Genomic DNA, 286,472 nt, shown 5'->3' on the forward strand with positions numbered 1-286,472 from the left:
GTTGCTGATGAATATTGTCTATTTCTACCCCTTATGTAAGTCTAACGGATGGGGTAGAATTTGCTGAGTATATCAAAGACCCATTTTTAATTCATGGTGGGCTGGAGAAAGAAAACTTACTTTTTTGAGTAAGAAATCTACAAGGAGATTTTGGAAGCCAACCAGTTTAATAAACACAGGCTCTAAGTAAATAGCATAAAGAATTTATGAACATTGCTTTCTGCACTTATGTATAGCTTGCTGTGTGGGGTCCAGAAAAAGAACAAATCATGTCTTTACAGTCTTTCCAGGACTGCGTTTCCTACCCTGTGTGGCCCGAAGTGGCCCAGCTGTGCGAGGCGTTGTGGGGAATAATGTTTGTTTAATATGGAGCGCGCCGGCATCAAACCGTCTCCAGGCTGAGCCCCCGGGGAGAGGGAAGAATGCGCGATGCCTTCAGATCGGGTCTTTAACACTTGTTCCGGGCGACAGCACACCCGCAGAGCAGGACGCGGGGCCTGGGGCCGCGAAAGGCAGCTCGGGGCTTGGCCATTCCCCTGTGGCCCCATTCGTTTTCTGGGGTCCCAGCACCCCTGACCGGCCCACAGCATCGTCGAGGGGGACCACCCCCCATCCTTCGCCCTCCCCGGACCTGCCTGGCCTCTGGGTTTCAGAAGCAGGGGCTCCGTGGTCTGGGGGCAGGGGATGGTCCCGGGACTGTTAAACTGTCACCAGTTGGAACCATGTACCCATGCAGGGGACCCGCCTCTGGGCCAGCCCTCCAGGCCCCGTGGTCACGTCTGGTCTGGGTGGTCTCACAGTCCGGCCGGGAGTTGAGGAGGGCTGGCTGGGCGGGAAGGAGACGACAGCTGGCCTTGGAGCACTGCTGAGGCTCCCCAGGTGATGGGGCGGTGGGCATGACCCCAGACGCGGCCAGAGCTGAGGCCCCGACTCGCCCTTCGGCGGGGGTAGGCAAGGCACCAAGAGCTCAACACGTTTCTCTTTTTAAACATTTTTAAAAATTATGGTAAAATACACATAACATAAAATGTATCATTTGAGCCATTTTTAAGTGGAGGAGGACATTCACGTTGTCTGCCCCCAGGACTCTCATCTTTGCTGTTGGAAACAGTGTCCCCATGCAGCACTAACTGCCCAGCCGTCCCCCAGCTGCTGTGTGGGGGGTGCTGAGCCGCCCTGGCCGGGGCTGGGGGCCGGGGGCTGGGGGCTGGCCCTCCGACACCTCGGCCGGGCTGAGGTGGGCAGGAACCTGTTCCTGGCGGGGGCTGAGTGCACCGGTCTTGGCTCCGCTGCCCCCGGTCCCCCAGTGGCCAGCACCACGGATGGTGCCCGGAACCAAAAAGGGAGATAAATAACAAGCCTGTGTTCATTTCAAGCCCCATTACAAGCACATTAAAAACGAATCCATAGTGGCCTTGTCACTTGGAGAGGCAAGAGCTGGGCCCAGGAGTCAGGCGCGTCTCCAAGCTTCCAGTCTTCGGTAAACACAGAGACAACACGGCCTGGGGCCATGGCTCACCCTTTCACCTTCTGCGTCTGGGGCACCGATGCCGGCTCCAGCTCCGGATCCCTCCTACTTCCCCCCACCCCCCGCCACCCTCTGGCTGTAGGCACAGCCAGGGAGGCCTCGAGGGAGGGGTACCGGCTGGAAACAGGGGGCCAGAGACGGCAGGGGTGGCCCTGCAGGGTCAGGAAGCCCTGGCCACCCCCAGGCGAAATCCACTCAGACCCTCCAACAAAGGGGGCCCTGACCCCCACGACCCCTGCCCACAGCTTTCCAGGCTCCAAAGAGGGTCCTGGGGGCAGGTTGCGGGGCTGGGCATATGGGAGACAGGCCTTGGCTGTCCTGGTTCCATAGCCAGGGCTCCCCCCACGCCTCCTGGCCCCTGCCCAGCCTCACTCATTGGTGTGTGGGGGACGCACTGGATGCCCTGCAGGCTCCCCGCCCCACCCTGTGCCCCTCTGTTGAGCAGGTCCCATTCAAAGGCCCCACTGGGGCTGCACATACTGTACAGCCGATGGGGACGAGGTGCTGTCTCATCTCCCGACGACTATGAGGGCCACTCGGGACCAAGGGCTGGGGAGCCAGGAGCCAGGTGCAGGGCCCTCCCGGATGCTTACACACCCCAGCCAGGCTGGACCTGAGAGGTGAGGCAGGTGTGTGGGTCAGAAGTCCCCTTGACGTTGACCCCGAGCTGGGTCCCCACATCAGCAAACCCTCTGTCTCCTGGCCGGACCACAGGGCAAACCACCGGGGGAGAGGCCATCGCCCAAGGTCTGGGGTGAGACCTTAGCTGACTTGGGACAGCAGCTACCAAGTGGGGGTGTCCCAGTATGAACCTCAGAGGTCTTCCCGGAATGAAATCCAGTGGGGGGTCCCCGAGCCATTCCATGGGCAGACGAGCACACACGTCATGCACCTGGGCTAACGGCCCTGTCCGCTCTCCCCCCGGCACGCCTCTCTCTGGGAGGATCGTGGGGTTGCAGCGAGAGCTGGGGAGCCCCGCAGGTCAGGCTGCCACCCGGCAAGGCAAGGGCTGGGTAAGCTGGTCTGTCTCAAGTGCTTACGGTGACTGCTGGGGTCTCTGAGCCCTTTGAAGGAGAACCCCCAGCCTCCACCTCCATGTCCCCATCTCACCTTGGGCCAGAGTCCAAGGTAAGGGTTGGCAGCTGGCACAGGCCTCCTGTGAGAAGGGGCCACGGTCAGGAGCTGGAACCCGGCTGGAGTCTGCGGCTGGAGGTGGGGGTGGCTGGGAAGGACACAGTCCAGACAGAGGAGCCTGGGACCAGCCAGGAAGCCAGCGCCGGCCCCAGGGAGAGGATGCAGACACTCACGGCGGGGGGGGGGGGGTGCAGTCTGGGGGAGGGCGGGGCCGGGGAGGGCCGGGGCACCCCCAGCACCTGGAGCCGAGCCGCCCGTCTTCCCCCAGAGTCAGTGACTCGGGCTGAAGCTCCCACGGGCGCCCCGGGGTGCAGGGTGCGCGGGCACACCGGCCTCTGTGCGTGCGGCTCGGCACCCTTCCCCGCAGCCCTGCCAGCGGGCCCGGCCACAGGCGTTGCTTCTAGCCTGGGGATCCACCCGCCATGACTTCGTCTCGGGTCCTCCGAGCGCCCTTCCGCATGCCGAGCTTGTCACTCCTGCTGTGGCTGACCAGGGGACAACTTACTGGGCATGTCCTGTGTGGCCTCGAAATAACCCTGTGGGGTGGGCACTACAGACCCTCATTTCACAGATAAGAAGACCAGGCACGGGCGCCCTCGAAGGCCACGTGTGTGGAGGGGGCAGCTTTGAACCCAGGTCCATTCGACTTAGCCCGATGTTGGCCTGGGGACACTGGTCGGACCCCGGATGTGAAAAGCCCTGGTAGCCAGAAGCTGAATGGCCAGGTAGCGGGGGACCTGCGCAGGTGGCCGCGGGAGATGCCGAGGGCTGGGCTGCTCCGCAGAGGGACGCTGTCCTCGCTGGGCTCCGCTGCAGGTGCCGGGGCTCGTCCAGGGGAGCAGAGGAGGCCGTGATGGGCAGCTCCCCTTGGCTCAGCTCAGCAGACGCTGACAGGCTCCTGCTCGGCTCCAGGCCTCGGACCCTGGGGTCTGGGGACCCGGAGACCTCACAGGTCTTTCCCGGGGGCTCAGGAAGAGCGATGGACGCTCACAGCCCAGTGAGATGCAGAGAAGCTCAGAGCGCTAGGCATGGGCTCCCAGGTGAGGCGTCCATGCCGACCCGGGGGCCAGACACCCCCCCCCCCCGGGGCTGGGGTATGGGGTGGGCGTGGAGGTTGGGCCCAAAGACGGAGCCGAGCCACGCAGATGACACGGCTCCTCCCTCCTGGACGAATTCCTAGAAGAACTGAAGCCTCCTCACATATCCCACACACACTCACGGCGCCACGACGCATGGCGGCCAGAGGTGGGAGGGACCCAAGCGTCCACTGACGGCGGGATGGGGGGGTGAGCACCATGGGGCCCAGTCACACGGGGGCTATAATGCAGCCGCAACAAGGGAGGGGCCTCCCACACGCGGACTGGCACTGACGGACGTTGAGGATCCCGAGCTCAGTGAGGTCAGCCGGCCGCCAGAGGACAAGAACCATGTGAGTCCACGTCTGCGAGGTCTCAGAGGAGTCAGGGTCGGGTCACGGAGACAGAGGGGATGGTGGCACCCGGGGCTGGGGAGGGGTGGGGAGGGAGGGCTTCGTGGGGGCAGGGTTTCGGTGTGAGGGCATGGAAAAGCCTGCAGACGGAGGGGGTGGCGGTGGCTTCGTGTTCCTGACCTGGACACCCAGAAACGGTTAAGACGGCAAATGTTATGACGTGTTATTTCAGCACAATTGAAAAAAAAGGAAGACCCAAGTGGCCCACACTCATCCCGGGACTGCTTAGGGGGAGAAAGAAGGGATGGGAGCAAGCGCAGGAGACGTCTGGGGGCCCAAGAACGGGCCTCGCTCTCCCGAGTGCACATGAGTCCTGTGAGAGGCGGGATACGGACGGGAGTTGACCCGTGGGTGTTTCTAGACCCTGGAGCTCTCCATCCGTGGGCCGGGCCGGAGGGGCTCCCGAGCTCCGGCATCACGGAGTCGCCCCCAGAAGCCAGGGTGCTCCACGCAGGGACGCCTGCCTGGGCAGGGGCTTGGCTCGGGTCCTCTCGGGGTCCCTCCTGGCCCTGGCACGTTCCATGATGCCACTGAGCAACCCTGTGGGAGAAGCCGATGGGGCTGTGGACAGACAGCCGGGTCCGGGAGCCCGGGGGTCACCCCGCTGAGCGCTGGGCCCCGGTAGAACCTGGAGGGGAGGGACGGAGTGGGCCAAGCTTCCAGCATCTTCTGCGTGCGTCTCCCTTCTGCCCTCAGGCATCCATTCGTCCTCCACCCAGTCCCTCTGCTCACACACGGACACCGTCCAGCGGGGCGGCCGCGCGGTCGGCAAGTGCCAGAGCGCACAAGATCGAGGCGGGACGGCGTTCGGTGAGACCAAAGGGAGAAAAAAATCAATTTTCCAATACTCCCTCTCGAAGCGATCTCTTGAAGCCGATTCAAAAATAATATTGTCTGACATTCAGCGGGGGCGACTCACAATTTCCTGAGCTCAGCAATGTTATCGCTTTCGGGCCTCAGGACAAGCTCTCCGCGAAGGAGCCTTACTGGACACGGGGAGAAGCAGGAGGGCGGCGAGGGTAAGCGGCTCATCAGGGCGCAGGGCGTCCGGCAGGACTCCGGAGGGTGTGCGGGCCCCACATCCTGCCCACGTGGCCTGCCACGGCCCCCAGTGCCAGGCCAGCCTCTGGTCACCTGCCCTTGTCCCTGGTGCTAAGGACCAACGGGCCCGGGGGTCCCTCCTGTGTGTGACCCCGAAGGAAGCCCAGCTGGCCTGGGGGAGCACACGGCCGCTCGGTGGTCAGGGTTCTCCAGCGGGACACGACTGCCGCACACTCACGCACAGGCATACGCACACACACTTGCACACGCACACACAGTGCACTGCACGCACACCACACCATGCACACACTCACACATGCACCCTCACGGTCCGACACACAGCACACTCACCACACTACCCCCTCATCGCACCACGCACACGCCACATGCACACAGAGACACACCCACCGCAACACGAACACGCGCCGTACCACACACCTACGCACACACGCTCACCGTATTATGCACACGCACGCACCCTCACACACACACACTGAAACATTTACTCGAAGGAATCAGCTCGTGAGACTCTGCAGTCTGCAGGGGCATGGGGGGTGGGGCGGGCAGGTTGGGGGGCACCCGGGGAAGAGCCGACATGGCCGTCTGGTCTGAGGGTCGTCTGCTGGCAGAGCCCCCCACTGGGGGAGGCCAGACTTCTTTCTCTTCTGCCTTCAGCTGATGAGACGGAGACCACTCACCGCAGGGAGGCTGGTTTGTGTGGGGGAATCCACTGACTCCCGTGTTAATTCCATCCAAGAAGACCCACCTCATAGAAACACCCCAAATGACCGAACATCGGGCACCGTGTCCTGGCCAGACTCACGCCTCAAATGAACCATAACGCCGTCACCCGGCCAGGCCGCCGTCTCCCTGCCCCGCTCCCGGCTCTCCGAGCCAGGTCCAGCCTGGTTATAACTTTGATGCCCCAAGAGGCCCTGAAATGATGTCACGGCCACAAGTAGGCATCCCCTGGCGTCAACTCCTGTGGGCTTCCAGGGTGCCTGCTGTGTGTCGGGGGCCCCCGCGCCCTGGTGGGCTGGGTGGGGTGAGGTTCGTTCTCCTGCCGCTCGCCGTCTGTGCACTGGGAGCCGGGGGGCCGTGTGCGCAAGGGCCGTGCTCCGTCTCGAGCCGCTGCTCCCCCCAGAGCTGCCTGTACCCCTCCACTGACTCCTCCTGGGACCATGGTCCTCCATTCCCGCTCCCCTCCTCCTCCTCATGGGCCATCAGGGAGCCCCTCTGGGAGCTCCCGTTGACCGGGTCAACGGTCAGCTGAGCGGCTGCAGGTGGCAGATGCCCGGTCTCATTTCGTCTTGCTGCCATGGGCTGGGCACGAATCCTCTTTGTCCTGCCTAATTGACTGGAGGGCGAAACCCACTTGGGTCATCAATAATCTGTAATTAGGGCTGGATCCAGACTCCTGGCAGAGAGCGGGCCAGCCTCCAGCCCTGGACACTTTCCCTTCCCGGCGCCTGCTTCAGCAGGATGATGCCTGCCTGGGTCCCTCATGCACCGGGTGACCCTGGCGTCCCTTGGTGCTCACAAGGCAGGAGGGGCACGGGCCTGGCCGGGCTGTCCCGTGGCCACCATCTGGGTCCACCAGCAGCCTGCCCCCCGCTGCCTGGGCCACCTGTTCTGCTTCCCCTTCCAAGGGCGGTGCGTCTACTGTGGGCCCCAGCACACACTGCAGGGCAAGCCGGCTGCTCGGCCATGTAGACCAGGAGCACACGCAATACGGAATCTGCCAGAACGTGGGCTCCGCGGGGCTTGGCGGAGGGAGTAGGAGGTGGTGCTGGAGGCCGGACCAGCCTCTGGTTTCTGGCGGTCCCTTCTCTAGCTCTGTTTGCTCCTGCCAATTAGCCAATGACCTACAGCGCGTAAACGCTGGACGCCGCCGGCTGTGGGCACAAGGATGGATGTACCCGAAAAGAGGACAGATCCCGGTCAGCCTGGTGGGTATCACGTCCACTCCCAGTGAGCACACTATCCGGGGACACGCGTGTGATTCCCGTGCCGAGTCTGCAGGAGCGGTCCTGGGGGGTGTGGACTGCTGCGCTGCCCTGTCCCTGCTGCCCAAGCTGGGTGACCGGGGGCACACATGCCGGGGAAGCTCGCTTTCTCCACCTGGGCTCCAGGGCAGTGGTGTGGACCCAGCAGAGGGGAGCGAGTTCTGCAGTTAGGACGGCCTGGTCTCTGCGAGGCACGGGGTGCGGACGGGAGCGAGAGTCGCGGAGACGTGTGGAGCGATCAACGAGCGTGGCAGACCGTGTCCCCTTTTGTAGAGCAGGGGCTTAGAGGTGGCCGCAGGGTGTGGACCGGAGAGCTTGCAGGGCTCACGCGGACGTCCAGTCCATAGGAGGCGTAGCCCGCATCTGATCCGGAAGCCCCTCGCTAACTCCTCCCACCGACCCCGTTCTGTGGTGCTCGGCGGCTCAGCACACTCCTCCCCCAACCTCTACCCCCACCGTGGGCAGTGCTGGAGTCCCGCTCTGTGGCTGGGGTTTGCTCGATGAAGTCACAACAGCCCACAGGTAGAAACAACCCATGTGTCCCTTCTGCAGGTAAGAGGACGGACAAATGAGGTCCCTCCAGACAACAGAGGAGCCTTAGAGGGGAGGGGTCCTGACACCAGCTACGCCAGGGATGGACCTTGAGGACACATGACAAGTGAAATAAGCCAGGCTCAGAGGGACAAACTCCGGGCGACTGCACTGACATGAAGCAGGCAGAGTGGTCGGATCCGTGGAGACAGAGCGTGGACTGTGTCACCAGGCTGGGGTAGGGGCGAGCATCTAATGGGGACAGGGTCTCTGTTCCGGAAGAGGAAACGGTGCTGGACTCCGAGGGTGACGCTGGCCACGCCAGTCCCACGAGCAGCCGAGGTCGGTGTGGCTCCTTCTTCGGCTACGGGATTCAGCAGAGCCGACTTCCGTGTGGAGCCGTCACACACATGGCTTGTCCCCCTGCCCCCCGGGGACACAGGCTCATGTTTCTGAATGCCCCACCCCCCAGCCCCCCACACAAGTGGTCAGCCGAAGCCAGGCCACCCACGTGTGGTCCAAGCCCAGGGGCCAGGAGCTGTAAGCAAGATAAAAATTTTCCCACCCGAGAAAACCTACAGTAAAAAAGATGGCGATTAATTTGGCAGAAACACTGTCAGGAGTAACCTGAAAAAGAATCTTCCGGAAATGTTTGGAGTTCCACGTGGGGCGAGAACCTGTCGTGGGTGGGTGCCTCCCGCACGAGCCAGGCCCAGAGCCCAGAAGAGGAAGGAGTGTGTCAGTGTCATCGTCCTTCACCGAAGCAGAGGTCGAGCGTGGCCAGAGAGACCTCAGAGGGACCTCACGACAAGCTGTGAAGACCGGAGGACCCTGGTGAGTTACTGGTCCCTGGGGAGAGCGCACCGGGCTCCCCGACGGTCTCCGTGGCGGGCCGGGCCACGGCACACGGAGATGAATAACCCGCCCGCAGTGATGCCGGGGAAACCACGCTGCCGGCTGGCAGACGGGCCGTCAGGGGTGGCCAGATAGCGGCTGGGATCCACCAACCCTTCGTCCTCCCGTCTGCTCCCACGCCCAGCGCCCGCTCTGATGGAGGCCGGGAAGGCGGCTTCTCCTCCAGATTTTGTCATTAGCTTCCCATTGAGTTGTTTAGTTGGCTTCATGGGCCATTACCTGGCAGCAGCTGTGGACGGCTGTGGCTCTCGGGCGGGACACGGCTGGAGGGGTCCCGGGCAAGGACACCGCGGGCAGCTCCTTGGGCCCGGCTGCCTCTTGGGCCCGGGGGCCTGGGAGCCCCGTCGCTCTGCACCTGCTCAGAGACACTGTCCTGCTCGCTCCCTTCCACCTGGGACAGAGGGACAGACCACACTCACCTGGAGTCGGAGATGGCAACTTCCTCCCTCCTCCCTCCCTCCTCCCTCCCTCCTCCCTTCTGCCTCCCTCCCTCCTCCCTCCCTTCTTTCCTCCACCCCTCCCCCCTTCCTTCCCTCTTCTGTCCCTCTCTCCCTCCGTCCTTCCTCCCTTCTGCAGCTGCACCTGGCTGCGCACTAACTCTCCGCAGAAGAAGGCAGCCCTTTCCTTCATTCTTCGTTCACTTGCGCTCATCTGCCTCACAGTTCATTCATTCATCCGTCGAGTCCTGGAGCCCACCCGTGGCCGCAGACCCTGTGAGCCCCACACTTCTGAAAAGCACAGAACCTTGCAGGCCTCCTACTCAGAAATGCGTACAAATTGTGATGTCATGTTTGTCTAATGATCTCATTAAAACATCCAGCTCCTGCTGGGAGCACGATTGGACGTCAGGGTCTGTGGGTGTGTGGAGGGGTGAGGCGAGGCCGTTGCACATGGCATGACCTGGGAGGAGCTCACAGAGGACGTGGACCATGTTCCGTGAAGCGGGGAAGAACCTCAGGGATTCCCTCGGAGTCTCAGAGACCAGCACCCCGAGTCCCAGGGAAGTTCAGTGTCCTGCCCGAGAGTGTGGGTAATGAGCAGCGGAGCCGGGCTCAGACCGGCCCACGGAGGGCTCCCTCTCTCTAGGGGACATGTCAGGCTACAGAGGTTGAGAGGGAGACGTCCTGGGTGGAAGAGAGTGACACGGTCCAGGCAGAGGACGGGCCCAGAGCTAGGGGGCCTGGTGGGGTGCTGTGTGCGAGGGCAGGCCGCTGGTGGGAGCCCCGGGCAGGAGCAGGAGGTCATCGTCCCTGGTCCTTCTGGGCTGTAACCAAGCCCCCCACCACACACACTGACCTTCTGGGGCCCTTGGGTCCCGGGGGCGGAGAGCCAACGGCCAGCCCTTCAGGGCTGAGCACTTAGCTGCTCACAGCGCGAGCCGCCCGGCTGCTGCGCACACGTCCATGATGTTTTCATTTTCTGGATAATTATGGGGGACCGTGGGACACAGCGGGTATGGGGCAGGCTTGATATAGTGTCACCCTAGGACACAACTTCCGACCCCATTTCTCAAGGGAGACGTGATTGACGAGCCCAGGCCCCTCCCTCCCACCCCTGAGACGACCCCCACCCATGGCCACGCCCAGAGGTGGGTGCTCCTCCCTAGGGTACACCCACCGGACAGGCACGTTCTGCTGGGACGCCTGCGGCACCTGGGAGGCAAATAGGTCATGGGAGACCTGAACAGAGGCTCCAGGCAGAGGCCGCGGCCAGGGGCATCACAGCGTGGCTGGACGGCCTCCCCGCCCCACAGCCTGTCCATCAGATCAGCCCCTGCGTCTGGTTTCTCCACCGGAAACAGTGCTCAGGAGCATAGCCCGTGTGCCAGGGTCCTCTGGGGGTTTGGGGAGCAAAGGTCTGGTGTGGACGGGTGGGGGTGGGGTGCAGATAGGGACAGAGGCCCTGCTGGTCCGTTGTCCACCCTGATCTGGGGAAGGGTCACCCCGTGCTGCCCCACATCGCTGCTCTCGGACTCAGGAGTTCGGGGATCTTGGCACAACATGTTCCTGTTTTATTTAAACCGAGAGGCGCTGATTTATGTCCACAGCGTTTCCATATTCCGCGGAGATCTCTGTACCTTCAAGCCCCTCCCTTCCCCCGGCGGCTTCTCTCCAATTTCAAGGCTGCTGGTCCTTCTGCAGAGCTTATTATCTGCCACGGGGATGATAAAGAAATCCGTTTATTACAGCATCTTATCCAAGACAACCTAACCGTGGCGCAGTGTGGGGTAAGGGGAAGGGGACCGCTGACCACCTCCCGGCAGCTGCCGGGCCTCCTCTCCCAGGGAAGGGCCTAGTTACTTGGGGCACCTGTGCTCCCCCGGTGAACAGGGCCTCGGGACATCGTAGGACCCCGAGCCTGCAAGATCGCCGCTTCACTGCCCGGAGAGTTCCTCCCACAGGGCAGAAGCAGCTGGTTAGGCCACTGCGTGGCTGGTTAGCCACTGGCTCCACGTGGCTGGTCAGGGTGAGTGACCTGAGTGCTAACGCCAACGCCTCCAGATCCCTTAGTAAAGGGAGGAATCTCAGAGGACAGAGACTCCAAATCTATCAGACAGTGCGCCGGGTCCGTATCAGACCCCCAGGAGACCCCAAGGTCAGCCTCCGGGTCTGCAGGCACTTGTGTGCTGTCTCCATGCCTGCTGGGTCCAAAGGAAACGCACCGGGCCGGTGTGCAGCTGGGGCCAGGGCTCCCGAGCTGGTCCGAGGGGGCGACGGTGCTGGCCTTCCAGCTGTGAGTCCATCCACGGCCTCAGCCGCGGGAGGACACCTGCTCCGCATTTCCAGCAGGCGGGCAGCACCCTTAGAACCTTCTACACATCCTCGGGGAGTGAGGTCTGCCACTTGCGGCAGCATCGTCCAGATCCGCCTCAGCCTGGAGCAGGGCTTCGGTCGGCCAGTGCCCAGCATGGGGGCCAGAGGCTGGCCTTCCGCTGCTGCAAACCTCCCCCCCAGGGCCGCCTTCCTTGCCCCCAGCACCCCATGGGTGAGTGGGGGTTGTCAGCTCCGTGTCACAGCCCTAAGACCCTCCCACTCTAACCTGCTACTTATGGGTCCTGTCTCACTGGTGCCTGTGTCCCCACCCACCTCTAGCACTGCTGGGTCTGAGGACCGCCGGGCACTGAGAACTCATGCAGCATCCAGTGTCCTCACTGGGCACAGGATCCTCGTGCAGCATCCTGGGTCCCCCTTGCTGGCCCCAGAATCAGTACTTGGGAGGAGGCCCAAGCTGAGAGATCCCATCTGTGGCTTAGACAGTTGACCGCCGGGACGGATGCAGGGCAGCCAATGGAGACAAAAGCCTCAGAGTTGCAGCCTGGATTGGGGAGATCATACCTGACCAAATCCAGGTGTAGGCAGTCAGGTGGTGTGAAGATCTATGGAGAAAAATCCACGTGGTGAGGAGGCCAGAGAAAGGAGGTTGGAAGGAGTCCTCACGTCATGACGATGGTGGGGGGGGGTGGGTTCTCTGGTGGCCCGCTAGAGTGGTTATTTTTATCTTACTGTTTTGTTCATAAGCTCTTGGTGGGAAGGGAACGTCAGGACTTTGATTGTCCGGGTGGAGACAGTGACCTTAGCCTAAGGACGCCGTGCCCCATGTGACAGTGACTGTAAGAGCACAGACCAGCCCGGAGGACCTCAAGTTCTTCCAAAAGTGCTGCTGGAGCTGGCCTGGAAGCCACAGGCGACGGATGGAGATCCAGGAAAGACAGTTCCTCTTATGTGGAAGGAGGGGTGGAGACGCGTCCCGTCCCACCTGTGCAAGAGAAGGGAGAGGCGTGGGGGAGCACGTGGAAAGCTTGTCAATGAGCCGGGTCTGCAGCTCAGCCCAGGACGGTCTTTCCGCTCAGCTCCACAGAGGACCTTAGCAGGGAGGGTGTTTAATGGTAATTCAGGGAAACAGACCTAAGAAGAAAATGAGCAAACAGTGAAGCAACATCCGGGAGGGGAGGCCGAGGGCATCACGAGGAAAACAACCCGCACAGAGACCCGGCAGGTAAATTGGAAGTGACAAGGACAGGCGAGTCTGGCTTCCCTGGAATCACCAGCATAAGGAAGAGCCTGATCATCGCAGCAACGCACGGGGAAAGTGCAGACGGGATAACGAGGCAGGCAGTGACACCCGTGGAGGACACAGTACGAGCGGAGACTAAGGCGGGTGGCAGGGGGCTCTCGAAGGGAATGTCAGGGAGGAAAACCTCCCAGGGGTGAGTGAGCTGAGGACGTAATCCCAAAATCTGACTCAGAGGTAGCTCGAGATGAATCTTGATCAGGTTATTGGACTTAACAGATAATAGCAAAATAATTCTCTGGACGTGTAGGCAGGAACGGAAAACTGCGGTCACCCATGAGATGCTGGGCTTTCTCGTCATCCCAGGCTCCGGTGTGGTGGGCGGAGGGCAGAACTCAGACACCGCATTCATAGAGGGTGGCGCTGGGGTCCGTGTGCCGCCCGGGCTCACGCGGGAGAACTGTGTCTGCTGCCTTTTCAGGGAGTCACTGTGACCTAAGCGTTTTTGTCGTTTAAATAGAGCATTTTGTATTTAATGTTTTTCACTGGAATAGGGACGCGAGAATCAGCCATCCTCAAGCATGAAAGAACATAGGGAGCAGGTTACCAGGGACGGCTTCTTGAAAACAACACATAATCTGAAAAAGAAATACATATTCTGGGCAAATGAAAAGATGAAAAATGAAGACACCAAATTCTATACTGTATCCGTTCCAGAGGATGAATGTGGGGTCTGTCCATGCAAAATGAACCAACCTTTCAAAATTCCTAAGTAAAGGGAAACGTTTTATCCCAGCCCACGTTAGGGCAGCCGCCTAGATTCAAAGTCTTCATGAGGGGGCTGTGCTTGGGGGAGGGGACGTTTGAAGTAGGTTATGCACAGTTTTTACATAAAAAGTTACAAACTATTAGAAGGTTGCAGACCTTATTTTAAGTTTCTGAGATATGCAGGCTGTATGATTTTAATCTTATGGGAACCAGGGAAGTTGGTCCCTTCTTATCTTGTGTTCAGAATGCTCCTTTTTGGTTATTTCCTTTAATGAAGCAGATGTCCAATGTGTGCTGGGGGCAGAAACAGAGCCCGTGCTTTGAGGTTTCCCTGAGTCATTTTGACCCTTGGTAAACTTTAAGGATAACTTCCTGGAGAGCCCAGGAATGGGGCCCACAAACATTAAAAGTTGGAAATTTCCTTTATCGATTATGCACTGGGGAATGATGCATCGAGCAGAAATTTTATATCCAGCTAAATTGCCTCTCGGTGTCCAATCGCCCCACAGACCTTTCCCAGCACAGGAGATTGGAAGACACAGCCCCGGAAAAACCCCGTTTGAGAGTCCAGAGAATAACTTGGTTGTGGAGATAGGGGTGATGGAGGTGTTGGGGGGGGTGTCCAGGGACAGGGGTAAACACAGAGTCCTTTAAAAATTAGGACGGAATGAAAAATACTGTGTGAACTCTTTTCTTAGAACCGCACTGACCTCTGCAAGAATGAAAGACAATTGAAGAAACCAGGGGAGCTGGGGGCGAGGAGGGCAGGGTGGCGAGAACGGTGTCCCCTTCCCCTGGGAGGGGCCGTGGCACAACATAAAATGAAAGGATGCGGAGGGAGAAGTAACAGTGCCAACCGAAGGTTTCAATGTATCTACTTTCCTTCTTGGAGGTAGCGGAGAACAATAATAACAGAAACTCCTGCCATCTCTCTTCTCTCCCTTTTTATCCTTTTGATGGGAGGAAAATTAAGCCCACGTGCTGCTGCACGTGCCCTCAGTACCTCCTCTCGGTACGGTGATTCCTGCCGCGTGCCTGCTTGCTTACTCATCTCCGTGCTTCTCTGCCTCTCTCTGTCTCTGTCAAGAGCGCTCTGGAGTCTAGTTCCCATCGTGATGTTGTTTCCGGGCGGTAGGTTTTGGGGTGATTGTCTGCTTTCTTCTTTGTACTTTGGAGTCGCGCTAGTTCTTTATGATAAACGAACATCACGTTTGCGAAACCTGTGTCGTCACCCTGAACAGAAACAGAGGAGCTGGATTTGCTCCTCCCTGCGGGGCCGGGGCAGGGGACCGGGGTAGGGAGCCGGGGCAGTGGGCGCAGAACCTTGAGCCATCGTGGGGTCTGCTGGGCACGCGGCACCCGCCCGATAAGCCGCTGTCCGCCACGTTCAAGATATTGGGACATGCGGTGAAAGACCACAGTGACTGAGTGCATCCTGGGATGAGGGGAACGGTGGTCCCACCAGGTCCTCTGTCCCCTGGGGCTGCCCCCATGCCCCATGTGCTTGCACACACCGGGGAGGAGGTGGGTTGAAAGGACCTTCAGGTGGTGAGTGAGGCGGGGTGTGGACAAGGGACGCCAGGGACACCCTCGTCCCCACCTTGATAATGTGCACCTTCCTTAAATGCGATGTTTACCTCCCAGCCATTGTGTCTGCCCCAGACGGCTGGTGCCCTGAGGCCAGGAGCCACCTCTGTCCCTCCGCATGTCTGCCCACGGCACGGCGCGGCGCTGCGTGAGCGTTCCGTGTGTGGCGCTGGCAGGAACGAATGGGTTTAATTTGGCTGTGCCCGCCAGGTGCGGAGCCCTCCCCTCCCCTCTCCAACATGCAGTCCTCCAGAGTCCCGGGCTCCCGCCGGAAACCTCACCCCTCACCATTAAATTGCTTTCATTTCCCTTTATGAACTGAAGCATGTTTAAATGACCCGAATTTCCATGTGCTCCATCCAAAGGCAGCTCTTTTTTTGGGGGGGGGGCTTTTCTGCCACATTTTCCCCCTCTTCCGGGCTAAAGAAAACATCATGGAAATGACAACTTAAGTGGTATTTACTACTCTGAGTAGCTCAGGTCGCTTTTGGAAAGGGAAACGGGAGCTCCCCGGGCTTTTGCTCCCATAAAACTGCTGAAGCAAGGTCAGACATTCCCAGGAGGAGATAAAATGTTAATAAATGATGGCCATTGTCCCACATTTCTGAATTTATGCAGTACATCTCTATGGCGTCGCTCTCTCCTTGGTTAAATTCAGTGAGTAATTTCTGACTGCATTCGTTGCCGGAGGATATATTTCTTTAGAGTCAAATATCACTGGCTGTGCGTTTGGATACAAGGAGCGCGGCTGCGATTCATAACCGACAAGATCGTCCGTGGATCTGGGCTGCGCGGGGAAGCAGGCGCAGGAAATGGACGCGGCGCCCGTGTTTATTTTAGAATTCACTTGTGAGGAAACATCATTTCAAATTCTGCTGTCAAGTTCTCATCCGGGATTGTTCATTCCTTCAGCAGACGTGCAGGGCGGGCAGACGCCCGAGACCGGGGGCCTCCCACACCCCGTCCCCTGCCTCTGCCCGCCCATGGGCTCGCTCCCTCCCGTGGGCAGAGTGTGCCCCGGGCCCTGGTCAGGTGAAGGGACGGGCGCGCTGCATCCTGACGAGGGCGAGGCCTGATCCCGGAAGCCCCAGAAAGTGCATAGGTGAGGAAGGAGAGAGCGGTGCTCTGGGGGGTGCCCGCACCTTTCTGCTGGGGGCCCAGGGGGGTCCAGAAGGGGCACGGGGAAGCTAGGTCCGCAGGAACTGTCCCTCTAGGAGCACCTCCCTCCCCTCCATCCTCCCCATCCTACCTCCTGCCCCTCCCCTCCCCCTCCTGCCCCATCTGCCTCCCTCCTCTCCCCTGTCCCCCTCCACTTCCTTTCCTCCTTCCCCACTCCTGCCCCCTCCTCCCTCTCCCCTCCCTCCCTCCTCACCCCTCCATCCCCTCTCTCCCTCCCCTATACCCTGTCCTCCTCCGCCTTCCTCCCTCCTCTCTTCCTCTCTAGCCCCCTTCCTGGACCGAAGCTGGGGACACGGGAGCCCCTTGTGTGCTCACAGTCCCTGGGAACCCAGCACAGTACAGCGAGGCCTTCCTTCTGTTGTCCTGCGTTCCTCCGCTGAAAGTCTGTGTCCCTGAGCCAGGTGCCCCGTAGAAGCCTAACCTTGTCTGTGGAATGCACGCCTGCCCTCTTTGGAGTGAACCGAGTGGACCATGCAACCCAGCTGGCCTGCTGGAACGCGGTGGCCTTGGAACCACCCTGCCAGCACCAGTGTGCTGTGTGACCCCGGGCAGGTGTCCTAACCTTTCTGCGCTTCAGCACTCCTGACGTTGCCAACCTCAGAGGTTTGCTGCGGGAGTCCAGCTGGTTGTCTGGGATGGGGCAGGGGTCCAGGGAGCATCGGCCCCCACCCCTCTGGCTTCACTCACCCATCCCGAGATAGACACGTGCTTACCCTTCGTGGCTGCAGAGGGAAGCCGCTGGGGTGCTCAGGTGACCTCTGCCGGTGATCCTGTCTGTGTCTGATCCCTGCCTGTCAGGGACATTCCCGGCCGCTGTCCTCGCTGGGCCTCCCAGCCAGAGAGGCCACGATGCGCCTGCTGCCCGTTCCAGGGAGGTGGTACAGTGACCTCCGGCCAGCGCCTGGCAACCGTTGACACTCGCAGCAGGGTATCTGTTGTATTGTTTAATTTCTCCTCTTGCTGTGAGGGGCAGGTGCCGACCCCAGGGACGCTGGACCGGACAGAACAACTGTCCGTCAGTCCCTCTGTGAGCAGCGCCCCCGTGGCCACGGGACAGGTCTGTGGGCTGCCTGCTTCCGGCCCGGAGACACCATATGGCTCCAAGCACGCCCCAATGTGTACTCTTTGAAAATAGCACCATTCTGAAGCCTACTGACAAATCTTATGGGTTTTTCTCTTGTGCTAATTTATGGAAAAATAGCTCTTAACCATTTATCCACAAAAGGGCTGCCGGAGCCAGGCTACAAAGACCCACTGCAGGACGGGCTCTCGCTTCCTCGGTCAGTGACTGTTCGTTTAGGGCAGACACCCTGGAAGAGGGTTTTCCTCTATGAAAACGTGTCTGGGCGTCCCCTCCGTCATCAGCGGTGGCGGGGAGCATCCCAGAACGTGGGGGCAGAGACCGTGCGGGGCGCTGGGCTGGGGGCCTGACTCTGGCTCTCTCGGGGTGGGCGCTGGCTGCGCCTGTCCACGTCCAAGACACGGGCCCACGTGCCTCCATCCAGTGGCCTCCGCTGGGCTCAGGGGGGCACAGGGACAACACGGGGGCCGCTGCTGGCTCCACATGCCCCGGCGGATGCTCGTGGAAGACGCAGAGTGAGGGGCCCAGGGAGGGAGCTGGCTTCTCCGTGGGCTCAGCCTCTGCATTCCACGCAGCTCTGTTCAGCGTCTCTATGGGACCCGTTGCTAAAGGGACCAGCCCGGCTCCCTGGCAAGCGGACGGCCCGGCGGGGGTGAGCATGCGGGGTACCGGGGCTTCTGGAGTCCTCGAGAGCCTGTAAGATCAGGGTTCGCCGTTCTGGGACCTCGGTGTGTTTTCTCGGAACAGAGGCCTCTGAGATGGGCCGGCTACTCTCAGAGCATCCAGAGCTGAGTGGCCAAGTGACCAGGGGAGGCAGGACAGGGGTCTGCCTTGAGGCCCCTCTTGTGTGCTATACGGGGCCTCTGTCCTTCTCCCTGAGTTAAGCTGGCTGAGCTCTCCATGCACGGGGAGAGAGAGCCAGGGCCCGCCAGCCTCGCCGGGCCTCTGACGTCCCACCTGGGGAGTAGAAACAGGGTGCCTCCCTCCCAGGGCTGCTGGAGGACGAGGGTGGGTCCGGGCACATCCTTCACTCTGGGCTCCTAGCAGCCATGGAGGACGCCAGCCGGCTTCCCCTGTAGTGGCCGAGGTGGGTGGTGGCCCGCTGGCAGGTTTCTGCGGAAGGACCTCCTCCGCGGGGCTCACCTTCTCGCCACTCACCCTTCGCCCCACCAACGCTGCGCCCCCGTGCTACCTGCTGACCCACGACGGAGCCTCCGGGACAGACCACGCAGGAGGGCCGAGGAACTCCGAAGCCTCCCACCGCAGTCCTGCTCACCCGGATCCCCCTCCCCCAAGTGCTTTCTGGAAGCAGACATCTGTCTCCTTCCCGCAGCCCGCAGCCAGCATCTCGTTCCCGTTTTCCCCGCGAGGGCGAGTGCACGGCCTCCTTCTAGAGGACCTCCAGGGCCAGCATGTGCCCAGGACCTCCTCTGGTCCCTCAGGGGCGAAGAAGGTGGCAGAATCCAGGGGGCAGTGAGTATGGGATGTGAGCCGCTGCCAAGCCTGCCCGACTCTGGTGAGCGGGCACGGGGACAGTGAGCTGCCGCCTTCCCTCTGGGTCTAGAATGGCTCCAACTCTCTCCCCGCCTCGCCCCCGGGCTCCTGTCCTTCACCACACCTGCTGCCGGCCCCCCTGGGCCAGGATGTCCCGCTCCCACGTCCACAGGTCAGGTCAGGGGCCCGTGGGAACGTGACTCCGGGCTTCTGCTTTCTCTAACCCCTGCCTGCCCCTCCCCTGCGCCAGAGCCGCATCCACGGGGACGGTCCGCGAGCCAGCACCTTCCTCCCGAGGACCTGTGCTCCGCAAGAAGCACCCGTGGTCCCAGACGCATCGGGGTCTGCCGTGTGGGGCCCCTTCCTCGCCGTCCAGCCCCCGCATCCCAGACCTGAGGCTCACCTGCTTTCTGCACTGTGCACACCTGGTCCATGCCCGGCACCCGTGCCCTGCCTTGGCTTCCCTGGAGCCCCGAGGAACAGCTTTAGGACCGTCCTCGTCTGGGGTTGAGGAGACGGACCGTCGAGGTTGAGCGGTAAGCTGCTGGCATCGCTGTGCGTGGGCTAGTCCTCCTCCAGACCTCGTTATAAGGGTGGAGCTGGAATCAGGGGCTCCGGCCCTGTGCCCTCCGCGGCCCTCCCCCAGCCCGCCCCTAGCCGGAGTGGGGGATGGTCTCCGGCACTCACGTTGCACACGGCCTGTCCCCTCCCCCTTCCAGGTCTCGGCTGTTCGCCTCAACGGAACCCCGCTGTCCACGGGTGTCTCTGGCCTCTTCTGACTCGGTGTTACGCTTCCTGCGCAAGCCTCAGACGGCGTTCCCGCCTCCCTGCTCACCTGCCCCCGAGCTCGGCGGGGTCCTGGAGTGCACGCGCGCCACGGCGGGCCCACGGGCGTCCACTGCTGCGGTGGTGATGGCGGGAGGCCTCACAGGCTCCCCGGCTGGGTCTGCCTGGAAACTTCGGGGACATTAACCTCCAGGAGCCCCTTCCTGGATTCAGGGGGGACGAGGGGACGGCCTATGGGTTCCTGTGGGCTCCAGACGGCTAGCTTGTCCCGATGGGGGGCGGGCAGGAACCCAAGGGGCAGGGCGTGGAGAAAGTGAGCGCAGCTGGTCTGCACCCGTTCCCCTCCCGGGGCCGCTCTCCCTCCTTCTCCAGCCCACCACAACCCGCCCCTCTCCACATCCCAGCTAAGTTCCACCTCTGCTCGGACCCCTTCCCTGCTGGCCGGCAGCTCTCCCCTCCTCTCTCTGCAGTGGATAGAGAGAGGGGTCCACATCAGGTCTCCCCACTCGCTAGCTCTGTGGCCTTGACCGGGAGCTGGGGCCCAATGCTTAGCCAGCAGGGGTGGGGACACGCGTGGCCTGCTGTGTGCAGAGCGTTGGTGCAGAAAAGCCCTCAGCGAATGCTCCCGGGCTGAAAGGAGTGGTCTGGCCCTAGGACCCCCAGACCCCAGGGCAGAGGAACCTCTGGCCGGCCCATGAGGGGCGGTTACCCTGGATTGCGTCTTGCTTCATGCGCGCTGTCCGTGGATGACCACCGTCAGCTCCTCAAAGGAAGGGCCCTGTCTCGCACATCTAAAAATAGCCTGCGCCGTCTCTCTCGGAGGCTGGTACACAGGAGGGGCACCGGCTCTTTTGTGACTCAGTGTCAGAAATTGCATCCGAAGGCACAAGGCATGAAAACGTTTGTCTAACGGACCACTTGGGCCCCGGGGCGCCCCGAGCTGGCCAGCAGCTTCAGGTCAGCGCATGCGGTGGTGCCTGGGTCAGAGGCAGCCCCTGCCCTCCCGGCGCCCCCTGCTCTCCTACTGGACAGGCTGCCAGGGGCCCGCCAGGGCGTCTGCAGGGCTGCAGGCCGTGACAGGGACCACCGGGTGGACCTCGGTAACCACGATGGGTGAGTCCCAGGCCCTGCACCTGGAGACCAGGCTCGTCTCGAGGAGCCTGATGAGATCAAGGTCTGTGGGAGGCGGTGTTTTCTGGCTCAAACTAACAAAGACATTCAGAGCGTGAGAGCCGGGGGCCAGCCACTTGCCTGTCGTCCCCGGCAGCCGGGCGGGTGGGCGTCGTGTCCAGGTGTTGGAGGATCTGGTGAGTCCTCAGGCTGGTCTCAGCTGCCGTTGCTCAGAAGAGGGATGAAGTGGCTCCAAGAGGATTTATCTCAAGAGGAGGGAAGCTCGGCGGCGTTCTCGCCAGGCCCCGCGGCCCCCGGCCTCCTGCCCGCCCACCCCGGGGCCCGTCACTCCCGTGTTAAGAGGTATTTGTCCGTCCGAGAGAATTACACGCTCACCGCAGAGAACAGACAGAAGTTGAAGGAGAATAATCCTGATCCAGTCCTGCGAGCTAAAGCTATCACCACCTCTTTTTTTCTTTTCTGTAGATTTTTTCTGTGTGTTTCCTTCTAGATCCATCCTTTGTACCCAAACACCGAGCGGGAAGAGCGGAGGGGCCGTGGGCCTGGCCCTGTTCCGAGCGCCCCGCGGACCGTGTGTCCCTGCTCCCGCCAGCCGCCTGGAAGACGTGGTGTCTCACTCCCGGAGCGCAGACGTGCAGGGGCTTCCCGGCTGCCCTGCGGCCCTCGGAGTGTGGCTGAGCAGGGACAGGGGCCCAGGCCACCCGGCCCCGCACTGTCCCACGTGGAATCACCTGCACCCGGAAGTACATGAAGCGTGTCTCCGTCATCGAGGAGCCCCGGGCTCTACTCCATGACCGTGTTTATGACGTGGCTGCACCACCACGTGGCTCACCGTCCGTCCGTGGCTGGGTATCCTGCGTCTTTCCAAATGCTCATGGTGATCAGCGAGTCCGCCGTGAGGACGCGGGGCTGACTTCTTTGTGGCATTTTAGGTTCCGGACCAGAGAAATTCCTCGATCGGGTGACGGCGGTGAGCCTAGGCGGGGGACTGAGCAGCCGTGGCCGTGGAGGCCTCCGTGTCTGCGGGCGGTAGGACTAGAGGGCGTCTTTCTCCCCGCCCCGCACACTAGTCTCAGATGGCGGCATCTTCCCTGTCGCTGCAGCTGCCGGGTACGGAGCCAGGATTCGGACCCAGGTCCCGCTGGCTGCAAACCCCACGCCGTGTCCACGGGATGGGGGTGCCTCCCACCTCATTCATTCAGGCGTTCATTCATTCAGCAGGGCCTGCTCAGCACCCCCTGGTCCAGCACGGAGCTCGGCATGCAGTAAACATCAGTGTGCAAGGTGAGCGAAACCCCGCACCCAGGAGCTCGTGTTCACGGGTGTGGTGTCGTATCGGGTGTGGAGTGTGTGTGCGGTACGTGGTGTGTGTGTGTGTGTCAGTGTGTGTCTAGCCACAGACAACAACCCAGTGAACTCGAATGGAAGTGAGATCAGCCCTCAGTGTGGTGTCTGCGGAGGGAGCACCACAGCAGGATCCCGTGGTGGGGGTGCCTGGAGGGGAATGTGGGGGGCTACCCTGGGTGCCCGGGGAAGGCACCTCCCAGTAGGTGTCATTTAAACTGAAGACCCTTTGTTCTGGGGAACATGGAAACCACGTGGATGCTTTTAAGGCTGCGGACTGCACATTCCAGGAGTGGAGAGGAGGGACAGGAGCGGGCAGGTGCTCGGAGACGATCCGGACAAGAGCTGGCGGGCTCCGCTGACGCTGGCCTGAGCAGAAGGTTACAGAAGGCCCCGTGTAGGTCCTGCTGGGGCCCCGGGCATTTCTGGGAGAGCCCCTTCGCGCAGGGGTGCAGAAGCCCCAGGCAGCACCTGAGGCGACCCCCGGAGCCAGGCGCACCCTCAGCCACGTGAGGGACAAAGACCGCCGTTTGAGGGCAGAGCTGTCTCCCCGTCTCCCGGGCCACGGCTCTGACAAGGGGCGTCGGCTGGAGGCCCCATCTGCCGGCGGGGCGGGCCGTCCGCCGCTCCACCAGCCCAGAGAGACGGAGGCTGACGGGCTGGAGCCGGTTGGGCTGCTGCTCTGAGGGGTCCAGGCTGGGGGCTGACCGTGGTGGGTCCTCGTCCTGGAAAGGAAGGGGAGGGGAGGGAGGGAGAGCCTCACGTCGGGGCATGACCATGGCCTGCAGGTTCCTACCTGAGTCAGGGTGAGCCTCTAGGACACAGGGCCAACCTCGGTGACGGCCGTCCCTGCGGGGGCGGTGCCCAGCCCACCGCAGGGCGTGTCCAGGGTGGCGAGTGACCCGCCTGGGGTGTATGGCGTACCTGACCTCATAGCACCTTAATGCCCCTTCCCCAGGGTCGTCCCCCACCTCTCCTCAGTTCCCGCTGGTCTAAGTGCAGTCAACCCACATCGCTTCACGGGACTCAGAACCACACGGCTAGTGTGACAGGAATTCCAACTTCTCAGCCGACGCTCTTTCACGGGGTTTTCCAACCCAGCCACCTTGACTCTGGACCAGATGTGTGGCCGAGCGCCGGCCGGGCGGAAACGGAGGGACCACGACCCCCAGACGTCTGGGGACTAAAGGCGGATGCTTCACAAGCACGACAAGAGCAGGGTGCCATCTTTCCTCACCACTTACTGAATCATTAATCGACTGTGCAATGGGCACGCACCAGGCCCCGAGTTCCCTGCCAGACCCTGCAAATCCAGAGCTGAGTAAAGACGGGGCAGGCGCTCCTCCCCTGGTTACAGTGGGCTGAGGAGTTCGGTGCGACAGGCCCCGTGAGGACCCCAAAACGGCTACATAAAGTCGGAGCCGTAACTCTGCAACAGGCCCGAGAAGTCCACAAGTGAGCGAGGAGCTCCTGAAAAAGAACAGACGTTGTCCCCGGATGAAGTCCCTGCCCGTGGTGTGTCATCCTGCCACGCGCTGGATTCGTCCGCCAGCGTTTCCCTGGGGGGTTGCGCGTCTGTGCGCGTGGGACGCACTGGTCTGTAGCTTTCGTCTCCTACAATGTCTTCAGATGGTTTTGGTATCGAGGTCATGCTGGCCTCACGGACTGGGTTAGAAAGTACTTCCTCGGCTTCTAGTTTCTGGCAGGGATGTGACGAATGGGTATAATTTCTTTCCTAAACGTTTGACAGAATTTACCACTGAAGCAGCTAGACCTGGTGATTTGTTTCTTTTTCTTTTCTTTCTTTCTTTCTTTCTTTTTTTTTTTTGTAACGTATATTAACTATGGATTCAATTTTCTTAATCGATATGAGCCATTCAGATGATCTCTTTCTCCTTATGTATGTTTTGGTAGTTTTTGTCTTTCAAGGAACTGGTCCATTGAACTTAGGTTATCAAATTTGTGGGCATAAAGTTGTTTGTAGGATTCCTTTGTTTTCCTTGTAATGTCCATGAGATCAGGTATGCTGGACCGTATTTCATTTCTGACATTAGTAGTTTACATCTTTTCCTTCATTTTCGTAGTTAGATTAGCTAGGGGTTTTCAATTTTACTGATTTATGGAAGAACCTGTTTTTTGGTTTCATTGATTTTCTCTGCTGGTTTCTACTCTTCACTTAATTGATCGGCTCTAATTTTTATTATTTTTTCCTGTTTAAGTTTTAATTACTTTTCTTAGTTTCGTATGTTTGAAAGTTGATTATTGACTTAAGATTTTTCTTTTCTAACCCATATACTAAATGCTACAAATTTCCCTCAAAGCACTGCATTCACTGCATCCCACAAATTCTGATATTATATATTTATTAAATAAACTTTTAAAACCTTAGAGAAGTTTTAGGTTTACATGAAAATCACAAAGATACCAAGAGTTCCCATGTATCCCACAACCAATTTCCTTTATTTTTAATATTGTACATTAATGTGGTCTATTTATTACTATTAACAAATGCATGTTGATGCAACATTGTTACCTAAAATCCATGCTTTATTCAGATTTTCTCCTTTTTTAACCAATGTCCTTTTTCTGTTCTAGGATCCCACATTACATTAAGTCATCATGTCCCCTACACTCTTCTTGGCTATGGTGGCTTTTCAGACATTCCTTGTTTTCAGTGATCTCAGCGGTTTGGGAGAATACTGATCACGCCTTTTACAGGATGCTGTTCAATTTGTTGTCATCATTTAGTTTGCTTGAACTTTCCTTGAATCTTCTTCTTTAACCCATGTGTTATTTAAAAGTGTGTTATTTCATCTGAAAGTAATTTGGGATTTTCCAGATACTTTTTTGCTCTTTATTCTTAATTTTTTGGTAGTCTTGGAATATATTCTATCTGATTTCTGTTTTTAAAAATTCCTTAAGTTGTGTTTTATGGGCCCAAATGTGGTCTGTCTTGGTGAATGTCTCATAAAAACTCAAGGAGAATGTGTCTTGAGCTATTGTTGGATGAAATATTCTATAAACGTCAATTAAATCAAGTTGATCAGTGGGGCTGTTCTTCACTAATATGCTGGGTCTCTCTATTATGAACAGAAGAGTGTTGGACTCTTTGACTGTCGTAGCGGATTTGTCCATTTCTTCTTGTGGTTCTATCAGATTTTACCTTGTGTGTTTTGATGTTCTGTTGGTATGTGCATACGTGTTTAGGATTGTGATGTATTTGTGGAGAACTGACCTCTTTACCTTGTTCTGAAGTTGCCTCTATCTGTAATTACGTAGTTATCCCAGCTTTCTTTTTTTAAATTTAAATTCAGTTAGCCAAGGAGACCATAGTTTTTTTTTTTTTTTTTTAATTTCTTTTCAGTGTAACAGTAAATAAATAAATAAATAAATTCAGTTAGCCAACTTACAGTACATCATTAGTTTCAGATGTGGTGTTCAATAATTTATCAATTGTGTATAATACCCAGTGCTTATCCCATCACATGTCCTCCTGAATACCCATCACCCAATTATCTCAACCCCCCACCCACTGCCCCCACCAACAAGCCTGTTTGTTTCCTACAATTAAGAGTCTCTCATGGCTTTTCTCCCCTCTGATGACTTCCCATTCAGTTTTCTCTCCCTTCCCCTGTGACCCTCTGTGCTGTCTCTTATAGTCCGTGTAGTTTTTTCTTTATTAATGTTGGCTTGACACATCTTTCTTTATCCCTTTATTTTTAATCTGTCTGTGTCTACTTATTTATTTAAATTAATTTTATTTTGTTTTTCAGTGTTTCGAGATTCATTGTTTATGCACCATGCCCAGTGCTCCATGCAACCTGTGCCTTTCTTTTTAGAGTGGGTTTCTAGGAGACTGCTTATAGTTAGATCTCTCTCTTTCTTCTTATCTATTATGATACTCTGGCTTTGAATTGGTATATTTGGACCATTCCCATTAAAAGTGATGATGGATGTAGTTGCATTAGTATCTACCATGTCGTGATCATTTTCTACTTACTGCATTTGTTCCTTGTTTCTTTCCTCCTCCTTTTTCTCCTGCCCATTATGGTCTTAACTGGGCATTTTATGTGACTGAATTTCATCTCATTTCTAAGCAAAGCAATTATACTCTTTTTAGTGGTAGTCCTGGAGTTTTTAATATACAGTTAAATATTTGAAGTCCCTCTCCAGTAATACCATACTACATTACATACAGTGCGCTTAAGTACCACTTTCTCCCTCCCATCACTATGGCACTGCTATCGTTTATTTTAGCTATCCATATGCTATTATCACCCAATACATTGTTATTATTTCAAGAAATTGGTTATCTTTTAGATACATTAAGGATAAAAATAAAAGACTTTTACCAACATTTATCTCTTCTATGTTACTCTTCCTTTTTTATATAGAACCAAGTTTATGACATATATCATTTACCTTCTCCTTGAAAAACATTTTTTAAACACTTCTTGCAGAACAGATCTGCTGGTGATGAATTCTCTCAGTTTTGTTTGTCTGAGAAAGTAAATGAAATGTCATAAGAATAATAACAACCCCCATAATAATAACAGATTCATGTTTTATAGCCCTTTATAGCTTGCAGAACTCTTGCATTGACCTCCTTTTCCCCACAGAGCTAATTGTTTTATCCTTGGTGCCCCATCTCCTGTACTCCCTGTTTTGCATTTGTCCACACTCCATAATTGCAGACTTATGTCGCTGTCTCCTCTACCAGACAGCGAGTCGTTAAAGGCAGTGGCTGTGTCTGCTTAATTGTTTCATCTTCATAAACCTGACAGTTTCTCAGTATCCACATTTTTAATTAATAGACTTAATTTTTAGAACAGTTTTAGATTTACAGAAGAATTGAGCAGATAGCACATAGAGTTTCCTTATGGCTCTGTCCCCATACACTCTCCTCTATTATTAACATCTTCCATTAGTGTGGTACATTTGTTACAATTAATGAACCAATATTGATAAATTTTTATTAACTAAAGTCCATAGTTTACAGTTTGGTTCACTCTTTGTGTTGTAAATTTCTCTGAGTTTCAATGAATACATAATGTCGTGCACCCACCATTACACTTTTCTTCAGAACACTTTCTCCCCCCAGCAAATTCCTGCACTTCACCTGCACGTCACTCCCTCTCCCCTCGCAACTCTAGGCAATTGCTAAACATTTATTGCCTCCATAGCTTTACCTTTCCTAGAAGGCCAAATAATTGAAACAATATATTATGGAACCTTTTCAGAGTGGCTACTTTCACTTAGCAATATGCATTTAGGGTCTGTCCGTGTCCTTTCATGGTGTGACCGCTCATTTGTCTTTAACTGCTGAGTAGTATTCCGATGTACGGCTGTACCACAATCCCTTTATCTTTTCGTCTATTGAAGAACATCTTCGTTGCTTCTGTTTTTTTGGCAATTGGAAATTGTGAATAAAACCAAGTTAAACATTTGTTAGGTTTTGTTGTTGTCATTGTTTTTATGACAGTTTTTTCCCAGTCAGTTGGGTAGATCCCTAAGAACACAATTCCTGATCTCTTGGTAAGAGCACGTTGGGTGCTGTAAGAAACGGCCCGGCTGTCTTCCAGGGCGGTTGTACTGCTCTGCACTCCCGCGCCGCCAACGAACGAGAGGTCTTCTTGCTTCCCATCCTCCCCAGCATGGCGCGTTGCCAGTGCTCTGACATTCTGGTAGGTGCTCAGTGGTATCTTCTTGTTTTACTTCGCAATTTTCTGACATACAATGTTGAAAATATTTTTAAATGCTTACTTGCTGCCTATGTATCTCCTTTGGTGAGATTTCTGTTTAGATGTTTTATTCGTTTTTAAAAACTGAGTTGTTTTCTTATTGTTCTTTTAGTAATTTTGAGAAATTTAATGTTAACAACTTCTTTGAGTATTTTAGATATGAGTACTTGATCACATATGTATTTTGTAACAACTGTCTCCCAGTCTGTGGCTTGTCTTCATTCTTTTAACAGTATTTTTGGCAGAGTAGAAAACTATCAATTTCAATGAAATCCAACCCATCAATTCTTTCATAGATCGTGCTTTAGGTGTGGTGTCTGAACAGTCATCTCTAAACCCAGGTCACCTACATTTTCTCTTATGTTACCTTTTGGAAATTTTATAATTTTGTGTTTTAAAATTAGGTTCATAATCTATTTTAAGTTAGGTGTGTATGTGTGTGTGTGTGAGTGTGTGTGTGTGTGTGTGTGTGAGAATGAACACACATGCACACATACACCTCTAACTTAAAATGTATTATGAACCTAATTTAAAAACACAGAATTATAAAATTGCCAATTTTATATATTATTATAATATACATTGTTTTATACACACACACACACACACACACACACACACACACATATATATATATATATATAATGTGTGAATGAAGTAAGATTTGTGTCTAAATTTATTTCTCTTATCCTGTATGTATGTGCAATTGCTCAACACTATGTGTTGGAAAGATTATTCTTTGAATTGTGTTTGCTCATTTGAAAAGATAAATCTCTTATATTTGTGTGGGTCTGTTTCTGTGCTTTCTATTCTAGTTCATTGATTTTTTTTTTTTAAGAGAGAGAGAAAGAGCTTGCAAGCATCAGGGGTGGAGGAAAGGGAGAAGGAGAGAGAGAATCTCAAGCAGGCTTTACCCCCAGCACAGAGCCCAACACAGGACTGGATCCCATGACCCTGAGATCATCACCTGAGCCAAAATCAAGAGTCAGATGCTCAGCCAACTATGCCACCCAGGTGTCCTGATCTGTATTTTAAATTCTTATCTAATACCATGCTTTCTTGATTACCATAGCTTTATAGTAAGTCTTGAGTCAGGTAGTGTCAGTCTCCCACTTTGTTCTTCTAAAGTATGATGTTGGCTATTCTGGATCTTTGCATTTCCATAGAAAGTTAGAATCAGTTTGTCCATATCCACAAAAAAAAAAAAATGGTAGAATTCTGATTGTGGTTGCCTTGACTTTGTAGATAAAGTTGAAAGGAACTGACATCTTAACGATATTGGGTCCTCCTATCCATGAAGATGAAACATGTCTCCTTGATTCTTTTCATCAATTTTGTTAGTTCCCTCATGGAAATCCTGCGCAGATTTTGTTAGATTTAGACATAGGTATTTAATTTTTTTTGGTGTTAGTGTAAATGATACTGTGTTTTTAATTTCGAGTTCTAATTGTTCATTGCTAATATATAGGAAAGCAATTGACTTTTGTATACTGACCTTGTATCCTGCCACCTTGCTTTATAACTTATTACCTCCAAGATGTGATATGTCTGTGTGTGTGTGTGCATGTGTGTGTGTGCGTGTGCGTGTGCATGTGTATTTCTTTAGAATTTTCTGCAAGATAATTCTATCATCTGTAAAGAAGGACCATTTTATTTCTTCCTTCTCTATCTGCATAGCTTTTTTCTTATCTTATTGCATTAGCTAGGACTTCTAGGACAATTTGAATAGAAGTGGTGACGGACTAGATCTGACAACTAGTGGTGGGTAGAGTTGTTCATAAATTCCTTTATTATCTTTTTAATGTCTGTGGGATCACTAGTGATCATGTCTTGATTTCCAATATCAGTAACTTTTGTCTGTACTTATTTATTAGGTTAGCTGGAAATTTGTCACATTTATTAACCTTTTTGAAGAGCCAGCTTTAGTTTCATTGCTCCCTATTGATTTCCTATTTTCATTTCTGCTCCAATTTTTATTATTTATTTTCATCTGCTTACTTTAATTTGTTCTTATTTTAAGAGTTTCTTAAGGTATAATACTGATTTTTCATCTTTCTTCTTTTCTGATAGAGGCACTCAATGCTATAAATTTCCCTCTAAGCATTGTTTTTGATGCATCCTACACATTTTGATAGATTGTGCTTTCATTTTCATTTAATTAAATGTATTTTTAAAACTCTCTCAAGATTTTTTTGGCCCCGTGTGTTATTTAGCATTGTGTTATTTACTCTCCGAGCATTTTGAGATTTCCCAACTCATTTTCTGTTATTGGCTTCAAGTTTAATTCTGTTGTGGTATGCAAGAATACCTTCTATGATTTATATTCTTTTAAATTTGTTAAGGTGTGTTTTATAGCTGAGAATGTCTATTTTGGTTAATGTCCCATGTGAGCTTGGGGAGAATATGTATTCAGCTGTTGTTGAGTGAAGTATTCTATAAATGTCAATTATATCCAGTTGATTGATAGTCCTGTTCAGTTTAACTATGTCCTTACTGATTCTGTGTCTCCTGAATCTGTCAAGTACTGATGGGGGGTGTTGAAATCTTCAGTTCCAATAGTGGATTTGTCTTTTTCTCCTTGTAGTTCTCTGTATTTGTCCCACATATTTTGACACTTTTGTTAGGTGTGTGCACATTAAAGGTTCTTGTATATTTGTGGATAATTGATCCCTTTATCATGATGTAATGCTTTTCTTCATTCCTGGTAATTTTCCCTATTTTGAAGTCTGCTTTGTCTGAAATTAATAAAGCTACTTAAACTTTCCTTTGATCAGTATTAGCATGACGTATCTTTCTCTCTCCCTTGACTCAATATATCTGAGTCTTTGTATTGAAAACGGATTCCTTCTACATCACACGTCATCTCTTCTTTACCCACTCTGGCAGTGACAGCCTTTCATTTTGTGTATTTAGACTATTCACCTTGAAGTAACTACAGGCACAGCTGGATTACTATTTACCATGTTTGTAACTGTTTTCTCTTCATTGCACTTGCCAGTTACTTCCATTTAAAAATATACTTCTCTTTTTCTGCCTTTTCTGGTTTTAAATGAGCATCTTATTATTCCATTTTTTGTTCCCTGTATACAATTATATGTAGTTAATAAGTATTTAATATTTATAATTATATATATATATTTAAATTTAAGTGGTTTCCCTAGACTTCCCTATACCATATATATATATATATATAAAAATACATGCATTTATATATATAAATATATATTTAATTTTAAATTTAGTGGTTTCCCTAGACTTTCGTACACCACATATATATAAATACATGTATTTATATATATAAATATATATTTAATTTTAAATTTAGTGGTTTCCCTAGACTTTGCAATATGCATTCCCAACTGATCTCAGTCCACCTTCAAATGACATGATGTAATCAGTTCACAGGTGATGTGCTAAATAACAGGGTTTTCTGGATCTCTCCCTCCCACTCCCCATTACGTTGCTGCCATGCCCTTCCCTCACTCGTGTGCTGTAATCACCTGGTGCGCTACAGTGATGACTGCTTTGAACAGTTATCTATTAGACAAATTAGGAATAAACAAAATAAAACATTTCACTTTACTTTTTTTCTTTTTGTGACCCTCTTTGTTTCTTTCTTCACATCTGAGTGTTTAATCTACGCAATTTCCCTTCTCTCTGAAGAATGTATGCCGTCATGTCTCGAAGAGCAGGTCCCCTCTTGGCCGATGTCCTCAGTTTTTATTTGTCTGAGAAAGTATTTCTCCTTCACTTCGAAGGATAACTGTGCTGAATACAGACATCTGGATTGGTGCATTTTGCTTTCAACTCTTTAAATACTTGACTCCGATCGCGTCTTACTTCGGTGGTTTTGGTGAGGAGTCTGTTGCAGTTCTCTGGAGGGTGAAGCTTTTTCCTCTGCTTCCTTTCAAGGTTTTTTCTCTGTCTTTGGTATCCTGCAGTGTGACCATAGTGAGCCTATGCACAGAGATTTTGAACTCATTACGTCTGGTGTTTTCTGAGATTCTGGGATGTGTGGTTTCATTTCTGTGATTAATTTTGGGAAATTCTCAGCCATAATTACCTCAAATATTGCATATTCTCTAACCTTCTGTCTTTTATCTTTCTGGTATTCCATTATACATATGCAACTCCTTTTGTCATTATTCTGCATTTTTGGATAATCTGTTCCATATCGTTCATACTTTTTTTCCTCTTTTTATTTCATTTCGCAAGTTTTTACTGATGCATCTTCAAGATCACTGATTCTTTTCATTTTTTTTCTTTTTTTGGGCCACATCTGGTCTACACTGATAGTCTATCGAAGGCATTTTTTTCACTTCTGTTAAAATGTTTTTGACTTATGTAATTTCTCTTTGATTTTTGTTGTTGTTGTTGTTAGAGTGTTCATCCCTGTCATTAAGTTACCCATCTGTTCTTGAACGTTGTCTTCTTTGCATCGAGCCCTTAGCATATTAACCATAGATGTGTTAAATTCCCGGGCTGATAATTCCAGCATCTGTGCCATGAGTCTGCTTTGTCTCTTCAGACTGTGGTTCTGCTCGCCTTTTGGCTTCCCTTTTCATATTTTTTTCTTGAAAACTGGAAGTGGCATATCTGGTAATAGGGACTCAGGAAATGAGGCTTTTAGTGTAGGTTTTAACTGCTCTGTTGGAGGACAGGGCTGCCTTCGGTGGTCGCCTGAGCTTCCAGCTCTCTTCCTTCTCCACTACCCCCCACTCCCCCGCAGTGGCCTCTGGGTTTCCCTAACATCTCCTTCTTCAATAGAGTCTGTATCTCACAGCCCTTTCATTTGCAATCCCCTGCCATCCTACTGGAGCCTGGTTGGTGGTAAGGTGTTGGGTATGACACATGTTTTCCTGTTTTATGATTACATTTATTTTTTTTATTTTCAATAAAAAAAAGACTTTATGTATTTGGGGGAGAGAGAGAGAGAGCACGAGTGGAGGGGAGGGGCAGAGGGAGAGGAGGAAGCAGCTCCCCGCTGAGCAGAGAGCCCCATGCGGGGCTCGATCCCAGGACCCTGAGATCACCACCCGAGCCAGAGGCAGACGCTTCACTGATGGAGACATGCAGGAACCCCATATTTAATTGAATTTTATTTTTTTGTGGGTCTGAGTTCTCGAGCTATGACCTTCAGAAGTGTTTTTTGATCCGTGTAGTCTCGCCTTGCTGAGACAAGAGTGCTGGAGCACAGGGAAGGCTCTGGGAAAGTAGTTTCCCTTCAGGATGGCCAGGCTTTGTTACTGAGAAGAGAGCCCCCCTCCCCAGGCACATCTGGTTACTCCCCTCCACCACCTTCCTTCCCTGGGGCACCGTTTTTCTCCCGTTTCCACCACCTTCCTTCCCTGGGGCACCATTTTTCTCCTGTTTTTGGATCTTCACCCCGAGACCCAGCTGGGAGAAAGGCTACAAAAGCCTGGGCCCCGAGGAGCTTTTAACCGTCCACGCGCAGCCTCCAGTCACTCCTCCCCTCTTGTGGGATTGGCCCACCAGCTGCTGGCCCAGCGGCTTCTGCTCCCAGCGAGCGGGTCTCAGCCACGGTTCTCTGCAACCCCTGTCTGTCTCTCTGGTTGTCAGGATGGCGTTTGCCTTGGGACGTCAATTCTCTGATAGACCAAAGTCGTTGATTTTCAGTTTGCTCATTTCAGGTTCCTATTGTGAAGACAGGAGTGATGACCTTGAAACCCTTCATGTTGGGGATGAAGCTGGACGTCTTTCATGTATTTTTCCAGTGGGATCCCAGCAGCCTGGCAGGTGCTTCATTACAGCCCATTGGTAGGAGGAGAGAGAGAGGCTCATCACTGGCCCTCGGTTCCTTGCTTCTTCCTGGCCCAGTGGAGCAGTGGGGACAGACCACCATGAGCACAGGTAGCAAATGGCACTGCCGAGGCTGGTTACAATATGGCCTTGTGGGGAGACTTTCTGCAGGCATAATTCTGTCCCAGGGATACCTCAGCTGAGCCGTGCACCAGCCCTAATTCGAGGCTGCAGGATCTGTCCTGGCTGTGTCTGCATGCGACCTAATGTGTGTGACGGGGAATGGAAGAGTCAGGATGGCCCGCACTGGTGTGGCAGACGGACTGCCCGTGGGCGTGAGGGGAAGGACGCATCGGGGCCGAGAGTTGTGACTTTGCTCTGAGCGGTGACGGTGCCGTCAGCAGGCCTCTTGTGGGTTCCCTCGCCTAGATCCTCCTGCCTCCTGCTCTGCGCCCACACAGTCAGAGTTGCACAATCTCCAACCTGCAGAGCCCGCCGGCGGCTGCACAGCTCCCAGCTCCTTCTGCCCTCCCACTCTATTTCCCCCTCCGCAGCCCGGGCGATCTGTAAAGGAAAAGATCAGATAATGCTGTTCACCCCACTCCACGCCTCCGAGCTTCCCCTATTCCCCGAACTAAAACCCAGGGCCCTGCCCCTGGTTGGCGAGCCCTGGGCCTCTCCGATCTTCTTCCTGGCCGCCCGTGGGCTGACCCGCTGGATGGCCCCGTTCCAGCCACGTGGCCTCTCGGCTTCTGCTTCTCCTGAAACTCTGCGAGCTCTTCGGATCCTGACGGGCATGCCCACACACCCCTGCCGGGACGCCCATCTTCAGCGCCGCCTCCCCGCCTCCCCATGTGCAGTGCCACTATCCTTGCCAGCCCGGACTCACTCACCCTTACCCTCTCTTCCCCGGTCAGGCCTCCTGCAAGAGGAGAGCATGTTCACAGCTCTGACACACCTCAAGAGGGTACAGCGGAGTGTTGAGCTCAGCACGGGGCCCTCTGGAGCCAGACCGGCTCACCGGATCCGCGTGTGCCGGCTGTCTGAGTGCGTCCTTCTATGGTCCCGCTCATGGCTGCGTTCTGAGCACCTGGCCTTCCAACTGCTTTTGTCCAGCGCATGAATGAAGCTGGAGGACGCTTGCATCCCTTGCGGGGCTGGAAAAGGATGAAGGAAAAGACCACACGGGTTCGGGTGGGATTCCCAGGACTGGATTCCCAGAATGGCTCCCCATTCCCCGCAGGTGCCGCCACACCTCCCGGGGCACGGCGACAGCTGTCGGAAGACCCCCGCTCTCGGAAGGCGGGAGACAAAAGACGAGGTCCTGGGTGGGGGCGAGAAAGTAGGGAAGAATGTTGAGCCGATAAAAACCCTTTTTACATTTGTAACTGTAAAACTTTATAGAGATTTCTCAACACAAGACATGAATAGTAACCAGGCTTTCTTTTCAGTAACTGCCAAAGCCGCCAACACCCGTGAGGCCCTTTGCAAGCAGGATAATCCCTGGGCGCCCGGCCCTGGGCAGGAGGCCCCGGAGAAGGAGCTCCGTGTCCAGGCTGGCCTGAGAAGCGGGCAGCTGCTTTCAGAGGGAGCCAGCTGGTCTGCCCGCCCCACGCTGCTCGGGCAGGGACGCTGCTGTCGCCGGGCCACAGAGCCTGGTCCACAGCAACCTCCAGCGGCCTGGTCCAGAGCCTTCTCCTCTCCCTGGACCAGCTCGGGGTGCACCCCAGATGATCTCATGCTCCGTCTTGGGCTGGATTCTGCCACCCTTAAGCGAGCCCCCCACCGCCCGCCCGCAGCTCTTGAAAGAGAGAGAGGCCTGGTGGCTCAGCTCATGTAACTGCCTGCCCTGATGGAGAGTGAGCCTGTGGGGAGGGGTGCGGGGCCGGGCTGCGCAGGAGGCTGGGGCCCCGGGGTCCAGGCCCAGGGGGTGGGGGCAGAGCCAGAGGAAAAGACGCTCCCCTCCTCCCCTTCCTCCCTCCCACCAGCCCCGCCCCCTGGCCTTGCAGAGCAGGCGGCTTCCTGCGCGGGTCTCTGCGGCGGGGCTCGCTCTAACACGGGCGCAAGCTCGAGCGTCTGCGTCCCCCCGGCCATCCCCCCACCTTGTGTTTTCGGCCCCCGGATGTCGGAGGCCGTCTGCCCCCTGCGGCCAGTCACGAAGGTAATGATGCGGGCCGCGATAGGCGGGCACGGGCTTGTGAGTCCCGACCGTGGGCTCCCGGGTGTGCACACGCGTCCCGCACCTGCAGGGCTGCCCCGCCCCTGCCACAGCCCTCACCGCGCACGGGCTTCACCCACGGCTCACGCAGCAGGTGCCAGGGACGGGACGGACGTGTGCCGGGTTCACGGGCCTCCTGACTCTGGGCCTGGGCTGCGTCCACGGCCCACGCCGCTGAGGACCTACCCACAACATGACCTTGGCCCTATCGTTGTCCTCAGGCACCTCCCCCACCGCTTCCTGACATCCTCCGGTGCCCAGCGGCCTGTGAGCTCTCGCGCCAGGGCTGACTCTTTCCCAGCCTCTTCAAGGCGGCCCTCCACGCCCCTGCCTCGTCCTCTGCTGAGAAAGGTCCCTTGAGATCCCGGGTCAAGGGATGTCCATCTGAGGTCTTCCCAGAGTGGCCCTGCTGGAAGCTGCCCTTTCCTCAGGGTCCAGCACGGGGGTCTGTGCTAGTCAACAGCACAGAGGGACCGGCTTGGCTGCTGTCATTCTCGGCATCCTCATCAGGCGGTGAGTTTCTTAGTGACGGGACCTGGGCCGCTCTCTTGGAAGCCCCAACCCCACCCCATCCACAGCAAAGGCTCTTCAGAGACAAGGACTCATCTGCTTGGCTCAAGAGCCAGACAGAGCCGGAAGCATAGCCTTCCTCCCTTGTCTGGCTTCATTTGCATTCCATGCACCCCCAGTCGGAGCCATCACCACGGTCAAAGCAGGGTTCCCTGTGCTGTGTAGGCCCCTGGGGAGTGACAGCTGCTTGGCGCATGGAGACTCATACAATCCAGGACTGGCCCTTCCAGAACACACGGGCTTCTCGGCACATAGGACCCTGAGCAGGATGCACAGTCCACTTGAAGGAGGAAGTGACCCTTCTACACAGCAGAGGCCTGGAAGGCACCTGCCTCTCCCTATCGGTCTTCCTGACCTCAGATGACAGACCTGCCCCCGCACGGAGCTCCTGCCCGGCCCCAGCCCTTACCTGGCGAGTTTGCAAATGGCAGCCGGTCACCACGAGCTTTGACCAATTGGGTTATCTTTGGGGAAAACCTGAGTTCTTCTCCAACTCGAGAAGCCACGCTGTGCCCGGGTTCCTTCCCGTCTTTAAGGTGCCACACAGGTGAGGCTGCTCCTGGCCCTGAACGTGGGCATGTTGTGTGCCCTGGCACTCTGGACGTGTTCTCTCTGGCTGGTGGTCAGTGTGAAGAAGCCCCAGCTCCTTCCACAGGTAAACCTCACACAGCCATGCTACGGTACACACTCAGTTTGGCAACTTATGTTTGTACTTAGCGTCGTATGAAAAGCACTTTTTGTTTTATTACACCAACTTTCCACAATGACTTTAAATGCTAATAGCCCATCGGGTAGATTTGTCATGATTTACTCACTTTCAGCTCCACCCCCCGCCCCTGCAAATACACCATTGATGTGCTCTTGTCTGTTGGCTCATGTTCTAAAAAGAACCTTCTGGGTCCTCCGCTGGACAGGATGGTTTGGGGAGGCCCTACCGGAGCGAGGAAGGCCAGCTGGAGGCCGCCGCGGTGGCGGAGTCTCGGGTAGAACACGCCTACACATGTCCATCATGTCGTAATTATTTCTTCCCTTCCTGAGGCTCTGAACAGTTCGAAACCAAGGTCTCTATCTCGCTCAGCACGGTGAGCCTTTCACGCAGGGTCTGTTCACAGGGGGCATCCGGTGGCTGTGGGTGGAACACGGAGCGAGTGGTGAACAGTCACAGCGAGCGGGACCGTGAAGTTCACGCAGGCCAGAGAAGGCTCAGGGAGGACCTGCTCAGACTCCTGGATCCCTGGCACGGGAGAGGAGCGTCTCAGAGAGCAAAGTTAGCACCGAAGGCCAAAACCTAGAGTAGGTTGATTTTGGTTACGTTAAGGGAGCCTTTCAGTCAAGGGTGGTTTCCATTGGGAAAGGCTGACTAAAAGGTGGGGGGGGGGGGTTACCTCACCACTTTCCGGTTCCTACCACTGCTTATTTTTCTTCACAGTTTGGATACCTCCAATGTATTATACATGTGTTTTATTGTTGTTGTTGTTTGTCTTTCCTTGTGGAGGGAAATGATTTCTTTTTTCACTCCTAAAACCCCAATTACTCTAAGGCATGCATTGGAGGCCTTCAAATAAAATGTTTTGAATGAACAGGTGGATACGTAGGTGGATGGATGGGGGGACAGATGGACGGACGGATGGACGGACGGATGGATGGATGGATGGGCGGATGGACGGACGGGTAGATGGATGAGTGGACAGATAGGTGGATGGATGGATGGATGGACGGGTGGGTGGATGGGTGCGTGGATGGGCAGATGGATTTCGTCGGACTAGACAGCCTCCAAGGTTTCATTCAATGATGGAATTTACCAGTAAGATCTGCCTCCTTCACTGCATATTCTCACCAGCTTCTTGACCTTGAATAACTTGATGTGGCTCTTTGGGTATCCTTTGCCTCTGTCTTCTCCACATCCACCTCCTGATTGAGTGCCTTCTCTTTTCTACTAGTTGTCACCTTGGACTAGAGGTCTGTCCTCTCCTACCATGGTGCATTTGAGCAAAAGGGGCTGAGACCTGTGTTTTGCCCAACTCCTTCCCATAGTAACATGTGGATTGAAAAACAATGTCACTTGTCTGAATGCATTCAGAACAGTGCCCTGGGTCCTTCTCTTGGAGATTCAAAATGCTCACTGGCATTTCTAAGGCTCTAAAATGCTCTGTGTCAATCAGGCTCGTCTGTGTACTGAAGGGTTCCCCAAACCAGGTGACCATGAAGCCCTTCTGTTGTCAGGACTGAAAGACATCACCTAGCGGGTAAGACTGTGGACTTGGGCATTGCACAGACCTGGGCTAGAACCTGGTGTCCATTTCCTACCAAGCAGACAGCGTCCCTGCCCTGTGTCTTCATTTATGAAACAGGGATGGGATCTCAGTGGGGTACAAAAAAAAGTAAGAGAGAACATGACAGCATTTAGCTCAGCGCCTGGTGTGTACGAACTCAACCAATAATATAATGCATTCGTTATCACTTTTATTTATTGTCTATTTTTATGGAGGCACAACTGACATGGAACATTATATTATTTAGGGGTACAAAGGAAGGCTTTCATGCGTGTGTACATGCAAAATGAGCACCACAATGAGCCCAATTAACACCTGTCCACATACACAGTTACAGAACTTTTTTCTTGGGATGACTGCTTTCGAGGTCTACTCTCTCAGCGACTTTCAAATCTGCAGCCCAGTGTTGCCTGTGGTAGTCGCCAGGGGGCCACCCATCACTTCCCCCTGACTCCATTGTACCTTGTGACCCCATTCGCTCATTCTGCTTACCTCCGTCTCCACCTCTGGCTCCATTAGTCTGTTCTCCGTCAGTGAACAACTCCTCCTCCTCCTCCTCCTCCTCCCCCTCCCCCTCCTCCTCCCCCACCTCTCCCACCTCCCCCTCCTCCCCCTCTCCCTCTCCCTCCCCCTCCTTCTCCTCCCCCTCCCCCTCCTCCTCCCCCACCTCTCCCACCTCCCCCTCCTCCCCCTCTCCCTCTCCCTACCCCTCCTCCTCCTCCCCCTCCCCCTCCTCCTCCCCCACCTTTCCCACCTCCCCCTCCCCCCCTCTCCTTACCCCTCCTCCTCCTCCCCCTCCTCTCCCACCTCCCCCTCCCCCCCTCCCTACCCCTCCTCATTCTCCCCCTCCCCCTCCTTCTCCCCCACCTCCCCCACCTCCCCCTCCTCCTCCTCCCCTTCCTCCTCCCCCCTCTTCTTTCCCGGATTCCTCTTGCGAGTGAGATCAGTGGTGTTTGTCTTTCTCTGACTTGTTTCTTCTAGCACGATGCCCTCGAGGTCCATCCATGTTGTTGTGAATGGCAAGGCCTTGCCCTATTTTATGGCTGAGTGATACGCCACACCTTTACCCGTTCGTCCCTCTGTGGACACTGAGTATAGGTATCATTTCGGTTGCGGTGGGACACACACCACGCGGCATGTACAAGCAGGGACACAGAGTGTGTTCGCGATGTCACACGGCTGTCACCACTGTCTGCTCCACATTTTATCACCCTGCACAGAAGCCGTTTGTACCTTTGGGGGCCGTTCTCTGCTCCTCCAGCCCCCGGTGGGCACGAACCCACTTTCCGTCTCCACAGATTCCCCGCCTCAGCACACGGCTTATCGGGGGAATCGTGGGTCACGCGGCGCTTAGTGACCGGGCCCTTCCGCCCAGAGCCGGGTTGTCAGGGTTCCCCACGTGGCGGCCCGTGCTGGAGCCACAACATCCCGTAGTACGGAGAACACACGTTTGATCTTCCCGTTGGTCATCGGAGGGACATGCGGGTGGTCTCCACCTTTGGGGTGTTGAGAATAGGGCCACCATGAACCCGCACGTGCGTGTTTTCATTTGGGGGTTGTATTGACGTCACGAGGAACACGAGTGCTGGTGAGGCCAGGGAAGAACGCTCCGGCTCTCATAGAACCCGCGCTCTGTCCTCCGCGGCTGTCAGTCCGTTAAATTCAGCACCTGGTCTGCACCATCCTGTGCACAGTGTGGATAAGGACCCCGGCCCCAGAGCCACGCCCAGGGTGGCCGCGGGGCTGGGGTCCCTCTTGGCTGTGACGGTGACGTGCAGGTAGATTTGCCGCCCACCCCCGCCTTTGTCATTTCTGTTCTCTCCGTCACGTTTGTTCTTGCCTCGTGCTCGGGAGAGACTGTGGTTAAAAGCAGCCTCGTCGCAGGACGTCACAGAGGAGACTGGAGGAGACTGGGGGAGGCACTTCATCACCCGCCCGTGACAGGTGGGACGGAGCTCATTTCCTTCCCTGTGTTCTAATAAAGCTCCCTGGCTCACAGTGTCTCGTAAGAGAACAATGGTGCCGCCCGTCACCCCCTTCACTTGGGATCCAGTCCACTTTGTCAGAGTCTGTAGGAGCCTCGTGTTCCCTACCCACTCACACGCCCGGTGAAATATTCATGCGGCGCACCGCCCCGGCGAGCAGCAGACTCCGTCGTGCTGCGGGGAGCAGAAGAGGGGCCCCGCCGCGTGCACGCGTGCCCGCGGCTTCAGCATTAAGAGAAAACCACTGGGACGCAGACGAGACGAGAGTCTATCCTTCCCGCTGCTTAAAGGCACGAGCCACAATCAGAGAAGCCCACGGTCCAAACGGGGGGGGGGGCTCCTCTTAAGGACGTTACCTCCTTCTTCCCACTGGTACGTGTGACTGGTTCAGTGTCCGGCTTCCCCGCGCGAGTCCCCACCCCACTCCCGGCCTGGCTCTCGGGACAGGCTCCCCCCACCTGCTGTTTCAGTGAGCAAGGCGGAGGGTCTGCGCCCGGGAGGCGGGAGGAGAGCCGCGCCCACTTGCTCTGGGCGGGGACCACGAGCCGGGAAGGGGCTGGGCACACGCGCTAACTCTTTCTGGTTAGAGGTCTAGAGAGCCCAGGAGACCAGTGGCTCGAGGATTTGCAGGGCGCTCTCCCTGGAGCCTCCCAGATGCCCCTTCCCTCCCTGCCCCTTCCGCATTATCCGTTGGCTCCCAGGGCGCGTCTGGGGCGAGCCTCAGGGGTGGAGCATCGCCACAGAGCAGTCTGTTCCCCTGTCCTCGGTCCGTGGACGATCTCACTAGTCCGTCCCTGCACTCGGTGCCTCCAAGCCCAGACTCTTCCCCCTCGTGCTTTGCCGTGTGGCTCCAACAGGCCCTCTTCATTCCACAGAGGGTGAGCGACCCTGTGTGTATCCGTGGCTCATAGTGACATAGTGACGTTTGTGAGCTCAGAGGAACACACATTCATTCAACAGAAAACACCTCAGCCCTTGCCACGGGAAAGGCACTGAACTTGGCATCCTGGGAGCCTAACAACACACCAGACATTGTCCCAGGGATGGGGGAGCTAGTGGTCCAGAGAGAGGGACCCGCTGTGGTTGGGAGATAACGGAGAACGTGAGAGAGGAAGGTAGGACTCGTAAAGTCTGCTGAGAGGAAGAAGGATGCGCCTGCAGTGTGAATGTTTATTCTGGGTTTTGAGGGATGAATAGGAGTTCATCAGGTAGAGGGTATAGTAGCGCATTCAAAGGCTCAGGCACAGAGCGGGAGAGGACATTGGTGTTTTGCGGATGCCATGGGTAGAGGGCAGTTGCATCCAGAGGGAGTGAGTATGAGGGAAGAGGTTTGAGAGACAGGTGAGTACTGGAAACTAAGGAGTTTGGGAAATCACTTTACGTTTCTAAACAGGAAGTGTTTAGAAGTCTTATTTAGATTTACTGATTTATTGTGTGTATTTTAGAAGTCGTAGTCATAGTTTTGTTGAGGAAAGTTAAATCTGGTGAGACCTCGAGGCGTTTTGAGGGCAGAACTTCACTGACCAAGAGAGAGAGTGTGACGTGGACTCCGGCCCTCGCCTCCAGCACCAGCTTCTGGCCGTCCCTGCTGGGACACCCCGGGCCTCCCGTTTCAGACACATCGTTTCTGGAAACCTGCCGTCAGCCCAGCTCGGCCAGCTCACTCCTCCAGGCTCCATGGGGGGGCTGAGGGCCTGGGCCGCACCCGGAGGCCCCACGAGGCAGAGCACACACTGCGTCCCAGGCCCGCCCAGCAGACACCTCGGCCACCGGAGATGGTCAGGGAAGTGCCGCCCCGGCGTGACTCCTCACAGGGAAGGGCACGTGGGGGAGGCCGGCTAAAGCCCGTCTGTCCCCACCCGTGGTGCCTTACGGTCCCGGCGCCTCTCCTTCAGGGGCAGAGGAAAAGGACGCACACCCCACAGACGACAGACACGGATGCAGGGGCTCAGAACCTGTCCTCCCCTCTGCCGCCCCCTCTCCCTGAACCTTCTCCTGGGGAGTCGGGCCTCCTCCAAGCCGGACGGAGACCAAGCAGCAAACAAGTCTGAGCGTTCGTCTCGCGTCTGCGTAAACTGAGAGGGGACAAGCCTCGCTGAGACCCCGTTTGGAAGACCCTCAGGCCGTCAGGTCGGTGTGGCCATCGGGCCTCGGGCTGTGGGAAGTGGACGCTGCGCAGACCTGTTTGGACAGCTTGCAGAGGGGACGGCACAGTGGTCTGTTCTCGTGCATGTGCTGGGCCAAACCCCCGGCCGTCCACACCAGGAGCCACGCACCCGACTTCTGTACCTGGCCTCGGGGAAGGCAGGGGTCAGGAGTGCCGGGTCCCGGGCTCCCCCCGCTTCGGGAGCCCTGACTCTTGATGAGGAGCGGGCGTGCCGTGGGGAGGCTGAGGCCCCACGCAGCAGCTCTGGGCGCTTTCGCAAGTTCACGGCTGCTGGAGCACGGCCCGCTCGCACCGCTCTGGTCGTAAGGTGTCGGTGGGGGAGGGCAGGAGCAAAAGACCTTTTCTTTCCTTTTTTCCTCCAATTTGTAAAACCATGCCCTCTGAGAGCACAGTGCCTCCGGGCTCCAGTACAGAATTTGAAAACATTCAATTAAAAACCTCGGAGCGTCCTTTGGGGGGCTGGGCTCGCGTTGCTCTGCGGAGGCCGTCCAGGGCGTGCAGAAGCCCTCACCGGGGCCGGGGTGGAGGGCGCGGCCAGGCCCCACTGGCGAGAGCGGCGGGCAGGGCTGCGAGGCCCGGTCGCGCAGGGTCGGCGGTGACTGGAGTCTGGGGAACGGCCAGGCCGCCGTCGTGGCCTGTGAGCACAGGCAGACGAGCGTTGCTGTGAGTGGGCGTACAGGGCCCCGGGGAGTCCCCTGTCCAGGGGGGCCTCTCTGCGGCTCCCTGCCCCGGCCGTCCCGCTCGGGCTGGGCCGGCTGGGACCCCTGTCCCGCCCGCAGGTCTCCGGGGAGGTGGAGCGCCGCGGCGAGTGGAGGGTGTCCGCGGTCTTGGTTTCTGCTCCGGCATCTCTTCCACCACGGGGGCCCCTCAGCCTGGGCTGGGTCCTTGCCCCGGCTGGCCTGTGCCGCGCTCTCACGAGGGGCGTGACCTTATTTGGAAAGGGGGTGAAGCCGTGTGATAATTGTCTTTCTCTGCTTGTTTCACTCAGCGTGATCTCCTCCAGCCCCGACCGTGGTGACGCAGAAGCTGGTGTTCGTCCATCCTGACGGCCGAGTCATAGTCCGTCGTGCGGATGGACCACATCCCCTTTGTCCACTCATCTGACGAAGGGCATCTCGGCTCTTTCCCTTACTTGTGGCACACACGGGATAGCACGGAGGACATTAGGAGAAGGAAGGGGGAAGTTGGGGGGGGATCAGAGGGGGGGGGCAGACCACGAGAGACTGTGGACTCCGGGAAACAAACTGAGGGTTTCAGAGCGGAGGGGGATGGGGGACGGGTCGGCCCGGGGGTGGGTGTTCATGAGGGCACGTGTCGCATGGAGCACCGGGTGTTATACGCAAACAGTGAATCATGGAACATGACATCGAAACCTAATGACGTACTGTATGGTGACTAACGTGATATAATAAAAAATAACAATAAAAATAAGAAAATGGGGTTAAGGTATGGTCCCTGGGTGGGCTCTCATCCATTTCCACTGGTGTCCTTGGGAAAAGTGGAAATTTGGCACAGACACACACACACACACACACACACACAGCGAGTGCCGCCCCACACTCCCCACCCAGCCTCCGGGGCGGGTTCCCAAGAGGAGGGGTGCTCTGGAGCTCGGTACTGGGAGCCCCGGGGTGCGGGCCGGGCGCTCACGGAGCCTGAGAGCAGGCGGGGCTGCGCGCGGGAGAGGGAGACATGGTCTGGGTCCAGCCGCACTCCGCAGGTGCTGACCGGCGGGTCCAGGGGCTCCTGCAGGAAGGTGGCCGTGACGTCACAGCTGTCGCCCCGCGGGGGGAGTGGGGGATGGGGCAGAGGCCACTTGGGTAAAAACCGGCACATGCGTTCTCGGCCCCGCGTCTTGCTCAAGGGGCCTCTATCTCCCTGTCCCCGTTTCCCAGCCGCTCCCGGGCTCCCGGCCCCTGACGCCCCGTCCATGGCGGCCCGGCCGTGGCTCGTGCTCTGGAGTCTCTCAGGCCGCTGACCCCGTGTCCCACGCCGGTCTCCGCTGCAGAACCCCCGCCGCCAGATCCCTGCGCAGATCCCGCCTTCGCCGCTGCTGCTGGAGCCAGAGCCCACCCCGGGGGACCGCGGGCTCCATCCCGCGGCCGTGAGCTCTTCCCAGACGCTGCTGCCCGCCTGCCAGCGGCCCGGGGCCGTGAGGGAATTAGGGCCCTTGGGTGGCCGCCCAGCCATCCCCTGCCATCCCACTTGTCTCGTCTTTTCTCTGCACCCTGAGAAACGTCTCCGCCGTTCCTCGGCCCACGTGCTGGCAAGCCTGAGCGTCTCCCACATTTCACCTGCCCTTGCGTGGCCTTTGTCCTCGCGCTCACGGGAGCAGAAGTGCCGGACTCAGAGCCGCCCTCCTCGGCACCCGCTGTCGGACCTGCTCCCTCCTCCCCCCTACACTCTGCCCTTCGGCTCTGCTGTGCTGACAGATGTGCCTGCGGGAGCTCGGGGCTGCCCCGAACCCCGGGTGTCCACACAGCCTGCTCCCCTCGCTCGCGGAGCGGAGAGCATATTCAGACCGTGACACACCCATGGTGCCCCCCGGCAGGGCTCCCCTCTGGTGGGTTTCAGCTCCCCACACCCACCTTCCTGGCCCGTGCCCGTGGTTCGTGCCGCACCCATGGCCTAGGCGCGAGCAGCTGTCCCCACAAGCCCCGTCCAGCTGTCGGGAGGCTGTGAGCTAACATCATGCCGCCCCATCGTCCGAAGGGGACCCCCCACCCATGCTCGGGGGCGCTGAGTCCTGGGTCCTGTCCTGTGAAGTCTCTGCCTCTCTCCCTCTGCCCATTTGTTTCTTTTTTTTTTTTTTTTTAAGATTTTATTTATTTATTTGACAGACAGAGATCACAAGCAGGCAGAGAGGCAGGCAGAGAGAGAGAGGAGGAAGCAGGCTCCCCACGGAGCAGAGACCCCGATGCGGGGCTCAATCCCAGGACCCTGGGATCATGACCTGAGCCGAAGGCAGAGGCTTTAACCCACTGAGCCACCCAGGCACCCCTGCCCATTTGTTTCTTGCAATGGGGAAGAGTATTTCAGTCCCATTTGCAATGAAAACACCGCCCCTTTCCTGCCCCATCTTTAGGAGAAGCTAAATGTGGGGTTCTTCCTGGTACTTTCCAGTTTCCCTGGTGGGGGTCCCTCCCTTCCTTCAGAACCTGACGCTCCGCGCTGAACCTGGACACCGCGGCAGGTCCCTGACCCGCTGCCCGAGGTTCTTTCCTGTCTCAGAGCCTCCCGGCCTGCACGCCGATGGCTTTGGATCTGCCGTCAGCTACTCCCCTGACGCAAGAGCCCATTCCTGGGACCCCCCGGCCCCTCTCACTGAAGAATCTGCCGGGTCTTCAAGAGCACAGACCCAGGGCCTCCCGAGCCTGGGCTGTAGGTGACGCTGTGGGAGATACGTCCAGGGGTCCCGATGCAGGAAGAAGTCATTCCCGCCCCGTCCCCTCCTGGGGTCCAGAGGTTTTCCCCAGGAGGTAAGGGGAGGGGGTGAAGGCGGTTGGACTGGGTCCCTCCATGCCGCCCCCCACCCTCTAGGGCTGCGGCCTTATCCATTACCTCTCCGAAAGCTGGACTACAGGGACGCCGCCGCGTCTGCTGGTCCGCGCAGAAGGGACAGACTCGGTGTGTCGGAGATGAGTCTTCCTGAGTGGCGACGGGACGCACTCACGTGCTCAGCTCCCCTCTGATCCTGGGCTCCTGGCACGTGGCTGTGGACACGGTGCCGGCGAGGAGCTGTGCGGAGGCCGGGAGGCCGGGAGACCGGGGCTGACCGTGGCTGGGGCCGTCGAGAGACCCCAAACACCGCCGCATGCCCTCCCTGCACCCTGGGGTCATGCTTCCCTGTCACTCTGGTTTCTGTACCCCAGGCTGCTTATCAAGTGTCACAACCAAGTTTCCCCGGGAAACAGGCATTGTGTTGGGGTTTGGGGCTGGCAGCCCCCTGCACCTCTGTCTCCCGGCAGACCGTAAGCCGACGAGGAATCTGTGAGGGCTGTGCAGAGCCCTCCGGTGTGGGGCGAGCCCGCTGCGGGAGCAGGTCTCTGGCCAGGAGCGGAGGAGAAAGGCCTGTTCCCCGGGAGCCTCGAGAGAGCAGGGAGGGCAGGCCCCACGGAGAGGGACCCCCAGCCTTGTGTCTTGGAGGGCACTGCCCCGTGGCGGCTGCAGACACCGCGTCGGGGCCCCCTGCCCGCCATCCTTGGGGAGAGCGGATGAGCAGGCTGCGGCGAGCTCTGGGGGAAGCTTTCCGTGGAAACAAAGGTCCACACGATGTGGACTGTGACCTGGGGCTCCTTGGACCCACCTCCTCGGCTCTGTCTGAAGCTCTGAGCTGGCCCTTCTCTGCACCCGAGACCCCTTGATTCAAGGAAAGGGACACGGCCACCCTTGCGCTCCCTTCTCTCTCGGCCTCCTCCTGCTCTCCCCCTTCCCCTCCACGCCTGGTCGATGCCCCCTCCACGAGGGCCTGCTTGCGTAAAGGGTGGGCGCGAGAAGGCATCCGGAGCGTTTCGTCTTCAGTTCCTGTGGCGAGCGCATCAGGTCTGGGCGGGAGCTGGGTCCGGCTCCGACGAGCTTGGCGGAGTCGGAACCAGATCCGTGTGGGGGTCCCGCGTTGTCCCTCACCGAAGCGGGGAGACGGGCCGGCGGCTGCCGGATGTCCACGAGGACTTTCGTGGGCTCGAGTCCCCATGAGCAAGCGTGTTGCGAGAAGACCAGTGGGTGTGCCCTGTCCACCCATGTGTGTTGTGAGACGCACCCTTGACGCACTGGACGCCGAAGGATTTTCAACAGAAAAAAGGATTTTCAACAGAAAACCTACGTCGGGCCTGACCAACCAAGGGGACACTCAGCCATGCTCAGAGGGAAAATTAACAGAGAATCACAAGACCACCATGACTGACAACCATGGCGACGATGACGGTGATCGTGTCCTACACACGGTACCCCAGGCACGAGGCTCTCTGGTCCCTTGGCGGCGGCCAAGACAAGGGAGCCGCGCTGAGAAGCTCCAGGTGACGCTCCAGGGTGGACAGTGCGGGCTGCTCGAGGCCTGGCTCCCCCGGTCCTAACCAGGCGCTTCCCCGACCAGCCCCAGGACCTCGGGTTCCTGGGACCAGGAGGGCTGTCAGGAGGCCTCCCGGTTCTCATCCTGGAGCTCCCCGGTTGCATCATTGTGAGCCATTTCCCATCCGGCCGTGGGGGGTCTCGTCACAAACACACCTGCCGTGTCTGGCGGGGCCGGAGCTGTGGATCCCTCCTCCCAAGGTGGTGCAAACACTTACCACAGTCTTAGCAGAGGCTGCACTCAGAATTGCTTGTCAGGCTTGGGAATATCACTTCTCTTTTTGCAAGGAGGTCATTCCCGTCCACGCGCTGCAATTGGATTCCATGCCGGTGTGCGGCGTCACGGGGAGATAATACGGTTAGTAAGGATTGCTGGAGACGTTTGTCGTTGAGCCTGTTGAAAGAGAGACTGCATCTGGGGGGAAGGAAAATGGACAAAGTGCACGAAACAGGTCGTGCTTGGAGCTGGCTGGCCGTCATGGAACCGGTCGGGCGGCCCCTGCCAAGTCCTGGGCCACCAGGAGCTCCCGCTCTCGCCCCGCGGGGGACGCTCCCTTTCTCTCGCTGGAGCGTCCGGCCCATCAGGAGCCCGGCCTGGGAGTCGGGAGGCTGGGCGGAAAGCGTGCGAGGCAGACAGGGAGCGTGCTCTCCGAGAACCAAACGGGCTTCGGCACGAATCCCCCCTCCTTCACCCTTAAATGCGTGGCCGTGGACCTCGACTTCACACTCGCAGACTGGGGTGGTGACGCATAACTGGGGGGCTGGTGCAAATGCCCAAGGACACGCGGGACAGGGAACAGGAGAAGTCACAGCTGTGGGGACACCTTCTCTGGGGAAGCCGCAGACCCCCCACTGTGGGCCACGGGCCACCCCCGCCCCTTTGTCCTCATTCAGAACATGTTCCTGTTTATCCCAGGCCGGGGTCCCAGCCATGTAACGGGTCCAAAAGACTCCAAGGACTAATGTAAGGAGAAAAAAATGCCCATTTCCCCCCAAGATGATTACTTATTTACTCATCAAGAATTAGACTTCGGGGCGCCTGGGTGGCTCAGGTCATGGTCCCGGGGTCCTGGGATCGAGCCCCGCATCAGGCTCTCTGCGCGGCTAGGAGCCTGCGTCCCCCTCTCTCTCTGCCTGTCTCTCTGCCTGTCTCTCTGCCTACTTGGATCTGTGTCAAATAAATAAATAAAATCTTTAAAAAAAAAAAAAAAGAATTAGACTTCATATTCGGGGGCTCTGAGCCTGGATTGTGGCTCCGTCACTTTGTCACCGGAAGTCTATGGACGTGCTACGTGTGCAGGTCCCTAAGGAGTCAGGGTTTGGCCACATGGTTCGACTTATGGACATGTGGCATTAGCTATGCCATGTGCCTGTTCCGTGGCCCGGGGCTTTGGTCCACTCAGCAGAGGCCGGCGTGGCCTACCTGGTAGTTGCGAGAAGGAGTCCGGAGCCCAGATCCAACCCGGCTTAGGGCAGGTGCTCCTTTTCCATTCGAACCTTTGTAGTTAAGCCGCGGCTGTGCCTGGGACTGGCCATGGTGCTGGGCATTGTGTGTCCCGCGCAAGAGTGGCTAGAACCGCCTGTGGGCCCGCAGGACCCCAAAGGCCAGGGCTATGGTTTCCCACCCGAAGCCTCAACAGATCACTCCGTTTCTCTCCCATCGCTCTACGCGTGAACGTGTGATGGCCACAACACGGTGTGGAAGGAGAATCAGCTCTTCCTTTGTAAGGTCGGCTCCCTGCACACGAGGAACCGGCAGCCTTCGCTCTGATTGGGCCTGGAAAGAGACCTTCTGGGAGTAGAATTTCCTCCAGCGGGATCCTTGCAAACAAGGGGGGATCCCCGTGTCCCCCAACCCTCGCCTGTGTTGATGGGCATGGCGCTCCCCTCCGGGCCCTCACTGGGTGTGTGCGTGTTTGCGTGCGTGTGTGTGCATGTGTGTGTGCGTGTGTGTGTGCGTGTGTGTGTGCGTGTGTGTGTGCGTGTGTGCGTGCGTGTGTGCGTGTGTGCGTGCGTGTGTACGTCCAGACTGCTGGCTCCTACCACAGCTGCGGTCACAGACACGCTGGGCCTCTGACCCCGTACCTGGAGGAGGCGACGCCCCATCACACGGCGGGCAAGTTCTACCTGAGTTCAGATCCCGCTTTGACCTTGATGTCCACTCCTGTTTAACATCAGCTTGTCCAGGGCCCACCGTTCCCCGAGGTCGTCTGGGGTCCTCACCCGGGCGTCCCGTGATGCGTGTTCGCTCCGTCCCGCACCCCGACCAGCACGCAGCACGCACCCGCTTCTACACCGGTCATTAGCTCGCTGTCCTTTTACTTCTCTGCTCATGCAAAAAGCATTTATTAAGCACAGGTTCAGACAGTGTTACTAAGAACCTTTCTATGGTAGGCCTGGGCTCATTTAGGCATCTCTGCCTTTGGAAATGACGGCTTAATTGGGTCGAATTCACCCACTTGCCTGCTCTCCTCATCTCTACATGGAAAATATTTGTGGGCGGGATGGCTGATTTTATTTGTCCTAAAATTACTTATCCCGGAGTCGGACCATTCTAGGATTTAATGAAGAATCAAGTATTCCTTTATTCTCCTGCATTTCATGACAATAGTCAAACCCACTTTGGTGTTTGACAAGTACAAAGTTCCGTTATTCCCCGGGGCATTTAAAGGTCAGCAGCGGCTCCCCGCATACCGCACCCCGGCCACGGCACGCACGCCAGCATTTCTAGGCCCCAGACGTGCCCCAGACCCGGGATCCCACTGCGCTCTGTACGGATCTCCCCGGGGCTCTGCTTGTCCCCTGGGCCCAAAGGTCTCCCTTCTGCTCGAGTCTTGTTCCCCCTTTTGGGTGATGCGACAGGTTCTAGCTGCGTCAGGAAGGCCAAGTCTGGGAGCCTGGGAGCAGGGGCTCAGCCTCCTCTACGCGCCGGGGTTTAGGGTGAGTCTTCCCTTCCTCCCCGAGGGCTCGCCTTCACCTCCCCTCACCCCTGCCCACCCACGGCTCACTCAGCCGCGCCCCCCCAGGCGCCCCAGTGGGAAAGGACCCAATGTCATCCAACACAGAGACGCGCCCCCCAGTGGAGATGCGGCCGCCCTTTCCTTCAAGAAGCCCCATTTCTGAGCTCCATGGTTTGGCTAAGATGCAACGTTACGGCCCTTGTTCTCGGGGTCACTCTGTGGAGGCAGAGGTGCGGGGGTCAGGCCCCGGGAGGGGGTGGTGCAGCCCCCTGGACGTGCAGGGTGGTTCCCACGGGGAGGACACCCTGTGACACCGGGGAGTCAGGGGAGTCGTGCTGGGAAAGAGGCAGACCAGGACCCGAGAGCCAGGGGGAGGGATGGACGGGAGCGGACTAGAGGACGAGAAGGGTCAAAAGGGAAGGTCAGATGGTGGCCGTGGGCACAGAGGCCAGGGCTCGACAAGCAGCCCGCGCAGGTTTCTCTCTCTGCTCCTGGGGCCTTCACCTGAGCTCGCGCCTGACAATCCGGAAGCTGCAGGTTTCCTCCAATTTCTCCCTTCTCTTGACCCGGCCCCGGAGAACATGCCTAGAGCCGCGGCCCTTTGTGGGGGGTGAGCACATGGGACCACTCCTGGGGGCGTCTCCTGAGCGCCGTGACCCCTCTGGCTCCAAGCTTTGTGGCCCCGGGACGGGGGCCTGTCTCAGCTCGTCCTAGCACTTCCCACAGGTGGTGATCGACCCCCGAGACCACCCTCCTGGGCGTGGGTTGTGTGTTTTTGGTCTCTCCCCGTCGCCCACGCCAGGCCGGGGGCTGCCTCCAAGCCGAGTCTCCACCCCACGGACGGCTCCATCCCGGCTGGGCTACCAGGGAAGTGAAGGGCGAGGTGTCAGCGACCCTGGGCCAGTCCCGCTGGGATCCTGGTGAGACACCGTGGCCTCGGCCATCACGGTCCTCCTCTGCTGTCGGCGGTGCCCTCTGCTACGGGCCCGTGGCAAGCCCGAGCCGGTGTGGCAACGCTTCTTACAGAGCTAGAAGTGTGTCGTGAGCTTCGTGCCAAGCGTGGGTTGGCTTTGGTTTTCTCTCTGTGGCTCAGACTGAGCTCCGGTTCTCCTGAGCACCACGGCTCTGCCCCGGAGTCTCCAGTGTCCGGACGATGGCCTGGAGAGCACATGGCCATGGCACATCCTGGGGACGTGTGCTGAGTTGTGGCCGTGTCCCCAGCACGTGGGCAGGGGCGTCCCACCAGCCCTGGAAGCAGACCGGCCCCAGACGGCGGGGCAGTGCGGGCCCAGGGACATCTGGGAGGGTTTGCTCTGGCCCGTCCACAGCAGCCTGGGGCCCTTGGGTCACTCAGCCGCCGGGCCTCGGAGGAAAGCGAGTGGGACGAAGAGAAGAACCACCGTCCTGGCGGGCACTGAGTGCAGAATGTCATCTGTTTCCAGCAATCACACGAGCGGGGGGTCCGTCCCTGCTCAGGGAATCTGTGTCCTGTGTGGGACGCAGATCGAACGCACAGGCGGGATGAGCACAGCTCCCTCCGTCCGTCCCCAGAGCACACTGAGCATCCCTACACCCCTTCGGCCTCTGGTGTCCGGCCAGAAGACCGTCACGGAGGCTGTCTGAGGGCACGTCCATCCCAACGTCCCTCCCCGAATCCTCGCCGGACCTGCCCCAGCCTGAGGCCATGAGCATGTCCGTTCTGCAAGGGGGAAACCGAGGCCTGGGGAGGTCACCGTGACAGGGCAGGGGAACAGGACGGGCACCGGACCGCACTCCCCCGCCCATCTGCACACCGGGCACCCGCGGACGGCACCCGTTAGGACTCCCCGGGCCCCTGGAACGGGCATCTCGGGGTGGGGGCTCCTATGCAGGTGCGGCCGGAGGTGCCGGTGCTATGGGCGGTGACAGCCGGGGGAGTGGCACCATGGTCTGGAAGCTCAGCTCGGGCAGCTGACGGGGACCATGTGGGGCTGTGCGTCTGGGCTTCTGCAGGTTGGAGATGCCGGAGGCCGCTTGGAAGGACCCAGGCCCGTGCTTCGGGCGTCCTCATGGCCCCCAGGTCACTTCGTCCGCATTCTGCCTGTCGGCCAAGTCATCGGGCCAGCCCGGGCTCAAGGAAGGGGTCAGACTCTTGATGGGAGCGTGTTAGCAGGGGAGGACACAAGGCAGCCAGCCTTGGGGTCTACCGGCTGCTCCTGAGGAGGGAGAGAGGAGGGAGGGCAGGGCGGTAGGAGTGAAGGGAGGTGGAGGTGGTGAAGGAGGGAGAGGAAGGGGAGGGGGAGGAGGCAGAGGGAGGAGGGGAGAGGATGACAGATGCGTGTCACAGTGACCTAACTGTCCTCTACTCTAAGGGCTGCACTGGCACGGACCCCTCATCCGCCGGGGTGCAGGGCGTTATCACGAACTCCCACACGCCCACCCCGAGCACCGGGCAGCGACGACTCCACGGGAAGTTCTGACGTCACTGCACTGACCTCACTCGAGGAGGGCTCGCCCCACGGCGGGTGGCTCGTTTCCACATCACCTGGAAGGTCAGGACGGCCTCCCTCGGGGCTGGGCAGGCGCGCGGCGGTGGAGGCAGCGAGGGTTCCCGATGGGCGGGAGCAGCGCGGCCGCGGGGTTCGCAGGCACACAGTCGGCTCACTGCTGGGAGCAAACGAGACCGCAGGACGCCCCACCTCTTCCCGGAGCCCTCCTGAAAGGGAGCAGGTGCGGTGGGGCTGCTTCTTGGAATTAAACATAGAATTAGCAAGATGTCGCTCCTGCCTTAATGACAAAGGCAGGCGAGTCAGCCGAGGGGTAATTAGTGCTGGCTGTTCTGCCGCTCGGTAATAATATCTTAGCCTTATAAAAATAACCGAAATGTGGGAGTTGCCCACGTGAATTAAACATGCTTTGGTGAGTCTGGATCTCTTCCTGGAATTTGGTGAGAAAAACATCTCCGCATTTCGGTGGCCAATGCAGAAATGCACAACGCACAGAAGACGCCATAGAGCTCTGCTGGGACGTTCTCCCGCCGTGGTGCTCACGGTCACGTTCAGCATATGAGCTGGCAAGGGTGCCCCGTGGCAGATGGTGAGCGGTCGCCCCTGAATGTTTGCCAGGAGCACTCATCCCCGGAAAGCATTTGGGATTGTCATGAATGCACTTTACCAAACCATCGTGAGACGCCTAGTTGGATCCCGACTTCTTTGCACAACCCCAAACGGTTGTTTTTCAAGAAACATGCAAATGGGACATGTCCTCTCTCAGTTGGAGTCTTCTCAGTACTTGGGAAAAGACGTCACGGAGACAGGCTCCTTTGGGAAGGAGGCACGCTCTGCTAGCAAACCCGCCCACAGCCCGGGCCCCGCTGGAGCGCTGCTCCGCTCCCTCCGCGGGGTTCGGATCCCGTCCCTCCTCTGCTGCCTTGTGACCTTGGCGGGGCGTCGCCCTTTCTGAGCCTCTGTCTTAATCTTTACAATAGGATAATGCCATCTGCCTCGCAGGCTTGTTGGACAGATCGGTACAAACGGGAAATGTCTGATGCCCTCGGTATTCAGAACAGTAAAAACGGCTAATCCAGGAGCCAAATTGTCCACCGAGTGTTTCTGAGAGGCAACAGCCCACAGGCGTAGATCCCGGCTGTTTGCCTGCTTCCTTGCCCACAGAGCGGCTCATTTCCATGGGAAAGACATAAAAGATGACGCTGAGGGGAGGTGTGCATGAGCCGTGTGTGATTCTAGCGTGTGATGGGAAAACCGCACCCGGGAACGTTTGTAACCCCACGCCGATGCCGGGGACGCACGCGAAAGATAAACTCTTGAAGGAACAGTGACTGTCTTTAGAATTTAAAAATACTCTCCTGCATTGAGTGACTTTTAGAAAGCGCTTAGGATGACCCCAAGCGCCCAGCACTGCAAGGACGGTTGCCATCACACACGTGCCGGACGCTGAGGCACAGCCGGCCAGCTCAGCAGGCACGGGCGGTAGACCACAGCCTGGAAAGTTTTCTGGTCCCAGGCTGGTTTGCCTTCTGCTTGCACCCAGCGTGTGCCAACAGCCAGCAGCACTATCGCCATCCAGTCAACAAACGGGAATGCCTACTAAGCGCTGTGCGTGCACGCAATTGTCAATTCTGCCGCTCTTTCGCCGGTTCCAAAGCCCCATTTGGGCAGGCCCGCCCGAGACCTGTGCGAAAGGATCCGGCGGAACATTCCCAAATTCAATCAGTCCACGTTCGGATCAGCAAGGGCGCTGGGCAGCAGTGCTGAGCAGGTTGGTCCTGGGAGGGCTTGGCCTGAAGGACCCACCTGTCGGCAGGTGCGGAGCGAGAGACGGGAGCAGGCCAGCGCGCGGGAGGTGGGAGGGCCTGAGCTCCGCTGGGTTTCAGGAAGAGCGATGCCCCCGCTCACCAAGACACCATTCAACAACCTGCACTAGGAAGCCGGGATAGCAGGGTTGGTTTGTGTTTTTCTCTATTTCCATGCAACGAAGACTGTCAGATGCTTTCTTGTTGGACAGCGTGGCACTTAGAGTTTTTGCTGCACAGAACGCCTCGGAGCTCAGTGTCAGAAGAACAATACGTACACGGCTCAGGTCTTGCGGGTCAGGCTCAGCTGGGCTTACCTCTGGGTCCTGGCTGGTCACCACGGGTGCCTGCGGTGGGCTAACAGGTGATGGTCTCATCACCGGACCGCGGGCGGCTGAGCTCCGGGCGCCCCTCGTCCTGGAGGCTAGCTGGTGGCACTCACGGGTTTCCCAAAGTAAAAGCTGAAGCCTGCATGGCTTCACGAGACCGGGTCAAGGTTTTCATGTCTGTCCTGCTCCATTCGCCCGCAGACCAGAGCATGCCCCGAGGCCACTCGGCTTTGAGGACCAACAGCGGCGGCATCTGCAGTCTTTGGACATCTGACCACCAACTGAAACAGGAAAACGAGTTATGCAAACAGAACAGAGTCTCATTTCAAAAAAAAAAAAAAAATCCAAACTAATTCTCCCCCTTAAAGATGGCTTCGCACACATGTTAATGAAATACCAAGAAATAAAGCTAAATCAAGCATAATTTGACATTGAAGAAGGCGCCCGATGGGGCTCTACCTCCCCGTCTCAGTTTTCCCCCACAATCCATAACATTATCAGATTCTATTCGTTCCTGCGCTCTGGATTCAAACACAGCTTCAACTCCAATTTAATCCAATCTCTATATTTAAATCTGAAAGCTCCTGCCAGCTGAATTGCATGTTTTTACAGAATTAAGCTTAAAACCAGGGAGTGGCGGCGATGGTGGGGAGGGGGAGGGGTTGCCATGGGAACAGCACACAACATCTCCAGTACGAGTCAGATTTGTGCACACGTTGGGTTGGGAACATGTGGGCGTTAATGGTTTGGGGAGAACCCTAACCAGCCACAGGCGGCCCCGTGCCGGTGACTCAGATGTTTAATGTAACGATACGTTAGCGGAGCCCAGTGTTCTGCAAGAAGGGAGAAGCAGGGTGCTAAGTGCTACTGGTAATTATCTCCTCCGGGTCAGGTCCGAAGAAGGAGCCGGAGGGTCTGAGCCGCAGAAATGGTGCGGGAGCCCTAGGGGCGCCGGACTGGCCGTGAGGAGGGGGTCCTGAGATCTGCTTCCCCCGAGAAGAGGAGGGTCACAGAGGGAACCGGGAATGAGCACCCCGCTGGGGTGCTGGTCCCCAGTGTCTCTGGGACGTCACAGCTCATCCTCCAGAAGACGCCTGCCCGGCTCCTCCTTGACCACGGGACCCCGTGCCCCCGGGAAAGAGTTCACCACGTCACAGCCGCGCACCATGCGTTCGCCCATCGCGTTCACGATTTCCCAAGCCATACTCGGCACTCGCCGGGAGTCCAACATCCAACGTTGTTGAGATTCCAGCATCCAACATCGAGCCCTGAGAAAAGCTGAGAGGCCGTCAGTAAGGTTAGAGGCTTCCAGGGTCCCGCATGCCATCACTCAAGACCTTTCCGCCCAGGGTCAGACCGCGCGGGTGGCCTTGGAGGAGGCTGGACAGTGAGGCTCCGTCCTTGCTCGGGGGCTCCTTCCTCTGGCCATCACAGATCTGACGCCGTGTTGTCGCCCGCACGTGCCCAGCTGCTGGGGTGCCCTCGTTTCACGTGTGGACCCGACGTGTCCCGGGACCTGCCCCGAAAGAAAGGGGTGTTTGCCAGGGGAGCTGGAGACCCTCCATAGTGACACCAGCGGCCACGTCCCGAGCCGTCGTCCCCCGGTCCTTATATGACCTGTATTCAAGGCCACGCTGTCAGGGTCATTTCAAGCGCGGCCCCACATTTCCTGGCTTTTCCGGTTCCAAAGTCAGAGGGTGTCGTGTCTCAGCCTGCTAGCAAAACTCCTGAGTTCGGATAAAACCTCTGTCTTCTCTCCCTGCCGCAGATTTCCACGGTGTTCTGGCGACGTCTGGGCTCCCGAGAGAGTCAGTGCATTGTCCTCCAGTGGGCTGTGGGTCGGAAGGCCCGACCGCGCGGGAGGCCCTGTCTCGTCAAGGTTAAGAAGAAGCTGGCGGGAGAGGCCGGGCTGGAAGGAGGGAAACTGCTGTGACAAAGCTCCGTGTCACACGGAGCCCCCCGGGAGCATCTGTCTCCGGGCTTCCCCAACCAGCAGCTGCCGGGCAGCACCGAGGAGAAAGCTGGGGGGGCCTGGCTTTGTCGACCGCGTGCTGACTCCCTGAGCCCCCGGGAAGACGCCGCCGGCCCGCAGGTGCGAGCAGAGACATCGGGAAGGTTTTCCGTCGGAGAGAAAATGAGCAAACCCAGGACGTTAAATCCGCGGTACAGCTTCTGTGTAAATTCCGCTCGTTCGTTGATTTTAAGAGGTTTGCCTCCAGCAACGCAACCCATGCGGAGCCCTGCAGCAGGGGGGTGGGCGCGGCACCATCTCAGAACTGAGGCAAACCCAGATGTTTCCAGCTCCCGATCCTGGAAGGTGGTGCAGGGCTGGCCTGCGGTTGGCTATCCTTGACCACAAAGGCCATGCTTGCCCTTCGGGGGACACCCACTTCCCTCTCTGGGCTGTGGGTGCGTCCAGGTGCGGACAGAGTCTCTGTCCTGAGCGCGCTCTACGGGCGACCCTGGCGCTGTCCCCGGACCGCCCGGACCCCAGACCAGCCCTCACCTTCGCTTGCTCGTTCCGCAGAGTGAACTCCGGGACAACGTCGGGAGGCAGGAAGTGTTTTCCAGATTGTTCTGAGGAGCCCACTGGGGAAGGTTCCTGGTCCTACAGCCAGTAAGGGACAGGGCTGGTGTTTCTAGGTTTCATTCATACTACATTTTATTCTTTCTTTATTCTGTTATTTATGAATTTATTGATTGTGTATTTATTTCCATGTAGACGTCTTGACAAGTAGATTTTATGTCCTAACCAATTTGCACTCTCCGGCTATGCAGGAAATTGCCTCCCACCGCTCACCCCTGCTTGCTCTGAGGCCGCTGTCTCTCTCGGCCTTGGGGACCCCCTCACCGGGCCGGGCACCTGTGGCTTCTGCTGCCCCCACCTGAGCAGCATGAAGTCCAGGATTCCTGAACCACCAACCCAAAACCTGCCCCCACCCCCACTTCACTCATCATGCTCAACGGAACCTCACGGACCGCGGGAACAGTAAACGCTCACCCCGTCCCGGGCCGGAGAGGTACCATGTCCGTAGCCAGTGGCCGGGGTGCTTGCCTCACGCGTGTGCCCTGAAATCCCGCAGCCACCAGCGCAGGGCGTCCGCTTGTGTCCCAAAGGGAGAGAAGTTCGCAGACGCCTCGGGGACCAGCACCCCCCGAGGAAAGCTGGGAGGTCCTCAGTAAGGTTGTGTGACACAGATCGTTCGAGGGGTGGGTCCAAATGCAGGCTCAGGAGGCGTCCCCATGCTCTCCTGATCCCACATCAGGAGGAAGGCGGGAAAGGAAGGGGGAGGAGGGCAGGGAAGTCTCCCCCAACCCCGTGTCCTCCTTCCTTCCCTCCCTCCCTGCTGCCTCCCCCACCCCCAGCTCCACCGACGTCCGCGTAACAAGCCCGTCCAGCCTGCTGGCCGCTGCTGAGGTGCCCAGATGCCTCTCCTGGGAGCATTTCTCCCTCACTCCCCTCTTCCTTACTCCCCCAAATCTGACACCCGCGGACGCCTGCCTTTGGTCCTCCCCACGCCCCTCCCTTCAGACCGTGCGCCCATGACGGGTCTCTGTGAAACATTCGTGGAACCCGTCAGACACGCCTTCACACATTCAGTCAACAAACATCTAGTGAGTGACGTACTGGGGGACACAAGGTCGGAGTGTCAGGGGGTCGCGAAGCCGCTTGTGGCGTCCCCACCCGTGTTCCACGTACAGTCGGGGAGCAGCTCTGAGCTCTGGCACAGGCGCGGGGGGACGGTCTCTGCCACCGCTCGGCTCATGTTCCCGGGAGCCGTCTGCCGTGGTAATACACAGGAGCCGAGACTCCGGGAGAGGACTTGCAGGGTCCCTGCCTGGTCCGAGTGTCCACGTCCCCCTCAGTGTGGAACTCCCAACGTGGTGGTCTCGGACAGCGGGTCCTTGAGAGACGAAGGGGTCACGCAGTTGGGTCCCAAGGACTCGGGTCCGAGAGGCTGAAGAAGAGGCCGGGCCGCGGGGAGGCAGGTTTTGAGGAGAAGAGCTCGGAGTCCCAGGGAGCACCGGGGAAGTGGGGTGCTCGGTGGTAAGTATGACAGGGCGGGAAGGGAGGCAGGGAGGGAGGACGCCGCCTGCAGACAGAAGGATGCCGCCCGCAGACAGGAGCCCCGGGGGGGGGAGCACCGCAGGTACACGGGCAGCCACAACCGGCACCCAGTGAGCGGGTGGGGTGGCCGGGTGAGGGCCAGCAGAGGTCGTGGTTGAGGTCACGCCAGGAGGAGCAGGGTGAGGAGGAAGAGGCAGAGGGACGGCATGCTGGGGCCGGGAGGAAGGAGCGTGTTGAGAAGGAGATGGACGGAGTCTGGGGTCTGCTGGGGGCGGGAGCAAGGCCGCCGTGGGACCCCTCAGCCCCCACCCAGGGGCAGCGGCAAGGACCCCGTCCGATGCCTCCAGCCTCTTTCCAAGGTGTGAGTAACGTGCCTGCGGTGAACCCCCAGCAACCACCTGTCAGCCCCCCACCCCCCAAACAAAGAATGGGGACTGGGGACACACATGTCCAGGGTGTGGAAACCAGCCTCTTCCTGCAAAACCCAGAACCCGTGGTGTGGCGGGTGGTCCTCCCTCCAGTGCCCGGAGCGTCACGAGCATCTGCAGGTGGCAGGACGCGGAGGCCACGTGTGGGCAGAGATGCTGGCCACGCCTGTAGGACCCGCCGTCGCCCTGTCGCTCTGACCTAAGCCAGATCAGTTACACGTTTGCGCTTAAAGCAAGGGACACATTTCCTTAGCCAGAGTCCCCACACGGGGCCCCCGGCATCCACAGGCCAGACACGCGTCCTGAATGTGCAGGCCACGTGCGTGCCTGGGGCCCCACCTCGGTGGCCGTCCCTGAGTGTCCTGCTGCCCCGGGCGAGCCCCGCACCACCCGTCGCCCGTCGGCGAGGCTGGGGAGGGGGAGCCGCACCCGAAACACGCCCCTGTGTCCTGCCTCGAGAGCCAGGCTGAGGGTGAGCAACGGAGGCGCCTGCAGGGTTGAGAATTGTGGCTTGAGGCAGTTTCTCTCTCTGAAAACGATTCTAAGAGCAAGACTGTGCAAAGTGAATCCAAAATATAACTCCAGGGAAGAGTTTGCAGACGGCAAACGGAAGTCCGTTCGCTTACGTCGGGAGCGGGCTTGGGAGCCGCGCCGGTCTAGCAGTTTTGTTCTACCTGATCCGTTCCGTGACTATAAGCACGTTTCCTGGAAGAGCTTGTGCTGAGGAAAGGCAGGTCTCGGCAGAAGCCGGCTGCGTCCCTGCCCCACGGGAAGCCTCTGTCCCGCGTCCGCCTGCCGGCTGTCCGCCGCGTGTCCCCCAGCCAGCCGGGCGGCCGGTGCCCTCATCCGACCGAGGAGCAGACGGGCGTCGGTCGGCCACCCAGGCCCCTCGCGGAGAGCCCCGAGCCGACCTCGAGCAGGGGTCTGACCCACACTCCGTCTACACCTGATCACGTGGCTTCTCCCTTCGCAGAGACACAAGCGAGACACTCTGGTCGCCGGGTCTCTAGGATGACTGGGTGTCACTGCCCGCCCGGGAAGGGCTCCAAGAAATGCCACTGGCTCCGCCTTCCGGTGGGAGCCCCCCACGGCCCAGCATCCCCCACCCGGCGCGCCGCCCTTGGGGGCTGACGTCACCCCCGGGCACGCAGAGGGCTCCCCTGCCAGGCCGCGGGGACCGTCGCAGGCGGGCTTGGACCATCAGCATCTGTTTAGAAAACTTATGTACTTTGAAATAATGTCACTTAGACACAGGAGAAGGACAGTATAAAAACGCCAGCGCGTCCCCTGTCAGGCAGGCTCACCCGTTTGCAGGATTTTGCCTGCTTTGTACTCTCTCCAGACGTCACTGTCACCGCGGCGGCTGCGCGGACACCTGGAGGGCGCGCCCACCCCGGGCCTCTCGGCCATCCTGCTTCAGTACGTGTCCCAGACCCAGGATCTTCCCTCAAATGATCACAGTCCCGGCATCACACTCAGAAATTTGTCCGGATTCAATAAATTGAATAACCTACTAGGGCCCAGATTCTAGTTTCCCCCAGTGTCTTGATCGTGTCTTCAAGGCATTTCCCTCAGTTCAGAGTCCAGTCCCGGACCCGGTAGCTGTCACAGACAGCTGACCCTCCTTGGGTCTGGAACGGTCCTCCGCTGTTCTCTGTCCGCGTCACGGATGTTCCTCCCGAGAGGGCCCCGGGCTCCTTACAGCCGCGGAGACCCCAGCCCGCTCCCAGAGACGGCGCGGGCAGGACCCACACGGCCGCATCTGGGACAGTCCGAGCACGAATCAGGTAAGAAGTAGTGCATTAAGGCCCGTTTAATAAAGTGCTTCCAATGGAGGCACGGAGACCCGCAAGCACATCTGCATGTTGAACAAGCAGGTGCTCCCAAGGCAGGGACGTGTCTACACGTGGGTCAGCCCGATTCCAGGTCTTTCTACGAACAGCGTCCAAGCACTCAATGAAAACCAAACCAGCCTCACGAGACCACATCCCCAGTGCGTCCACGGGTCTGTCTCAGCTCTGCCTGCAGGGCCGGGAGCTGGGGAGTGGATTTCCAGGGCAGAGCGTCAGCGTGTGGATCAGGCGGGGTGTGTTGACTTTGCTGTTCGCAATAACGAAGAGCCGGCGTCCCGCACTCACACACGCACGCGCGCACGTGACTGGCCTGCGCTGCGGGGGCCGCCCTGCTCCACGGCATCTCTGGGTCCCTAGGCTGACGGAAGCTCCACGTTTCAGAGGCCAAATAGAGCACAGGCCCGCCTGCGGCCCCGGGGGGAGAACTTAGCTCACGGCATGTTTGCAGTAGGCGCACCTGTTGCCTCCAGGGCCGCTCATCGGTCAGACGCAGACCCTCCGTGCACTTGGCTGCCAGGGGGACAGGGAGGGCCGTCTCTCCTGGCTCAGGGCAGGGAAGCAGGTGTGGGCATCCGTGAGTGCCGTCACGCCTGCCCCACGGCTGAGGAAAGGAGGTGGCCACGGGGCTCCAGGATCTTCTGTTTGGGAAAACCCTCAGCGTCCCTCCACAGGTCAGCAGCCCGGGACTCGGCGTGGAAGCCGTGGCGCGCCGAGCAGACTGAGCTGCGGGTAGCGACGTGACCCACAGGCGAGGGGGACCCCTGGCTTCCTCAAGGGAGGGTCTTGGGAAGACAGCACTCATGCGTCCGTGTCCGTCCCGGAGGCCGCTGCCCCCCCGTGCTGTCATTTCATGAACTCCCAGTGCGTTTTCCTCTTTGGACAAGGACGTCCGCAGTACCCGAAGCTGACGGGGCTCGTAGTAGGGGCGCAGAACGTGTGTGTGGAATTGTCGTCCGTGAGCCCCGCGGCTCAGCCGCCGTCTTGGAGGAACCCGGAGGTGGTAGTTTGCTGGTTTGCGTGTGCTTTTTACCCAGTTTAGAAAAGGTAAACATGCCGTAGGGTAACTTTTTCCAGTATTTTTAAGAGAAAAATCTGCATCTTCTTACAATTCACCTGAAATGTCATTCTCGGCTTCTGAGACGCCCGTGGCTCCTTGATCTCACGCAGACAGGCTCAGCCCCGCTCAGCAGCCGGGGATCGGTCTTGTTTACTTAGAATTGTTCCGCCGTCTAATACGTCGCATTTGCATTTGAGTGAATTTTCCAGCAACGAAACAACCCAGGAATGTGGGAAGCACGGAGAGTGGTCCCGGGGATGGGGACCCACGGGTGGCAGCCTGCTGCCTTCCTGGCCCGCCCGCAGATCAGAATCACAGTCAAAGTGACGTGAGGACGTGGGTGCCTCTTCAGCAGACGGGCTCAAGATGGACAATCGGACGTTCCCAGGTCCTCCCCCCACCCCCGGTTCCACGGCCGTGCTCCCTCCTGGTTTCTTGGTGTGATGTCCAGGCCCCACCAGGGGTCTCGAGGCCTTCGCAGAGGACAGAAGCTCCTTCGCAAGACGGTCCCCCGGTCTGGGGCTGCCCAGCAGTGGGGCGGACAGCGGGGGCTGGAGGCAGTAGAGGGCCCCGAGGTTGATGCTCTCCCCGCCCCACAGTCACACTGGCGCTGCTGCCCACGAGCAGAGAAGACGCAGCAGAGCGCAAGTGTGGAGCCCTGTCCCTCCCTGGGCGCTGCCTCGGAGGCCTCCTGTCTCCATCCCCCAGCCGCGCCCCTGCGTCTCCTGCTTCTCCGTATCCCGTCTCGTCAGTGAGCTCCTCCTGGGCGTGTGGGCGCCGTCTCGTCACGGGACCGCGCCCCGCCCAGCTGCGGCAGGCCGCAGACCCCACTCCGCCAGCACTGGGGTGTAGACCGACCTGGTTCTCCGGAGGAGGGAGGTGTGCCCTCCCTTCCCTGTGCCCCAAGGCCACAGGAGGGAGGCAAAGCCAGGTGGCCTTTGGAGGGAGGAAGTTTGGGGGACAGAGGACGCTGTGCAGCTGCACCAGAGGGTTTCATGAAAACCCAGTGATCATCAGCCATACTCGTGTGTGGAAGCCGCTCCACGACGGAGAAGACCGCATCTCCTTCCTCGTCCCGGTGGGCGGTGCCTGGAGCTGTCCACACCAGGAGTCTCACCACCCGCCATGTACGCGGCTGTGAACCCGCGTGGGGGAAGAGGCGGCCGGGGATGTGAGGCTACCCCTCGTAGGACTAGAAAGGGGGGTGGCCCGCGGACCAGGCTGGGATTCTTTCTGGGGAGAGAGGGGTTTGCAGACCAGCCTGGACTGGCCGGTGTTTGCATTTCAAGGGTAGGTTAGCTGAGTGCGGTGGGTCCCTGGAGAGGCTTCCCGGAGAGGGAGGACGGCGATCAGGCTGTGTCGGGGGGTAGAGAGGGGCAGGGCTGGACTTCTGTTCACACACCGAGTGCTTAGAGCCCACGGTGGGCACCGTCCTCGCACTCTCCGCCAATACCCGCTCCAGGGGAACCTGTGGAGAAAGACGGGGCTTGAGGGCTGTCCGGGGGGGCATCCAGTATGGCCTGGACACAGGTCTCTGCCAGTGACATTTAAGACAGGACCTGAGAGGAGCATCGAGGTCGTCTGGACAGAGGGCAGGCAGGTGATGGTCCAGTTTCAGGGACAGACAGGACAGTCGCGTGGAGGGTGAGGGCCCCGTGTTGGAGGAATTACGGGAGGACGACAAAAAGCCTGGAGGAAGAGGAAGTAGAGGAGGGGGAGTCAGCCTGGACCCCCAGGCCCTGGCCCGGCACTCACAGTGGGGATGAGGCGCTCCTCTTAGACACAAAGCAGCCTCCCAGGAGACCGGTGGCCCCGTGGGAGTGAGACCGAGATGGAGAGATCACCGGTGGCCCCGTGGGAGTGAGACCGAGACGGAGAGATCACCGGTGGCCCCGTGGGAGTGAGACCAAGACGGAGAGATCACCGGTGGCCCCGTGGGAGTGAGACCGAGACGGAGAGATCACCAAAACGAAGTGTCAGCAGAAAAAGGTCGCTGGAGGCAGCCCAGGGCGCCGCGCCTGCTCCCCGCTCCCAGAGCCCCGGGCGAGATTTACACAGATCAGCTTTGCTCCGGTCTCACCAGCCCTCCCGAGACACGGTGTGTAAGACACTCTGTGGTAGATGCGGTCTGACCACATGAGCCCACGGATCCTTCCCGGGGATGCAGCGGGAGAAGCGAGCACACGCGTTCACCCAAAAGCTCGTCTACGAGCGCACAGTCGCACAGCTCGCAACAGCCAAAGAGAGGACGCAACCCAGCTGCCGGCGGACGGCTGGCGGGCTGAGCAGGTGTGGACGGTCTCCCGGTGTGCGGGGGCAGGAAAGACCGGCACGTGCGACCATGCGACGAGTTTTGAAGACAGCGAGTGGAGGGAAGGGCGTTGGACGGGAAAGACCCCACACCGGTGACGTCACTTACATGACATGTCCAAAAGAGACAGAAGGTGGACGAGTGTGCCAGGATCTGGGGGAGGTGGGGAAGGGCAGCCCATGACCACGGGCATCCGCCCGGGGTGATGAACGTGTTTGCAGTCGGTGCTGATGGTCACATGATCTCATGAATTTACTAAAAGCCACAGAATGACACTTTAAAACAGGTGAATTTTCTAGGATTTCTATCTCAGCTAAAGCAGAGGTGGCCGCCCAGGGCTGACCCTTCATTCCTGACGGAAGGCCGTCGGCAGCAACAGCTCCTTCCTGCAGCCCTCCCCACGGCCCTGCTCTGGGAGTCCTGCTGCGACATCTGACGGACACCCACGGCCCCGACAGCGGGCTCTGCAAGGAGCAGGGGTCCCCGGCGGTCTGTGGTGGGGGACACTGGTTTGCCCAAATGTGACCATGTCTGTGACGGGTGGGTCGGGCTTATGGAACCGGGGTGGTTTTGAGGCTGTGGGTTCAGAAGCACCACCGTTTCTCAGAACCCAGACGCCTCTCCAGGTGCCATCCTTTGGCCCTCAACCCCCCAGGCTTCAGCGTGTGGCCTTGACCTGGGGTGACCGTCTGCCCACACGGCTGCGGTCACATGGCTGGATCCACACAGGGACCCCCTAAGGGTGTCCCCGGCTGACCCTGCTGTGCTCCCCTGCGTTCACAGACAGGGCTGAGTTGGAAACCGTGCATGTGTGCGCTGTCCCTCTGTGAGAGGGCAGATGTCCCCGGCTCAGTGGTGTCCAGCTTCAGCCACAGACACGTGTCTTCCTGCAGAGATGCCGTAGGAGCCCGTGCCCGGCTCTCCAGGCTCCCTGTGCTCTGGCCTCTCAGACTGGAAGCTACGGTCACATGGAGGCCCCATCAGGACAGTGAGAAACGGGGGCCCGCGCCAGTCTGTGTGGCACGTGTCCTGGGAACGGGAAACGAACGCCTCTGGGAGATTCTGCTGTTTCCAGATTGTTCCCACAGCCTAATAAAGGGGTCAGCTGCCCTGAAGCCCCCCGTCTCTGCCCACGTGAGCTGGCCCTGGCGGGAGAGCCACTGGATGGGTTCCAGCCTGGAAGGGGTGCTGGACCCCGAGGACGTCTCCCGGGGGTGCAGAGTGGCCAGCCGGGGTGGAGAGTGTGGGGTCATAAGGAAAGGCTCCTCCCATCTGGCTTCCCTCCTTTCTGGACGGGCGGTCACCAGCGAGGGGGTCGGGCTGGGCGGGGAGGCGCCCCTTCATCCACGTGTAGTCTGAGGCCCCGAGCCCGTACGGTGGTGGGGGTGCGGAGGCAGAGAACGAGGATCTGAGCCCTGCTCTGTCACTCCATTCACGGTCGACCAGATAGACGGCCAGGGGAGACACCTCTTGGGGGAGTCCAGGCACGCCGGAGGCTTACTCGGCCTTGAGGTCCGCCCAGCAAGTCCCAAATCCATGGGGCAGGCTTTGGGACAGGCAGGCTGGAGCTCTTGGGAGCTGGCTGCATTTCTTCTTCTCCCTCAGGGACTCCCCTGCTGTGCTTTTGGGGCCTTTCACCTGATTCGACCAGGCCCACCCAGGTTCTCCAGGACCGTCGCCCTTACATAATGTCAGCTGATGGGAGCTCAACTGTTTCCTTTCTCTCATGGGTCATGGCCACACACTGGTTTACAAAGCCTGAGGTAGATTTCATATCCATATGTAATGTGCATATAAAGGAGGACTCTGCCTGCCTCTGACCAGATGACGCTATGCTTGGTCAGCCACTGACAGCCCCCGTGGTCCCAAATGCCCACGGAAGTGACTGCTTCCTGGCCACCGTCCACGGACCCTTCCTCACATGACACACGTCTCTGCAAAGGCTCAGGTTTCACCAGACGGGCCGTCACATACAGGTCGCCCTGAAGGAAGTCTTCTGCTGGGCGTGTTGTTACCTTGCAACGGTCCAGGAGGGCCACTCCTACTGGGTGGGCTCCAAGTTCACGCACTCCTCCTCCTCCCAGGAGCCGACTTCACCATGCAGGTGGGTCGCTGTGGCAGAGCTCGGGAATTTCCCCGGGGGAACTACCGTGGCCTTAATTCAGCACTGAAACATCTCGCACTTAGCCCCTACTTGGCCACTGGACATGGTGGGCGGAGGGGGGAGCAGGATCATGGGCCCGGCTGCTGCGGGAACCCCAGCTCTGGGTGGCCTCAGTTGGCCAACGGTGTTGCCATCACCCCGTCAGCCCTGGATCCACTTACTGGAAAACAGGCCAATGCCTCCACCTGCCCTCTGGCGTCTGGGATCAGCCATGGGCTTCCGCCCCGGGCACCACGGAGACGCTGGGGCTGAGTGTTTGCTTCCCGCCTCCCCTCGCCAGTAGAAGCTGGGACGTTAAAACCAGCAGCTCTGCCTATCGGTTCCCTGACCTGGCGTTGAAGACACACGGGCCATCCTTCCTCCGTCCCCGCATCTGGCAAGCGTAGCCCGCGATCCAAGGGTTTGAGGCCACCATGATGGCCAGACTAGGCCCTCCAGCGCGTCGGCCGGCGTCAAGGCTGTAATGGGCACTCATGGGGCTCTGGGTGGTGGCTTCGGATGGGCGCCTTGTTGGCGTGTCCTCCCTTGTGTCACACAAGTGCCCAGTTGCAACCCCCATCGTCTGCTCCTTCGCCCCACCACACTGGTCCCTGGGACCCAACTCCTCCGTGCGTGGGTCCCCTGGGATGGAGCCTCGCCGACGCGTGTCCCTCAGCAAAGTACCTGGAAAGAGAAGCCCCGTTTGCCTCTGGACGGAGAACTACCAGAGCCTCCCTGGAGAACAGTACCCTGTCCTTAAGGAAAGCCGCCAGCCGCCGGGCAGAGGGCTGTGCCTTTCCCACGCCCTGAAGCACCCAGCTGACCACCACCTCCTCCAGATATCCCTGCAGACAGACAAGTGCAGGGAAATACGCCCTCAACATCTGAAGGCGCTTGGTTAAAACGGGTCGGATGAGGTTTGGGTGGAGCCAAAGCCCGGCCCCTCAGTGCCGCCCATCCCCCACCTGCCCCACCGCCCACCTGCCCCACCCCCCCACGGAGACGCCGAGCAGAGCAGCCGCAGACTCCACTGTACTGCACGAGCGGGGAGCAGGCCCTCTGCCTGAAGGGAGGGAGGGTCTCAGTGACAGACTGTCACTCCAGAAACAGGGGCTCGTCCCTCCGAGTGCTCCCCACCAGGGAGAAGTCAGCGTGTTGCCGGGAGGCCTGCAGGCTCTGCACCATGGAGAAGACTGTTAGGGGTGGGTCCTGTCACTCTTTGACCTGGAACAGGATTGTAGAGCCTCGTGTCTCCGTTGGGGAGCTCTTCTTCTCGCGGCACCCTTCCCCTGGCCGTTCAGGGCTTTGAAAGTTTCCTTCCCCCCGGCCAGTGTAGACGGCGCAGCGGGCCACGTTCCTCCACGCCGTGGCCGGCCTGGGATTCCACAGATTCCAGCCGACGCGGCTTGGGGCCGGGCCTTATTCGCCCCAAAGGCCCTTGACTTGATCACAGAGGTGCCGTGCGCACGACTCTGGGAACTGTGAAACTAGAAAGATCGCCCAAGGGCTGATGAGATGGTCCGATTCTCGAGCTGGTCGGGTTTGGCCTCCCAGGGCATTTGGGAGCACAGGAGAGAATCAACCCAAGGTTCCGGTGTTGAGCCTCAGAGATCGGGGCCTGAGGACCGCGGTGGGTGGGGGGCGCACACAGGACCGAGAGCGGCAGATGGGGGACATGTGTATTTCCTGAGGATGTCAGCAGGTGCACCGGGTCTTGGGGGTGCCCTGCAGGCCCTGACGGCGCCCCCCACCCCCGTGCCAGGGCCAGCCTCTCCGTCGACCGAGGCGTGCGGACTGCCTCAGGACCGCGGGTGCCCACACGGGTGCGGCCTCCCTCCCTCCCGCGCTCCCAGCTGCTCCTGCCGCACACAGAGCCTTGCACTTGGTGGAGGAGACCATCCTCCACGGACGGTCAGCTAAGCTTCCAGACACATCAGGGCTTAACACATGTAACGGCACCCGAATAAGGAGCGGGCGTGTGACGGTGCAGGGCCAGGACCCCCGGTCGGACACACAGAGGCCACGGCCGCCAACCACACAGTTCCCCGTAGGAGGGCCACTCAACCCTTCGGTGGCCCGCCCGCTGGATCCGGGGTGCGGTGTTGGGCTTTTCCACCAGGCACTGACAATCAGAAAGGCCCCCCCGGGGACCCCTCTGGGGAACTTGTTTTATATTCTAGGAACAGAACAGTAGAGAAGGAAAGGGAAGAAAGCACTTAGCAGTCCCCAGCGGGGCTGTGCTTGTAAACGACGTGTCACGGCCACCAGCTCCGAGCAGACGCCCACGCTCGCCCTCCTCGAGGAAGCAGCTGCAGATCTGAGCCTCGCACACCAGCCCTCTCCACCCACACGGCCCTCCCCGGCCGGCGCTCTAAGCCTCGCGGCCAAGGCCAGGGTAGCCCAAACCTGCCTGGGCCGCGGACCCCTGTGAGGCGCTTATTAAACACAGATTCACAGGTCCTGTTCTAGGCTGACCCGTGTGTCCCCCAAGTCCATGCCCTCATCCCCAGCACCTCAGAACGTGACCTTATTGGGAAACAGAGTCATTGCCGATGTGATTTGTTACAATGAGGTCATGCTGGAGCGGGGTGGGCCCTCACCAGACTCGGCTGGCGTCTTTATAAAGAGAAGGAATTTGGACACAGAGATGCCTAGAACGAAGGTCACGCAGAGAGACGCAGGAACAAGCCGGCCCGTCTACAAGCCAATGAGAGAGGCCTGGAGCAGGTTCGCCCCTAACCCCAGCACCACCAAAGGACCAACTCTACCAGCACCCCGACCTCAACCTCCGGGCTCCAGACCGAGAGAGAACACAGTTCCGTGGTTTAGGCCACCGCGACCAAGGCCCATTGCTAGGGGCCACAGGCCCCTTCCCAGAATCAGAAGCACCATGGCGGACTGATCCATTCAATAAGCCCCAGAGTGACGCGGGTGGACTTGGGGCACAGTCTCAGGGTAGGGGCGCGGAGCTCCTGGTACGGATGGAGGGACTGGGGACGTTGTTCACAGGCGGATCCTGACTCAGAAGGTCGGGAGCTGAGATCTTGCATGACCACGTGCCTCCACGTGACGCCGTGGCTGCCGGTCCACGGGTCTCACCTTGGACAGCAAGGCGCCGGCGTCAGTCCGTGAGGGGTCCGGCAAACGTGTGACCCATCTAGCGCGTGGCCTACCCAGATGCGTGGTGCCTGCAAATCCTGATGCGTCGTCTGCCATCTCGGAGCTGAGGGGGTCCTGCGGGACCGCGTGCCCTCCCACACCCGCCCCACGTTGCAGACCATGAAGGCAAGGCTCAGAGAAGCCTACAGCCATGACCCCGGTTGGTGGGAGGGCTGCGGTCGGAGAGGTCACCCCGCTTCTGGTTGTGTTATCCTCGGGCACATCAAGGCTGCCTGTCTCTGGGCTAAGAGGCTAAAGAGGCACGGAATAAAGGAGGAAACACAGTTCTCTCCTAAAGAACCAGGACCCCATTTGGAACACTCATGACCTCCCTGAGGAGAAGTACACGGTAGAGACAGTTAGCGTGAACTGAGCTCAAGTATTAGGAAGGCCGTTCATTTGGTCAGCCTTCCCGGGTTGGCCCAGACCCTATCGATCATGTACCAGCCAGATTGTCATCTGGGATGGTGGCCCTGGAAGACACAGGCACCTGATCTATGCCTTATCACAGGGAGATAGTGGCAGTGAGTAGGATGAACGTCTCAGGTGATCCACACCAAGATGGGAGGAGTAAGGCTTTAGGCTCTTGAATGCAGTGTGCTTAGAAGGAAAGGCCTTGTCTGCCCTGCACGCATGCCTCACCACGCCCATGCACCTGGCCCTGGTGTGGGGCCGCCTTCCCTTTACACTCACCCCTCCCCTGGTGTGCCCTCCCTGGACGGACAGTGACTGATCCCGCTTTCCCCTGGGCAGCCTCGTCTCCCTGCACCCCACCCCTTCCACAGTCCCAAAACAAGGAACGGAAGGAGGCATCACCCAGGGATGAAGGGGGTTTCATTTTACGCCTGTCCCTACCACACTTCCAAGCATCCCTGACAGGCCGAGTGAGCTCCTTTGTGGTAATAGCTGAGCCCCGCTTTCCGCCAGAGGACCCCACTCTGCCACTACCTAGAGGCCCCTCGGGAGGGCCAGGCAAGCTCAGAGGTGCACCCCTGGTATTTGGAAATGGGGGAGAGATCTGCAGGGGGATACAGCTGTCCTGGTGGTAGGCAGAATGACGACCATGCCTTGTGCCCCCCATGTGTCCATGTCTTAGTCCCCAGTACCTATGAATAGGCCACTTTCCAGCAAAGAGGAAGCTGAGGCTGAGGCCTGGTAATCAGCTGCCTTTAAGTCAAGCTGATTCTCCTGGATGAGTCTCCTGACCCCAAAGCAGGCACAAGGCTCTGCCAAAGCAGCAGCGAGAGGCAGAGACAGAGGAAGCAGAGTGTGAGGCTTCATCTTTGTGGGCGTGGAGACTGGAGGGACAGGCCGCCCGCCGGGAAGGCAGGAGAAGGTGAGGGGACAGACAAAGCACCGGTCTGACCAAACCTCGACTTCAGCCCCGCGAGACCATGTCAGGTCCCTGAGGGCAGAACTGGGGTTGCCACTCGTCCGGCTTTTCCCAAGGCACCTCTGGCTTCGGTAAAAGGGTGTGGGGCACCTCGCACATTATGAAGTAGGGATGAGATTTCTTTTCTTTTTTTCCCCCTTTTATTTTTATCCACATGGATAAGTACCTGTCCAGCCCCACGTCCTTCCTGTGGCCTCTGGGTTCTGCTCCATCGTCTCCCTCATGTCCTGTCACTGAGCCGCATAGACCATGACTGTGGACTCAGGACTCTGTGTGTTGGCCTCTGGAGCATCTCGCTGCCCCGTTGTCTGTCTTCCATAAATGTTAGAATTTCCATAGAAATCAGTGCTGGGATTTCTACCGAATCTCTTACTGGGTGTGGGGAGATTTGACAGTTTTAAATGTTGAAGCTTCCCCTCCATAAACATGGAATATGTCTCAAAGGTTTCTTTTTTTGAATAAAGATGTGTGATTTTCCTCATGCGAGGTTTCACACAGATTTTGCTAATTTCTCCCCGCGTACCTTATATTGCCGTCTCATCGTGTGCTTTCGTGTTCAGCTGCCCAACTTCCCATGGCAGGTATTTGCTGGGAATGTGTTTCTTTTTGTTCATTCACCTCAACCACTTCTGTTTCCTTTTGTTTCCATCATGTTTAAGGCATTAGTTTAAGGCATGTAAGCCTATCGTTTATCATACGTTTTAACGATGTTCACATTCTACATTTTAATTTTCTCCATTTACGTTTGTTGGGGTAACTGATATGTGGATAACTGCCATCTTATTTTGTGTTTCCTATTTACCTAATTTTCAGTTTCTTCATTTCTCTCTTGTCTTCTTTTCTCTTAGATGGGTTTAGTTTTCCTCCTTCCATGATTTCTCATTTACACTGTTTGAATTTACATTTAAAATTCTCCCTTGTCTAAATGTTTAAGGTAATTAATAACTTGACCCTTTCTGAATAACAAAGGCATTTGCTACCTCTAACTGCACCCCGGTCTAAAAGTTGTTCTTTTTCCCATTGAGTAGATCATGTATTAATATTTTAAAATCTCATAAATGACATATTATTATTAAATGTCAAAGATCTCATATTGCTATTTGTTCCCGTTCATCTCTCCTGCACCAGTGTGATCAGCATTTCTTTTCGTGTCTCCTGTTTTTATTCTGGGACCATGTTCCTTCTTCACAAAGCTCATCTTTTGGGAGTTCTTTTGGTGAGGATGGGTTGATGTTTTCCTTCTGAAAGCCTTTTATTTCCCCCTTATACTTTTCCTGGCCACAGAATTACAGGCTAACCATGACTTTTTCTTAGCACTTTGCAGATACGATTACCCAATTTTTCTGGCTTCCACAGTTGCTGTTTCGAGGTCTGCTGTTTACAAGAATGCAGGGTAATTTGCTGAATTAAGCCGAGTGACTAATAGGCACTGAATAAATGTCTGTTGATGCAGCATGTGCACGAGGGGCGTCGCCAGACAAGAGTGGCTCCTGTGCTTTGCGGAAGAGGCAGACTTCCCGCTGATAAGATGCACAGCTTCCCACCCGCTTACCGCCTCCTGCTTCCCTGCCCAGCTGCTCAGCCAGGGCAAGCGTGGGGGTGGGGGTGGGGGCGGTCAGGGGCTTCTGTCTGGGCTGGGACCTCGCTGGGCTTTTGGTTTCAGATAAGACGACTCCTCATCTATCCCCAGGGCATGTCATCTCAATAAGGTGGTTGTAGACTGCCTGCTCCTTCAAGGAGATCAGAACTCTGCTCTCAGGTCACACGCATCCAATATCATCCCAAGCAAACATGCCGTCTGTGCCGGCTTTTTAATTGTCTTCAGCACAGGCAGTATTAGTGCAGAATTTAAAGAAGATGGGTGGATACTGAATAGCAATCCTGGGGTAATAATTGCCTTAATTTATTTTTCGGGAACCAAAATTAGAGACAAATTTGTCCCGCATCTCCTCTCTGGAAGCAAAGTCTCCTCAAACCAGCTATGTTTAATTTAGATAAAAAGCTATCACCGCTCCCAAGTCCTCTGAGGTCCCTCATGCACCTGAAGTCCCGTTACCTTGATTTATACCTCCTGGAATTCATTTCGGTGCTAGAGACTCCTTGCTGTTAAGGCTTGTTTCTACATAGTGCCTTGTTCATATAATTTCAACAAAACTCTTCAGGGCACCCCCATTGGCATCATGCCGTGTGCTCCGATGACACAAAGGCCAGCCCAGGTGTCCGGGACCCCAGTTCAGGTGAGGACACTCAAGCAGGCCACTGACCCAACGACGTTCATTGTGATCTGCATGTTTTGGGGAGCTATGGGAATTCAGAAGAGGTGCGGTTGGGACTTGTCTAGACAGACTTATTAAATGAAATGTCATCATTAATTAAGTCACTGGGATGGATACAAGTAAGCAGGACAAAAACAGAGGGGAGAGAAGCCTGAGTAGGAGGACCATCATGAGAAAGTCACAGGAGCCACAAGATGAACCGTGAAGAGAAAATGTATCCTTCAAATGCAAACATATTGAAGATTGAAAGAGACACTGTGGACCACGGCTGGACAATGAGCGGGAATCAGCAGGGTCCAGGCATGTTGGTGTTTGGTCACCCTGTGTGGAGGAGCCCATAGCGACCGGCTCACTTAGATGTGGAGCGGCGAGCTGTCTGGTCCTGGCATCTTGCCTCTGCCCTTCCCCACAGACCAGGCCAGGACTGTGCACCTGTTGGGGGGCCACTGCCATGCTCTGCAGCCACAGAGCAGAGGTTCCCTCGCCTCTACCAATGAGCTGTTTCACAGCCAGTAGAAGGGATCCTGGGAGCCCCCGTGGGACCATGCTGGTGCCCTCAAGTGCATGGCAGGCAGAAGTGACCCTACCTATTTCAACTGCCCGTCTTGCCTCTGCTTCCCTCGGATGCCAGTCCTTGAAGCATTGCACTCATTCTCAGGAGGTTTTAAGACAATGCTTGAGCATCCATTTGCTCACAATTTCTCATCTAATCCCTGGAGTAGCAGTGACGGTGAGGGGGAAGGGGCAGATGGCCAGGGTGGAGTGGGGGCCTTGTGGGAAGAACAGGGGTCCCTCCTGGAATTCCACAAGCTGTCTTGGGGGCAGCTCTCCTGTCTTCTAAAGATCCCCCTGCTTCACTTTCCAATTTATTTTCATTCTACGGTGAAGAGAGCGATGTCCAGGCCATCAAGGGACTTAGTGGGACTGCCAGGTGGGATGGATTGATAAAACCATTCCTGTATCTCAATCTCTTGAAGTTTTGAAATTGCTTTTTCTACTTACTCCCAAGGGATTTCAGGCAACTCACTTTCCCTTTAAAGTGGGCTGGAACCTGGTGCAGGTACCTTAACCTTCAGGGCATCTTTTTATTAAATTTTACCGGCTAAAAGAATGTATAGCACACAACGTGCAAATAATAATAAACAAAACAAAATCCTTAATTAAAATTCCACATAGCCCACTGATTCCTGTGGGATGCTCTCACAGATTCTTGCTGAGGTCTTGAAGACGCGGCCGACCTGGAGTTGCGTTTGATGAACGAGCGTGTGGATCTGCAGGAACGCCGGCTGATGTGTTCCTTCGCTTAATGAGCAGCACGTGAGGTAAATGTGGATCCGTGAAGAACATGCTGGGATCTCACGGTTGGCCCATGGCTCCAGCGCCTCCTTCCCGAATGGGGTCGGGGTTTGCAAGCACTCCATGACCCTTCTTCACGGCTGGGTGCTCTACAAAGTGCACGATGATCGCCACGCTGCCACAAGCCGTACGCTCAGTCCACGTGACGTGCGGTGTGTCCACCGTCTCGCCTCCTGACGACCGACAGCACAACACGTCAGACACTGATCCGTGGCGCCTGTCCCTTTCCCTGGCGTCAGTACTCCCACCCTGGCCGATTTCAAGCTACAAACATGACCTTGTTGAGTGTGGAGTTTGGCAGAGAAGCTAGGGTCACGCCATCGGCTGGCATTTCCACCGCGCAGGAGAAACAGGTGTAAGTCGGCCCAAGAGCAAAAATAATAGTGAGATGTAGGAAAACGATTAGGAAGGTCTGAGTTTTAAGTATGGTTGTCCTGGTTTGTATTTATTTAATTGTAAATTTACATAGTACGATTTTTAACAATGTCTATTGCATTAGGTTCCTGGGGCTGCTATAATAAATGGCTACAGACCAGGGGCTCAGAACAGCAGAAATTTATTCTGCTGCAGTTTGGAGCCTGAGGTCGGGCACCAAGCTGTGGGCAGGGCTGTGCTCCCTCTGAGGCTCCACGGGAGGCTTCGTCCAGCCTCTGCCAGCTCCGGGCAGCTCCAGCCACTTTTGTCTTGTGGCCACATCCTCCAGTCTCGGTCTGTCTTCCTGCGGCCTCCTCCCCTGTGTGTCTGAGTCTCACATCAGCCTCTATCCATCTCTCATAAGCACAACTGTCAGTGGACTTAGGGCCCACCTAAGTGCAACAAGGGCTCACTCAGGAGCCCTAGCTGTCAAGACTCCTTGTTCCAACCAAGCACACTCACACCAGGACCGTCGGCGGGGACATGTCTACTGGGCCCACAGCTGGGCCATGTTCCCTACGTTTAAGCAACTGCCTCACAATATCGCTGAAGAATTAACAAGCTTCTCTCCCCAGCTGGCAAGAGCCAGTTCTGCACGCTCCTGGGAAGGATCCCCATTTCCTCACACGTGCCATAGGAATCATAACACAAACCCCATGTGTTCATTTATCTGATCCCATCGTAACCGCACCCACACCGGGTGTAAGGCGCTGACTCGTGAGGCATGGGCTATGTCCACTGACATGCACACCCCCAGCTCTGCTCGGGAGCTTGTGGTGGGCACTGTCCTGCAGGGCCTGGTGGGGGAGGGCAGAGGCTGCGGCACGCTGCTCAGTGCAGGGCCCGCCGGGAGCCATGCTGCGCTCACAGGCCTGGGAAGGAAGCCTCATTCGGCCTAACAGCCCTCAAAGTCTCTGTGTCCCCGGGTGCATTGTTGCCTTGTGACCTTGAGGCTGCTGGAGCCCGTGGAGGTGGTGTCCAGCAAACAGAACCATGTCTCCCAGACCTCCCAGCTGCCAGGCATTCAGGCCAAAGGTCGGCTGAAGTGGGTGCCGCTGGAGCCGTCAGGCAGCCCCGCTCCCTGGACGTGTCCCTCTGATGATCGTGGGCCCCAACACAGAGCCAATGGTGGTGAGAAACCCCAGGAAAATCAAGGAATTTGCCCAGCCTGGTGGCATTTTTCCTTAAAAGGGAGAGCAGAGACCATGGTGCTTCTGTCATGTCTGACAGAGGAAAGCGATCAGAGAACTGGGGGGAAAGTCGGGGTCCCGTGTGGTGCCAGCGAGGCCCGGCCTCAGGTCTCCACTTCCGTCCAGCCCCGGGGCCTCCTGGGGGCTAACACAGATGAATAACCTAAGCGGTCCCATGAGTACAAGGTTAGGGACATAGGGACAAGTAGGAGACATCAGGAGAATGTGGGTTCAGTTGGGCAGAGCGTGGGCACAGGGTGGCGGGGTCAGGGGCGTGCCTGGAGCTGGGCAGTGGTCCAGGGTTGGGAACACCCATGTGATGATGCTCAGGCTGTTCCCCTGGTGGGGACGGCGACCTCCACAGGGTACTCTGCAGGGTGCAGACAGGACGTAGGGGGACACACAGGTGCCGGAGCAGTTCTCCAGGTGTGGCTCAGTCCATAGTTCCACCTGGGTGGTCTTACATGTGAGCTGTCCCTTCTGTGTTCCCTGGAGGAGTTCCCTGGGGTCACGTTAGCCCTGTCTAGCAAACCACCCCCAAACCCAGAGGCTTGAACCCGTGGTGCTCAGTCGGGGGTGTTCACCCGCAACAGGACTGTTAGGAAATGTCCAGTGATGCTTTTTATTGTCCCGACGTGGGTTGGGCACTATTGGCATTTGCCTGGTGAATCCAGGAATGCTGTGAAGCATCCTACGGTGCAGAGGGCAACTGTCCACTGCTGAGAATGGTCCAATCCGAGGGCAGAGATTGGGAAACACTGCCTTAAAGAAACCGTGCCCAGGCTTTCTCATGCTGGATGTGTTGGTCACACGGTTCTGCTACCTTGGACCTGTTTGAGCTGATGGTGCCCCTGAAGCTTGGGTCATCCCGTGGCCTGGCTGGTGGCTGGGTGCTCCAGGATGGCCTCAGCTGAACCACATGGCTCTGCGCTGTGTGTCTCTCACTCCATCCGGTGGCCAGGCTCTTGGCATGGACAGGACTCCGGGAGAGAGTGGGGAGCATGCACGTCCCTTCCAGCCTTTGCTTCCATTCATGTTTGCTGACCGCCCCTGGCTGTGCGAGTCACGCGGGTGACTTCAGGGTCTGGGCAGGAGTTGCTCAGAAGGCCACAGGGGAAGCCCATGGGTGCAGGGACCACATGAGCCACCAGTGCAACCCAGTCTCCCCACCATGCAAGAGGGATAATAGTAACGCCCCTTCACAAGGTCAAATCAAATAAGTCAACACAGGCTACTTCCAGTCGAGCATGCTTCCCCTTCAGATGCCACGAAGATGGCTCCAGCCAAGGTCTCCACCAACTTCTCCGTCCTTTCCACCAAGAAAAAGATTTGTTTTGGATAAAAATGCATCGTGCTGTTATCTGGTGTTGATCTGGAGACCAGGCTTCCTGGTCTGACTGGGTCTCCCTCCTCACATCCTCCGTGGCTCTACCTGGAGCCCATGGCCATGCACATCTGTTCTCCTCCCACACCCAAGCCGTGGGCTGCCCAGCTGAGTGCTGATGGAGTCCCCAGTATGGAAATACCGACCCAGCAACGCCTTAGCGTGCATATACATCTTTCACAACTGGTTCTGGACTGAGAATCGCTGAGCCGGAACCACGTGTCTGTCTTCATTTGAAGGACCACATCGCCCTTAGTTTGAAGGGTGGAGCATGTTCTCCCCTAATTCCCATGTACGTGCTTATAACTGACCAAACCAAGTGACGTCATTTCTCAGCGTGATTCCTTGGCATTTTGTGTTTGTTTGGTTGGCTGTTGTCTGTGCGTGTGTGTGCATAAGCATGTGTGCATGTGCGTGTGTAAGTGTGTGTGTGTGTGTAAGGAGCTGACAGCTTCTCGCTACATTGAATATCTTCCTACAAGTTATTATTTAGTAAACATCCCTTAAGGATCTGCTGTGAGCATCTGGAGGGTGAGGTTCCAAGCACAGATGGATGGAGCTCCAGCCCGGTCCTCCCCGAGCCCACGGCTGGTACGTGCTGTGTGGGACGTTGTATCTGTGAATGCCACATTGGCTTGGCACGGCAGCCCCACCAGTCCTGTTGGCATTTGGAATGACCACAGCCCTTTCTCTCTCTCCGCTATGCAGAGCTGTCTTGCTGGCACTGAGGTCCATGAGAGGTAGGTCAGGAGAGGCCACATGAGCCGGTCTGCTGAGGGCTTCTGATGCTGGACCAGTGCCTGTGGACCTCCTGTCGTGAGAGATGGTGGGGGGAGTTGACCTTTATTTTTGGATGGCTCGTCGGGGAGTCTTCTCAGAATAGGACAGTGGTGGCCTCGATGCATCAGGAGTGCGTCTGACCCGTGTGCTCACAGACATAATTCAGGAGCTCTGAGAGTCTATGCCCAGCACCTGAGGCCATCGTGGCTGTTCTTGTGTCTGGAAGCCCAGGCTGGGGAATCGGCCTGCCTTCTCCAAGGTGTGTCCTGCTCTCCTCCTCGAATCCGAAGGAGTTGTCCCAGCACCGAGGCCGAGGGCGGTGCCCACAGTGGGCAGAGCTTCCTGTTCTCACTCAGTCTCTCACCGCACACCCTCCTTTAACCAGACAAAGCACAAATAAATGGGTGGTGAGCGTGAAGCAAGGCCTAATGCCTGCACTTCATAATCTAACGGAGTTGTAGTGTAAGGTCTGTTTTAAGAGCTGCTAGATGTATTTTCCATGATTTATCTTTTGATTTTCTGAAAGAAATCACCCACAGCCGCGTGAGCACTTCATAAAAGCCACAGATACAAAAATACAATCTTTATTATAACACACAACCATTTTATTTCCTACTGCATGAGGAAGATGCAAGGAGGAGAGCGCTATTGTCTAGTTATTTTTACATTCAAATGAGTTTCACACCCGTCTGAGAGGACGTGTCCCCTCCTGGAGTATTTAACTCATTCTTACTCACTCTTAGGTCATGATCCTGGAGTCCCGGGATCAAGTCCCACATTGGACTCCCTGCTTGGCGGGGAGTCTGCCTCTCCCTCTGACCTCTCCCCTCTCATACTCTCTCTCTCATTCTCTTTCTCTCTCAAATAAACAAATTCGTTTAAAACAAAATAAAACTAAAAAAAGAATGACAGCATCTACCACTGCCTACATGCCAGCCACAGTTTAGGCCACACTGTCCAAGTCACTGAGTCCCAGCACCAACACAATGTGGCCCCACTTACTGAAGAGGAGAGGGCATGGCCATGCAACATGTCCAGGCACAGTCCCCAGCTGCTAGGAGCAGAGCAGGGATAGGAGCCCAGGTGGGCTGGCTCTCTACAGTTCTTTATCATAAGGGGGACAATGGGAACTGGGGAGCTTAGCAAACAGCCCAACCTCCCAGTCCCCAGAACGCTCTCCACCAGCCTCCCCGTGTGGCCCCATCTCCATTGGTAGGAATCACCACCCACCCAGATCTCCAAATTCAAAACTTAGGAAATTTTCTGGGATCTTCTTCCTCACTGGGCCCCTCCTTTTCCAACCCAATTCATCACCAGGTTCTGCTGAATGTACCCCAAGTCCTCCTCACCCCCACCATCTCTGTTGTCCCTTCCAGGCTGCATCTTTGCTTTAACGTGCCTTCCTATGGAAGGAGGCTGATGGCTCCTTTGAGGATGGCATGAGTTAGTTCACCAGCAGAGCACGGCACAGGGCAATGGCTCAGCGTCCAGTGTCACTGTGGGACAAGTGCTCGCTGTGTCCCTTCATTTCCTCCCGTCCCACGTTAGCCTGCATTGCCTGCTTTTCTGGGGATCAGGGACCACGTAGCTGAGTTGTGGCCAGTGGAATGAAGGCAGAGATATCTGTGCTGTTTTTTAGGCCCAGCCCCCCAAAAACACTCGTGGGAACCTATGCTACTTCTCTTTTCCCCCTTTTGACAGCCAGATGAAGAGAATCAAGCAGACAGCATCAAGGCTGTAGGATGGAAAGGACACTGGATCCCCGAATGGCTGCATGGAGCAGAGTCCTCTCCACTCCACCCTTGCCAACCCACAGGGGCTGTGGCAGGAATGAATGGCCTACACGAAACCCCAGCAAGGCTCTGCTTCACCAGCACACATGACACTAGTAGTGTCATTGTTACCAGCATGCCCTTTAAATTTTAAGTACCAAGATTTATTTATTTAATTAGAAAAAAACAATACATGAAAATTAAATACACAGAGTTTTGTGGAAAGGTTGGATTTGGCATTAGGTGCTCTGAGATACTCCTCTATAAACACCAAAGTTAGTTCTAAGTTATGTTAGAATTCATTAATATGAAAATTTACAATGGTGCCTTTGTCAAGATCCAGGTGACAGAACACATGTGTGTCTATGTCTGGCCTCTGTTCTGTTCTGTCTGTCTGCTGGTATTTACTTGAGACTGTGTCACATTATCTTGATTATTGTAGCTTTTTATTACATTTTGAAATAAATCTTCCAGATTTGTAATTTTTCAAAATTGCACTGGTTATACTAGATCTTTATACTTTCACATATATTCTGGTTTTAATCTGTTAATTTCTGTTTAAAAAAAATCCCAAGGTTTTGGTTGGGATTACTTTCAATTTATAGATCAGTTAAGGGTGTTTTCATCTCAATCATATTTGCTAATTTTTCTAGCTCTGTTATCATTACAGTCTTCAATTCAGTTTTCACCAGATAAATGTATGTTTTGGTGTATGATTTGCTTTCATTGACGTCTACTGTGACTTGTTCTATAGCCCTGCCTAGGCTTATCTTGGTGACTGTGCCACATGCACTTGAAAGAAAGTTCTGTTGAGTGTGTGCTCTACAAGCACCAAGTAGTCAGATCTCTAGTCTCCACTGCTTGTTTTTGTCTTTTTCTTCTATCAGTTGCTGAGAGATGGGTAACCATTACTATGGAGTTGTCTCTTTCTCCCTTTCATCCTGTCAACTTTTGCTTTGTTTATTTTGAGACTCTGTCATTAGATGTAGCACCTTAGGTTTTGGTTTGTGTGTTTTTTTTAATGTCTTGATGAATTTTTCTGGTTTTCACTATGAAATAAGCTTCTTCAACTCTTAGAAGTCTGTGGTGTCTGGTATCAGTGTAGCCACACAAGTGTCTCTTGTTTATTGCCAGCATTTCACCCCTTCCTCCACCCTCCACTTTCACCCTGTGTCTTTCTATCTAGAATGTCCATCCCTGGACAGCACGGAGTTGAGGCTTCACGTTTTATCTACTCTGGCAACAGTGATCTATGATTGCAGTATTTGATCCATTTATGTTTAATGTAATGACAGATGTGTTTGGGTTCTGTGGCCATCATGCTATCTGTCCTCTATGTCTCCTCTGGCTCTTTATTTCCAGTTTTATTTTGGATTAGTTAAGTATTTTTTAGCATTCCATTCTATTTCCTCAATAGACCTCTCTTTATTCTCCCCTCTAAGTATTTGTACTGGGGATTGCAATACTCATTGCTAAGTTATGATGGTTTATCTTGAATTAGAAGTATAAAGGAGCCTCGCATTTATCCTGCAAACTTATTGTCTTCCTGTTGTTATAGATTTTCTTGTGTATATGGTCTAAACATCAAAATGGTTTATTATGTTTGCTTTAAACGTTCATTTCTTTAAAGAATTTATGAAAAGAAAAAAAGTCTTTCATATCCATCCTTAAATGTGGATATCACCCTGTGCTTTTCCTTCTTGTCTGACACTGAATATGTCCAACTTCTACTTGCTTTTGGTCATACTCTCCAGTCTTAAACAGTTGTGTTTATAATTATCTAGGTATTTGCCTTTACAGTTGATTCCAAATTTATAATTTTACAAATGCAAAGATTAGTCCAGTATAAGCTACTTCACCATTGCCAGAAGCCTGTTCATATTATCTATTCCAATATGAATTGTCTTAACATATCCATGTATTTTTATGGGGACCTTTTAATTGTGTATATTTACATTTCTGTTCCTGAAAGGCACGTGAGCTGGCTTGAATAATTCAATCACAGATCTTTTTATAACATCTTCGTGGAAATGTAATTCATGTAGCAAAAAATTAATTAATTAATTAATTAATTAAAAATTCAGTTTTAAAGCATATAATTCAGTGGATTTTAATATATTCAAAGTTGTGTAACCATCACACTCTCTACTTTAGAGCATTTTTATGACCTCAGACAGAAACCTTGTATGTTAGTTGTTGCTCTGCCCCCTTACTGTCTGTCTGTCTAAGTTTGCATATTCCAGACTTTTCAATTAATAAGATAAAATAATATATGGTCTCTTGTGAATGACTTCTTTCACGTAGTCTAATGTGTTCAAGATTCATCCATGCTTTAACAGATATCAGTACCTCCTTCCTTTTTAGGGCCAAGTGATAGTTCATTGTTTGTAAATGCTATAATTGACCCAGGTGACGTTGCACACATGGGCATGTGGTCACCTATTGTAGTGGTGTCACCCTGTCCTGCCGCCATTTTGGTCCCAGCCATCTGAATCCCAACTCTCTTCCTAATTTGAGTGGCAGGGATGGTAAAGACAAAGAGGTGAATTTGGAAGGATCCTTTTCCCCAATATGAAGTAACAATGGAAAAATGAGAGTATCACTTAAATCTGGAAGGTGGGTTCTGAGGTTAGTGTTATAATATTTATAATAGTTTTCTCTATTACAGAAACATTTGTTTACTTAAATTATTTTAAGGGATTTGAATGTGAAAAGAAAAAAATAGAGAGACATTAAGAAACACCCCATTTAATCATTTTAATATAATTAAAAATTTCTGGTCATGGATAGATAGATAGCTCCCTGGAGGATGAGAACAGTAAGGAGATACATGGTAAATTTATTCTACAGAACATTCCTGGCCTTCTTCCATTGGAAACTCAAAGCTAAGGTCATATCGATGTGCTTGGGGACTGGGTGGTAAGTGTCCTTTATCAAAGTATCTGTCACAAAACTGAGATAATTTGGTGCTGATCAACACAACCCAGAAAGGAAAAGATATTGATGTGTAGAATTGTCAATATTTCCTTCCTAAGAAGGAAGAAGAATTGAGCTGATTGTAAATACATCTCTACACTTCCAAAGAAGCCACTGGAAGTTTGCTTTGTTCTTATTGTTAAGTGTGTGTGTGTTTGTGTTTAATGGGAGAGACATTACCTAAAATTAATTGATGAATGTTTCTGTAACATTGAAGATGTGTAAATGTAGTCTCCAAAATTTTATTCTAAGAATTTCTTTTTTCCATTTTAATTTATTTTTGTGGGCAATGTGGAGTGAGAGCCCAGCCTTATTTTCTTCTATTGAGACAATAAACCATCATTTTCACACTGAGTTAAAAGTCTTACTTGGGAAAAAAAAAAAAAGTCTTACTTGGCTTTATAGCAAATTCTTCAATATACTACGTTCTATTTCTGAAACACTGATCTCTCGATGTGCTTATTTTTTATGCCACTTCATGTTTTTAATAATGACAATGACTTTGTAGCAAGAATCTGGTATATGAAGTGTTTTCTCATTATTTTTATCGTAAGTTCTCTTAGCTAATTTTGGACATTTATTGTGTCATATGACTATGATTATTGTATTCTAATTTCAAAAAAAGGGGGTTTAAAACATGTATTTGCCCATTTTTTTTATTCACTCAACAAACATGAATGGAACTCTCCCCAGGTGCAGGCGCTGTTTGAGACAGTGGAAATCAGGTAGGGATGGGGCAGATCATCCTTGCCCTTGTGGCTTTTATGTCCCAGCAGAGGACACGACTGCATAAACAAAATGTGCATAGCATTCACATGGTGAATGCTTCAGATGGAAATAAAACAGAGAGGAGAGTTGTGTGATGATGACTTTGTCCTCCAGGCAAGGCCCTAGCGATCGTCCAAGACAGCATAGTGGAGGAAGCTTACTCAGGACGGCAAGCCAGCTCTGCACTCTCAGACCTGGCAATAACACGTTGATGGGAGTAGATATATAGTTTGCCATCACTGGAGGGTTAGACCAGCAAAACATTCTGGGGGCTCAAATTTCAAAATCAAGGTGTTGGCAAACCTGGGTCTCTGAAACCTACAGGGACAGTGTCCTTCATGCCTCTTCCAGGGTCTGCTGTGACTGGCAGCCTGGGGATCTTCTCAACACAGGGGCAAGGCTCCCATCCCACATGCCCCACAGTTATTCTCCCTCTGGATGCCTGTCTCTGCTCCTCAATTGGCTCCTTTCATAAGACAATCCTACTAGATTAGGGCCCAGCCTAATGACTTCATTTTAATTTGAGTCCCTCTATAAAGACCCTATTTCCTGAAAGGTCACATTCAGTAGTACTTGGACTTCAACATATCTTTTTGGGGAGGGAAAATCCAGTCCTCAACAGTAGGGTTTGTGGGGCATGCAGAATTCAGCTGAATCTCAAATTTAGAGTCCTGGTTGATATAAAATGACAGAAAGTGGCCCCTCGTTATGCCTAAAGGTCAGCCTATCCCATAGTGCCTCCTTCCCTCCAGGGATGCAAGGCCCCAGGTCTGAAGAGGCCACACCTGTCGACTCCCAGGGCCCGAGGAATACCTGGGCTCCGTTTTCCACTCACATCTGTGAACTCATTAAAATTATTTTCCCCTTCTACCTTTTTTATATTTATCTTGTTCTTTCTCTAATTTTTTTGGAGTAGGACATTTCCATCATTAATTTTTACATTTTCCCCTTGTCAAGCAGTCACTGGAAGGTAGACATTTCCTTTCAAGTGCTGCTTGAACAGCACCTCACAAGTTTTGATAAGAAGGATTTTCATTACGTCTTAGTTTCAAATATGCTCTCCTTTCACCCACAAATCATTTAGAAATGCATTTTTATTGAATTGCAGTCAGAGAACATGATTTGCAGGATATTGATTTTTGAGTGGTTTTGAGACTTCTTTGTGACTTGGAAAATGGTCAGGTTTTGTAATTGTTGGTCATGTTCTCAAGAAGAGGGTATTTTACTCACTGTGGTGGGTATCGTCTTACACTTGTTTGATCAAGTGCACTCATCACACTCTTGGAATCTTCTGTGTCATCCGGTTGGCAAACTTTCTCTGCAAAGGGCCAGACAGGGAATGTTTTCCGCTTTGAGTGCCGTACAGTCTCTGTAACAACGGCAAGGTGTGTGTCACTCTTTCTTTGTAGCTTGAAAGCATTCACAGGCAACAACGCATAAATGAGCATGGCTGTGTGCTAATAAAACTTTATTTATGAAGACAAGTGGGGGGCCAACTCCTGTTCTGTGCCCTTGTGACCTTTCCGACTGCTTGGTCTATTGTTTTGTTGATGTGTTGCAATCTACCCTGGTGGGTGTGTGTGCTTCGGGATTTTCTATAACTCCAAGCAGATCTGCAGACTCTGTGTCAAGGATCTATTATTACTAGGTATACATCAATTTGGGACCCCACGCATTGGCCCTTCAATCGTATAGTAGTCCTCTTTGTTCATAATGACAATTTTTGCCTTAAGGTCTGTTTTATATGACACTGATACACTTACTGTTGCTTATTCTGGGCTTCATTTTAAATTTTCATCCTGGTGTGGATTATTTCCTCCCCACAATGGCAGACTCTTACGTGCTCGAGACCAGCACACAGTAGATGCCTGTTTTGGGGTATTTTTTAAAATGCAGGAATTTCTACTTTAACTAGGGAGTTTAATGTTTTTGCATGAATTTAAATTTTTGAATTATTGGGATTCATTTTCTTTCCCTTTCTAATCTATGCTATGTGTTTGCCATTTTTTTTAAGAATTTATTTATTTATTTGACAGATAGATCACAAGTAGGCAGAGAGGCAGGGAGAGAGAGGAAGGGAAGCAGGCTCCCTTTTGAGCAGAGAGCCCAATGTGGGTCTCGATCCCAGGATCTTGGGATCATGACCTGAGCCGAAGGCAGAGGTTTTAACCCACTGAGCCATGCAGGCGCCCCTGCCATGGTTTTTGTTTAATTGTTTTGTCTTCTCTTTTCCTGGTTTTCTTGAATTTTTTTTTCCTTTCTTTTTGTTTATGATTTAAAAGTTATGGATTTTATTTAAGAATTTTTAATAGTGGTCCTTAATTTTTCATCATTTTTAAGCTTAGTAAAGTCTGAAGTCAAGAAGAGACCCTTCCCCACCCCCCCCAGGAGTACAGACCTCCTCCCCCCACATCTTTTACCTTACAGGTGCAAGAATCTTTAGTACACATGGTGTATTTATTTGTTTCCACTGTGTGTGTGTGTGTGTGTGTGTGTGTGTGTGTGTGTGTATTTTAAGATTTTATTTATTTATTTGACAGACAGAGATCACAAGTAGGCAGAGAGGCAGGTAGAGAGAGAGAGGAGGAAGCAGGCTCCCCACTGAGCAGAGAGCCCGATGTGGGGCTCAATCCCAGGACCCTGGGATCGTGACCCTAGCCGAAGGCAGAGGATTTAACCCACTGAGCCACCAGGCACCCCTCCACTGTGTTTGTTTTAAAAGGTCCCTGACCCTGGCCCAGCCATGCACTTGTGTGTGTTCCAACCCTGGTTTCTCCAGGTGGGCTGGGTTCCTCTTTGGGACACCCCCATCTCTCTTGCCTTCTAACACTGAGTCAGTGCTGGTGCCCATCACACAGGTGTAGGGGAAGTGTGGAGTACGCATGGGCCAAGTGTGGGGGACTCTGAGAAGCCCACCAGACCCTCCATGCCTGCCCTTCCCCTCTAGTCCTGCCCACGCCTACATCACTGTATCCTTGTCTTATGGCTATTTGGCATGGGGACATGATCTACATTTTCATCTTTTTCTTTCTTTTAATAGATTTTTTCAAAAGTACAATCTTGGTCCCTTCCTTTGAGGAAATAGACTCTTTCCCTTTTTTTTTTTTTTTTCCAGGTGTGTGTCCCTAGGTGGATGCACCAGTTCACTCCTACTTAACTCTAAGAGATGCTGAACTCTAGGGAATTGAACTGAGGATTGCTGGAGGGGAGATGGGTGGGGGGTGGGGTAACTGAGGATGGGCATTAAGGAGGGTACGTGATGGGATGTTCTCTGCAACTGCTGAATCACTGAATTTTACCTCTGAAACAAATAATACAGTATATGTTAACTAAATTGAGTTTAAAAAATAATAATGGAATGGCCTTTAAGAAGATGCTGTGTGCTCTCACGGCTGATTGTTATTTGAGTTCTGGGACAACACCTGGTGGCTGGTGCCCATCACCTAGTGACATGTTCTGGGCTGAAGTGCCCCAAACCCAACTCCCGGTCCCACTGCCCCTTCCAGCCTGCCCCTCTTGCAGGAACGTCACCTGAAGAATTCAGTACATGGCTTCTCCAATACCTTGCATGTTGTCTTCTGGGTCACCATCAGTGAAACTCTAACTGCTTGCCCTCATGGGGTCAGCCTGGCTCCTCTGGCCCCCACAGGGAAAACTAGAAGCAGAGCCAAGGGTCTTGGGTCATCCAAACATCCATGTGCTGGTGAGGCAAGCAGACAGGATTCACAGGGCCCTTTGGGGTCTAGCAGGGCAGGAGAAGCCCCTGTGAGGACAGACACACAACTCTGGCTCCAACCCAGCTGTGTTTCTACCTGCATGTGATTTCCCTTCCCAGGCCATGGTTGGTTTGTCTGTGTGAGGGGATTGATCAAGCCAGACTTGAAGGATATTTGAACTCAAAGGAAGTCTTTAATCTCCAATAGACTCAGGTAACCGGAGGTCCACAAGAGCTCATCCACTTCCCTCGTCCTCCTATAGGAGGGGGGGGCTCGGCCAAGATCTGCGTGGCTCTCGCCTGACCTTGAGGGTTGGCCCCAGGCCCGAGGACATGGCACGACACGCTGCTCTCCTCAGGCATCTGTGGAAGGCGCACCAGCTCCTCGGGTTGCCTGTCAAGTCCTGAGGAGCTGACACTGACGGGTGGGTTCCCAGAGCTCCGTCAACATTTTGCTGCAATCCTCCATTTCCTTTGAATTTGCCGGAAGGCACCCCCGGGCCGAGTGCCTTCAGGAGCAGGAGGGAGGGGGGCAGCCTGTGTGCTTGAGGGCCAGGTAACCTGCACATCCGTCCTGTAATGAGATGTGAAAGAAAGCGGTGGCCTGACATTTTCCATTTGAACCTCTCAGGAGACACAGTGAGCCGGGTACTTTGATGTCCAGGATGAAACTCGGTGCAGAAATGCATATTAAGGAGGTATATGATGTGTAAGAGGACACCCAGCTTCCCTGGCATGCCTGGTCTCCCGGGCCACTGAGGGGCTTCTCCAGGGGTCCCTGTGCAGCTCTGTGCTTCCCGTGTGGGCCCCGGGACCCCGCCCTTCTTCATCCGCCGCCCCATGGGCCGTGATGAGACTGGCTGAGTGTGGTGGGGCTAGACCCCTGCGCCCGCGCCCTCGCCCCCACGGACCCGCACTCATCCAGGTCTCCCCACCCAACCCGCAGCTCACCCGCCCACCCTGCACGCATGCCCCACCCCTGTCCCTCGGCCGCAGCTTCCCCTGCGTGCAGACCTGTCCCCACCCGCGGTCGTCTTGGAGACTGCTTTGAGCAGTGGGATTTGGGCAGCTGCGACACCCAGGTCTTGGAGAACGCCTCCGGCCCAGTCTCGCTGCCCTGTCCCCATCCTGGGAGGCAGTCCCAGGGGACGGGTGGAGCAGAGCCACCCCAGGGAAGCCCGGCGGAATTCTGCTGACCTCAGGCTGGAGGGAATCCATCAGCAGGTACTGTTTTGGAGGTGGTAGCCTTCGGGGGGCTCTGTTACAAGACTGCAGCGAGCTGTCTGTGTGGGGGGTGTCCGAACCCACGGGGCATTTTTGCCGCTCCAGGTCCTGTCCTTTCTACTTTCCTGCCTTGGCTCAGGGAAGGCAACCTACTTGCAATGTCAGGTTCGCACGCAGAGAGCAGAGGGGTGGAGGGAGGGCCCCGATGGACAGTGAGCAAGGTCTGCTGGGTGCTGGCTGTCTCGGGTCGTCCACACCCTGCTCCCTGTTTGAGCCGAGAGGTGGTCATACTCGCGGCAGGAGAGGAGGCTGCAGGAGGGAGGGCTGGGCCGGGGGGAGCTTGTAGCCGGGGATGAGGGTGATGGGGCTGTCCTGAATTTAGGAGCTCGTGCTGAGCAGTGTTTGAGAGCAGGCAGCCAGACTGGAAAAACCATCGTGGACAACCCTGCCAGCATCCGGGAGCCGAAGGTGCGCTCCCGGGAACCTGGCGGCTTCCCCTCCAACGGACGCACTTTCCAGAAATGCACAGGCATCTCCCCCAAGAAACACATCCGTGCATGGTCTTCACAGCTGCCACGGTCCGGAAGCTGCAGCCAGGCTGGGCGTCCGAGGGATGGACACACGCGTGGAGCATAGTCGTGCCGCAGGGCGCTGGACGGCAGTGATGTGAGGACACAGGTGGTCTCCACACGTGTCCTGGGGGGATGTGGGCCTGACTGGCAAAACCCACACCACACGCTCATGCCTGTGTAGAGCTCGGACGCAGGACGCATGGGGAGCCTGCAGTGAGGACCGCCGTGCCCCTGGGGGGCAGCATGCGGGGCCGGGGGCACGGCGGTGCTTCTCAGACCCTGGCCATCTCCGACACTCTGAGCACCACGTTGTTTACACGGCGGCTCTGGTGATGAACGCTCTCAGGGGCTTGTCCTGCTGCTGGAGTCCCTCCTCCATGTAGAGTTAACACGCGTGCCGAGCCCGGACGCAGAGCTGGGGTTCAGAAGCCGTCATCACCGCCTGCCCTGGCAAGCCTGAGTCCGCGAGCTGCCGCGCGGGGGGCTCCCTGAGGGACAGAGTGGGCGGTGCCCCGGAAGCAGCCGTGCCTGCTAGGAGCTTTGCAGGACTTAGATCGAGGAAGCAACCGTCTGCAAGCTTATGGTGTGGAAACGAAGCAGCGATGTCGAAACACCTCCTAAGGCCTTCCTAAAATCCTAGACCACCCAGGACGGCAGGACGGACTGACTTAGAGCTAACTGCTACCGTCACAAGGACAGGGAGCCCCTGTGACCTTGAGGGGGCTCCCAGCAAGTCTGTGATCTGGCTCTCGGGGCCCAGACCCCCACCTGTGATGGAGGCCTCCCACCAACAGCCTTAATGCGAGGGGTTCCCCAATCATAAATGTCTCTTTCTTGTAACGGCCTAATCTAAGGGGACACTGAGCTTGGACCCGGGAGGGAGGTGTCTTTTCGGCTGAGTTATATGGTGCTGCTGGGCTCAGGGACAGAGCCGTGGCTTCACGATAAGTCAAGGTGTCCACGGCTGAGCCCCAGCAGGCTGGCGTGAGCGGACACCTTTGGACGCAGGCATCTATCACAGCCCGCGTGTGTCAGAAAGGGCCAGGGAGGCCGGGCCTATAAATCAGCCCTAACGACCAAACCAAGCGCTCCACTTTTAATTTAATCTCGTATTTATCTGGCTTTATGGCAGAACACGGTGCTTCTTCACAAATATGGTTATTCCTGCCATAACATTTCGGCTGCAGGGATGAAATGTGGGCGGTTGGGGTGAGAATGCCCAGGGGGTGGCGGAGCGTGGGGGCGAGGGCCACGGGGCCTGGGACGCTGCGTGCCCGCTGGAGGTCTCAGGGCAGGTCCGCTGGAGACCTTTGCTCGCAGACCCGGGGTGGGCGTGGAGGCGTGATCGCTGAGACGCTCCCCGAGCAGGCCCTTCACAGGTCATCTCGTCTGGTTTGTATCGGATAGGAGGACTTTGGGGGCAGAGACACTGACGTCAGGGTCTGCCGTCCTGTTGTTGGCTTGCAGTGAAGAAAGAGTTAATAAAAATACCCAAACTCCAGGAGAATATCCCTTAAATATGACCTTGCCAAAAACTGGTGCCCAGGGTCCTTCTTGCTGTGAGAGACGCTCAGAACTGCTGCTCGGTTGTCCACGCCCGGCGAAACCTCCCAAAGGCCTCAGCGCACAAGGCAGGCTCGTCCTCCTATGGGGTGTTTGCCGACCCGCTAGCTGGTATCAGGGTTTTCCTGCTTTGCAGTGCAAGCAATTAATTGATGACTTATCAGTGATTCTCTCATTCACATCTGGCCCATCCTGACATCGACGGAAGCTCATCTGTGATTTCCCAACGCCTCCATCCCGCAGACTGACCCACTTCCTGCTTTCCCGGCTCCCATCGTGAGATGACACGCACCTGAGCCCACAACTGGGCGTCCTGGAAACTCTGCCGGGCCCTCCTCTCCCAGGTAGCGGCCTGGTCCAGTCACGTGACCCTGCCTTCACCTCCCATCTTCTTGGCTCTGTCTCCCCCAAGGCCCTTTTCTGCTGACGCTGTCAGCAGGAGTAGTGCCAGCACTTTCCATCTGGTCTCTCTGCCCTGATCCGTCCACAGCAAAGACAGGGAGGTCTGCCCCCACGGGTTCCTTGCGTGAGATCCTGCCGGCCTGCCTTTGCCTCGGGGGCATTACTGATCCTCTCCTCAGCGCCAGATCAAGGTTGGGCAGCCTGCCCTGCGTCCCTCTCCGGCTTTGTGGTTCACCTGCAAATGCCCGTCGGCCCCACACTTGGTTGGTAACGCCCAGACTTCCCGACAACTCCAGGCCACCGTCTTTCACACACACTTCCCCGTGTCAGGAAATCTCCCCCTGGATGATCCGTTGAATTCCTAGCTTTCTGGGCAAAGGGGAGGTGATCCCTCCTTCCTCTCCTAGTTCTGCACGGTTGTTGCTGGACCGCCTCCCGGCACGGCCTCGAAGCCCCTGGAGAGCCGACCGCTGTCTTCCCGGCCCCCAGCCCAGCCGCACTCAGCAGCCGGAGAGGTGGTGAGCGGACAGATGGGCGTCCCGTCGGCCTCCCCTGTTGGCTTATTCCACCTCTTCCAAGTGGACCGTGAGGATCTTGGAAAAGCATCTTGTGTCCGTGGGCTCGCCGACCTCACTCCCCGGGTGGGAATACGGACACGGCTTGTTTCGCTGTGACTGGGACCCACATTCACAGCATTTCAGGCACACAGCCAGGAACTGGGCTCTGACTAAGTACTTCCTGTCACCAGCCTTCAGAGTCGCGACCGGCCCGCAGTGCCCCTGGAATTAACGAGAAATGAATGAGCGCGCGTAGTGGACCAGGGAAGGGAGTGAGGGAGTTCCCGGCAGGCGGGGTCTGGGGGGAGGCCGTGCACTCACCAAGTGGCCCAGGGTGGGCTGCCGCAATGCTGGAAGGAGCTTTCCCCGGATGTGAGGAGAAACGATGGGCAAACAGGAGGTCATCAGTGAGGCCCGGGGGTGAAGCGCTCGGGGGGTTCAGACGTAAACAGCTGATGAGGGAGTCATTAAAAAACAAAGCCAGAAGCTTTTGACCTTGATGAAGTCCCAAAAGTTCATTTTCACTTTTGTTTCCTTTGCCTTTGGAGACATATCTTGAAAGACGTTGCTGTGGCTGATATCGAAGAGGTTACAGCCTATGTTCTCCTCTAGGATTCTGATGGATTCCTGCCTCACGTGGAGGTCTTTTATCCATTTCGAGTTTACCTTTCTGTATGGTGTAAGAGAATGGTCGAGTTTCATTCTTCTACATATAGCTGTCCAGTTTTCCCAGCACCATGTATTGAAGAGACTGTCTTTTTTCCACTGGATATTTTTTCCTGCTTTTTCGAAGATTATTTGACCATAGAGTTGAGGGTCCATATCTGGGCTCTCTACTCTGTTCCACTGGTCAATGTGTCTGTTTTTATGCCAGTACCATGCTGTCTTGGTGATCACAGCTTTGTAGTAAAGCTTGACATCAGGTAACGTGATGCTGCCAGTTTTATTTTTGTTTTTCCACCTTTCCTTTGCAATTTGGGGTCTCTTCTGACTCCATACAAATTTTAGGATTATTTGCTCCAGCTCTTTGAAAAATACTGGTGGAGTTTTGATCGGAATGGCATTAGAAGTATAGATTGCTCTAGGCAGTATAGACATTCTAACAATATTTATTCTTCCAATCCAAGAGCATGGAATGGTCTTCCATCTTTTTATGTCTTCTTCAATTTCTTTCATGAGTGTTCTGTAGCTCCTCGACTTCATCAAGATCAAAAGCTTCTGCACAGCAAAAGAAACAGTCAACAAAACAAAGAAGAAACCCACGGAATGGGAGAAGATATTTGCAAATGACAGTACAGACAAAAGGTTGATATCCAGGATCTATAAAGAACTTCTCAAACTCAACACACACAAAACAGATAATCATATCGAAAAATGGGCAGAAGATATGAACAGACACTTCTCCAATGAAGACATACAAATGGCTATCAGACACATGAAAAAATGTTCATCATCACTAGTCATCAGGGAGATTCAAATCAAAACCACATTGAAGTACCACCAGACACCAGTTAGAATGGCCAAAATTAGCAAGACAGGAAACAACGTGTGTTGGAGAGGATGTGGAGAAAGGGGAACCCTCTTACACTGTTGGTGGGAATGCAAGTTGGTGCAGCCACTTTGGAGAACAGTGTGGAGATTCCTCAAGAAATTAAAAATAGAGCTTCCCTATGACTCTGCAATTGCACTACTGGGTATTTACCCCAAAGATACAGATGTAGTGAAAAGAAGGGCCATCTGTACCCCAATGTTCATAGCAGCAATGGCCACGGTCACCAAACTGTGGAAAGAACCAAGATGCCCTTCAACGGACGAATGGATAAGGAAGATGTGGTCCATATACACGATGGAGTATCAGGCCTCCATCAGAAAGGACGAATACCCAACTTTTGTAGCAACATGGACGGGACCGGAGGAGATTATGCTGAGTGAAATAAGTCAAACAGAGAGAGTCAAGTATCATATGGTTTCACTTATTTGTGGAGCATAACAAATAACATGGAGGACATGGGGAGATGGAGAGGAGAAGGGAGTTGGGGAAATCGGAGGGGAGATGAACCATGAGAGACTATGGACTCTGAAAAACAACCTGAGGGTTTTGAAGGGGCAGGGGGTGGGAGGTTGGGGGAACCAGGTGGTGGGTATTAGGGAGGGCACGTATTGCATGGAGCACTGGGTGTGGTGAAAAAACAATGAATACTGTTACGCTGAAAAGAAATAAAAGAAAAATTAAAAAAAAAAGCCAGAGAGAAAAACACACATTAAGAACGTAGAACGTGCTGTCAACAACAGTTGTGATTGTCACTCCAGTCCCTGAAGCCGGAAGGACTCCCATGAGCTGACCGGGAGCCACACTCCCAGTGCACGCTGGCTCCTCGCAGTCCAAAAACTGAAGCCCATGGGAGCCATGTGTCTTATCGTTGCAGAGTAGGGGTGAGGCGACGGGGCTAAAACTGATCTCAGGCTCTGGGCACCCAGCCCCTGCGTGAACCTCTGCCTCCGTGGTCAGCAGGGTCATGGACGGGGTCATTAAGGAGAGAGCCAGAGCACCGGATTCTCAGTCCGGTTCTGAGGATATGCTCCTGCCCTCCCGCTTCCCTCCTGCCTGTCTGTCTGTCTGTCTCTATCATCATTATCATCTCTCTTTCTCTGTCTCTGACTCTCTCTCTCTCTCTCTCTCTATATATATATATATATATATATATATATATATTCTATCTATTATACGTATCTACTGTCTACCTATTTTATCTCATCTATCTATCCATCATATCTATCATCTATCTATTATGTGTCTGTCTGTCTGTCTTCTGCATGCAATGGTCATCCATCCTTTCAGCTGTTTACATCCCTGTCTGTCTTCCCATTAGTCTTTCCGTTTTAAAAGAACAATGAGGTTTTTTTTTTTTTTTTTTTTTTGTAAATCGACTAGGTTTATTATAAGGCAGTCAAGTGACTCAGAGCTGACAGAAGAAAAAGTAAAGATTCCACAGTTCTCAGAACCCAGAAATAACCACAGATAATATTTGGAGAAAGTTATTCTAGCCTTATCTCTATGGATATACACAGATTGAAGGATGCATGGGCAGACGGGCAGATACATGGAAGCCGGATGGGATGGGCCCATAAAATGCAGACGGGCTCCAGCCCACCTGGTGTTCAGTAGAGGAGTGTCACGTGGTGCTTCTTGCAGAAGCAACGTAGAGTAGTGGTGAGGGTATAGACGTGGGGTAAGACGGCTTGAGCTCCAGTGCTGGGGTGGCCTCCGACCCGCCGTGCAGCCCTAGGGAGACAAGGCCACCTCTCAGGCTCCGTGACCCGCTCTGTGGCACAGGGACAGGAATCGTATGCTCTTCACGGCTCGAGGGAGGGAAGGGTTTACATCGACGTGCGTGGACCGCTTCACCTAGCCCTGCGGGTCCGGTGAGCAGCGTGGATATTAGACCCGAGTTAACAGAGGGATGTTCAGCTAATTAAATTGAGGACTTTAAAATAAACATTTATTCATAAGCCTTTTTAGTTTCAAACATGTGTACCCTTCTTAGTATGAAAGGACCACTAAAGCACGAGGATGTCGGACTTGTGGTGTGTTTTGTGACAACGGGAACTGAGATACAACTAACAGGAAACCACTCACTGAATGTGTCTAAGCGGACGGTCTTACTCCACCCACAAAGCGGTGACGATGTCGCCACGATCCCACATTACATCCCTCTCGTCCTCGCGTGCAAGTCCCGTCCCCGACTCTCCTTCCACTCACTCTCCTTTTCTTCCAACCCCAGCTCCTGACGACCACAAATTATTTTCCCTCTCTGTGGATTTGCTTATCCTGGACATCCCGTCTCAACATAATCATAAAAGTCTGTGGTTTTGGTGACTGGCGTCGTTTACCCGGCATCGTACTTCAGGGTTCATCCATGGCGTAGCATGGACCAACACTTCGTTACTTTTCACGGCTGAATAATGTCCCATTGCAGGAACGTACCGCATTGCGTTCATCCGCTCATCACCCTTGAGATAACCCCACCGTTCCGCCGTCAGGGATACTTCTGTTTGGACACTTGTGAGGACACAAGCTTTCATTCCACTTGGGTAGACCCAAGGGGCTTGGAGGGGAACTGTGGGATCACACGGCAATTCTACCTCTAACACTTAGAAGAAGAGTCAATCTGCTTAACACCATGGCCCTACCATTTCACAGCCCTGTCCACAAGACAGGAGGGCTCCAAAGGGCTCGCATCCTCACCGACTCTGGCTAATGTTTGCCCTTCGAACAATAGTTGGGTATGTTCTGGCATCTTGTGGTTTCGGCTTTCATTTCCCTAATGCCTAACACCCTCCTCCCTTCATGTGTTGTTTTTTGTTTTGTTTTGTTTTTTGTTTTTTGTGGTTTTTTTTTTTTTTGGCCATTTGTGTATCTTCTTTTGAGAAATATCTATTCAAATTCTTTGCTGTGGTTTAATGAAGCTCATTTATCTTTTTATTAGTGAGTTGTAGGGGTTCTTCGTATACTCTGGATACAAGTTCTTTATTAGGTATGTGATTTGCAAAATCTTTTCCCTCTCTTGATGGTATTGTTAGAGAAATAGAAGTTTTAATTTTGATAAACAGATCTTTGGTTCCTTTTCAGGAATGTTTTATGTGTAGTGTGAATGTGAGCTTCAACTTCATTCTTTTGCCTGTGGTCATCCTGTTGAACCAGCACAATTTTCCCCCACCGAATGGTCTGACATCTTTGTTGAAAAACAACCATTGTGTATTTTTAAGTGTGTGTTTGAAATTTATAGGGTAGTAATTGGCTCTCTCCCATCAAAGTGAAGAATTAGCACAATTATACTTCACCCATATTTCTATTATGCAATTATTTTTATTTTATTTGTGCTCCTGGCCATGCCTCCTGGTTGGGATCCAACCACAGCCTCTACTGTTATTTTAGTGTGGTTTAATAATTAATACCTCCAGCACTCAGCCTTGCCGCTTTCATTCGGGTTTCTCCATTTGTGCTGATTTAACCTTTTTGTAGGCCGGATTCTTCTGCCCCAAGAGTGGTGGATGGTGCTGCTGTTTCTGGATTTGTGCATATGGAAATGTCTGTCTCTTCTCTTTATACCAGAAGGACGGTTTGCCTTCTTACTTCAGAACTTTATAGATGCAGTTCTACTGTTTAGCAACGTTTCTGTCTTGGGTGTTGTCATGAGGAAATCTGAGTCCAGCTGGATCTCCCCACCTACCAGGACACCTTTGCAAGGCACCCTAATTATGCACGTCTCTTCAGGGTGTGCGCAGTGTTGGTCTTTTCCTGTGACTTCCCCTGGGCGGTGGCATATTGTTTTGATCTGTCAATTCAAGTATTCCATTACTCCAGGAAACTGTCTTTTGTTTTATGTTTACATGTGTTTTTTTTTTTCCCCTTTCTGTCTTATTCTTCAAAAATACCAATTATGTGTTGCATTTCCCCTGTCTTCGTCAGTGTGGTAGAACCCCATCTAAGGGCAGCTCTCTCTCCCATCCCAGCCCAGCAGCGTTCCTCAGGATTTCAGTTGTCTGGGCTTGAGTTACTGTGGAATGTGGTATGAACATTTCTTTTCAGGTTGAGGATAATCTGCTGGATTAACTCCTGTCCTTAGGAAACCCACACTGGCCCGCCTTCCCTAGACAAGACCCCCACCCCGTTCATCCTCCTCTGTTCCAGTCCCCTGACTCCTCTACCTTTCCTGCCCTTGGCGGTTCCCTCTGCCACCATCCACCCAGCCTCCGACCCATCGCCCCCGTAGCTGCACAGAACCTACCTTGTCAAGGTCCTCCAGAAGTCCCGAGAGCCCCGGCCCTCGTCTTGCTGTGTTGCCTTTGCAGTGTGTGCAGGCCTTCAGGATAATACGACTTTTAATTGTTTCCATGGCAGCGTCTCTGTGCCAAAGCTGTGGACTGTGTGGGAAAATCAATCTCTGCTCTTTCCCCAGAATGCTAGACCTCACCGCTCAGGCTTCCTTGTGGTCAGGAGCAGCCCCAGATCTGGGTCCCACCCGACAGAGGACGAGTGCACATGGTAGGCCTTACTGCTTGGCTTGACCCATAAGAACACCCACCTGTGCCCTCTCTTAGTGCTCTCTCCCCCAGCAAAGACAAGGCGAGCTTGAAGGCCACGTGGTGAAAAGGCAGTGCCAGGGTCTGCCTGGACCCTGGGGGGTGTTTGAACGAGGGGTCCGTTGCCACTCCAGGCACCAGTCCGTGTGCTAGCTGAGGAGTAAATGGTTGTCCTGTTTTTTTTAATGACGTTAAACTGCGGGTTCTGTTTCTTACGTCTTCCCAACAGACCTTAGTGATTACTGATATTGGTATGTCGAAGTGGGGTCCTGTAGCATCAAAAATCCCATGTCATTGGCTTAGCAGGAGGGTTGTCTGTGGTGAGGAGTAGACACGGTGCGCTGGGGCGGCGAGGAGGCTCCTACCTGGGAGGGGGGAAGCCACAGGCAGCCTGTGTCACTTACAGCAAGGATTTATGAGAAAGAGTTGAACGTGGGTGAAGATGATTTCGTCTGTAAATGGAATTGAAAGAGAATAGGAAGAATCCAGACGTTTGGCTTGGAAAAGTGCTCCTGGATCCCAAACAGTAGGAAATAAGATTGAGAGGCACTGAGCTTCGAAATCCCATTAAGACTTCTCAATTAAATAGAGGAATTTAACCAGGCAGCAAAGAACAGATTAAGGACACTGTCTATTTACCAGACCCTCTTCCCTCCCGCTCCCACCCTCTGGTAGCCTCAGGGAAGGAGCCATCTAACTGACAGAGAGAAAAGTTTTGGGGACAGAGAAACTGAGAAATAATGGAGATTTATACACTATGTCTAGGGAAACAAGCACTTTTGGTGTGAATCCTGGCACAGGGAAATGATACTTCTCTATCCCACTAAGCCTACTCAGTGTCATTGTTAGAGAAGCCATGTGTCTGAGCTACAAGTGGCCTTTACTGCACCAGCACTAAAATACCACGGGCGCCCCGATCTTGGACTACCAGGAAGGGACCGGAAAGGCTGGGTGGTCCCCATGGGAAACACGCTGCCTGTGCCCAGGCTGAGAGTGTCCACAGATGGTGGTCATTATAGGCACCTTCTGGGGAGTATGGTGGTGGCCGGGGAAAACAATGGACAGAGGACTTTCCCAAGGGGCAGACCCAGCATCTAACCATGTGGTTTCCTACCGAGGACGGGGGACATCAGCCTGTCTGTCCTGGCGGTCTGTCATTGCCATGGACCGGGGCTGACTGAGCATGGACTTCCCTTCTCTACTCCATCATTTTATGTTGGGTTTGTGTGCTGGAGGGAAGGCAAGTCTTCTTCCTTCCTTCCTTCCTCCCTCCCTCCCTCCGTCCCTTCCTTCCTTCCTATTTATTTATTTATTTATTTATTACTTTAGAGGGTTAGAGAGCGGAGGGGGAGACAATCTCTTGCAGACTCCCTGCTGAGTACAGAGCCTGACGTGGGGCTCCATCCCATGACCCCACGATCATGACCTGAGCCAAAATCAAGAGTTAGAAGCCCAACTGACTGACCTACCCAGACGCCCCTGGGTCTCCTTTCTTTTTACTTTTGAGGTCATGGAATCAAGAAGACCCACATCTGGACCTGAAGGAGAGAACTGACAATCTCCTAGAAACCAGGGACTTTGAGTATGTCTGCAGCTTGGAGGGGTGGTGATAGTCCATGGGATGTGAATGAGGTTGTGTGTGTCCTTCCAGCTCTGGCCAAAAACCCTCCTACGTGTGTTCATCACATTCAGTCCCCTTGTTGGCTAATGGTGTTTTAGGGACAAACTTGGAAGACTTGCACTAGGCATGGTGAACCAGCTGGTCCCTGATGATTGCCTCCTGTGGTCTGAACAAGGGCTCCGGGCTCTATATCTTCATCTTGAAGCCCCTGATGTCTTGGGGGGAGGCCTGCTGTTCCCACAGTTCAGCCTACCCTAATCAATATGCTTCTCCAACGGACTTTGATATTGTCAAAGGGGTTGTGTCTGACTTGTCCTGAAATACTTGTCAATGTGTTTTAATTCTTAGGATTTCCATTTTTCAGAAAAAGAAATGACATTCCTACCACTGAAACTATTGCTTAAGAAGTTGACTGTGGAAACAGAGTCTAGTATTTGATTTTTTGCCCACAGTAAGCTTCTGAAGTACAGATTAGCTCTATCCATCGTTTTTGGAAAATCACTTCATTAAGGTATGATTGATCTATAAAAACTGTATATATTTAATTAGATGACTTTATGACATTGCAGATAAGTACATGCCCATTAACTTATCAACACTGTCAAGACCATTAGATCATCTGTCACCTCCGAAAACATTCTCTTGCCCCATAATTTTCTTAATTAAAAAAAATTTTTTATTTATTTATTTATTCATTTGACAGAGATCACAAGCAGGCAGAGAGGCAGGCAGAGAGAGAGAGGAAGGGAAGCAGGCTCCCTGCTGAGCAGAGAGCCAGATGTGGGGCTCGATCCCAGGACCCTGAGATCACGACCTGAGCCGAAGGCAGAGGCCTTAACCCACTGAGCCACCCAGGCGCCCCAATTTTCTTAATTTTTAAAAAATACTTGCGTTGGTCGAAGAGTACCGAGTTTCAGTTATGCAAGATGAGTAAGATCTGGGGTCTGCTCACACCACGGGGCCTACACTTTGCAGTATTGCATGGCACACTTCAGACTTTGCTTAAAGGGTCAGTCTTATGCTACGTGCTCTCATTTCCAAAGAGATCTATCAGTCTCAATAGCCAGTTCTGGAAACAAGCAAGAAATTAGCTATAAAACTAAGGAAGGGAAAAGAAAATCAAGGCAGGGCGTCTGGGGTCCCCCAAGTCTAAGAGCTTGCGCGCGAAGTGTACATTGTGAGCTGCAGTTGGCGAACTATTCTAGACATACGGCCATTCTCCGGGTGGAAGCATCAAGGAAGAGTAAGTCGCTGATGTGGGTCTCTGAGGGGCCAGGAGGGGTGGGGGACTGACGGACGCCTGCTGGGGAGAGCTGAGGCAGAGAGGCCTCCCCCTGTGCCCGTCCACGCCTTCCCCAGAGAAGCAGCTATAAAAGGTGCTAAGGCAGCTGCCGCAGGTAAGTGATGGCCAGAGGGCTGAGGCAGAGAGGACCCCGCATCTCCTGCCAAGCCAGCTGGAACGGATAACATTTAAGCACCGCTCTCCTGATGAAATGTGGGAAGAGTAGGACGGGCCGTGCTGGTCATGGACGAGGGGGCCGCTGGCAGGTGCAGGTGCAGACCTTGGAGGACGGCTGTCACCGTTCTCTCAAGCAGAAGGAAGAAGAGGCCCTTCACCAGACGTTAGCAATTTGACTTACGGCTCCTGGAATGCAAGCCACTAAAGACTGCAGAAAACTGGAGATCTAATATCCCTCACCACCCCTCACTCGCAACAGCAGGAAGTCCCTCCCCAATCCTGAGCTCAGATGCCACGAAGGAGGAGGAGGGCATGGGCGACAGCCTGGACTGGGGTTTGTTTCCAGCTGGTTGTAAAAATAATCCTAATGGAAGTGAGCATACTTTAAAGTGACAGGACTAAGATTTCCGTTTCAGTGCAGGGCAGTGTGGGCTCAACCTAGGAATTAAGCTGATTTGAGTAAATGTAAGGGGAGCTGCATTTAAGGGAGCTGCATTTGGGCCCAGCTACACCGGGGTCTGTGAAAACCTACCCACTCCATGCAGACCCCAGAGCCTAGAAGGGGCCTGGGCCCACTTAGGCTTTCAGTTAATATGAGACAGACAAATGAACAAGCAGATCCTTACTCGTTATTCACCTTCCTCTCCTCCTTACCCTCTACTGACAAATTAGAACATCAGATTATTCTGTTTGTAAACACCACCCATTCAACCGAGGTGTTAGCATGGCAACAGCATTGCCTCTCTGTGTGTGAGAACACATCCGTGAAAAGAGTCGAGGGCACACCTGACCTGGTAGGAGTCATTGAAATTTAATTATAAAACTTGTCATGTCACCTGAACATGATGTAAGCTGATTTGAAGAAAATCCAGATTTCACTTGACAGGCGCTTTTAACTTGCTATGTGACACCAAGGCAGAAGCGGTGTCCTGGAAACGAAACGTGGGTGCCTGAGAGAAGCAAAGGAGGCTTTGATTGGATGCAGCTTCAAAGAGGGCTCTGCAGAGATGATGCCCCATTCCCTTCCCTTCCCTCGGTCCTCCCATTTAAACACTGAATGTCTGGGTGGCAACTCTCAACCCAGGTGTGCCTTGACATGTGGAAAGTTGGAACTTCAAAGTTAGCTGGCCCAAAGCATCCGATTCAAGGAATATTTTGGCGAGTTGAATTGGTAAAGAAAGGAGATCAGACCCAGGGGTGTGGATCCAATCGACTCTGTATTGCAGAAACAACTTTTCGGTGAATTTGTTACCATCCTGTACATTCTAGCGGCCCTGGGTTGAGCCACAGACTTTACAACCAGAGGCTTTTGCACCTAAGTTTTAACTCTGGCAGGAAAATGACATAGTTGTTGGATGTCTCAGCATCTCACATGAGCTGCCTAAAGGAATATAGACTTTCGTCTTGATTCATTTTCGTGTTAGCCCTACGAGATATGAGTATCTTTAACAGACGTCGCTGAAACTTTGAGGTCAGTGTGTGTATACACACTAATCACATTATTATAGAATAACATAAAAAAATAACAAAATTCAATCGTCACGCTCTGGTCCCAGGTGAGGTGGAGTAAGCACACCCACCCCGGCCTCCAGGGCAGGAGGCTGAAGGGCCTGGACACAATACATGAAACAGCCATTTGCGGCTTCTGCAGAGTGAGTAGCAGTGGGAGGACTGGGGAGGAGAAGATCAGAATGCTAGGTACCTCCTACTGGCAGGGAGTGCCCCTGCCACGTGTCTGGTGGCAACTCTCCATCCAGGTGTGCCTTGACATGTGGAAAGTTAGCTGGCCCAAAGCATCCGATTCAAGGAGTATTTTGGCGAGTTGAATTGGTAAAGAAAGACGATCAGACCCAGGGGTGTGGATCTAATCGATCCACACCCAGTCCGAACCCAATGCTGGGTTCCCGAAACCTCAACTGAAGACACCCCAGAGCCCAGAACGGAGCACCTGAGCACACACAGAGAAGTCGAGACACTCTCTGTTCTTAGCTTGAGAAATAGGCAAGAAATAGACAATGAAGACTTAGAGAGGTTGAGGAGAACCACTTGTTTTCTGTTCTTTCCTCTGTTCCCCATGTCCCAGCCACTAGCAATCCACTGGTGGCAGGACAGTAGCTGCAGTGGGAGCCCACAGGAGCCAAAACTCCAAAGGAGGGAACCCTTCTGTTCCACCAAAGAGGCTGTGGTCTCAAGAGGCTGGGTCAAAAGCCCCTGTCCTTTTCTCTTTCCGTTCTGCTGATAAGCTCACCATGCGGGAACATTTGTGGGAATGTGTGACAGAGTTGGGTAACTGGCCAGAGGAGCAAGACAGGAATTAGGGAGCCCCAAGGAGGGGTGGAGAGGGAGGGACTCGGGGGAGCGACCTCTTAGAGCTGCCTAAGAACCCCTGGGCTCACCCCTGAGATATGCATGTGCGCATCTGATTATAAACAGTAAGCATAGTTGTTGAGAACTGAATAACAACATAGACTACTCCCCAAATGCCACACTTGCCACTGAGTATCACACACATAAGCTAGAACCAATAGTTCTGCAAGTGTTTTGAAACTTACCTGATTCTTGACACGGAGCCCACTAAGTACTTGTTGGAAGCTGGAACTGGAGACCTGAACTCAACTGGGCCAATGGTTTTCCCTAAAACACGAATACATTTTCTTTGTAGGATTTAAATAAGACTTAGGGTATCATAATGAAATGTGTATAACTTCCAGGACACAATCCAAATTACCTGGGAATAAATAGCAGGTGGTAACACCAATGTGAAAGGGAAGTTGGAGAGATCTGACAAAGACAACAGAGCAGCCATTAGAAGTACGTTCCAACAAATAAAATTAAACGTCATGAAACAAAGGGAAAGTTAGCCAAAAATGGACAACTAGCAAAGAAATAAGAGATATAAAGAAGAATCAAGTAATAATTTTACAAAGGAGACACATAATAACCCAAATTAAATGCTCAATAAATTGTCTCTGTAGCACACTGGAGATGACCAAGAAGAAAGTCAATTGTTATTATTCAGTGTTAAAAAGAGAGAGAAAAGAAGATTCAAAAAACAAAATCTGGGGCACCTGGGTGGCTCAGTGGGTTAAAGCCGCTGCCTTCAGCTCAGGTCATGATCTCAGGGTCCTGGGATCGAGCCCCACGTCAGGCTCCCTGCTCAGCAGGGAGCCTGCTTCCTCCTCTCTCTCTCTGCCTGCCTCTCTGCCTACTTGTGATCTCTGTCTGTCAAGTAAATAAATAAAATCTTAAAAAAAAATCTATAACCAAACTCGTTATAAGGAAACTGGAAATGTAAGGACAAGAACAAACTATCAATAGCATCCAGAGAAAATGCATGTGTTACTTTAGGGTAACAACAATTTGTCTCACTGCAGATTTCTCATAAAATATGGAGGCCAGAGGGATGTGCTGGAAGAAAAGGGCTCTCAATCCAAAATGTTAACTACAGTGAGACTATTCTTCAAGAATGAGGTCAAGCAAAACCATTCTCAGAAGAAGGAAAACTGAAAACTCATTTTCAATAGGCTCTAAAGGAATTTATATAGGAATTTCTTCAGACAGAAGGGAAATAATACCAGAGGAGACTTGAAGGATCAGGAATGAAGACAGCAATAGAAAAGGTAAATAATTGGGGAGCTATAATAGACTGTTTTTCTATTCAGTTCTTTAAAATGTACTTGACTATTGAAAGCAAAACAGTACCATTCATTGTCTGATAGGATTTTCTGTGTATGTGGACACAATAATAAGATGATGACAATGTAGAGGGGTGAGAGGGAAAGGACCTGTGTACTAGTAGGTACATTCCCTATTAAGTGGCTCCTTCTGTATGAGATAAGCTAGACCTCATGTCGAAGAAAATTATCAGGGATAAAGAGGAATATCACATGATGATGAAGTATCAGTTCACCAGAAAGACACAATAATCATAAATGCGTATGCCCCTAACAACCGTGCTTAAAATGGATGAAGCAAAAATTGGTAGGATGGAAAGGAGAAATAAACCAGACTGATGGTGGGATACTTCCACTCCTTTCTCAGCAGATGGAACCAGGGAACAGATAAGAGAGGATCTAGGAGAAGGGAAGAGCACAGCCACCTGACTACCTCCCACTGCCATTTCCAGAATACATCACCACCGTAGCAGATCACACATTCTTTACCAGGACACATGGCACAAAATAAGCCATATCTTGGGTCATAATATAATCCAAGTTTAAAATGATTGAAACCTCACAAAATATGCCATAAAACTGTATTGGAATCAGAGTAGAAATAAGCAACAGAAAAGTACCAAGGAAGGTGCCAACGCTTGAAATGTGAACCACACACAATTGAAGGGCTCACAAAGAAATGCTCAACAGAGATTCAAAAATATTACAAGTTGAATGGGAATGAAAATGCAACATATCAAAAGTGGTAGGAAACAGCAAAAGCAGTGCCTAGAGGGAAATTTATAGCATCAAAAACTTATATTAGGAAAGAAGAAAAGTCCAAAATCAATAATGCAGATTTTCACATTAATTAACTGGAGAAAAGTACAAAATAAATACAAAGTAAATAGAAGGAGGGGAATAAAAAGATGATCAGAAATTAATAAATTAACAACAGTGAAAACATGAAAGTAAAAATAAAATCCATGAAGATATTTTTTAATTTGAAAAGAACAATAAAACTGATAAATCTATAGCAACAAAGGGGAAGGAAGTAAGGAATAAGATGCAAATTCTCAGCCCCCAGAACAAAGGGGAAAGTACAACAGACCCCACAGACGTGAGCAGGCTAGCAAAGGGACACCGCGGACAGCTTCACACTTGACAACTTAGAGCAAATATATTGCTTCCTTGAAAACCACCGACCACCAGAACGCACCCAATATGAACAGATAACCAGACACGTGTTGTAAGTAAGAAGGTAATTAACTTCCCGATTAAATTCCTTTAGAAGATCATTCTCCACATGAACTAGTTTTAGCGCTGAATTCCCCAAGACGTTTAAAGAAGATTCTCTTCTAGGGAAGAGGAAAGAAAGCACTCAGCTCGTTTTATGTGCTCAGCGTTTCCACGACCCGCAAACTGGGCCAGACAGTGGAAGAAAACAAACGACAACACGACAGCAAATCCTTCAGGAACACGGCCTCTTCCACAGACTACTAACTGAGTAAACCTGGAAAAAACAGATAGAATAACAATACACACCACTATCAAGTGGGGTTTACCTGGGAACGCAGAGGTGTTTAGTAGAAAATCAATGGATGTAATATACGTATTATCAGCCTCATGAAGAAAAATCACTTGATTACATCATTTGGAGTGGAAGAGCACTTGACAGAACTTCATGTAAATTAGCAGAGAAGACCATGCACACACTGGCATGCACCCCACAGTTTCTGTGAGGCCAGCGAAGAGACAACCTTTCACTCCACCCCACTCTGCACCCCAATCGGTGGAACCGAGTGGTGTCCTGCGTCTTCTGCAGGGCTGGTGTCAGGAGCACGGAGCTGAGAGCCCCGGCCTGGCACAGTGAGGGAGTGAACTGTGCTTGGAAGCAATCCAGCTTTCTACCCTCCACGAGGATGATGCCCAGTCCCAGCAACACGGCGTGAGTCTGCCCTCAGCTGCCCCCACCTTGGATGATGGTGGAGCCCATCCAGTGACCGTGGCCAAGACATAGTGGCAGGTGGCTCCCCACTTTTTCTGGCAAGTTGTCGGTGGGATGTAAGGTAGGTCAACTGCACGGTACCCATGGGCAGCGAGGTGGCGGGAGCCAGCGCCCACCCTCGCTGGGATGGCGTCAGGGACGCAGTGGAAGGTGAACACACAGAGCCCCTGGTTCTTGGACCCGATCCCCACGGGTGGTTTCCTGCTAAAGTGTCTTCTACCTACCACCTCCTCGTCAGGGGAGTGGTTTGCAAACTTCCCCCTCAGGCTCTACCTTGCGTTCATCCTCTAACGGGCTTCTCCATGGAACCAGAGTTTCTAAATTAAAGGAGGTCCAAGGAGTCCTTTCTCCTTTTAAACTTGTGATTTGATGTCAATCCTTTGTTTAGTGCACGGTTCTGGAGATGGGCTCTTAGGTGGTCTTCTACAGGTTTTATAGTTTCAGGTTCTGCATTTTGAGCCAGCCCAATGAGGTAGGGATGTTTTGGTCCCTCAGTGTGGGGGCTCAGGCCTGACGCCACGACGGCCCAGGTCCTGGGAGATACTGCCCCCGTGTGCTCCCGCGGGCCAAGCTCAGAGCTCGGCGCCACACCGAGGTCTTATCTGAGACTGCACTGCGGCCTGTCACCCCCGGCCATGCTGAATGCAACAGAAGTCAGTGAGCAGAGATCTCAAACACAGGTGTCCCCGGGGGCGGGCAGAGTGGGCTGCAGCCTGAAAGCCGGGCATGTGGAGTGAGCCGACGGGAGGGCCCCGTGGGCCAGGGCAGGACCTCCCTGAGCTTTGTGCTGGCCTCGCCATCCATGCACAGGGACTGAAATGCCCCTGGCAGAAGGACAGCAGTCGGGGTACAGAACATGACACTGAGACACGGAGCCTGGAGCGGCAGGCAGGCTGCACGGTCAGGCCTGTCTTCTAGCGCACATCTCCCCTCCTTCTGTCTCCCCTCGGCCACGAGGTGGCCATGCCCCAGCACAGCGGCTGTGTCCACGTCCTCAGGAAGGACGCAGGCAGACCCACGAGGCGATATTTTAAGCCAATGTTTCCTTTTTTAAAAATTTATTTATTTTTTTGAGAGAGAGTGAACGAGCGAGCACAGGGAGGGGCAGAGGAAGAGAGAGAGAGAGAAGCCGACTCCCCGCTCAGCATGGAGTCCGATGAGGGACTCCAGCTCACGACCCTGAGACCGTGACCTGAGCAGAAATCAAGAGTCAGAGCCTTAACTGACTGCGCGACCGGGAGCACCTTAAGCCACCGTCTGTGGTTGGGGTCCTTTGCATCACATCCTTCCGGGTGTTTCCCGCCCCCCCCCCCCCGCCCCCACTGGCCGATGGCCTGCGGTGAGAAGGCTCCAGCCCAGGGAATAGATTTTCACTCCGATGTGGTTCTTATCCATCCGAAAGCTGGCGGCTGTCATCAGATTCTGGGGAGAAGGGGGCTCTCACCGGTGGAGGAGGGGTGTCTCAGCTGTTACGGAGACGGCGCCGATCCCGGTCCAGCGCAGGGGACTGCAGATTGCCAACACGATGGTTCCTGTCGGTTCCACAGAAGCTCAGATGCTTGGCTTGGGTTCCCCTCTCGAGGGCACTTTGATGTCCAAACACGCGAGTCAGTTCCTCCCTCTTCGTGATGACAGCTCCGATCCCTCCGTTTTCAGTCAGTCCTGTAATTAGCGATGCTACACAACATGTCCCGAATAATTAGGGAGTGGCCCAGGAACCACCGGGGTGGTTGTGTGACGGAACCAGGGTTCCATGAGGCTTTTAATTTGCAATGTTATAAATAATGCTGAATGCCCAGGAGTTTCAATTAGGGATGTTTACTTGTGTAAAATGGGAAAACGTGGCAGGGGGAGTCAGGCTTCTTGTTAGCAAGGACTTGAAAGAGGAGGGACGTGGTGGGGCCCCCAGCCGTGAGACGCCACGTGCGGGAGGTGCGGGCCTGCCGCTCTCCACAAAACTTCAGAGCCGCGGAGGAGGTTCCAAACGTTTCCAAGTCACAAACTGGGCCAGACTCCGGCAGCAGAATCCCTCTCCAGTCGCTCGCTCACCTTCTTTGGGGACTTGAAAGCACCTGCCGGCTCTTCTCTCAGCCCCAAGCTGGGGTGCGGTCGCCAGAGATGGGTCAGGCTTGGGATCGGTCTGCCTGTTCTCTGCCTTGAAAGCATTTGAGCCCCGTCTTTCCCCAGCCACCCATGTCACCGTTCCCGAATCGTGTGCGTATCCAGCCGCTGGCTGGCTGGACAGTCCGTGGTAAGCTCGGCATCACCCAGCCCCTCTGCCCGGGGATGAGCATTTCCTGGACTGCAGGTAGCGGCCGTCTGCATGATTTTAGGGATTCCACGGTGTGTCCAAGGGGCTTGACACGGGGTTGCACCAGGGCCCCCCGACTGTAAGGAAAAGATGCGACACCTCATGGGTCGTGAGAGTGAGGTTCTTGGAGGCAACGTACCCTCCAAATGCTCCTTTACAGAGCAGCCCCGAAGACCCGTGCTCCAAGCGGGGTTCCGAGCGAGAGAGGGCTCCGCAGGAGGCCCAGGCGGCCCCGCACAGTCGTTTAGACGATAGGAACCTGAAGACGGACGGAGCCGGCCTCCTCCTGGCCCAGGTGGTGGACCACGGCACGCAGCCCTGGCTTGTAGGGCAGTCCGAGTTCCCTCATGGGGCATTGCGAGGCTGGGCCGGGACAGATCGTGTCTCTGGCAGACAAGTGTGGTCCTGGCCTGTGGCTGCAGCCACATCCCCACAAACTCGGTGGCTTAGAGGACAACACAGATCCCTTCCCCTTCAGTTCTGGAAGGCAAAATGTCCCAAACAGGTCTCCCTGGATAAAGCGAGCTGTGGGCAGAGCTGGATCCTTTGGGAGGCTCTTGTGTTTTCCAGGGGCTGGGTCACCCGAGGTCCTTGGCTTGCGGCCTCGCATCCCTCTGGGTCTGCCTGCATAGACACGTCTCCTTCCACTCTGACTGTCCTGCCTTCTGCTTCCACTGTAGGACCTGCAGACCCCAGTCCTTGGGGACCGGCCGCTGGTAAGCAGCAAGGGGTTGGGCTGGACACCCAGACCTAGAGCTGAGGCCACGGGGACCTGCCATCCAAGAGCTGGGGCCCCTCCGTGAGTGCTGTCGCTCTGGGGCTTGCGGAACCCAGGGTGAGGTCCTCGAGGGAAGGCCAAGCCACCGTCATGGGCGCCAGCTTGGGGCCACACCTGTGAGGGTTCTGCTGTAGCTTCCGGAAAATCCGTGGAGGGATTTGCAGGATGGAAGGAAGCAACGGGACTGATATTCCGGAAAAGCCTCAGGACATCAGCTGACAAGCTGGGAGGAAGGGACAGGAGGCACAGAGACCCTGGGGAGGCCGGGCTCTGGCCCCACGCAGGGTCTGGAGGCTGGGATCCATGGCTGGAGTGGGGATGGCAGGTGAGAGAGATGCTTCCTCCCGTGACTCCCTCCCTGTGTTCTGGTCGGCGGCCTCTGTCTCCCCACAAGCTCCTCACACCGGACGGGGCTCCTCGCTTCCCCGTGAGGACGTTCCTTTCGTGCAGACAGCACGGGTTCGCCCAGGATGGCGCTGATGATCTGTCAGAGACCCGGGACCTGCCGCGGTCACACAGGGAACACGGCCGATGAGCTGCCTGGGAGGCTCCGGGGACCGAATTCCCGCAGCAGCTCGAAGGCGCCCCTGGGACGGGCGGCCGCCTCCCACGCCCCCTCGGCCGCTGCTCTCCCTCCCGCTGAGCGTGAAGCCCCCTCCGGCTGCCCTTCCCGCACTGGCTCTTTTCTGCATCAGCCACGCAAGTCATTCCCTAAGCCGCGTGTGCCAGATGTGGTGAGGTACACAGAGGTCGGGGGCCTTCGAGAGTGTGACGCTAAGCCCCACAGGGGCTCGCAGGAAGCAGTGACTCACCTCGAGTCGCTCGCTCACCGTGCTGCTTCTCAGACTCTCTTGGGAACTTACAGGCAATCCTGGTACGGAGGCCACACCCCGGATCCGCTCAGAAGCTCTGGGGGGCACCGAGCAGCCGTACCCCGCAACGCTTCCCCGAGGACAGTGCCGGCGGGCGAGCCGGGGCGCTGACCCGCCGGAGCTCTGCGCCAGCTCCTGCCCCCGGGGCTCCTGGAGCGCCGGCGGCTGCGGACCGAGGGCACCAGCTGGCTTCCCGTCCGGGGCAGCCCTCGGGCCGCGGCTGCACACGTGGGCCCCTCTTCCCCCGAAAGGATCCATCCTCCACACCGAGGCTGCCCGAACCTCTTACCAAATGGCTTTGTTTTGTTTCCCCTGTTTCTGGGTGACGAGAAGCACGAAGTTATAAATAGTCACAGGGCTGGGATGTCTGTGGCTCTCAGAGGCTGTCAGAACCAGTCTTGTCAAAGCCCTCACGTTGACAGCCTGGATCTGGCTCCCCGCTCCGCCCGCTGCTCACAGCCGCCCGAGGGAGGGGGACGGGCAGGGAGGGGACCTCCTTCCTCCTCCCAGCTGAGCCTGGAACGTCTCTGGGTTCCAACGGTGCCAGGCCAGGCTTCCCTGGCTTCTTACGGACGTGGGTGCCTGGGAGGCTGCCCCTGCCCATGCCCTTGGCCGACCCCCCAGTCTGTCCCTGAGATCGGGTGGGCTGTAAGATCATGAGCTTTCCCGTGCAGGCGTGAAGGTGGCCTCCGTGTGGTCGGCCTGATCGTCCCCTGTCCACATGGGCCACTGAATACGGTGAAGTGTGGACGGGGGTCCAAGCTCAGAGTCTGCTGGCTCCGGCCGAAGCGAGTTCAAGATGGAAGGGGTCTGTCCGCACCATAGCCCTGGCACGTGCTCGCCGGGCTCACCTAGATGCCCGCGGCCCCGTCCATGCGGTGGACGCCTGGGCAGGAGGGAGACTCTTGCTTGCCTTGGACCACAGCCTCCCTGTCCCCCGGATGCCTCATCTGCAGAGTGGGGGTAAGACTGTGAGGACTCATGTGCCACTTTTGCAAAGCGGTTAGTTATCCCAAATGTCTGCAAGGCGGTGGGTGCTCTGTCTGTGTGCAAAGGAAGAAATACACAGACCCTGTCGGCTCAGCAGCCTTTGCAAGCTCTCTCCCACCCACGATGTCGGGGTCTCCTTACCCCCTTCCCCGCCCCCGCACAGCAGCACGGCCCCTCCTGGGGGGAGATTCCTTCCCTTCCCGTCTCCGCCCCATAGACCGCTCAGCTGCGTGTGCTGACGGGTTGATCGGACACCCCCATGCCCGGTGCGGAGGGGCTGTGGATTGCTGGCACTCACCTGGTCTGATGAGTTCTTTGTCCCCCTCCGTCCGGGGTCGGGAAAACAGCCTCCTCACCCCTGTGTCCTGTCTGATCACATGGACAACGGAGGAGGCGGGTGATTCTAAACATCGGGGAGCCCCCGTGTACCAGAATTAGCGTGGCCTCGCCTGCTAGAATTGGGCCAGTGGGCTGGTTCTTAGAGCTTTCCACGAACTCCTTGTGTGCCCTTACATGAGCTGGAAAAGCCCCCAAGCCCAGAATTCTCATCTGGAAAGAGGAAACCTACCTATGTGTGCAGCTTAGACGAGGGGCACCTTCCCAGGGCGATGGGGAAGCCGCTCTAGACGGTGGAGAAATCTGTCACCAGAAGAAGGTTCAACGGACACAGGGCGGGTGGCGTCACGAGACTGAACGCGAGGTCCTCCACGGACACCTTGCGATTCCGTAGTCTGCTGCGGTCCCTACGAAACCTTCAGCGGGGGTCTGATAAATGTTGTTCCCTTCAGTGTTTGGCCGCAGGAGACCCTGAACTCAAGGAGACCCTTCGACGCCGTCTCCCTACCCCAACCCAGCTCCGAGCTCTCCTTGAACGGATCCGGCTTCTGTTACCTCGGGTAAAAGGTTATCCCAGGAAGAAAGCTTTAGAAATTCCGCAGCTCACGAGAAAATCTGAAGCTCAAAATAAGTTAGGAAAAAAAATTCCCTTTTAGGGATGCAGAGACATTTCTCAGGATAATATATTCCGAGGAAGCTGGGAGCAGGGTCAGCTCCGAGTCCGTCAGGACGTGCGTAACAGGGGGTCCCGGACTTGTCGGATGCCGCCGGCACCGGGCGCCCAGCAGAGCGTCCGGCAGGGACGCCGACGGGGGGAGGCGCTCTGCACCAGGCGAGGGGAGCTTTGGAGGAAGATGACGCCTGTCTCAGAATGTGTCTGATGGGCTGTCATGTGGGAAGGAGAGCGAGCCTGTTCTGTGCGGCCGCAGGGACTGGAACAAGACAGATGGAAGACGGCGACAGGCCAACAGATGCAGATTCGGGAAGGAAAATCATCAGAGCTGCCCAGCCGTGGCCAGGAGTCATAGCTAACATTTGTCGAGCCGGCGTGCTATGCCAGGGACCGGGCTGAGCCCTCCACGCACCCGGCCGTACTTGTTGCTTAGAACGCCCAGGAATGAGGCAGACGTCATGGGCGTCATCCTCATTACTACCGTGGGGACAGGCACGGAGCACGTCTGCGGCTCACCCGAGGCCGTTTGGTCCTCTGAGAAGCTGGGATCGGCGCTCTGGCCGCGGACGCCAGGTCCTGCCCCTGGGAACCGTCGCAGTGAGTGCTCCTTGGGCGGGGTGGGGGGGCTTCTGGCTGGAGCACGATGAAATCCTGTGTGTTCCCGGCCCTGCACGGCACAGCGGCCTAAATGACCTCTCAGGTCCTATGTTGCACCCACGGGTTACACCAACGGGGGCTCGGGATGCGTGGCGAGGGCATCAGCTGACCGTTTCGGTGCACACAGTAGAGCTGGGCGTGGAAACAGTGGATTATCTGAGGGAAAGGAGCTGAGAGAAGGGTGGGCCACGCAGGTGTGTGCACCGGGGGGACGGATCCGGACAGGCGTGGCTCCAGAAAGCAGGGAACACGGCAGAGTGGAAGGTCCAGAAACTCCACCCGCCTGCCCCGAGTTCTCGCGGGTTCCTCCACCCCACCAACAGGGGCCGAGCCTCGGCGGCGGGAGAGTGCGGAGCACAGGAAGACGGGCGGGAACCGGACCGTGGAGTCTAATGGGTTGTTGGAGGCCGGAGAGCTCCTTACGCGCGGGTGTGACTCTCCCGCAGACAGAGCTCTGGTCCCCGAGGAAGACACGGGCACGGAGAGTGTGCAGTGTGGCTGGGCGGGAGCTCAGGGGAGGGCCGGCCCCTGCAAGACGGGTGGGGACAGGAAGGGAACAGGGGAGAGGAGGGCTGGGGAGGCTCATGTGAGGCAGAGGGAACGGCTTGTCCGGGCCCTGGGAGGGAGCGTGGCTCCCAGCGGAACCGTGGGAAGGAAGGGCCCAGGCATCCCTTTCTGGGCATCCCGGGGGACAGTCCAGTTGAGTGACGGATCAGAAGAGGGTTCCGGGAAGACGCCATCTGCTCCAGCTGGGTTCCCAGCAGCGCTGCGGCTCCGCCCTCTCCCTCCGCTCTCTCCCTCCAGGCGGTTCTGTGAAGAGGGTGTTTTCTGAGGGCGCCTGGCTGGAGCAGTTGGCTGAGCCGCTGACTCTTGATTTTGGCTCAAGCCACGATCGCAGGGTCGTGAGTTCGAGCCCCGCCTTGGGCTCCGCGCTCAGTGTGCCGTGGGCTTCAGATTCTCTCTCCCGCTGCCTCTGCCCCTCCCCTCCCTCCGCTTGTGTGTGCGCTCGCTCTCTCTCTCTCTCTCTCTCTCTCTCTCTCTCCCAAACAAACAAATACATCTTTAAGGAGAGCGTTTTCTGGGAAGCCGCCCATCTCACTTTCCATGACGACCCTTCCCGGGTCTCCCTGGCCTTCCCGAAGGCCGGCATGCAGCTCTCCCAGCCCCTAAACCGTACCATTTTCTGTCTGTTTTGGAAAATGTGCATCTGTACTTGTACCGTTTTACAGGGTTTCCTTTGCGCTTTGCTGCGGCGCTCCCGTGTTCTCCCCTGGGATTCGGGCTCCCCTCGCAGTCTGTATCCAGGAGTCCTCGGTGCTGGTGCGGGACACAGACGGGGCGGAGGAGGTGAGGAAAGGGTCCCACTCTCCCTGGACAGGATCCACACAGCCACCTCATGGGCTCACGTGGGCCGCCGCACCCCAGCCTGCAGGTGGTGGGCACCGAGACCCCCCCAGCAAACACTGCCTGCCCGGCTGGCGCATGAGGAGGCAGCGTCCCGTGGAAGGGTAGCCGTGCTCCTACGGGTTAATTCTCTTTTAATGCCTCTTTTATTGCTGCTGCGTTCCAGCTCTGGGGTTGAGGAGCCTCCCCGCCACACTTAGAGGCGTGAGACAGTAATTGTCTCAGACTCCCCCGTTGCGTGGCGGAAAAGCCCACGGAAGGGCGTGCTGCCGAGCACGAGGGCCTGCCCTCCACAGAGCGCAGCTCCCGCCCCTGGAGGCTGTGGGACGGCTGCCGGGACCCCGCCGGCCCCTGTGGGCACTGGACAGCGACAGTCAAGACCCCCCAGCCAACACGAGAGCGGACACCTCCAGCTTCAGCACGAATCCGGGCTCTCCGGCCCCCACCCCAGGTTCACGTTCGGACCCCGGGGGCAGAATTTCTCCTCTGGCCTCAAACACAGAATAAAGAGCCACGACGCCTTCTCAGGGGTCTTCAGCCCCCGGCGTGGCGTCTGTTGGGGGGAATGTCCGAGATGCATCCAGAACGGGAGCCCTGCTGTGTGAAGCCGCCGTGTGAGGCTTTGGGCCGGCGGTTCTGTCTCTCTGCTCCTCTGCGTCCGCGTTGTTAGAGACGGAAACGGACGCACGGATGGCGGCCAGGCGTGACAGCGGGTTTGGAGGCTTCCTGGTCTCTCCGTGTCCTGGCTTGGGGGCTCCCCGCCACCCAGCCTCCAACACCCTCGCCCACGACGGTGTCCGCTCCGTTGTGACACCCCCAGCTGCCCCCCACACTCCTGCTGCACGAAGGCGGAGCCGCCCACGCGGTCTCCCGGCGGGCGCGGGCTCCTGGGATGCAGGGATCGGGTCCTGCTACCGCCAACGCAGTACCAGCAGCCAAACGGCCTCGCCTGTCGCTCTGACAGACAAGGTGACCCCAAGACGCCTCCTCGCCTTTTCCCAAAGCCAACCTCTGGCTCCGGGCCCGCTTTCGGGACCCTGACCGCCCGGGCTCCCCACGAACAGGAGGCTCCACTCTGCCTACTCGACTTACCGAATCACACCGGCCGTGCGTGCATTGACCGAAGGATAATCCGGATCCTGGCTGGAAAGCTCTTCAGCCCCCAGAGTCTCCACGACCTGACAGCCCAGACCCACGATGCCCGCGGACGGGCCTGCTCCGTGAGTGACGTCAGACGGGCCGTCAGAAGGCCAAGCCGGAGGGGCCGCCCCGACCCCAGTGTCCACTGGTACGGGGTGTCCTCCAGGCACGTGACACCCGCCTGGCTCTGGCCGGCTCGCGCTCCTGGAAAGGACCCCCCTGGCGCCATCCCACAAGCTGAGGGCGTGGGGACCCCGGCGGGCCCTATTTATTATTTATTCAACTCTGACACTACATTAAGCAGCCTCCTGAGGGAAGCGCAATCAGATTCCCATGAATTAAAGCACACACAGGGAAGAGACACAACAGGAACTATTTAATTTAAAATGATAGAGTGACGTCGCCTTGAGAGCAGCGGCTGTTTTCCAAAGGAAACACACATAGATCTTCCGCAGGAGGTGCGCACCCGCGGGGCCCCGGCCCTCGGACGGAGAGGCCCTCTGCAGACAGGCGCACGGCTGCGCTTTCAGACGGACCCGACCCAGGAAAACGGACGTGGTTCCAGAGTCCAAGGTCAGCCGATGCGCTGGGCATTCGGGGTCTGGAAATCTGGCACCAAGTTACACCGCCCGCTCCCCCGAGACTCGACACCCGCCGTCTGGCTCGTCTGACCCCGAGGACGTGCCTCTCCTCCTGGTTGGTGTGGCCCCCTTTCTGCACGTGTCGGCAGAGCCGGCGCACGTTCTGGGGAGCGACCCAGCCTTCCGCAGCAGCGCTGGGAGGGGTCGGCGGCGTCCGTGTGTTTTCTGACTCACCCTGTGGTTCTATTGATTTCCGTTGCTGCTTCTGCTTGTTTGTTTTTTAACATAAGGGCTTCGGGGCTCATATACAGGGAGCACGATTTATAGCTCAGATCATCACAGAGGCTTCTAGCCCGCATAAGCATTGAAGGTCGGGGGCAGCTGGGCTCTCAGGGTCCCTCACAGCCTCCCCACCGTTAGCGGGTGTCCCGGCCCCCGGCCCCCCCAGGCACATGTGCCCTCCACGCGACCTTGTCCTGCTGCTCGGTCCTAAGCCCCCCTCGCTGGCGCTCCAAGTGTCTGAGGTCTACCGCCCGCCGCCACAGTCCGGGCTTTGCTTTTGCCGTTTCCTAGACAGACTGTGTCTGTGACCGGAGAGTAAAATGTGGAGAACCCAGGGTTTCACGCATCATGTCGCGTCAAAGGAGATGTGCTGGCTGCAGGGTGGGCTTGCCGGCAGAGGGTTTTGAAGGCCGGAGGAGAGGAAGTGCAGAGATACAGTGCAGGTGCCCTAGGCTGTCTGTGTTGAAGCTCTGATGAGATCTGATTTGTGTTCTGAGAGGATGGGGATCAGGTCAGAGTTGCTCAAGGCGCAAGACCACAGACTATAGGAGCAGGAAGTGTGTGGCTCGGGCTGTGGTGGACACTAGGTCGGGGATCAGCGACTATAATTAAGCTAAAAATGTATGCCCTATCATTTATCCAGAGCTGAGCTAGGGTTTGTGGGGGATAAAGAACAAAGTAGAGTTATTAATCATAGACTAATGGAGACTGATATTTGGATAAGATGTTTATATATGAAATAATAGAAGTTATTAGAGAAGCCCAGACTGCAGAGAGAGCATTATCTCCCCACTGTGAAGGCAGGGGATCTGCTCCAAATGGTCCCTAAAGCCCAGAAAGATGTAATAATCGACTCCCTCATTGAGCATTGATTTAGTCTGGAGTAATTAGAACGAGCAAAATTAATTGAAGGTTGCAGCGGTCAGGGAAGAGGCTTTGCAGACTCCAAAGGAAGAAAACCGTTCATGAAGAAGGGGATTCTAGAAAGTCCGTCGAGCTCGGGGGAGACACGTCGAGGTGAGGGCTGCTGGACTCTGCCCATGCAGTCCCCGAGAGTCCGTCCAGGCTCTGGGCTTCGCTCCCGGCTCAGCAGCAGGAGAACACACCCAGGTGCCAGGTCCCGGGGTCCTGCCCGCATCCCTGGGGCTACGTGGAATCCACAGGAGCTGCAGACGGACTGTCCTGGGGACCTCATGTTGCCGAGGAGCCGGACCCCGGCAGCAGCTCAGCTGGGCTACAGTGTGTGGCTCTGCTGAAGGAGGGCAGGGCAGGAAGTCCCGTGCCCGCCAGACCCGATGGAGGGTATCATCTCATCAGCCCCCCAGAGCCTCAGGAGGTAAGGGGTGAAGCCTAGAGGCAGCCCCTCAAACTTGCGTCCTCTCACATTCCAGGAGAATCACCAGGTGTTTGGACAAAACTCAGGTTGACTGTGGTTAAATCTTGGCTTGCGTGGCCCATGTGGACCCGCGCAGAGCCAACAGGGTGCCATGCCGAGCTATGTCTCTGCCAGGCTGGAGGGAGCGGGACGTCTGTTGGAGTGAAGACGGCAGTTCCTCCGGCGCCGCGCAGAAGCAACAAGACCTCCAGGACCTGGGGACAACTTGGGGCAGCTGCAGTCATCTTTACTGGTCACTCAAGTAAACACTGTTCTAGGGCCTTCGTGCAAACCACTGTCTCAGACCCCTGCACTTCTGTACCGTGGCTGAGGGGCACCGTGCTTCGGGCTTGATCTGATGCTGGCTCTAATCATACTTGTCTTCCAATGAGATGATCTTCTATAAAGGAGAAAGTCAGGCACACGTGCTTTTCTCCATCCTATCCCCACCCCGTATCTACCCAAGTGGAAGCACAAGTAAGCTTGGTGTGCTGGGTTCAGTGGTAAAGAAAGGAATGGAGAGAAAGAGGCAGGGTGAAGGGACAGATGGAGGGAAGTTTGGAGAGATAGATGGTCGGTGGATGGCGGTATGATGGATGGATGGGGGTGGAGGGATAGAAGGATGGGTGGGTGGATGGAAAGATAGTAGATGGAGGCATGGAGGGAGGGAGGGATAGATGGTCGGTGGATGGATGGGGATGGATGGAGGGAGGAGTGGGGGGACTAGAGAGGTGGAGGGATGGGGGATGGGCAAATGGAAGGAGATATGGGGATGGGTGGAGGGATGGAGGGTTGGGTCGGGATACGGAGGGATGGGTGGATGGACGGATACATGGGCTAATGGGTAGATGGGGATCAGTTGATGGATAGATTGGTGCATAGACAAATGGACAGATGTATGAGCCAGGGGAGACTGCTGCCCCCATGGTGCACCCTCTGATGAAGGCAGTGACAGGGCCTGTGGCCCCAAAGGAAGGTTGCAAGGCTGTGAAGTCACCCCGTCCCAGAGGTGGGAGAGGTTCCCAAGGCCTGTTAGTTCTCACTGTCCATTCAATAAAGCAGTACATTAACATCCCTCACTCAGACCAACCTCTATGTGAATTTTTATCCAGAATAAATTTAGGGACAATAAGAGAGCAGAGAAACAGGCACTCCACTGCCTGCAGGGAGACACTTTACCCCTGACACGGACTTTCCCCAACTCCCCGAGAAGACGTGGTTTTGGGACAACGTTTTACCTACTACTGTAACCCTAGCAAGTAAGAACATTTGGGTAAACTGTAGAAGCCAAACATATGTGTTGACTGAGTGAGTGAATGAGTTAAAGGTGCCCTTTACGAGCTGGCCCCTTTTCTCCCATCAGGCCCCTCCGCCATCCCTACAGCTGCTCTGCTCACTGACCACCACTTCTCGGATGTGCTGGGCTTTGGGACAAGAAGAGAGAAGGCGTGGCAGGAGGCGGATAGAGGATGGTGGGCAGCCCAGAAACTGACCTCCAAAATGAGCCCCAGCTCACCCCCTGCAGTATCTGCTGAGTCCCCTTGGAAGACAACAACACCCTGGACACCGAGAGGATGTCCAGCTTCAGGGGCCCAGCAAGGGATCGCCACCGTGAGGGACAGGGCCACCCAGGCCACCAGACTCAAGCGTCCGTGCAACCGCAGTTTCCCTGAGCGCCCCCCCCCCCCACACATCGTCCCCTTCCTCCCGTCAGCAAGTCCCCCTCCACCTTCCTCTCTGTCTCCTTTCCTTGAGGACCGTCTTCCTGCAGCTACCCTGGGGACTAAGTCTGCAGCAAACAGACCGTCGGCACAAACCCTGTGCATTGTAAACACGGTTGTAAACACCACAAATCATTTGACCTGGACGCGTCTCGCGTTGGGAATGTGTGTGCCTGGGAATAGCAATGTGGAGTTTCGGGCACACAGACACATAAGCCCGCGTGTGTATGCTCACGCACGCGGTGTTATATTCCATTCCTGCGCACCGATCAATGAAAATACAGCACTGGGGCTCTTTCCGACCATAGTCTGCGAAGAACGAGACGTACATTTCCCCACCTGGCAGGCAGAATGCTGTGCTCAGTCCTCACCTTCTGCCGTGTCTCTGCCCCCTTCCTCGTCCACTTTTTGAAGTTTTCGGACTTGTCAGAAGACCTGTGGGGCCACCTTCCATTGAGACTCCATCCAGAATGAGTGTCCCAGAGTTCTCCAGCTCCCCAAGGTCTCGGATGCCAACCGAAGTCGTGCTTCCAGAATGCCGAAGAAAGGTGCCCTCTGCATCCATAACATGCATCTCCCTGGGGTTTGCTGTATAATGTTTCCAGAAACATGATCTCCGTGAATAAAGCATCCCACGTTAGCCTGCAGGGGAGCAACTAGAGGTAAGAGATGTGGGTTTGGGGGGAAGAGGAAACACTCTTCGCTGGGAGACACCAAGGGAGAACAGTGTTCCTGAGACCATTCAGATAGTCGTATCTGCTAAAGTCGTCCTCTTCCTTTCCTGAGGCTTACAGACTAAGCTGCATTGATCCACCGCCCCGCTGGCTTGGACCTCTCCTGGGCTGAAGGACCTTCCCTCCATAGCTCTGCCTCAACTGGGAAGCACCTGTTCCTGCCATGCTCTTCTCACTTTCCTCCCATACGTCTCCCCATTCACACAACACCGAGGGTCCAAGACTCACCCTCTGCCCACCAGAAATCTCTGTCTGTCCTAGGCTCTGGGGGCAGAACGGACAAGGGGACATGATGGGGCAGGCCATGTGGGGAGAGAGCGGTTTGTTCCTCCAAAGGCCTCCTTCTCAAACAGGGTTCTTCCTGGCATGTCAGGTGTACGGAAGGTGGAAGAGGGAAGGTGTGCTATGGTACCCAGAGCAACCACACATCTCCTCAAGAAACAGCCCGCCGTGCATGCCGCTCACTGCAGCTGAGGTTTGCCCCTCCAGACACAACGCCAGAGAATGCACAGGCTGTTAGATTCAACCGGGGGCTGGGTTTCAGCAGAACAAGCACCTGTGAGGATACCCAGGAACCAGGCAGTGTGCTAGTAGGTCCTGGGAAAGCCAGAGCGAGTACGGCTCAGGCGCGTTACAGGCAGCAAACTGGAGAAGAGAGGAGCACCTAGAACGTGCAGAGGGGCATGAGGCTCAGCCTAGAGGTTTACAGTGGTGGCCAAGAAGTATCAGAGGCACCATCAATTCAGACCCCTCCAGAGCGATTTTATTTTACAACGTGGATTAATGGGAAAGAGAGGACAGAAGCCACATTGGGTGCGAGATTGTTGAACACAACTGGCTCTCGTGCCTCCTGGCACAGTCAGGTGCCCTACCACACCGTAGGTCTCCGTGGAAACCATCTACCTGTTTCACAGATCCCCGACCACAGAACATAGTGAAACACTGAGACTCAGTTCCCGGCTTTGCTCCATAGATAAACATTCCAGAAGGAATAACTCCAGAACCACCCAGGAGATGAGCATTTGCAGACAGCTCCAAGAAGTTGTGAATGACATTTCAATATTGCGAATGTGGGGCCCGGCCGGGGGTGCCGGCCACCCTCCACCCCGACATCCCTGTAACACACGCTGGGGTCCGCAGAACAACGGACTCGCAGGTGGGAGTGCATCAGCCCCCATGGCCCAGCACCCCCTGGCCCCAAACCGATGCCCCGCCAGGCGTGCATGTGTGTCTATGTGCGTGTATACACGTGTGTGCACGTACGCACGTGTACACATATGCGCCCGAGACTCGTTTTTAGGCATGTCACTCCCTGCAGCTGGGAATTCTCCAGCTGGGAACTTTAAATGTCTTGTGTTGTGGGAAAACCTGTGCGGCTGAACGTGGATTTCGGAGGGTGAGAATGAGTAACGACACTGATACATTTTGGTTTATTATTTTGACAGTTTAAATTCCCACAGTTCCCTTAAGACCAGATCTCGTGAAGGCGTTAATCCGTTCAGGTGACCAGAACGAGCACAGAGCTGAGGCGCCTCTGCTCGTGTGTTGTTCAAGACTCGGCTGGGGCCCGTGGGCCACCGACCGCTGTTCTGAGTCCGTCACTAGTCACCGGGCGGAACTGGTGATTCAGCTAAAGCTCCGGACCCCAGAGAGGTTCCTGGTGAGGGCTCATGGGTAACATTCAGAAGACACTAGGTACGAACGCAGCAACAACCCCCGTCTGCTCGTGTGAAGCTCAAACCAGATCCCCGAGGTCAAGTGCTCAGCACACCGTCTGCCCCACTCAGCCCTTGACAGGTGACCCGTCAGGTGGTGTAGAGCCGAGCTGGGGCCTTCACGAGGTGGCTGCAGGTGAGTGTTGTGTGTGTGTGGGTGGGGGGGGGGGTCCAATAGGGTGTAAATTGTGGAGTGAGGGGAGACAGCGAGGGAGATGGTGAGACCACGTGCACGCCCAGCAGGTCGGGTGGGATGAACGTGCTCAGGAGTTGGTACAAATGTATCATGAGACAAGAGGCCCCCACACAGCCCCAGTGACTCAGATCTGAAACCGCCTGCGAGGTTACAGGTGGGAAGACGTCAGTAAGGAAAGGCTCTGTCACCCAAAGGAACGGCCCCCGGTGCTTCAGCAGCAGGTGCCTCGGAACATCCAGTTGCTGGTGTCAAAGGTGGCTGCATCTTGCTCGTGAAGCTGGTGCCCTCAACACGTGGAGACTTGCCTCATTCAGAAAGTTTCCCTAAGCGCTGAGGCAGCCTCCTGACTAAGCAAGCATGTGGGATCACGGGGTCAAAGACCGTAGCGGTCACAAGATGCCATGAACACCTTCTCATCCCGTCCATGAGGACCAGAGCATCACGGGTTACAGGGAACTGAGCAGCCTTGGTCTAACCTATCACCCAACGCTGGACCAGAAACCTCGTCCGGGTTTACCCTCCTCTGGACTCGGCCAAGACTCCTCGGGAAGTTCCCCAGGACCGTGTCTCCAAAGGAAAACACAGCTTCACCCGGTTTCATGTGTGTGGAGGCGTGAACAGCCCCTCTGACAGGAAACCTGATGTCCGAGATCTATGGTGTGCCCATCTCAAGGGGTGACACCAACTCACCACCTCCCACAGACTCAGACAGAGCTTTGTGCTGAAGGAGAAGCCTGCGGAAGGCCGTGGGTCTCATGAGAACAGCTCCAGGTGCCAGCATGACCACAAGCAAGTCCCTCTAAAATCTCCGGGTCTCAGGTTCTCCGCGCGATCGGGTGGGGCAGCATCTGCGGCCCCTGGAGCACAGAGCAGCTGTGCGGGGCGCAGAAACGATGGAGGGGGGCGTGCGAGCGGCACAAAATCGTCCCCTAAGTGGGTGGGCAATGCTGAGTGCAGGCGACCCAGCTGCAAAGTTACGGTCCCTGTGCATGAGCTGCTGCCGAGGGATGCGTCAACGGACACGGGAAGGTGGTGGCTGAGATGCCCGTGACACGCAAAGGAGGGTTCCCATTTAGGGCACACGGTGGGCTGTTTACCCTGAGGAACCTCCTGCTGCGTAAGGTTAAACACATGGACACGACATTTTAAAATCGTGTCTTCAGCATAGCCGAGCTCCTACGGGAGCAAGGAAGCCCTCACGGCCCCCTGCACGCTCTGCTGAAGGCTGTGTTGTCTCAAAGGCACTTCATGTCCCAGGACCTGGGCACCTGACTTATGGAGGTGGCCTGAGAGGGGTCTTTGGTGAAGAGCTGGGCTGAGGCCCTGGCATAGGTGTTACCCACTCTTGGAGAGAAAATGCCCCCCCCAGTAGAGCCCAACAGGTAATTCCCAGCATCCTCGGGTTACAGCAGGTGCTCCCACCGGCACTGGGGAGCTGTGTTCCAGGGAACACATCTGTTAACACTGGTGTCGGCTGGTGTCACTCCCAGGGACGTGATGGAGGCAGACACACATCTTCTCTGGTGTCCCCCGCCTCCCACCTGTGAGTTCCCCAGGCTTTCAAAGGCACACGCTCAATTTAAGACAAGAAGTAGGAAAACCAAATAAAGTACAGCAAGAATGAGATAATAGGGGTAGAAACAAAACAAACAAGAATAATACTCCCGAAGACTTCATATTTTAGAAGATATAAAATAGGTATGTTTAATAAAAAGAAATAAATTTTTGAGTAATGTTATTACAAAGTAAGAGACAGTCAAACAGATAAGGCATATATGAAAAACAAATAGAACTTGCAAAATGAAGCACCCCATCAATTAGATTTAATTCTCGGTGGATGGGTTAAATTGAAGTTTTGAAACACCTAAACAGAAGGCAGGTGGAGTGCGGAAGGTAAACCTCCACAGATCACTTGAAATTCAACACCGAGAGGGTCAGGTATGGGAAATACGAAAGAGATTAGGAGGAATAGGGTATCGTGTGTGCAGCCCTATCTGCATGTAAACGTGACTTCTAGAAAAGGATGGCGGGAAGGAAGGAAGGAGAGGAGGGAGGAGGAGGAGAGGGAAACAAACGGGAAAAGAAGATGTTGAGCGTAATGGTGAAGAATTTTCCACAATTAATTAAAACCATGAATCATCCCATACTGAGAGCCTAAGAAACCCTAGTCCAGATAAATACAATAAATTCGTATGAAGCCACATCAGGGGAGAAGCACGGAATTCAAAGGAGAGGGAAGACGTAGGAGCATCCAGATTACCTACAAGGGGATGCCGGAAAGCAGCTCCCGTGCGAGCAGGGATGACGGGACCACCAGAAACCAGAACCCACCTGGGAAGAGATGCCCCAGCGCTTTCTCTGTGGAACTCAGTCGACAAGGAAGATGAAACATATTTTCGGATAATTCCATCTGAGAGGGAGAGTGTGTCCCATGAAAGAACTCTCCAGCATGCTTATCTGGGGGCAGACGGGGGCGGGGAAGGGCATCCGAGCGTGCAGGGGACCCCAGCCGGCCTGATCGTGGGGAGCCAGCGTGCCTCACTTCTGCAGCCACAAGACCGGCAGTGCAGTTAGCACATCATCAACACGTATCCTTAAGTCACCTGCTCGTGAACAAAGGCGCAGCTCACCAGCAGGACATAGACACTCCTATCACCCAATGACGTGGCACCTGCTTGAGCTGGACACAAGAGCGTCCAGGGTGGAAAAGGCCCCACGGGTTCCCCTGCTGTGATCCTGCTGCTTCTCAAAACCCCCGACAGTTCCCACGGAGTTGCTGACGGGCCTTCAGCCTTGCCTGTGTCCGCCAAGTTCGGCTCGCTGCAGAGCACCTTCTCCAGTCCACACCCCCTGAGTTTCTTTGCTCTCGGGAAACCAGTTTGAGGATGCGCGCCTGCCTACAAGGTCACTCCCAGCCTCTTTGTCTGAACTTGTGGCTCTTCGTGCTACCCTGTGGGTCTCCCCAACCTCAACTCTCAGTTCTGGGGTCGGCCCCCAAATCCAGCTCTGTCCCCACCACACCAGCATGTGCACAAGCACTCACACACAAGCTTGCATACATGCATGATCACACATGCACACACACAAAATTGCATGCATGCACAGTCTCACATGCGCTCACACGCATGCATGATCACATGGCACACACAAGTTTGTGTGCATGCATGGTCACATGTGTGCCCACATGCATGTATTGTCACACAGGTATACACAAGCTTGCACACACACGTGGTCACACATGCACTCACATGTGTGCATGATCACATGTGCACACACAAGCTTGCATGCATGCATGATCACATGAGCACACACACAAGCTAGCATGCATGCAGAGGCACACACGTGGTTGTATGCATGTATGATCACACATGTACACACACGGTTGCATGTATGCACGATCACACACACACACACACACACACAGGCTGGCACTCACATGCACGCACCCACACCCACAGTGTGACTGTCTTGGATCCTCTGTCACTGATCTTCTATCCATGACCCAGGTCTCTGTGGGGGGCTCATGCCCTGGGAAGCCCACCGTACTCTGCAAAGCCTTCCATTCCTACTTTGCCCCTCCCTGCCAGGGTTGTTGCTATGGACTGAATGTTTGTGCCGTCCCGAAGTCACGTATTAGAGCCCTAATGCCCAGTGCGGCTACATTGGGAGATAGCGTGTCCTAGAAAGTAGAGTGAGGTCGTGGGGGTGGGCCCTGGCGCTGCAGGGTTAGTGTCCACAGAAGCACGTTCCAAAGAACTTGCTCTCTCTCCGGGTGCCTGCAGCACGGAAAGGTATCGGGGACTCGAGCAAGAACGTGGCCATCCGCAGCCCAGGCTGAGACACCTTGCCAGAAACAAGCCCCGCTGGTGGTCTGATCCAAGGCTCCCGGCATCCCGAGCTGGTGTTTGCACTCCCAGTCCGTGGGGCTCGTCAGGGCGGCCGAGCCGATGAGGACAGCTGTGAACTCCCATCTGGGTGCTCACGGCATCCCATGCTTGTGGCTACCCCCACACCCGCTGTCCTGCACGTCACCGGTCACTTCGATGTCTCCATGCCCTGCAAGGGACTCGGAGGCCAGCGTATGTTTTACTGACTTTGGATCTTCTGCTCCAGACAGAATTCCAAGGACAGAGTGGCCCGAGTGCTCAGAACATGTTTAACAAGGGAACAAAATGTTCCGTAGGGAGGACGGCCGTCTGGCTAAGGTGCTTGGAGCCGAGACCGGGGTCGTCCGTTGGAAGATGTAACCGTGCACATGTTTCTCGTTATATGACAAAGCTTTCCATGCACTGAAAATGATTTCTCTCCTTATTGGAATTCTTTGTGCTTCTTTGTCATCCAAGATTAATATTTATCCAAATAATTATGTTCAAATAAGATAAAAAGCAATATTTCAAGCCTGAGCCTCCTGACTCCTGCAGGAAATTCTGCGTGTTTCGAAACCGTTCATCAAACCCACTCTGGCTTGAGGCGAGTGGAATGTGCAGCTCCTGAGCTGGACGCGTCTGCCTTCTCGTCGCGCCGTGCCCTCCGTGTGTGGCGTATCAGAGGACGCAGGCGGACTCAGAGTCGCGGATGCCGGGCAGGCACGGGGATCCCTGGGACGTCTTGTAGGATATGACATCTCAGAGCACACCTGTCACCAGGAAAGCCAAGCTTTCGTGTCTGCAGCCTGGAAAATTCTTCCTCATGCACGCATTTCAGACTGTTCTACGCTAGCCAAACGCCTCCGAGGAAAAGCCTTTCTTTCCTATTGACCCACATTCAAATCAGTGACACTTCGTGTGGTGTTTACTGGCTCTAAAAGGGTTTGTTCACTAGGGCTGGGCTGATGGAACCTTCCTCTGGTCTGAAGGAACGTGCCCTTTGCCGATTGGGCCCCTAACCCGTATCCCATCTTCTTGAAAATATCGTTAAGTGTGTGTCCCTGTGCCGACTTCTCCGTGGGCTGCACATAATTGCTCAGTTAACAATGTATTTTTCACCTTGCAGACAAGTACCAGAATGTACATTCTAAGATTTTTAACAATCTTTTTTAAGATACAAAAACTTGTTTGGAAGAGCATTCCAGGTTAGAACAGCCAAGGAAACCCCATTTCTGGGGAGATGTTTGAAACCCCAGCGTGGGTGATGGTTTGAGAGTTCGGAGTTGGGCCAGGCTTGTTCTTGTTAGTGATGTCCTCCAGCTCCAAGCTCTGCAGGTGGCTGCTTCAGCCCCGTTGAAATGGAAGCACCCGTTTCCTTCTTGAAGGGTCATCTGTCAGCCCCTCTCCACTCGGGGTGAGTCGGTTAGTGTGGGCGGGAGTGATTAAGACCACAGTGATTCCCAATATCGTCTCCCCTGCTCCAAAGCAGGGAAGGGGGGCAGGGGAGGGGAGAGAGGGGCAGCAGGGGACCAACACCTGCCTCATCCCTGAGAAATATGGCTCCATTTTAGGGGAGACCTTTAAGGAAACTCACTCGGTCACGACAAGCAGCCCCATGAGAACACAAACACACGCCATTGATCATAATTTGTCTCTTTTCAAATAGGCTCTGATCTGGGGTGGAAATAACAGAGTCCAGATCAGCATCACAGAATCCGGATTCTGGCCCAGAAATTGCCATCTCCTGCCATGGTGACTTGAAGACTTTCCCCTTGCAGGAAGGCACGCAGCAAAGGCCGCCTGATGCTGCGTCCTCCTGATGGAGAGAGGTCACCTCTCCTAGATCTCCTTGTAAGAGCCCTGACCCTGGGCATGGGGGCTGCACTCACGACCTGATCACCTCCCGGGGCCATCACATCGGGGGCCCCGCACCTGTGGACAAGCACCCCCGTTCTGTGAGTTTCGTGGGTCTGGGCTGTGTGGCCTGTCCCGAATGCCTCCCCTGCCCGGTACCGTTCCTCACACGGCATTCCTGGTAGTTCCTCCCGGACGTCACCTCCGTCACCAGTGCGTGTCAAGATCTGACCCTGTTTCCCAGTTCACCCAGACCCACAAATGTGGTCCCTGAGCACCCACGGCTTGTTCCCAGGGTTTTATGAGCTGCAGGTGAAAAAAGGCATTTTGCCCCCCACTGCGCTTAGGTCCCCAACCAGACCGTTGGCCGTCAACCGTAAGGTCCAAGAGGGAAGGATCCCGGCTGTAGGGCGGGCACGACCCATGTGAACTGCCAGGCCGGTCTGTGACTCGGGCGGCCGGCGCTCCGGTCATCAGAGAGTGTGTGGCTGGACAGGAGGGACCGCACACCCGTGGTGCCTCTTGCACCTTGCTCGGATGTCTGTAGGGGACAGCCACGTCATCCAAAGGGCCCCGACACCTGGTCTAGAGAAGCTCATGGGGGTGAGCTCTGCCTCAGGACAGGACAAGGCGGGGGGCGGCCCGTGCAGGATGTGTCTGCAGCCCTGCGTGCTTTGCTGGTGTCCCGCTCGGTCCTCATCGCCACTCCTGGGTGAGACCCTAACATGCCCCTTCTCATGGGTAGACACTGGGGCTGCAGGGTGTGGTGGCGGCTGCAGTGGCCGGAGCCAAGCTCCGTCTGGGTGTCCAGGCTCAGACCCCCGGCCCCCAGAGGCTGAAGCCATGTGGCCACCTGCAGGGTGTCCCCGGCGTGGGGCCTTGTTTCTGTCACGGAAGAGGTCCCTGCACGGCCCCAAGGCCCTGTTCCCCTCTGTCCCCGCCCCACGCGGTGAAGGACGTGCCCACTCTCGGATAGCGCTGTCCTCTACCCCCACACCTCCCCCGGTGAGCCTGGCTTTGCTGTGGCGGATTTCTTTTCATATAAAATTTAGGAAGTCTTAGCAGGGAGGGAGGGTTGACCTTTCAAACACGCAGGAGTGTTTGTTCCCCTCACTCCTGGCGGAGTGATGGGAAGTGAGGAGGGGGACTCGTCCCGTCGCCGGGTACCCCAGGGCTGAGCCAGCGCCCGCACCACCCGGGACACCAGCCCTGGGCTCCAGGGCACCTCGCTCCCTCGGCCTTCCAGCGTGGCTCTCTTTCGGCCTGTTGTCTGTCCTCTAGTGACCTCTGTGGAGGCAGTGGCTCCCATGGGACATGCCCCGCAGAGGAGAGCCCCGTCAATCTAGACTAAGTCACCTGGGGTTTTCCAGACCAAGAAGACAGCGGAGGCGCGGTTCTGACGTAAAGTCTTCCAAGTCGAGCCGGGCGGGAAGGTCCCCTGGGAGTAGCATGGGGCCTCGTTCACGCTGCAGACCGCCACACCGGCCTGGGGTCTCTGTGTCCCGCCGGGCCCTGCCGGACGCAGCCTTGCCTTCTGCCGGGGAGCCGTGCTGAGGTCCATGAACACTGCACGGCAGCGTCCCCGTCCGCTCCCTCCACATCTGAAGCAGGAGGCTGAGCGTCCAGGAGCGGCCGGCGTGGCGGGTCCTCCACAAACCCCACCCCCCCTGGTCCGCCCAGCAGCTCGGAGCCCTCCCCTGCGCCGGGCCTGCACGGACGTCTGCGGCACGGCCTGCCCTCACCTGCCCAGGCCAGGGAGTGTGATGGGCTCGGGGCGGGGTCCTCCCTGGTCCCCGACGGCTTCACTGGGAGGAGCGGCCGGGGAGGCCCGAGGGGATGGAGCTTGACCCTTCCAGGCCCTTCCGTCCGGACCACCGTGGAGGGCTGGGACGGAGGAGGGAGGGACCGCAGCATCCTCACCCTCCAGTCCCTGGCTGTGTGTCCAGGGCTCTCACCCCTTGGCTCGGATGTGGCCTCTATGTCCCTGGCAGACACTGGGTATGGCTGGGGGCCTTGGGCTCCCCCCAGCCCTCAGCATGCAATTTCCCATCCCAGACCCTGGTGCTGGGAGTGGGATAAGCCGGCGGATTGGCCTTCAGTCCATGGGGGACCGAATAAAGGGTTCCTGCATTATTCTGGCTAAACCAGTCAGCAGATTTTGCTGAGTTTTTGCTAAAAATCTGTCCCCGTGCACCCCACTCCTAGCCCTGCGGCTGGACTTCCTTTCAGGCACCACCGGTCGTTCCCTCCCAGGCTGCACAGCCCGCTGGACGTCTCCCTCCAGGTGCCCACCCCGCAGAACGGGGCCTGGCGTCCGCGGAGCCCAGAAGCCCCCTGTGTCTCCTCCCACAGCTGAGGTGGAAGTCATTGATCTGGGACTCCCAGGACAGGTGAGAGTCCCCCGGGAGCAGAGGTAAGGAAGTGCACGGGGTCCCGGGGAACCACCAGGGTACCATTTGCTCAGTAGATTAAGGCCAGGCCCCAAGGGGAGGTCAGTGTATACCAGGGTTTGGGCTCCGCTGGGAGAGCAGGAAGTAAGTTCTGGGTCACTTCAGATAACCAGGAGCGGTCCGTGTTTCCCTCTGAGAACTCCGCCCAGCCCCAGGACCACCGTCTCCCACCCAGGCTCTGTCCTGGCACTCGACCCAGTAGGTGCACGGTCCAGAGAGGAAAACTACCGGTAGGGGAGTGGGACTCCGCGGCCCGGAGCCTGTCTCGTCCTCACGTGGCTCAGATGTGTGGCTGCTTGCAGAGGGGCTGGGACCTCCTGGGCCTGCTCATCCGCCGTCGTGCAGACCCTGGGCCCCCTTCCCAGACTGTCTGACCACCGGCGGGCCACGCGGACCGGGCCTCGGAGGGCCCCCCCTGCAGCCGCCCAGAGAGGGATCAGGATGCAGCATGTGCCCTGCAGCTCACACGAGGCTCCAGAGGGAACGAGGGGCCTTGCTCCCCACACCTTGCCGACATGCATGTGCATTTGTGCGCACAGACTCTCACACGCACACATACTCACCCCTACCCGTGCACATGCATACCCACACCTACTCACTCTCACAACCCCATCACACACATGCAAACTCACACCCAGTCACACCCACACTCGTACACTTAATACACACATTCACACAAGTCGCATTAACACACTCATGCTGTTGCACACTCATGCACACACTCACACATATTCACATCCTCTTGTGTGCTTGCACACTCACACACGCCCATGTGCACACGTCCACACAATACTCCTCCCTGTGCACTCACCCTCACACACCCTCATGCTCTCACACACTCACACTCAGGCACACACTCACTCCCGCACGCCTCCACTCACTCCCACCCCGGAGCCTCTCCCCTCTGCCGCTGCCACACTGGAACGTTTCCTGCATCACCTGGGGAGACGTGACTCCCCGACTCTGCCCGGGCTGGGGGGACCACATGCGAGGCCCTGCTTTGCCCTGCTGCCCGGTGACCTTGGACATGGCAGCCCGGCTCTGTGGCGCTGAGGGTTTCCCAAGGAGGGTGGTGTGGTGTGGATCCCCCAGTCTCTGTCTAGCAGCATCCCGTGACACTGCACCTGCACCGGGGAGCACAGCGGCCTGGGGCTCGTCTCCGTGGACCCCGCCGGCCTCGGACCACGTGGCCTGAAGGAGAAGGCTCCGGAAGGTCCCCCCCTCAGCGCCTGGGGTGCACGAGGAAGGGGAAGCGCAGTGACCGTCACGGCTGCTCGTGCGCCAAACCCCGCCTCGGCTGTGACTCACTCGGGTGCTCGCATCTCCTGCCTCCCCGACTCCTGCTTCTCTCCCTCCCGTCATCCTCCTGGCTGCCCTGGCCTGGCTCAGGCGTCCGCGGCTGCCTCCACCCTGGGAAGGACCCAGCCTCGGGCCGGTCCGTCGTGACCTCCTCACTGCGGCAAGCTCCTGCTTCCTTCCCTCGACCCACCAGAGGAAAACCTCAGCTCGTGCACATCAGTGCACAAGCCCGCAGGAGACCCAGTGCTGTGGTCTGGGACGGGGTGGGCAGCAGGGGCGGGGACAGGAGCCCGTCGGCCTGCGGGGCCCAGAGCCGGGGTTGAAGGTGGAGGACACACCGCTCAGTGGGACTCCCCATCGCCTTTCAGAGCACATCGTGCCATTGTTCTGGGCCAAGGGTGTGTGTGTACGTGTACATATGTGTATAGACATATATTTGAAATTAAAGCTTGAAGAAGTGAGAGTTTGATATGTATATTTTTTGCGCTCACTTATTATTTCGTTTTTTTTCTCTTGGGATCATAAAGTGAAAGTATTTAAATTCATCTTTCAGGATATAAAAGAAGTTGAACATCTTTCTTCCACGTTATGCATTTTTACTAATTTTTTTATAACATTTTGTACTGGCATGCTGAAGGGTGCAATTTCATGAGTCAGGGGAATAAATAACAGATAAAAATAAATGCCGTTCTCGGCAAAGGTGTGAGCTCTCCTTAGGGGTAAAGAAAATGCTCGGAAGAGGTAAGGCAGCCCCGGGAGAGCCACAGCTCGGGGCCGGCGCGGCCGCGGGCGGCGCGTGGGTCTGGGCTTCCGGAAGAAAGGCCGCGTCCCGGGAGGAAGGGGCCCCGGTGCCGCCCTCCGAGGTCTTGCTTCGGAAGCTCCTCCGGACACCGGGGGGCCACAGGGCTCTGGGCTGATGACGGTGATGAAGCTGACGAGGGAGACTTTGCCACGGGGAGCATTTCCTGTCCCCCCACCTGCTGGACAATGTCGCAAGCCTCTACGTACATTGTCCTCTCCATGTTCTTGAGCTCCGGCGTAGTTATGGGCTGAGTGGAAACAGGAGTCCCTTCCTAAGAGTGTCCTGGGGGCACTGGAGGAGGACGTGCACAGGCAGGCACCTGTGGGTAGTGACTGTGCCCCAGGGACCAGGCTCTGTCCTCCAGCTTCCCCAGGAGGGTCCCGGCCTTCTCTTCCCGTCCCCAGGCCCTGAGCTGGGATGGCCCAGAATCCCAGGAGGTTCTCGTTCATGAGAAAGGGGCAGCCCCCCAGGTGAGGCCGCACGGTGGGCCCTGCTCTGGACGGCCAAGGAACAGCGGAAATGCACGTTCCTCTTCCACTCGCCCGAGTCAGGGCACTCAGAGTCTAACTTAGAACGGCCTCCCCGGCCTCTGGGCCCTTCCGTAAGGCCGAGCTCCTGTAGATGGACGAGCCGAGAACTAAGACAGCGGCTGCGACTTCTGGGCTAGTGAATCGGCGTCGCTGGGCCCCAGCCCTCCCCGAGCACCTCCCTGACCCCCCTGTGGGCTGGGCCCCGGGGGTCAGACTCTCTTCGGTTTTCCCGGGCTCACGGCCGTGGCTTCTCAACTAGATCATGGGGTCCAGTCCCGGCTCTCCCAGAATTTCACGGGAGGAGCCTCCAAACGCGGCCTCGGACCTGGGCCTCAGGTCTCAGGATCGGCCCCGGCCCCCGGCCCCCCGAGTGGAACGGCAGAGCCCGGGGCTCCGGCACAGCCACGGGACCCAGGGGGCTGGCCAGGGGCCCAGAGCCCGGGGTGCTGAGAGGAGGCAGGAGGAGGCAGGAGGGGTCCCGGGCTGACTGGGGGAGCAGGGTGGGCGCCAGGCGAGGCCGAGCTCTGCGGAGGTTCAGGGTCCCCGCGGCTCCTCGGCAGGGACAGCCCACGCCTGACAGCGCGGTGGTGCCGTTTTGAGCGCAGGCTGGAAATAGAAGTCACCGGATAAGGTAAAAGCAGACTGTGTTCCTGGAACCACGGGGGTTCGCTCGCGGGAGTAGAGCCGCGCTGTCTCTTAGTGACACTGCGAGGGAACAATCGCCCCAGGAGGAGTGTCGGGCCCGGGACCCCCGCCCCCACCTGTGTCCACGGCCGGCTGACGTCCTGGGGGGGCAGTGTGGTAGCGGGTGGACGACCCATGAGTCGGCACCTACAGTGTGCAGGTGCTTTACGAGGCTGTGGGATCCCCGGCATCACGAGGGGCTTGGGGGGACAGCCCGTGCTGCAGACAGGGGGCGGGCGTGGGCCGGTGGGGGGACAGCAGGACTCAGGGGCCCTGTGCTGGCAAGGAGGCTGACCGAGGCCCTCCGGGGTGCATGGTGCAAAAGAGGTTTGCGATGGCCCCTTGGCCCCAGGGCAGCAGGGCGAGGACCCCGCTCGCTCGCGGAGCTGACAGAGGTGCGGGAACGGGGAGCTTGCCCGGTGGGGCTGGCTGGAGGAGGAGATTCTCAGAAGGTGAGGGAAGCGAGGCGCCCCACTCAGGCCCTCCACATTGTGGGGGACGAGGGCAGCACCGCGGGCCTTTCCCTCCCACTGTGTCTGTCCGGGCGGGCCGACACCTGTCAGCGTTGCTTGAGGGACGCCTCGAAGGTCTGCTGGCCCAGAAGGCGAAACCCCAGGGGCAGCCTGTCTTGACACAAGGGAGTGATGGACAGAGGGGTCAGAGGCACGAGGCCAGGCCTGACACCGCAGAGCCAGGAGGACCAGGGTCCCGGCGAGGCCCTCGGCTGTGGTGGGAGAGCTCCCTATGCTCATCCACCCAGGGACGACCAGGGGAGATGGGCAGACGGGTCTGCAACCCCGAGATTGCACAAACGTGTGTCTATCCGCCCTTCCAGAACCAGTGTCCACGGCCCGTCAGCTCTTTAGGGCCTCTGGCCCCGGGAAGGGAAGGACCCCGCTGGCTTCCCTCCTTCCAGTACCCAAGCACCTGTGGCCAGAGACAGAAGGCACAGTGCCCCGGGGTCTAACACAGACAGGCCAAGAACACCCTAGGGGCTGGGGGCTGGACTGAGGCCTGAGAGGTGAGTGGCCGCAGACGAAGTCATTCCTCCCCACGCAGCTCCTGATCTGGAGACGGGGCGGCTCTGGAGGCTCCTTGTGCCCTGGGAGGACCTTGGCCGTCGGCTGCCCCAGGCTTGCAAGAGTGGGGGAGCTTCCTGCCCTTGGGCCCCCATCCAAGGGTTTCGGGCCAGGTATGCTCAGAGGGGCCATGGGGGGACCTTCCCTGTCCCTGTACGCAGATGCCATGTGCCTCCCAAGAAGCCCTGACCGTCCCCTGCCCGGACCACTGTCCCTGTCCTGACTCTCAGGCTGCAGCAGGTTTGGGGGCTCTAAGTGTCCCGCTGACACTGTGGGTTCATCCAGACACGGGGATGAGACAGCCTCCCTCGCCAGGACTTTGACGTGTTTATTTTTGGTTTGCTCTCTGGTTGAAACGAGGCACCAAGCATCGGTTAGCAGGAGCCTGGACTCTGCATCGTGTCCTGTCCCCCTTCCACCTGGAGCAGAACTTCCTGCCAATCACGGGTAGGAAGGGGGCTCTCAGACGGGACGAGCTCCCCGTGGACGTGCATCCCCCCGGGTTGTAGGCAGGTCTGAGAACCACAGGGACACACACGGCAAGCTGTGTCCCCCTTGGTGGGAGGGAAGTGGGAGACGAGGCTGGCTGGGACCCCTCGTTGGCTGCTGCCTCTGTCAGCAGGGGTGAGGCCCAGAGCCGGGCACGTGGCAGTTCCCCGCGGCCTTCAAGGCACCTATTTGGAAAGTCTTGTGCCTACGGGCTGCGGCTGCTCCTGCGGGCCCCTGGCCGCTGGTGGTTTCCTCTGCCGCGGTGCCCCGAAGACCCCCGAGCCATGGTGGTGCAGGCCCACGGGTGGTTTCCAGCGGGCGCTCCGGGGCACAGCTGGCCGCCCAGCAGGGCCCCACCAGCACCAGCCACGCGACTCCCAAGAGCTCCAGCTAGCTCTGAAGGTGACCCTCTGGCTGGTGGCGCGCCTGTCCCGCAGGGGCTGCGGCTCAGCCGGGCACGGGGCAGCCAGGGGAAAGCCCGGTGAACCCCGGCCCAGGCTGGAGGGCGAGCGTCCTCACCCTGGGTGCCGCTGGCAGCAGCCGGGACCCTGTCCTGAGTGGACGTGCGTCCAGTCTGAAAACAGATCGGCCTGGACGTGGCGTGTCGGGGCGGTTGGAAGGATCTCGTGCCAGCAGGCCAGACCATGACCTTTACTGACATTAGGGGAGGAAGTCCGGCCCCTGGCCAGAGGCTCCCTGCCAGGCTCGTATGCCAACCCCAGGGCCCGGCCCTTCTCCTCCCCTCTCGGTCTCCCGCAGATGCCGGGGGTGCTGAGCCGGCAGAGGGCTGCTCTGCTCCCAGCCCGGAAGCCTACGGAGTCTTCACGGGGATGAATGCGTCAGGCAGGTCATACAGTGCTGAGCAGCAGACCTGGGGTAGCCCCCCCCGGGCCACCGCCCCTCTCCCATGCAGCCTGCCTCCCGCCTCCTGAGGAGCGGCCGTCTCCTGGGTCGCGAGGCTGACCGGGCGCGGTTCCCCCAGGGGTTCTGCCGGAACTTGTGCTCTCCTGGGACGGACCTCCCCAGGGCACCGTCAGGATGGGCGTGATGTTTCTGGGGTTGTGGACCCCTCAGATGAGGCACCGACCTTGGCTTGACATCTCCGTGCCCTGGTCAGCGGGCACCACGGCTTCCCTGGCCTTTATTCACCCTGTAAACTCCCAGAGAGCAAACCTGGTCAGTGGGGGCCTCTCGGGCCAGAACCACAGCCCACCCACTCCTTCTACTCTGTCTGACTTCTGGGGCCCCTCGGGCCACCGGCCGCTGGCAGGGGAGCAGGGCAGCTGCACGCGCTTTGTCCTGTCGGCTCCTGGCACTTGGCTTCCGGGCAACCCAGAAGCCCCAGGGGGCCGGCTCTGGCCCAGGTCCGGACCCTCAGCCTCGCCGCCCGTTTCTGTTCCTGCACCTGCTCTCCAGGTAGACGCCGCCCCTGCTCTCCGTGGTCTCCCTTTGCTGTTTTCACAGTGGTTGGCTTTCACTCCTGCCCCAGGGCAATATCTCCTTTGCGGGCCAGCCCTGGAAGGTCCCCCAGGCTGGGACTCTGTCACCATGAGAGGGGCGCGTGGCTGGTCCCTCCAGGCTCGCCGTCCAGAGGCGAGCTCCCCGTCGAGAACGCCAGCAGAAGAACATCTCCTGCGCCAGCCCCAGGACGACCGGGGTACGGTCCTGAGCGGCCGCGGGAGGCCGGTCAGTTCTTCCCCCCGATCTGAGCTGATTACACATGATTGGACCAGGGTTTGGGATCCCGTGCTAACGGCATCTGGCGAGAACGCTAGTGAGCCGTCCGGGAGGGCCAGTCGTGCCGAGAGGGGTACCGAATGTGAGCTGTCCCCACCCTCCGATGAGCCACGGTGAGGCCAGGAACCCCAGCTAACAGGGAGGGGAGTGGGGCGTGCGTCCCACAGAGAATGGGGGAGAGCGGAGGACAGGTGGCCTTCCTTCGGGGAGGAGGTCAGGGCCCGTCAGTGCAGAGGGACCCTCCCAGGGGAGCTCACCCAGGCAAACGCCGTCCCCGGGCCCCCGCCTGGCCTCCACCTGCTCCCCAGGGAGACCGCCCTGTTCTCAGCCCACTCGTACCCTGCCTCCTCTCTCGCGTGCGCGGGAGGCACACACAGAGCGCCGTCACGCACACCCCTTAACTGGAGCAAACGCGGTCATGCTGTCCCCTCCCTCGCCCCTCCCTCTGTCGCCCAGGATTTATGGGAGAGACGCTCCTTTTCAATAAAGACGGCGCTCGTCTTCTTAATTAGTGGCGCGGCATCTCACCGCGGGCCTGCTCACGCTTCCCCCAGCCATCCACCTGGCGCCCGCAGTCGTGGGCTCCTTCCCTGGTGTCTGCAGCACGAACGCCCCATGTGAACGGCCCCGATTCTCGGCGCCCGGCGCGCGTGCGGGGCGGTTCTAGGATCCGCTCCCGGAGGCGGAATTGCTGAGTCGGAGGGTCGATCCCTCAGGGGCTGGAAGCGGGTGGGGGCCCCCACGGGGTCCGTGGATGTCCACCCCCGCCCCGGGACGCGGGGGCCAGCCTGCCTGCCAGCGGTGCGGTGTGGTCTCCGTTTTGATTTATTTTTATTTATCGATCTGACTAGTTCAAGACGGGATCGTATTCCCGGGATAATGTCGTGGCTTTGTTCGTGGATCTGGAGCTCTTCATTGGCTAAGCTGACACCTGCTTCTCCTTTTTTGGTGAAATCTTTGTCCGTGTCTTTTAATTACTTTCCTATTGAATTCTAAGTATTTTTCTCAGTGATTTGATAACTGTCACTATATTATGAAAATCGTGCGTGTTTTCCCGACACCTGTCATTTCTATAGAGGCGCCCGCCGGTACCCAGACTCTGCAGTTTTACCCCCGTCTCTTGGCTTCCTTTATATTTTGCTTTTTGCCGTGCTATTGAAAATACCAAAAAACTTACTAGAATTCATTATTTTTCTTTTAGTTTTTTGTTTCATTGTTGGTCTCTTGGAAAAATACTCTCACTCTGAAATTATTTCAAAAAACTTCCAATGCTCTTTAAAACACTCGTATTAGGTCGGATTACTTAGAAGTGGGGACGGGGAAGCCCCTGGGGGAGACACTCCCGGAGGGAACCTTGGGTGAGTCAGGGTTGGAGGGAGTGAGGCGGGAGGCAGACGGGAGGAGCAAGAAGACAGGAGAAGCTCAGTGAGGAGGGGGGAGGAACGGGGTGGGGGGGGAACGGGGAGGAGCTGGGGGGGGAACGGGGAGGAGCTGGGAGGGGCAGGGAGGAGTGGGGAGGGGCAGGGAGACAGGGGGTGTAGGGAGGCCAGCTCCTGGGAGCCTTGGAAAATCTGGAGAACATCGGCAGCACATTCTGTCCCCCTCCGTCCCCAGCACAGAGGATGTGCTGTCCCCCACCCCAGGTCCCAGCCCCCGCTAAGCCGCTGGCTGTGGCCGGGTGACGGCCAGGACCCTCAGGGAGCCCCGTGTGAGCCCCAGCAGGAGCGCAGCAACGCGCCCACCGCGCCCGCCCAGCGTCTCCAGCCCCGTCCCCTTCCCTGAACGTAGTTGTCACCTTTCCTCCATCAGCCCGCGGAGCATTCATGCTGTGAGTCGTGAGGTGCAGACCCCACGTTCTCGGTTGTGTTTCAACAAACAGCCACCCTGTCGCGTCAGCATTGTTACTGCGTTTCCCCTCTTTTGTCTGCACTGTTGTAAGATGGCGCTTTTATCGCGGGGTGACCTGCTGTGTGCACTTGGGGCCATGCTCCTGCTCTGCCTCTGATCTGGCTGACGGGTCCCCTCGTCTCCCAGCACCACGGTGCTCTCGCGGTGTGGCTCTCCGTTACGGTATCCGGTGAGCGGGCCGACGCTGGCTCTGGACTCTTTCTTGCTACTTTACGAGGATGGTTCCCCTTGAGATTCCCCGCACACGCACACTCGCGCACACACAGGCACACGCCGGAGGTGTAAACACGCGAACGGGACAGAAACCATGTGCACACCGGTAAGGTTCCTCTGGCTCATCCATCCATCGCCTCGGGGAGTGCTGAAATCCGATGTGCCTGGGCCGCCTCTCTAAGGCCAGGATACGACTTTCTCTTTGTTCCAAGAACAGGGGTAGATTCCCTAGTACTGTTTAATACCCTTCTTTACATTTCTATTTTGGTTTATTCTTATACACTTCTATAGTTTTATGTTCCTAATATAAATAGAATATTTTCTTAAATTGTATCTGTCTATACTTTTGAAATATGAATTTTTGACATGTCAAAATGATATGTTTTAGCACACCCACATAGACATATGAAAGACTTCGGAAAATCAGGAGCAAAATTACAGAAACGAGAGAACATAAAATTATGGCAAGATAAAAATAGAAGGTGAGCTGGTGGAAATGTCAGCGTAAACGTAAACAGGGAAAGACAGACAGACCTGGGGCCAAAAGTAAATTTAGGGGCAAGGAAGTCACCCTGAGAGCAGGGTGGACGGGAGCGGGCAGTTCGGGTGATGTCCCCCCGCATATCAGTCTCTGCGGTTTTGTCCCCAGCGTGTGCAGTCCTCCCTCCCGTCTCACTTGTCATTGAGCGTGGGACCTGTCCCCGGAGACGGGGACACACATGGTGAGCGCCAAGCTGCTGACTCCTTCTGGACTTCATCTTGAGAAGGTTGGAGCTGGCAGCCAACTCCAGACTTGACCTGCTCACGCTGGAAGAGGAAGGATGGGCGCGGACCTTGAATCGGAGCAGGAGGATCCAGGGAGAAGCTGTGGCGGAACGCTTCTGCGCCCCGGACACGGTGTTGGAGACAAGAAGGCTTACAGGGACCCCGGGATGAAGCCGCCGATGGCACCTGCCATTTCAGAAGTGCGTGGGGAGAAACAAGGAGGACAAGGGATGGCGGTCTCGGAGAGAATGCTTCCGGAGCAGCGGCGCTGGGACAGGACCGCTCCAGATTCAGGAACGGTTTCTAGAAAAGGGAAGAATGAGACAAACCAAAGGCAAACATGGCAAACGGTAGAACTTTCTGTTCCTAGATTCACGTCTCGGTCTGACCTGAGGATGTGACCACTTTGGTGTGGGGAGACAGACAAACATGCGTCATATGAAAATAATTTAAGAGGTAACAGCCAAGGACAGAAGGGGATAGTGTTGGAAGGGCTTTGTGAAGCGCGGAGCACCCCCACCAGGACTGGAAACACATCTGAGGTCACGCAGCGGCTGCCCACCCTTGACCCTGCGGAGGTCCGGACTCTGTTCCGCCGCTCGGGGAGTGTGGTGTGGGCAGAAGGGCCGTCGCTGACATTGTCCTGGTTTCAGAACAGTGGCATATGAGAGGCTGGCCGCCGGCATGCGTAAGAAGAATGAGGTTTTCACAGCAATGGAGCACCTTCTAGAAGGCGTAATGGGCTCTTCCCGCGCCGACGTCCTGAAAACCCTATTTTTCTCCTTCTGTTTTGTTTTCTTAAGTAGCAGAATGACTTCAAACCTGATTTTCCTTTTTATACAGAATGCGTGTCTGTCGTGGCAGCAGGGCACCGTGAGGCACGTGGCCCCAGACGGGGAGCCTGCCCTGCCCCTCGGCCTCTTCCTCCTCCGAGCTCCCCCCGGTGCGGCGAGGGCACGGGGACAATGAACATCTCCCACGTGCCCTCGCCCCACCCGGTGCAAGCCTCCCTCCTCCTCCACACAGGACCGAGGCCACACCACAGCACTGGGCCAGCGGGCGTAGGCGTAGGGCATCCACTTTGCCACGATCACGAAGCTGCTGCAGGGTCCCGTGCTCGCCTGTTCGTGGCGGCTTCCGTTCTCCTCGGAGTCAGTGATGTCTCATTTCACTGTTCCACGTGCGACCACGAGCCCCCAGCAGAACCCTCAGACCACGGGACAGCCGAGCACCGTGATGTCACTGCAGACGCACCGGGCATCTCAGGGTTCATCCCGGGCTCCTCCGCGTGTGCCTGTGTACATCACACAAATAGCACCGTCCTGCCATCCTGAGTGAGTTGCTTCTGTCCCTCGACGGAAGGTCCGCGACCCATCCCCCGAGAGGGACATGACTGCCTGTTGCCAACAGTCTCCCTTCCGTGGCCCAGACTCTTCCGATCACAATGGATTCCTGCATCCTCCTATAGACACTTGGCCGGCTCCTGAGCTCTGCACCGTTACGGTGAATGCTGCTGTGAACATCCTCTCGTTCCTGCTGTGTTCCTATAAACTTGTGTTTTCTGATTTTTCACTCTTTTGTTCAGGGGCATACAACGGCAGTGTTTTCACGGGGTCATTGGTTATGAATACGTCTGATTGTTTGTTTTTACAAAATAAAGTCTAGTTATTTTTTCACTACGGACATGTTTGAAACAAGCAGAATTTAGTGAGCTGCTGTTTCATATATTTGTCTACAAATGTCAAATCTTTTAAAAACGACGTCATTTTCTTAGCTTCAAAATTCTCGCTTCCCTGCTTATTCTCCAGGGGTCCCATCGACTCACGTGCTGCCACCCTAGGACACTCTTCCTGGTGCGGGCTGCCTACTGGCATTGCTGTCAAGCTGTTGAGCGTCGGAAAGATTTTTTTGTTTCGTATTTTGAATTTCGCCCGTCCCTGGAATTGCACAAATGTTTCGTGGTTTGAATTGTCCCTTCCTTTGTGGTCTTCGATGAAAAGTTATTTTCTCTTACGGTCTGTAGTGTCGTTGTTTTTAGTTTCGGCTGAGGCGTCGCTGACACGTAACACTGTGCGTGTCCCAGGTGCCTGTTTGCAGCGACTCACTGAGAACACTCTTCCACGTCCTCTCCGATAGCTCTTCCCAAGTTCCTGAAGTGTGTCCTTGACGTCTGAGTGTCTAAGTGCCTGCGCACACCGATCGATGCAGAGACCCGGTTATTTTACGGTTTCCTGCGGTCGTGGTTGGCCTGGGGCAGGGCACTAATCAACAATTCTCCGGGCTCGCCCGGAAAGTCTGCTGCTGTGGGTCCGGCGGCCGCGGGCCCCGTGTGCTAACAGGCCTCTGTACCCTGTCGACGTGTAGATAGCTAGACATTAAATTCTAGTCTCCTGCTTTTTCTTCCAGGAATTGGCTGTCAGTGCGGTGCGTGCTGCTGTTGAAAAGTCTTAGGCAAGGAGATTTCTCTCCCCTCTCAGAAGATTTAGTCTTACAGCATACACTTTAGCAAATTGCTTACTTTAAAATCCAGTGACTTTCATTAGTAGGTTTGGGTGCTAATAACTCTTCATCGGTTTTTCCAATTCTTTTTTTCCTGAACTATGAGATGCCCTTTTAAAAATTTAAAGACTCCTTTAATGTCTAAAATAACATTTGAGTCATTTTCCTAAGTGTTTTCGAAGACATCATTTCGATTCTCTTTCTGGAGATGCCACTTATCTGTAGGTTGGGACGAGTCTTTTCTGCCTCCCACATCTATGAGTTTTCTGTTTCCGAACTCTTTGGTTTTCATTTTTGCCCTCTACCTGCCCTACACTGTTTTTAGCAATCCTCACTTATTTATTTAACAAAAGCTTATTGAATTTTACTCACGTCAAGGGGGTGTTCTATGATCGGCGGGGGAGGGCAGCGCACAGCCCGGCCGATACTCCTGCTGTTAACGGTGATTAATCTTAACAAGGGAGGCAGACCATGAGCAACAAATGTGTTATGCAAATTCAGGTCGATTAATCCCATTCAGACAAATGAAAGGTGGACATGGGGGGTGATGGGGATCTTAGAAGAATGGTTGGGGGGTGAGGCTTCTCTGAGATGGTGAGGGTCAGCAAAACCCCAGGAACTGAGAGGACCCTGGGTATCCGGAGGAATGTGCCCGGGGGGGCCGGGACGGGAACCGACCACATGCGGAGTCCGGCCAGGCGGCCCGTGCAGATGGGGGTCCTGATGCGAGGGTGCTGGCTCCAAGGTCCCAGTGAGGACACGAGGCCAGCTCCAAGTGCTTATTTTACGTGAGGCCAAAATGCGGATATCCTATTTGAAGTGTCCAAAAATCATTTAAAAAGACGGAAACTGAACAATGTATTTAAATACCAAAAAAGATAGAACATATTTAAAAGCACCAACTGAATATGAAATTTAAAAATATAGAAGGGAAACGGCGTCCGGGGGCCTCAGTGGGTCAGCGTCCGACTCTCGATGTCAGCTCAGGTGGCGATCTCAGGGTCGGAGATCCAGCCCTGCTCCGGACTCCATACTGGGCGTGGTGCCTGCTTGTCCCGGTTCTTTCCGTCTGTCCTTCACCTATAAATTATTAGGAGAAAAAAGAACAAGATTAAAGGATCTGAGAGAAAGACGACCCCTGATAAATCTAATCATAAAATGAAAATGTATCTCCTTCTTTAAAACACAATCACAGAAAACAGTACTTGTCATTGATTTCACGGTGAGGTCTTGAGTTCAACGTATCCACATTTTTTGGTGCAAACACTTCCGTCTGTTGTAAACCTCTCTCCGACTCAAGATAATAGCAAAGAGAATCTTCGTCTTCAAATATCCCATTTGTCACTTGATCGTTTTGAGATTATTTTGACAACATTTTTTTTTTCCAAGATCTGGTGTCTTTATTGATGGCCTGATATTTCTAGACTGCGTTTATCTTGGTTTCTGTCGTGCACGCAAGAGGCTTCTGCACCATCACCGCGTCGATTCTGATCTTGTCATGTCTGTGTTCCCTTTTTCCGAGGAGCCCGTGGATGTCAGTAGGAGGCTTTGTGCGAACAGAAGCACTGAGGTTCGACTCGGGTGCAGACGGGCTCACCCTGCCCAGACCCGTGGGCCGCGCGTTTGTTTCCGCCGATGCTGATGTTGGACGATTCAATCATTGATCTTGATCTCAAGATATAAATTACTCAACTGAAATGCTACTTTTGTCATCATTAAGCCCTGGTACCCAGCCCCTCCAGCATAAAGTGCTGTGTTTGGATCATGGAGGTGGAGCCTGGTCCCCCAGAGACATGGGCAAGGAAGGGATTGCGTGGGGCCCAAGGCCTGGGCGGGCTCTAGGGCTTTGCTAGGACGCGCTGGGCTTCCAGAGGGAGGAAATGTGATACAGGCACAGGCGCAGGGATGAGGCTACTGGTGGGATGTGGGAAGGGAGGCAGGCCGCGAACGCAGCAAGAGAAGAGGAGATGTGCTTTGAGTCAAGGTGCCCGCGGGAGGCCGTCTGGGTGGAGGCCGGGTGTGCAGGAAATCGGGGAGGAGAGTAACGGGTGTTTCTTTTTCTTTTTCTTTTCTTTTTTCTTTCTTTTTTTTTTTTTTTTAACAAATTCTCTTGTTTAATAACGGGTGTTTCTGATGGTTTGACTCAGCCATTGAGTAAATCTTAGAGTGAGACGGAAACAGAGGGGGGATTTGAAGGGGTCCCTGCAGACACAGCTTGGATTTGAGGGCGTGGGGCTCATTTTTACTTATTTACTTATCGTGGGTGGGCAAGGGCAGAGGAGGGAGAGAGAAGAGAGCCTCAAGCAGACACACGCTCGGCGCAGTGTCCCAGGTGGCCCTCGAACTCAGGACCCTGAGATCATGACCTGAGCCAAAATGACGAGTCAGATGTTCAAACAGCTGATGCACCCAGGCGCCCTGAGGCTGTGGGACTGATAAAGCCTGTTAGCCCGACAATGGCAGACGGGGGTGAACTCCTGGAGGACATACAGACAGGTCCCCTCAGCCTGGGCCCATGGCAGGACCTGCGGGGAGGTCCCCGGAGACAGGAAGCAGAGACAGGTGGAGGTGGGACCTGGGCAAGGCAGAGTCGAAGACGGTGACCAGGACCAGGGAAGGCGTCGGGAAGGACGGAAGGAGCCGCTGTGCCCACAGGGGACGGGTGGGCTGTGCCCCCCAGCGGACAGGAGCAGGAACACGTCGGGCAGGGCCGGATGAAGACGTTCAGATTCTGGGGGGTCGAGGGGAGCCGGGCCTCGGACTGACCATCGCGTGCACAGACGCTGCTGTGCGGTCGAGACTGACGGCGAGAGTCTAGAGGACACTCAGGAGAGAAAGACAGACGCGAGTCCCTGGCTAGGGGCGGCGGCACGTTCGTGCGGACCCGGGGCCGAGCCAGGGGGAACGGCAGTGCCGTGGAAGGCCACGTCGGCCCTGGCCCATCCCGTGCTCCACGTGGACTCTGCTCCTGCCCTTCCCCCGAGTGCTAAGAACACCCCAGCTTCCCGGGGTGACCGGTCATCCTAATCTCCGCTCTTTCCACGCTTTCTTTTCTCTTCTCCCTTTCTTTTTTAAACTCAAATGCGTTGTCCCAAACTGTTTTTTTTTTTTTTTAATTTAATTTTCTTTTTCAGTGATCCAAGATTCATGTTTTTTGTCGGGTTCTTTGTGGGGCCAAGCTTCCCAGTTCTTGCGTTCCCGGAATTACTCACCGCGCCCTCCCGCCTGAGCGACGACAGTCCACGGATCAAAGTTCTATTTTCCAGATCTGAAGTGTTTCCCTCTGATGCTCTGAACACGCCGCCCCGTCTTCGTCTTCCTCGGTCACATCCTGTAGTAAAATTAACGTATGAAAGAACAAAGGCGAGTTCAAAGCCTGGAAGACAAAGAACAGATCCCCTACAAAGAACCGGGAATAAAACACGGATTTTCCCTTAGTAGCACCGAATGCAGGAAGCGCATGAGGACCACGTTTAGCTGTTGGATCGGGCCCCATACTTTTATTTCAGTGTCACCCGTAAGCCGTGCTGTCGCAGCGCCTCCGACATCGGCGGGCTCCTCGAGGCTCTGGCTTCAGCTCGCTTTATGTGGGAAGGGCCAGGCCTCCCCCGCGTTCGCTCAGGAGGCTCGGAGGACGAGGACGGGGTGGTGAGTGAGCCCCGGGGAAGGATGGTCCCATATGTGGCCTGTGAGTCGAGAGAGCCCAGTCCGGTGTCCCTGGGAGGAGCATAAGCATCTGCGCCTCCACGGCCCCCTCCCAGCCCCAGACATGAGCAGGACTGGGAGTCGTCACTCTGCCCTGAGCCTGTGTTGGAGGAGCCGGTGTACACCCCGCCGGCTCGTTTCCAGGCCAGCGGAGCCCCGGCCAGGCCACCTCCCAATGCTCTCCATCCCTGGGGCTCCCCGCCACGGCTGCTCTGGGGGTGACCTTGCGAGGGAACCCGTGGAGAGGCTGGGGGGCTCCTGCTGCATTCTGGGGTGACTTGGGCCTGGTCCCTCTCTCCACCTGCCACGTTGGAGCCGGGTGCTTCCCGGCAGTCACCCGTGCTCTGCAGTCAGGGACGTCCTCTCCGGGATGCTCCACACCCCTCCGGCTTCCGCTGCGCTGGGATGGCCTGTCTCGATCTTGATTTGGGTCACGTATGTACGCACGGTTCCTCAGTGTGCGGTTTGGTTACTCTTTCTCATTATTATTTTGGGAAAAGATGGGTATAAAAATCAGTATAAAATATGCTTCTTTGAAACCAGAAGCAAAAAGCAACCTCTGGGTTGAGAGTAGAAGCCCAGTCCAGTCTGGGGCTGACCTGACCCCCCCGACCAGGTGCAGAGGGGACAGTGGAGTGTGGGGCAAAGGAGGGCGCGTCCCGGCGCTGAGTGTCGAGCAGGGCGTGCAGCGGGCGGCTGCTGGCCACACCCTAGCCTCGCTCTTCCCCGGCAGCGCTGAGGTCGTGGGTGAATTCTCCGTGTCCTTACCTGGAAAGTGAAGTTTGCAGGTGACAAGGTGAAATCCTGTATTCCATGAGGTGAAATCACATTAGGACCCACCACACATGCAAACGCGGGGCTGGGTGGGAAGAAGCCTGTGGTTTCTAGAGCACGTGTGTCCGGGATATACCTAGACCCCGTGAGCACAACGGAAGCGAGCCGGGCGGAAGGTGCTGGAATGTGCCGAACCTGAGAGCTCAGACCCGGGGACTCGGGCCATCTGTGCTCCTGCTCCAGCAGAGGACCCGGGGAAGTCGCAAGCCCCAGCCTCACTCTACTTCTGTGAAGCAGGCGGTGGCCATTTGGGGTGGCTGGGACGACAGTGTCGCGCCGAACATGCCCTAAGCACCCAGTAATTGCTACCGTTGCTTTGAATCATCACGTAACGTGTGCTGCTGTATTTTATGTCCCTTTGGGGACCAGTTAGGAAAATGTGTCACTTCTCAACTCTAAAATTTTACAATGTACCAACTGTACAAATATTGATTCTCTGTAATAAAGGGCCTTCGCTCCCATGTGAATGAGGGAGCTGGTTCATCTCCCCCAGCCCTGCGAGGCTCCCCAGAGAGGGCTGCCCAGATCAACGGTTCCCACAGGCGCCCGTCCCTGAGAGTGGGGGGAGAACCACGCACGCAGATCCGGTAAATCACAGAAAAACCAGGTGAGGTCACTGAGGCCAAGACGCTGGGAAGCTAACAATGCCCAGAAATATCTAGAAATTATGGCAAAGAAACGTCAGCTGAGAGATAGGCTTCATGCGTTCCTTCGCTGTTTCATTCCACAAAACTGCGGGTCTTCTGTGCACCAGGCTCTGCTCCAGACCGTGGGAGCACTGGCGAGCCGTCCCGATGCGGCCCCTGACTTTGGGGATGTGAGCTTGGCATTGTCTTTTATTCACGCACACACTCCCCAGATATCTGCTGTTCCCCTACCGCATGGTAGGCAGCACTGGGGGCACAGTAGCAAGTAGAGTAAGTCCCAGTCGTCACAAATGCACGTGTTATTGGGGATCCAACGCACAAGAAAAAAATTAAAGTGAGTCACAATCTGGCAGCTGGTGGCCGATCCTGGGAAGGAACATGGAACCGGACAAGGGTCTGGACGTTCCGGGGCACGGACGCTGCCGTGGCGGCAAGGGCCTGCACGCCCGGGGTGCGGACTCAGTAGCAAACTCTCACTGAGCAGCTGCGACGCCGCGGGGCCTTCCCTGGTGACTCTGGGAGCTCACAGCCCAGGGTGTGGAAAAGCAAGTTCAGAAAACAACCAGAGAGTGATGTCGTGTATCACGACGGCTCGGCTCGCCGCCTCTGTCGCCGTCTGGTTCTATCCGAGAGGCACCTTCGCCTGCCTTGGATACATTGTTTCCTCTTCCCCAACTTTGAGAAATAGTCATCAAACACAGGGTGGTTTTCAGACAGGGCCACTGAGGCTCAGAGGGGTAAAGTAGCCCCGAGAGCGAGGGGTCCTCGACACGTGAGTCCCTGGGTTGAAACGCTCCCCGACCAGGGCTGCAGCTGGGCGGGCCTGGCCCCCGGGGAGCCTACCTGTAGAGTGGGCGACGACCTGGTGGTCCAGTTAGATCGACGGGCGGGTTGGGGTGCTGGTGAGTAGGACCATGCCCCCTGCATGGAAGGCGTTTGCACCTGCTTCCCCGGACGGCGGAGACCCCAGGCAGAGCTGTTCATTCTGGAACGGCTTCCGACCCTCTATTCGGCTCACGGACCCTTCTCTGCCGATGGAACAAAGGTTTAGGCGCGAGAGGGCAGTGCGTTCCCAGGCGGCCCAGGGGGCTGTGCGGCACGCACCCGCAGGCTCGAGGCCAAGAACCAGAACTTTCCGAGCCCTCCCGAGATCCGGGTGCTGGGGATGCTCTGGCGTCCCGGAGAGGACTCCGTGCCCTGAATGACATCTGAAGGCAAACCCCGGCTCACTTCCACTTGTCTCAGTCAAGAGCCCGATTTCTCACAACGCTTCCGTCCTGATGTGAGCGAGCTGGTTTAGAGAAGCTGGTGTGCGTTTGGAGAACTGACGTGATTGTGCGTCTGTCGGTGAGGCGTGTCCGTCGTGCTAGCCGTGTGCGCCGAGGGTCTGGTGTGTGCATGTGCCCGTATGTGAGTGTGTACGTAACTCGCGTCTGTAGTATTAAGAATATGTGGTTAGGTCTCACTACTTTTGCACAAGTGAATGGGCATGACCCTTGTGAACCCCGGCACGTTTCAGGAAGCCAAGGTCTCGGTCTCCGCTCGGCAGTGTGAAGCATCAGCCAGTTTCCAGTTACAGGCAGAGACACCTACGAAAGCCCCTTCTTTCCCTTCTGTTTCCCACCCCCCCTTCCTCCCCCCTGCCTCCCTGCTCCTTCCCCTGCTCTCCTTCCTTCCCCTCCTCCAACTGTAAGCAAACTTCCCCAAGGCATGGAGTGAGCCACGCAAGGCACAAAGGGGACGGGACGCTGACACAGACCCCGGAGGCTCTGCTCCCATCTGCACGGGAGCGCGAGGGACTCCCCGTCCACCGGTGCGGATTCACAAGCTCATGAGTTGTATCGGCGTGCACGGGCGTGTTGCTGTCAGAGCCCCAAGTGTGTGGGAGCAAGTCCCAGGCAGTGGCCTCTCAGCCTGGCCGGTGGCTTTGAGGAGCACGGCAGGTGGGGGGCCATCCCCGGAAGGGACCCTGGGCTGGTGCTTGGGTCACAGGAATGCCGTGTCGATGAGCAAGAGAGACACAGTCATGACTTAGGGCGGGAGATGGTCCGCCCGCTCCTCTGCCTTTCCTTGTGTGTTTAAACACAGACCTGAATCGGACACTCCAGACGCCTTGAGAAGCTTCCAGACAACGCTGGGGTGGGGGAGTCTGACCGCCGCTGGCCGGTCAGGGCAGGACACCAGCCGTCAGGCAGCTCCCCCGGAGGACCCGGGACCACTGGAGCACAGGGAGGTCTGGCTTCTCCCCCTGAAGACCGAAGGGTGCACGTGCCAGCACAGAAACTGAAGTCGGGAAGACGGCGGGAGCCTCCGGCCCAGCGGCGGGTTCGTGGGGGCCCCGGGAGACCCTGAAGGAAGGACGTGAACAGCGAAGGGCTCACGGGCGCCGTCCCCACTTTCTCTCTCAGCCGGTGAGAGGGCCCTCCAGAAACGCGTTTCTAATCCGTATAATCAGCCTTCCTTGGCTACCGGCGGAGCCTCACGGCTCACTGCCGTCCTGCTAACTAGGCCGACCTTTGATTTTACGTCCCCCTTGCTGAGAATCAGGTCAGGGGGGAAACTTCGAGATGAACTCAGAGCTATCGGTGTTATTCGTGTGTAATTCTCATTGGCAATTATTCTCTATCTTTGGTCATAAATTACTGAATCCTTCTTATCTGATAGCACTTAGGGAGCTGCTGCGCAGTTCCCGGCGGTGTGCTGAGAGCCAGAGATGAGGGGTGAGCGGGGTCAGGATCCCCGGGGACATTCCCGGCACAGACGCGCTGCAGCAGGAGGCCGGCTGGGGAGCTCCGGAGGGAGGCCCCATTCGGACCTTTAGAAGCCTCTGCGGGAACAAGGGTGGGTGGCTGTGTCCACAGAAGCCACGGCACTTTGTCTAGCCCTTCGGTCCCAGGGTGGGACGGAGGGAGAGAGAAAATGCCGGGCAGCTCAGCCGGAGCCTGCAAACCTACCCAACGGGCAGCCCCGACCGCCCTTCGCAGAGCCGCCCGAGCTGGTGTGTCCCAGGCCCTGGGCCAGTCCGGGAGGGATGGCACTCCCGGCACGTGGCCACAAGACAGGCCCGGGAACGACTACTCCAGGGCCAGAGGAAGGACCACGGTGCCAGACAGGAGTCACGGTGGCTGCGTGAATTCCTTCGGGTGTGGGGGCTCACAGCACTCGTGGAAGGTCTGACAGGTCAACTCGGTCTTAAGAACCTTTTGTGTTTTCAAAGAAGGAACACTATGGTAGGCACATTCCAGATGGAGAGACCCCATCACGCCAGACACTGAAGGACCGTCCATGGGTCTGGGTCAAAGCATCCGGGAGAGACGACCGGGACGGGCAGCACCGCCAGATCTCGAGGCCTTAGGGCTGTGTGGGCCCGTGTGGGTCATCTCGCGGGTGAAAGGACCAGTCCCAGGCTCGAAGGAAGGCAGGACTCTGCAGCAACGGGCAGTGTGGACAGAAGAGGAAAGCTGTAGTCCCACAGATGTCCCCTGGGGTAAGTGACAGAGGTGGGACAGAGCCCCAGGCGACAGTGCTGGTGGGTGAGAACAGGGGTTACTGGGAGGAGCTGAGGCTGTGTGCACCAGGACCAGGCTGGCCGGGCCGACGAGGACGCCGTGTAGGAGTCAGGCGCCACGTGGGAAAGGTCAGGCGGGAGAGGAAGTCAGCACAGCCGGGGGCCACGGCCACGGGCTGGGGAGCCAGCCGCCTGCTCTGCATTTCTCCCCACCTCTTACCACAGTGGGGCAGATGACCTGTGCAGCCTTTTCTGGATTCTGCAAAACAGTGCTTACTGTTTCCTGATGCAAAATCACAGGCATCTGCTGTGAATACATTAGGAGACACGGAAATGGACCGAAAGCAGTGTGACAAGAGAGAATCCTAACATTAACTGGACATCTCCCCCAGGAGGCGCGTCGTGTCACACTAAGGTGTCTCTGCTGAGACCGGGCCAGGTCGGGGTAGGGCTAGCTGGGGGCAGGGCTACGGGGTTCTGGGGCAGCAGAAGGAGCTTTGCACAGGAAGGAGGAGGTGAAGAGTTGGACGGGGGCAAGAGAGTACGAACCGGCGGGAAGAGTAGCACCGTGTGCCCTGTTCTGAGCCCTCCGTGGACCCCATCTCCCACCACGGCTAGCGGGTTCTTGATGCTCTGGGTACCTGTGGGTTTGTGAAAGCAGTGTTGGAAGGGCCCATGCAGGTCACACTCTGGGATTCATGAGGGAATGAGCTCCACGGCGGCCAGACGGTATGGGAGGCCTTGAGTTTCTTGGGTCTCATGGACTCGGGCTTTGATGGGTCAGAGCTGGGAGGGTAGAGCTAATACTCAGATTCCAACAGAAAACAAAAGTTCAACTGTAACTAATTGGTCTATTTTATTTATAGTGAAATTATCCATATATAATTTGGTTTATTGTATTTACTCAGAAGATTGTTAAACACCATCTTATACCACGCACCACTCCAGGCAGAGGAAACGCAATGAAAAATGAAAAGCACGTCACCAAGCACCCACAGAACTTCGATGCTGGAAGAAATGTAAACAAATGTGCACACAAATATGCAAACCCCCACAACGGCGAATCCGATAATACCACGAGGCGCGTGGCCTGGGACGGGGGCGGCTCCCCTCTTACCCAGCCTCTATTCTCGGGTGGAAACGGACTGAATTTCTCAGCTTCCATAAGCAGGGAGAAATGGACAAGCCCGGTGGGAAAGTGTGTGGTATCCCCATCCAGGAGTAGGGCAGAGTGGGGAGCCTCTGGGTTGACCTCCCTGGTTTGAGCAGCTGGAACATGTCCCGACTGACCAGGGTTTCCCCAGAACTGTTGCTGTTGCCAGAAAACCGAAGGACCCATAGGATGATGATGGTTGATTTTATGTGTCACCTTGACTGAAGCATAGTGTGCTCGGATATCTGGCCAAAGTCATCCTGGATGTTTCTGTGAGGGGTTTTGGATGAGATTAGGATGGCAATCATTGTGGGTGGGCCACATCCAATCAGTGGACGGTCTGAGTAGAAGGAAAAGACGGACCTTCTCTCAAGGAAGTGGGAATTCTTCCTGCCTGCCCGCCTTTGGACTTGGACACTGACTTTTTTTCTTTACCTAAGACGGGAACGACACCATCAGCTCTGCAGGCTCTCAGGAATTTGGACTCAGACCACACACAGACTCTCGGTTGTCCTGGCTCTTCCCCGTACCAACTGGCTCTGCAGGTCTTGGGGGCTAGTGTGATCCGATTCCATAACAAATCTCTTCATAATATACATGTCCGCCTAATGGTTCCGTTTCCCTGGGGAACCCTGACTAACACATCACTGGGCCAAAATCATCCCACGGATATTCCAACCACAGTGGACAGGCACCGTCCGGTGGGCGCCAAACAGGGGGCGTCTGGCTGGGATACAGAGTGCATGGCCAGACTCCCAAATGCCACGAGGGTGGCCCGTGTAGACGCACCCGCGATCGCTCAGCTTCGCAGGACTGTGGTCCTCCGCGCACACAACGGGAGTTTCTGGATCTCACACGTCCTGCATCTGCTTGGGCGCCACGAAGACAAACGAGGCGGGGTGACCGCGGGCACCCTCGCTGATAATGCGACATTTTCGTTCAAGTTTCCCATCATCCGTATCTGCAGACTTGATCTGCATGGTTTATAGCCTGCTGAAGATCTAATCTCACTTTTAGCATGTAATTTAGTTATAACTCTCACATCATAAAAGTCACTCTTCCAATGTGGCAGTGAAGGGGGTTTTAGTAGATTCACAGGGCCATGTACAATCCCCATTATGCCATCAGAGAACATTTGCATCACCCTGAAAAGAAATGCTGGACCGATTAGTAACTGCCCGCCTCCCCTCAGCTCCCGGAAACCACTAATCCGCTTTCTTCCCCTAGGGGCTTGCCGTATTCCGGACATTTTGTGTAAGTAGTCATACAGCGTGACCTTTGGTGACTGGTTCCCTTCAGTTAGCGTCGCGTGTTCAAGGCCCGCCATGGGGGAGGCTGTCTGCGCTGCATTCCTTTCTCACGGCTGGAAACGGGGCCTCAGTGACACGTCCCACATGGTATTTATCCAGAGTCCCGTTGATGGACTTTGGGTAGTTTCCACATTTTGGCTGTTAGGATCCATGTTGCTGTGAACATTCTTGCACACGTTTCGTGTGGACACGATTTCGACTTTGAGGGCATTTACCGAGGAGTGGAATTGCTGAGCTGCATGGGAACTGTGTGTTTAATATTTGGGACACCGGCGAGACTCTTTTCCTAGGGTGGTGTGACCATTTTGAAATCCCACCAGCCACGTACAAGGATTCCAGTTTCCCCTGTGCTCAGCAGCACTTGCTGATGTCCACCTATTTTCATTCTGGCCAGCCTAGCCGGTGCAAAGGAGCTTGCATCTGCGTCTCTCACGGCTGGTAACGTGGGGCCTCTTTTCTGTGCTTACTCCCCATTCCTGTATCTTCTGGGCAGAAGTATCTTCAGATCCTTTGCCCACTTTTAAACTGATCTCTTTGGTTTTTTACTGTTTGGTTGTAGGAGCTGTTTGCATGTTCCGAATGCAAGTACCTTATCAGATCTATGATTTGCAAACCTTCCCCCCATTCCTGAGGTTGATGGTACTCTTTTGAACCACAAAAGTTCTGGGTTTGGATGAAGCCGCATCTGGTGTGCTGCCTAAGACACAATTGCTTACACCAATATCACAGAAGTTTATTCTTGGTTTCTTCTAAGTGTTACGGTTCTTGCTCAGGAAGAGTTTGTCATCTCGTCCCAGCCCAGGGTCTGTACAGAGTTGATTTCAGTACACCATGCAAAGTGAGGACCCCAACGTCCTTCTTTTGCAGATGCTGCTTATCACTGTGCTGTTTATCCAAGCACCATTCTCTCCCTGGAGAGCGGTCTTGACATCCTGGTCGGAATAGTTGGCCATAAATGCAAGAGTTTGTGTCTAGACTCGTAAAGCTGTAGCATCGACCTATACTTCCATCTTCACGCTAGTGCTGCTCCCCACGGATTACTGTGGCTTTGTGGTAAGTTTTTAAACTGGGGAATGTGTCTACCAACCTTGTTCTTCTTTCTCAAGATCGTTTTGGGCATTCTAGCCTCCTTGCATATCCTTATGCATTTTAGGATTGGCTTGTAAGTTTCTGCAAAAAAAAAAAAAAAAAAAGAAAGAAAGAAAAGAAAAGAAAAGAAAAAGACTTTGGGATTTTGACAGAGTTTATGTTAAATCTCTAGACTGATTTGGGGAACGTTGCCATCTTAACAGTTCTAAGCCTTCTGATCCATAAATAGGCACTATTTTTCCCACTTATTCGGGCCTTTCTTAATTTCTTCTAGTGATGTTTTGTGACTTTCTTTGCATGAAATTTGAACTTTCTTCATTAAATACACTCTAAGTATCTTATTCTTATCCTACTGCAATTGGATGTGCTTTTTTAAAATTTGGTTTTGGAGTATTTGTTGCACATGTGTAGAAATACAACTTTTAATATATGGATCAAGTACGCTGCAACTTTGCTGAATTTGTTCATCTGCTTTGGTTTGTTATTTTTTTAGTGATGTCTACACCCAACACAGGGCTCAAACTCACCACCCCGAGATCAAGAGTTACCTAACTGAGCCAGCCAGGCGCCTCTCTTCATTGGTTTTAATAGTTGTGTGTGTGCGTGTTTGTGGATGTGAGTTTCTTAGGACAATCTATAGGCAGGATCGTGTTATCTGTGAATGGAGATAGTTTCACTTCTTCCACTCCAATCTGGGTGCTTTCTGTTGGTTTTTCCTGTCTAGCTGCCCTGACAAGACCTTCCAGTAAAATGTTGAAGAGAAGTGGTAAGAGCGGACATCCGTGCCTTGTCCTGATCTCAAGGGGAAAGCAGGATTCCGCCCTTAAAATAGAATGTTAGCTGTGAGATGTTTGTATATGTCTTTTACCAAGACGAGGAAGTTTCTTTTGGTTCCCAGTTTCTCACGTGTGTTGTATCGTGGAAGTGTGTTGGAATTTGTCAGATGCTGTTTCTTCATGGACTGAAATGTCATGTTGTTCTGTCCTTTCTTCTATTGGTGTGATGTATTACACTGATTGATTTGGCCGTGTTTAACCAGCAGCAAAATCCCAAATGGCCATGTCGCGTAATCCTTTTTATATGTCACTGGATTAGGTGTGTGTGGATTTTATGGAGGGTGTTTACTCCTATCTTCATAAGAAATATTGATCCGTAGCTCTCTTTTCTTATGACGTCTGCATCTGTGTTATTTATGACGGCTGGTTTAAAGTCTCTGCCTACAAAACCCTATGTCCAGGCTCCCCAGGGAGAGATTCTGTCAATGGCTATGTGCCTCCTACCTGCCCTGCCCCATGGATCGGCCATACCTTTCTGTTTCTTTATGTGTCTCATTTTTTTAAAATTTTTGGTGAAAACTGTGCATTTTAAATAATATAATGTAAATAATATAATGCATTTTAAATAATATAATGTAACAACTCTGGAAATCAGACTGCTCCTCACTCGTGTGCTTGTCCTGGTTCTGCTGCTTGTTCAGTGTCTTTCCTGAGCTCCCTCTGTAGACTCATGTTCCTTGCCATGTGGGGTCACTGACTAACCCAGTTGTCACCTGACGGCCGCAGGCAGCTGACAATCCTACCTCAGCCTCAGCCTCCTGCTTGCTCAGAGCCTCAGGGTCCGTCAAAGTGTGAGACGGGCCCTCCTTCGGTCTTTTCTGGGCATTTGCCCGGCCCTGCCTGTGTGAGTGGCCTTCCGGATCCCCGGGCGTATTTTGAAGTTTTCCAAACCAATACTCTGGACATCTCACTCCCCCCACTTTTCCTTTTAAGATTTTTAGCCAGTTTCTGTTTTCTCCAACTGGTGTCATTGCCTCAGGCAGCTCAGTGTTAAGCAGCTGCTGCTGATTGTTTTTGACAAACACCCTGGGTACATCGCTTGTTGGCACAGAATGAGTTCCGAGTCAGGGCAAATAAAGATAAGCCCTCTGAACTGTTAGTTTCCAGGTAACTGTCAGACAGTTCAAACACTGATAGTCCTGTAACTCAGGAGCCTTGTGGGAAACCCCAAACTCATCTTGTCCCCGAATGGCCCTCCGGCTAGCTTTTACGTCCACCGTGGGTCTGCGGCTACTCACTTTCACCGTGTCTGATGATTAATTCTGTGTATGACCTTGACTCGGCCGTGGGGTGCCTAAGCATTTGCCCAGACACTGTTCTGGTATATGTGTGAGGGCGTTTCCGGGCAAGGTGAACATTTTAATTGGTAGACTGAGTCAACCGTACGTCCCTCTCCAATGTGGGTGAGCCCCATCCAGTCAGTTGAAGACATGAGTAGAACAAAAAGATGAACTGAAATTCCTGCCTAACAGCTTGAGCGGAACGCCAGCCTCTCCCTGCTCTCAGACTCGCACCGAGACGTTACCTATCCTCGGGTCCAGCCTGCAGACTAGAACGTGCCCTGTTAGCTCTCCTTGATTTCAGGCCTTTGGACCTGGGCCGGAGCCCCTCCACTAGCCCTCCTGGACCTCCAGCTTGTAGACAGCAGATCCTGGGACATCTCAGTCTTCATAATCTCGAGAGTCAGTCTCTTACCGGAAATATATTTCTGTATATTTTTTATATAGGGACATCCACAGTAGGATGTGTACACACATGTGCCATTGGTACCGTTGGTGCTGCTTCTCCAGAGAACGCTGCCTAATATGGCATCATTGCCACGTGGTCGGTTTCCAAGCAGCCACGGCAGCGTGAGGACAAGTACACAGGCTGTGAGTTTCACCTGCTATAACGGAGACTCAGCCATTCTCCCCCAGCAGAGGCTTCATGGTTATTGCCTGACTTCGCTTAATACACGGTCCAAAAAGGCTGATTTTGACTGATGTCTCCTCTGTTCCTCTTGCTTTGCCGAAGGAGTGGATTTTCAGAGAGCGTCCCACCCCACCCCGGAAGCCTTAGAGAGTGTCCCGCCCCACCCCAGAAGCACTTATCGCGTCGTCTTCCCTGTCATTCTCCTGGTTCTCCCAGAGGGAGTGATGAGTGCACGTGTGGCTTTGGGGGGATTAACCGAGAACCCAAACACAGGACCTGAAAGATCAGAGCGGATTGGGGAGGACCCTGACTTGGCAGGGACGTGGATCAGCTGGTGATGAGGTGATTAGTCCCAGTCCGGGTTGGCGCGTGGGAAGCAGGAAGACCGGGCGGCGACCAGCTTTGTGTCCTGGGCGGGAGAACAAGGCCGCGATGCCTGCGGGTTTGGACGCTGCATCTGGGAACAACGGCCACCACTGGAGCTAGAAGCTGTAGGGTCACAGGGTCCTGAGTACATCGGAGGGGCATGGGATGTTCAAGGGGCCGAGCTCGTGCAGCTGGGCACGTAGGACCCGGGCTTGGTGAGTGCAGGTCACTGGTTAGATCCGGCAGCCAGGCGGAGAGGTGGCCTGGAGGGGCCGCCGGTGCTCTCCAAGCCAGGTCTGGCGAGGCGGAGGCTGCCGGGCCCGGACGAGGGAGGGTCTGTTAACAGCAGCGGTATAGACACCAAGGGGCCGCTGGACAGGCGGAGACGCCATGAAGAGGGAGGCGCAACCGAACGTGGGATGCGAGGGGGACACAGGGTCTCTGCCGACACGGTTTGAAGTGGGATCTGGGAGTGTCTGTGCCTCTCCCGAAGTAGGTCAGCTTCCGCACGGACACACGGTGTTGGCCATTTCAGCAGACACGGCCGGCTCGACCCCGGGCTCCGAACCATGACTCCTGGGAGTGAGGGGACAGCCACCGCCTCGGCCCAGTCTTCCCAGAGAGTCCTCCTGCGCTCTTGGTGCTGGGGATGGAGGCCCGCGGGAGGCTGGGATGTGCCCCCTTCTCACGGACTGCAGGGACGGACAGAAAACCAGAGCCGGAGGGAAGAGCTCAGCCACAGGCTTTATGGGGACCAGAGGCAAGCACCGGGGGTTGCTTTGTGCGGTGACTGGTGAGCGAGGCCCAGGGCAGCGCTGGGGAGTGGGGCAGCGGGAGCAGAAAGCACCAGGGTGAGGGGCGGGGCAGGGATGAGTGCTGGCTCTGGAGCCACAGGGCCGTGTGGGCGGAGGTGCGCAGAGGGCAGGGAGAAGAGTCCTGGGGGCCAGAGAGGGGGCGGCCATGGGAAGCAGGGCCTCCTGGACGGAGCGACTCTGGCGTTTCCTCCGAGTGGCCTTTGGAGCTGAGCAGGGACACGAAGTGCTCTGCGCTTCTCGCGGGTCACCGTGGCTGCTGTGTGAGTAGATCGTGGGGCGGAGAGCAGGACATCACGTTCATTTTTCTAAATTGCGGGTCTGGTGTTGCAACGTAGCAGCTGTCAGCATCCGTCCGGTCCGCGGTGAGCAGAGCCGAGGGGGAGCCAAGGGAGCTGCCTGCGGGGGCAGCGGGGGGACGGGAGGAGGCGGGGGCGGCTGGAGGAGGAGGGAGGTGGCGGGAGGAGGCGGGGGCGGCGGGGGCGCTTGTCCAGTGCTCTCTCTGAACTGACCGGCGAGACCCTTACGGAAACTGGAGATCTGTGTCCGGGGACGGAAGCTACGTCTCGAGACCTGAAGCAGATTTCCGGGTCCCCCAGAAACTGAACGGCAGCACCGGCCCTTCACCGCAGACTCTAACCTCCGTCTCTAGTTTGGTCTAATCAGCGAGATGCCAGAATGTGCCGGACAGACTCGTCCTCTCCCCAGTTTGCGCGCGCAGCTGTCGTTTTCTGCACACCCGTGGCAGGTGGCTCGCTGTGCGAGGGGCCGTGGGTGCGGCCGGAGATGCGCTCGGGGCCTCCCTGCGGGACTGAAGCCAACTCCGACCGGCCGAGCTCTGCTGCAGGCTGGTGGCTGACCTCGGCGGGGTGTGACGTTAAACAAGCCAAACTGGAACCCGCTTGGCCTTGCCCGTGGTGGTTGCTACAGTCGCCTCAGAGCAGGGTCTGCTGAGCCCCTCGCCAGCAGGAATGTGGGGGAGGCACGTCGCATGGGGAAGCCTTACAAGCGGCAGGTCTGAGCTCCGGCCGCACGGACCCCACCCGGCCCTCCTTGTGCCTGCGGCTTCTTGGACCCCCGTCCCCTGGTACAGCGATGTCGTTGAGAAATGCGTGCTCGTGTCCTTGAACGGCGCAGAAGGTATGTGGAAGGGGAAGAGGTGCACGCCTCTGTCAACCGGGCGAGGTGCACGTCCTCCCCCAGGCACACTGGTTACCAGGGACTCGGGCCGGTGGGCGACCGAGGTCACATTCCAGCGATGACCCCATTTCTGGGGGCTCAGGGTCCAGTGAGCGCCCCTGCTGCCATCTGTCCTGGCCTGAGCGGTGGGAAGGCTTGAGTGCGCTGCCTCTTGCCCACCTCTGGCCATCTCTGTCCTGTCCCCCTAGCTGGGGAGGGACGCTGGGCTTGGCCAGCTCCTCTCAGCCTCGGGTCAGGTCGGCTGAGTGCCTGTCTCTCCAGCTACTGTCTGGTCCTGACCGAAGCTCAGGGACCGTCCGGCTGACCGGGCCTGAATGGGGACAGCAGGAGTGACCGTGTCACCATGGTCTCCTCAGATGACGGGGTTTCTTCAGGCCAGCGGAGGACGTGGGAGCTGCCTACTGCCCCTGACCGCGCTCACATAGGCTGAGCCTGGGGCCGTGGGAGACGGAGAGAAGAGGAGGCTGGCTGTGTGCTACCCTCAAGGCCTCAGGGGGCCAGCGGGTCCCTGGGGGGAGGGGCCCTCTGCTCCACCACGGCCCTCCCTCAGGGCCCAGTACCCGGCCCCCCAGGACTCTACAGTCTCGCTCTGTCCCTCCACCCGCTTGACAGCGAGAGGTGGGGACTCGGAACATCACCCACCCTCGCCTGTTTCTCAGGACGCTCCTGACGAGGAAGCAGCTGGCACGAGTCCCGCTCCAGTGTCCAGGCTTGCGGGGAGACCAGACATGACACCCGTGGTCCCAGCGAGGAGGACGGATGTCGCCTCAGCTTCCGGGCCACACTGAGCCCTCAGGGGAGCATGAGGGAGCCGCCGGGACCCAGCACAGGGGCCCCTGCCTATCTGAGGGGCCTGACCGCGATGCCGCCCCCTCTAAGTGCCACGGAGTCTGAACAAAGTCAGGACGGCGTGCTTCTGTCCCTGGTGGCGCTGTGTGTGTCCCACCTGCCCTGGGCACGTGGTTGGGTGGCCAGGAGCTGGAGGCCCTGCGCTCAGTGTCCGGGGCCCAAACCCCTTCTTGGTCCCCTCTGAGGGGTGCTGTCTTGCACAAGGAGATCATGTGAGCCTGTGAACACACGTGGCTCCACAGAGAGTGGCCTCCTCACCGGGGAGGGGGGCTCGGGTCCTCCCGTCCACACCGGAGCTCCTGGCATGGGCGGGCACACAGCAGTCTGAGCAAGGAGGAGGGCGCAGGAAAGGACCTGGGGTGGGGGGCATCCGTGACCCCGATGCCCATGTTCTTGTCCACATGGGGCGACGGCGGATGCAGGGACCTCACTGTTCAGACAGAACTTGCCTCTCCTCTTCTGGGTCACAGGTACGACCTTTCCTGTGAGTCTCCCATTACTTCCAGAATGCAGGTCAGGTCACATGGCTTCCCTGTTCAAAGTCCGATGGCTTCGTACGTTGGAACAAAGCCCAGGTCTCTACCCTGCAGCCCCCCACTCCCAGTCCTCCCTGCCGCCTCTCCAGGACCCAGCATGGATCCCGCTGCACCCACCAGCTGCCTCGCCCAGACAGGACCCCCAGCAGGCCAGGCCACCTCTCCCCGCTCCCCTCCTCCAGGCAGCCCTCCGCTCCTCTACTGCTGGCTCCCCCTTGCATGTCTCTCTAACCACCGGACCCCACCACCCCCAGACCCTTGGCTCCATGGTTCTCTCCCCTTTGACTTCATGCCGCTTTTTCGTAACACGGCCTTACTGTATGTGTCCTTGTCTGTCTCCCCCAGCTACACGGGACTTCCTCGGACTGCCCGCTTCCCACCCTGCCCCACGTGGACCCGCTCCGGGTCTCCTTCCCTGCGTAAGTGATGGACTGCGTCTGTGGGTGTTTGCTCTGCTGCTGTGGCCCTCTCCCCTCCAGCAGCGGTGGCGAGCCTTTCCCGGGGCCGCCAGGTGAGCACGTGTCGGCCTCCGTGCCCCCCCCCACCCCCGCAGAGCAGCACAGAAAAGACGCGGCCGCGCCGTCCTAGCGGACTTTACTGAAGGATGCTGAAATTTGAGCTTCCTATCATTGCCCAGTTTTTGCGACCATTTAAAGACATTCAAAAAAATCCTAACTCACAGACCGTACAGAACCAGGCACAGGCCACACTTGGCCCCTCGAGCCACAGTCCACAGTCTGTGCCCTGTGAGGCCCACGTGAGAATGACCGCCTTGGTCAGCACCCCCTCCGGCACCTCCTGGGTGACTCGTCCGACCGTCCCTGGGCCTGGGGGTTGAGCCACGACAGGCGTGGAAGCCCCGCCCACTTGCCGTCCGCATGGTGCCGCACACGTCCCACCGACAGCAAGGCGCTTCCGGAAGGCCGGTCGCTTCTGGACATGCTGGACACATCAGGGGGTCCCCTCGGGAAGCAGCCCGTGAGCTGCCACCTGGAGGCTCTGCGTGGACATGATGATGGGGGTGACTGCCAGCCGGCCGACACAGCGACCAGGACAAAGCACCGAGGACGTGGGCAGCAGAGCCGACGCGGGCAGCCAGGCCAGACAGGCCACGGGCAGACCGACAATGCTGCCACCCCGGCACCCCGGCGGGTGGAGAGGCCTCTGCTGTCAGGCAGCGGCCGAGTGGCCAGGGGGCGGTGCCCGCGTGTACTGATTAATGGATCAATGTCAGGAGAGAGGCCCCCAGGGGCACGCCCCGTCCTCGCCCCAGCCCCGGCCAGCGTTTCCGTCAACGGCTCGGATGAAGGCGTAACAGTCCTGCTTGTCAAATCTGCAGATCCCAGCTCGGAGCGATGGCTAATGTGGTGGACGAAATGCTCTGGGTACAAAGAGCCTCTTGACAAGCTGGGACAATGGACTGAAGTGAACGAGATGGCATTTCGCAAGGTTACGGGTCAAGTCCTGCTCGCTGGTCCAAAAAAAAAAAAAAAAAAGAGCCCACAACCACAAGTGTGCGAGTGGACGCGGGAAGCAGGGTCTGGCAGACGGGCGGTTTCTGCTGCGCTGAGCGGGGCTTGTGACCGTGCTGCCCACGGGAAGTCCCGGGCTGGGAGCCCAGCCCCGCCACAGGGCCGCACCTAGGCCAGGGGTCAGACCTCCTTCCGGGGACCCTGGCCGGGGGCACAGGGGCCACAGCCGTGTGCTCCACAGGAGGGGCAGCCGCCGGTCAGCGGATGAGGTCGGCCCGTGGAGGAGGGGCTCTCCGGACCCCGGAGCCCCGGCAGGCAGCCGGAGAGCCCCTTGGCAGAGGGGCCGGGAGGCAGATTCTTGGCTGGATCTAAGGATGGACGTTCTGACGAGAGCCGTTAACCGCGGCGTGAGCTGCCTCCCGGAGCAGCCGGCCGAGCTGGAGCGGCCTCCGTCGGGCACGCCGGACGGCTTCCTCTCGGCGGGTGGACCCGCAGCGAGGGCTCGTCAAGCCCCCATTTTACAAACTGGACAGCAGGGGCGGTTGGGGGGGAGCCCGGGAGGGCCCGGCGCACCTCGTGTTAGCCGCCGGGCCTGGGGGCTTGAGTACCTCGGACTCGTTTCAGGAATTCCTCCCTTAGGGCTGAAATGAGGTTTATTTAGGACACGTCAACGGGGAGCAGGAGTGCATCTCGGGTTTGAGATATGAAAGACAGATTGAGCACAGCCATCCTCGCTCCGAGCCGGGATCCAAATGAGAGACGGAAATGTCCTGAGGACGGCAGCCCCGCCATCCTTCCCCACAGTACGGTTCGAGGGAGGTCTGGAGGGAGGTCACGGGCCGGCAGCTGCTTTTCCTCAAGCGAGGTGGTACCTGGAAAATGGGTGTACTTTCCAGGGTTGCCCTCCACTGACCTTAGCGTGGAGAGTCCCTGTGGCCCCCGGGGGGCCCGCACGGAGAGCAGAAGGCCCAGGGCTCTGGGCATCCCCGCCACACTTTGGCCAAGTCTTACTTCTAAGAAGTGGGGTGAGCAGAGAGGAGAGGGGAGGGCTCCTGCCTGCGTCCCTGGAAGATGAAAATTCTAGCTTTATGCCCAGGGGTGGCCCGAGCTCTCCCCATGGATCCCACAAAGCCATGTCCTCACGGGTTCCCACAATGTGCACATGTGCACAGACTTGGGGGGTCCAGGACACCCCAGGATTGGAGGAGGAGGAGGAGAGGAAGAAGGAGGAGGGGGAGGGGGAGGAGGAAGGACCAGAGTTTCCCGACTCACAGTAAAGGCAGATCAGACCCAAGCTAAGAAGGAGTCAGTATCTTCCAGCCCACGTCCAAGTCACCCAAGGGAGGGAGGTGACAGGGGAGAGGCAGTGACTTAAGGGGGATACCGGCTGCTGGAGGGAAGAGACGGCAGAGCTAGAGCTGGGCCCCGAATTCAGGGAAGGAGGATGATGGGGTTCTGGAGAAGAGCCCCTGTGCCCCTGGACTGGCCCTGGGCCCTGGACAAGGTCTGAGCAGCTGGTGGCAGCGCTGCGGGCTGGGGGCCACCTGGGGCTGGCGGGCTGTGCCTGTCCCGACCCCGTGGCTGGGGCTGACTGACCCCCTCGGTGTCACGGGAGCCCGGCACATGGCCGCAGCTGGAGAAGCCTCTGTCCCGGCAAATCAGAGCCTGTGAAAAGAGAACCGTGATTTTCATTTCTTTGGGTTTTTATTACAAGGGAAAGAAAATTTCAATTTAGATGTTAGTATTTCTCGGGAGCATCGTCGTTGGAGGGACTCTCACTGTTCCACAGAAGGAATCATCCACGTTGGTATCATGAGAGCGCGTTAAAATGTCCCTGAAGACTGGCCCCCGGGGACAGGCAGGGCAGGGTCCTGGGGACAGGGTGGTCTGCCACTGGCGACATGGGAGTCTTAGAAGTGCCCCCCGAGGCAGGAGTTCAGAGCCTGGAGTTCACGTCCCAGCGGTGCCTCTCACCAGCTCCCGGTTTTCCCGTTTGGGGGGCGGGGGCACCCTGCAGAGCTGCCCCGGGGACTGGGTGAGCGCCGACGCGCCAAGAGCTGGGGGCGGCCCTGGCCAGCGTGGCGGTCAGCTCTCCAGGAGCTCTGGCCTCCGAGCAGGGGAGACGGAGACCCCCTCGGTTACGGGAGGGAGCAGACAGCATTCACCTCCGCACGGAGGAGCGCTTTCTGTTTGTTTGTTTTCTTCTTTTAATTTTTAAAGTAGTAACAGATGATTAAAAAAACATCCAGGAAACACCGAACTTCACACCCCGCCCTAAACACATTCCTGTGAGGCATCATTGTTAACGCGTAGATGTGGGTTTTCTTTTTACTCACGTATTAACACACACACCTTTTTTTAAGTGAATTGGCATCAAAACAAAGCTACCGAACTCTCTGGCTCCCTCGCGGGGGGAGGGCGGATGCGCCCACGGTCACGGGTGCAGACCCGCTTGCTTCTGGCCCCGATCCTTTTTTCAATCTTTGGTATTAGATGCGGCGTCGCCATGAGCACGTGGACACGCCCCTCGGCGCGCCACGTCTCCGGACCCTTGCCCGGGCAGGTCTCCCATCCCTTACAGATGTGTGCGCCATAAATCTGCCTCCCCAAAACACTCTCCTGTTTGTGTTTCCACCAGAAAATAAGAGCGGCCGATTCCTTTCAACGCGGTCAGTATTGTAGCTGCTCTGAGCTTACAATTCGGTAAAATCCTGTTTTATTTTGATTTGCATGGATTTGTGGGTTTTGAGGTTGAATGAGGAGCTATTTTTCTCATACGACTTAAAAGGCAGGAAGCGATGGGCTGCAGGCCCTCCCGCCAGCTGGGGGTGTTGCCCGCGGTCCCCGCGGGGCTGCCCCGCGCTCAGGCCAATCCGTCACCCAGCCGGCTGCCCAGGGCAGCAGGAGCTCACGGGCACTTTGTTCTGTTGATCTGAAAGGAGCCCCTCCACCCCACCCCCCAGGCCACTGAGCTCGTGTCATCAGAGTGGGTCCCAAGAGCCTCTGGTCTGCCCTGTCCAGGCGGAGACTGTCGAGCTCAGGGCCGTGGGGAGTCGAGCTCAGGGCCGTGGGGAGTCGAACTCAGGGCCGTGGGGGGTCGAAGTCAGGGCCGTGGGGAGCCGGGTGTTCTTCACCTGGTGTGTCTCCGGCCCCAGCTCTGTAGGATTCTACAGCCTCTTCTGGAAGCTCCCAGAGCACGCTGACCATGCCCCGCTCTCAACGTCACCTCATCCGTGAAGGCCACCCTGCATCTTCGGTTGCCCCCATACACTCCCAGGGACAGTGCAGGGCTCAGGTCACTGTCTGTTGGGGGGAAACGGCAGGCCTGTTTGGTTTTACTTTGAAATAATGCCAGGGCCAGCAAGGACTGCAGGGGTGGTGGGAGACGGGTGGGGAGTCATTAAGAAGACCTCAGAGGCCCTGGTCCTGGGGTCTGGGACGTGTCTGGCCAGCGGACTCGGGGCCACCTGGCACGAAGCCGGTGCACGAGAGGCCTCAGCTACAAAGAGACAGTCTGGGGGCAGACAGGGACCTCCAGCAGATGCAGGGAGGGGGGCCAGGAGCCCCCTCTGCAGCTGTGGACGGGGACCTGGCTCCTCTAGGCCGGTCCCAGGCGGGCCAGCAGGGGTTGGGGGCCCCGGCCATCGTCTCCTGCAAGGCGCTCTGCGGTCCACGTGCTGCCGGGGTGGAGGGCTGCGGGCGCCTCTCCTCCCTCCCATCCTCCTTCCCATGCTGGGAGGACACAGCTGGAGCTCTCCGCCCCCTCTCCAGCACAGACACAAGCGAGCACAGTTAAGGAGTGCAGGCTGGCTGGAGGCGGCCACCTTGGAGCAGCGGGAGGGCCCGGGAGCGAGATCACAAGCTGGGCCCTTCTCCAACGCTGGCGGATATTCTTGGGCCGACTTTGTCATCTGCGAAGTGTCCTCGTCCCCCACCAAGCACGCTCCCTGCTCACTGCATGATGGATTCTGAGCCTCCCCGGCAGGATCCTGGGAACACCCTCCATTCCCGGGGCGGCAACGGCAGAGGCAGCCCCCAGCAGAGCAGAGAAGGACCCACGAGCCAGCCGGATGCTCAGCGCCCCCTCGTCCCTGCCACCTCCCTGGGGCTGCTGCAGGCCCCCGCCCCTCACCACCCCAGCAGCTGACTGTCCCCAGCCATGAGCCTCGCCAACCACTTCAGCGAGCCTGCCTGCACCTCGGGAGCCGAGAGAGGGAATCCTCCCCAGGTCTTAAATTCCCACTTTGTGGAAGCCGTTGGAGAGGAAAGAAACAAAAACAAAACAAAACAAAAAAAAAAACCACGTCCCTTTTGACCAGAGCCTGCTGGTCCCTCCCGCTGGGGGTGGCCCTGAATTCGGAGCCTTTGTCCTCGGACTCATGGAAAGGCCGTCTCCGCAGGGAGGCCGTGCGTGCTTGGGTAGGACCCCTGCGCCCCGCCTCCCCGGCCTGTCCCAGCCCCAGATGCTCTGTGAGGGGCACGTCCTGTTCCCCAAGCTCAGCCTCCTCTCCCACGGTCAGTGATGGCGCGGGTGGTGCGTGGAGATGCTGAGAGGACCCCAGAAAATGCTCCGGGTCATCGTGATCCTGCTTTCTAGTGACCGTGAGGTTTCATGCTCGTTAGGATGATTGTTCTGTTTCTGTTAGGAAAGTCAGCTCTGGGAGGATCCAGGACCGCAGGGCATCTGGTCACTCTGGGTCCCCTAACCTACACCTCAAGTGAGCCCGATGGGGTGGGTCCAACTGAGGCGTGGGGACCTGCTCTCCTGCCCAAGCCACTCAGGGACCTCCGCGTGGCCACCCTCCGTCCACCCACACGTTTTCCCTCTTCACACTGGTGAAGAACACGCTGTCCGCCCTATTGGACACCTGCTTCCTCCACAGACTTTCCTCACGGACAGTCCTCAGTGCACCCCGGGTGGAGGCCACGGTCCGTGGAAACCGCAAGGACGACCTTGTCACCGACGGGAGCCCCAACTCTGCCATTTGCAACTGACAACGTTCCCTTGACTGAATGCCCTCCAGCTCTCCCAGCGTCTTTAATACATGCGTTGCTCAAATCAAGATCATTTGACACAAGCCGTCGGTTGTCATGTCCCCGAGTCTCATTTCACCCGAAAGCGCCCCTCCTCCTTTCTCCAGTCCGGGGCAGGGCTTTGTAAGTTCGCCGTGCCCACTGTCGGGTCACGGGACATGAGACTCTTGGACCTCGGCCAACCACTCCCTTTCTGTGTTACTTGAAGGGATCTGGAGAAGGGACTCGGCTTCTGTTCACAACCAGGAGCCACGCAACTTCTGCCTGTCTCCTCTCCCTGAGTCAGGGTCATGGGGGCACCGCGTGCCGTGGGCCTGACCCGTCCCCCTCACTGTGCCGGTCACCTCCTGCCCGATGGCGGGAGGGTCTGGGGCTGACAGTACAATAGCTCCCCCAGGTCACTGCTGGTTACAAAATGGTGGCTTTACCGTCCCTTCGCTCCCTCTGAACAGGCCACCGGGCGCACTTCCGTAAGGAATTCTCGCATCAGACCCTCCGTGACTCTGGAACATACTTTGTGAGGAAAGACAAGGTCCATTTTATTCTCCCTCCCTTCGTCATCAGTCTTCAGAGGAAGGAGTGGGTATCTTAGCAACCTCCACGATTTTATTTTGTCTTGGAGGGTCCTTAGGAAAGAAAGCCTTTCAGTCAACGCCAGTCGCGCTCTCTTGGACGCAGAAAGGGTGTCCCGCACCCCGTGTCCCTCTGACCCCGCCGCGGGGCCCATGGGCGCCACCTTCGGTTCCCGGCAGAGCCCCGTGCGCCAGGCTCGTTGGCAAAGCTCTTGCTGGACTTCGCTATTTTCCAGAAAAGTCCTGATTCCCCCCAGCGGGAAATTGTGTTTGGAGAACGTAATCCGAGTTCACGGGAGCTGACGGCTCTCGGCTGTCCGGGCTTCTGGGCACTTCTACTGGGAAATACCATCAACTCTTCCTTTAAAGAGAAAAAAATATATTAGTTTATACTATTTCCAGCTCAGGTTTAAGACGGCTGCGTCTTCTGCGGCTTCTTCCGTCCTCTGCCGGCACCTGCTTTCTGTCCTGTCAGAAGATGACTACGGCGACGTCCCAGTAATCACTACTTGTTTCTATCACACAAAGTGCACACAAGATAGCTTCAAAGCAGCGGTATTGCTTCCAACAACAAGACTGTGACAGCAGTTCATTTGTACTTAGGATATGTTCCTCTAGGGACGTACAGTCAAAATACCGAATTTAGAGTCAATTATAATAATGATTTTTTTCTGTGTGTGCCACCAACTTGAAATATAGTTTATTGTAGGTTGTTCCAAATGACTCTAGTTTCATTTTCTCTTTAATTTAATCTTTAATAATTATTTAAAGATGTAATGGTTTCAAAATCAAATTTGGGTTTTTTTTTTGTTTTTTTGGTTTTTTTTTGTATTTTAAAAGGGCATTTTCTTCAACGTCTCTCTTTTCTCCCTTCTGGGCCCCTCCCCGCCAAGTAACGACTTTAAATCGTATTTGATTTATTGTTTCATTTGTTTTCTTCCATTTTTGTCCATTTCTACAGGAAAAATATAATGTTTTTAGAGCATTGTTCTGTTTCTTTTTTTTTTCTTTCTGGTTTTATTTTAATTTAATAATGTATCTTGGGAAGAAGTCCCTATTAGGATAGAGAATTGTTTCTTAATTCCTGGCATGGCCCTCTGTTGTGTGCCTACATCAAAGCTGACCCAGTAAGTCCCTACGATGGGCCTTTGGGATCTTCCTGGCCTCTCACTGTTGTTAATAATAACTCACTGAATGAGGGGCGCCTGGGCGGCTCAGTCAGCGGGCATCCGACTCTTGATTTCGGCTCAGGTTATGATCTCAGGGTCGTGAGATCAAGACCCACGTCAGGCTCTGTGCTCAGCCAAGAGTCTGCCTGAGAAGCTCTCTCTTCCTCTGCCCCTACCCCACCAAAAATAAATAAAATCTTGAAAAAAAAATTCTCACTGCATAATTACAGGATAATTGTAAGAAAATGGCATGACCTGATGGGTGCTTGAAACTGTCATTCTGCCTGCAGAATGGTGTCTCCACTGGGGATAAACCAGAAACAGGGAGTGCGGTTGGGAGGCTACTGCTTGGTCTGAGCATGACGGCGGCTTGGCTCAGCCGCCAAGGGCTGGTGGCCGTAGCGAAGGGCGAACCATCGGGCTGTGCTGACATTTCAGAGGAAGCGTCAATCAGCGAATGGTTCAGTAGACAGAGCAACACCCAGTTCGGCTCTCGCAGCTGAGGTCCCTCCCGGGCACCCACACCTGGTCATCTCAGTCCCTGGTCCTGGCTCCGGCCACACCTCAGGGCACGGCGTCCATTTCTTCTCTTTGCCCTGCGCTGGTGGGTCAGAGAAGGCCTGGCTGACGAAGGGAGAGACGCCCTTTGCCTACATTAGACGTGACTTCTCTGCTGCTGAACAAAATGCTCGCCCTCTCGGTCTGTGGCAGCTGTCTTTGCTTTCAACTCCGGGTGGAACAGCTCCCCAAGGACGCTGGGTGGACACGTGCCTTACAACTCCTGATGGACAAAGTCCACCCCAGAAGAAAGGGAGGCCTGGCCCCAGGGCCGCTGTCGTGTCGGCCATGGCGGACTTGGCCAGCCGGCCACCAGGCTCTGCGGTCCTTCCACGGTGCCGAGCTCTTGCTGGGGGGTAGCCGGCCCCCGCGCCCCGGCAGCTGACGAAGGCCATGTGACCAGTTGTCACCAAGGTGTTGATCCTTGTGGCTGACGGTTCAAGGGCCCCTCCCCCTCCATCTCCTTCCTTTCGAGCTGACTGAAGGAAGGGGGCGCCGGGGCCCTCGGGGACCCATCGTGAGCCACAGGCAGGAGGGCCTGGACGCTGCGACGTGTCCACCGCAGGACACCCCGAAGTCTGGGGCTTTGTCTCTTAGGCCGGCCGGTGTTACCCTTGCCGAGGTACAAAGTGCTGGTCAGCCCTGCAGTCCAGTGTGAACTCCTGATATTTCAAAAACCACTTTCTCTAAGGACAATCCCGGCACATCCCGGCTCACCGCTCCCTCCCTGCGTGTTTAACGGGCGCTTCCCACGCCGGACTGCAGGCCAGGGCGGGCTCTCTCCCGCTCTTGCCCACAGCACGCGCACCATAGCTACAGAGAAAACGAAAACAAAAACAAAAACAAAAACAAAACAAAACACATATGCATGTAAGGGCTGACGCTTTAGAATAAAATAATTTTCATAGATTATTTTTTAAGTAAGCAGATAGAAGTAAAAATTCATGTAGGAAAAACAGGCAGATTAAAGCAGAATCAGAGATAGAAGGATGGTGTGAACCCAAGTCCTAAGCCCCTGGTGGGATGAGCTGCCGCCCCAGGGAGGAAGTTTCCAGCACACGGCGTGGAAGCAGCCGGAAAACAGGCTCCGGGGGGGCCAGAGCCGGCCGAGAGAGTCAGGCGGCGTCGGCAGCCCTGGGGGCGGAGGGGACGCGGGTCTGCTAGGATCGCTCTGCTTCACGGGTGACGAGGGGACTCGGAGGCTGCAAGCCCGGGAGCGCACAAGCCCGAGCCCGAGCGGCCGTGAGTCCCAGAGCAGCTCCCCGCGCCCCGCCGGCTCTTCCTCCCGCCGCGCCCACGCGGGTCAGCCCGGGGCGCCGTGCCCGCCGGCTTCGCCTGCTCCTTTCCTGCTCCTCCATCCTGGCCAGAGCACAGCGCAGGCGTGGAGCAGGGGCCCTGGGGAGGAAGAAGCCATGGTTTGCCCAGAGAGATTCTCCAGGTCTCGGCAGGAAGGCCATGGCCCCGTCCTGGGTTTCCACAAACACGCAGGCGCACAAACAGAAGACGCACTGCTTTGGGCACTGAGAATAACGGAGCGTTTGCTGCGTCCTGGCTCGGCAGCCCCGAGAGGTACGTGCCGTTTGTGGTCCCCTTTCACGGAAGAGAACCGGAGGAAAAGCCAAGGCGTGCCTGGCCTGGCCTGGGTGTCTGAGCGGGGACGGACTTGCCGCACCCCCACGGTGGCTAACCGCCAGCTGCTTACAGCTCCAGCCCCGGGACGTGAGATAGAACAAACCCAAAGCAACCGGAGACCCTGGATGACTTTGGTTTAGTCACGCACCTCTGGAGGGGACTTAGGGCTTAGGCATGAAGCCCCAGCCCAGGCTTCCGTGACCGTCCTTGGCCAGGGGGATTCCAGGTGGGATCCACGCCCCCCTCTTGGAGAGCCACCAGCTCGATGCACCTGGCCTCCCTTCTAGAAGGGCACGTGCCCAGGACTGTGCACAGGGCAGTCCTCAGACTCTGCGTCTGCATGGTCCCTGGACAGAGCCCAGAAGCAGTCATGGCTGAGTCCGGGGCCGGGGTCACATGGCACGGCCCTCGGCCTCTGATGACCTCAGCGTCCCTGGCCACGTGGAGGGCCATGACTGAGCCAGAACTGGGACGGAGGAGAGCTCCTGAGACTGTGGAGAAGACGAGCAGCTCCCGTCAAGGAGAACCCAAGGTCCGGAACTCTGGACACTTGGAACAGATCGTGTTCCCCGAAGCGGATGTGCTGCGCTCCACGCTTGGTGGGTTTGCATGAACTGTGCGCCGCCTAACCGAGCTCCTTAGCACTCACACCCCCCTCTGACTGTCCCACTGCCATGCCTCCACCCACCTTCCCAAACGTACCAAACCCCTCTCTCACCTGCCCTCCCCTCCCGGACCGAGCATGCTCTGTTCTCCAGGATGTGCACACTCTGGGCTCTCAGACAAGGCACCGGCCCCAATTCCCAGCCCGTCAGCCTGGTGCCTGCCCCAGTCCAAAGCCCAGCTCTGCCTCACCTGCTCCAGGAAGCCTCTCCCAGCCCCTCTGGTCTGTTTCGGTGTGTCTGTTCCTGGGCCCCGTGTAGGAGAGGATCTAAGAAGCAGCTAGACCTCCACAATCACGGTCGGCGTTTCCAACCATCGTGTGCAGCAGGATGGAGAGGGACGGTCTCCCAGCCGCGTTTGCCGGAGGACACTGAGGTCTGGGAGGTCAGGGCCCCAGGGACACAGCTAGACAGTAGGTCACCTGGCATCCACGCACCTGGCTGGCGTGCGCTCCTGCTGGGAGGTGGGCCGGCAGAGAGCCGTGCCCCCGGCCCCCGAGACGCCACCTTCAAGGAAAGGCAAACACCAGAACAAGTTTCCAGATGCTTCGAGGTCACGGGCTGTGGCAGGCAGGTGGCTCGCGGCTGACCCCTGGATGGTGATCCTCAAACATTTCACCCTCAGGAATAAGTTCCTCTCTTAGTGGACCTGAGTGAGGGCCTGAAGAAGTTCTGTCCACTTGGGTTACACCTGCTGGTTTTCACCAGAGCAGAGACCAGCCCTGAGGAACACCGACGACGTTTGCTCATCGGTGAATTCAAAAATTGCAGCAAACCCACTCCACGTCTTAAAGAAACTGAGTTTTAATGAAAATGCAACACTTTCTGAAACAAAGAAAGAGTCCGGGACTCGTTTCACGTTTCTGCAAATCTCGGCGGTGTCCGACGGGACGGAGACAGACATGCTCCCACCCGGGTAGGATGTCCTTCAGGGACGGAGATGGGAAACGCAGCCTCGTGTGGATACGCAATTGGAAACAGAAGAGTATTGTAATAAGTATTGCAGGTAACTGAATATTCTTTTTTTTTTTTTATTCTTATGATGCTATACCCGAGCTTCCACGCGGGAGCGACGGGTCGCTTGGAAAATAAGGGCTCACTGAGTTACGCAGATCTTCCGAAGACCGACGCATGGCCTCATCCACATAAAAACCCACATTCTCAAGTCGCCACTTCTGTCGTCACAGAAGGTTTTAAACATGGGGAAGGGGTCCGCTCTCAAGGGCAGACGGCGGTGTTCTGAGGTCCGACCTTTGCTTCGATGCCTCCAATTGATCCTGGGTCGTGGGCAGCGTCACCGTTCGCCTTGACTCCCTGGGCTCCCTTCGCTCTTTCTGGAGAGACGTGTGCCGCGTGCCCGGGTCTGCGGACCCACGGTGTGTGCGTCGGATGTGCTGTCCCTGAAAGAGGCGGCCGGTTTGGCCTGTGACTGTCACACCTGCTCTGCCCTGGGACCACCTTCCTGCTTCCGTGCACAGCCCAAGCGCCTTGGGTTGAATTCCGACTTTATCAGGAAAAAAAAAAAAAAAAAAAACAAAAAGTTTAGAAAGGTGTGTGCCCCAGGGAAAAGAGTTCATTAAAATTAGTAATTTTTTTTTATTTTTTTACTGCTTCATCAAGGACATTCTTAGATAAAACTGCTGTTTCCCTGTCTGTCCATCTGTCCATCTGTCTGCCCACTCTCCTGACCGCCCAGGGCGGGGGTGCGGTGCAGGAGCAAACACAGCATTGGTGTGTCCGGGCACGTGGCCGGGACTGACGCCGACGGGTCAGCGGTGTCGCTGCCGCCCTGGGATTCGGACAGCAGTGCAAACCTCAACCCAGTGCGAAAGTCAAATACCTTCTCAGAAAGGTTCAGAAAATGGTTGTGAGCTCATGAACAGCCTGAAATTTTCCCTGGGGTCCCCCAGGGCGCAGGGCACACACTTTGAGAACCCCTGCCTTGCAGGATTTCAGAACGGGCGTGTGAGTGAGCCACAGACCTACAGAGTGGGAGCTCCCTCCGGTTCAGCGTGGCTCACTCAGCCCTGACGTGGGGCAGGGTTTGGGGCAACAGGCACGCTGCTGCCCGGACAGCCAGGACCTTGGGGCGGGGAGCCTGGGGGGCGGTGGATGGCACCAGTGTTCCCAGCCGGGTGGCCCGCACAGCCTCCGGCCCGCCAGCACCGCTGTGCCTCCGTCCTCCGTGTGCACACGCTACTGCTGTCTTCGGGGCCGTTGGACAAGAGGGGGGACGCGCGGGACGTGGCAGAGCCTGGAGAGACTGCGTCTCCCTCCGACCACCGTGGGAGCCTGAAAGCGGGCCGTGCGTTACGTGGGGAAGGCGCTGGGCCCACTCCCGGCGCTTATCCCCATCATCCGTTTCCGCGTGGACGCGGGAAGACGGCTTGTTCTGCGGTTTTCCCCACGTGCGTCTTTTTCCACGCGCTCTCTGCGAACCACAAGCTCCACTCGGTCTAGGGCCAAACGGTAACTTGGCTGGAACAGAACGTGCTTCTCGCACCTCCGTGTCTGGCGACACAACGTGAACTCAATTAAGCCGGTTCGAGGACGCCGCGCCACGTGTGTCTCATAACGCGAAGGGCACTAAATGAGAAAGCAATCAGTATAAATATGGAAAACGGACACACTCGTACACATCAGGTCACGGCAACAATTAAAAAGCCAGCGCCCGGCCCTCCTCCCCCCTTTTCCCGGGGATGCACCGCGGGGCCCTGCAGCCGGCGTCGGGCGCTAATTAAAGCTGCGCGATAACAGAATCAATACACTCCGGTCACCTCGCTGGGTCCGCAAGCAGAAGGGTACGGCCCTTGTGACAATGGTTAATTTTCTTTTTGGAGTTCAAAGGTATAGAGACCGGGGCCTTTTATCGATAAATTGTCAGACACCCAGCACACATTAATTTCCACTGGCCCCGCAGGCGAGGTGGGAACGGACGCGCAGATGCGGTACAATTAAATGCATTTTTCATCATCCGTGAGCCCTGCAGGAGAAAAGGTGCTCGCGGCCTTAATGAGAGGCTCTTCCCGGCAGCCGTGTTCCCTCCGTCAGCACGAGCATGACGATCCCCTGGGAAAACGCGGGACCAACGGGCTTCCTCAGGCCGTGGACATGGGTGCTGGGTGTCGCCGCAGCCCTCGGCGGAGCAGCCCCACCACTGACTCACCGACTGGTACTTGGTGAACTTGAGGTTTGCCCTCCATGCCTCCTCCCCGGTCAAGGCGGCCATGAGACCGGCTTCCTGCAGGCAGGTCCTCCAAGCCCACCAGGCTGGGCCCCGGAATGCCCAAGGAATGGAAGTGTGGCCATCGTCACGGTCCTCGTGGTTGTCACTCACACAATCATCCACGGTCAGAAGGAACAGGCCTCCTCTGAACTTCACGGCTCCGGGACACAGTGGCTCCCCGACTCTGAGATGAACCACGTGTCTGGCCGATGCACCTGCTCCGATCCCCCTGCCGCAAGGCTTTCACCACCATCAGGAACCAACCTCTTATGAAAGACGTGGTATTAATCAGGGTGCAGGCTGGGAATCGATGGTAATTAAGCATGGTCCACACTGCTGTATTCACGGAGGGAGGAGGGCGAGCCCGCAGGCTGGCCGTGCGGGGACACACACCACCGCGGTGGCCAGCAGCAAGGGAGGAGCTCCCCCTTGCCATGGGGGGCGTCGCTGCGATCTAGGGCCCAAAGGCAAGGGCACAGGTGACTCAGAGTGATGACCCACAGGGGGATACGGGCGTGCAGCCCACTCCATTCCTCTGCTCCCCTGGATCGTCCCCGTCCTCGCCTCCCCTGAGCACCACCCCTGGCCCAGGCACCAGCGACAGGAGCGCCGGGGTCTTGTGTTCACAGGTCAGCCTCCAGGACACAGGGCAGGGCGGTGCTGGGGGGGCAGGTGGGAAACGGGGGTACGTCCTCCCCTGCTGTGGCCCCACCCTGCCCTTGGAGCACACACTGGCAGGTGCACGGAAACTTCTCAGGCACGTCCTGGAGCATGCGCTGGGCCGGGGCATTTGTGGGAGCCTGGGGCCGGCCTTCCACGTGCCTCCGCAGACCCCAGCTGTTCTGGAACGTTCCAGTAGGGGAGAGGCTTCTTTTCACCGATTCCATCTCCTTTCCAGGATGGGGTTCCAGGAAACACCCCTTTTCACTTACCTGGGGCAAATCAAACCGGCAAAGCCTCCTTGCTGACTCCCTCGGTGGGATGGCAGAGAGCCAGGGGTCAGGTGTGCGGAGCTCCCGCTGAGGAGACGCAGGTGCCCTGCCGCGGTGACACCTGTGTCTGCGCAGAGGCCCGGCGCTGGCGGTTATGCTCTAGGAGGACACGAGGATGAAGGGCCGAGAGGACGGGCCTGCGGACAGGAAGCGGCTTTGGGGGGGCTTGATGCCCACCGTTGGCGGGAGCGCCTGTCTGCAGCGGGCGTGACTCAACAACCGCGGTGCCGAGCAGCCACGTCTGTGTGCGTGCGCATGTGTGTGTGGGTGTGCGGTTGTGTGTTTGCTTGTGTGTGCAGCTGTATGTGCACGTGGTCATGTGTGGTTGCATGTGTGGTTGTGTGATTATGCACGCGCATGTGTGTGTGGTTATGTGCGTGCGTGTGTGTGTGGCTACGTGGTTGTGTGTGCGTGTGTGATTGTGTGGTTGTGTGCATGCTTGCGTGTGTGGTTGTATGTGCACGTGGTCATGTGTGCAGCTGTATGTGTGGTTATGTGTGCGGTTGTGTGTGTGGTTATGTGTGTGGTTATGTGTGTGGTTATGTGTGTGCATGTGTGTGTGGCTACTTGGTTGTGTGTGTGCGGTTGTATATGCATGTGGTCATGTGTGTGGTTGTATGTGGGGTTATGTGTGTGGCTGTGTGTGTGGTTGTGTGTGTGCTTACGTGTGTGGTTATGTGTGTGGTTTGTGTGTGGTTGTGTGTGTGCGTGACCCCTCCCAGGTATGTGTGACAGAATGCATACCCAGGGAGTTTACCGTCCTGCCAGGGACGACCCGCATGACTGTAGAGTCAGGTCAAGGCAGCTGAGCCATCAGGGTTTTGGAGGCCAGAACCCTTAAGTCAAGGTGTGGGCTCCCCTGGAGCTCCTGGAGAGTCCATCCCAGACCTCCAGCCTGGCCAGCAGCAGCGTTGGCCCTCCTTGGCTTGCGGACACAGCCCTCTGAGGCCTGTCTCCCTATCCACAGTGGGTCCTCATCCTACAGGGATACCGGTCGTGGGGTTAGGGCCCACGCTTGTGACCTCATCCTAACTTGACCACAAGGCAAAGCCCGTAGTACAAATAAGGTCACAGGCACAGATCCTTGACCACACTGACCCTGGTGGGACGGAGTTGCATTTTAGGAAGAGAAAGAAAGTACCCAGCTCCGTGGTCCAGACACCAGGCTTGTGACCTGATTCTGCCCCCAGATCTGGATGACTGAAGAGTCCTGGGTTCTCTGAGTCCTCCTCATCTAATAGGCTCATTGTGCCCATCCGTTCAGCTCCAGCAGGCACATAGACATGCCACAGGCTAGATGAGGATAAGGGGCAGTCTTCATCTCTCCTCCCAGCCACCATCTATGAGTTGGGTTGTGTCCCTCCAGAAGATATGTCCAAGTCATAACCCAGGTTCCTGGGACTGCGATCCTATTTGGAAATAGGGTCTTTGCAGATGTGATCAGGTTGAGGTGGGGTCACCCTGGGGTAGGGGGGTCCTAAAGCCAATGACTGGAGTCCTGTGGCAGGGGGAGAGGAGCCACAGAGAAAGACACACTCAGAGGAAAGAGGTTGCAAGAAGTCACAGAGGAGAAGGCACGTGAAGACAGGGACAGAGTTGGGAGTGGTAGAGCCACAGATGGAGGGCCGTTGAGACCACCAGAGGCTGGAAGAGGCCAGGACAGAGTCCCTCCAATTCCCCTGGAGAGAATCCTGCCCTGCTGACACCTTGACTTTAGGGTCCCAACCCTCAGAATGGGTGTTCTCAGTCACCCTGTGTATGACACTTTGCACGGCCACAGTAGAAGACTTCCTCCATGCGGGTGATGTAACATGGGGAGATAGAGTCACACGTACCAGCACTTACACTTGCGGTGTTCAGGTCTCAACACTCATCCCAGGCCTTTGTGTGCACACATGGGGGACAAGCTCACTAGCTCTTCGCAAGGGTGCCTACCCTGAACGCTGCCTGCACCAACTCAGGCATTTGGACAAGATGCTGCCCCAAGCAGAGCCTGGCAGCTCGAGGACATTTCGTGCATGACTCCACGAAAAGAGGCCAGGTAAATATCTCATGCCACCACCCCAGCCTTGCACAAGGTCATGTGCATGCGTGAGGGTGGGAACCTGGCATTTTTGCTAATGGGCTGCGTGACCTCCAAGAGGACGTTTGAGCCCTCTGTGCTGAGGCTCTCCTAGTTACTCCCTATGATGTGCCCTTCCTCCTTCCCCTTCCTGTCCCATGGGAATGTTACGAGGACAAATGAGATTGTCTCTGTATGAGCACCTGGAACACCAGAAAAGAAGATAGTACACAGAGGTCCAAGTTAATATACCTACTACTGGACGCGAAAGTTCTTTGTACCCTTAGCTAATAACTATAATTTGTTCCACAGTATGTTAAAATGACAAGCTCTTAACACCTGCTCCTAAAGCAGGAAATCCATAGCTTGTTCTTTTCCACGGGGTCGAGAAGCGGAGCAGCGGGGTCCAGCCACAGAAAGCGCAGAGGGTGAGCGTGTTCATGTAGAGGGAGAGCTGTCGGGGCACTGATCCCGACCGACCCACTCTGCAGGGCCGGATCAGACGCCCCATCCTGTGGGAGATCTTCCAGGCGCTGGGCACTCCCTCCGCCCCGAGGTGGGGTCAGGGGCATGTCCTCCCGCTCCAGGAGCTCCCTCTTTCTTCCCCGGTGTTTGTGCAGACAGCTCAGTTTTTGTCAGAGGAATAAAGGAACAGATGAAGCAAAGCTGGGAATTAGAGTCCTCCCTTGTGAGTCAGGAATATTTTTATGGCGTAGGATTCACGGGCCGCAGGACCACCGTGCAGCAGCCGCCCACGAGCCGGGCTCCATGTTGGGCCCGAGACCCAGAGGGAGATAAAACACAGCCCTTGCCTTTGAAGGACTCTGGCTGGCTGGCAAAGTAGACGATCAGACAGAATCAGTTACTGGCAGCATGACAAAAATGTGGGGTTGGGAAGATGTAGCTCACACACACAATGACAAACAGCCTCTGGCTGGACAAGGAAGATGCCACCCAGACCACTAGGTCCCAGGCTTCTAGGTGCCCGGGACATGCTATCTAAAAGGACATGTCCATGGGAACACAGGGCCCAACAGAAAAAGGCAGGCCCAGGAGGGCTGCTGGGGGTCCAACCACAGGGCCCAGGAGCCAGCAGCCTGGCCTTGCCCTCAGCCATGTGGCATGGAAGTCACCCAGTGTGTGCACCTGTCACCCTACGTCGGTTGGCGACCCTTCTCAGCATCACGTTGGCCCTGCAGTCACTTAACCTGGCCTGTGAGTCCACAGAGGATGGGCTGTTCTGTGCTGCTTTTCAGCCATATGGGGTTCGTCTTGTGAGTCCGACCCTGAGGGGTTAGTCTTCTGGGACCATAGCCACGGAGTCTACTAAAAACAGAGCACGCACATGGTGTCCCGCTGCCTTTGTCCATGGCGATCTCAATACCCTCTTCTTGGACTTGTAATTCCCTTGCGATCTCCCAAGTGGAGCTTCAGAGAAGTGGCTGGAGTTGGCCCGGCACGTGACCCATCCTGACCATCCTGCTCGGGGAGCCATGAGATGTCAAGCTACGGGTCCTCTGACTTTATGTCCTGTGCCTGATCCTTGGGCCCACACTGAGCCAGCACGCTTCTGAGGAAACATGGAAATGGAATAGAGGCCTCCTGCTTACTCGTCTTTCTTCCCTCCCCTTTTCTTCTCCCAGACTACTCAAGTCCTGTCTTACCTCCCCATCTCCAAGTGCTTAGCTCCAGGTGCCGCAGTGACCCTTGTTGTGTCCCTGATTCCTTGCACCTGTTGCCCAGAGTGGACTCATTCTGCAGTTTCTTGTTCTCCTTCACTCTGCAGTGACCTTCACTGTTGCGATAGCTATCACCATCATTCCTCCATCACAAACGACTGACAACGATGCCACTTCACACATGCCGTTCTGATACTTACAATTATACTGAAAAATATGTATGTTTACTCCCATTTTACAGGTGAAGACACCGAGGATTAGGAAGGAGGGTAAGTATTTTCAAGGGCCACTTGAGCTGGAGTTTGAAACCAGCTTCATCAGGAACAAAGCCCATAGACCTTGTACCACGCCATGATGCTCCCCTTACATTCATTCATTCAATCAACAAAAAATTATGATTAATCTGAGAAGAAAGCCAAGCCTGGTCCTGACTTTCATGAAGTCAACAGAATAATGAGTCTCTCTTGTAACTGATCGTTTATTTCTCTATTTCCCCACCTCCCATTAGATGGCTTTCCAAGGCAGAATCAATAAATTTGTATTCCCAAATACACTAGCCTGATACAAAAGAGTTCTAGGTAAATCTTGGGTGGGTGGATAGACGGATGGATGGACAAATGGATACATAAATGGAGAAGTAGATTGATATTTGGGTGGATGGGTAGAAGGCTGAGTGGATGGATGGATGGATGGATCGATAGATGGGTGAATGGATGGATGGTGAATGGATGGATAGTTGGGTGGATGGTTGGATGGTGGATGGATGGATGGTTGGTTGGATGGATGAGTGGATGGATGGGTGGATGGATCGATAGATGGGTGAATGGATGGATGGTGAATGGATGGATAGTTGGGTGGATGGTTGGATGGTGGATGGATGGATGGTTGGTTGGATGGTTGGGTGGATGAGTGGACGGATGGGTAGATGGATCGATAGATGGGTGAATGGACGGATGACGAATGGATGGATAGTTGGGTGGATGGTTGGATGGTGGATGGATGGTTGGATGGTTGGATAGGTGAGTGAATGAATCTGGAAGCTGGAAGAGACCCTAGTGGGCTTTTGGTCCCATCTTTGGGGTGATGTATTTGTTCTGCTGGCTATTTAGCCCTTTTTGAGCACCTCCAGGGACAGGGAACTAACTACTCTGCAAGGAAGTCTATTCCATCATGGAGAAGTACCAGCTGTTGGAAAGTTATTTTTTAAGCCCTGGATTTTGGGCAGAAGATGGTGCACAGAATGCACTTCTGGTTTCTATATGACTTATACTTACTCCTGGATTCCAGATTGAGTTTGTAAACTCAGCAAAAGGACTCCTTCTTGGTTCCACAGGAGACCCCCTATCTGTCTGGCTCCCACACTCCCTCTGATCATAGAAAAGTCCAGAGTTTCAAGAAGCCTTGGTTTTCTACCCCATGGTAGCTCAATGCTCATGAAAGCAGTTGTAGCCAAGCTCAGGTGGGTCAGCTGAAGGTACAAAAACATGAAGGTTGTTTATAATATATCACCATCCAGTCCCCATGACCTGGTGTGCATCCAGGTGTCCACCCTGCCCAGTATGCAGGCTCCGCTAAGACTCCCTTCCTTTTCTAAAGCCTCCCTATCCCTACCCCTTCCAAGGACACACCTGTAGTCCATTTCCCTCTTCATGGCACCCACAGCAGGAGGCCAGGAAAAGAGTTGCCTGATTCAGCAAATAAAAACACAGAGTGCCCTGTATAGGTCGAGGTCAAATTTATGCTAAAACTTTATTCATGTTTACCTGAAATCCAAATTTAACTGGCTGTCTTGTATTCACCTGGGAGCCCCATACTGGGAGCACGTGAGGTCCTCTCTAACAGGAATGCCCAGAGCACCAGGAGGCACAGGGCCTAGAACACGTCCCTCCAGTTGTCGACATTTAAAATCCCTCCTCTGCTTTGCAAAGAATGAAGAAGAAAACACAATGCAGCAGGGCACAAAGCACAGGGCAGGATGGCAAGTTCACATCGGCTGCACGTTTTCTGTGGGTGAGGTTCTGGGTTGCAGGTCTGTCTGTGAAAGAGTGCACGCTGCCCATCATCACTGGGACCCCTGTGCCTTCCCGGTAGAACAAAATCCACTACCACAGCCCTGGGGCGTTCTCCCAGCTCATTTATCTCATGGAAGGAAGAGCGGGTGCCCATGTCCTAAGAGCAGGGACCCTTGCCCTTGCAGAGCACACGCATAGCACGTGTGTGCAGAGAGCCTGCCCTACTCACCTTCAAGGAGAGGCTTGCCCCCGGCTAGCAGTGCTGGCTGGGCGAGGGTCTAACCCCAGGCCGCACTTCTATGATATGCACTTGCCTGAGCACGAAGTAGGCCAGCCGTCCCTCAGAATCCTTCCAGCTGCCCTCAGACCAGCTCCCTGGTCTGCCCTGACCATCACCCGATCAGGTCCAAAGTGCCTCCACCTCCGGAATGGCTCAACAAGCCTGACCCGTGTCATCTGGCAGGGGCAGAGGTCCCCAGTACCACACGACCCAGCTCGGATTCCTTCACTTTCCGAATGTGGCCTCAGCCTCCTTTCCAACCTGTCTCAGCTCCAGGTTGCCGTCCTGCCCCAGACATCACTCTCTGGCCAAGCTGCTTTGGGGAACCAGGCAGCATATTGTCACCAATCTGAGTGGGGACACAGCCAGACATCTCTGACAAATCTGGGCTGCGGGGTGATCTGATTAGGCAAGATGGACGGCCTCAGCAGGGCCGGCACACAGGCCCAGGCCTCTGGCTGGCCCCCGGCTCTCTGCTGACCACCTCCCCCTTCTGCTGCATCCAGGGCGCTGTGGTCCCAGTGCCAGCGCCAGGGTAATTGGGAAGTGTAGCAGACGCCGGGAGGGACGGTCGGCCCTCAGCCAAGAAGCTGGGCCTGCGCCTCCTCCCTTCCTCAATGGAGCCCAAAGAACGTGTTAGTTTTTAGAGGAGCCGGAAAGCGCCTAGGGGTGCCCGCAAATGAAGAAACTAGGAGCAGACCCTGCACGGCCCCAGGGAGGCCGGCCCACGGGTGTGGACGGAACGGATCTCAGAGGTAGCCGGCTGGGGCGGCAAGCCGGCTCCACTGCCTGACAGCCATGTGGCTGTAGAAACGCCACTCCTCTGAGCCTCAGTGTCTTCACCTGTGAAATGGGGAGAGTATTATTCTGCCCCAAAGACTGTAGTTGGTGATGACCTAAGTAGAGTGTCTGGGGGATGCAGGGAACACCCCAAGGTGTTGATGGCAAGTGTGAGACTGGAACAGAGGCCTGAGTTTGCATAAACGGTTGACTTCGGGGTCCCCTTTTAAATGTCAAATTGCCAAATGTGTTTCCCGCTCCTGTCTGTGACCCTCCCTGCCCGAGACGGTGAAGATCCAGAGACCAGCCTGGGAGCGGGTTGTAAGGACGGCTGTCCCCCACCCAGGGCAGGCAGTAGAGGGAGCCTTGTGCACGAGTGTGCACACGCACGCCCACTCACACATGGGCACACGTCCATATAAACTTCAAATACGCTTGCATGTATTATTCAACCTTTAATAAGCGCTATATTCTACATGGACCATGATTTTTTTTAAATGCCAGTGATAGAGTTGGCCCTGGCTCTGGTGCACTCATCCCATGGGTTTGTCCTGAGCCGACATTCAGGACAGTGGGGACCGTCCGGGCCTCACCACCCCACCGCCGTGCTATCTGACGTCTGAGCAGCAGATCTGAAAGACGCAGCACTGTGTAGCGAGTGCAATTCTGTGTTCTTTGTGGCCACCTGAAGTTTCCTTTTGCATTTAAAATTCAAAGCAGGGAAGTAGCCTGCAAATGGCATATTTTTTTTTTTGGTACCTGCAAATTTTATTTTTCCCATAAACTATTTCATTGAGTTTGGAAATCTTTAAAATGGAAATATATTCTTTTAAAATCATGAATCACTTTAGAACTAAAGAATGGATCAAGATAATCACAGGGTTATGACTGAAAATAATTCTGTCATTTGCAGAGGGGACAGTGAAAACGATGCATTCTGGGGTCATTCTGTCGGGCCAGCTGGTGAGTGAGCTTCAGCAAGGGGCCCGGGGCCATGCAGGACGATGTCCACTTGCAAAGACCGACCAGCCACTTGTGTCATGAGAGACGCACCTGATATCCATAGTCTTCACGGGACCTTCAAAAGGTGTGTTCTCTCGAAATAGATGGGAAAACCATGAAATTCGTGGTGGAGCTTGGACTTGTACCAGGGAACCAAGCTGAGGTCACCTGCCTCCAGGCCTGTACCTGAGGCAGGCCAGACACAAACTGAGCCCCTGAGTATTCACAGGGACAGAACGTCTATGTGCTGTGTGGGAGCCATGGTCAGGACTTTCAGGGCCCTGAACGTGACCCAACAGCACCAGGCTGACTTTTGGAAGGGAGATTGGGTTTAAGCTAGGGTTGCCAAATTAAAAACAGGTTGAACAGCTAAATTTGAATTCCACTGAAACAATGAACATGTTTCCATATAACTTTGTCCCATGCAACATCAGGGACCTCATATTGGACTGAATTAGGAGTTATTCCAAAATTTGTATGTTGAAACCCTCACCCCCCCGTGTGACTGAATGTGGAGATGAGGCCTCTAATGGAGTCATTCAAGTTAGATGAGACCGTGAAGGTGGGCCTTGATCCCACAGGACTCATGTCCTTCTAAGAGGAGACTCCGGAGCTCGCAATCTCTCTGTGCTTGCACAAAGACAAGGTCATGTGAGGACAGCAAGATGGTAGCTGGCCACAAGCCAAGAGAATTAAACCTACCGTGCCAGCACCCTGGATTTGGGCCTCCAGCCTCAGAGCTGTAGGACCATATATGGTTTTCTAATTTCTGGGTCTCTGGTGCTCTCACGGCATTCCAAGCCATCTAGACAGCTGGTCAGTGTTGAGGGCCCAGAATGACGTGCATACCCCTTGGAGGAGCCAGCCAGGTCTGTCCTCGCAAAGATACTTTGTGCTCATTTCCAGGCAAAGTGTGCTCCCTTTTTAACAGGATACAGGTCACTGATATCCACTAACATGAGTGCACCCTAGCCAGCAGCAAGAAGACTAGATGGGACAGCATAGTGGCTGAACGTGACCGCTCCAAGATATCCACATCCCAGCCCCAAAGCCTCTAGATGTGACTTTATTTGGAAAGGAAGGTCTTTGTCAATACAATTAAGTTAAAGATCTTGAGAGAACATCATCTTGAATCAGGGTGGCCCCAAATTCAGTGACAAGTGTCCCTATAGGAAGAGGAGAGGGAGGTCAGACACACAGGGGAGAGGCTATGAGAGATACTAGAGTGACATACCCACAAACCCAGGAGACACCAGGAGCTGAAAGAGACAGGAGAAACCATCCCCTGGAGCCTTGATTGTCAACTTTTGGCCTCCAGGACTATGGGAATAAGACACCTGGTGTTTTAGGCCTCCAAGTTTGCAGGAATTTTGTTACAGCAGCTGCAAGAAGCTCATACTGATGGCAGCCACAGACCTGTGGGCATTTGCATGTTCTCTCTAGATGGAAAGAAGAGGGTGACCCTGCTATAGTGTTATGGCCGCTCAGCAAAAAGAAAAGAGATGAGGAGGAGATGGGGAATGATGGGCAGTCCTAGAGAGAGGTGCCTGCAAAGGACAGTCATGTTCTGCTCCTGCCCAGCCCAAAACTGTCATGCCTTGAATGAACACTTTCTTGCTATTCCAGAAAATACTCCAACATGTACGGAAAGAATCACATTTTCAATGAGCTGGAGGTTGAGGCTCCTGTTCCAGATGATTAATCAGTCTTTATTTGCCTCCCAGAGTTGGAGTGTATGTAGTTTTGGAAATGGCTTCATATTTTATGTACCATCTGCTACATTTTTAATAGTGGACAGATCGAGTTGGCAGCTAAACGGGAGAGGTGAGGGACCCAGAGGAGGGAACTGGGGCACTCTGGTGCTCAAAAGTAGGGGATAGTCGCTGGTGACATGAGCCCAAGTACTCTGCATCTGGGAGTGGAGACCTCCCTCCTGGCAGTTTCCCAGCCCTCCCAGGAGCTGGGCATGCATCCCAGGTGGGGGCGGCCTGCTCAGGCTTTTGGACTGATAATCAAACTCCACATGCACAGTCAAATTACTTCAGATAGATGTTAGGATGATTGTGGATTTTCAAATTCTTTCCTTCTGTGGGTAGGAAATACGGCTCTAGTATTAATCTGAAGAAATGTAAGCTTTGGCCTGTATGTTCTGTTTTCCCCTATAACAAATTCTAAAGGACACCTGGGCATATTTGACCCATCATCACTCAGTGTCTCATGCCCAAACACCCGGAGCCGAGCCCTATGTTACACGTACAGGTAAACAGCATGGAACCCTCCCTCCCACAGTCCACAGTACCCCCAGTGACTGGTCAGGGTGACCAGGGCACCACCCACGTCAACTTGCCACCATAGGAGAACCCTGTACATAGAAGCTCTGACCATGTCAGGGGTTTGCAAATGTAGCCTGTCACACAGGGCTATTCCCAGGATCAGGGGGAGTGGCCTCTGTGAGCAGTTCCATCAGCCTAAAGATGGGACCAAGAGCTTCCCATGGGGTGACCAGCAGAGGGCATGGATGCAGGACTGGCCAGGGCATGTGGAGGGCATACAGAGGGCGTGCCGTGGTGACGTGAGGAGATAGGGGGCAGACGCAGAGCCCATCACTCGTATAAAGTCATTAGAGTGAATTTTCTCATCCAGTTATGCAGTTAACTCCTGGTGAGACCTCAGAGAAAATTAATTAACCTTTGTTCCTTGATCTTCTCTTTAGCAATGGGGGGAACGCCCTCATTTGCAAATGCCCTCTTTTTCTTTAGAAATTTGTGAGGCTCCAGGACCCCACGGCTCTCTAAATCAATGGATGGCATCGAGAGCAACATGAGACAAAGTTCTGGGCCCTGAGATTTCCAAATGTCAAGGAGACTCCAGCACAGTCTGCATCCGTGGGGCTGGGAGCAAGATGGGGCACAGGTGTGGGCCTCCCACTCAGCCGAGGCATGCCTGCCTCCACTGGTCGTGCTCACCCTACCTGTGCCCCAGCTGTCGGGCCAGATGAGCTACACCTGCAGCCTCATTCTGTTCCATCCACTGCAGACATGATGCTTATGCTTTCCCTGCTGCCTTCCAAGCTCGAGATGTACATTCCTTTATGTGGCCACCATTCACATCTCTTTGGGGCCCAGCATCTACCTACCCCACCTTTCCTGAGCACCTAGCACGTGCCTGAGTCTGGAGCAGGGCTGGCTCTGGCACCTTGGACAGCTCCCGTCCACCTCTCAGGATCTCCTTATCACCTGCGAAGGGAGGATCCTGACGGCCCCCACCCCAGAGGTACTTGAATGAGGAAGGCCTCATCCCCTCCCTGCCCTCCACACCAGCTCCTGCCCGACGTCCGCCGTGCAGTCTGCGATCTGCCTGCGCTTCTTCCTCAACCCTGGGTGGTTCCCGAACCCCTGTGGTTGTTCTGCTCTGTCTCACTTCAAACCTCTCTCAACCACCTTCTTCCAGAAAACTCAAAAATGGGATCCAGGTCTGTGAACGGAGTAGGGACTGGAAATTGGGAAGGGATCATCATTTTCCAGTATGGTGGCTGAGAAAGCCGTCCATCTATGGTTTACAACACTTGAATTTTTTTTTTTTAATGGTAGATGTAAGTAGTGCCTGGCCAACTATGCGGACCTCACCTCCAGAAGCACAGAGACCCATGGGCCAGCACTGCGGGGTCCCCATAGTCAATACCAGTGGTCAAGTTGGCCCCTCTGCCCAGGACAGTGGTTATATCCACTTTGCCTCTGAGGTCTCAGTGCCCCGCCTGCTCATGCTGCTCTGAATCCTGTGGTCCCCAGTCATACCTGGGTGGTGTCTCCAGCAGCCAGCCCTGTTTGGGAGGACAGACACCACCCGGCTTTTAGAAGGCTGCCCCCACCCTCTCCTCCACACCCTCCTTAGCCTCTGGCCCTTGCTCTTTTCTCACAGGGGAGCTCTGAGGCAGCCGTTCCTTAGGAACACCCATCCCTTTCCCAAGCTTCCCGGGGCCTCCCCAACAGAGTGTGACGTCCAGCCTCAGAGGCCTACACTACAAGCCTGAATTCCAAGTCCTGGATGAGCACCCATGGTGACTCACTCCCCCCTCCCCAGCCTTGTCTTCTGCCTCCACTGCCTTAGGACCCATCAGTCACCTCCACATGCCGCCCGGAGTTAGCCAGGCTCCGCCATGTTCTCCCGGCAAGGGGAGGCAAAGGGGAGGGGCTTCCTTGCTAAAACCTGGAGGCTCAGGGGTTCTGGGGCCCATCCAGACATACCCTCATGCAGGGTCTCCGGATCCCAAGCTGTCCCATCAGGGCTCTCCCATTGTGGTAGGGGGCCTGCCAAGTCCCACCCACCCTGTGGCCAAGGGAGCCTGATAGGCGCAGAGATGTGCAAAGCAAACAACTTTCTTAGTCTGCTTAGGGTTGGTAGATGGCATTTGTGAAGACGGTTTCTTTTTCCCGGGCTTCCGGCGAAACTCATGTAACGCAGCCAGGTGGCTGAGGCACTGGGGGCAGTGACAATTTCAAGTAGAGTGAAGTAAGAGAGTCCCTGGTACCTGATTCTGCCAAAGCCAAGGCTGTCAGCTTCCCTCCCATCACTGGCAACAGATCGGTGAACAGCCTGGCTTCAAAATCCACCCCGTGATCTGCCTCCCCAAGCCCGAGCCGCTCTGAGCACTAAGTGGGTTAGCCTGGCACCTCAGACTTGGGAGCCTGAGGATCACACCTTTAAGAGGGGTGCAGTCCCCAGCAAGGGGAGTGAGGCCAGGGGTGAGGCGGGCAGGAGGGAGAGCCAGCTCGGACAGACCAGTGCCAAATCACGCCTCTGTGCTTGGCAGGAAGGGCAGCGGTGTGGGCTGGGGTCTGTGGACGGCCCCCGGACACCTGCCTGGGCTCACCTCCCATCTGCGGCTCGGATCCTCTCTCTCGCCCTCCAGGGGTGCAGTCCTCTCCTGCCCGTAGCAGAGGTACCTGAGCACAAGGGAAGTCAAGCAAGGCCCCCGAAAGCCTCACTCAGAAACAGCGCCCTGCACCCCACTTACTGGCACAGCAAGCCATATGTCCTCCCGTGAGCGGAGCACCTGAGAGTGCCCTGAATACTGGGAGAGGAACTGAAAAGTGTGTGGTAAGGTGCACAGACCCAGCGACGGGGTGAGCTGGGGCCGGGAGCCCCAGGGACACGGTGGGAATGTGGACTAGAGCTGGTCTGCCCAGTGCCAGCCGCAGAAGGCTGGGTGAGGACCGGGTGTGTGTAAATGATAGCAGACGTCTCCATGGGCCCGGCATGCCTCTCGCTCCCATGCAGGCCCTCCTGGGCACTGACAGGGTCCCTGCAAGTTTGCAATTCTTCGACTGCAGCAGACCCCAGGCACAGACAGGACGTGGGGGCAGGAGTGATGCACCTGGTCGAATCCCACACAGCCCACTGCTCCCGCGGTGGCTGGGGCAGGGAACCGTGAGGCCTGCAGAGTCTGGGGCGGTGCCTCAGAGGGGTACGGCCCCCTGCCCATCTTGGGATGAAGGCTGCCATGTGGTTGTATATCGTGGTTTCTATGCTAAACCTTGTTAGCCAGCGGTGTCCACAAAACCTGTCCTCCCTAGGCCTAGCAATGGCTCGCCCTTGCTCCTGAGTGTGGTTGGGTGTGGGGTGGGGGTCTGCCCCAGGGCTGGACTCCAGCCGGGTGACCCCTGAACCCACAAGGAGTGCTGCTTCTGCAGGAGCATCCTGGGGGGGGGGGCTGAGCTGGGGTGTTGCAGACCCTCCCAGTCAGTGCTTTCCCACCAGCCTGCCCACATGGCGTTTCCGCGTTTCCAGACAAGGAAGAAAGTCTTGTGGAGAGTCGTGAGGCTGGTGCAGGACTGGCACTCATCATTTTTGCTGACCCCCAACCCTTCCAAAAAAGCCCCGCAGCCAGCCCGGATTTGGAGGGTGGGACCCCGATCCCTCTCCGGATGTGAGGGTCTGCAAAGTCACATCGAAACAAGGCACGGTCTTGCACCCATTATATCATGAATGAGATCATTTAAATTCTATGTATGTATATATGTGTGTGCATGTGTGCATGTATGAGTGTATGTGTGCACATGTACATGTGAGTGTGTGCAGTCTGTGAGGGTACATATGAGTGTGCACGTGTGTATGAGTGTATGTGGTTTCATGCATGCCTGAGTGTGTCTGTGCACGTACACATGAGTGTGCACATGCATGAGTGTGTGTCTGTGTATATACCAATGTGTGCATGCATGTGTGTCTGTACATATGAGTGTGCGTGCATGCACGAGCATGTCTGGGTGTGTGTGTGTGTGTACGCATGTGTGAGTATGCATGCACACATGATTGCATGTGGGTACGTGTGTCTTTGTATACATGTGAGGGTGCATATGCATGTGTATATGTGTCTGTGCAAATACGCACGAGTGTATTGCGTGTGTTGTATGTACATATGAGTGTGCATGCATGCATAAATCTGTGCCTGTGTATGTGTGTATGCGCATAAGTGTGTGTACACATGAGTGTGCATTGCATGAGTGTGTGCCTGTGTGTGCATGTGTGAGTGCATGTCAGTGTGTGTACACGTGCTTGCGTGCATGTACGAGTGCAGGTGTGTGTTCGTGTGTGCACGTGTGAGTTTCTCTTTCCCAGTTCCGGCATCACACTTACACTGGCCTCGTACTATGACCCGGAGCCTCTCTCCTGCATGTGGGGAACGCGTGTGCTGTCGCACTTGGGTGATTGACTCCCAAGAGAGGCGGGAGGAAAGGACGCTCAAGTCTGGCTGATCTGACTAAACAGAGGCTCCCCCGCGCCCGCGTCGGCTGCCGTGCATTGGGCCGGTCTGACGGCAGTTCTCCGCAGGCGGAGAGCAGACCTGGAGACCAGGCAGGCATACCTGCCCACCAGACGAGGGAGGGGAGAGCACGCCTCCACCCTAAAAAACAAATGTGTGGCTGTGCACCTTCTTTGTAAACAATTTCATTCTCCCCGGTAGTCGGCGACGTGCACCTCACGTAACCGCAAAGGCAGGCATCTTTCCCCGTGAGAGCAGGGTTCAAACTCGAGGGGTTGTTCGGAAGGACCCCGAGCTCTGCTGTCCAGCTGCACCCATGGGAAGCAATCAGGACGGGGGCCCCGGGCAGCACATCCCACTTGCCCCACGAGCTCCCCAGGTCCCAGAAGTGGGGGCACAGGAGGGACGAGCTAGAGAGACTTCTGGGGACAAGACTGGGGGTCAAAGGGGGACTGAATTTCCCGCGCACGGCGTGGAGGCCCCGTGGTCTCTTCGCAGCTCCCCACCCTGCAGGGAGGCTCTGGGCCAGGCCTCTTGTCCCCCACCTACAGGTGCCACCTTTCACACCAGGGGCTGTCCTCTTCCCAAATAGGAGAGAAGGAAACGTAAGGACAGAACTTTCCCTGCCCTCAGGACCCCCAGTGCCAGCACTGCGGGTCTCCGGCAGAACCCACGACCGGACAAGCTCATCATTCTTGTTTCTCACGCTTGGTAGACACGACTCCAGACTGTTCTCCTGAGCACAGTTAAATGTTTCCAGACTCCATAGCCATTAAAGTCCCAGCGAGCTCTGGCTTTCTGGGTTTCCAGAGACACGTTGGTGGCGCTTTCTGTTCTCCTCCGTGATTCATAAAACCTCCTGGAGGCTGAGTGCGATTCAACTGATCCATCACCTGAGAGAAATAGAAATTCTCAACAGAGAGTCTCAACATGGAGCGGGACGACAGGGTGGGTTTGTGTGTGAGTCACTCTCTAAGGAAGGGCTCTCTGTGTGTACATGGGTGCTTGCGTGCACACGAGTGCACATGTGTATGTTGGGCGGGGGGCGTCTGACGACAAGGAGAGCTCGAGCGGAGGCAGAGGCCCGCGCTCCGTAGAGCTCCGCACCTGCTCTGGGCTGGCTGGGTCCCCGCGGGACGGCCCCCACCGCCGCCGCCAGGGCCACGTGGGCAGAAGCGTGTCTAAGCTTCCAGGCAGAGGATGGACACGGCACATTCTAAGAACCTGAACTTAAAATAAATGGGGGGAGAGAGGAGGCTCCCCCTACCCCAAATCTGGTTGTGTGTGCACGGGCGTGATCTTGTGAATAACGGGTAGCGGTTCTTCCTTCTTCCGTCCTCCGACCTGGGAAGCACTACGAGCAGCCCCTCTGCGCACACTCCTTCTCGGGCCTCAGGACGGGAAGAGGAGCACGACACAGTCGCGCCCTCGGGGAGCTCAGGGAGAAGGCCTGGGGGTGGTGGGGGGTGTGGGCAATAAACACCAAGAGGTGTGGCAGAACCTTCCACGGGGAGGACTGTCCGTAGCCAGCGCCTGGGGCCAGCGGGTGTGTGTGTCGGGAAGGGGCCAGAGCGGGGGGAGGGTGGCAGGCGGGTGGCGGCAGGACTGACGAGCATGACGAGGGTGTCTTGTGGCCGCAGCTCTTCCCTCCGCAGAGCCTCTCCTGTACACCCGCGAGGGGAATGTGAGCATCTCACCTCCACCGCCGTGGGCACTGGGTCTTCTCTGAGCTCACACGCCCATAAGAGGAGATCCGGGGTCCCGACTCTGGCCCCGTGACCCCCCTCCCTTCGGCAAGACCTTCCACGACGAGAGCGAAACGCTCCTCTGGCCTTCACTGGGGCCTGGGTCCTTCCTCCGGTCGGCAGGAGTCCCAGGCTGGGGTGGGCTCAGGACTCTCGGACGGGGGAGTGTGGGGGGGGGGTTCTCCCTGCTGGAGCTTAGACCCCTCAGGTCTCACCTCCCAGGGGAGGCCAGGCAGCTGGTCCACAGTCCCCATCCGCGTAGCCTGGTGTGGAGGAAGTGGGCCTCCCAAGGGTGGGGCTCCAGTCACAGAAGACACCCCCCCCCCCCGCACTCCTTTGGCCGCAGAGGCCGCCTGGGGAGTCTCCAGGGACTCAGAGACCCGTCCTCCTGGGCTTAAGCTCGAGGGGAACCCTGCCTGCCTTGGGGGTCTGCTGCCTGCCGCTAGGGGTGCAGGCCGCAGGCTGCCTGGCTTCCCGCCGCCCCGAGGGTCCCCTCCACACAGGGGACTTGCTTTGTATGGAAAACCCTCCCTGGGGCTGGGTCCTGGGGCACAGGGAAGGGGGAGCACTTGGCCCCGGGCTCCATGGCTGCCCCTGCACGAGACCCTCCACGGCCCGGCCCGGCCCCCGCCAGCCTGCGTCTCTCCAGGAGGCTTCTTCCCCGGGCAGCTTCTCTGGGGCGTCCTTCAGAGGGCGTCGCCCCCCACCCCCGCACCGATTTTGAGGGTTTTCTTTACTCTTTCTTGAGCAATCAGACTCCTCCTCCTTCTTTTTCCCAGAAACCTCGAAGTGGTCTGTCTGCTCCTGGTTTTTATTTGTTGGTGACCCAATTATGTCATGGGCGTCTTTCGTCTGTCTCTCTGTCTGCACCTTCCCGGGGCTGGTGGAAGCGGGCGGGGAGGGGAGCGTCTGGCCTCTCGGTCTGGACGCAGCGCCTTCCGCGTCCTACTCCGCGGCCGGGACGCTGCCCCGCACCCCGGTGTCCGGCCCGGGCCTCCCTCCCTTCTCCACTCCACAGGCCACTCGGGGGGTGGGGGCAGTTTCTCAGCGGGGCAGTGACAGCTCCCAGTGCTGCTCCAAAGTCCCGGGATGCCCCAGCCCCACGGGGCCACATGTCTCCCACCCGCTGATAGGGCCCTGGGACCCCGGCAGGCATCTCAACTCAACAGGCTCAGAACTGCCGCCCCCTCCCTCAGCCCTTACCCCATTCCCAGCGTCTCAGAATGGTGCCACCGCCCCCAGGGGCCTCAGGATGCACCTCCACACCTCTCTCCTCACCAAGCACTGTCACTTTGTCACTCTGACCTAAGTGTCCCTGAAGAACCATCTCCTCCCCTTCCTGCCCATGACCTGGCACCAGGCCTCTTTCCCAGACCCAAGTCACATCCCCCTCGGGTGCCCCCCAGACAAAGGGGACCCTCCAGCTGCCGGCTGGTCAGCCCCAGGCTGTGCCGTAGGGCTGCGGCCTCCCCTCTGTCCCGCAGCCCTTCCTTGCATCGGCTCCGGTGGTCCCAGATGTGAGCTCCTCTCCTCCACCTGAGCGCGGGCCACGCCCGTTTTCCGGACGTTTCCTTCTTCATCTTTGCCTCTGCCTCCCCATCCTGGGCTCGCAGCAGGTACTTCCTGGCCCCAGGACCCCTCCTGGGTGCGGCCTCCATGTGCTGTCCTTGGGGAAACCGGGGAAACCGAGGCTGCCCGCCCCCGGGCTGGTCACAAGCCGCGCGTGCGTCCCCCGCTGGACCCCCCAGAGGCTGCAGGGGAACAAGGCCCTTTACACAGACCTCGACCCCCGCCCACTGTGTCTGCTGCCCTCTCCCTACACGCGGCCCCTTCCCTCCCCCCTGTCCATCTGTCCGTCCCTCTAATTCCAAGCTTCCCACCCAGCACAGCCTGCATGGCCGTCTCACCGTCCACAAGGCATAAACAAGATGTGGGTGTCTCTGCGGGGTTGCAGGCCCTGACGTGGGGAGGAAGGGTGACCTTTGTCCGGGTTCCCCTGTAGCAGGTACTTGCGGGTGGGGCGGGATCTGACCACAGCACAACCCAGTCCCCTGAAATGCTTCCCCCATGCAGCCCCGCCCGCACGCTCTCCCTGAACCTTCTGAATGATGAATGACCACCTTGCCTCCTCTCCCCGTCCTCTAACAAGGGCCGAGTGGCTGTTAGCAGGAGCGCCTTACTTTCGGAAGAACTGGTGCTGGAGGCTAACGGTTTGAGCGCAGATTGTGGCTCTGAGGACAAGTCGGGGAGCCGGGCCCTACTGCCCCGGGGGGCGAGGTTTGCACAAGTGTTCTTGCTGGAGCTCTGAGGACAGGGAGGTGCAGCCCCCGGAGGGCTCTAACCGGAGGCTCTGCACCCATTAGGCTCCCAGTGTGTGCAGGTTTGTAGCACAGCCAGCCACAGAGCACCTGCTCAGCCCCCTAGACGCCAGTCCACAGGTGAGGGAGGATGGACGCTCACCTGGCTGGGCTCGCCTCCTGCCGGAATGACAGGTGTCTTTGGCGTCCCGTGTCCCCTGCCTTCACAAAGCCCTCCCTCGCTCAAGAAAAGATTCTAAATGCTGAGTCAGAAGCAGCACCCTCCCTCCCAGGGCAGGATTTGAAAATAATCCCCCGTTTAGCCAGAGCATATTTTCTTCATTCATTAATCTCTAGGCCGTAAGGAAATGGCCAAGACCTACCTTCCCTGTGTTATGAAGTCATGTTCCGTATTTATTTTAAGGAACAATATTGCCTTTGAAAGGGCCAGTCATTCCGGTCAGGCCGGGAACCGACGGTCTCATCTGGGACGCTCTGAACAATCACTCTTATTACATCATGGTTCGACCTGGCGTTTGCTGTATCCTAGTGAGAAAAAGACGAAGAACATCTTGGGTTCTGGCCGCGTTCCCAACGCCTGGGCCTGTCCCCTGCGCCAGGAGGCTTCCCTCCACCTTCACCGAAGCTCGGAGGCTGCGGCCGCTGCCTCGGAGCTGGAGGACCGGGCCTTCTGCTGAAGCTGGCCGCTGCCCCCTGCGCGGAAGGCCTTCCTGCCGCGGGTACGGCCCGCGGTCCCCCCGTCGGGATGGGCCTCCCTCTCGCGCGCACGCGCACACACGCCTGCAACGTCTCCCACGGAGTGCCGCCAGGAGAGGTCCACGCAGGGTGCGAGGATCGGGCACGCACCCCTGGAGGCCGAGCCTGCTGTCCTCCCCAGGGCTGGACAAGCGAGGAAATGAAGGAAGCAGCAAGGCAGAGTGAAGGCCGAGGTGCCCCTCGGGCCGGCCACGGGAGACGGAGCGCCGCACCCCGCGCTCTGCCCCCGAGGAGCTCGGAGCCTCGGAAGCTCATTCTGGCGGCGGGGAGGCTCCCGAAGCCGCGAGTCCGCCGAGGACCACGCGTGCAGGTGGGCGTGCGCGGCCGTCGCGCCCGCTGCCCCGCGCAGCCGCTGCCTGGGTCCGCCGTCCCCGCCACGGGGCCCGGGCGCCTCACAGCCGGCGTCGCGGAGAGCGGGGGACGCGCCACCTTCTCCCCGCGCGGCCCGCGGCGCTCGGCCCTGGGGCGCCTCCTCCGCCGCCGCCGCCGCCGCGAACAAATACTCTCGGGGGCGCGCGTTCCCGCGGCCGAAACCGCTCCGCGCTCCCGCAGGGGAAGGAACGTGGGTTCTCTGCACGTGCGCCCCTTTCTCCGCTGTTGCACAACTCCCGCTCGCTCCGGCTCCCGCCCTTCCTGCTGCAGGCCAAGTGGCTTTTCCTGCTCCGTATTGCGCAGACTGTGCGCGCGCGCGTGCGTGCGTGTGCGCGCGTGTGCGTGTGTGTGCATGTGTGCGTGCGTGCGTGTGCGTGTGTGCATGTGTGCGTGTGCGTGCGTGTGTGCGTGCATGTGTGCGTGCGTGTGCGTGTGTGCGTGCATGTGTGCGTGCATGTGCGTGTGCGTGCGTGTGAGTGCACGTGTGTGATGAGTCTGCGCTTCCCACCCAGGGCCGCGCATGTTAACGTCCTCCTGCCGCTCGGACTTGGCCGCCTGCCTCCCTCCTCGTGGCTCAACACTCAGCTCCGCGGCCCCAGGTGGGTCCCCCACCGCCTCTCCACCTGCTCACTTAGAAATGTTTACTAAGGACCTACTCTGTGCCAAGCCTGGGTCGACTGCTACGAGGCAAGCTGGTGTCCACCCTGCTCATCTCGGGCGAAGCCTCACGGGCATCGGTGGAGCCAGGGCCGAGCCCTGCAACCTGATCCGGTGGCGAAGAGCCGTGGTGACCAGCACCGAGAGTGAACCGCGTGGGGTCGGGCCGACCTGGTTCCCCTCAGCCGCAGTGCTTATGGGCCCCTTGAGCCGGGGCAAGTAGCTGGACATGCACACTCACGTCCCCAGCTGAAAAGTGAGAACCACGTGCCCCCCGCCCTGGCGGAGGACCCAGAGCCAAGGTCCGTCAAGCCGGCGGGACCTCCACAGTCATGGTCATTTGTAAGTTTTCATCTGCAGCCTGTTTCAGGCCCAGAAAGACAGGAACCCAAGCCGTGGCAGACGCAGTCCCCACTCTGACTGCTCAGCCTCTCACGGGGGAGAAAGACGACGACTTCAAGTCCATACGGCAAGTGTCCACCGAGTCCTCGTGCTTGCGGATGGAGGAGGCAGGTGGGCATTTTGGGCAAGCCATGAGCACACACAGGCTAACACTCCCAGGTTCCCGGACAGGATCCATGCGGTTCAAACAAAATTGCAAGAGGGATCTTCCGACCTGTGAGTATTTACGCTGAGCCTCCAGGTGGGCACAGCTCATGTCCCCCAAATCTCATGTGGGAGCCCCAAGCCCCGCGGGGTGTTTTTGTTGGTTTGTTCCTGGTTTTTTGCAGGTTTGGGCCCTGGGTGTCCCTCAGGTGGCCTCTGGGACCCAGCAATACCTGGGGATGGGGAGTGGCTTGATCAGCATTGAGCTTCAGAGAGATCATTCTAGAAGCCACAGAAGGAGGAGAGGCAGGAGCCCAGCGGGGAGCCAGCTGCAGGGGTCTAGCCGCAGGATGCCTGGACTCGGCAGGGTGGCAGGAAAGCGAGCTGGGGACAGAAGCAGAAGGCCCCCCAGAGACTCAGTGGACATCCCCGAGCAGGCATTAAACAGTTTGAATGAGCCTAGGGAGGTGACCACAGAGAGCCCCCCACGCAAGGGTTCACTGAATCCCGTCCACGTGCCCACCAATGACACTCAGCGCTCAAGCCAGTTTTGCCAGAAAACACTCAAGGGTGAAGGCCGTGTCCGTCTGTAGAAAAGCACGTGTGGGTTCCCGTTCTGCAGCCACAGGGGGTCGGGAAGGGCCTCGGGGCCTCCGGTCCACGCCGTGTGGACAGTCCATCCGTGTGGACGGATCACCCTGCATGGGAGGTCTTCACGACAGGCTCCTGGGAGACGAGGACGCTGGCGTCAGAGACATCAGCTGCGTCCCCCAGCGTCCCACGGTGGCCACGCCGTGGAGCAGGGCTGACCTTGGGGGCCACACTCTGAACCGCATGTGCCGCGCCCAGGGAAGCTAAGGTGAGACCAAGGGCAGCCCACGCCTGGCCGGCTGCCCGCACGTTCGTTCTCAGTGAGTTGGCTCCTAAGACGTTTGACTCTGGGCCCTAAGTTTGCCCCTTAGGGTCCCACAGAACGGCCCGAGACGCCCCTCATTCCTACAGCGCAGCATCCTTCCCCTCATCCTGGGGCCTGGGGGCCCTGCTTCGGAGAGCATCCGGGAAGGTTACGGGACCCAGAGTGCCACCAGGTTGTCCCCACGGCGTCCTCCTTCCCGACATCCGGGTCTCCAGCAGGACAGGACCTTACCTCTCCTGGTGCGACTCAACGTCTCAAAGGCAAAAAATGAAAATGTTACTTTTTCTAGGCAAAAATCAGTTTTATGCATTTTCTCTGTAGGCAGAAACAGACCTTTTTTTTTTTTTTTCCTTTCGGAAAAATCGAAGGTGGCTTTCAAATGTCAGAATTTGAGACTGAGGACAACTGCTTCTTAAATACCACGTTTTCTAAAATGCATACTTTTTTCTTTCACCTCTTGTCATCTTTTCCCGAAACGTCCCAAGTCACAACCGTGAGAGGCATCCAAGAGCGTGCATTTCCGGCACGAGTACCTGACAGGTGCTCACAGGAAAGGGACGCGTTCTCCTAATTGGTCAGGACGCTGCAAGGGGGCCTCACTGCTTCACCTTCCCCGCTCTCTGCGGGAGCTGGCACGGGCTCCCAGCCTCTGGCATTGTCCGTGAGCACATGTGCAGGCTCCCTGGCCGCTGGGTATGACCGGTCCCCCGAGCAAGCCTGGGTGAGTCTCGGGGCTCAGCAGTCGCCCCTCCCCAGGTCTGAACCCTGCTCTGCTCCTCCCCAGAGCACGGCCTCGCAGAAGAAACTTCATGTTTGTGTGCATCGTGTCTTTCTGTGCAAGCGAGGACAGCCGGAGGACGTCGCCTACTGCTGGACCGCCCCAGGGTCAAGCCCCTAAGGCTTAAACGAGACTAGAGGTGGGGCCCAGTTCACCCCGCCACGGCCATCAGCTTCCACCAGGAAGGCCCAGAGTTGGCAAAGGAGACGCACCCAAGGAGCCAGCCAAGGGCAGGCAGTGGTCAGGAGCCTGGGCAGGACCTGTGGCCTGCACCGAGCTGAGTGTCCACCGACATGGTGCAGAGACGGCAGCCCCCACTGTGAGCCAGGCAGACCCTCCCCCAAAGCTTCCCAGAGACAGGTGATCCCAACAGAGAGTGGGGAGTGGTGGGAGGGAGATTCCACTGTGGCTTAGGGCATGTCAGGGTCCTGGGGCCACCATAACAAATTCCCACAGACCCAGGGCTTAAACCATGGAATTGCAACCTCTCACGGGGGCCAGACATGTGAGACCAGGAGGTCAGCAGACCCGGTTCCTTCTGGAGGCTCGGAGGCCTCTCCCAGCTCCTGAGAGGCCTGCCAACCGCTGGTGTTCCCTGGGGTGTAGACACATCTCTGTAGCCTCTGCCTGTGTCTTCCCTCCTCTCTCTCTTGCAAGTCACTCGTCACTGGACTTGGGGTCCACCCTGGTCCAGGATGATCGCATCTCAAGGTCCTGAACTAACTACACCTGCAAAGACGGTATTTGCAAATAAGGTCACAGTCCCCAGCACTGGGAGTTAGGGCTCGGAGATATGTTGGGGGCCACACTCAGGCCACTAGACAGAGCAAGACCGAACCCCACTGTGGGGAGAGGGATGCCCCCCAGCCCGCCCCCCACCTCAGCTCCATGACTTGAAGGATGGCAGCCATTAACAATAGTTACAAAATAACAGTAGCAAGTCTTGCCTCGGTTTCCCATTGTGGGGATCACCAGGAGCCCCACGTGCTTCTTCCATAATAACGTCATCTCCGAGCTGCCCGCCACACTCAGCAGCGACTCATCGTTTCGCAAAGCCACGGGGGCAGCGAGCATGAACTTTAAAGTCACACAGAGCGCCGTGCGAAGAGCACTGGTGACGGAGAACGTCACTCGTACACGCTGCCGAGCAAGGTCTTGGCGCTGGCCGTGAGCCCGCGAGGGCCACATCGCGCTGAGGGAGCGCAGTGTGCGGGCGGCCGCTGCTTGGGCAGGGGGGCTTCTGGGGAGTGGCCGGCCACCAGCGAGGCGGGAGTCCGGTGTCCAGCCCTGGAGGGCGGTGCAGGGGTGCTCGGGTGGGGGGTGTCACTCGCTGGGCTCACGGGCTCTGAATCCACACCCAAGACCCCGAATCACGAGTGTGATGGACCATTTCCTGGATCTTTTTATTGTGGAAGAGGCACAGGCACCATGCAGAGACGGGAGTTACAGATGGGGAATGTTCCGGAGCCTTACCTCAGAGCAGCACCACGTCCCTGCCAGGTTGTGGATCCTCTAGTCCTAAAAAGCAGCCACGGTGAGCACCTTCATCCCGGGGTCAGCCCTCCCACTCCTACCTTCCTCCCGCCCCGTGCGACAGGTGGAGAAACTGAGGACTGAGAGAGGGAGCCAGCCCGGGGGTCACGGGCAGTAAACCCGGGCTCCGGTCTCCTGCTTAAATCCCAAACCCTTTTGCTGAGTGCCAGGCCCTCGCTGTCGTGGGGACCCAGGTGGCTGGACACGACTCTCAGTCGCTAGACGGCACCAGGGTCCGGGCGCAGACGTAGTGTTAATGACAAGTGTCTTCGAACTCGAGTCTCCTCTGTGCTCGGTGCTGAGCGAGGCACTTGGAAGATCTTCTCTCTTTGAATCTCCGGACACCTGAAAAGGTCACTTTGAGACCCATTTTACAGACCAAGGAACGGTCGTGGCAATGGTGCGTTTATCAAATTCCTTCTTCGGAAACATCCTCAGCCTGAGACTTCAGGTCGGTTAGGACGGGAGGGGTCTGTCTGGTCTGCTTTATCATCTTCTCATTTCGTGGAAGACGACACTGAGGTTCAGAGAGGACCAGTGTCTCCTCGCCCACAGCCTTGTGGGTACACAGGAGCAGCGCCCGGAAGCAAAATCCGGTCTCCGACCCCCCCGTCCAGGTGCACCTTCCCGCCAAGCTCCGGCGTGAGCTCCTGGCACCTTGTCCCACCCGCAGCTCTGGAGGAACAGGCTGTTTGCGAAGTTCTGGGAGTTCTTCTCCGCTCCGTGTCACATAAACACAGGACTGGGGATTGTCACCACCATCAACATTAATTACAATAAAGGGAAAACAGCATTTTACTGTCACTCCACTGATGCCGTAATTACTAACGCCTCTGGAAAATACTCGTGGAACCAGCATGGCCCCACTACCCCGGCTTTTATTGTGTATTAGGGGAAAAAACAACCCACAGCAGCTCCACTAAACTCGGGCTCCGTCTCGGGCCGGCGATGCGTCTGCTCCCTGGCCCGGGACTCAGGTCACTGTGGGGAAAGGCAGGAGAGTTTCGGGGGTCCTGACCTCAGACTCTTCGCTGGTGCCACTGGGAAGCAAGGGGTGTGGACGATGCGTTTTATTTATTCGTTTATTTGTCTCTTTATTTTCATCGGGAAGGAGGCCATTCTGGGAAAGACGTGTTTAGAAGCCGCAACGATGTCTAAGCCTGGTGGGGCCGAGGGGGCTCCACCGTCCGTCCGGCAGCCCCCGCTGAGACTCCAGCAAGGCAGGGTGCTGAGGAAGTCTCGGGGACGTGTGGTGTGTCCCAGTCACCAGGACGGTGACGGGCCTGGGACAGTGCGCAGCCGGCACGGAACCCGCCTTGCATCCCTGACCGGAGGTCGGCCTGAGTCCCTTCTGTCTGGGTCCGGGCACCACCTGATGGCCGTACACCGAGACAGGGTCTCCATAAGTCTCCGACGTGGCCAGCCCACAGACCGCCGCCCGTTTGACCGAGAACGGGACCCCAGGCTTTCCTGGCACGTTCACGTATCTGCAAATGTGGATATTCGTCGGAGAATTTACAGACTCACACATCGCCCAGCCTGGGCTCACTCCCTTTCCTAAAGCTCCCCTCGCCGCAGGACGTGAGCCAACCCCGTCCCACGGAACGACCCATCAGCCTCCGGAGCGGTGTCTGCCGACGGCCTGACCTCCACGGGCCTTGTCTCTGCCGTTGTGCAAGTGGCACCCGTAATACTCACAGAGGCGAGAAGAATCCCATGGGTATTACTCAGCTGTGAGCTGTGGACGGGAGAATGTCTCCCACAAGTAGCCACAGCTGGATTTCCCCACAAATCTCAAAGGGTTTCCGTCTCCAAGAGGATTTCGGCTCTTTACGGCATGTCCCTGGGGCGGGACGAGGACGGCTTCTTATCCCCTCTCCCCAGACGAGGAGGACAGATCACTGGGCTAACGCAGGAGCACCAAGAACGCTGGACCTGGAGCAGACCGCTCAGCTCCGCCCCCCTGTCCCGGCCAAGGTCACGTCTCCATCTCCGTCTACAGAGCAGGGCACATTACAGATTCTCAGTACCTGTTGGATGAAGTGTGTTCTCAGTGCATTTCACGGGGCCGCCCTGACCCCTCCCAGGCGGACTGGGGCATGACAGGTGCCCGTGGGTCTCTCAAGCACGTTTTATCCCTCTTTCCTTTACTGCAATTTTAAACGTCACGGTTTTTAAATTCCATGTAATTGAGTCCTGCTCACCTGTTAGATATCCACGCTCACCTGTCAGTACCCACACGGGGCCACGTGGAGACGGGCAGACCGACGTGGAGCCTGAACTCAGCCCTAACCCCCCTCCCCGTGGTAGGTTTGGCGGTTCAGACACACCCGCACTTGCCGCTCCGGGACCCAGATCTGGACCCCACGTTTCCCACCCAACACGGGTGGGATAACGCCAGCCTTGCTGGTGCTTATGGGATTTGGGAGCCCAGCGAGTGCGTGTGGGCAGGAGGGTCTGCTCCCAGCGAGTGCTTGTTGCAAGGGCGGGCGTCCTACCCGTTCGCCGACTGCCCACCCTCCGCCGGCGTCCCAGAGTCTCGTGTCACAGATACTCTCACCACGAGTGAAGGTGCCACAGGGTCGAAGTCGCCGTCTCACTTGTGGAGACCCAGGTTAAAGACTGCCTGCTCCCCACGGACGGGGGCGGTTTCTGCTCCCAAGGCTCCTGGGCTGCGCAGACCTTCCCCCCAGGGCTGCGACTTCCCACCCCTGCGCCATGTCCCGGCCACGTGGACCGGCTCTTAGCATCCCCGCACCGCAGGCGGGAGCTCCGGGCAGGCATCCGAGGGGAGACTCCTGCCCCGGGGCATTCCCACCCCCCAGGTCCAGGGAGCCTCCCTCCCGCACCTTCGCGCCGCTCTGAGCCTCCCTGCTCCGAGCCACTCAGGCTGGTCTGAGTCCACTTCATGTCCCTGCTGCGGAGTGGGCCGGCCTGAGCCTGGGCTTAAAGGCTTGGGGTCTGTCACCGCGTCTCAGAGCTTGAGGTCTAGGGCCCCCTTTCTTCGTACTTCCCCAAACTGGAGATGGATGTTCCACCCCAAGGTGAGCTCGCACCCGGTCATCTTGCCCAACACGTGCTAACGCGACTATGGGAGGAAATGCGCGTGGCGGCAGGTGTGTCCCGGGTCCACGCGAGCTCGAGAGCTCGCCTTCTGCGAGCCAGGAGGAGCCGGCAAGGCGGCTGCGGGGCGGGGCCGAGCTGTGGGGCGGGGCCGAGGGTGCGGGGCGGGGTCGAGCTGCAGGGCGGGGCCGAGCGGCGGGGCGGGGCCGAGGGGCGGGGCGGGGCCGAGCTGCAGGGCGGGGCCGAGGGTGCGGGGCGGGGCCGGGCTGCAGGGCGGGGCCGAGCGGCGGGGCGGGGCCGAGCGGCGGGGCGGGGCCGGGCGGCGGGGCGGGGCCGCGGCTGCCGCCGCTGCACCTGCTCCGGTTCCGGCTCAGACTGGCGGGCGTGGCCGCGGAAGGACCCGGGACTCTGCATTTCTAACAAGGGTCCTGGTGCTGCCGAGGCTGCGGCTCCTGGAACATCGACAGCAGCCGGCCTGGGGCCCCGGAGTCGGGGCGATGGGGGGGGCTGTGGCCCGCAGCCTCTCCGCCCACGGCCCCGGCCGACGGCAGGGACACCGGTCCCCGGGCTGGGGGGCGGCGTGGGGGGCTCTGTCTGTGGGGGGGGGCGTGGGCGCGGGCTGGTGGCGCCGCTCCCCTGTGGCGCGGGAGACGCGGGAACGTGGGCAACCAAAGGGAGCTTCAAGCCCAGAAGGACGTGGGGGACACGCAGGGGCCGCGCAGGCAGCCGGTCCGGGGAGGCGCACCAGCCTGCGTGAGCCCCGCGCCTGGCGTCCTGGAGAAGCCGCGTCGAGGCGGCCGGTCTGAGCCGCGGCGGGGCTTGGAAGGAGGGAGGGGGCCAGGCGGAGCCCGAGGACGTTTAGGGCAAGTATTCCGCGCCCCGTGCGGGTGCGCGCGTCCTTATACCCGAGTCAGACCCGCGGGGTGCGCGGCGCGGACCGAGCCCGGCGCGAGCCGCAGCCCTCAGGGCACCACGGAGGCTGCCCACGGGCCGTCCGTCCTAACACGCGCGCCCACCGACGCGAGCTGTCCTGGGAGCGCACCTGGGTCGTGGGATGGAGGAGGCCCCTGGCTTCCCTCTGATTTTTGTTACCCTAAAACTGCTCGGGCAAATAAAGGCGATTAATTAAACAAAATGAAGACGACTAGATATTTCAAAGAAACGAAATTATGCAAGAGATGAGCAGCCGAAAAAGCCGATGAGCTGCCCAGAGCCAAGGGCCAGCTCCCTTAGTCCGCGGGTTCGCCCCCGTCCTCCGTCCGCCACGGGGGGAACAACACCAGCAGCCCGTGGACCCGGGGCTCCTGCATCTGCGGAAAGCGGCCCGTCGCCCGTCCTGCGCAGGTTCCCGTCGCCCCGGCGTTCACGGGGGCGCAGGTGCAGGCGCGGGGCCGACGGCAGCTTCCCCGCGGTCTCCTCCAAGGCTGGGCGGAAGCAAGGTCCGGCGCGCCGGGAAGGCCTTCTCCAGCAGCGCGCACGGCTGGGCCTGCTGAGTTCTGGGCCCAGCGGGTGCCGCTCGCAGGGCAGCGGGTCTAGTTCAGCCCCTGTACATAGAAGATGCTATGGATCTTTGTCCAGAAGTTGGGGCCCCCCGCGGCCCGGTCCACCACGGGTCCCGAGCCTCCGTGACACAGGAGTGCAGTGTGGCCGTTCCAGGGGGAATAGGGAGCACTTGTCTGCGGAGGAGATCATTAACATCTCATCCTCGTGCTGGCTGCAAAGGGAAAGGCAAGATGACCATATAACTTATCCATGGAACTAAGACACACGCGCGAGTAAATGTCAGGGGAGCCTGACGGATAACCGTTACACATGACTAAAAAATGCACAGATGTTTGTGTGTCTGTGTGTATGTGTGAATGCGTACATATACATATATACGTAGAGACATAGACGTGTACAAATCAATTGGTTTTATGGCATTGATAGGCCTAGGTAATAATTATGTTCAAAAATCGTTTTTAAAAATAAAATATATTCTAAAAATAGCATATCTTTGTGATCATTAAAGCACAACTTTTAACATTTCTTTGTACTAATTATCTTAATTTTAAAATATCTTGATTTTAAAATTAGAGTAATTTTAAAAATTATCTTAATTTTAAAACAACACTGCAGCCTAAGAACATTGAGCTATCTAAGCCGCCTCTGTGTCAAACATGTTACTAGTATTTTTCTGAAGTATTTTAATGTGTTTTCAATTTTCATATATTTGAAGCAGTGTCTGTAAAATTTCCAAAGTTGAATTTTGGGGGTAGCACACTAGAAAATGAGGAAAAAGGCATTCGACCCTTCTCTTTATACCTTAATACTCTTTATTGACAAAGTATTTTCTCTACAGGCACGGAAGCAGCCGCTTGGATTCAGAACAATTTCTGCTAAACGTGGATACCCTCATCCTCATGCCTCGATTTTCATTGCGATATCTCTATGTATCACTCTGTGTATTTTTAGCCATCCTCTGTGCCGGATTCCGCAGGCTGAGTGGAAATAATGCACACAACGTGAAGACCTGAAGGTCTAGGAAGGAGTGATGAGAAAATATGTGGATAAATGCCAAAGGGTATGTTCCTCCTTCTTTGAAATACATATGGTGGTTTAATGCAAAACGTGGTTATGGGGTTTGTAACACCTGAGAACGGGTCTAGTACATGTGACAGCTGTCACAGGCAAGACCAGCAGCCGCAGTCAGTAAAGGGACCTCCAGGTTTGCAGAACTCGTAGCGTACACGAAGTGGTGAGGTTGTAACGTGAAGTTTACTATAAAAATTTCAAGGGGCGCCTGGGTGGCTCAGTCAGTTAAGCCTCTGCCTTCAGCTCAGGTCATGGTCTCAGGGTCTTGGGATCGAGCCCCGTGTCGGGCTCCCGGCTCAGCGGGGAGCCTGCTTCTCCCTTTGCCTCTCCTTCTGTGCCCCCCCAAATAAATAAATAAAGTCTTAAAAAAATCAAGACATATGTAAGAGTGTCTGGGGTAACCACGATAGATAGTATCTGTATCCTTTTAATTTAAGAGGTCAAAAGTGCAATGGGGAGCACTGGATGGGGAAAACACACGGACTGATCAAACCATTTCAGTGACCACATTAATGTAATTTGACTAAACCCTCCACTGAAGTTCAGGGATGCTCAAAATAATATAAAAACGCAAGGCCCCAACCCTGTGCTTTCTCTGGGAAGTGTTATTGAAACACAGCAGCACTGGCAGGAAAACGGATGGAAGTAGAGACCCCGCAAACAGCACAAGGAGGCCGGAACGGCTGTGTGAACATCCGTCAAAGTCCACCTCAAGCAGAGCCGGAGTCCCGGAGACAGAGATGAACATTTCCTACGGAAAAAAGGGCAAATTCTTGAGGAAGACATAGAACCATAGACACGAACATGCCTGTAAGCAGAGCTTAAAAACAAAAATTATAAAAATTTCACAAAATCAAGGGGAAAAACAGACAAGGCGATCGTAGCTGAGGATCTTAGAACCTCTCTCTCAGCAATTAACAGAGCACAGAGAACAGGAGAATCAATATTGTCAGGGGGGGTCCGAACGATGCCGTCAATCACCTTCACCAAACTGATCCTTACAAAGCGCTACACGAAATGACTTCTTCCTAATATGTGCATGGTGTTATCACCAAGATAGATCACATGCCGAGCCGTTAAACAACTATTAATAAAATTAAAATGATTTCAGTAGTACAGACAGTGTTCTCTGGCTAGGGTGGAGTCAGGGCTCCACAGCAGTGTGATACCCAAACAAATCACACCTGCGGAAATTAGATGTTACACCCCCAGAGAATCACGGGCCAAAAGGGAAGTACAGAGGAAAGGGACAATTATCTTTTTACCATAATGTTAATGAAAACAAACCATATTAAAGATCTACAAAGAGTAGGTAGAGCAGTGCTTTTAGGGAAACGTGTAGTGTTAAATTCTCATATAATCAACGATTTAAATTTCCATCAGTAGAAGCTAAAACTAGAAGGAATGTAAATTCAAAGTTAGTAAGAATTAGGAAATATTAAAGATAAGTACTGAAATCAGGAACATAGAGAAGAAAATAAAAGATATTAATGAATCCAAAAGTTGATTTTTTTTTGAAGAACAAGAAATTGACATTCTGGAATGATTCATGCAGACAGAGAGAGAGAGAGAGGAGAGAAGACCAAGTCTGGGCAACATGAGTGGGAAGGAAGACACACCCATAGATTCTATAGACAGTAAAAGGAAACAAGTGAATACTGTGACCATCTTTGCCAATATATTTAGCAAATCAGGTAAACTCATCGAAACAAAATGTATCAGAATCAACTCAAGAGAAATCCGAACAAGAGCCCAAAAGCTACAATGCAAGGGAGACGTACCTTTTCCATGAATTAAAGGCTCGAACCATGTGAGACATTATCACTTCTTCCTGAATGAACTTTTAGATTCCACGCTCTCCCCAGTATAGTTCTACAAGGCATTTTTGTAGAATTTGCCAGCTTGGTTTGAAGGTTTATAAAAAGATGGAGAACATCTAGCATATTTTTTTTTTAAAAATCTTAAAAAAGACAAAGTAAACATGCATCCCTGACTTTAAAGCTTACTTTAATGCTATAGCAATTCAAACAATATGGCGCTGCTATAAGGCTAGAAAGGCTGACTACCGACACAGAGCCGGGAGCCCCCAAACCCAGTCCATTCATTTTTGAACACTGGCGTCGAAGCAGTACAATGTGAAAAGGAAAGTCATTTCAACAAATGGTGCTGGAACTGCAAGAAATCTTCAGGGGAAAAAAAAAACCCCAACTCCCATCTCACACTGTATACAAACATTTAAAACGATGAGGGTTCTAGAAGAAAACACAGCAGAATGTCTTCATGAGTTGGGAATATGCAAAGTTTTCTTAATACACAGAAAGCCATAACTATAAAAGAACAGAAAGTAATTAATTTGGCTTCATGAAATTTATATCTTCTTATTAAGAGAGAGCATGAAGAGACTGAATAGAAAAGCCACACATAACCAAAAAAAAAAAAAAAAAGGAAAATATGCTGACAAGAACTTTTATCAAGACTATACAAAAACTCCTAGAACTCAGTGAAGAAAAGATGAAATGACCTAATTAAAACCAAGCGATGGGTTTTAGGAAAGACAAACAAATGGTCAGTAAGCTCATGGGAAAGGGCTCACCATCATCAGCCCTCAGGGAGCGGAAATTCAAATTGAAATAAAGCGCTTCATTCACTCCCAAGTGATAAAATAGCTGAAACTAAAACCATTCGCAACACAAAATATTGGTGAGGATGCAAATCAGTCAGAACTCATACATGTTTGGTGACATTTTAGAATGCTACCACCACTTTGGAAAATATTGGGCAGTTTCTTCTAAAACAAACATATGCCCGTGAAAGGGAGTCATATGTCTACAGAAATACTTACCCAGGACTGTCCCTCACAGCTTCATTCGTAATAGCCCCACGCTGGGAACAGCCCACGTGCCCATCGACAGGGTGACTGAGGAACAGACCTGGCCGTCGATCCATCACATAAACCCACTGTTTTCTCTTCACGAGTGAAAATGAAAAAAGAAATACAGTGATACGCAACCATATGAACGAGTCCCAGAGTCATGATGCCGAGTGAAAGGAACCTTTCCCCCCAGAAAGGGCTATGCCATATGACTCCAGGTACGTGAGGTCTCAGAACAGACTGAACTCATCAACAGCAAAGTAAATCAAAACAGTGCAAGGAAATGAGGAAGTGGAAATAATTTGTATTTTTTTGGCTTAGCCAATGAATCTATCAAAACTCATCAAATACTACGCTAACAATTAGGCACTCAACAGTACGCAGCATACAAATTCAAACAGAAAAGAATCTTAAATACGTATGTATGTATGTATACAAAGTTGAGTTAGCAACCTTCATGTTAAAATATTTAAGGACACAATGAACTGATGTCTATAACTTACATTAAAAAGTCTCCCCAAAAATAAGACGGATGGTGGTGTGAAAAGCGAGTATAATAAATTGTTAATGGTACCACAGAAACAGTACGTGTTTGGGTATTCTCTGTAAAATTTTTTCATCTTTTCTGTGTGTTTGAAACTTTCTGTAATTAAACGCTGAGCAAGCAAGTGCTTCATCACAACGTCTCCTCACACGCTGACCAATCCCGAGATGCAATCGTGGCATCCCGAAATGAAGCCTGAACTGCCTCTCTGCGCTCAGCACCACCCGGTTCTTGCCTGCTCTAGGACAGACAGATGTCTAAATAGTCGCAAATTGCTAAGAGCTCTCAATCGCAAGTTACTTTCAGAACTCTGTATGTAGAATTCTTTGATTAAAGATTTCTAAAATCAAAGAATTTTCGACATAATGTACCTGAGATGTAGAAGATTTATTTTTACATTTAATACCACCGTGAGGGACTTCGCTTGATTTCTATAGTGCCTCCAAGGTCAAATATGTTTAAGACCCAGTTGAGTCCAGGCTACAGCAGAAGTCCTGATGGAGTTTTCAGGCCCACAGTTGGGTTCCTTAAGAACATGTGGCCGTTTGCTTGAATTGTGTACCTACATGAGTACTGGTACATCTTTGGCTGGTGTGATACCCCAGTGCAGATGCCATCGGGAACTGGACACGCGCGACGATCAATTCCAAGCTTCACGGCTTCTTAGTCTAGTAAAATATTCTCCCAGCATAGCTCTGTGCCCCACAAGCTTTACTAAACATTTCTGTACAAAACCAAAGGGTTTTCTCGTCAGCGTTAAAGTTTAAGCAGAATTATAACGGTTTTCACGGAAAGTTGAGAGGATCTTGGCACCCAAATCTTCCCAAAGCTTTCCTTTAATTTTATTAATTGTATTAATAAGACCTCATCTTAAACAATAAGTGGAGTGATTTACTGCTTTCTGGATCTGATGCCACGAGCGTGAAGCTTGCATTATTTAACTATCTGCGACACTCCCCTGATGATTGGCTCAGCGTGTTACTAACTTTACTTTTCAGAGATAACCTGGTCGACGACGAGTGCAACTAGCTTAGAAAGCATCCACCGAACCGAAGGAACAGCCACGCTTCTCGAGTGAGGTAGGACTTTGCCTCTGCCACTGCACAGAGCCAGTTTTCGCTGTCGAGGTCACATTGCTCAAAAGAATGACCAGCGTTTGAAGAAGACGCAGGTGCTCCTTCAGCAGCACACAGAGAGTGGTTTCAAAATCCTACTGAAGACGCATTTCACTATAAAATGTCTCGAGAAGCAGAAACGCACATCTTGATTTTCATTCAATAGGTGCTTTATTTCTGAATGCCCCCACAGTCAAAGTTATTGCAAAATGCATGTCTTCAACCAGTATAATAGTTATAGATTTATCCCGTGCAGCACAATACAGACTGTCAAGAGCCCCCAGGCCGCTGTCCCCCAGGCTCTGTGGAGGGTTACCCCACCCTCCCTCCCCGCACGCATCTCGCCCCACTCTCATCAGTCAGGTCGTGTGAGGAATTCTTCATGGCTCATCACTGTCTCGCTGCAGCACTAGACGAGAGCACAGCGGAAGGTACCTGAGTCCACGTGGCTCATTTTAATGCAACTCTTAATAATAGGTCATTTAACAATGGAACATCTGGCCCAAAATGCTAAGCAGGACAGGGGGATGAGACCCTCTGCAGACTGGGACACGTGGTCCCCCCATTAAAGGATGTTCCAGATGGTCTTGTGTAATACAGACCCGCCCGGGGTCGCATCTGTCTGCCTGCGGACCTGTCCCAGGTGAGTCCTAGCGAGGCCAGGCTGGGCCAGGCTTGTCCAGACAGACTGCTCCTGTCCCCCTTGACGACGAAGGTGAATCTAGATGTGTTCGTGCAGATGACGGATATATTTTGCAGGTATATGTAATTAAATATCTCTCATGTATGAGGAAGGCATAAAACCTCATTTAGTTCAGAGCAATCTCCACGGACTTCCTAGGAAGAGGGAATTATCCTGCGTTCAGTTTCTGAGACGTTGGAGTATTAGAGATTGAGATTCTGCTTGTCTGCGCATAATTCCCTGGATCCCTCAGGTGCAGAGCGGCTGGCTCTGGGGGCTGGGAGAGGGTGGACAGGTGCAGTCTGCCTGGACCAGCGCCACCTGAGTGGGGAGGGGCCTCGGAGAAGATGTTTGCCGGCCTCTCTGAGTCAAGTGTCCAATTACCAAATGCCAACAAATATTGGCAGATCATATGACCATGTTTGCCTTCTCTGGCATCGTTTCCATGCCGTGGTGCAGGGCTGGGAGCTGGAGCTGAAACACCGTGGATTGTAAGATACGTCATCCATTTAGGGATGGCTTCGCCGGCTGAAGAAGGCAAGACGGTCGTTCCCATAAACCTTATCTGTAAAACACACACCAGTGTCACAAATACTAAAATGTGGACAAAAACACACAGAATCTTAGAAGGCAAGATATTAAAATCTGGAAGTCTTGCTTTACAGGCTGTGTATCACTTGGTCACTTGGCAGACACCTGTCGCCACATACGAGCTGCACATACACCCAGACAGCAGCTGTCAAGGTGAACCCTATGACACCTCCAGCTCTGCAGAGCAAAAACATAAGGACGTGAGCAATTTCATGTGGTTCAGTTTCATATAACAATGAGAAAAACTGACTCCCGACCAGGGATCCTTTACTGTGTGCAACACACATGACATGACTTTTGCTAAATCATCACAAGCAGAGACATGAGTTAGACACCATTATCTCACGCCCACAGAAGCGGAAACGTGCATGCGGAGCTGCACCTAGCACAGTCCCTCCCGCGAGGGGCCCTCCCGCGGGTGTGGTACCTGTCCTTCCATTTCTGCTGTCCCCGGCCTCTCTGCTCCGACTCCCGGCTGAAAAAGGATTCCTCCACCTGTCAAGGCGCCACCCACCCCCCTCGTGAGCTGCAGCATTAATGGTTCTCCGAGCAGCTGGCCGGGGGCTCCCGCCACGAGCACCAGTGCTCCGAATTCCGTTACTCATGCCACTGCCCAGAGTGGTAATGCCCCGTGAATGAAAACCCCAGCTCCAGAAAGACTTATTCCTGTAAGTCCAAATGATCCAATGCCGGTACTGTCGGTGGCCCTGCCCTGGCTGCTGAGTGGGGTATAGAGATCAAACTAAGAGGGAGGGAGGTTCTCACCCTTCAGGAACAATAAATAGAAATGCCTACTGTGATCGGCACCTCGGGGTGGTAAACCTCCCACTTCCCACCGGCGCTCCTCAGGGGGAGACGCTGGTTGACCCTCCATGGGGAGGGAGGAAACATACCTTCAGGCGGCCCACATGCCGTCTTCTTCAAAGATAGCGAAAACCTTCCCTTCGAGTTTGAAAGAAGCGTAGTAAGAAGTGTCTACCCGGTGTAAGCTCCGTATAAAAAGGAGATTCTCATTAATGAAAGCAACACTTCAGGATGGGACGGTTCACTCCATTTAAAATGGGGGCGTAACCTGTGTTGGCCTCTGTGCCTGGACGCCCTTGTCCCCCAGAGATGAATATTAGGTCGAATTCTGTACAAGTAAGCCCCCAACTTTTCTTAATGGTTTGACCATATACGGAGGCGTTCTTAAGAGAAAAGTCCAGTTTCACCCTCCCTGAATCTCGAAGAGCTCGTGCTGTCGGAATGAGCCTGGCCAGTGTGATGAGTTAGTCTGTGGCCGGGTCCCGGAGCCTGGCCTGACCCCGGGCTCTTCCACGAGCACCTGCCCAGCGGATGCAGACCTCCACCCCACCTTGGTGAAGAGCTTGCTCTTATTTTCCATTGCAAGGAGCGTCTTTGTTATCACGATAAGATACTGATTTTATAGCATCATTTCATTGAAACTGTTTCCATGATCCTGTGGTTTTTAACTTCCAACTATTAATGTGGTAAATTAATTAAGCTTTAATGTGGTACCAAGCTTGTGTTGTTCTAGGAATAACCCTTATTTTGACACAGTGGGTTACGTGCTGCTGCGTTGCTGGATCCGGTTCAGTCATATTTTGTTTAGGATATTTGCATTTGATTCATCATTCGGATCAGTCTGTGATTTTATTCCTTGTACTACCTCTGTGAGGACTTAGTAACAATGTCATAAGAAGCTCGTCAAGGGGCACCTTGGGTGGCTCAGTGGGTTAAAGCCTCTGCCTTCGGCTCAGGTCATGATCCCAGGGTCCTGGGATCGAGCCCCGCATCGGGCTCTCTGCTCAGCGGGGAGCCTGCTTCCCCCTCTCTCTCTCTGCCTGCCTCTCTGCCTACTTGTGATCTGTCCTTCAAATAAATAAAATCTTAAAAAAAAAAAAAAGAAGCTCGTCAAGGGAAATGCCAAAGGCTTGTTCTTCCATAATCTGGAAGAGGTTGAAAAGAATGAATTTTTTTCTATCCACAGTGGTTGGATTACTTCTCTAAAACTGACTGGACCTTGAGAAATCTTTATAGAGACATTTAAGATTATTGTTTCAAGTTCCATGCATTCTTCTTGAGTTGCTTGGTAATTCATATTTTTTCTAAAAAGTATCATATGACTTAATCATATCTATTTTATTAAGAAATAATATCCTCTTTTTAAATGTCCAACAGCAATGTGCTTTTTATTTTTTCTTCTTCTTGCTCTCTGTGCTTCAGCCTAAATATTTCCTACTGAGTTATATTCCAGTTCACTAATTCTTTCTTTGATGAGAAGAATAGGCTGTTAAACTCATTTACTAAGTTCCTAATTTAAATTATTAGTATTCTAATTCAAGAATCTACATTTTATTAGCTTCCTATTATTGCGGTAATCAATTACAACAAACCCAAGGGCTTAAAAATAGGCAGGTTTATTATGACATAATTTTTCATTGTACTGTCACATCATTGAGGAATTCAGAAATCAGGATGTAAGTATATCTGGGGACAGTCATCACTATGCCTACCACAATCCACTGTCTGGCCTCCAAGTCTCACTTCTGTCCCACATGAAAACACAGTCATCCCCACCTTGTACCCTGAATTCTCAAAGTGTTCATACCGTCCACTGCATTTTACCTGGGTATGGAACATGAATTTTCCAGAGGTAGGAAGAAGGGAATGATGATGCAGACAGACAGGTCAGCAGGTGCAAAGGTACAGAGGATGAAAAGAAACTGCTGATGGGTTTGGTGAGGCTGGAAGGAGGAAGAAATTGTGGGATATGGAAAGACATGAGGTTGGAAAGATAAGCAAGCACAAAACCATGGAAAGTCCTGGAGGGCCGATTGCAGTGTGTGGCCACAAGGAAAAATGTGATGGAGGAATCAAAGGCCATATCACTGACTCCTTTGTCAGTGAGATCATTCCAGAATGAGTGTGCTCACCTTCACCAGGTTCGATAGCTTCAACTCTTTCCTAGCTCTGTGACTAAATCGAATTTGGACAAAAAGTCCAAAATCTCACCTGAATCTCATCAGTTCAAAAATCCCAAACCTTATCATTTAAATCATCTAAGGTTTAGGGTGAGGATCTGAACTTTATCCATGCTGGGGAAAATTCTCCTCCATCTGTAAACTCATGAAACTCAAGAAACAAGCTGGCTGCTCTTAAAATCTAATCATTTACAAGCATTTATAGATTTTTCCCTTCAAAAAGGAATAGAATGGAAAGAAAACAGGAGTGCCTAGTCCCCCAAAATTTTAAAATCCTGCCAGACAAACTCCATTTGTTGAAAACAAATGGCTTAGGAGATGTTTGTGATTCCCAGCCCTGCCCCCAGGCCCACAGCCCACCCTTAAAGACACCCTCGCTCTCCAGTGAAATGTAGTACATGCTTGAGCTGAATCATTCTATGGACTTATTCCTCAGCTGTAGATTTTTGGGGGTCCGACAGTCTTCTTTCTTGTCCCTTTTAATGAAAGTGCCGGGCAGTGTTTCTGCTGGTATAATGTTCTCAAGACTCTTGTGGGTCTCCCATGTACATCACAGAGATTCACTCCACTAGACAATAACCTTGCCACACACATGTTCCCTTGATAATCCCATCTCTATTTCCAGCTCCTGCAGAGCTGACCAAGGGGAATCCATGAGCAGCATGCTTAATTTCTTCAAAGAGCCTCTGTGTGACTCAATATTCTGATGCTGTGACCCTTCCAAGGCACGAGCAAAAGGGTTATTCAGCCACCCCTCCAGCTTTCCCTCCAAAGCATGCTTTCCTGATCTTGAATCTCTTAGCTTCAGCCTCTTTTCCAGTCTGGAGAGCTTGAAATCATCAAGCCCTGCCCTTCTTCCTTCTTAGTTCTGCCCTTAATCTGTTCTTGCCTTTATATTTTACTAGATGGAGCAAGAAGAAAAACAAGTTCCTCTGTCATATTCACCTTGCGTTCCACAGATTGAGATTCATGGAGATTGTTATTTCTCATAAATTCTGGTAAAGTCTTGGCTGTTCTCTCTTTGGAATATCACATCTGTTCCATTTTCTTTTCCCTAGTTTCTCTATCTCCAATCAGATGTATGCTAGAACTTCTTGCTCTAGTTTCCAAGCCTCTTAATTCTTTCTCATTTGTCTGTCTGAGTTACATTCTTGTAACATCTTGATATTTAGGATACTTGTTTATTTACTTTCAATGTCCTCTTGTTTCTTTAGATGTGACTCACATGTAATTATCATTTAATTTAAATTCTGTACTTTATAATTTCTGGCTCCACAATTTGTGCCAGATTTATTCTGTGGTTGCTGTTTTTACTGACTTCAATTCACGGTAGACTTGCTAAGTTTTAGAGTGTCTGGTGACTCCTTTTTTCTTTTTTTTTTTTTAACTGTGAGATTATATTTTGATCTTTATTCACAAGAATTCTCTTAAGATTGGATTCAAAGAAGGTTATTCCAGTGGGGATTTGTTTTTGTTTCTGCAGGGGAAATTTTGTCACTACAAACTCTGGTTCCTTTAAACTAAATTCTCAATGTGATATTTTGCAGATCACACAGTTAATATGATGTCACACCCCAAATTTTGCTACGGAGTCTGTGTTATGAATTCTTGGGTTGGAGATCTTTTTTTTTTCTTTTTTTCTTTTCCTTCCTGCTTTATGAAACACCAGGGATCAGTCAGGTATTATCTCTCTCTGAAATTTATTTTTAGTACATGCCCTGAAAATCCCCCCTGATCTTACACAGAGTCTCTGATGTAGCCCTTGTGATGATGAATATTGTGGCACCTTGTCTGGGCTAAGGGTTGCCCAGAAGGCTGGTGAAACATTTAGTTCTGGGTGGGTCTCCATAAGAAATTTGCATTTGAATCAGTAGATTCCTGTAAGTATCCCCCTTACTAAGGCCTGTGGCTATCATCCAATCCACTGAAGTTCTGAATGGAATGAAAATGTGGAAGCAGGCAAATTTGAGCTATCTACTTGACCACGGACATTTGAGATTCTTGTTCTTGGGGTTTCTTACTCACGCTATAACTCTGACTTACAGGAACGGCAGTCTGTTGTCAGGCCTTTGGGCTCAAGCTGAATTTCACCACTGGCTCTCTGGGTCCTCCCTACTGATAGATGATCTTGAGACTTCTTAGTACCCTTAGCCAGTATAAGCTGTTTCCTACCATAAATCTGCTCTCTTAAACCAAACCGTCATCCTGTTCATATTAAACTTCTACAGAGACATAGTCAGCCATTTCTCCATAGAACTGGGGAGAAAATCTCTTCTTAGGAAAATCTTTATCCTGCTTGTTCTGTTTCTCTGCAGAAATCTGTCTAATCCCTTCCCATCCACCTACCCCCAAGCTTAGGGACTTTGTCTTGTGTCCTCTTACAATTAATCTTTAATAGGGTCAGTTGTGATCCTCTGGAAAGCAAACACCACATCTAGTACTTGCTTCCTCTTCCAGATACGTTTTCTTGTTTTTTTCAGACTTAGAATTCTTTTACTAGGCTGTCATACATGTGTATAATTAAAACGAAACAAAACAACAACAAAAATATTACCCAGGATACAGCTGTGGTTTACCAGGAGGGATGTCTCTGTAACCCTGCTGGAAATGATGGTTTGCTTGTTTAATTCTTCTTCATCACTCCACCTCATTTCTTTTTTTTTTTTTTTTAAAGATTTTACTTATTTATTTGACAGACAGAGATCACAAGTAGGCAGAGAGGCAGGCAGAGAGAGAGGAGAAAGCAGGCTCTCCATGGAGCGGAGAGTCCGATGCGGGGCTCAATCCCAGGACCCTGGGACCACGACCTGAGCCGAAGGCAGAGGCTTTAACCCACGGAGCCACCCGGGTGCCCCACTTCACCTCATTTCTGTCATCCATCTGTGCCAGCTCTCTTCCTCAATTTCACAATGCAGAAACTTCTAGAAGAGTGGTGATTGTGTACACTAGAGAGATGGTGTCAGCACAGCCCCGGCCCCCTTTTAGTGGAATCTTAGCAATGGCAGGAAGAACCAGAGGGTCACGTTAAATGACAGTGTGGTGACAAATCAGCATATTTACTTAGTAGAGTCATACTTAAACCCATGACAATAATCTTATTGGCCTTGAGTTATTTCTTCTATCCTCTGCTCATCGCATGCTGGTGTATGTTCTCTGTGGCTGATACACTGATCAGAAGGCTCCTTTGGATGGAGGTGGGAGGGGGCCCAGAGAACATGCACCCTGGGAACAGTGTTTTCAGGTAATAAGACCTGGATTCAAGCTTGGGACCCAGCCCTGCTCCTGCTGCTGGCTTTGGACAATTTACATCACCTCCTTGAGTACTGTATCTCTACCCACTATGTTCCAATGAGATGCTGAGTGTGGGGAAGGGCCTGGGATGGTCACATCAGCAGCACAAACAGAGCCCTCTCCCCTAGCATGGGTAGATTTCAGGTCTGGGGCAGCACTTGCTGACAAAGGTAGGGAAGGCTACCTTGTCTCCAATTTTGTCACACAGGAAGCAGTGGGGTCATGTCTAAAGCATTTTGGGAGAAAAATATTTGCATTCAATTATACTATATCCTGCTCAGTTAGCATTTGCAAACAAAGTTGAGAAAAATTAAGTCTCAGATATGCAAAGGCTCTGTCTTTGCATAGCACACCCATGGACAAGTCACCTCCTGGTGTATCTAGTCCATGTGAGATGAGTCAACAAAACTAAACAGGGCAGAGGGGCTACAGTAAAAAAGTAAGAGTGAACCCTGGAACAATTCAAACATACAATTCATGCTTGCTGAAAAATGGCTCTGATTTATGTATCATTGATAATTCCTAAAATAGAATCTATATAGAGAAGATATTTAAAAATCAATGAACTTTGTTTAATTCCAGAATTTAGCAATAAAACCTAAAAGTTGGGGTGCCTGGGTGGCTCAGTGGGTTAAAGTCTCTGCCTTCAGCTCAGGTCATGGTCCCAGGGTCCTGGGATCGAGCCCCGCATCCGGCTCTCTGCTCGGCGGGGAGCCTGCTTCCCCCTCTCTCTCTGCCTGTTTCTCTGCTTACTTGTGATCTCTGTCAAATAAATAAATAAAATCTTAAAAAAAAAAAAAACCTGAAAGTTGGGAAATTGAATTTTGGAAGAAATTAAGAGTGAAGTTTTCTGGATCTCATGGAGGTGGACTTAGTAGACCTTGACAACTAGAGAAATCTGTAAGACTTAGAAACCATGCAAAAGGCGACAAAATTGAAGAATTTGGATTTGCAGAGTTGGCCTCAAAAACAGTTTTCACAAAGAGAAAGACCAAATGAGAAAGATGAAAGGAAGACGAGAAACAATACGAAAACAAAAGAGACTAAAAGCACAAAAAGCAATGGGATAAAAATCTGGCCAAGCGCGTTGCTTTTGGCAGAAAGTTTAAAGGGATTAAATTCACTGCTGAAGACTGTTGGAGCGGAACAAAACCCAGAGTCTGTCTACACGGCATCTAACCAGAGACTTGACTAAAGCCAAGAGGTTTGGAAAGATGAAAGACAGAGCGGTGGGCAAGTCTCAGAGAAAGTCCAGGAGGCAATGACGACCTCAGATAACGTCTGAGTCAAGGTTAGAAAAAACGGAACAGGACAAAGTGGGCCATGTTTTATTGATTAAGTGTTCCTTTCGATAACAACAGGATGGCAGTTACGAACTTTCATGTGCCGAATAACACAGAATCAAAGCAGAGAAAGAAAAATCAGACTGAAATATGAAAAGAATGTGTCGGGTACCCAAAGCAGCTGAATATTCCTTTGTTCTTTGACAGGTCAAGTAGGTGACAAAGTACATAGGGATATAGGGGATCTAGTTATTGTAAATAACACGATGTATATAATGGTTATGATGGGACGTAACTCAGCTGCTAACAAATAACCCCGATTACAACATTATATGGTGCACAGTTAGATCATTCTCAAACTCAAAGCAGAGCTCTGTGACATAGAGAGAGCGGAAGCAGTGATGATCGATGTCGCCGTCAATAGCCAAACTTGTACCCTGAGCGCTTACTAAACAATTACGTAGAGAGGGTCTTCTGTGAGGCTCCGTTCAAAGTGCTGAGGATAAAACGATGACAAAAACAGGTAAAACCTCTGTCCAAAAAATTGCGTTCGAGTAGGCAGACCCAGAACAAGCAAATACATATTATGCCAAATGAGAAGAACTGTGGGGAACAGATTAGGCAGGAAACTTGAGGGAGAGCTGGCGGAGGGGGTGGTACATGCTGAAAAGGGGGTCAGGGGAGATCTCACTGCAAAATCAACATTTGAGTCAAGGCCCAAATGAGGCGAAGGCACGTGTGCGCACCTGTCTGAGGAAATGTGCTCCTTGCAGAGATCATGGCACCTGCCAAAACCCGGGACACACGAGGGAAGACAAGGAGGTCAGTGGGGCTGGACACAGTGGGAGACACCTGTCAGTAGGAGGTGAATTCTAAGAAGCAGTGACCAGACTGGACAGAAGCAAAAGCTCTCCTGCTCTCCATGAGACAGGAGTCCCCGGAGAGCTCTGAGCCACGTTTTGTTGGCTGCTGTGTGGAGAACAGCACAGGATAGAGATGGTTAGAAGCAGAGATCCGTCCCAGGAGGTTACTGCGATGGTCCAGATAAGAAATCATGGTGGCTTTAGAATGACCATGACCAGCCATGTTGTGGAGGCGCACCCTCCCCACCAGCTGTATCTGAGTCTCAGGCAGCCCCGTACATCCCCTGACGGGGGAGTCCCTCCTCCGCACTCACTTGCCGCCCAGAATTCCCTTCTGCTGCGCATCTCTGTGGCTGCTATCTGTTGGCAAAACCTGAATCTTCGGGTTCTCCCATGGATGTGCTCTCTGCCTTAGCGCTTGAGGTCTGGCTGTGCCCTTACAGCATCACTACCCTGTCTCCTTGTCACTTTGGGACCACTCACCCCCACACCCCGGGACCTCGGCCCTGGGAGTCGGGCGCGTGTCCTTTTATGCTTTTGTTGCACCCAGACCCATTTTACCTACCGCCTTATCCAAATCCTAGTTCCTTTAAAGCATGTGTTGTTCCATCAGCCGCCCCTCCTGTGTGGCCGTCCCCTGAGATCCAGATCTCTGGATATGTGTATTGAAGACTCTGGAACCTGCCTCTCCACCTTGGGGGCTGCCATGAGGTCAGAGCCCAAGGGTGTCCTGTTTCTCTCCCAGGTGCTCAGTTTCTGGATTCTGGGGGTTCCTCTTATACCCCTTCCTCTCCCTCACCTTGTCTGATGCGCTCTCAGCTCCAGAACTCCTAGATTGTTGCCTCCCTCCAGCGTCCTCATCTAGTGCCCACTTCCTATGTCTTTGCTGTCAAAGTAAAGACCGTAGCAGAGTAAAGACCATAGTAAAGACCATAGCATTCTGCTGTTGACTTAATCGCACGACGAGTCGGTGTTGCGAGATCCGCCGGCCCTTGTGTCCCGGCTTCACCCGTTGCTCAAATTAGATGCTGTGACTCATCATCCCCAGCCCTCCTCGCCGTCTCAGCCCCCTCACCCCTCGTTTCCTCTGGCATCAGCCGCTTCTCTGCACCACGCTGCTCCCTACCCGGGAGCTGCCTACGGTTATAGTCAAATGCTCAGCCCTGGCTTCAGGACCTTCATTAAATTCTCTAACAGGGGGCAGGCAAAATTGCTCAGCGATCCAAACACACTTATAAAATGTTTACTTCTCCTCTCTGCAAAGTAGCATTCCACACCCTCGCCTACCTCCTCAGCCTGTCAGCTCCTCGTATTTCTGTGATGAGGCAGGAGCTGTCCTTTGCACCCCCAAATCCACCTGCTGCGAGCTCCTGTGCCCAACCCTGCCCCGCCCCATGTCCTAAGAGGGTGCCCACTGTGCTCCGACAGCCACTCCTTCCGGCGTCCGCCCAGTCTTGGAGACAAGGCTGTGCACTGGCTGTGATCAGTGCAGTCATTGGCTTTTGCCTACCCATGAGCCCTGGTAGATACGCTATCTTACAAAAATAAAAAGAATACCAAACTTTTCCTGAGCTCACGTCTCCCTCCAGCCGCTGACCCCTCCAGTACGTAGTCACGTGTGTCACCGACATCACCACCTTCTCTTCTTGTCTCTACGTTCTCTTCTAAACTTGCTTCACTCTGACTTCTGCCTGCTACCCTCCTGACCCTGTCCTTTCTTAAGATCTCCAGTGACTTCTCTATTGGCACATACAAGCCACCGATCTTTTTGTGTAAGTTAATTTGTTTGGTTGACTACCTTTCCTTCTCGGCTTCTGGACACCACATGGTCCTTGTGGTCATCTCCTCCCAGTGACGGCCCCTCTCATCTGGGCCTCCCAGCCCTGGAGTGCCCCAAGACTCAGCCCTGTACCATCTCGCCACACATGCCCTAGAGAATTCCACCCAGGCCCAAGGCATTAACTACGTCCACCCACGGATGACGCCCTGGCTGCCAACATTGGCCACTGGACTCGAGAATTAGTAAATCTAACTGTCTTTTTGATACAGGACCTCTAATGTCATCTCAGACTCAGTATGTCCACAACCAAACTCTCGGATCCCTGTGCCTTTGTGAGTCTCCTCTCCTCCTATAAACGGCGTGGTGGTCCTATCGCCCAACCAAAATGTGTAAATTGTTGTTTGCTCACATTTCCTCCCCTTCTCCACTGCCCTCACCACCACATCTAATATCAGCAGCGCCCCTTCCCCAAAAATATCTTCCCAGTCCCCATCTTTGCATCTCAACTGCCACCAGCCGGTGCAGGTGTCCAACCTCCCCCAGCTGGACAAATGCTGCAGCCTCCAGGAAGCATCTTTTCCTCCAATCTTGGAAGTAAAGCAAAAACAATGGAAGGAGCGTGGCCTCCTAGAACCCACCATCAAAATGACGCTCGAGTCTATCTGTTCCATGTCCTCACTGTGCCTCGTGACAGCAAGAAGCCTGGCTGCCCAGCAAGGTTAACTCAAGACGAGACAAGGCTTGCGGTGAGTTGAGCCAATCCAGATTGGCCTAAAGTCAAGTTGGATCATGAGCAGAAAGTGAGAAGAGCTTCACTAGAATTAAATGCTATTTTGATTGTGTTTCCAGTGCCAGAAAAGATCTGGCTTCAAGACGGAGCAGAGAGCAATTTTTACCAAATAAATGATGGGAATGTCATCCCCCGAGACATTTAAAAATCTCCTTGGCATCTGGTTTTAATTAGGCTATCTGTTCACCATCATCCCCAAGATGGTATTTTTTAAGATTCCAGGATATAATTTCTATTCCTTCATTCAACAACATTTGTTAAATGCTTATCCTGTGACGCGCACTATGCAAGGTACTCAGCAAAACAAACATGCATTAGACGCGTGCTGACAAGCATATACATTTAGTAATGTGTGCCCATGTATTTTGCTCAAAAAAAAAAAAAGAAAAAGCAAACTGAGTGTTAATGGAGTTTCTTAAGTCTCTTCTGAGGCTCCCTGCCTTGCCCAGGATTCCCCTCCTGGCACCTCCGACGCAGACCTTGTCCTCTGAAGACATCCACTGCCACCTACTCCCTGACCAGCCACCGGGCTCTGCTATTCCCATACCAGCCTGGGGTGGGGGCAGGTGGTGGGGTTTAGTACAAAGAGACTCAGGCAGGATGAGCAGGCATCAGGCACCAGCCCTGAGCCTGTGGCCCGCAGAGCTGCAGAATCCCGGGTTGGGAAGCCCTGTAGATACAATACCAGGAAGGGAAATGGAACAGTGCCATGGTCTCACTGGAAATGCTGCCAGTGTTTGCAAAGAGGATTCCACACTGGGCATCATTCCTGCAAGATGACGTCATAGGGAGAAAACAAAAGGGTGTCTGAGAGCAAGAGGAGAGAGGTGGAGCAGGTTTTGTGTCCGGGCAATCAGACGCACGATGGCTTCATTCTGGAGATCCCAGGACTCAGTTATGAGAATAAAGCTTAGGAAAAGAGTTTAGCAAATGAAAAAAAAAAAAAAATGTGTTCAACTTAACCTGCCATTTCCCAAGCTTCTCTGACTGTAGCTCTGACTGTGGGTATCCTTTTGGCCCCTGTTCTATGACCCTTTCCTATGAGCCCATAAGACAGCCCAAACATCTGCTTGTGTATTTGGAAGCCAAATGGAGAAGGGAACCATGGAAATGAAGTTTAAGGGGATACCCCTGGTGGAGATGGAAGGGATTCCTAACTCTTTCCAACAGGACACCCTTGGTTGGACTCTGGGGAGGTCAGACTTGGGCCAAGGGCAACGTCTTCACACCCATCGGGGCACCTGCATGGGGATTTCTTTCTGCCACTTAGAATTCGCACCAAGTAGGCAGAGAGCTGAACTGGCCCATCACCCACTGGGACAGTGCCTGCCTACCCGGAAGAGACGGTGAGGGAGGGACATAGGAGACGACACAGGTGCCGAGCCAGAGACACAGGGGCAGCTTGCAGGAGCTACGTTTATTGAGCCAGGCACCAACCATGCAACAGGACTCCACGCCTGTCGGGACTGATCCTCACGATAGCTCCATGAGGTTGACATAGCGAACAGGAGCTTAGAGCTTAGATGGGCCCAGCAGTGTCCCTGATTCACACAGAGAGATGAAAGCACAGAGCCTTCCTGAGCACGGCTCTCTTCTGCAGTCTGTGCCTTTGGGTGGTGGCCAGGTGTGGAGAGGCAAAGGGACAGGAGCAAGGCTGTGGGAGCAGGTAGGACCAAACTGGCCATGTGTCTGCAGGAAAGATGGGGTGGCTCCTGCAGCTTGCCCAGGACAGGTGTCACCTGGGTCTGGAGCAGTGGGCAGAGAAAAAAGTCCCAAAAGAAGGAGGCAGGCTGGGAAAAATTAGAAGCAGAAACCATGGCCATTCCTGGACATTTCCCAGGGTCAGGCTGGGATAGGGTTATATGTCAAGTCATCAGATGACAGGTCTTGGGAGAGTCTTGGGGAGGTGGGGACAAAGCCTCAGCAGAGGGGGTCGCTCATCTCAGCAACAGCAGAGCAGAGAGGCCAGTGCTGTGGAAATAAGGGAACCAGCTGGAGCAGGGACTGAACTTCCTGACTGCAGGAATTGGATTATAACCCTCAACTGAGAGTAAACCAACCAGCAAAAATGTGCAGCATAGCAGATGCCTCAGTTTGGGGCATAGTTCATGGGCATGATCACCCCGTCTGCTCACCAGCTCTGGAGCCCTGGAGGGGCAGCAGCTGTGGTCTGTGGGAACGACTCATGTGCCACTGAGCTGCTCAGACTAATAAGTGTGCCCCCATGCCTCCCCTCCCGCAAGTCCTGGAGTCCCTCCCCGGGATGTCCGCGGGTTTCCCTACAATTTCACTTGACCAGCGGCCAGATGGAGGGAGCTCTTATGTCACAGCATGGTCACAACTGTGGCCCTTGACCTAGAGTGTGCATCCTCTGAATCAGACATGCTCCAAGGGTCCAGCTGAGGCAAAAGAAAAAACAGGCACATCTTGAATTCTGATAAAACACGAGCACTAGCACATCTTCAAATTTTAATTAAAAAATCAATGCATAAAGTCATAATTATTGACACTGCATTCCAGCACACAATTTCCAAAATGTTTTTAATGAATTGACCTCGTTTTGTTCTCACAAAAACCCTGTCAACAGGACGTTCATTCTCTCTCGTGATATATAAAAAGCTTGGGAGTTATCACACCTGACCTGCCAAGAAGAAAAAACTGAGCAAACTGAAAATCAATGTTTTTTTGGACGACCCCCCCCCCCACTTATGAGCTATGAATGCCACATTCAGGAAGCCTTCCAGGTTCACAGAGCAAAGATCCAAACAGGGTCCCCACATGCCTCTGGCAGGGGAAGGAGAGACTCTTGCAAAATGTGCTCAAGGCTTCTCTGCAACAAGGAGTCACGATCCCCAGCAGTGGGTTACAGCTGAAGGAGCTCCCGGACAGAGGCTGTCTCTGCGGTGAAGTGCTAAGGGAGTCCAGGTCAGGGGCAGGACACGAACAAGGGCAATGGGGGACTGGAAGCCTCTGGCATGTGTATACACTGAGCATTACACACATCCTGATCCTAGCCAGATTAACATAAACACTCCCATGGAACATCCATCCTTTACCCAATACAACACACCAGCTTTAGACAAAATATTACAAAATTCTTTGGCTGTTGGCAAAAAACAAACAAGCAAACAAACAAAAAACATTACCTGAAGAGACAAACCAAGCATCAGAACCAGAATCAGATATGGCATAGAGTTAGGAATTCTAAATCAGGGAATTTATAATCACTGGAATAACCTGTAAGGACCCCAATGGCAAAAGTGGACAATACACCAGATCACACAGGTCATGTCAGAAGAGATGCAAACTCTAAGAAAGAAAATTCCAGAAATTAAACACATTATAATAGGAATGAGGAGCCCCTCTGACGGGTTCATCAGTTGACGAGACACAACTGAGAAAAGAGTCAAAGAGCTTGAAGACAGATCAACGAAAACTTCCTGAACTGAAATGCAAAGAGAAAAAAGCAGTGAAACAAGCACAACTTCGAATGACTACAGGGCAATTTCAAAAGATGTAAGAGATGTGTGTAATTGCAAAACCAAAAGGGAAAGAAAGACCTAAAAGAACAGAAAAAAATACATGACACATAGATGGGTAGACAGATTTTGCGTGTGCTTGTATACGTATGTAACATATACATGTATAATAATGGCTAAGAACTTTCCAAAATCAATGATAGACACCAAACTACAGACTCAGTAAGCTCAAGGAACAGCAAGCATGATTTTGAAAATACATCCAGGCATAACGTATTCATATTATTTTGAAACATCAGCAAACCGAAGAGGAAGAGAAAACTCAAAAGAAGCCACAGGAAAACATAATGCCTTACGTAGAGAGGAACAAGGGTAAGGATTCAGCAGATCTTTCATCAGAAACCACGCAAACAGTAAGGCTGTGGATTGAAATACTTGAAATTAAAACATTAAAATTAAAGAAAAATCCAGAATTCTATATTCCATGAAATTATATTTTGGAAGTGAAGAAATGGGACACCTGGATGGCTCAGTTGGTTGAGCCTCTAACTCTTGGTTTCAGCTCAGGTTGTGATCTCAGGGTTCTGGGATAAAGCTCTGAGTGGGGAAATCTGTACTTAGTGGGGAGTCAGCTTGAAGATTCTCTCCATCGGCCCCTCCCTGCATTTGTTTACATTCACTCTCCAAAAGAAACAAGTCTTAAAAAAAAAAGTGAAGAAGAAAAAAGGACTTTTTAAGAGAAGCAAAAGCTGAGGGAATTCATCACCAGCAGATCTGACCCACGATAAATGGTTGAAGAAGTTCTTCAGGAAGAAGAAAAGTGAGATAGAACAGGAAGTCAGACCACATGAAGAAAGGAAGGCTGTTGGAGAAGGAATAAATGAAGAAAAAGCAAAATCTTCTGTTTTTCTTATTCTTAATTGATGAGAACTTTTTTTCAGTGTAATAACAGTAACAATCCTCCAGGGGGTTATAGTACATGGAATGACATGAGAGGTGGAGAGAAACAGAATATTCAGTTATAAAGCTTCATATATCATGCACATGAAGGTGCAGGGTTATTTGAAGGTGGGCTTAGATTTGTCAAAAATGTTACAAGTTGTAGACAAGGCATTAATTTTTCTCAACAAGTATAACACAGGAAGAACAGAAATAGAATGGAATTGTATAAAATACTCAGTTGAACCCAGAGAAGTGTTGGGAGAAGAGGGGGGAAATTCAAAAAGAAACAGAGCAAGTGTAAGTAATAGAAAACACTTTACAAAAATGATAGCTATTAATATAATTATATTTTAAAAATCACTTTAAATATGAATGGTCTAAATATACCAATTAAAATACAGAGATTGTCAGAGTGGTTTAAAACACAGGACCCAAGTATATATTATCTTCAAGAGACCCAGCATACAAATAAATAGTGAGATTAGTTAAAAGGAACTAAAAGAAAACTGGAGTGGCTGTATTAATTTCAGGAAAAAAAAAAGACTTCTATACAAGGAAAATGATCAGGGATGGAGATGGGTATTTCATAATGATACAAGGGTCAATTCTCCAAGAAGACATCATCTTAAAAGCATCTGAATGTAACAACACTATGTCAAAATGCATCAGGTAAAAAGTGAAAGAAGAAATGGACAAATCCTCTATTGCATTGGAGACGTCGACACCCCTCTGTCAGTAATGGATGGATCAAGAAGGCAGAAAATCATTAAAGGTATCGTTGACCTGAGCAGCACTACCGCTCAGCTCAATCTAATTGGCATCTGCAGACTACTTCATCCACCAGCAGCAGCGCACACAGTCTTCTCAAGTTCACGTTGCACGCGTCCCTCGACAGACCACATTCTGAGCCATAAATACGCTTTAACAAATGTGAAAGACTAGAGGAATCATACACAACCTGTTCTCAGACAGCGACAGAACTAGAAATCACCAGAAAGAGAACCTCAAGAAGGTGGGATGAATGGCACTTCTCCTCCCCAGCGCTTCTCCCCAACCCCACGACCCCATCTACTTTCACAAAAACATCAGTTCCATCCCTTTGAGGGCCATTCTGCAGCAAACTGGCTGGTCCTTAAAACTGTCAGAATCACTGAAAACAAGGAAAGTGAGGAAGTCACAGCCACATACTACACAAATGTATGATTAGTCATAGGGGAAACCAAGCGTGGGGCTTATCGGAACTTTCCATACTGTCTTCACAAGGATTTTGTAAATTTAAAATTGTTCTAAAATTAATAGATTACTTTAAAAATGAGATAGTAATGATTGCAGGAGCAAATCAAAAAGGGAAAACAAATAAGAGTCAAGGTGTACTCCATGAAAAGAAAGCCATTCAAACGTCACAAAATAAGCAATAAATATGCAGTGTTAGGAGACACATCCTCATATTTGTCAATGAGCAGTACGTGGGAAGTTGGAGACCCACAGCATGTTTTAGAGGCGAGGATGTGGAGAAGAGAATGCTTGAGCATCATTGGCGGGATATAAATTGGTGCAAACACTATGGAAAGCAATACGGAGGTTTTTCCAAAGATTAAAGCTAGAACCGCCATGTGATCAGATAGATACCACATCTGGGTATATGTATCCAAAGGAAATAAGCACCTCGAGGAGGTATGTGTACCCCCATGTTCATCACAGCATTACTGGCAATATCCAAGGTGTGGAAACAGCCACGTCTGCCAGCAGACGCGTGGATAAAGATGAGGACGTCTACACACTCAGTGGACTATTACTCAGCCGTGACAAAGAAGGGCATCCTGACATTTGTCACGACATGGATAACTGGAGGATGTCATGCTGGGGGAAATAAGCCAGATGCAGAAGGACAGATACTGTCTGCGGATTGGAAGAAACACAGGGAAGTCAGAGAAGCAGAGCCAGGGGCTGCAGGAAGGAGGAAGTAGGGAGCTGCTGGCAAAGGATACAAAGTTGCATTTCTACGGGATGAGTAGGTTCTGATGATGTAATGTGGGCATGGTCATTGCCATCAATGATCATGCATCCTATATCTAAGTTTGAGTAGATCCCGAGGGCAACTATGCAAAGGGATGGCTATCTCAATGAGCTTGACTGCTACAATGTGTGTATTAAAATGCATTTGTATACCTTAAATAGATACAATTTTTATTCGTCAATTATACCTCAATAAAACTGTAAAAAAGGAAAATAAAAATAAACTATTTTATAGGCTAACACTGAAGTTGGTTGGCTTAGGCTTGATAAAACTTTGGGTAAAATTAACCCTTATGTTTATTTTTAAATAATATTGTTATTCACTGAAAGGTCACCTAAAAGACCATGTTGATCATGGAGGATAGAAAAGATTATAAAATAACCATAATTTGCTAAGCATTTATAACAAACAAATCTATATTCTGATATGGACTAAAAATTGCTTCACCACTCAGATAATTACACAGATATTTTGAAACCCTATTCTGGATCATTTATTCCTCAAATAAACAATTTATATTAGTCTGTTTTATTTTCATACCAGAAAATCTGTTACATTATAGTATGTTGTTATACTAAAATGACAAAAATTATTTATAATATTTATAATATTATATTTATAAAATCGTAATCTTTAGCTCCAGTGGTGTAATTGGTAAATAAGTCCTCACAAGAACTATGAAAATTCATTTTATAATTTGCGCAGTCTAAATGTTATAGAACCAGCTAGTTGGAAATTAACTTGAACTTTGATCTGAGGGTTATAAGGTCTAGAGCAGGAACATAGATCATTAAAGCAAAGAAATAAATTCATGGGAAATGATACAAAAATCCTGATGAAAAAGATCACTGCATCCATTTCACAGACATACAAACCGTCCCAAGTCCTGTGGCCGCTAAAAGCCGGATGGCCGAGGAGCTGGGTCTTCTCTCTGCCTTACACGAAGGTGCTGGGTTGGAAGAGGCGAGCTCCAGGGTCTACCCCTGGAAGGAAATGGACAGGCGAGTGCAGGAGACTTGGTGTAAGTGTTGTGTGACAATTGGCTGCGGAAAGGGGGATAGTTTGCCCCGAGCTTACTCTGGATAGTGTTTACATCACAATAATGATTCTCAGCACCCAGTTCCAGTTGGGGGGGCGAGTACCCATGCATCCAAGCGGTCCTCAGACACCAGCCGGATGTCCTGCAGTCGGACTGGCTGTGACCGTCCACCAGGAGACAGCGTCGGGCCCCACGGGTTAAGGGCCCAGTCCCACAAATCTGCCCCCCACCTTCAGAAGCCAGGCACAAGTCCCCTTCTTCCCCTGTGCTTCTGACCGACGGTTACAAGTCAGGGCTTCCCATGACCCCCTCCTTGGGTTCCGTGAATTTGCTAGCAGGGCTCACAGAGCTCGAGAAACGTCCCCCTCGCCCACCGCAGGCTTGCAGGTGCGGGTGCGCTCAGCAGCGGCCCCAGGGAAGGAGGCAGAGGGCGGGGCGTGGGGAGGGGGCACCCCTCTCCTGCCCCTGCTCCCACTCCCCAGCCTGGAGGCTCCCCCAGCAGGTGCTCTGGGGTCTTGACTCAGTTACTTGGGCCTGAGTGATGACTTCAGTGGCCCCTGGCGACCCATCCGACCTCCACTCCTGCCGCTCTGCTCCAGGGGTCAGGGAGGGGGTGGGGAGGACGGAGACGGAAACCCCCCACCCCCGACCCACCACCAAGTGGGGTCTCCTGGGGACCAGCCCCCACCCTCCGGTGTGGACCAAGCCTCCTCCTTAACGTGACAGAAGACTGTTGTTCTGAGCACTCGGGAATCCCGGGGGGCTCGTGCCAGAAACGGCCTGAGGACCAGGCATTTCTTTTTATGAATCCCGATGTCACACATACCGCACAGCTATGGCCTTGGATACACCCCTCCCAGGCCCTTGGTGACCCCCTGCAAACAAGGGGAGTGCGGCACCTTCCTATGGGCTCCTGGGGACAACACTAGGGGACGGGTTTGTGCAGCAACCCGGTTTTAGCAAAGTGAGTCCCTGGTGAGCTGAGGGGACCCTGAGGCCAGCTGTCCACTCCACAAGCTGCACGTGGTCAGAAGTGGGCTCATGGATGGGCGAATGTTATCGGTTTTTCCCCTAAAGACCCCGTGCTCAGGGCAGCGGGCAGGCGTGGAGATCATTAACCTTCTCCGCGTTAGGGAGGCGGGACGATTTTCCGCTCAGCGTGCCTTTTAAAGAGGCGATGGGCATTGAAGACCCCGGTGCTCAGTAAAGGTGAGAGCGTGTCTGCGACCCAGCCTCGCCAGGAGCCACGCGCCTGCGCTCAGGGCCCGCTCAGAGTCCTGCTGAAGACACCTCGACTTCTCGTTTTCATGTCACGCTTGCAGAAAAGGAGGAAAACACACTTGTCCCTCAGGTCACAGCCGGAGCATGCTAGAACAGCCACCTCCCGGCTGGCTCCAGTCTGGTCTCTGGGGAACACCCACAGAGCGCCCGGACAAGGGGCACCCGGAGGACCCCCTGGCTGGTCGCCACCGGACCCGGTCCTGCTAGGAGGCCAGGGCCAGTGTGGGGGGTGGCGTGAGGCCATCCGCAGCCGGAGGGAGTTGGCACCCTCCTCTCGTCGCCCAGACAGTGTGTGCGGCCCCGGGGGGGCCCGGCTGAGGCGGGAGGCCTGCAGGTGGAAACCAGCCCCGGGGGTGCGGGCCGGTCCCCAGACGGGCAGAGAAGCCCGGCAGCGGCTGCCCTTGGAGGAGCTTACCGCGTCCCATCCTGCCTCTCCCTGTCTTCCTGGCAAGCTCTCCCCTTGAGCGCTTTCCCTGCGAGGCACAGAGAGGGCAGAGGCCCAGAAAATCTGTGGGGACATTCTAAGGCCACAAAAGGAACATGCAGGGCAGTGTGGATGCACGTCGGGGTCCAGGGCGCTGGGCCAGGTGGCCGGCCTCGGCCCGCGCAGGTGGGAGACACCTCGCACGTGGACCTGTGGGGACCCAGGGCTGCTTCTGGAGGGGAAAGGATGGCAGTGATTCAAAGGGGCCCTGCCACCTCCCAGGGGCTCTTCCCTGGTCCTGCCTGTCACCCTTCTAGGACCCCCATCTTTATCCTCCAGAAACCAAGTCTTTCAACCAGGGCCGATGTCCCAGGGGCTTGGGGCCCCACTCAGCCCCTCTCTTGAAACTAGTAATTGTTTTTCAACAAAGGACCCACATCTCCATTTTGCGCTGGGAACTGGGAATCATATAGTGTGTCTGCATAAACCGGGGATTCGAGGCTAGGTGCCTTCTGAGCACCACAGGCTGGCCTCAGCTGGAGAGAGGCAGAGACCGGAAGGGAGTGGACGTGGACGGACGCAACACCTGAGGTTTGCTGGCCGCAGTCCACAGCCCAAGGGGTGGGAGCCGGGCATCTCCTCTGGCTTCACCCTACTTCAGTGTGAGGCCCTACCCTCCTGAGCTCCCAGACTGGGGACGACCCCATCCCCTCCCCAGGTAGCATTCCCGGCGAAGATGATCCAGAGCCGTAACCCATGGGATCAGAGCGGGGAGGTGATTCCTGATGCAGGTCCGAGCTCAGAATGGACCTGACAACAGTTCCCGCTTCCCGATCGACCTGGGACCCTCCGCTGGGAGTGCAGACCTCGGCCCCCATACCAGCCGCCCGAGCCCCGAGCTGCCCGCCGCCCCGCGTGTGAAACGGTCCAGCAGCATTCTCCCCAGAGGGGTCTGTTGTGAAAATCTTCCAAGATGAGAACTTATTTAAAAGCGTGCTTAAAGCCATAAAGTATTAAAGAAATGTGAGGTATTATTAGCTCTGGCATTTAATACAACATCATTAAGGCTGTTAACAGTTTATTTTTAATTTTATAAGCTAAGCTAATGCTTGTCTAATTTTGAAATGTTTCCTAAACCACTGTAATGAGTATATAAAAGGCTAAAATGATGGAATTTGTAAGCCTTGGAGCTCCTTGGGGAAAGGGGTTGCATAAATCCTGGAAACAGCTTTCTTCCCACCAGCCCATACTCAGAAAGTCCTGCCTCGCGCCTGAGCACCTGCGGGCTTGCAAAGGTTTTTTTTCTTCACCAAGAGATAAATTCAGGTAACAGCACATCTTGGGAGAGGAAGGAGTTGGTTCTGAGCATCTATGGGCTCCCAGATCCCTGCCAGTCCAGAGAAGAGGCGCTGGCCCCGCCCCTGGGCATGAAGACTCCGGCTTCGCACGCCGTTTGGTTACAAGGTCTGTGCATCAGGGTCAGGCTGGGTGAAGGGGCTCGCGGCAGTAAGGGGTGTTGTGAACGCACGCAAGGTCGAGAGAAGGCAGCCGAAGGCACAGGAGGTAGAGGAACAGATCCGGGAGCCAGCAAAGCCCAGAGTCCCCACCGTCCAGCGCAGGGCAAAGCCATCATCGGCTGAATGATGCTCTTTGCTCAGTAAAATCTCGCCATCTCTAAAGAGTAAAGGTGTCTGGATAGCGAGGTTTCTATAGCCCTTGAGCCTTGAAATTGCTTTTTTAACCAACCTTTTCGGATAAAACCATCTCTTGAAGTACGCTGCGTCCAAGCTATCGTCCTGGAGGACCCCGGCTTCCTTCCGGAGGAGCCCGCCTGCTATGTGGTTCCGGGAGGGCTGACTTGTTCTGAGCACCAGCATAAGCCCCGAAGCCAAGCCCCAGCCCCAGCCCCAGCCCCACGTCCAGGTCAAAATGCCCAGAGTCGCTTGTGCCTCTTCTAGGACGGTGGCCGGGAGCCTGCACGCGCTCGCTTGTGGAGGTCGATGTGGTGCCTCCTTTCCAGGATCCCCGGTAAAAGCCAGCTCCTCCCGGAAGCCATCTCTGTCAGAACAGGGATGACCTGAGGGCCTCGGGCTGCAAGGGTGCCTTCTGGCTCCCGGGTCTCTCATGGGCACTCCCAACACGGGTGTTGAAGGCAGGCCTTTTGCGGGAATCAGGCGCGGAGGTGGGGGCTTGCACCCGAGGGGCTGGGTGCCCGTCTCAGTAAGAATCAACAGGACCGGGGGGACCGGAGCCGCCGGCTCCCGCGCCCACCTCTCCAGCCCTCTGCGGCCAGACGCTCTGCTGGCCGCCAGCGTCCTGCGTCAGGGCCAGGGGACCCCCCAAAGGACCCGGGCCTTCCACCCTCCAGCTAGAGGCCAGTCTCCACTTGTCTCATCTTTATTACAGAGAAAACAATAGGCCCTCCTCGAGATTTGCCCGAGAATGCAATGAGCTAATTCATGCCAACCTCTTAGCCTGGAGACTGGCACAGATTACTAAATAAATATTAACAAATATTAATGTGCTTCATGCTAGGCTTATGGAGGACACAAGTGTTAAATAAACAAGGGCATAAAGAAACCCACGGCTACCGCTGGGAAGGGCGGGATGAGAGAAAGGAGCCCTCGGCGCGCCCCCCACGGTCTCTCCAGCTGCAAGGCTCCCTAAGGTCCTCCCCGCCGAGCGCCCCCCCAACCCCTAGTCCTCTCCAAGACACCCCGCATGGTTGTCCAGGCACAGCACTCCCCCATGATCATCCCTGCGGGTGACTCCCTCCCCACGTTCCTCCCCCTCCGAGGCGCTCCCAGGGTCCTCCCAGCCACAGTGCCCCCCACCCAGAGTCCTTCCCACCATGCCCCCCTTAACTATTCTATCGATCTGCTTTTGCCCGTCTCCCCGCATCAGGCAGGGTCCCGTCCTGCTCCACAGGGTGTCCCCAGCTGACACCCCACGTGCAGCTGGCCCTCAGAGGGCTTTGGTGAAGAGACCGTGGATGACTGGCTTCCAGGCACCCCTAAGGGGTCTCCAGGCCGGGGCTTTCAAGGTGGAGGGACGGCACCAGAAACCCCTCCCTGTAACACCCAGTCCCCCGGGTGGGAGAGCTGGGCCGGGAGATCACACGCCCTCCGTCCAGCGAGGCCGGCGGGCTGCGGGTCCACGGGGCCTCCCTGGGACATGGGAGCAGGGCCCAGCTCAGGAAGGCCAGAGATCCCTGGACACTTCCCTCCAAGTCCATGGTGTTGACACCACTGGAGAGTCAGCCCGTGGCCACTGCGGGGGCTCCAGACCCATGTGGCCTCGGCAGGGCTGTGCCCAGGTTGCCTCCCGGGGCCCAGGAAAGATCCCCGATGGCAGGGACAGAGGCTGAGCAGGTGAATGATAATGGGCAGTGGCTGCGAGAGATTAGGAGGACACATCTGGGCACCCAGGAGGGGGCGTCCCGAGGGTCCTGAGACCACGGGCGGGCAGGGCGCTGGGTCCCTCGCAGCGGGCAGCGGCTCAGCCCCGGCGTCCTGCATGTTAGTTTCCTATGGCACAGCTCTGGGGACCCTTGGGCTCACGTGCAAAGCAGGCTCAGGGAGAGGGTTACCTGCATACAGCAGACACTCAGCGAGTGCTGGTGGAGGCAGGGCGGGAGGGAGGGAGCTCCCTGTGGGAGGTGCTGAGGCTCACGACCAGCAAGGGTGGTCTCGCTCCGCTGGGGCCCCAGTCCGGAGGGAGCAGGGTGCCCCTCAGCATCATCCCAGAGGGAGGCACAGGTGGCTCTGGGGTCAGGCAGCCGAGCAGCCCCAGAGCGTGTTTAACGACACCAAGATGCCAAGATGGCAGACTTTGTTTGGAGATGACACGGTTCGGGTCAGAACCCTGGGAGGCACGCACAACGGCCCCCCTTACCCTCACCCTGGCCCTGGGCAGGTAGCCATTCCCCACACCAGCGGCCGCGCAGCCCACCATCCTGTCTGGGGGGTGAATTCCGCTCCCTCAAAGACGATCAGAACTTGCTGTAGAGACTCCGTTCTCATTAGCCGACGACCCTCCTCGTTGGCCCGCCTGCCCTAGCTCTCGCTCCTGCGTCTGAAATGTCGGTTAAAAGCTCCCTTCCTTTGTCCGTCCCCAGCTGGTTCTTCCCAAGCTTCTTCCTCCTTGGTAAGAAAGTACCGAGGGGTCCCCTCCCTTCCCGCTGGGTGACGTCCTGGGGACTCTCTGTGATCAAGTGACCAGAGCTCGGTGCAGTTCAACGAGCTCTTAATGAGCACCTACTGTGTGCCCACCATAGGGCCAGGACCTGGGGAGACAGAGATGGCTAATTAGTGGGAGGACGTTCCTTAAGAGATCCGCGGTCTCCTGGGGAAGCGAACGTGGAGAACAGAAGGGAGATGCTCCGAGGACTGTTGCACGAGTTCCCGGGGTCGCTGTAACAAGGCACCGAAAACGGAGGCTTGAAACCGCTCCCAGCTCTGGAGGCCGGAGGTCAGAAATCAAGGTGTCAGCAGGGTGGGTTCCCCCTGAGTCTCTGAGTTGGCTCCAGGAGGTGCCAGTGGTCCCTGGGGTCCCTGGGCTGTGGTCACATCACCCAGTGTCTGCCTCGCCGACACATGGCTTTCTTTGTCTCTGTTCCCTGTCATTGCCACCGGATGCAGGGCCCACTCTGACCCAGAATGACCTCACTCACATTTGCAAAGACCTTTGTTCCAAAGAACATCATATTCTGAGGTTCTGGATGGATTTTTCTTTGTGGGGGGACACCATTCAACCCACGTCAGCTGTGTAACCAATCAGGGTGTATGTAGGAGAAATGGAAGAGCGGGTTGATCACCTGTGCCCTAGGGGCGGGGAGGGGCAGGGAGAGCCCGAGCCACGCTGAGTAATCACGCAGTCTCCTTAACTGTGGCGGAGGGGGTCGGGACCCCGTTCAGCCTTGTTTTGGAGCTGGACTGTTGCGGGGACCCTCCTTTCCTCAAGGGCGAGGGTGTCTCCATTAGCCCCACAGCCCCTTAATGGCGAAATCTCGGTCTCCTAATGAAACAAAGCTGTACCCGCCTTGTGATCCCGCTCCTCGGGTCAGCAATGAACGCAGGTGAGGAAGGAGTGGGTCTCCAGCTCCCAGCTCAGAGGACTAGGTCTCTTCTGGCCCTGTTATCAGAGCCTGGGTGGACGGGGGCGCGGCCCACAGACAGGTGCACCGGGCCTCAGCGGGACGCGTGCAGAAACACCGATACTTCAAAGCTCCATGTAAATGCCAGCGTGGGGGGCACTGCTCCCCAGTGGCAGAAGCTCCAGACGGGAGCCCCACCATAGAGGATGGGAGCCCCTCTCCCTTCCCGTCTGCAGGCACAGAGGCAGGATGCAGAGCTGACCCTGAGGAGAAACCAGAGAACATTTGGGGACCCGCCGCCAAGGCTGCCACAAGGGGCCCTTTGCTCTCCAAGCTGGGCCCTTTCTCCTTCTCCCCCACTTCGAAAAATGGGTCAAAGGACACTTTCTCTGTCCCTTCTGCACCCCAGGGTTTTTTCTCAGATTTGCACTGTTGATTCAAGTCCAGAGGGCGGGCGCCACGAGTCTCCCCACCTAACGGGTCCCGGCACAGAGCAGGCGCGCCGCAAGTATTCACAGGTTGAATGAACACAGTTCTGGGACTTCTTTTTCCCCCATTAGTAAATCGCCTTTGAAAGAGAAATGTGAGTTTTCGGGGATGTGCAGGGATTGCTCCATGGGGTCATGAATGCTCTCTGTGTCCAGGGGGGAAAGGGCCACCGTCTGGGGGCCGGGCTGCAGCTCTCTGGGTTCTCAGCAAAGAGAGTATCCTCCTGTCTGACACTCTCACAGGGAAGTGCAGCCAGGACTGCTGGTCCCAAGGGGCCCCGGGGCAGGAGGTGTCCACAGGGAGCCCAGCCCGGTCTCCTGAGGCTTGAGAAGGTCCGGGGTGAGCTGTGTCCTCCTGGCTCTCGTAGGCAGAGCCAGCGGCGCTGGGCTGATGGCCGGAGGTCTCCAGGGGAAGACCTGCTCCTTGGTCACGCCCCAGCCCCCACCACGGCCAGGGAGGGCTGGAGGCAGGTGGGTTCCACCTCTCCACTTAGAGCAGATCCCTCCCCTCCGGCTCAAAGTGCAACGCCTTTCAAAACTAGAGTGGTCATTTCCATTTCCGGCTCAGGGACGCCCCGCCCGCTAAGTGCTAACCCCATGAGGGTTTTCTTTCACAATCTGACGGGTCCATTCCCAGGAGGTGGTTGTTACTGTCCTTAATTTGAAAGAGAAGGTGGGTGTCAAGAGACAGGAAGCACTTGGCGGAGGCGGGCACGTGGGGCCGGGACCGTGCCCAGCGCCAGGGAGGCTCCCTCCTGCGGCCACCATTTCGCCCACCCTCCCTCTTTCTGTCCAACTCTGTGGGTACTGACCTTGTCCGTCCTTCAGGGGGCGGGAGGGGGGCTCAGAGACACGTGCTCCCCGCACACCACCCCCAGGTTCCCAGGCTGAGCCAAGAGCAGCCTCACCCTGGGCCTCCGAGTGTCTACACTCTTTTTTCCTATTAGAGAAAACTTGTCACATCTCTCACACGTTGTCACTGAAGCCTCATTACTCTGAAATGTCACTTCACTTACGAACATCATTATGCAGAAGCATATGCTGCAAATGACAGGGATTGCAGAAAATTTGAAAAGATGTGATTTTTTTTTTTTCCCCTAAAGCTGCGTTTTAGCGGGGACCAAGTCAACATTGTGACATCGAGGAGCGACATGGACGCGGAGGCGCGTCTTGGAAATCTCCTTGCAGACATCGCGTGAGTCCTTCCGGCCCCCCGAGCTGCTCGTCCGCCGGCGGATGGGGCTGGTCTCCGACGGGGAGCAGGGCAGGTGGCGGCCAGGAGCGCGTGTGCTGCGTCCCCATGATGCCGCCCCGCTGAGCGCGTGGTCTGGCCACGTCCACCCCACCCTGCGAGGGCCACGTTGCCCTGCGTGAGGAGAAAACGCAACTTCCGCGTGCGGCAGCCTTGCGATGGTTTGTTTCGCAGGCCGGGCGTGAGTCTGCGGTGATGTTCTCCTTTCAGGAGCAGCGGGGTGGGGAAGGGAGAAGGACGTGGGGCGGCAGGTCAGCAATCACTTTGGTTTGGAAACAGCTGAGAGACCTACGTGATGTCTGGTTCGGTCCGTGGAGAGTTGTTGGGCACCTGCTGCGTGCAGTGTGATACGGGCTTGATGGGGGAATAAGTAACAGGGGCCCAAGGCCTGTGGCTGGCCCTGGCTCCTCTAGGCGCAGAGACTCTGGGGACGTGGGAGCACGTCACGGGCAGGAGCCCCAGGCCGTGACCTTGACAACCCACTCCACCTGCCGCCGGGAGTCAGGGATCCAAAACAACCTGTATTGACTGAGGAGCAGAGAGGATCCCCGAGTCCGTGCCAGTGTGGACAGGAGGCAGGACCCCCGAGTCCGTGCCAGTGTGGACAGGAGGCAGGACGGGGTGGGCCCAGAGAGCACTCCTCTGCTGGTCCCCTTGAGGGACCCACAGCTCCGCTGAGTCAGTTACGAGATGGTAATGAGGAGTCCCTCTGCGCAGTCGGCCTCGAGCACCGGGTGAGCTCTAGGACTCGGAGTGGGGGTGCCGCCAGTCAGGGGACGGGGAGCCCCGTGTTCTGCGGGGCCCGCCAGGGTGGCCCGCCACAGGACGTGCGGTCCCGTGAGCCACACTATAGTCACTGGCCCCTCCCCCTCTCCCACGCAGGACTGCGGAGACCTGTCGCCTGCTGAAAACCGTGCCCAGCACAGTGCCCTGCCCCTGAGAAGGTATACTTAGCATTTGTTAAGCAAACAAATGAAGAAAGCAACATTCCCAAAGACTTCATCAAATTTGAATACATGAATGAGGACTAGAGTCACCAAAGTGAAGCAGTCCTCATGCAAAGGGAACGCTCGCGGTGAGCATAGGAAGGCAGGTGGGCGGGAGGCCGGGGGTTCCCGCAGGAGAGGCCCGGTGAGGCTGCTGTTGGGCTCGTGGTCTCCCCCACCAGGCCCAGGCCTGCTCGAGCTCCAAGCTGGGTCAGGGCCCCCGGGGTGCCGCTCCTCCATCGGGCTCTCCCACCACCCGAGGGCCAGGCCCCGCCCATCGGCTTCAAGGGGCCCAGCTTCAAAGCAAACAATCTTTTTCTTTTCTAATTTTCTCAGCCATTATTAAAACGTAAGCGAAATTACAAACTTGCACTTGCAAAGAGTGTTTCTTTTCCTATATAGAATTTATAGAGTCAATTAACAGTTATTTCATTTCTGATCTTAATCATCCCGACGAGCCCTGAAATGTAGGTCAGCGTCTGGGTGTCTCTAACCATCCCGTCCACCTCTCTCCGTCCTCCCCGGCCAGCGGCGCCGGCCACAGCTCCCCTCCAGTTTGTGCAGAAGGAAGATAAATCAGGAAACCCCTTTATGTGTGTAAGAGTTGCTAGTAAGTACTTCCTACAGAGAGTTTCTGTATTTCCATTCGGCGGCTTTCAAACCTTTATTTATTTATTTTTTTTAATTAAGTCTCGTTTGTAGGACGTTCCAGATAAGAAGAGTGTGTTTTCTCACTTGCAGTAGCTGACTTTGCTGGACCGAGGGTGAGGGATGGAAAATGAAACCTCTTTGGAGACTCGGTTTATCAGTTCACAGCATGACCCGACTGGGGTGTCTGGGGAGGGGAGGGAGGGCGGGCTTACGTGTGTCCCACAGCGCTGGCGGGCTGCGCTGGAGTCCAGGAGGCCACACGCTGGCATGGGGTTACAGCGACCAGGATGGGAGCTGGGGCTGGCTCTTTATGGCCCTGCTGGACGCAGGCTAAGCCCTTTGCCCGCATTTCTCATTTCCATCTCCGCATAAACCTTGAGGCTGTTTCCATCTTTATCCGCACTTTGGAGATGAGAAAAGCAAGGCACGGAGCCACTCAGCACCCGCCGGCGTACATGGCGGGACATGGTGGGGTGCGGGTTAGAACCCAGCCCCCGGTCCCACAGGGATGCTTCAACTTGATGGACCACGGGGCACCAGGATATCGGGCTGATCAGTCTTCTGGGCGTGCCTGTGAGCGTGTTTCTGGATGGGACTGGCCTTTGAACTGGTGGGCAGAGTAAAGCAAGTGCCCTTCCGGTTTGAGGGGGGCTCCTCCAACCCCCGGAGGCCTGAACAGAACACGGAAGCACACGGTATCGATGCAGAGCCAGGGAGCGCCACTCACCTTGTTCAAGCTCTTCGTTACGCTTAGGTCCCTGTCCGGCGTGCAGAAGGGGCCCCAATCCACTTCTGTTTCCAGCACCGGCCTCCTACGGTTTCTGTCTGAAACATTCCACGAATGTGTGTGCCCAAACCCGCCGGTAGAGTCTCCTGCCCCTCTTCCGGATCATGTGCTGTCTTCTGCCGAACTGGGGCCCAACTGCGCACATTTCATTTCTCCGTGTCATGTGAAAATAAGACACATTTTAAATTCCTTGCACCGTGGGCTTTCTGTCACCCAGGACACGGATAGCTCTGTGCAACATTGTGTGTGCAGCTTAGACCACAGGTCACCAAAATGGTGAACTTAATGCTTCATTTTGGATGATGCAAGTATCTTGGGAAGAAACATCAAGAAGCCCCAAGGGGAGGCTTCATCTCTTCTGTCCCCGGAGTCTGGAATCCACATGCAGTAGTCATGGAAACCCAGGCCAGTTACATTGTATACAGTAAATCGTGGACTCCTAATCCTTGTTGGTCATTCATAGACGGCATGGCCAACCATACAGACCAATGCGTTTTGGTTTTATTTCAGAAGAACGTACATTGGATCCTTTCCCAAAGCATGACAAACGTCTAAGCCAAACCTCGTTGTATGTGCACGTTGTACATGCAGTTGTATGTACAATGTTTTCCCAGTGGTTAACACAGCTTCAGGGACCTGTGAAGTTCTGCAGTTCTTATGGGACTTTTCAGTGAACATTGAGATTCCCAAATTCTTGCTATTTACATACCACACAGGGGCTATTTTCCTAATAGATGAAGAGTTGTTACAAATGAATAAGAACACGGACCCACCATAAAAGGGGCCAGAAAATAAAGTAGGGATAGTTCTCAGAAGAGGAAATGTAAATGGATCCAATAGAAATGAGAAGGTCTTCTGGTTCATTATTAAATGGCAACACAATACCCGTCCCATCTACAAACTGGTAAAGACCAGAAAGTTTGATGACATAGCCGACTTGGCAAGGATGTAGGAAGCAGGCACTTGTACAAAAGAAAAAGGAACAGAAACACAGAATCAGAGGACATTTGCTCCCAGTGCCTGGCTGTTGTTGAGGGGACACTGGTCTTCTCCTGCCTGGGGCTGGGACTACCCATCAGCCCTGCAGCGTGCAGACGGCACAACCTGGGCCATTTCAGCCTCTATAACCCTGGGAGCCAATTCCTTCTATTATCTTCTATTGACTCTGTTTCTCTGAAGACCTCTGCTAATGCTTCTGTAAAGCCTGCACTCTTACTCAACACAGGAAATCCCGAGTACGTAGCAGGTGCTCAACACACGCTTGCCAATGGATGGTGCATCGAGGCAGTGGGTGACACACACTGGTAACAATTCACCAAAGATATCAGGCTTGACCTTCGAGCACAGAGTTCCTCTATAGATGGCTGTACCTTATTTTGCAGGGGCACCAAGAAGGTTGACCGCATCCTTGGCAAGGCACCTGCACTCCCAGCCCTGCTGAACTACCTCTAGATCATGGGTCACCTGTAATTCTAGACCCCTGGTGCTTAACTGGGAAGACCCAGAAAATAACCAAATTCCATCTAAGGCCACCTAACCGGGTCTGCTCTCACATTGCCAGAGGAGGTCCTTGTTCCCTGCAAATGAGTCTGTGAAGAGGGTTTCACTGGAACAGATGTTCCTCTGTCATCTGACAAAAGCTGCCAGCAGCCTCCTGGCATAATTCTTCACAACACAAGCATCCCTCTTACATGAAAGCATGGAAAAACAGCTTGTAACTTTGCTTTACTTTGTGAAAGTTCCTGCTTAAAGTGAGTACAGGGATTAGCATCTGTAAACCCAGATATCCAGTGGACAAGTTCTGAATTTTAAAGGTGCCCGTGGTTCTATGTGGTGAATGTGAAAATACTGGGAGTTGCCAGCAGTGGTGGGAAGCCAAGTTTGGTGCCAAAGGCCTTCCTGAAATTACCACCAGTGCGCGCGTCAAAGCCAGATTGTATCAGGATGCCATCTGGCAAAATGGGAAGAGCATGGATTCTAATCCCAGTTCTCCTACTTAAAAGCCTTAAAATGATCTCAGGCCAGTTACTTAACCTCACTGAGGTCTAGTTTTCTCATTTTCGAGGGGGTCACAAAACTCGTACCAAAGATTGCATCTATGTTATGTGACAAGATGAGTAGCTTTAGTCACTCAAGATTTACTCAGAATGTTTGTACAAGTGTTTCATATACGATGAAACATGATGCAGCTTTCAGGCACCGCCATCCTTCCTTGGACGGTCCCTCTTTCTTCTACTGTCATGTACTCAGAAAATAACAAATGCCGGACCCTGTGCTGAGGACCCAGAGATAGCAGGTCCCTACCATGCATCTTCAATATCGGGGTGGAAAGGACATACAAGTTACCAGTTGACTACAAGGTCAGGAAAGTCCTAGAAGATGTGTGCACTAAGGCTATGAGGGGTGGATTAAGGACTCCAAGTGAGCTTCTCCGGAGCTGAATCTAGAAGCAAACTTCAGAGGGCATCAGCCATACAATAATTAGGAGAGGCGAATCCACGCTTCCACCTGAACAAGCAAACGGCCTCATAGCAAAAGCCTTGACCAAAAGGTATTTGCATATCTAGGGGCACCAAGAGAATTGGAGTTCTTTATGGAGAAAAGTTTTGTAGCCAGCTGTTAATCCCAAATTCTGCATAACACACTGCCTACCCTAGAAGTTATTTGTTTTACCACTCTGCGACCAGTACATTAGGTGCGGGTGAGGAGGGAGGGGAGTGCTGACCTGCACCAGCCTTGACCGCTTTCGAATTTGCCCATGTGTTAGATTTTTAAGTGACAGCTGAGAGACTAAGAAGCCGAACAGAGCTTTTGGAACTCTTAAATGGCCAGGAGATATAATTTATTTTTCAGACCCTTTAAAGAGAGAAGCCCTAGAATATGATCCAAACATTCATTTAGAATTTCTGGAGGGGCTACAGAAGAGTAAGAAGAAGCCAAAACTAGACCAAAATTTGCAAACACTGAAACCCAGCTCCAAATAAATGAGTTCATAGCTTGGAACTAGCCCCAGCATAAAAGCCTGCCAGAAGAAATAGTAAGTGCCTTTTTTTTTTTTTTGAGGAAAAAGAATACCACCAAATCATCTATATGATTTTTACATACCATGTCTGACATGCAACGGAAATCTGTCAGGCATAGTAGCCTGGAATACAAAGCCAAGAAAACAAAGAAAAGAGACAAAACAAATACTAGAAACAGATCCACAAATCTCCTTGTGGAGAAGTCATTTTGTATAGACTCTAAACTTACTAAAATTTTAGAATATAGATGAATGAGAAGATAGAGAATTTCATAAGAATACCTAAATATATAAAAAATAAAGTAATTTAAAGTGACAGCTTTATGGTCTGTAAATTATGTCTCAGTTAACAGTAGAAAAAAATAGTAATAAAAAACAAGAGCCAGGGCTTATTTTGTAGAGATCCTAAAAATACATCTAGATGATGAATAAACAACTCCACTAATATTATGCAACTGAGTATATGAGGTTTAGAGAGAGTTTTCATTAACAGTGTATCGTGTGAGCTTAAAGATTCTGAATGCAGCTTTGCTGGAAGTCTAGGCAATGTGTTTCAGAGGACTTCTCTTAACATCGCTCAAGTGTCCCCCGAGTCGGGACGGAGACAGCGATGTCAAAGGGAGCATAAGGAATTTAAATAAAATTGTGTTGTGAATGTGAAATTTAAAATGTTTAAAGCACTAAGTTACCAAACATGTTATGTGTGGTCATTAATAGGTCTAAAAAACCAAATTAACTAATATTACACATTGAGAAAGGGATGAGTAAGTGAGAAGATGGTTTAGCAAAAAATATCTAGCCTAGAGCATCTAGGAGAAAAGGGTGGAAAATATTTTAAGAGGGCATGGGTGGCAGCCAAAGACATGACAAAAAATCCAATAGGTGAATAATTGGAAAAGCAAAGAAAAAAGAAAAAATGCCTAATATTTCTCCCATATTAAACCCCCCAACATCAAATGTGTGCGAATGCACAGAGATATATCTGGGTTTAACTTATAAAACTGAAATTGATGACAAAAATCTCAAAAATAGTCAGAGAAAATAAAATGCATCACCTTGAAAAACCAATAATAAGAAAAAGGGTTCAACTAAAATATCAGAATCCCAAAGACAAGGGCACATCATCCACACAGGCTGAAAGGACAGAACTCCCATCCCAGAGTTCTGTGCGCTGACAGACCATGTTCCAAAGGTAAAGGTAAAATGAAGACGTAATTAGATAATTACTGAACTCTGCACTAGTAGAAACTTCTCTAGGAATACCGCAGAAGTTGTTCAGGTAGAAAACAAAGTGGCTTGCAGTGGAGACATAGAAATGTAGAAACTGAATATATATATATATATATATATATATATATATATATATATAAATTGTATGTATAATTGCACTTATAATTATATATTGTGATATTCTAAGAATTGTATCAAGGAAGGCATGTATGGCATGGAGCATTGGGTGTTATACGGAACAATGAATCATGAACACGACATCAAAACCTGATAATACACTGTGTGGTTACTAACATAACATAATAATAAAAAAAATATATATATATACACACACACATATATAATTCAAACATAAGACAATAATGGCGTAGAAGTAAGGAAAGAGTAATGTATTATACAGTTTCAATGTTCAAGAAATGATATAATACCCTGGAAATTGGCATGTCAAGAATGTAAATACTAAGCCACAGGAAGTCACTGAGCACGTAGTAAAAGGAGGAGTAAGTAAGTGTGAAGAGAACAGGAACGAATGGTAAAAATACTGGAGTAAACCGAAAGACATTAAAAAAAAAAAAAAAGAACAGGGAATAGAAACACAGATCAGATGTGGCATGTGGAAATAATAAGACAGAAAATTTCGACAAAACTATCAGCGTTTATATCGTATATAAATAGACCAAGTACATTGATTAATACAGAGAGATTTTCATGCTAAAGAAAAATATACACTATATATATAAAACTAGAGATACAGGAAAGTTGATATTAAAAAATGGATAAAGATGTACCATGCAAATATAGCTAATAATCATCGTAATGATGCTAACTATAATAATGACAAAACGAGATAGCCATGGGGTATCAGACACAGCCAGTTTGGAATCACACAGGACTTCTAGTAAAAAAACAAAAAATTATAGCCACTAAAGGGTCACTCCTCTGGGGAGATGGAAATTCTAAAAATACTGTCACCTCTAAACATTGCCTCCCAGTACTCATGAGGCCGGCTGCTAGAGCAAAGGCCACAAATTGACAAGGAAACAGTCACTATGGGAGATCTTCACAGACCCCACTCTGCAACTAAAAGCAAAAATGACAAAATGATCAGTTACTGTAGAGAAAACTTTGACAATATAATCCATAAATTTAATGGGATTGATAAATGCAGAAATACGTGCATCCAACAAATGTAGATTTTACATTTTTATTGCATATGGAGCATTTACTAAAATCACCCCTACTTTGAACCACAAAGCAAGTCTCAGAAAATGATTGAACGATTGAAATTAGGCCTACAGCATTCTCTGACCACAACAGGGCTGAGCTGGAAGCCATTAACAACGCAAGAATAATAATAAGTAGATCATTCCCAAATAGGAAAAAAACACAAAAACCCAAGCAACACATTTCTAAATAAATCACAGATCAAAGAAAAAAAGCTGCAGAGGGAAGTTAGGAAATATTTTGTCATGCGTGTGATTTCATAACCACAGTGAAAGGTACGCGGGTTACGACGACAGCTCTGCTTGTACCAGATCTGCAGACTTCATCTGTATCTCCAAAAAGGTTACGGGTTCGAAACCAATCTAAATATCCATTTCAAGTAGTTAAGGCAAAGCAGGGTAAATTAAACTTAAAATGACAGCCAAGTACAAAATAAAAATTAAATCAGAAATTAAAGAAAAGGAAGTAAACTATTATATCAAAACCACAACCGGCCAAAACGGATTCAAGCAGGAAGAGAAAAACCCAGAGAGTTCTGTATTTGTTCAAGTGTTGGATAATCTATGACTGGAATTTATCCATACCAAAAAAGTTCCTCCAGGCCTATCCACCTTGACTTCTTCTAATCGTTAACCGAACCATGAAATACACAAGATTCTTATGTAGCAAGTGCTTTTCCAGAAAGAGAGGAAGCGTTTCTCAACTGTCTTGATGAGGTCAGAGCCATCTTGATAACAAAACCTTACATGCACTTTACAGATAAAGGTTGTATGGGGACTGTATTCACTGAATTATGCCCCCTCCACTGCCAGAAATATCTCCATCTTCTTAATCCCTGGCTCTGTGCGTATGTTACCTCATATGGTAAAGGGGACTTTGCAGATGTGATTAAGTTAAGCGCTGAGCTATGGAGATCTTCCCAGATCGTCTTGGTGGGCTTACGGTAATCACGAGGGCCTTCCCAGGAGGAAGACAGGAAGGTGGATCAGTAGTAGGAGTTGTGATGACAGACAAGAAGTTGGAGAGATGACGGAACAGGGCCAGAAGCCAAAGAAGGCAGGTGGCCTCTAGAAACTGAAAAACCGAGGAGATGAATTCTGCTCTGAAGCCTCCGGAGAGAACCAGTTTGCTGACAGCTTGAGTTTAGACATCTGCCCTCCCAGTACCGTCAGTTAATAAATCTGTTTTTTGAAGCATCAGGTTCGTAGAAATTTGTTACAGCGACAATAGGACACTAATACAGAGGCCAAGGTCTCTAACGCACGTGGTTGCAAAAATCCCCAAAGAAAGTATGAGAGGCCCAAATCCATGGCACAGAACAGTAGACGGTGTGTTCTGGGTCAGGTGTATTTATTCCAGGAATGCCAGGTGGAAGAGATTCAAAGGTAACATTTGAGAATAGATCATTGTAAGTCACCCTAGGAACCAAAGAAGAGAAATTGTAGGATCGTCTCATTAGATAGATAAAAGGCATTGGATAAAATACAACACCTATTCATGGTTAAAAAATAATAATCTTAGCACACTTGATATTCAAGGGAACTTTCATAACTTAACAAAAACCATCGAAAAAAACCACAGTGACGAAGCATGGGTGATCTTCACCCGATGTTGGGGACAAAACAAACGACCATCACTTCCGTTCTGAAATGCACTGCAAGTTGTAGCCACTGCAACAAAGCAAGAAAAAGAAATTACAGTTGCAAGACTGGGTTAAATATCCTCAGAAAACGCATTTTGTGCGTAATGCATTCTAAGGTTTCTATGGACAAACCAGGATGACTAATAAATAAATTTAACAAAATGTAAGGCCCATGTACAAAGCTCAATTTTACTTCTAACTAACTACAGTGAAAAATAAAAATTTTAAAATAGATTGAAAAATAGAATTGAAAAAGATACCATTAACCATGATTGGATGATTCTCAATTCCCAAAAGTAACTAAGTATGTGGGAAGATCTCTACCCAGAAAATGACAAAATATTCCTTGTAGAAATTAATCAAAATAATGGATTGAAATACCCCCTCGTTAAATATCAGTACTTTCCAATTTGATCTATAGGTTTAATGTAATCTTAAAATCTTGGCTGATATGTTTTTGGAAAGAGTGATTCTAAAAATCATTCTGAACTGATTCTAAAACATATATGGAAATGGAAAGGACCGAGAATAGCTAAGACAATCTTAGAAAAGGATGTAGTGGGAGGAATCACCGCACCAGAAATCGAGATTTATTGTGAAGCTCTGGTGATTAAGTCAGTGTTGAAAGGTGAGGGCAGACAAGGAGACCAGTCGGGGGGGGGGGGGGGGAAGGGAGTCCGGAAACAGACACACTGCCTATAGATGAGTGGCTTACAATAGCGGTGGTCCGGACCAGTGGGGGGACATCCGCTCGATAAATGATGTTGAGTCCATTGGATATGCATATGGAAAAAATAAATCTCGTCCTCTTCCCATCACACACAAAATTGATTTCCAGAAGCGCTGTAAATCTGAGTGTGGAAAAAGGACGCGTTAGGAGAGTATCTCAGTGACGTGCCGTTGGCAGAGAGTCCTCGGGCCGGACGCAAAATGCACTAACTGTGCAGAAGAGTGATGGATTTCCACATCAGAATGAGGAACATGTGCTCCTCAGGAGACTAAAAAGAGCAAACGGGCAAACTACTGAATGCGAGCAGGTGTCACAGTACCGGTGGCCAAGGACGCCGGAACCAGCAAGGAGGAACCAGACACGCTCCGCAGGATCGCGGTGCAGGGGCTGAACGGGTGCGGCACAGAGACGGGGTCCGGAAGACGGGCCGTCTGTGGAACAGAGTCCACGCCCATCAGTCATCAAGAAGGGGCCACTGCAGACCGCAGTGTGACACCGCTGCCGAGACCCCGAAGGATGGAACCTCCACGGTCAGACATCACCAAGTGTTGGCAAGGAGAGCCGGCACGGGTGTTAGATCTCACGGCTTGGCTGCTGCGGATAGACACGTGCCGATGGTGAATCCAACCGTTGCCCTCAGTAATGCCTACACTATACCCTACAGAGCCCCATACGCTCTGCACCAAAGGCACGTGTAGAAGAGACGCCCGGCATCACGGGTGACGGCCCAGCCCGGAGATAGCCCCACCGTCCACCAGCGGGGGAATGTTTACATGAATCGCGTGCTCTGCCATGAGAATATGACTGTACCAGGAATCTGCAAAACCACAGGGGAGAATCCCACAGACATAACACGGGGCGGAAGACAGACATAGAGGAAAATTGACCATATGATCCAATTTCTATAGGATTCGCAACCGGCGAAAGCTGACCACAGGGGCTAGTGGTCAGAAGGAGGTGACTTTGTAAAGAGGAGGGTGGTCGTGGTCATGGCTGGACGAGGCAGGGGTGTCTGGGGCCCTGGGGATGTGACGGCCTAGATCGGAGCGGAGGATGGATTTTGCGAAAATTTGTTGAAGTCGGCACTTGTAGGCTTACGGACCTGTGTGCTTTCCTGCGCGCGCGCGCACGCGTGTGTGTGTGTGTGTGTGTGTGTGTGTGTGTGTGTGTGTGAGACATGAGTTAAAAAGAAGAAAAGAGAGGAAGACCACAGGAGAAAGTCCCAGCGGGGGAATGTTTCCTTGTCTCGTGGACCACACTGCAAGGCCGAGACACCCAGAAGCGTCCACACTGTCGCGTCCAGCTGGCTCCCGGACAGCAGGGCTGTAGCGTCGGGAGAGAGGGCCAGGGCGGAGGGATAAAACTGGAGCTTTTCAGTGCGTCTGTCTGAGCAGCTGAGGCCACAGGTGAACCCAGGATCCCCGAACCGTGCCTGGAATAAAGCCCGGCGGAGACGTGGTCTCTCCGTGAGAATCAGTCGTGGTTCGTCAGAGAAACGGAACCACGAGGAGAGGACGTGTGTGCGTCGTGCACACACTTACTATAAAATAAAATAGAAATAAAATAAACACAGAATTAGTAGAAGTATAAGTAAAAAGAATTAAAAGCGAGGCATTGCAAGGACGGCGCTCACAGGCTATGGGTTCAGGCAGAAACCAAGGCCACAGTTTTGAGGCGTGATGTCCCCTTCCTTGGGGAAATCCAGGGTCAACCCTTCAGCTGATGGGGTGGCCCACAGACATACCCGAGAGTAGCCCGCTTCACTGAGAGTCAGCTGAGGGCAGGTACTCAGCACGTCCACAGAACACCGACGCGGGGACGTCCAGGTTAGGACCTGAGGGAAGAAGCAGGACCGGAAGGGCTGGCCAGGCTGACACCTGCGAAGAGCCACTTCTGGTCCTTGCCTGGAGCTCCTCTTCCCAGAGAGGCTTTCTCTGCACGCCCACTGTCTGCCCTCCCCTGCCGTGCCGACGTCTGTCAGCACACTGTTAATCTTCTTTAAAGCACTTACAGCCACAGAAAATGAGATTTGCTTGGGAGACCTGGTCTCCCGTTTACTACGGTGTCTGCGACCGTGGGAGGTCCCCCTCTGACCAGGCAAGCCGGGTGAGCCCAGTGTCACAGAGGACCCTGGGGCACACTTCCTTCCACCTAGCGCTGTCTGTCCTGCAGCACCGGGCGGCATCAGCACCCCAGTGCTCTGCAGGGGGTGGGGTGGTCTCAGAGGTGAGGGAGACAGAGGCATCTGGGTGCCTCGGGGGGTGATTGACGGACTTCTCCAAGCCCTTCCAGCCAGCCGACCACAGGGAGCCGTGTCCACATCCGCTGAGTTTCCTAACTCCACTGCCCGGTGCCTACTGGAGACCTGGGGGAACAGCCCGCCAACCGCAGCTCTTGGCTTTAACGCAAACTTGGAAATTAAATAAAAGGCACCCGCACATTGTGCTTAGCCAATCATGACTGTTTGAAAGGATGAGCTGGGAATCAGTCTCTGCTCTGCGTCTCTCTCCCCATCAGCGATTTTCTGAAATGAAATTAGGCAAACAATGGAGGGAAGAGGCGTCGATCACAGCTGTCTGACATCTGCCTCCAACACCGCATTAGGGAGCCCAGGAGACCAGGCAGGTGCGCCCGGAGACGAGCACAGGACGCCCAGGCGAGCGGCACCGTCTCGCGGGTTAGCTCCGCCTGCCGGCCGGGGCGGGTGCCCTCCCGGGCCCGTGGGGCAGATCTGCAGTGCGCTCCGGGGGATGGCCCGGTGCAGGAGGCTCGGGTGTGAGGTTTCCCTGGAGGGAGCAGGGAAAGCATCCAACACAGGCGTGGCCCCCTAGGAGCCCCCACCCCCCACACGGGATTCAGAAGACCCCCCCACTGCACTCTGCCCCCAGCCTCTCACCTCCCTTAACTAACTAATTGGCCGACCAGCTAACTAAGCAAACAGGCTCAGTGTCACGTAGGGACGGTCGTTAGGCAAAGTCTGCATCCTGTGAGAACAAACCCCGCTCGGCCCCTGACGGTTGTTACACCCTACGAGCAGCTTGGAGCCGGGTCAGACGGGCCTGCACGTACTTGGGTTCGAGGGAGAGGGGGTGCCCTGGCTCTGCGTCCTGGGAGAGCCTCCAGGGCTGCTCACGGAGCACCTGCAGGGAAGCCGGGCGAGTGTTCCCGCTGGTGCGGCTGGATGTGCCGGAGGGAGGGACTTTGGGGGCCCCGTGGAGGTCTGAGGAGGCTTTGCCAACGCAGGGACACCTAGCTGTTGGAGAAAAACCACACCGGACAGTGGTGAAGGGCCACAGGACGGCTTTTCCGGGGCTCACTGCCTCGGAGAGAGGCTCGGGTTCGTGCGGTGCTGACTGCGCTGAGACGGGGGGGCCGAGGTTGCGGCGGGAGAGCGGAGTGGGAACCGCAAAGGGCCGCGGGGGCACGGGAAGGAGGAGAAAGAAAGGGACTCGGTGAGGGGGGGGTTAGGGGGGAAGCAGGAGTTCCGGAGGCAGGCCGGGAGGGTAGGGGACGAGGTTTGACCATGTGGGTTGGGGCAAGGTCCATTTTGTCTCCTTTAGGGATGCTGTCTGGTCCCAGTGGAGGCTGGGTCGCAGTTCGGTCGGGTGTCTCCGCACGGTGTTCGGGGGAGCCCCCCACACTGCCCGGGGCTCACAGTGCAAGAGCTCAGTCCCAGCGGCGTTGGGTGAGGCGTGGAGTGTGGCCCGTAAGGGCCGTGAGGAGCAGAGGGAGGCTCTCAGGGGACAGAGTCCACACCCCTGGCCATGGGCAGCGGAGGGTCGGTGGTCGATGACTGCGGGGCTCACAGACTCCAGGAGCTGAGGTGTGGGGGAGGTGGGCCTGCCCCAGAGTCGACCCCACAGCAGGTCTCAGCAGGTGAGTTAACCCAGCGCTGCCGCCTGCAGAGCGGTCGGGACAGGGAGATGCTTCACGTGGGCTGGTGGGCGTGTGCCCCCGGCCGGATCCACACCGGAGGAATCCCTGTCGCCACGCGCAGAGCCGAGCGGACCAAAGGAACCCTGGGACGGGGACTGTCCGAACGCTGGGCTGCCCGCATGGAGAGACCAGAGACACGGCTGCCGTTCACCTGGGCCCTGTGCTCCTGCAGAGGTTCACCGAACCTCGCGGAATCCTTTCCCCTCTCGGGACCCTGCACAGCCCGGGGTCGGCCCCCTGCTACACCGCACGGCCACATGTGGTCTGACCGTCCCCTCCTCGGTCTGCCGTCCCCTCCTCGGTCTGACTGTCCCCTCCTCGGACAGACAGCTCCCCTGTCGAACCCCAGGCAGACCGTGAGAGCGGCGTCTCCCCACAGCCAACACGGGCCACCCCTGCCGGGAACTCCTTTCCCACCCCACGCCCCACACTGTCAATACTGTTGGAATCAAGCGTCTCCTTGTGGAGTCTGGATTTGTTTTCTGTTCAACGTCCACCACTCACGGCTTCCTAACCCTAGAAATGTGGCTGGTGAGACTGGAACTCTATTTTATTTTATGACAACTAATTGATGTGTAAAAAGCCATATAAGGCGAGTGGAGCCCTAGGGAAGAAAGCAAATGTAGAGGAGGAAACTGATGCATGGGGTGGGCCGGGGGGGTGGCTGGTGTGTCCTGAACCAGGCCTCCCAGCTGAGCAGTGACCAGGCCACGACACACCCCAGGCCAGTCCCGGGAAGTCCCGGGGCCTCCGTGGCTGGGCTGTTGCGCAGTGGACGAGACCACACGCCCAGAGGGGTCCGAGGGAAAGAGCCGGAGCCCAGCCGCTTGCACACTCGCCGCCTCCTGCAGCCCCGGGTTGTGGGAGTGTCCCTCTCGGTGGCCTGAATGGGTGCATCTGTTCCTCTCCTCCCAGGACCCAGTCTCAGGCTTGCACACTGCCCGCCCTCCCCTATCCTGTGCCTAAACCCCGCCTCTCAGCTCTCTGCCTTTGCCCCCTGGAGAAAAGCAGATCTTTTCTTAGTCTTCTGGAGCATGGTTTGAGATAGAACGTCTGTGTCTCCATCGCATCGGAAGAGTGCGGACCCGCCCGGCACGGGCTCCCTTCCTGAGAGCCCACTGTCTGGCTCTGCGGGGTGGGGGCGACAGGTGGGGAAGCTCTTTGCTCAGAGGAACTGGCTGCAAATTAACCAGGATCCTTACACGGCGCTCAGGGAGGGCTGCCGGAGACACCGGTCCCACTGCCCACGGCAGAGAGGTTTTCACTCAGGGAGAAACATCGTTCTGGGGTCGGAGGCTCCGACTCTTATTCCGGAGTCAGTGGCCTGCCGACGCCCTCGCGCACATTCCTCAACTTGAGTTCGGTTTTCTTCCCTGGGTAATCGGGGCGCACTCTCTCTCTCTCACCCACCTTTTGAATGCAAATAGGATCAAACACATCATGCTGCTTCGAAATCAAGAAAATGAAGGACGGTCTTAGGCGCTTGTCCCCTAGCCGAGCCTGGTGCGTCTCCTTCAAGAGATTTGTTGAGAAGAAGTGGTTGCTTTTGAGGGGGCTCAGGGAGCAGAACAGGCCTTGGGGAGCAAGATGGGGGTCAGGGAGCAAGAAAATGAGACTCGGGGAGCAGATCGGGGCTTGGGGAGCAAAATGGGGAACAAGGAGCAGGATGACGGGGCTGGGGGAGCAGGGTGACGGGGTTCGGGAAGGAGGATGCGGCACAGCGGAGAGCTGGCCGGGAACACGCCCCCACAGGTAAGGCGTTTGCACTCCAGAGTTCACCCCCCCCTTGAGGCCAAGGTCGTGGCGTTTCATGATCCGCATGGGGAGGCTCTGGCAGGACTCTCTGTACGACATCGCGGGGGACGAAAAGGGGAGGCTGCACCGGTTCTCCTGTCTGGAAGGAAATGCTCCAGAGTGAGGGGTTCTGGGAGTCGTCAGCAGCCAGGAACGAAGCTCCAGGCGGGTCACCACCGGCCGCGGAACAGTGACTTTGCACGATTTCTGCTCGTGTGGGGCTGCTGCCGGCCGGTGACCCAGCAAGAAGCGAGTGTCGCTCAGCTCCAGCAAAGGAGCCCACCGCTTGGTTGGCGGCCGGGAAGGAAAGATCGGAGGGAAGGACGGGACAAGGGAGGCGGGGAGAGATGCGAACGCACACACAGACCAGCGTGTGGACACAGCATAACCCTCCTCGCACCGATGCTCGCAATAGCGCGCGGAGAGACTGTGTCCCTCTTGCATGCTGGAAGGACGGGTGATGACCCGCCCGTGCAGGGCGTGGAGGAGCGTCCCGTCACGTCCAGTCACGGGCACAAAGTGTCGACCGAAGGCTACTCAATCCGGCACAGTATGCCTCTTAGGGTTCCGAGAATTAGCAAAGTAAGAATACGATATTTGGAATATACGTACACTGGGAAATTATTTGCTGCTTCTCTGAAGCTCGAGTTTAACCGGGCTTCCTGGATTTTACCTGGCGACCCGGCTCTTACAGACCGAGCAGACCATCCGCAGACGTGCGCCGCCCTGGACCCGCAAGCTGCCCTGCTCCCCTGTTTACTGATTTCAGCCCTCAGCGGCAACAGCGACTTTTAGAAAAGCAGGGCTGAGGGCAGACATGAGCTCGGAAGGGCCCGGATGGTTTTCCTCCTAGACGAAAGCCTAGAGGGGACCACATACGGGCCCCTGTCCAATGGCACAGCCTCTACAGTTTCGTGCACTCCTTCCCAGGTGAGAAGCAGTTGAAGAAAAGCAGACGCCAGCGTCTTGATGCGACCTTGGCTTGACCTCAGGGGGCGTCTAGGACAGTCAGGGCATCACTGCCTTCATCTCTGGTCCTTCCCGCCCAGAGCCCCGGCTGTGCCAGGGAGGGAGGAAACCCGGCGGGACCTCACGGCCGCTGTGGAGCCGTCTGTCAGCACGCGTTAAGCCCGCTTGAAGACCCGGCTTCTGTGCGTGCCTGGTGAGGCCCTTCACCGACGTGCCGCACTCACGGGAACACCCGCCTGGCTTCTCGGGAAGGCCCGGGCCCAGTTGTCTCCGTCCATGACACACACGTCCCCTGTCTTTGGCCGCGCGCTCCAGAGCGGGCTGCTGCAGCCCCTACCGTGCGCGATCAGGGCGTATCGGATATTTGATAGAGGAAATGCTCAGCTCCTCGGAAATTCAATCCCATTAAATGCAGCCAATGTCCATTGAGTGCCTCCAACCGCCCGTGATTGTGAGGTGCAGCCAGTCTGCAGGACTATTTTTCAGACTATAGTGTTCATTAGTCAAGACACGAGATTTCCAGCGGAAACTTTGGTCCAGGCGCTGGACATTTCCTGGACCCCTTCTCTGAGTCCGTCTTCTGTCGGGGGCGGGGTGTGGGGGACGGTGTTCTGAGCGACAGAGGCTGCCGTCCCCTGCCTGAGGGTCCAGGGGGAGAGGGGACCATGGAGTGAGATACAAGGAGGCCCCAGTAAGAGTTGGGATGGGGGGACACCAGGCCACCGGCTGGGAAAGGTTTGTTCACTGGGGGAGATGTGGAGTCCAGCTTGAAGGCAGCCTGGAGCCCCTGGATAGGGGCTTGCTTTGCATCACCTCCCAGACACTTGGTCCTAGGCTGAGCACGAGTGGGGAGTCAGCTGGTGAAGGTGTGCGCGGCGGCCACAAGTCCTGAACGCCGCGTCGGGACTCGAGATCAGCAGGAGCCCAGAGGCTGTGTCTCCAGAGGCAGCGACCCCACAACTAGAAGTTCACAGGAGGGTCCGTTGGGGAACATGGATAATGAAGCCCACGGGTGTCGGTGAAGTTAGAGTGACTCTGTGTGTGTGTCTTTCCTAGGGCTGCTGTCACATGGCAGCACACACCGAGGACTTCACCAACAGAAAAGTGTTCTCTCCGGGTTCTGGAGGCTGGAAGTAGGAGATCGAAGTGCTGGCAGGGCTGGTTCTCCTTGAGGCTTGGGGGGACAGGGTGCTCCTGGCCTCTCTCCCTGTCCTGGCCTCTCTCCTGGCTCCTGGTGGTTTGCTGGAAGCTGAGGACGTTCCTTCATTCCTACTGCATCGCTCCGATCTCTACCTTCATTCTCACACGGTGTCTTCCCTGGTCCAGTGTCTCTGCGTCCAAATTTCCCCCTTACCAGTCCTTTTGGATTAGGGCCCAACCCTCTCTAGTATCATCCCAGCTTAACTCATGGCATCTACCACACCCTTACTTCCAGCTAAATTGAGAAACCGGGAGTTAGGACTTGAGCATGTAAATCCCGGGGTAGGAGAGCACAGTTCCGCTCCCGAGTCTGTGTGTGTGTGTGTGTGTGTTTATCCCCACTCTGCTACGTGTGGTTTCCTTCTGTCCCCCCAGAGGTGACCGCTGTCTCGAGGAGGATGCCTGGCCGAGGGCTCACATGTGCCCACACTGCTCTCGGCACTTTTTAGGCCCCGCTCATGTGATCGTCAGCACAACCCTGCAAGACCGACGTCGGCCCTGTCTTGATTCTACAGCTGATGGCGCTGGGGTGCAGGCAGGGTAGGCAGCCACCCAGGACCACGGAGGGTAAACAGCACACCCAGCATCTCCCCGGTCCTGGGGGTGGGGAGAGGGAGCCAACTGTACCAGGTGGTCACTAGCCAAGGGGAGGGGCGCAGCAAGCACACAGGCACGGACTGCAGGGCGGATGCCTGACCCAGGGTCTCTTGGGGGTCAGAGCCTGACCTTGGCCGGTCTGTACACAGGGAGATTGAGTCCAGGCTTCTTCTGTGCATTTTCATTTTCAGGACCACAGCTCAAGGTGGTAACAGCTGTGGCCACTCCAGCAGGTGGGATGACAAAGACCGAAGTCCACACCAGGGAAACCAGGGTGAGAATCCCTAGACACTGGCTGTGCTGGGGCAGAAAACATCCCCTGACCCACGAGGCACCCAGGACCCCGACAGCACCCACAGCACCTGCTCCTTCATCATGGGTAGGGGCTGCAGGGGCAAAGACACAAGAGACAAATCAAGGAAACAGCCTTAGTAAGAGATCTGAATTTTGAATTTCAAATTAATTCCACAGAAACTGGGTTAACCAAGAGACACATGTTACCCCCAGAGAAAGAGATGTCTCCCGTTGCCAAGCTCCTTCCTCCCCCTTGTCCCCTATCTGCTGGAACAGGGGCACGAGGGCCTATGAGGTCAGATGGAGGGAATAAAGGGGTGCATGCGTGTGTCTCCCCTAGCCGTCTGACCGGCAGAGAGCATGTCTGGACCCCACTCCGGGGTCCACTGCTGGCACTCGGACATGGGGCCGAGGGAGCGAGCATGGCTGAGACAGAATGCAGGGGCCAGAGGACCTCCGGGGTGCTCACACCTGTCCTGTGGCAAACAGAGATCTATGTCCATCTTCCATGTGAAGCCCTTACGTGAGTGAGGTGACCGTCAGGTGCTCACAGAGATGGCCTTCTGTGGCCCACGTCAGGAAGGTTCGGAGGAGCAACGTGGAGGGAAGGAGATCCGTTTGAGCTGAGGGACGCGTGGCTGGGCATGAGGGAGAGTCAGACAAAGAACTCTTCCCGGGCCGGCCTGCTCCGTGCCACGCGTTCTGAAGCTCGGACTCCCTCCCCGCCTCCCTCTAGACCCCCATCACCGGTGACAGCACGCACCGAAGAGCATTTCTCAGATGACCTCAGTGCAGGCCTCTCATTGCATAAAGGAAATTTTTGATGATGCAGGGACACTTAGAAAAAGTGAGATTCTAAGTCAGAGAAGGTGCACGATGGCTGTTGTCTTTGGGAAGGGCGTGGTAAATAACTTCCTCTGGGTCACTTTGGGCATTTCCGTACAGTCCATTAGCGGGGATGTGACTGTTGGCCCCGTGCATTAATCCGGGATGCCCGAATCGGAGTTACCATTCCAAACCTGGGGTGACAGTTGTCATCATTGATCCAACTGCCTGGAAAGTCATATTACGACAGTGATATGATCTCATAGTCCGTCAGATGAAGGAATCATTCCATTCAACTCGCACTCCTTGCTCTCTCGAAGCTCGGCGTCTCCCATAACCCCACCATCGATCCATACAAAGTTAGATGCGTAAGTGCATTTTTAATGACTTTCCACCGTGACCGGAAACAATCGGACGGAGCGAACGTGGGCCGTCCTTGCCTGTGCCGGCCGTCTGCCCCCACCCCGGGCTCCCGGAGGCTCTTCCCCTGTGGCTTTGTATCAGGCAACTGTTGGAGTTCGCGGAAAGGAGCTCAGATCGAGGTGTAGTAAATCGAACGTTTAAAACACAAATCACGGGAGTGGTCTTGGGACTTAATCGTGTCTCTGCCATCTGACATTCCCCTTCTGCATCAGGCCACAGTGATGTTACTCAACACGTGCCAGCCGGGCCTGCGTGTCTGCAAATGAGTCGCTGTAGGGATTCGAGGAGCTTGAGGAGAACGGACTATCCGGGCGAGAATGACGACAGGAGCCCAGGCTGCCGGGGGCACCCTCGAGGTGAAGGGCGCACAGGGTGGGCCACAGGGCACAGGCCTGGGTCCGCTGAGTCTGGTTCTGGCTCTAAGCTCGTCCTCGTCCCCCACAGCCTTCTGCCCGCCACACTCCGGGATGATCTCCCTGTCCAGAGGAGCGTGTGCAGTGAGCGGGGAATTCTGTACCAGAAACGGTGGCCGGAGGTGGCCATTCTTGAGCTCGAGGCGAATGGCCGGGGTGTTCCATCATTGTGTTCCTCTCTAAAACCTGAACGGGAGTAAATCGTCCTAATCAGTGAGGGACGGAAGGGGTCTAACAGGATGCCAGTGACAATGACCTTCCCCAAGGTCTTGTTGGGGAAAAGGCAACGACCCTCACATGATGTTCTGACCTGGAAGGACTTCCCAGTTCATCATGGGGGCGGACAGCCGTGGCCTGGGATCGGGGTCCCTGAGTTAAAATGTGGGTCCTGTGCGATAGACCACAGGCAGACACAGAGCAGCCCTCCTACCCCTCCCCCCAGCCACAGCTTCCTATCCTGTACCATGGCACACGTCCGAGGAAGCCACTCTCCAGCTCTGCCATCCTGTAGCGACACTCCCTGGGGTTGTTTTTTTAACAAGCGCTGGGGGAAGAAAGCCAGCTGGCTTTCTCGTCCTTGCCCCCATCACCCTTGTGACGAGTGACTGCCGCAGGTACCCTCCTGGGCTCGAAGAAGGACCTCCCACCTCTGCCCCGTCTGTTTGCTGCGACAGTCCCTAGACGCCTTTCCTGTTCACACCACACTCACCTCCTCGCCTCTACGTGGTTGAAATATGTCCCCGAACACGCAGACCTTTTGGGCGCTCACTTCCCGGAAGGACTCCTGCCATCACGCCGGCGTCCCACTGGGCATTTCCTTCAATGTATCCTTTGAAGCAAAAACGCCGTTTCTCTCAGGTGATTGGGTAGGTCATCCCCTCCTCCTCTGCGCTCCAGTGTAGAGACGTCTACGTCCACGCTAGCCCATTGTTTGGTGTTCTGTCCTGGCGTGTTATCCATAAACGTGGAAGACGTGGTTGAGCATTCGCTCTGACGTGTAAAGGAGAAGACAGTTATTTGTGGTGTTATTTTAGGAGTTTATTCCCAAGTCCAGGCAGGTGCAAAATGGGAGCATCGCTGTATCAGATTGGATTTTGCCATAACACAGTGATTCTGGTGAGGCCAGAGAGACACGGAAATCCCGGCGTTATCTCTGTGTAGAGGGTGAAGGTACAAAGACCAGACCTGAACGGACGGAAACCACAGTTTTGAACGTCAAGGCCATGTCATCTCCCCACCCTCCACCCCATCCTTCACTCAACAAACACTTCTTAAGCACTTTTCTTTGCAAGGGCTTGGCTCTGGGTAAGCAGAAAGGAAGACGGTATGTGTATGTGCAGAGTGTGCCCAGCACCCCACAGCCTCCTCTCGTGGCTGCTCTGACCACCAAGGGTCACTGCGATCCTGACTTCAAACGTGGTGCATTCCCTTTGTCCTGATGTGTGCGTGACGTGTGCTCCTCTGTGTCTGGAATCTTCCTTTACACACTGCGTTTCTGAGACTCACCCCTGCTTTCCATGCTCCCAGGTGGCATTGCCCTGCACAGACATACGCTGACTTATTCACTCACTCTACTATGGATGACCCTTGGGGTGCCAGCCGTCTGGGGACATTATGAACAACACTCTGCACACATGCTTGCTGGTGGCTTCGATGCACGGCCGCACGCCCCTTCTTTGGAACATCTTCCTAGAAATGCAGCCGCGGGCTCACGGAGCACACATGTGGCTTCAGTGCCTAGTTCTAACGAGTAGAACATGTCTGTGCTAGCCTGCACTCCTGCCAGCACCGTAGGTGGGTTCTGCTTCTCCCCCATCCCTTCCAGTGCTCCGTGCTGTCCGTCATGGTTGTGTTCATTGTGACTGTGGGTCTGAGCATTTATTACGGCAAGTATTAACTTTGCCTCTAACACAGAAGATCCACACGCTGAAGAGAAATGTAAGAATCAGAGAAATGTTCAAAAAAATGTCTAATGACTGAAATCTTTTTATGTTTCCTGGACTTTGTTATCTATGAACACTCCATCTGCATTTAAAATCAGGAGTCTTGAGGTCCTCTTGTACACAATTCTGGAGCTTTTCCTTTTTTTCACAGAACACTATACGGCGAACACAGTCCCAAACCATCAGATGCTCACTGAGGTTGTGACTTTTACAGCATTAAACTGCTTATCGGGAGGTTTGTACCACAGTTCACTTCTCTGTACCCTCACAAAGCTTAAAACCAAACATTAAAAAAAAAGAAAAGAAATCAAGCAGATAGTGAGGAAATTTATTCCCAGAACAAAGTATGGTATTTAAAGAAGCAAAACAAAATTTAGCACACAGTAACTTAAGAGCACAATGTCTATAATCCAAAAAAAAAAAAAAAATTGCGGGACAGGCAGGAAAGCAGGAGAATACAAACCCAACCTTCAGAGAAGAAATTTAAGCCAACAGAAATAGCATGAGGAGTAACTCAGACAACCATCCATCGTGTGGCATATGTAAAAAACTATCACTAGTACACGTCGTGCGTACAAACAGAGCAGAAGACACTCTAGGTAAATTTTTAAAACAGCGAGTGTCAACTATAGAAAAATTTGAAGACAACGGCCAGACCATGTTTGTGATCTCCTGGTGCTGACAGACTCTTCGTGAAGATTTGAAAGGCACACGTCTCTGGGTAAAAAGTGAGGGTCTGGGGATTGAATGAAACTACATTTTCTTTCACGTGTAACACCAGTGACAACGAAGTCAGACCCATGAGATACTGAGGGGAGGCCTTTCTAACATTGAGAATGGACAACAGAATAACACGTTCCAAACAAGGTATTTGGGCAAATACACATGGAGACGGCCAAGAAATGAATGGAAATCTCGGTGGCATGCGGTGGTTCATTCCCAGAAAGTCACAACCAAAGGGATGACAGGTGAAAAGAAGGTGATATTCCCTGAAACAAGACCTCAGAGCGGCCGTATGCAGCAAGAGACCATTCCAGACAAGAACGAGGACGTGGGGGTGGCCTTCCTGCAGACGTCCAGCCTTCCTGACAAACGACCTGGCAACATTCAGGGAAGTTACAACCCAGTAAGCCCTTCCTCATTCCTGGTTTCCCCTCAGTTCTATTTGTCCCTCAGGAACTGTCCCTGAATGAGGACAGAACAACAGATGCTCACAGATGGTGACCTCTGTGTGGCCCTGGGGACGTGGACATCCAGAACCCATTGCCACCAGCCACCGGGCACCACCAAAGCCAGGCGTGCTGAGCCACAGACACCACGTGTGCTGTGAGCTGGTCACTTCTCCCAAACCCACAGCGGAGGTTTCGCTGCCGTCCCCTGCGCAGGCAAGGACCCTAAAGGCGGAGCGGGTTAAGCAAGTGTCCACGCCCCGCAGTGAGGAAAGGTGGGTCTGGACCTTTTGTTTTTAATTTTATTATATAAATTTAAAGTACACAAAACTGGAACAAAACAGCCCCCCAGCTTTCATGAAACCCGAAGCTGCGTCCACACCCTCACCCCGGTCCCGCGTCGTAGGATTTGTAAAGCAAATTCCAACGGGACTATCATTTCATCCTTAAGTATTATGGTTTGCAACTCAGGAATACAGGTTTTCCCTTTTTGGAGACATCACACCATCAGGAGCTCACTGCACAATTTTCCACATTCAGTGCTTGGTACCACCACAGGTGCCACTGTGCGTGCCTCTCCCTAGTTGTTCTGCGAGTGGTTTTTAGCAGCATATTTGCCTGTGTATTTGCATGTGGGGTGTGTCTGTGTGGGTCTGTGTCTCAGGGCAAATTCTGCAATCAGCTCGCTTGTCCGTCAAACCTCCCTCCGCCCGGCACTGGCTTCTCTTCACACCCCGTGCCCCATGGACATGATTTGTTGATGAACACAGGACGCTTGTCCCAGAGCTTCCCACAGGCAGACTTCTGCTGACTGCAGCCCAGCGACGGCATTTAGCCTGTTCGGACGTCCCCCGTACTTTCTGTAAACTGGCAGGTCTACACACCTGATCAGATTTAGGGTTTGCAGGAGTGTTTCCCAGAAGATGTCTGCGTGTCTGGTGCCAGTTACATGGTCTCCATTGTCTCCCATTTTGGATGTCTGATTCTGCTGATGACCACAGCCTACATCCATTCCTTCAAGAGTTTAAAGTTATGATATTGAAATTTCATGAGTTCTGGTTCATTCATTATGACACTTCCCCTAACCAACTCTTTGGTTACCTTGAGGTCAGTCCAAACAAGGCAAGCCAAGCAAACGTCATGTTCTCCCAGCACTCTCCCATCTTCAGGTTAGAGGCATTCACTCCCCAGGGTCCTCCGAACCTGACCAATGAGTTGTTTTTTTCAGTATTACTATGAACTCACAAATTTAGATCTATCTGATATTTGCCAGTGCATGGCAGCTAATATCTCTATTATCTCAAATTTGTTTTCTGTGTACGTCTCATGGGACCTTGGTTGACTCTGATGGCTTTTCTGCTGTCAGGTACAAAGAGGGGTTCCACATGCCCCTCAAACCTTTTCTGCCCCAGACTTGGAAATCAGCAGTTTCTCTGGTGGGTTCCAGCTCTTTCTCATGGGAGGTGGTACTTAGACAGAGCTGGTCGTGACCACTGAGCAGCCCGTCCCTCCAATTCCCAAACCGTGGAGTTGAGTGAGAAAGTATAAAGTGAAAGAGAATACCACTGTGTATAGTTAAGAAGTACAAAAAAGTTAGGGGCACCCAGCTGGCTCAGTCAGAAGAGCATGGGACTCTTGATGTCAGGGTTATAAGTTTGAGCCCCACGTTGAGTGTGGGGAGTTAAAAAAAAAAAAACCCACCACCACCAACAACAACAACAGTAAGAAAAAGACCACCACCACCAACAAAACCCCCTTTTTAAAAAGTACACAAAGTAATTCTCTACATTTCATACGTGTAATGAGATGTCACAGTTAACATCACACATAGTTAACCCCAAACATCAGGGCAAATGCCAGTGGGAGGGAAGGGGGAGCTCAGAAAGAAATGGATTATTAAAAAAGGAGAAAGAAAGAAAAAGAAAAGAAAGGAAGAAGGAAAGAAACAGGCTCATGTTTTACAGACTGAAATGTTAGTTAATTTAACTTCTGTCATCAGAAGGTCAGTAAGTTAATAAACAAAAATTTAAAAGCAAAGAAATACAGGCAGATCCTTACAGAAAGTAGACCAGTGGTTGGCGGGAGGGGGAGATGGTCGCTAATGAGTGCAGGGCTTCTTTATGGGATAATAAAAGTGCTCTGGAATTAGATTGGGGTGACGCGTATATATTGGTGAATATACTAAAGACCATTGAATTGTACATTTTATAAGGGTAAATTTTATGGCTTGTAAATTATATCTCAATTTAATAAAAGGAAAGAAATACTCTGTTCTATTCCCATCCCAGCTGTACCCCGTAGAGAAATCCACACATGGCCTTGAGCCCTTGGGCATGTCAGGGTTTGCAGGCAGCCTGGACGTCTATCCACCGGGCCGGACTGATGGACACTGCAGGACACATAACTTGGTGTTCTGTGTGGGAACCAGGACCCATGATCAGGAGCTACAGACCAACAAGGAAAAAGCTTAAATACAGGTGCTTTGTGCAAAATGCAAGAAACCACATCAGATTCACGGCACACTACTTCACATAAACTTTTAATCTATTTTATGTATGCGCACACTGCTTATTTTTCAAAGTTACGCACGTATCTAATTGCATATATCAAACACATCGCTGCAGTTGCCAAGCCGTGAGGCCAGGGCGGTGGTGGGACCCAGCATGGAGGAGAAAACACCGAACAGAATGAAGAGTGGGGTCCTGCCTGAACCCAGCGTGCATGGGAGCTGGCTGTGAGCTGAACGTGGGGGGACCCTCTCTGCACCTGAGGCTCAGAAAAAAAAAAAATAGACAACAATCTTAGTTCGATCCAAATGTGTTCTCAGTTCACTGCAAAGTGCCTTCAAAATGTCCTCTCTGCTGGTGTCCCCCACATTCCTGCCCCCGCAGACTTCTACTTTCAAAACCCTCTGCTTCCTCACCCCTACTGCCCAGCTCCAAAATCCCCCGGACTCACTTAGTTCCTTCTTCTTTCTTCTTTCTGGAGAGCAAGTTGTATGCCCTTGACCAGTCACCCAGTCTCGGTTCTCTTCTCCCCTCTCGGGCTCAGACGAGCTCTGCACCCACATGTCTGGGGAGCAGGTAGACAAATGCTGCCTTCCACTGTAGGGGACAGGGCTGCAGGGGGCAGTGGGCACCAGGTCCCTCACAGGTGAACAGTTGCTCGACCCGAAGCAGACGCCATCCTCTGCGCTCTAGTCCCTGGCTCTATGCACCCCTCAGTGCTCCCAGGATCCGGTAGCTCAGCCTCAGCCTTGCTGTCCCCCAGCTCCAGGAATGGGTTGTTGTTTTCAACTTGTGTTATTTATGGCCACAGTGTCCTCTTCTCATGCTTTCAGCCTCTATTACCCAAGCAACCGATTCCTTGTATTAAATCCCATCTGCGGAAATGCCTGGGCAGGTTGCATTTTCGTGATAGATCCCGGCTGTTGTGGCATCTGGTACCAGGAGCAGTGCCAGACTAGGAAGCAGATCCTCAAAGGTGGGGTCCTGGGATTGGCTTGGTCATGTGCTTGGCCTTAAGTGCAACGCTGAGCTCATTAGCGTCCGGCAGTCGGATACCAAACCCGCAGTGTGCTAGAGCATCCCTGAAAGAGACGTCTACTTCTCACCATGATGCAGAACCCAGGGAGTCCGGGGCTTCAGGGCTGCTACCCCAAGCGGCTCCTCCACTCAGCCATTGTCCCAGTAAACCAGATACAGTGAAGAATTCTCCTTCATCACACTGGAGAGCTTCTAGAATAAAAATGGCAAACTCGGAGCCATCATGTCTCTGTGGAAGTCATGGAGAAGTAAGGAGATTCTAGGACAGCCCCCCCCCCAATTTTTTTTTCCTCACAGTTGCAGTAAGGAGCTTATTGAAAATCGGGTGCAGAACATAACCATGCAGGCTGCAGCCTTATTGAATTCATACACCCACCGACTGCCTTGAGTGTGGAGGATGGTCTGAGAGGTCATGGGAGTTTGAGACTCACAGTGGGTGCATCTGGTGGACTTCGATCAGGCTGAGAATCCTGAACCCCTGCATCTCTCCAAGGATGCCTTACCAGCAGAAGTCATTCCTCTCCCCATTGCTGAGGAGTCTGGCTGACTCGGTGCCCCAACTGAGAGAGGCGCTGTCTGCCCCAAGCCCACCCTCCCCCCTTCTTCACCCACAACCGGAGTCCACTGTCTTCATCCTTCAAGGGGAAGTGTCACGTCCAACCTGCGGGAGATAGTTTACAGCATGAAAGAATCATGAGAACTTGCTAATTTTCACCAGCAGAAATGTGAGGGAAATGTGTGGAAATGAATCTGAAGGGTGTCAGACCAAAGAGGCTGGGAGACAAATTGGGATCAGGCCAACCTTACCAGTCACCATGTACTCACCCGCGATTCAGGGCTTGATGTGTTAGCTCCAGAAGCCGTAAGAGTCCCTAACAATTTTCTTGATTGATGGACTCATTGAAACTTGGATTGTGGATGACCCATATTTGCTGGAGATGCCATGTCTTCCCTGGCATGATGTAGGAAAAGGAATACCAAGAGCAAGCCGACTGGGGTGCTGGACTGCGGGATTGTCGCATGTGAGCTCTGCATTTCCCCTCGGTCCTTCCTGAGAGCCCTGAAGACGCTTGCCAAGAAATGCATTTGTTGGAGGATAATGGTGTTCTCAAAAGTTCAGCTTGCAGTCCTCGTGGGGGTAGCACCATGGACTAGGGATGATGGAGTCCTGAGAAGGACAGACCAGAGGCAACATTCAGGTGAGAGAGACATTGCTCAGACCACTGTTCCCCCATCCTCCATGGTGACTGCTGATCATGACGTCTCTAGGACGCTCATCTGGAAAACTCACCCAGTATCACTCAGCACACAGAGCAGGAAACAACACTACATCCCGGTGGGCAGACCCTTCAGTTAGAGGCCGCGATGCAGAGGCAGGCGGTCTCGCTCCGTTTCTACCTTGGACCCTATCGCAGACTCAGATGTCCCTGACTGAACGGGAGGTCGCGTCCCTGGGCAGAGGGCCCTAAAGTACTTCCCAGGTGCACACCTGGATTCTCCTCTGTGTCTTTTTCCAGGGGCCCTGCGGCTGTTAACCGGACAGAGTGCGCTGGGCAGTGGGAGGTGAGCTGGGTTTTCTCTGTGCACTGGACACTGTTTCCGAAGTGACGTTGATTTCCTTGGAAGTCATTGCCGTCCCCTAGCTACAGGGCTGTGGGGGTGAGGGACCTGGCTGGTGCAAGGAATGTTCTCATAGTGTGCTCCCGTGGCTTGGTGATCTGTGAGAGTAGATACTCCTGACAACTGGCACGATCCCTCACGCCTCTCCAGACTGGGGAGTGGAAGTGAGCAAAAGGCTGGGATTTCTCCTCGTGCTCCGAGAGCGAGGGAGCAGTCAACAGCTTCTCGCACCACTGCCGAGAACGGTCAGGGTCACTCTCAGAGGACTGAACGTGCAGGGGTGGGGGTCCGGCTGCTCTGTCCTGTGCGGAAGACAGAGGGGTCTCGGCGAAGGACAGTTATCTCAGAACTGAACTGCATGGAGCCCAATCCACGTCACCTTCTCTTCCGGACATGGCCCCTTTGCTGATGGAAATCAACACACCTGTGTCACCATCTCCCGTCAGATACTGGGAATGGCTTCTGGCTTCCCAGTGTCCCAACTGCTAGCAGCATTAGCTCAGGGTGGGGGAGGGGGTCGATGCAGGGAAGGGAAATGTCAGCTCCAAATAGTGATAAATGACTTGCAGCCTCGCCGTGTGAGTTTCTAAATCAAGACTGTTTTGTACGTAAGAAAAGATCCCTTCTACAGAGCAGAAAAGTCACGGACTTGGTTTTTATTGGGGGGAACAACATCCCTCTCCTGCTGACAATTGAAGGAGCAGGAGAGAGAAAAAGTAAGTTGTGATTCGATCCCTCGAGGGAGTCACGCCTCCGATGAATCGTTTACCCCAGCACCGACTGCCGCTAACATTATTTGTCTGATTAATTTCTTCAGGCCTGTTCTACTCTGCAACATTCTTACTCCACAAGGCAGGGACGGTGTCTGTACGCTCCCCTCTATATTCCCAGTAGCTCACAAAGTTTCTGGTGCACAGTAGGTGCTCTGTAATTATCTGTTGAAATGAGGGAAAAACGAATAAATTTCATAGAAAAAGAAGTAAGTGCCCCCCCCCCCCCCCCGTGGGAGTGATGTCTGAGATCACAGAGGCAGATCTCGCCCGATCAGAACCCAGACCCACCTCTACGGATTCTTTCCTCCACATTCTTCCAGCAAACCAAACTGAACTTCTGCCAATCAGGACCGAGCGCCCACGCAGTGATTCTCAAAGGGAACCCCCTACCGGCAGCCTCAGCATGGGTTCGTGCCGGGTAAATGAGTGACCAGTGGTGGGAGGCGTCTCTCTTCTTCCAGACCTTTCAGTGGGGTGTAAGGAGGCTACATTTTCTGGCTGTGGTTCAAGTTCACTTAATTAGCATTTCAAACATGAAATCAGCGAACAAGTAATCCCCCCTTTAAAAAAAAACTGCTATTATTTTTTTTAAAGTAAAAATGATTAAATAGGAATTTTTTAAAAAATAAAGTTAACTACTTTCCTTATCCTCGGCGTGGTTTTCTCCCATTTGTAAAGGAAGGCAAGCAAGTTTCCCATCAACAGCACTTACCGGCTTTACAATACAATTTGATTTATAAAAATTCAATTTACACGGAACTTTCAAGAGAGACATTTATTGTGGAAAGTGGGGTATTTGGCATTTGGTTCTGAGATCGATACGTCTGGGACAGTTCTGAGTTAAGGACAAATGCCCGTGTTCCCTCCGCGAAGCGGTGGGGATGGGGCCCTGTGCTCTGAGTCGGGGCCGGATGGCAGGTGTAATTCCCCAGTACGTGCGGTTAGGTCAGCGCCGGGCAATAAATCCACAGAACGCCGGGCAGTTTCAGGAAGTCTATAAAGTGTGTATTTACAGAATTGTGCCAAATTGTTATGGGGGTTTAAAAAAAATCAATGCTCTGATCTATCTACCCTCCTGGAGAGCCTGTCATACAGGAAATGCTGTCCAAAACGGTGATAACTGTGATGACTAGTGCTGTGGCCGCACCGTGGGCTTCGGGACCAGACTATGCAAATACAGGTGGGATCAATAACAGAAGGTTTGGGTCCACCCACGGTGGGCGATCGCGGTGGGGTCTGGCGCTTTAGTTGTTTAATTTCGGATTTATCTCCCTGTTCTCAGACAAGACATTGTATAGATTTTCTGCAGTTCTGAGAAAATGCTTGAACACATATCCTGGACCCTTTCCTCCCCTGCGCAATTGTGAAATAAAATGTTACCCAGAAAATACACAAGTAGGTGAAAACCTGTGTAATCCCACAGCATTGTCTTTGCAGAACATACCGGACCACCAACCCAGCCCTGTAATTGCCCGCACACACAGGGGAGAGCCCTGGTCCCCGTTGCCCGGGCCAGCGGGGAAGAGGCACCGGGCGAGGACTGCATGAGACGGAGGCTCCTGTAGGGGCCCCCAGACAGCAGACCAGATGGCAAGGAGGGTACAGCATGGGGGGCCCCGAGGGGGCCTGGGGCTGCAGCAGGGACACTGTCTTCACACCCAGGGCTGCCAAGGGTCAGCCCCAGCAGCTCACGCGGCCACCAAGGACACAGGAACATACCTGTCTGCGGCAGTCCAGGGTGTGGTGACCAAGTGGCTGCTGACCAGGGGGGAGGGGCTATTCCTTAGCAGGACAGAGCCGGTCACTCTAGGCTGACCCCTGGCTAGTAAAGACTGGCCCTGATACTTCTACGACCGGAACAACACATATTTACTCTCTAACGGTTGTGTTTTGCACTCAGGGTGTAGCTGGTCCTTGTGAGGCTGCCGTCAGGTGTCCTATGCCCTGGGGTCTCCCCTGAGGCTCCCTGGGAAGGTTCTGGCTGTTGGCAGCATTCGGCTCCCCACAGGCCTTCGACCCAGGGCCCTGGTCTCCTGCTGTCCGTCACCCAGAGCCTGCCCTCATCCCTGCTAGGCACAGGCTCACCCACACTCCAGGGGTGTGACCCCACCAGGGGTGAGGATCAGGGGCGTCTGTCCGGCTCAGCCAGCGGACTCCTAACACTGTGAGAGGGGACGGGAGGTCTGAGGGAAGGTCCGAGACGGAATCTGCGTGCTGAGCGAGGTGCTCAAGACGGGTTATTCCGTGGGAATAAAGACGGTGTCGCTCGTTGACTCACTCACCATTAGGGGCCCCCTGGAGGGCAGCGTGTGGCTGCGGGAGGGGACAGGACTCCTGTCACATCCAGGCAGAGGCGTGTCCTCCCCGGGGACGTACGTTGCAGGAACACGGGGAAGCGTCTTGTGTGACAAGACGGACCTTCCCACCATGCGGGCCCCGCTCGCCCGTCCATTCATTGACCCATCCAACGGACACTCCCGGTGTCCACCCGCCACCTGCTCCCTGGTGGATACTGCAGGGGGGACCCCGGGCTCCCCCCAGGAGCTGTCGTCCCCGGCGGGGTGGGCAGGGGCGGGGGGAGCAAATGCACAACAAAGTAAACGTGTAATTTGATGTTGAGGGGAATTAGTGCTGTGAGGAAGGCACCTCGAAAAGCAGCAAAGATTCTCTAAGCTGAAAACCAGCTTGCTACCCAGTCGGGGCAGGTGGCGAGGCCGGGAAACAGCACCAGGCCGGCTGGAAAGGGACGTGGCATCCTAAGACAAACCCCGGGTATCAGAGCGGTAAAAGAGGCGGAATAGTGATGAGCCCAGCGGGACGATGGGTGCACGTTTCAGAAGGATCCCGAGCCCTGCTGGGGGCACACGTGGGCTTGTTGGAGCCCAGAGGGACCCTCCAGCTGGGAAAGCCAGGGCTCTGCAGGGACTCGGGGAGAAGCAGCGCCCGTATCCCGAGGGTCCGCTCCCCAGACTGCGCTTCGGGAACCGGACGCAGTCGTGAGCCGGAGAGACGGGCCCTGTCCCCCGAGGCGGCGGGGGACGTGGGAACAAATCCACAGGATGAATTCGGTCCCTGCCACACGCTATGAAGCTACGTGAAGCAGGGGGGCTGAGTCGAGGGCGAGGCAAGGGTCCCTTCAGCTCCGGAAGGTTCTCTGGCCCGACTGGCAGGGAGGCAGCCCTAGGACATGGGGGATTCAGAGGTCATGCCGTCACGCATGGGCCAATCCCCAGGTCTCTGGGGAGCAGCGAGGAGCCCCAGATAGCAGGAGCAGGAGGTCGGGAACTAGAGGGAGGGGGGCCGAGTCAGAGCTTCCCGCCTGCCCCGCGGTGGGGAAAGGACCCTGGGGAGGACGGGTTCTGTTCCGGCTCCAAGTGGGAAGGAAGCGTGGACGAGTTTGACCGGATCTTCAGAGACGCGGCTGGCAGCTTTTTTGGAGCTAACCCCAAGCTCTCATTAACTACCAGGCCGACTCAGGGCAAGGACAGGGCCCAGGTGCGCATAGCTCAGCGAGCGGGTCGGTCTCAGCAGCAGAAAGGATGACAACCTCCTCAGCGTAAGCGCGGGAAAGGCAGCCTGCCCCAAACAGAGAAGTCCGCCTGGCCTCTTCCCGGTGCTCGGGGACAGCTCCAGCAAGAGGGAGCCAGTACCACTCAGCTGTCCCGCCCGCCACCCACCTGCCAAAGCCACCGAGGGACAGGAGAGGGACTGCGTGGCCTGTGGATCCTCCAGGACATCTCCCCAGCCCAGGTGGCCAGAGCTCTGTGCTCAGACCAGCAGCCCGCGGACGATGGAGGGGGTCCCCGCGGCCACAGCCACACCTACGGTGACAGTGAAGTCATTGCAGCTCTGTCCGAGGGGTCACCTGAGCCAAAGCCACAAGCAGCTACAGATAAGGATGGTGGTCGCAACACAGTCCGACGCAGGCCAAGACAGACGTGGCCAAGGGGGTCGAGGCATGGATTTCCTTCCCAGGAGCCCACTCCACCCCAACCTTGTCACCCACCCATGCTTAGGAACCTGAAAGGGAGGAAGCAGGGACAGAATTTCCACCCGTTCTCTGTGCCCCTGGCCCCCGGGACCACTGATTTAGCCGCTAACCCCACAAACGCCCTGCTTCCTTGCTCAGGCTGTGGTCAGTCTGGTCCGAGCCTGAGCCGTTGGGAGAGGAGGGTCCCGGGATGCAGGGGCACGAAGGCCAGGTGAGCTCCTGCGGGCGCAGGCGGGTCTGAGAAGCGCGCCCGTGTGCAGTCTGTGGGTGGAGAAGAGGCGTCTGGACGCAGACCCCGCGGGAGGCTGCTCGGCTCTGTCCCGGGATCCTGAGGTCTCACTACCCCCGGGAACCCAGACAAAGTCTGGCCCTGAAAGGGGAGGCCTTGCTTCAGTCGGACAGTGACTGACACTGAACACAGATGGACCTTGCTAACGGCAGCGGCAAGGACGTGGACCACCTGTGTTTGTAGGGCAGCGCGGCGACCGGGCCTCTGGCTAGGGTTCGCCCTCTCCTGCTACGCCTCCTCCCTGTTCCCCCACAGCGGAGGAAAAGCACCTGCACGTTAGATCGACCTCACGACTCATAAGCTGATTTGCTTTTGCTTCCTTTTCCCTCAGGGCTGCTGGAAGGGGCCGTCCGCCCACCCGGGAATGCTTCTCTACCCAGGCGATACCCGCCCAGGGGAGGCGGCTCCCGGGTCCCCAGACAAGGACCGTCAGCCTGGACCCCACCAGCTGCCCATCTCGCCAAGTGCAAAGAAGCCCGAGTGCAAACGGTAGCTCCCTCCCATTAGCAAGTTCACGTCCCTCCCCCCTCCTTCCCATCCTTCCCCCTCCATTCCCCCTTCCTTCCTTCCTTCCTTTTTCTCAACCCCGTTCAGTAAAATAACATTGATTGGTTCCTCTAACTTTCAATAATGAGTCAGAAAAGATAAATATGAAAGGACCTCAAATTAATTCTAAGGAGCTTAATGATTTTTTTTCCCTGGGACGCATTCTTCCTGAAATGAGTTTTCCTATCTGCCCTGTGTTAGAGCAGCCCCCTGGCATGGCAAAAGTTTATTTTGGGCTTGGGGAATGAATTTGCAATTAAAAAACTTGCTGTCGTAATCATGCACATTTGCATAATGTGGGTTCTTCATTAGAGCACAGAGAATAAAATCAGTCTGATAATCAAATCAATTCATTTATCTGGAGTTTGCAGGACCTGTAGAGTCTGCACTGATGGACGGAAACCACAGACGTGAGGTCGGCGTGACTGAACTCGGAGTCGGCTGTCCACGGTCACGTGCGGGGACAGAGAGCCTGTCTTCCTGACGATGCAGAGGGGTGATCCGGGGACTGTCCCCAGGCCCACAGGTGGCCGTGCCGGCTCTGACATCCTCACTGTCTTCACGGAGGGGCATACATTCTGGAACATAAAATAGCTCTCCTGAAGTCAGAATTCCTAAGACGAAATTTCTTAGCAACCTGCTCCAGGACCACTGGGGGCAAAGCTATGCAGAAATGCAGATGTCACCTCCCTCTAGACCTGCATGTGGGCCTCCTGCCACACACACACACACACACACACACACGCACACACACACTCCCTTCAGGTCACCCTCACTCCTGATTTGTTTCAATTAGTGCCAAATTAAAATTCAGGTCCTACATGGAGCTGGGGTCAGAGCCAAGTGCAAAACTCCAAAACTATACATTGATTTTCAGATAGGGAACTATATTAGAAACAACTTGAAATAGAAATAATTAATCCAGATCTGATTTCTTACAAGAAAGAAGTATGTGGTCTTGGAGGGTAGAAACAAGCAACCCTGCTGTGTGTCAGGGGCAATGCTGCGTTCTGAGGCAAAGTGCATGCCCGTCCAGGAGCAGCACAGGACAGCTGGGCGTCCTTCTCAGCATCTGGTATCCGGGCAGGAGGCTGGACACCGTAACCGCACCGAGCCGTTTTGAGTACTGGCTGGAGGTCAAGCACTGTTTCCAGCTGATGACGTCCTCTCACCCTGCTCTGCTCCCCTCTCCTGGGAAGGCGCCCTTCGGAAGACCTCAGCCTCCAGCTTGCGAGGTCCTGCCCCTGGCCTGTATGTGGGTGCGGGGCCTTGGAAGGGCAGTGTTGACGATGAACTGGGGCGTGGCTCCCACGTGAACCGGTGGCAGGAGGAAGGGTGCCGAGGAGGTCTGCAATATTTTGGAGTGAGACCGGGAGGGGTTGTACGGACTCCCGGTGTACTCACCGAGCCGAGCGTTTTAACTCCTGTGTCCAAGCGGTCATCATCATGGACGCTCATTGATCAAACATGGCTGGAGCGTCCCCCACTGCAGGAGCTTTGCCAGATCCGGGGGCGCGGCACCCAGTGGGGGATGCTGGTCCTGATTCACTCTGTTCAGTTTCATGTTGTCCCTAACAGCCCTGGACACACCCTGAACTGCATGTTTAAAGTACGCAGCTCCCTAAGGGTGCCTGGGGGGCTCCGTGGGTGAAGCCTCTGCCTTCGGCTCAGGTCATGATCTCAGGGTCCTGGGATCGGGCCCCGCATCAGGCTCTCTGCTCAGCGGGGAGTCTCCTTCTCCCTCTGCCTCTGCCCCTGCCCCTGCCCCTGCCCCTGCTCGTGCTCTCCTTCTCCCTCTCAAATAAATCCATAAAATCTTTTAAAAATAAAGTGCACAGTTTGGTAAGCAGTGATGCCTCCTTTCTCATCCCCGATACTAGCGATCTTTGTCCCTCTCTTGTCCTTGTCAGTGCGGACAGGCATTTATTAATCCAACAGATGCGCTCGAAGGACAAGCTTTGGTTTCGCTGACTGTCTGCGTCTGTTTTCTACTTTTCATCCCATTGAGTTCCGTGTGGTCCGTGTTGTCTCCTTTCTTCCGCCTATTCTGGTTTAACTTTGCTTCCCACCCCCCACCCCAGTTTCTCAAGGTGGAAGCGGAGGTCATCGATCAGAGAACTTTCTTTTATTCTAACAGGAGTGTTCAATGCTATAAATCCTCCTCCAAGCCTTGCTTTAGAGATAGCCCACAAGTTTTGAAAGTATGGGTTTTATTTCATACAGTTAAAAACATTCATTCTCTCCTTTGATCTCTGGTTTGACCCATGGTTATTTAGTACACAAAGACTTGGGGTTTTCCAGAGATCTTCATCCTTTCCATGCACAGAGTCCTACTTTGGATAGAGAACAGCCTTTGTGAGAGTTGAACCCTTCTGCATGCATTGGAACTTGATTTATTGCCCAAGTACATTCTACCATTTTGAACTTTTCAGAATGAATTCTGACATCGTTTCATAGAATGCTCTGTAAATGTGAATCAGATCAAACTGGCCCATGGTGTCTTTCAGATTCCTAATGTCCTGACGCATATTGTCTTCTTGTTTTATCAGTTCCTGGAGAAATGATGTTAAAATCTCCGGCTCTAACTGGGTACCCATTTCTCCTCTCCTTTCTATCAGTTTATGCTCTATGATTTTGGAAGCTGTATTTTCGGGCACCTAAACATTTAGGGTTGTGTCTGCTTTGATGATGTGACACCATCATCATTATGAAATGACTAACTTACCCCTGGTAATTGTCTTTGTTCTGAAATCTACTTTGTCCGATATTAATAGATTTTCTCCAACTTCCTTTTGATGAGTGTTAATATGGTCTATCTCTAGTCATTCTTTCACATTTTAACCCGTTTGTGTTTTTTAATACAAAGTTGACCTCTTGTAGGCAGCATCAAGTTCCATCTTTCCTTTTTATCTACTCTTTCCCTGCCTTTTCATGGGCGTGTTCGGCTCACTTGCAGTCGATGGGTTTATGGTGAGTTGGGATTTAATTGGCCTCTTTGCTGTTTGCTTTCTAAATGTCTTATTTGTTAATTCCTTTTTTTCCTCATTTATTACCTTCTTTTGGATTAACAGATTATTTTTACGACCCCATTTATCTCTTCTGTGGACTTCTTACCTGGAATTCATGGCTGCCTTATTGTGATCGCCACGTCATGGTTATTCTGTGATCTTGTCTTCTCGTGGTCTGCCTGCGGCTGTTCCCCTGGAGCAGAAGAGCCTCACAGCAGTCCGCTTTCGTCTTGCTCCTTCCAGATTTTTTGTCCTATTATTTTACTTCTACAAATGTTACAAACCTCATAACACACTGGCTCTTCTTGCTTCTAATAGTCAACATCTTAAAAGAGATATTTAAACAACAAGAAAGCATCCCGGCAGTATTTCCTCGTGCCGCTTCCATTTCCGGCGTGTTTTATTCCTTCGTGTGGGTACGGATTTCCCTCTCTACCACCTTCCACACGTCTGAAGGACTTCCTCTAACATTTCTTGTCGCTTGGGTTTCTCGGTCCTGAATTCTTTCAGTTTTTCCTCCGTTAAAGTCCATTTTTGGGGAAAGTAGTTAAACTTGGTAAAAATTGACAGAGGTGTTTTTCTTCCATTCAATGTTTTAAAGATGATGCTTGAGTGTCTGCTGACTTGCACGATTTCTGAACTGGCATCCACATCCTCATCTGTCCCCATCCATGCGCTGCGCCGCTTTGATCCAGCCACTGTTTGAAAACATTTATTTTGAAAGGGTTGCAGATTCACAAGAGGTTGTAAAGATATTCCAGAGAGGTCCCATGTACTCAGAACCCCTCAGCGGGTACATCCTACCTAGTTATAGCACAGTCTTAAAACTGGGAAGCTGACATTGGTAAAATGTGTAGTTTCATGTCACTTTATCATCCTGTGGATTATAGAGCCACCAAGACACAGAGCCGTTCCTTGACCACAAGGATCTCTCTTGAGCTTCACATTCGCTGTTACATGGCCGTTCCTTTCTCACACCATCCCCAATTCCGGACAACCACAGGTCTGCTCTTTTTATCTATAATTTTGCCATTTCTAGAATGTCATGTAAGTGGAATCATACAGAATGTGACCTCTTGGGACCAGCTTTTCTCATGCATCACAATGCCCTTGAGACTTGACACTCACACAAGATATGCACATGTTGATGTTTGATTGATTTTTATAATTGAGTAGTACTCCACGATATGAACGTACCACAGTGTGCTTTTTTTTTTTTATTTGACAGACAGAGATCACAAGTAGGCAGAGAAGCAGGCAGAGAGAGAGAGAAGGAAGCAGGCTCCCTGCCGAGCAGAGAGCCCGATGTGGGGCTCGATCCCGGGACCCTGAGACCATGACCCGAGCTGAAGGCAGAGGCTTAACCCACTGAGCCACCCAGGTGCCCCCCACAGTGTGCTTTTAACCACTTTCTTGTGCAGGAACACTTCAGCTGTTTCAAGTTTTCAGATTTTACATGTATCATTACTATGAACAATTGTTTAAAAGTTTGATGCAGACATAAGTTTTCATTTCTCTGGAAAAAAAAAAAATACCTGACTGTGTAACTGCTGGGTCAAATGATGAGCAAGTTGAATTCTTTGAGAAATCATCGTATACTTTGCAGAAGAGCCGTATTGTTTTTCACCCAACGAGCTATGCATCTCTGCCGTTCTTGGTGCCGTCCCTACTTTTACTCTAACCATTCCAATGAGTTTGCGGTGATGGCTCACCAGGTCTTGATTAGTAGCTCCCCATTGGTAGCTCACCATCTGCGTGTGCCCCTCAAGGAAATGTCTCTTCAAGCCTTTGCCCATTTTCTATCTGAATTTTGTGATGTTGTATTTTGAGAGTTCTTTGTAAATTCTAGATGCTAGTCTTTTGTCAGTGCTGTGGTTTACAAATATTTCCCCCCAATCTGTAGCTTGTGTTTTCATGCTCTTCTCAGGGTCTTCTGCAGACAGAACAGAAGTTCTTAATTTGGATGAAAACCCGCTCATCATCGTTTTCCTTTTGGAGCCATGTGTTTGGCATCATTTCTAAGAAGACTTTACCGTGCCCTAGATCTCAAACATTTCCTTCTTTGTAATCTTTTAAAAGCTTTATGGTTCTGCATTTTGCATGTAAATCTGTGATCCACTTTTGTGGATCTCCGCATAAGCTGTGAGGTTTAGGCTTCTCCCTTTTCTGTGGGGATCGCCAGCTGCCTCCGCATTAGTTCACCTCGGTCAGGTATCACTTGGTGATACTTGGATGGAGCTATTCCTTGGTTCTCCATTCTGTTCCTTTAATCTGTGTGTCTGTCATTCCGCCAGCACCGCGCCATATCAATTACTGTAGGTCATAAATCTTGAAATCAGGTAGAGTGATTTGCCCATTTTATTTTCTTTTTCCAAAATGGTTTCATTTTCTAATTCCTGCACCTTTCCGTATAGATTTCTGAATACGCTTATGTATATCTACAAAAATATTTTTCTGGGATTTTGATAGGAATTTGATTAAACTAATATATCAATTTAGGGGAGAAGTGACATCCTTACGATGTTAAATCTTCAGTCCGTGACCACGGTACATCTATTTATTCAGATCTTTGCTTTCTCTCACTAGCAGTTTTGTAGATGTCAACGCACTTCCCCTTTACATGTTTTGTTAGATTTGCACCAAAATGTTTCATTTTTTAAATAATTGTAAATGGCATTGTATTTTTGATTTTTTTGTTTTTCACATGTGCATTGTTAGTATATGGAAATGTAACTGATTTTTATATGTCGACCTGTATTCTGTGACACTGATGGACTCGGTCATTAGAAGTGGACTGTGTATATGTGTGTGTGTGTGTGTGTGTGTGCGCGCGTGCGCGCGCGCGCGCGTGTGTGTGTGTGTGTGTGTGTGTGTGTGTGACTGTGTATTCTTTGGAGTTCCTAGGTAGATACGATATGATGTCTCTGTAAATAGCAGCCATTATGTTTATTTCTTTCCAACTTATACGGTCTTTATTTTCTTTTATTGCATTATTTTGCACTGGTTAACATTTCTAGCACTATGTTGAGTACAAGTGAACAGAGAAGGTGTCTTGGGCTTATTTCCAGTCTTAGGAGAAAAACATTCTGTCTTTCACCATTAAGCAGACCTCCTTCGGAGGACATGTTATAAATTTTCTCTATCAAGATGACAAAGTTCTCCTCTATTCTTAATTTTCTGAGAGGTGTTTTTTTTTATATCTTAAATAGATGTTGAACTTTGTCAAATGATTTTCTGCATCAATTGACATGATTGTGACTTTTTTTTAGCCTATCAATATAGTGTATTGATTTTATTGATGTTCAAATACTTATGTTGAAATATTTTTGTTCATGTGTGATGTTCAAGTAGTTTGATCCCTGGAATAAGCCTCCGTTGATCATGGTGTATAATATGCTTATATATCATTGTATTTTGTTTAGAATTACTCACAGTATTTTGTTAACAATTTTTATATCTATATTCATATTAGGATATTAGTCTACAATTTTTATTTTTTTTATTTTTGATTTTTCTTTAACTGTCTTTGGCATTAGCATCAGCAACACTGGCTTCAGAAAGTGAGCTGGGAAGTGTTCCATCCTCTTCAATTTTCTGGAAGGGATTGTCTAAAACTGGTATTAATTTTTTAAATGCTTATAAGAATTCTCCAATGAAAACGTCTTGGCCTAGAGATATCCTTTTTTGATCTATCTTGCTGTGATATGCTCAGCTTATTGAAACTGAATATTTATGTGTTTTGACAAATCTGGGAAATGTCCAGCCATTTTTAATTTGAATACCTCGTAGCATCACTGTCTTTCTTCCCTCCTCCCAGGACTCCTGAGACACAAATGCTAAATCCTTTGTCACAGTCCCCATGCCCCTGAAAATCTGATGATTTTTTAAATTTAATTTCTCTTAGTTTTTTTTTATTCAAATTGTGTATTTTCCATTGTTCTACGTCAGCTCACTGGGCCTTTCTCCTATTTTCTTCCTCCCGCTGTTGAACTCGTTGAGGGTTTTTATTTCTGTTAATTTCCAGTTTCACAATTTCTATTTTTTTTGTTCTAGAACTCTCAGCTCTGAACTTTTCTATTTCTTTGCTGAAACTTTATATATATATTTTTTTTCACTTGTGTCTTAAATGATTGAAATTCTCTTTGAAGCATTTTTGATGGTGACTTTTAAAATATCCTTTTTAGATAATTCTAACATCTGTGTCCTCTTAATGTTGACAGCTGTCTTTTCTCTTTCTCATTCGAGTTGAGATCTTAATGGTTCTTTGTATGATGTTGAGTGATTTTCAGTGAAACCTGGACATTCTGGATGTTACTTTGTGAGAGTCTCAGTCTTATTTAAGTCTGTGTTTTGGTAGGTCTCCTCTGAAGCCTCTCTGGTGGGGGAAGGTTGACCCCACCTCTGGGGTCACTACTGGTGGAGGTTCAGGATCTCCACCTGGCTTCCATTGACTCTGGGGGCAGGCAGGAGCTCCCCATGCTGAGGGGATGGGGGTTCAGACTCTCCCTTAAACCTCCGTGGGCTGTGTCTTGGCTGCAGACAAGGAGAACTCCCTCCCACTGACACGAGGGGTGGGACGGCAAGGTTGTCCTGCTCAGCTCTTGGACAAGACCCCAGTGGGCTGGAGGGGCTGGTTCACCATGTTAAAACCCATAGAGAGAGGAAGCCTACGGTCTCCTCTCATCTTCTATGGCACGGGGGACAGGTCACAGGTTTTCCTGTTGTATTTAGCTGGAGTAGAGCACTTTCTGCCTAACGTTTTCTGTCTACAGGGCCAGTCCTTCCTGGTCCTCCTGGTTCTTTCGTTAGCGGGAGCAGGCTCTTGTTGGGGCTTTTATCTGTGCCTGTTGGTTCTCCTGGGTCACAGCTTCCTGGTACCCAGTCCAGGCTAATGATGCAAAATAAATGAATAAATAAATACCAGGCACTCAGGGCTCCATCCTCTTCTCAGTCCCAGGGTTCTTAGCCAGTCGTCTTCTCAACTTTCAGAACTGTTTCATGTTCACTGATGTATAAGGGGCAGGATTTTCAGCTGTTCTTAGCAGAAGGAACAAGGAAGATTATGTCTCCTGTGAAGAGTCACCTTAGTCTCCGCCTCGAAGCAGTTTGATCCTGACATTCCATGGCGTGATTTCCTTCATGTTTGTTGTTCAAGGGGTTCCCTGAGCTTCGCGGATCAGTAGATTTGTAGTTTCTGTCAAACTTGAATTGCTTTTCAGCTGCTGTTTCTTCAACTATATTCTCTATCCTCGTTCTGTCCTCTGTCTCTCGGGGACTCGACTGCACCTAAATCAGGTTTCCTGAAGCTGCTCATGGCCTGCCGACGCTCTCCTTGATTTTGGATCATGTCCACAGACATTTCCTCAGGTTCACTAAGCCTTTTTTCTGCATTGTCTAATCTGCCGCTATCCTTTCGTGGACTGCTTTTCACGCCAGACCTTGTAGAGTTTGAGCTCCCTGGGGATCTGTGTGGTATTTCATGTCTCTGTTGAACACATGTAATCGCTCCTTCAGACCCTCGGATGCAGATATCTCCACATTCTTGGCCACTAATGCTCTCATCATTGCAGCTTCTAGGTCTGTTTTCAGTGACTGACATTTCTTCTCATTTCCAAGTCAAAATTTCTCTGAGTGCCGTACTGAATGCCCCATAAGCTGAGGGTTTTCCTACTCTGGCGGGTGGAACGGGAGCCCCAGCCCCACGTGACCTGCTGGCACTGTCCTTGCCGGAGTTTCCTTCCCCAGCCCTTCCCTGAGCCCCGTGTTGGGCAGTTCCAGTTCCCTGTGGGCACACAGGTGCAGACCAGGACTGAGTCCCGAGGATGAGCTTCTCGTCTCCCAGGTTGTCTCCCTGACACTGTGCCCAGAAAATTCTGGGTGCCTTGGCCCTCCGGGAAGGTCAGCCCTGTGTGCTGGACCCCAGAGAAGGTGGGCTTTGCTGCTCTCTAGAAACCCCTCTGGGTGGTGAATCTTCGGCAATCCCTGGCCTTCGGCGTTGGTTTAACATCTCTCGGGAATCAGCCTCTGTGCTGCTCGATGTTCAGTGTCCTGACCACTGCTTCACATTCCTAGCAGCTTGTGGGTCTTACGTGGGAAGGCTCCTCTGGTCCCGTTCCTCTGTCATGTGCGCAGAGGAAATGTCTCATCCTTGCTGTGTTTGCACCAATACTCAGTCCTTTCCTGAATCTCCCCAGGCTCAAGCAATCTAGGACAGCAATCCTGGAGTCTTGGGATTTAATACTTCTTCACTAACAGGCTCAGAGAAACCCACCCTGGAGACTCGTTTGAAAAGGATACAGCAGGAACAGGGTGGCCACCTGACGGTGGCAAAGAGTCTCGTCAAGCCAGCCAAGGGCCAGAGCAATGGCTTGGCCTTTACCTAATGCAGTTTCCGCCTTCCCGCCTAATGACAGAGACAACAAGAGCATCTCGGGGTCACCCGAGGGCTTCAGGATAGAATTTCTGGGAGGAATTTTGTTATCATAGGGAGCAGAACACTGCAGTCTAAACCAATCTCTCTCTTTCTGGAGGACCGGAGGTTATTGATTGATTGATTTTCGAAGCATGGTGATCATACAATATCACACTGTTTCAGGGGCACCACATAGTGATTCAGCAGCTCTGTACTCAGTGGCCTCCACCATAAGTGTACTCTCATTCCCTAAACAAACGTCTGTTGACGGCTGACTGAGACCTGGTGTGTCCCTGTCCTTTGCAGCTCTGCCCCTCTGAGCCACCTTCTATGCTGCTGGGAAAGCAGCTTCTGGTGGCTTCTGTTGTCCCAGACATTGTCCTGGTCTTATTCGTGGCCTTTAATGCATTTGTCCATCTCCTTTTCCATTTTCATCTCCTAATGCTTTCCCCTAACCGCTTGGGAGTTCTTTATTCTTGGCCTCGGGGAAACAAGGGTATCCTGCCAGAAGGATGGCCCCCTCTCCTCCAGCCCCACACTGCAATCTCCCGTTACAACAACACAGATTTTCAGTGCCACTCTGGTTACACGCACACTCGAGAATCACCGGCCAGCACCCCCACTGAGGAAGCAAGCACAGACCGTGTCTAACTCTAGGCAATGGGCATACCGGGGGTGAGTGAGGGTGTCAGGGCTGGGGGCAGCTGCAGGTCCGAGGGGAGGTCACCGTCCTGGCCTGTCACCAGCATGCCTCACCAGCTGCTCTCAGATAGCTTGGAGCCTTATGGGTGTGTCAGCCTTTCCTCTGGGAGAGGGAGCTTTGAGCCAGGTCACCACTAGGGGGTCACTGGCCAGTCCAATGCCATCTTAGAGGAGGCTTTTGGGGAGAAGAAGGAAACAGACTGTGCGCTGGGTAGGCAGATGAATGGGGTGGGCGGTGCCTCCAGAATAGGAATGGCCAAACGAGGGCTTGGGGACACCCAGATCGAACAGGCAAACGTCCAGCGGTAGAACTGACCACAGGCCGGTGTCCTCATCCAGCCCGAGTGCAGTCCTTAGCAATGATGACAGCGGCTCTGACGACAATGATAATAATTTCAGCCGAACTTCATTTCACCATTTACTCAGCACTTTCTTAGACATCATTTCATTTTATTTCATCCTCTGAGAGGTACCCGGCCCTCATTTCCTTTTAATTTTAAATTTGATTTATTACGTACACACTCATCAGCATACTTTACAAGCGCAGAAGAACACACTCTTTCTCTGAGCACGCCACTTCTTAATTTCTTTTCTTTATTGGCCTCCCCCTTCACTGCCCCCCCTCCACTCCCCTCCCCTGCGGCACCAGCAAACCCATACCATCTACTCCTCACGTGCACACACACATGCGTGCACACATATCACGTCACTGCACGTCTGGGCACACGGTGCACGCATGTGAAAATGCAGAGACGCCCACAGACACCCCTATACACATGTGTAGGGTTTATGTTTGTCATCGCTTGGCAGCAAGAAACTGTCACCCACACCGTGGAGCATCTCGCTCTCAGAGCTCAGGGACGCCAGCGACCGCCCCGCCCCAGCATCACCGGCAGAGCTCAGATCATCTCTCCTGAACACCACCCCTCCCCCTGATGTGAGTTTCCATGGAGCTATTTGCTTTCACGTTTACGTTGCAACCCTCCAGCCCTCATTGAATATAAACTTTGCAGTAGCCGCACACACTTTCTTGATTAGAGAAAAAAAAAAAAAAAGGAAAGGTCCTACTTAGGTTTTGTTTTGTTTTTTTTTTTTTTTTTTTTTTGCTTTCTAAGGATAAAACTTCAAAGAGCTCTGGTGTAAAAATACAAAATTCATAAAATTCGTAATGAGCCCAGGAATCAAGCAGAGTTTGTAAAGGAGCCTCTCCATGCATTGGGACGAAGTTCCCAGGCTCTTTGAAAATCAAGTCTTACGAATTCCGACCACGGGGCATCTGGGAAAATCAGTGCGGCTGCGGGTCCTGTTCTTCTTCTCTCGCGCTCTTTCTGAACTTCAAACCATTTTAAGAAGCTGTAATTAGACTTTCCCTTAATACTATCCACTTAGCCTCTGCGACGTGTGTAACGCCGTGGGCTGGGGGCGTTCCTGAGCCCGCACGTGCGTGTCTGGGCTTTTCAACCCGGTGGGGACGCGGGACACACGTCCTCGCTGAGCTCTGAAGGACTTTGACAGAGACG

This window comes from Martes martes (assembly GCF_963455335.1).
Source record: "Martes martes genome assembly, chromosome: 8".
NCBI lineage: Eukaryota > Metazoa > Chordata > Mammalia > Carnivora > Mustelidae > Martes > Martes martes.